The sequence below is a fragment of the Myotis nattereri genome (assembly GCF_964212035.1).
Source record: "Myotis nattereri genome assembly, chromosome: 11".
Classification (NCBI taxonomy): domain Eukaryota; kingdom Metazoa; phylum Chordata; class Mammalia; order Chiroptera; family Vespertilionidae; genus Myotis; species Myotis nattereri.
In genome coordinates, this window is record NC_138086.1 from 26010650 (window position 1) to 26299007 (window position 288358).

Consider the following 288358-nt stretch of genomic DNA (forward strand, 5'->3'; position numbering starts at 1 on the left):
CAATAATATCGCTAAACTATGCATGCACATGAGTAGCTATCATCCCTGACTTCCTATGGAGGCTCTCTGTAGGCTCGAGGCTCCCTTTAGTCCCTATGCCCTTGGCCACACACTCTCCCAAGTTGCCTTGTCCATGGTCATAACAGATGAGATCAAAGGAGCCACCGTGGACAATGGATACCAGCTATAGGAAACCCTGTTTCCAGTCAGCATAAGCATTTTCTAACTAAACAGTCTACTCTGCAGAAGCAGGCAACCTCCCTCATCCCTTCAACCACAGAGTTTTCTCCCCAACCCTTATCATTGGATCTGCGCTGCCTTAACCATTCTAAATAACCTTTATCTAGTATGGCAAAGGGGTTTTATTACACCTGAGGCTGGATTGTTATGTCAGTTTTTAGTGTTTCAGACCTGGAATGAGAGAGGGAGAGAGAAGATTGAGACTTTAACTGGAGGAAAAGGACTGAACTTGGGAGGAAGAGGGAGTAGAAATGGAATAGTTATCCTGAACCCTGGCAGGTGGTGGAGAAGATTAGCCAGCTCATCCAGCTGCCTCGAGGGCACACAGCTGTGTGACAGGCACTGTTGAGTGGAAGATGACTACCTGGTCCCTCAGGGCAGTAAAGTAAATTACTTGCCCAAGTCACACGCTGGCAAATGGCAGAGCTGGATTCCACCCGGCTCCCTGACTTCAACCCTCTCCATGTCCCTACAGCTGTCTGTTCGGTGTCTTTCCCGAGGAAGGCGATGGAAACCAGAGCGGGAGCTTTCCATAACCAATCATTATAACTTGTCAGAGAGCCACGCTGCAGCTCAAATGGACAAGCACGCTGTCATTCGCTGCCATATAAGGAAGCGGGCTAAACTCCATTTCTCCCACTACTGACTCCAGGGCTTACTCAGGGCAGTTAGACAGGACGAGAGGCTAGGCCTAGAGCAGTTTTTAAAAAAGAAGAAGAGAAAGAAAGCAGTAGAGATACTTTTGTGGGGTTTTCCCTGGTAGCAGAGGTCCTTTAACAAGCAGGTTTTACAACTTTTCCCCAACTCAAGGAGAGATGTTCTGGAATTAGGTACTGAAGGGTTAGACTCTTTGTCCAGATATATTAGGCTGTTTTAGTGTTTGATTGTGTCAAACTTAGCTATTCAGAAGGCCAGGTCAGAGCTGATTCTGTGAGGAGGAGGTGGGAATTCGAGGACTAGACCTCTCTGTGTAATGAGAGTCTCCTCGCTTGGCCAGCCAGTCTCAAACAGCATTTCTCAATCTGGCTTCATATTTAAGTTTGACCTTTGCCTTGATAATCAGGCACAGTGGGGACTTCAGAACATGGCTGCATACCTGACTTCACGGAGGAGGGAGAAACTGAGGCATGAGCAGTTGAAATTACTTACTCAGGATCAGCCAATACAATCTTGCCATAGAGGTGCTTGATCTTTTGGGTAGCTCAACGAAGAATTGCTTAGTCTTCCCAGGGAAAGAGACAAATCTGTAAAAATTCTGGTCCACTTCTCTTATCTCCCATCCTTACACAGACTGCATTTGGGGTGTTAGTTTTACGGGGGCTGCCGGAACAAAAGACCACAAAGTGGATGGCTTAAACAACGCAAACATACTGTCTTACAGCTCTGGAAGCTCAAAGTCCAATATCAAGGTGTCAGCAGGGTGGGTTTCTTCTAAGTGCTCAGAGGGAAGGCTGCCCCGACTCTCTTCTTGGCGTGTAGATGGCTGTCTTCCTGTTCAGGTAGCATTCTCCCTGTATGTGTGTCTGTGCCCAAATTTCCTCCTCTTATAAATTAGTCACATTAGATTAGTGCCCACCCTAATGACCTCATTTTTAACCCGCTTACCTCTGTAAAGGCCCCATCTCCAAATACGGTCACATTCTGAGGTACAGGGGTTAGGACTTCAGCATAAGAATTTTGAGGGAGACACAATTCAACGCGTACGATGCCCCAATTCAGAATGATAGCAGAAACCCATATGGCATGCTTTCTGAAGCCCTAAGTACCAAAAGACCCTATTGCTGGTGGCATTCCCTCTTCCCTCTAGGTCTGGGGAATGCTTAGCTAAAAATCACTTCGCCTTTTGCACTTGCCCTTGACATTTACTCTCTGCTTTTCGCAACACAAAATCCTGGTCCAGCAAAAGAGTCAAAAGAGGTCTCTGAAATGACGCACTGCAGGGCAGCTGCATGTGCTGTGGCCTATCTGCGGAAGCCTGAGAAACCACGGGGGCAGACAGTCTGGTATGCGGCCATCAGAGGTGGGGGAGGGGCCTTGGAGGTGGGGGGGGGGGGGCGATGCTCAGCCCAGGCTGCCTGCCAGTCTGAGAGGCCGGCCCAGCACTAGGAGGAGGTGAGCCACTTCGGAGCAGCCGGCTGGCCCAGGAGGCAACAACAGACGAGGATGTTGTTGTGGAAGGCGAGGATGGTGGTTTCCAGTCATTTTTATACATGGTGATCATAACCACTGATCTCCAAATGCAGGGGGACATACTAGAAGCCTACACATAGTTGTGCTGCGAGTCATTTGCCTCTTGTCTCTGTTCCCTTCTAGCTCTTCTCCATCCAGCCTTGCATTTTCACGCACTTTTCCTGTCAGTGGCCCTTCTGTCGTTACGCGTGTTTGGCGTGGCTGGTCACAAACAGCCCAGGCATTGTACCTTGCCTCCTTTTCCCCTTTTTCCTTCCACCACTGCCTCCCTTCCCCCTTCCTGAAAGCTCTTTGGTGTCTGTTTCCCAGCCTTAGCCGTGATATGGCCACTTCTTGCTGTCCTGGGCCAGAGGTGGTCTATGGAGAGGGTGACTGTATCATTATTATCCATATTAGGGCACTTGAGAGGGAAAGGGGGAGCTAGTGAGAATTTCCCTAAGATAACAGTTCTAACGGGGGCCAGTCCCCAGTAACCTGGGACGGATGCGGTTTCTGCCTCCATCCATTCACCTAGCAACCCTCCCTCTGTTCCTGTACCTTAAACAACAACAACAAACTTTTAGGTCCTGATTTTATTTTTTCCACCCCAATAACCTTTATATATTTTTGTCAATGTGCGTTACTATTTTCCCTTATCCCCTCCTCACTTCTCTCCTACTTTATTCTGGGTCTTGTCTCACCACTTGAATTCCTCTTCCCCTTCCCTTCCTGCATCTCCAGGAGGCCACAGCTGTCTGCCATACTACATGCAGGACAGATTCCCTGCGCTTCTGAGACAGCTGCACACACATGCACACACACACGCACACACACACGCGCGCATGCGCGCAATACCGCCATCAAATGTTACAACCTGCTGTGGGTCTCAGATGAGCCCTTATTGGGTGACCCACCACTCCAGCACCCCTTCCAGAGACGAGAACAATCCCTGCCCTGTGTAAGCAGCCTTGCCTAAAACTACCACACAGACATGTTCCGGGCATGTGTCTGGGATCTTACAGGCCATGTGTCTGACATGTGTGCATGTGTACACTTAGAGTTGAAAACCTAATGCTTGAAAAAGAAAATGATAGTTAAAGCTAACTGAGCATTGCCTTCAATATGACTTCAGCAATCTGGGTTATTTTATTCTTTTCAGTAATACGTACCAAAGGCCTAGCCATGGCTGCTATAGGTTTAGCATAAGTAGAAATAAACTTTGAGGCCAAAAGAAAGAATAAACATCGACTTAAGTCCCTTTCAAGTGTAGTTCTGTTAGGAGTCGATCATCTGCAACTTCGGGTTCATTCTGAAGAATCACTTCCATCATCCGTCGGGGTCACGTGAGGGGGCTCCAGGGCGAGCAAGGCGAGCGTGTTCCTCCCACAGTTCACTGGACACGGTCCCCAGATGTCTGACACACTGACAGGGTGGCCCTGTGTCAGCTGGAAAAGGCTGTTCTCATCCTTTTATTGAGTTGTTTACTTACTGTAATAATTTGTTTTCTCTCCTTTTTTGCAAGTACCCTAACAATTAATGAATGGAAGCAAAACAGTGGAAGAAGATACTTTATGAAAGGAAGTAGGGTTCTGTGGAAGTTCTGTCCCTCCCTCCCTCTGTCCTTCCCTCCCTTTCTCCCCCCTTCCTTCCTTCTACCCCTTCTCTCCCGCCTCCCTCTCTCCCTCCCACTTTTCCTCCTCTTTCTATTTTTGGTTTCTTCTCTCTTGAGATTTATGCAGTTGGAAATGTTCTGTTGCTGTGGGGCTTTTATGCTTTGACCATGATGGCTTCATGTCTCTCTTGCTTAGATATATCTTTTTTTTAAGATTGCTAATTTTTTTTTTAAAAAAAGGAAAAATCAAACTACTTCAACCACACTCTGCAGGGAAGGAATATAGTTGGCAGTTGTGGAATGGGAATATCTACCAAGGAACGCTCTCTTGCCCCCAAACTGGGTAGAGAGATTAAGTCGGCCAGCCCGGAATTGCTGACACACCTGTCTTTGAGTAAATAGGAAATGAGGAGTGTAGGAGAATCTTTTAAAATGTTTGTGCCTTTCCCTATTTCTGCTCTTAGATATGTTGAGAAAATAAAACAATTACTCTTTCCATTGGGAATACTTTCTAGTTTGCTAATTCTTTTTCCTGAGAGTGTTTGCAATGAAGTTTAAAGTACTTGATATCTTGGCTTTTCTATTTTGCAAGGTCCTCAGATTTCCTAACCGAAAAGTGCCCAGTTCCTCCCTCATGTCCACAACTGGTAACCTGTCCCTTCCCTAGAACACCCACATGAGGAGTGATGAAATCTTGAATATAAGGACATTTTTGATGGTGTTATGTCTTTAAGACACTATTTTCCTTTCTTTTTCATTTGAAATATGAAGACTTTTGCTGGTTGGATTTTGGGGGGACATGTAAGTCATGTATTCATAAAAGAAACTCTAGGTTCAAAGTTTAGAATTTGAGATTTTCAGAAATGATCCCTTGCACGAGGGCTTTAGCAGACTCCTTCTGGGGCTGCCCAACCCCCGTTTCAGACTTTCCTTTTTCTTTCTTTCTTTTTCTTTTTTTTTGCTTCTGGGGCAATTATATTTCTTCCCCATCCTCGCCTTTAAAAGCAATATTGACAATCATCTTGTTTGGAGACAATCTGAAACTTCAAAGTGCTGCAAAAGGATGCCTAGGACAGATCAACATCCACTGTTAGCCTTTTCTGGGATGTAGTCAGGGAAGGTTTTTAAAGTTTTATCTAAAATGGAAGCGCACAGCAAACACCTGCGGATCTTACTTAGAATTATGTTACCTTCAGATTCACTCAACTTGTCTTTCACTGGCATTTAAATTTCTAATATGTGAGATCACATAGGTAAATTGTATACTTTGTAATGTCGTTGATTTTGATATCTGTAGCTGCATATATTAAAATTTTAAAATGCTCTAAGAACTTAAGAGGGAGAGTAGAAGACAAGCGTGTTTGCCCCTAGCAAGTTGAACAAGCAATCAGACGGAGTGTTTATTTGTATTATTTTAAAAATACTTTTATTTTAGAATAAGTTTTAGATTTATAGGAGAGGTGCAGGAATACTACAGAGTGCTCTATATCCACACGCGATTTTCTTCATTGTTAACATTACTGTGCACATCTGTAGCAACTAATGGAACACGATTGATACACTATTATTAACAAAGCTCCTTACTTTATTTGGATCACCTTAGGTTGTGCCTAAAGTCCTTTATGTTTAAGTCCTTAAAACAGAATCATGTTTTATATGGTAAACATTTGTGCCTCATGGATAAATCAATGGATAAAGTGATTGTCAGTACAATGACAACAATGTTAAGAAAGTGACCTTGAGTGAAAATTGCACAAGCAGACTCTTTTCTTGAACTCTTTTCTCTGGTCTCTGGTTGGTTCCCCGTGAGGGCATTAGCAGATTCCTCAGCCTGCTCCCCTGCTGCCAGGTGCTGGAGCCCTCCAGCTGCTGTCTGAGGCTGGTCACTCCAGGCAGATGGTAAGGTCAGCAGCACCTTGCACTCACTCCCATTCTACAGGTTAAGGCAAATGCGTTAGTAAGTGTTCACCTGGCCAGTGAGCTGCTGAAACTCTGCCCTTAGGTTGCACGGCACCACAGTGACTTGCAACAGCTTTGACATTAATGAAGGTAAAAAGAAGGCCTGGTCCATGTTTTCGCAAATCTTGAAACCTATAGGATTTGTTTTCAAACACCACTATTAATGAAAAATATCTGTGACTGACAGGTCAGTGATGGAGGGCTTACTTTATAGAAATCATCTGAACAGAATCCTCCCGGATACTGAGCTTCCAAGTGTTCTTTGAAATATGGGTGAGCAGCAGACGATAGAAAAAAAATCTGTTTAATTCAGCTGCTGCTTTTGAGCGAACTTGATGGTGTCAGGCAGGTGACTCAATCTTCTGGAGCCTCAATTCTTGTGATGAAGGGGTTGGATCGGATGTGATCTCTCCTTACGCTAACCTCGTTTGGATTTGTGGCTTTAAAACTGTCCTGCATAAGCTTATTGCTGTCTTTGTATCTAGGTTGCTTTCTTAACGTTGTTGTGATTTTACTGACAATCACTTTAAAGAGGAGAACAATTAATTTTAGTTTAAATAGTAAGTACCAATGAGTTGCCTTCAGGGTAACTAGTTATTTGATTTATAACAGTTGGTTTGTTTTTAAAGTTTACTTTTTGTGTAGAGGCACAATATAACACATGCAATGGAATCAATAAAGATGAAAATATATAATGACGAGGAAATGTAGCTATCATCCTTGGTATCTTCGTATCAAAAACATTAATTGGAGGAATCTACTAATCAATGAGTGAAACTAATATTTTTGACTCAGAGGTAGTCCTTAAAACCTCCTAATAGCAACAAAATCAGCACTTTGCACTGGTTATCTAAGTATATGCAAAGCAGGTAAGAGATACCTTTCATAAAAGGAGTGATTGAATTGACTCTCACATAGGAAAGACATCAAAGTCAAGGAAGAGAGTAAGAAGCTCAGGACTTGGGGTACAAATGGTTACTAGGGTTAGCCATCTGCTTCAGTCTTCCCCGTTCCACATGTAGCTATATAGTTTACATAAAGTATCTCTCCAGAGGATCAGAAAGAACAGATTTATGGAACCAGATGTGAGTTAGCATTTCTACAGGTGTGGCTCTGCAGCTGAAAGAACATGTTGTACTAGGGATGGAGTTTCTCATTATGTAATCAATATAAATTACCACTAGACTTTCACAGAGGTTGATAAAGCAAACACGTGTCATTTGGATTGGCCCCTGGTATATAAAAGAAACTTGCTTCACTTGGGGCACAACGTGAAAAAATGCAGTATTTAGTATTTTTATAAAAGAGTTGGTAGCCAATACCATCAGAGTGATCAGGCAAAGCAGTTCCAGTTTGCACGCAGAGGAAATAGCTGGTGAATAGATGGAAGTAGTGTTTATGTGTTTTCCTTCATCAAGAAAGACAAGGAACAATTCATAAATATTTATAAAGTCTCTCAGCATCAGATAGGAGAGGGCCAAAAGGATGAAAATGATTAGAAGGCTGGTGGGAAAAAAACACACACACACAAGAGGAAAGATGAAAAAGAGTAGAATTGGTTGAACTAAAGAGGCAAATATCTCTTAAAATGGTACAGACAGCCAGGTCGAAAGTCAGGCCTATAAAAAAGATTAACTTGGTCCCAGGGTGAGTAGCTCAGTTGCTTAGAGTGTCGACCAATACTTCAAGGTTGTGGGTTTGATCCCTGGTCAGGGCACATACAAGAATCAACCAATAAATGCATGAATAAGTGGAGCAACAAATCGATGTTTCTCTCTCTCTCTCTCTCTCTCTCTCTCTCTCTCTCTCTCTCTCTCTACCAATAAACTAAAAAAAGATTAACTTGGTAAATTGCAGAGCATTTACAAAAAGAGTTAAAATGTTGATTAACTTTGTGTCAATAAGTAACACAAATGGTTTCATCTTATTTATTTATTTATTTATTTATTCAATATATATTTTATTGATTTTTTACAGAGAGGAAGGGAGAGAGATAGAAAGTTAGAAACATCGACGAGAGAGAAACATCGATCAGCTGCCTCCTGCACATCTCCCACTGGGGATGTGGCCACAACCCAGGTACATGCCCTTGACCGGAATCGAACCTGGGACCTTTTTTGTCTGCAGGCCGACGCTCCATCCACTGAGCCACACCGGTCTTGGCGGTTTCATCTTATTTAAAAAAATGTTCATGATTTTATTTTTCAATTACAGCTGACATTCAATATTATTATATTTTTGTTTCAGGTGAACAGCATTGTGGTTAGACAATTATATAATTTATGAAGTGGTCCCTTTGACAATTCTAGTTACAACCCGGCACCATACATAGTTATTGGCAATATTAGTGACTGTATTCCCTATGCTGTACTCTATATCCACATGACTATTTTGGAATTACCAATTTGTACTGCTTTTTTTAAAAAAATTATCTTTATTATTGAAAATATTACAGATGTCCTCCTTTTGACCCCCTCAGCCTCACTCCCTCCTCCCCCCATGCCTTCAACAAGCTAGTGTCCGTGGGTTGTCATATATGCATGTACTAGTACATTTTTTAGCTAAGCTCCTCCAGTGCCCCCAACACACCATTCCCCCTTCGCACTGAAATTCGTCAGTCTGTTTCCATCCTTCCATGTTTCTGTTTCTATTTTGTTCATCAGTTTATTTTGTTCATTAGATTCTACGTGTAAGTGAGATCATGTGATACTTGTCTTTCTCTGAGTGGCTTATTTTGCTTAGCATAGTACTCTCCAGGTCCTCCATGCTGTCTAAAGAGTAAGAGATCCCTCTTTTTTTTTTTTTTTTTTGCTGCTGCATAGTATTCCATTATGTAAATGTACCACAGCTTTTTAAAAAATATATTTTTATTTATTTATTTCAGAGGGGAAGGGTCGGAGAGATAGAAACATCAATGATGAGAGAGAGTCATTGATTGGCTGCCTCCTGCATACCCGCTACTGAGGATAGAACCCACATTCTGGGCATGTGCCCTGACCTGAATTGAACCCAGGACCATCAGTCCGTAGGCCAACACTCTATCCACTGAGTCAAACCAACTAGGACTACCACAGCTTTTTTATCCACTCACCTACTGATGGGCACTTGAGCTGTTTCCAGATTTTAGCTATTGTAAATAGCGCTGCTTACATTCTTTCTGATTGGCATTTCAGGATTCTTAGGATATATTCCTAGAAGTAGAATCACTAGATCAAATGGCAATTCCATTTTTAATTTTTTGAAGAAACTCTATAGTGTTTTCTATAGTGGCTGCACCAGTCTGCATTCCCACTAGCAGTGTACTAGGGTTCCCTTTTCTCCACATCCTTGCCAGCACTTGTTTGTAGATTTGTTGATGGTAGCCATTCTGGCAGGTGTAAGGTCATTTTAATTTGCCTCTCTCTGATGATTAATGACTGAGCATTTTTTCATATAGCTCTTGGCCATCTGCATGTCCTCTCTGGAGAAGTGTCTACTTAGTAGGTCCTTTGCCCATTTTATAAATTGAATTGTCTTCCTTTTGTTAAGTTGTATGAATTCTTTATATATTTTGGAAATTAACTGATGTACCATTGGCAAATATGTTCTCCCATACCGTGGATTCCCTTTTGATTTTGATGGTGCTTTCATTTGCAGTGCAGAAGCTTTTTATTTTGGTGTAGTCCCATTTGTTTATTTTCTCCTTAGTTTCCTTTGCCCTAGGAGATGTATCCACAAACATATTGCTACAAGAGATGTCTGAGACTTTGCTGCCTCTGGTTTCTTCTAAGACTTTTATGGTTTCAGGACTTACATTTAAATCTTTTATCCATTTTGAGATTATCCTTATGTATGGTATAAGATGATAGCCTAGTTTCATTTGTTTTACATGTACCTGTCCAATTTTCCCAACGCCATTTATTGAAGAGACTGTCTTTACTCCATTGTATGCTCTTGCCTCCTTTGTCAAATATTAATTAAGTGTATGGCTTGGTTCGACTTCTGGGTTTTCTGTTCTGTTCCATTGGTCTATATGTCTGTTTTGTGCCAATAGGAGGCAGGTTTGATCACAGTGGCTTTGTAATATACTTGGGTATCTGGTATGGTGATTCCTCCTACTTTGTTTTTCTTTCTCAAAATTGCTGTGACTATTTAGGGGTCTTTTTGTGGTTCCATATAAATTTTTAGAGTATTTATTCTAGATCTGTGAACTATGCCATTGGTATTTTAATAAGGATTGTGTTGAATGTATAGATTGCTTTGGGTAGTATGGATGTTTTATTGATGTTATTTCTTTTGATCCATGAACACAGTATTTTTTTTCTTCCACTTGTTTATATCTTCCTCTATTTCTTTTTTCAATGTCCTGTAGTTTTCTGAGTGCAGGTCTTTTATCTCCTTTGTTATGTTTATCTTAGGTATCTTAATATTTTTGTTGCTATGGTAAATGGGATTGATTTTTTTAGTTTCTCTTTCTGCGAGTTCATTATTGGTGTATAAAAAATGCCATCAGCTGAAACCGGTTTGGCTCAGTGGATAGAGCGTCGGCCTGCGGACTGAAAGGTCCCAGGTTTGATACCGGTCAAGGGCATGTACCTGGGTTGCGGGCACATCCCCAGTGGGAGATGTGCAGGAGGCAGCTGATTGATGTTTCTATCTCATCGATGTTTCTAACTTTCTATCTCTCTCCCTTCCTCTCTGTGAAAAATCAATAAAATATATTTTTAAAAAAAGAATTAAATTGCAATTTATTAAAAAAAAAATGCCATCAATTTCTTGGTGTTCATTTTGTATCCTTCTACATTGCCAAATTCACTTATTAAATCTAGTAGGTTTTTTTGCTGGAGTCTTTAGGGTTTTCTATGTACAATAACATGTCATCTGCAAATAATAACAGTTTTACTTCCTCCTTTCCAATTTGGATGCCTTTTATATTTTCTCCTTATCTGATTGCTATGGCTAGGACTTCCCGTATTATGTTGAACAGGAGTGGTAAAAGCGGACATCCCTGTCTTGTTTCTGTTCTGAGGGGAAATGGTTTTAGGATGTCCTTTTATATTAGGAATCCTGTGCAACCCATTGGCTCAGTTTCCATAATCACTTGAGCTGGGAGTGTCTAAGAGTATCTGTTGTGTATGTTGTGTGTGTGCCCTCCTGTTGCAGTTGAGCCTTGATTGCTGTTGGCATGTCAGTGGGTGGGATGACTAGCTGTGAGGATTGGCCATGGCCACAGCTTAATAGTGGCTATGTGAGGACTGACTCCACAGGTCAGAGTTTGCCTCAGCAGGGTCTGGTCCCTGCCAAAACCTCCCTTTGGGTGAGCCACATTTAGAGCTAATCAGATGGTGCTCTGTTGTGATCTGAAGCTGGCCATCAGGTATGTTGTTTCTGGAGGGACTCTGATGCAGGTCAGTGTCAGTTGCTGCCTGTGACTAGCTCAGGGATACCTGTTAAGAGTTACAAAATGATCTGTGGCTTGTAGCTGCCTATGCTGGGTCTGGATGCACATTGGAGGGGCCATTGGATGGCTGTTGTCCTTCCAGCCATCATCTTGAAGCCACACAACTCAGCTTCTCCTTGTATGGCTCTGGCATGCCTCGAAATGCTGTTCCTTCGCCGGATCCAAGGTGAGTGTCTGCAAGCGAGTTTTTATCTGGGCCTTTAGGAGCATGACTGGGTTTCTAGGAGCCTCCTGTCTCACCTGGATGAATGGAATCCCCACTGATTTTCACAGGCAAATGTTATGTCAGCTCCTCTTCCCAGACCTGGTGTCTAGGCTGGGTTGATTCCCCTTGCTTTTTAGAGAAGACCTCTACAGCTGAGGTATCCCTACATGTGGGTCTGGGGCCAGCTCATTTTACATCTTCACCCCTCTTACCAGTCTTGACATGGATTCTTCTTTATAGCCTTAGTCACAGGACTTCTTTTCAGCTTATCTTCAAATGGTTATCCAGGTTGGTTGTTCTGGAGTTTGTTGTAATTTTGGTGTGGTCATGGGAGGAGGTGGATACAATGTCCTCCTGCTCTGCCATTTTGATCAGAACCTGATCAAACCTTTGGTTTGAACACTGCTACTTGACTTCTCATTTGCTTAAAGCCTTTTTGATTTATTTTAACTTTATTGTTCAAATCTGTATAGTAAAATTTCTTAATCTATTAATTTCCAAGAGAGCTGCGTCAATTACCTACTACAAAAATTGTGAATTTGTCATTTCTACTTTAAAATTAGCCATCATTGTTGTTAAAATTAGTCATATGTTTCAAGGCTATGTTGTTTGATACACGTATGTTTATGATTTTTAAATCTTCCTGATGGGGAATTTCTTTTATCATTCATTCATCTTAAATTCTATTTTGTCTGCTAGCAGTGTTCCTACAACATCTTTCTATTGTTATTTACTTATTATATAACTTTAAACCTTTTACTTTTTAATACTTCTGTGAATTATTTAAAATGGATCTCTCATAAATAATATGTAGATAAATTTCTACATATAGTAAGAGAGATTTATATTATTTGATGTACAACCTACAATATAAAAGTGCTACATTTTTATCTCCAATAGTAGAAAGTTAATGTCTAACATTAGTAAAGCCACATAGTCAAGACCATTTGATATTGGTGTAAGAATAGACAAACAGACCTGTGAGACAGAAAAGAAACTGCAGAAATACACACTATCTTCTCATCTTTCCAACATCATTATAACTGTATAAATATTGCTGTTAACTGACTACATAGTATACTATGATTACATATTATGTTTTATACTACTACCTTCCTCCTCTTTAATGACAGTTTCCTGTCATTAAAGTGACATCAACCCTTTTCAATATGGTCAAACAAATTAGGTGATTTTTTAAAAAATATATTCTTCTTGGAAACTTCTTAGGATTTTCTAGGTTTGTTGCACATCTAGCTGTTCAAAATCTTTACTTTACAGTCATCTTAGGCATTTCCTTCCTAAGATTGAGAGGAATTTCTTTTGCATGTGGACTGACATCTGAATCTTCTGTTTCCTTGACCCATTATTCCTATTTCTTTATACCCCTATTTTGATGGAAAAAAAATTATCTAGTAACTTCCTGAACATGGGTACAGAGGAGACAAAAGCTTTTAATGTTTTTTATTTAGCTCATACTTTGATTAATTATTTGACTGGGCATAGAATTCTAGGCAGGGAATTATTTTCTCTAAAACTTCTCAAAATGTACTTGCATTGCCCCTGTGAGGCTGCAACAGTCCCTGCGAGGCGGTGTGAGGCTGCAACAGCTCCTGCGAGGCTGTGACGGTCCCTGCGAGGCTGCGTGAGGCTGCGACGGCCCCTGCGAGGCTGCATGAGGCTGCGACGGCCCCTGCGAGGCTGCGTGAGGCTGTGACAGCCCCTGCGAGGCTGAGACGGCCCCTGTGAGGCTGCGATGGCCCCTGCGAGGCTGCGATGGCCCCTGGGAAGCTGGCGGAACCGTGCAAGCCACCCAGACGGCTTCGTTGACGGCCCACGAACCAGCTCGCAGCCCCACGCAAAACTATCGCCCGAAGGGCTAGAGGGGTGAGAGCAGCTGTAGTGTTGCTTTCTCCTTGGTTTTGGTAGCGAAATCCTCATTTTAAACATAAGAGGACACATTATTTTAAAAAGCCATTACATGTTTCAGTACCCTTTCTGAGTAGAGCATGAACAAGTCGTGAGAGACCTTTCCGAGCACAGGGACATGTTGTGGATGGAAATAGCTACAGTTTCCATGTGTATGACCTTTGACCCGGCGACAAAAATCGTACACCTATGGATAAGGACAGTGGGGGGGTAAGGGCAGAGGGTGGGGAGGGAACTGGGTGGAGGGGAACTGTGGGGGGAAAAAAGGGGAACAACTGTAATGATCTGAACAATAAAGATTTATTTTTAAAAAAAATGTAGCTGCATTATCTTCTAGATTTCAATGTTGATCTTAAAAAGTCTGATGCCATTTGGATTCCTGAATATTTGTATATTCCCTAGTTTTTTCCTTTCTGGAAGTATATAAAATCTTCTATTTTTAATATTCTGAAATTTTTATGACCATGCTTCCTGATATCATTTAGATTTTTATGCATTCTTTTGAATACTTAGTGGGCCTGGTCAATCTAGAAAAATACATCTTTTAGTTATAGGAAATTTTCTTGTATCATTTTGGAGATAATTTTTTTCCTACTATATTCTGTGTTTTCCCTCTCTCTTCTGGATCTCCTAAACTGATCTTTTGGTTTTGTATTTTCTTAAATAATTACTTTTACTTTTCTGTATCTTATGATAATATCTGGGAGGTTTCCTTAATTTTGGCTTTACATTCATTGTTTTTGACCTTAGTATTTTTAATTTTCATTAGTTCTTTTATTGTTTTTGTTTAAGATGTTCCTTTTATAATATACTGATTTTTTTTTTCAAAAGACAATATTTTTTTCCAGAGATACAATAATTCTCCTATCTCCTTGGAAATAACGTTTATATTTTTAAGTGCTTTTCTGTTCCTGCCTCACCTGTATTTTCTCTGGTGTTCCTATTTTTTCTGTTCTTTGTGCTGGTCTCTATGTTTCATTCTTTCCTCAGAATCCTGGTGATCCCTGGCTGGCTGTCCATATATAGGTGTAAAGCAATAAAGCTGATTAGAAGCTTTGGACACAAGGGCACTAATGGGCTAACTGGCAGAAAATGGGCCAGTTTTTTGTTTGTTTTTTAAAGAACAATCATCAAATATCTGTATCTCTAGATCATTTTTTTTTTAAACAAGTTTATCCAAAGATGACTTTCACAATCTCTTCCTAGTGGTAGAAGGCTAAGTCCCAGCATTCTGAGAAGTCTTAGGGCATTGCCTAGGTTGTGAAGGCAGCCCCCTGGGCTAGTTTCCTATTCGCCTTCCCTGGTCCCTGTCAATTTCACCATTTTTAGATTGTGTTTCACATTAGTTTCTTGGCTAGAATTTCTAAGCAGGTAGCTTGGATTTGAATCTCATTCCCTCACACAGAAAGAGGTTTTCTCCCCCTCAGCCCTTAGTTTATTTCTTGATAATAGTTTGCTTCCCATTGGTAGGTTATCATGGTTAGAATATTCCTATTGCGGCTCATAGAAGGAACACGACCTTCCTAGCCCTTGGCTCTATGAAGGAGCCCAGTTGTAGTGTTCTGCCATGTTATCAATGAATGCTACCACACCTTTAACTCAGGCTAACCTTTTGGTCTTTGAATTCTCTCTATATTCAGTAACCTAAAGATGTTTTTCTCTTGCTTTCAAGCTGATTTAAATGTTTTTTATATGTTTTTCTTACTTTGCTTCTGCAACATGTATGTGTTTGAAGCAGAGTAGGAACACTTCTGGGATGTGCTTAGTCCACCACGTTGAACAAAAATGCAACATGGCAGACTAAGTAATTGAATCTAAATTCTTGTCTCTTAGAGCAAATGACAATCTCTGAGGTTGTTTGTATGTGTTATCAATCCTTAGCCATTGAATTTTATGTATTAAAAGGCTTTCCTATTAGAAGTCTTATAGTATTTATCTTTCTATGTATTGTATATCAATTAGTTTAAATCTCTAGATAAACTGGTAATTTGGGGATGTTGGCCAAATGGGATATATTTTTTCAGATAGTTTTTCTTATCATAACCTGGATCCTAAACAACAAATCTGATAGATAAAACAGATACAACTGAATGCTTTGGAATATCCCAGTAGCCACTGCCTCCTTTTTTTTTTTTTTTTTGTTTACCTTTTAAATTTTCACCTCTCTCTTCATTCAGTTTGCATTAGCAATTGAAGAAAATGGTAATAGCCTAGTGCAGATTTAGCCTTGAATATAGTTTGAAAGATAATCTGTTGCCTCCTGAGATGGTGAGTATGGTGGGAGGAAGATACTGAGAAAGACAATGATCTGTATTTGTGTTCAAGTAGAGAACCATCATGATGGTCAGAAGAGCTAGCCCTGGCCCTTCTATTTTTTCATGCTCAACCTCTTAAATAGGAGTGACTTATCTAATGGGAGAAATGGAAATCTTATTCCTTGAGGATTATGAGGAATATGCGATCTGGAGATTGTATATATATTAAAGTATTAGCTTAACCATACCAAATTCTTTTTATAATAACACTAGAGGCCTGGTGCATGAAATTTGTGCACAGGTAGGGTCCCTAGGCCTGGCTGGCGATCAGGGTTGATTGGGGCCTTCCTTCCTGCTGCGAGCCAGGGCCTCCCTTCCCCAGCTGCTGGCTGCCGGCCAGGGCCTCCCTTCATTCTGCGCCAACCCCTGGTGGTCAGTGCACATCATAGCAAGTGATCAAACTCCTGGTCTCCCAGTTGAACTCCCGAGGGGACACTTTGCATATTAGCCATATATATATATATATATATATATATATATATATATATATATACACATATATATATATAGTTGGTTATTAAGAAGCCTCAATTCCTTGGGAATATAAAGATAAATGATTTTATATATTTTCCTATTAGTACCCTTAACTGTTCTATGTCAAACTTCCTTTTATCAGTAGGTACAGGAGTCTCTTGACTTTAAAATTGAAATCTCATCTCATATCTGATTCAAAGCTCTTCTTCCACCTCCACCCGACTGTCCCTGGGAACAGAGTCTAGTGGCTCACAGTTGTAGGGCTGTGGCTCTTGTACAACTTTCCCTTCTTCATTCCAGTGAATAACCTGGAGGGAGAAGAGGAGGAAGCCAAGGTCTCTCCTGGACTTCCCACAGTAATTGATTGTTGGGAAATGACCTAAGCCAGTTGCCTGCCTCTTTATGATGAATGTCGATAGTTTCCAATTATTAGATATAGGTCTTGCTTCCTTCCAAATGAGCTCAATGCTACATGATTGGTGAGTTAAATGGGAACAAGTCTCAGAAATTAAGCTTTGCACACAGGCAGTCATTCATTACCCAGTGGCACAAAGACAATTTAAGAACTTGTTCTGTACACTTGGGAAAGTTCTCTCTGTCCTTTTTATTGCTGTGACAAGCACCTTATGCAAAAGTTTCACCCCTGGAAATGTTACGATAATCTGATGGCAGCAGGATCCACTTCCCTTCCAGCCAGGTGCAAATAGGTCATTCAAATGGGCATAGTCTGGAATATAACCCTCGATTTAGGGCACTCTTCCAGATCAGGGCTTGCCAGATTCTTAATCCTTATACACACAAGGATGGAGATGCCTGTACAAGCATTCCTAGCCAACCAATCACAGATATTGAACATTCATCCCTTTGCCAAGTGAAAAACTATTTCTATATCCATTATTGCTCTTTAGCAGACCTTCAGGTATGAATTTAGATAGTGGTATTTAAAACATCAATCTTATGCTTTCTGGAGTGTGTATCCCTGACTAGAGTCCTTCATATAGTGACTAACAATAGTATCTAGGTTCCAGATTAGAGTTAATTTACACACACATGCATACACTGTCCACACTGGAGTACTTAAAAATGCATTTCCAATGATATAACACTGAGCTAAGTCTTTGAATATAGGTGATGAGGAACTCATTCCCAAGGGATAAAAAAAGTAGTTACAGATTTTAGATGAAAATAAAATAAGAAGAAAATAGTACAACCAGGGGGAAAAACTAACTCATAGAAAATCCATTATTTTTACTAAAGAAGTAATATGAAAGCTAGAATCAGTGAGGATTTTATATCCCTCCTAGCCTCCTACTTTCAAGCTAAAATCACCAATGCAAGTTCATGTATAATATTGGGGACACAAATAATATATCTGCTACTAATCTTGCTCCTGGCCTTTGACTGACATTGCTAATTAAATAGCTTCAGAATTCTTTTCAACTCAGTATTCCAAGCCGCTAAAGCTGGTAGATTAGAATTGATAGACAAGGGAGAACTGGGTGCAGGGCAAAAGGCATGGAGTCTCTACTGTCTGTCAGGCTTACGTAAAATACTGAACCCTTTTGAGCTTCCATTTCCTCCCCTATAAAGAGGTGGGGATGGGTGGTATAAGAACTAAGTGAAATAATATAAATAACTCAGCACAGAGCTCATAGAGATTCAATAAATGTTAGTTCTCTCCTCTCATAGCTGTAATTCCCCCCCCCCCACCCCCCGCCCCAACACACACACCGCCGAGTTGATATATGTTACTTTTAGCTCATGTCTTTTCCAGGTGAACACCTTCATCTAGAACAAAATGTACATTCAGCAGGGTACAGTTGTCTCTGTTTTGACTGTCAGTTTTAGTCATGTCTGTCGTTTTTTATTTTCCAACATGAAAAGAGAGGTTTAGAGCAGTCACATTGGAAAACAAAGAAAATAAGATTAAAATTCCCTCAACTCAGCTTTGGAGCCACTCAAATATTAATGCCTTGACAGCTTAGTCACAATTGCAAAGGGCTGGGAGCCAACGTTTTGCTTTGTATTGCGGAGGTGATGAGAACATCTCTTCATTGCTAAAAAAAAAAATAAGTTATACAGACAGAAATGGGACATGGGAGCCAAATTCCACAAGAACACCCTCGAGTTTAAGGCCTTTTCCCCCATCTTTTGACAATATTTATAAAACCAAAGACTATAAAGTTTTAAAAGGAATCTTGGATGGCTTACAGATATAGTAAGGTCACCCAAATACTTAGTAGATATAGCATTTTTATAAAAGGTTTTAAATTGATGAATATTATTCTCAGAAGTAGCATAAACTTAAGAATCATAAATGCTTACTAAAAGTAAACATATTACGACTAGTTGTCAATTGCTGTCTAATCGGCCCAATTGGCCTAATCCTGCATTTTCAGCACATACACTTACATCCTGTCCATATGAAATAAATCAAATGGTTGGAGATGGCCAATGGTCCAATGGTTTACTCTCAGCTGTCTTAATCGGTGTTTTCTAAATACTCTGTTTCTGACACACCACACCTTTAAACTGCCAGATTATGCCTGGTGAGGGATCTATTCTTTCTTTCCCCAGTTGGTTATAATTATAGCATGATTTACAAGAATACGTGCTATGAACTCACTATCAGTAGGATTGATGCATATTGTTTTTTCCAGTAGTTAATAAACTCTTGCCCAGCACCTTAGGACAACAGTGTGCCTTCTGAGATGTTTAACGGGGGTGAGAAGCTAGTCTGCAACCACTGAACAGGCTAATGAGAGGAATGAGAGGATCAAACCATTGACTTCTTCCTGAGTGCTCCCCCTTGTGGTGGAAGAAGGCTTTCTCTTTTCCTGCACCCAAGTGTGTGCCAATTTTTGAAACAATGACAGTAATGAAACCCACAGTTTACCTGTGGAGTCTGCCATGGCCTTCATTCTGTTCTCAGTCTTTGCATTCTCAGCCTGTGAGGGCCTCCCCATTCTCTTTTAGCTGACAATGCAGCCGGTCCGTGTGTGTGGGCACGCTTCCTGGGCAGCTCCTGGCCCACGCAGGAATGACTTACCACCAAGGTTGCATACGTATTTCCCCAAGGGCATGTCTGTCAACACGAGCTGTCCAGCTAAGAAGCCTGTTTCTTTGGTCTTAGGTGCTTTTCCATTCACTCTCCACTGATTGAAAGTCAATCCATCATTCCAGATTCAACTCACCACCACCTCCTCATTGCTCCCGTCAGAATGAATGCTTCTCCTCCTGAGTTCCCACAGCTTGATGTCTGTGTATTATCTCTGACCAACAGTACTATTACTGTTCCCTCTACTTCACCATCGGGCAGGGGCAAGCTTCATTAACCTCTGTATATCCTGTCTTCAGGATATACAGCACAACCTCAAGCACAAGGTCAACAGATGCTGAACTGGATTCAACTAATTGAAGATAGGAATGTTCATTGACACCGTATTAATTTTTCTAATATTATCCTACCTGCCTGGAAGTTTTACCTGGGGAGAGGGGTTGCCAAGTACAATCAGAGTTTTGTAAACACACCGGCTGATAGTGTGGACTGTTCGAAAAGGTTACTCAGGATGCTCTGAAACTGTCCCTGCTCACTCCTCACCAAACCTCGTCCTGGTTGAGGACTTTCAAAGAAGCCTCTCCATCCAAGAGACATCATTAAGAACCTTCTATTCATTTTATGAAACTGCATCAAACTAGCCATAGATGCATTTTCATCACACGTGAAGTTTAATCGACTGAGAGCTCAGACATGATGGAAATACTTATGTTATCTTAAATTGCATTTAAACAAAATCATTCACGAGCGGTCTATTAAAAATGGGCTCCTTAGATGGGCTATTTTTAATGTTTCCTAAACACTAAAACTGTAGTGGGCCAATGTTCCCTTTTCGCCTGTCACTTCAGAAGCCCATTTGGACATGTTTTCTCCCTGATCTGGTCTCTCGCCCCACTGGCTACAGAGTAGTGCGTTTTTGTTTGAAAGGGTCAAAACGTTCAAAATCTGACATCCAAAATATGTGCTTATTTTTTTCCCTGGAGTCAAAACCCCTGAAGTATAAATTCTTTTTAAATGAAGAAAGCAGTGCCAAAAGGAATGAAATATTTTTGGTCCCTCTCCAAAACAGAGAGATAGCACTGAAACAGGAAGTGGATGATTTAAATATCCACTCGGCATCTTGGCAACATATTTATGTTTAAGGGACTTAAGGTTAAAAGGTTTTAGTCTGGCCTGGGAACACTCTATCTTCCCCTAGGGTTTGTAGCTTTGGGGAAAACTTTTAAGCACTTATTAATATTTGCCATTAGCCATTTTTCTGAGACCAGACTGTAACTGGGGATGTCAAAGGACAGTGTTCCTGGCATATGCAGTATTACTCTGCTGCTTCTTTTGATTATCATTTTAGCTCGGTATGGTGGAATGTTGTTTTATTTTCTATAAAGAAAAAAAGAAGACTGCAGCCCCTGATTCGTTTAACTACTTCTCCCAAAGTTGGAACTACACAGAATGACAGAACAAGCAGAATGCAAACTTGGAGTTTATTTAATTGTGTATATGCCGTTCCTAAGGACCACTTAAGGGCCCATCCTCCAGAAATTTCCCCTCACTCCTGTCCGAGTTACATGCCTCTTGTGTTCTCACAAGAGCACATGTCCATGCCACCACCATTTCTTGTCTTTTCCTTACTTTCTTTTTTTCCTTCTCCCTTTCCTTCCATTTTCCTTCTTTCCTCTCCCTCCTTTTTTCATTCTTTCAGGTAGTAGCTTGTAGGCCACTTGCTGAACTTTGGATTTTATTCTATCCTAGAGGTCCGGTGCACAAAATTCGTGCATCGGTAGGATCCCTGGGGCTGGCCGGTGATCAAGGCTGATCGGGGCCTTCTGGCTGCTGGTGGGGCCTTCCTTCCCCAACTGCCAGCTGCCAGCCTGGACCTTCCTTTGTTCTGTGCCGCCCCCTGGTGGTCAGTGCATATGGTAGAGAGCAATCGAAATCCCAGTCTCCTGGTCGAACTCCCAAGTGGATACTTTGCATATTAGCCTTTTATATATAGACTAGAGGCCTGGTGCACAAACATTTGTGCACTTGGGGGGGGAGAGGAGGTCCCTCAGCCCAGCCTGTGCCCTCTTGCAGTCTGGGACCCCTCGGGAGATAACGACCTGCTGGCTTAGGCCTGCTCCCGGGTGGCAGAGGGCAGGCCCAATCCCTAGGTGCAGCCCCTGGTCGGGCTTAGAGCAGGGCCGATTGGGGAGTTGGGGTGCCGCTCCGTCATGCCCAGAGCAGGGTGGATCGGGAGGTTGCAATGCCACCCCTAGTCACGCTCAGGGTAGGGCCGATTAGGGGGTTGGGGCACCGCCCCCTGTCACACTCAAGGCAGGGTCAATGGGGAGGTTGCAGCGCCACCCCCTGTCATGCACAGAGCAGGGCCGATAGGGGAGTTGGGGCACCGCCCCCTGTCACACACAGAGCAGGGTGGATCAGGGGGTGCCGCCACTGTCACACTCAGGGCAGGGCCGTTGGGGGCGGGGGGGTTGGGGCGCCGCACCCTGTCACACACAGAGCCGCAGGGCGATCAGGGGGTTGGGGCGCTCCCCCCTGTCACGCACAGAGCAGGGCCAATCAGGGGGTTGAGGAGCTCCCACCTGTCAGGAACAGAGCAGGGTGGATAGGGAGGTTGTGGCCCCGCCCCCTGTCACACACAGAGCCGCAGGGCGATCAGGGGGTTTGGTCGCTGCCCCCTGTCATGCTGATCCTGGTGCCGGGAGGCCTCTCGGCTCCGCTGATCCCGGTGCTGGGAGGCATATTACCCTTTTACTATATAGGATAGAAGCCTGGTGCACGGGTGGGGGCCGGCTGGTTTGCCCTGAAGGGTGTCCTGGATCAGGGTGGGGGTCCTGCTTGGGTGCTTGGCCAACCTGGGTGAGGGGATGATAGCTGTTTGCATCTGGTCACACCCCCTTCAGGGTGGGGGTCCCGCTTGGGTGCCTGGCCAGCCTGGGTGAGGGGATGATGGCTATTTGCAGCTGGTCACACACCCTTTAGGTTGGGGGTCCCCAACGGGGTGCCTGGCCAGCCTGGGTGAGGGGCTGAGGGCTACTTTCAGGCTGGCGGGTGACTGAAGCTTCCAACCTGTCCTTTTTTCCTTTTTTTTTTAATTCTGGGCCAGCTTTAGCTCTGAGGCTCAGCTCCAGCTATGAGACCTCTGCTGCTGAAAGCAGGTTTCTGGCCTTTGTTTACCCTTCTGTATTTGAAACAATGTTGCGGTCCTGCTGGCTGAAGTCCAGGGTTTTGTTTAGCTTCTATATTTGTTACAATGTTGCTTAGAGTGCAGCTGAGAGGCCAGCAAGGCAGGCGTGGAAGCTTGGCTCCCTCTGTCACTGAAGCAAGCAAGCCTCCCTGTTCGCGTCAGCTGCCTGGCAGTTAATTTGCATATCTCCCTGATTAGCCAATGGGAAGGGTAGTGGTTGTATGCTAATTACCATGTTTCTCTTTTATTAGATAGGATAGATGAATCAGGAAGCAATTGGAAAGTTGTGACTTCGAGTTTACCTCTGGCTTCTATGTTGAGAACAAAATGGCAGGGTGAAGGGGCAGTGGGGGAGCTGATGTAACTGAAAGATAATGATGGCTCAGGCTAGGGTGACACTGGTGGAAGTAGTGAAAAACAATCATAGTCTAGATATGCATTTTGAACATGGGTCATCAGGATTTGCTAACGAATTGGAGTGAAAGAGAAAGAGGCAGTGGTTTTCTGGAGCCAGCTCATTGGAACTTGTGGGAACTGATAGTTAAATCTTTAGGAATTTGGTGAGCCAGTTGTTAAACATAAGCCATATCACAAATTAAATTATGTAAGCTTCTAGTTAAATATTATATTAAAACAAAAGGTAATACATACTAAAAATTTACCACTCCCTAATTATTTACTACATTTACAATTATTTGTGCCCTTGAAATTATTTATATCCTTTGTTTCTGTATCGTGGAAACATTATATAACAGTGTGCTACTGTGCATTTCTTTCCAACTCAGTGTTCAACGGTGTGACATGTGTAGCTAGAGATGGATAATGGTGGGAATATTTACACAAGGAAGTTGGGTCTTCCCCTATGACCCACCCTTCAGAGCTGAGAGCCTGCTGTTGCACATTTACCAGCACACCACTTGGAAGAGGAGTTAAAAATGAGCTCAAAGTTTTTTGGTTTAAGAAACTGGAAAATGGAGTTTTCATTTACCAAGTTCAGGAAAAATAGAGGAGATGGGGGGTGGAAATCAGTAGTTCAGTTTGATATATTTCAGATCAGATATGACAATTATACACCTGATTGGAACTGTTAAATAGGCAGTTGGATGTATAATTCTGGAGTTCGGGGAGAGGTCCTGGGTGAAGATATACGTATATTTGAGAGTCATCAGCATTTGCATGATATTTAATGCCAAGAGACGAGATGAGATCAGGGCAATTTGTTAGATAGAGAAACACAGTCCAGGACAATTTCTGGAGTCCTCCAACCTTTAAAGATCAGAGTGAGGACCAGGAACCAGCAGAGGAGACCAAGAAAAACAGCCAATAATAGAAGGAGAAGTGGGAGGGTACGATGTGCTAGAAGCCTAATGAAGGAAGGACTTCCAAAAAGAAGAAGTGATAGACTATGTCAGATGCGAATAGGTGATATAAGATAATAACTGAGAATTGATCATTGGATTTAGCAATGTAGAAATATTAATGATCTTGATAAAAAAGGTGGTGGGCGGGGTGGGGGCGGGGGGCGTGCGGGAGGAATCCTGATCAGTAGAGACAACTCTTCCCAGAATTTTTGCTGAAAGAGGAGGAGAGGGCTGGAATAGTTGCTGGTGAGTCATGCACCTTCAGTTCTTTTTTCTTTTCTTAATATAAGATGAGATATATGTAGGTGTGCTTGTATGATGATGGGAATAATCCAGTGGAGAGAGAGACACTGATGATGCAGATGGGACAATTGCTAGAACCTTTGGGTAAGGTGTCAGGATGGAAGTGAGATTTAAGTGGAAAGGCTGGCCTTGGGTAGGAGCCTGGACAAAGAAGGCTTCATTGCAGCAGGAAAGAAGTTTAAATTATCTGGATTCAGCTCTAGATCAATTGGAGAAGATGATGGTGGCAGCCTGTGAAGTTTTCATCTAATTGCCTCCATATTTTCTTTAATAAAGTTTATCAGCTGAGCGTAGGAGAAGAGGAGATTCTAGAAGAGGGGATATTTGAACTTGGGAAACATAGAATTGCCAGGTAGCACTAAGGACCCACGTGACATTAAAGGTAATGAATTTTAAGTAAAACCAGTCAGTTTGCTGTGAGTTTTCCTGCAGTTGGGTCAGCTGCCAGCTGCTATACCCAGTAGTGTTTAGTGATGAATCATCTGATGTTACTGGGAAAGGAGGCGGATAGCTGAGGTATATTGAAGGACAAGATCATTAGAGGAAAGGAGCTCAAGAAAGTAAGAAGCCAAGGGATTAGGAGGATCACGTACATGACTATTTGAAATTACTGAGAATCATGGCAGACATTGTATTGAAAAAAGCTACAACCAGGAGCTAAAACCTTGTAGAAATAAAGGGGAGTAATGCATGGATCAGTAACTGACTGAAACAAGGAGGGGTAGTGGGTATTATTTTAGAGAAAAAATAAGGGATGAAAAATGGCAAAGAGGAGTAAGGGGGACATCTCCTCCACCTCCAGGCTCTATGGTACAAGGGTACGATGTCAGAAGGACTGTACATTGAAAGGAGATATAAGAAACATGGAGTTGGACAAAACATTCAAAGAAGAGTTTAAGGTATAGGGTCTTGGCTGATGACTGATCCTGAGTTCTAGAAACGTCAGGAAGGTGTATGATGTGAGATCAAAGCAGGAAATGCATAGAGCCAGTTGAGCATGGGAATATGGGTGATGCAGGAGGATCTGGAAGTCTTGGGAGTCTGCAGAATGTAGGGCATGATACAATCAGTCCTGACGTCTCACATGCAGACTGTGATCATGAGAGTGAGACTGTTATGAAGAGGGAGGGATTTCCTGTCAGGAACATGGAGAATTCTGGGTGTGTGTTTTTTCACTCCTGCTGAGAGCTCAGTGGGGGTTTGGGGAGTGGTTGTTTACTGGAGCACACAGGGCTGTGGAGACCACCTTCACTCCTACATAACAATCATTCCCTCTTTTCAGCACTTATCTCACCATGGTGTAATAACTTGTTTACTTGACATTCTTCCTCACAACTTGAACTTTATCTGCCTCATGTCTGTATCCCTAACCCTGGAATTCTACTGTAATAAGCTCAGGAATGTAAATGGATGAATGAATGAATGAACAAGATCTGAATGAATGGTAAATCTCTAATGAATTAGCAATGTGGGGAGGGGGGAAAGCAAAATATCAAACAAAGTGAGAAGCAGCTTCTGCTCCCATCCTAGATCGCTCCTCAAAAGACTTCTCCCTCCTGAATTTTGAACTCACTAGACCAGGGGTGGGCAAACTTTTTGACTCGAGGGCCACAATGGGTTCTTAAACTGGACCTGACGGCCGGAACAAAAGCATGGATGGACTGTTTGTGTGAACTAATATAAATTCAAAGTACACATCATTACATAAAAGGGTACGGTCTTTTTTTTTTTAGTTTTATTCGTTTCAAACAGGCCGGATCTGGCCCGCGGGCCGTAGTTTGCCCACGGCTGCACTAGACTCTTGACTCCCACTTGCAGTCTCAGCCCAACCCCTTGCCCTCTGTCTTTCTGACTGGGCTTCATTATCATCATATTACTAGGTGTAACCCCAATAGATGAGTCCAATTACCAAGCCCCAACTCCCTTCATCCTGGCTCACCTCACTGCTTACCAAACTCTGAGAGATCATCTTGACTGAGCACAAGATTGGCCCATTCACCGATGTATTTAGGACGAGCTCCTGGTGAACTACCTGGGCTGACTTCAGTGGCCCACAGAAGCAAGCTCCTGCTTTCTACCTGAAACAAGCATTGTCCATGACTGCTGTTCTTCAGTGTATACTCAGTTCAATGGTGCTATCTTGTTTTGTATGGGAATAGTAATTCTAATTAGCTTCAGGAGGCTTCAACTTGAGAACTCTTGGAGGGAATATGATGGGTGGCTTAGGGAATTTGATGTGTCTTATACTAATTAAGATCTACTTAAAAGGTTTTATTCTACATTTAGAATCATCTGTCTTTCTAAGAATGATATTTATTTTCAATTAACCATATATGTTGTCACACTGTAATGAGCTCTGAGAAAATGAAAAAGAGGAGCAAAGGCAGGGGTTTTGAGATTGTTAGAATGTGGGTAAAGCTGATGATCACGCATAAAACCATAAATAGTGGGGTCAAATGGTATGTAATTAATGATAGAAGGTAGACTTTAGACCAGCCGTGGGCAAACTAGGGCCGCTTGAAATGAATAAAACTAAAAAAAAAAAAAAAAAAAAAAAAAAAAATACCCTTTTATGTAATGATGTTTACTTTGAATTTATATTAGTTCACACAAACACTCCATCCATGCTTTTGTTCCGGCCCTCCGGTCCAGTTTAAGAACCCATTGTGGCCCTCGAGTCAAAAAGTTTGCCCACCCCTGCTTTAGACCCTAGACAGAAAATGGGAGGTTAAATGAGAACCATTATGATCCAGTAAGACATCCTGGAGGAGATGGGTTTCAACTGGACCTTAAAGCTTAAGTAGGATTAAGACTTACTTGTTAAAGTACTTAACAAGTACTTGTTAAATACTTGTTACTTGTTAAGTAGGATTAAGACATCAGTGTTAAATTCTTATCATTGGTTTAGAAAGTAAAATAAAATATGTTGGATGAAAGTATTTATATTACAATACAACAGCACAAACATTATTGTGAGACTATATGGAGAATGTACTGACCTGATGACAGTGGAAGGTGAATGAATATTTGGGAGTAATGCAAGGTAAGGTGAGTCAACAGTAGCGGTTATGAAAATGGCCTCTTGGGTCTACTGTTGGGAGTGTAGCTGACAGATGCCTCAGCAGCTGCAATTAAAATCCATGTTCCTGCTGAAGCCCCACTTTCATGAAACCACACCTCCAATGGAGCTCGGTGGGGATAAGAAGCAGCCTCATTCCTGGGAGATGTGGGATTCCTCTGATGGCAACTTTGTTTTGAGGACTCCCCTGGGCCTTGCCTGACTAGTCTCAGACACTCCCACCCCACCTGCCTTCTTTCCTCCTTCACAAAGGTCAGGCTGTGTCCCATGCTGGGGGGAGGGGGGGGTCCTCCCAGCTTCTCCTGGGTCTTCATGACCAGCAGTGTCCCTCCAATGAGCCGCTGTGATAGCCTCACCTGCTCCTGCTGAGACATCAATGTTAAATTCTTATCATTGGGTTTTAAGTAGACTGAGTCAATCTAGTGAAGTAGTTAAACTAAGAAATCTGGTGTTTGAATCAAATGCATAGAAAGAAAGGAAGTAGAGATAGAATACTTACCATGATTTATAAATGTAGGATAGTCTCAAAGGAACTTGTTATCAAATAAGATATTTTTAAATTAATTCTCAAAGAAGACAAAGTATTTTTAAAGTGTATCCTCTAGTTGTCATATGTATTCCTTTTGAAAATTATTAATTCCTTAAGAATCTTTTCTTTAATTACTATCCAGGCTCATTCATTTGTGAATTTGTCTAATGTCTTCTTGATCAGATCTAGACTATTAGTTTGCTCGGTGCTGGTTCTATTTTCTCTCAGTGTCGCTAAGGGTTTGCTAATTTAGTTCAGTTAGATAACTTCCTTCCAGTGGCAGTCATCCTTCAGCCCTAATATTATATTTTTCTGAAAAGATATAATGCCTGTGTGCACAAATATGAACTATAGTGTTTTAAAATAAAACCAAATTTACATCCAAATAGAGTTGATCTCAGTATATGGTCATATGTGTAGTATTTCAAATGAGCAGATGTGTTCCTAGCTCTGTGCTAAGTAAGGCTGAGGAACACAGGAACCCTTGCCATGGCCTTCAGCCCAGGACTCTCACAGTTTATCAATTAACAACCATTTATTGCCGGAAATGGCTGGAATTCCTACATATTCCATTTATTAATTTTCACATACTGGAGAAGGTGGGAACTTGACTAATTCTATTAAAAGCTACTCCAAAATATTTGAAAGAACTTATGATACCATTCTTAGATCGTGTGTACATTCTCAGAAACAAAACCATTCCTGAACGGTCTCTTCCTGTTCAGCTCATTTAAGCTAGCAGTTGGCTATTTTGTATGTACAACATCAATTAGTTTGGAAGATTCATGTTTATGTTGCTGCTTTGACTGAACTGGCATTTTGGAGGATTTATAGAGTCTTCAAATGAATGGGTAAAATTTAGAGAGTAAGGACACTTTGAAGTGAACTATGCTGGCATATGATCAACATCTTCAGCCAAAAACTGGAGAAGACAACGCCAGTGCTTCCGACGCTGGTTACATTTGATTGACAGTTCCGTGGCTAAGTCAGAAGGTAGAACAATGAACTTAAGTTTCTTTGAACTTTTCTAATGGAATCTGTTTTCTTTCTGGCTTTATAAATAGTCATTTACCTTTTGTTTTGGAAAAGTGGCTGTTATAGGAAGAGGCAGGATTCATGGAGCTGTATTACCTGTTGTAGAGAACGTTAGTGTTGACACCAGAGCAATGAAGTGCTGTTTACATTGCTAGGAACTTGTGATTGCTTCCGTTTTCTTTTTATCTTATTGTTTTTTATCTCTAGCATTTTTATGTGGGGTCAAACTTGCCAAGAACGCACCTCTGGAGTAGTACAAGGCGGGCAAGTTTGCTGGGGGGGTGGGAATGGGGGTGGGGAGGGTGTTTCCATAAGACTGTGTTAAAGAAGGGTTCTATACAAATAGTTACAGTCTCAACAGACAGACATGTGCTGGCTTGAGCAGGTTAAAAACGACTTTTTTCTGTATTTGCTCATTTTGACCGCTGACATTAATTTTAATATTTTTCATTTTTTAGCTTTCTATTTTGAAATAATTATAGAGTAGCAGGAAGTTACAAAAATAGTACAGAGCAGTCCCAAGGACCCTTCACCCAGTTCTCCCCAGTGCTCATATCTTACATAACTACAGTACATTATTAAAACCCGAGAAACTGACATTGGTACAACCCGCCTCTTCAAACAAGAGGTAATTCAGAACAACCACAGCCTTCCCTTTACAGGGAAGTACCTGGGTTTTGTTTATTGGGCATTTTCCACACTTTGAAGAGACAAACTCACCTTCAACTGAGCTCTTTTTTTTAAAAAAAAATGTTTTTATTATTGATTTTTTAAGAGAGAGAAAGGCAGAGGGAGAGAGATAAAAGCATCAATGAGAGAGAAACATTGATCAACTGCCTCCTGCACAACTACTAGGAACTGAGCCTGCAACCCAGGCATGTGCCCTACCTACCGGGAATCTAACCGGCTAGCTCTCAGTGCACGGGATGATGCTCAGCCAACTGAGCAACATTGGCCAGGGCTCAACTCAGCTCTTTTTAAAAAATACGTTTTTTCTAAAAGATTGTCTTCATGAAGTCCAACCTGTTAAGGGCAAAGCACAGTCATTGTTTCATTTCACAATGTATACAAAAGCTAAATGGCCAAACCACATGGGAAGGCAGAAATCAGTTGGCACAAAGTATTTAGGAATTTAAGGGGAGCAGGAATTCTCTTACTCACTAATTTACTATTCAAGAAATCTCTCAAGATAGAAGATACCATTTTTTATTTTCCTCATCTAGGATTTGCCTGAAAAGTCACAGGTATGTGGCAGCCAGATTGGAAATTTCAAACAATAGTGTTCCTCACAGTAACTTTCAACCATTTAGCTATAATTTCATCTGTAATGAAGCCACCAGAGCTTACCCTTTTCCTTTTAACTGTTTTTGAGTTGTATATGCAAAGATCACAGTCCTTGTAAAAGGAGGCAACACACACATACACACACACACACACACACACATTCACAGAGTTGAGTTGTTTTATTTTGTTTACCGCTATATACTTACACTATTCTGAGTGCAAACAGCAAAAATATTCTGAGGGGAACACAATATTTCCATTTTCAAGATCATGAATTTAGTTTTGAATTAGTAATGAATTTAGTTTTGCTGAGCAAGGCTACAACACAAATGTTGTAGATTCTAGACCAGATTGAAGACTGATTTGAAGTTTCAACTAGAATTTCATCTGACACTTTTTGCATCTTAGTTCTTAACATTGGTTGATAAAAGGAAAAGTAAGCTGCTTTCTGATAACTAATTATTACAGAGGGCCTTCTACTTAAAACATGGATGCATTTTACTCATGTGCTTCTCTTTTTGAGGGGGTCAGTGTTTATTTGAGGAGGGTTTATGTCAATTATCTAATCAGAAGCAGACCCCAGCCTCTGCCAGAGATATTTTGGAGTGTATGGCCTACTTCAAAGGAAGGTTCCATGTCCCCTTCCCCAGATGAACCCAATGTTTCATAGTGGAGAACAAAGTAATTAGATTTTCTTTTTTCGGGGGGAAAATTATTTTTAGACTGAATGTAATGGGTCATATTCCTGTGCTCAGTAAGTCTGGCAAGTGTCACTCCACTCTGGAAAATGTAACTCAGCGAGCCACCGCTGTGCCAGAGCTTCTGTGGGTCACCACAGAAGCAGGTCAGATGGCAGCCGTGCTCCGAGAGGCAGCTGGACACAATGTGAAGTTGGCATCTATGACGCCCTCCAAGATCGAAACCAAGCAGTCAACCCGTGGCAGGAGCCCACATGCCAACATTTTTGTTTATTTGTAATGGAAAACGTTCGGAGGTAAAAACAGGAGACTGGGTGCCAGGGGTATGTGGTAGAGATTTCAATCGTGTTTGGTCAGTGAGGCAAATCCAAACTGGCCACTCCACAGAGGGCCTTTCTTTGAAAGAAAAGACAGTAATCCAGATTTCAAATCTAGATGAATGTCTTCTCCTCCTGTCTCCTCTGTGAGCTCTTCTGATTTTGCACAAAGCAGGAGGGACAGAGAACAAGGAACCTGACCAGAAGGCGTAGTGACCCCAGATGAGGCCCAGGAGAAAAAAATCAAGGCCTAGAGTAGAGAACACACTTGAGACATGAATGACACTCTCTGAGAAATTAAGGATTCTCCACTCCATTCCATACCCTCTCACTCAGCTACCTGAAGTCTCAGCCCAGATATCACTTGCTTGGGAAAGCTTAACAGACTCAAGTTCAGCTAATTCCCTTTCTCTGTGCTCTGACAATGCCCCATACTTTCTCTAGAGCAGGATTATCACACTGTGTTGTGATATTTAATATTCATATCCCTACTAGACTGCAAACTTAATAGGACTCAGACAATGTCTCTCATAGTTACAATTTTATCTGGATACTACTTTGGGATATACAAATTATTGGCAGAAAGGTTATAGTACAAGGGGAAAAATAATTTTTGCTGCTCCTGGAAGATGGCTTTTTGACCATATTATCCACTAAAAATGTTTAGATGATCTGAAGATCTACCTTGCACCTTAATTAATATAACTGATATTCTCTGTAAACACTAGATGTCCATAGCTCCCTCATAAATTCTGCAATATTGACCAAATATTTTCTTCTGGGAGGTGGGGTGGGAAGAAGCAGGTGTGGTGAAGAACTGTGGAAGTTTTGACTTTAAAATATATATTAGCATTTTTATTATTTAAACATGTGGACAATGGGATTCATTCCTAGAAAATTTTAAATGGTTACATAAAACCACAATGACCATTAGACAGGAGGGGAAAAGAAAAGTGCTGCAAACTATTTATTTGCCTTTAGTCACTAGTCAATTGTTTTCGATTATTCTACTTAATTTATTTAAATATAAAACAAAAGCTATGCAACTGCTGGTATTATTATAAAATGTAAATGTTATATACTTTAACAGTGTAAAAAATAATGATATCACTTAAAATGGGGGAGGGAGCAACTGTAAGAAAAAATGTAAGTATACAAATTTTCTTATGTTTTATAGTAAAGTCAAATAATGTCTAAAGATGGCATCTATAGCTCAAATAACAACAATTATAACTCCAGCCTACCTATTTATCTGTCTGTCTATTTATTACTTATCTATCTGTCTATCTATCTATCTATCTATCTATCTATCTAATCTATCTATGAATCAACTATCTATCTATGTATCATTTCCTTGTTTCCATCAAAGACTTAGCAATTAATTCTTATAAAAATGAGTACACTGCAACACACTGAATTCTGTTGGCCAGACACTTATAGGGGAAAGTCTGAAACTATTAATAAAACTGTTGAGACTATATTCATGAAACAACTGACAACTTTGTGGCTTTTCACCAAATTCTTGCTCAAGGCAGTGCCAGTCCTTGGGCAACTCTATATTATTCTGGGCACAGAACTGCTTGCTAAGTTGAAGTTATACGTTGAAGGGAAATCAGAAATGTTCGCTTTTAGAATTGCCTGTTTGGTAAAGTGCCAATAACTGTCTTTTACTATGCCAATGTCTGGGCTCAAAACAAAGTTTGCCAGATATATAGGAAAATATTATATTCCCTTGCTTTCTACTGACAATTTATTTGGTGAATGATAATGGGTAAATGGGATGAAGGGAGACTTGTTAGAATTTCTAGAAGCATGTGTCTGAACAAGGCATAAATTTGACCAGTTCCACTGTCAAACTTTTTACCCAACAGGGAATAAACAAGACATTTAGTAGACTGACCAAGGTTTTATTCTTCAGTCGAATGTCATAATATACTGATTTTCATAAGAAACTTGACAAAATTTGATGGTACAAAATTTTTTTTTAAAAAAAAATACTAACTTACCTAGCATACTCTTCAATGTTGTAGGTATTTGATAATTGTTGTTGAATGAATGTTGACACTATAAATAATTTATGACTTTGATACTTCCAAAGTATTTCAAATTTCTAAAATATCTCCTCTTACCATCTCTTTTTCAGACTTTCTCCCCAAATCCTAAAACTTGTCCTACTTCATTTTATTGCCTTTTTAATACCCAGTTTCTCTTTTATTAGTTGTGTCTATCTCCCTGACTAGATAGATTGTAAGTTTTTTGAAGGCCAAAACTATGCCTTAATTTACCTTTGTTTCCCTCCCTCTGCATTGTGACTAGTGTAGTACTTTACATATGAAAGGTCTGTACTTAAGTCAATAATTGTTGAGTTGACTTGAAATGAAATTGACGGATGGGTCTACAGAAAACTTTAACCTATATAGTAGGCCTTTGCTAAGGATCAAATGTGATCATAAAGGTGAAAGAAGTATTGATACTGTAAAGTTCTAAACTGGTGTTAGTGATTATTATCACACCCATCCCTAGGTTGGAAAGTTTAACTTCAGAGCCCTTAAGCAAAAATTCTAGAAAGTCTCTACTCATCCCATTTACCCATTATCATTCACCAAATAAACTGATCTTCTCTGGAATAGTACAACCTCCATGGATCATCCTGCCCACCCAACGGTCCCCTCATCTACCTTCCTTGAAATGCCGGAGTTTCTGAAGGTTTGGGGAAGATTTATTTTTAGCATTCTCCTTCTATATGTACATAGACATCACCTCAAAAGTAAAATTTGTGTAATTTTTCTCCAAAAGGTGGTTATGGGAACATAATCAGGCAAGTAGCTGAGGCCTTAAGCACGCAATAGAATAAACACAGTATCTAGATATTTTCATGTTTCACTGATTCATTTTGACCATAACCATAGGGCAGCAAATATCTGCATGAAGACTAAAAAATTCAGCCTCTTTCATGACTGATTCCAAATAGCCAAACATTAGATATCATGTCATCCACATCTGGTTGATAGAATGTGAATTCCCCCTTTTTTCACCAGATGGCTTCAGCCATAGATAAAGCATGGAGACTTTTTCACATTTTACATGGTACTTGATGTTGTAGAAGTCAGCATTTGTGCTGCTCTTTCCCCTTCTTGCTATTGCCTGGATCTCATTAGAAACCATTAGTGATGTAATACTAAACCTATGGAATCTTAAACTTGCTTTTAAAATCCTGTGGAATAAAGATGTCTCCTACCAACCCAAAAATGCAGTGGGAATAGACAAAGTTACATTTCTTTAAGAAAAAAAAAAATGACTCATGTCATAGTTTCCAAACTGTTTTGACTAAAGCTTCTCAAAATAAACTTTCGGCAATATGCAGACTTTGATGTCTGACTTTGAAAAAAAAATCCATTTCTCAAAGATACAATTCAATCCTTTTTGGGTGTTCATGTATTTTTGCAGATAACCTGATTTTATTTCAACCAGTGAATGACACAATATTAAATAGCCATCAGACTAAGAAAGAAAAGTATGTTTGAAGTGGTCTGAACTCCTACATAAACCAAATATAAAGAACATGCCATATAATTTTTTAAATTACCACAAAAATAGAATTTCCAGAACCTTACCAGAAGGGGATTTGGTCCATTAAGAATAACAAAACAGTTTAGATGTCATGAAAGTGGAAGATTAGGAGTGCAGTTAAGCTTAGTAATGATATTTTTGATTCATATGCCATTTCCTAGGCTAAGCAGCCTTTTTAATTTTTCACAGTCTTGAACCTTAATCCTTGAAGGGTAATTCAAGTTTCAGAGCCTACATACTGCAATTTGTTTGGGGTGGCAATTTGCCATTGACTTGCCTCCGGGTTCTTTTGTACTCTTCCAGCTGAGGGACTCAAAGGTGGTCATTTAGTAAGTCCAGGTCTACATATGGCCACTGAAACAACTGGTTTTCAATCAAATCTGTTTTAAAAATCCAAACAACCAGCTTTTGTTCAGTTGATCAGGTTGATTAAAAATATCAATTACTTCTGTTCAAACAATAGTGAATGAAATAACTGAATCTCTGGATTTTCTCTCTCCTCTCCTCTCCTCTCCTCTCCTCTCCTCTCCACTCCTCTCCTCCCCTCCCCTCCCCTCCCCTCCCCTCCCCTCCCCTCCCCTCCCCTCCCCTCCCCTCCCCTCCTCTCCTCTCCTCTCCTCCTCTCTCAACAGTTGCCCTTTGGAATGGTAGAAAGAGGATAGATTAAGATCTGGATACTGATTCCAATTCTCTCACCTCTAAATGATGCTTACAAATTTCGTAACTACTCAAGCCTCCATTTTTTCATCTGTAATGGAGAAAAAGAACACTCACCTCATGGGTTTGTTGGAAATATTAAATAATGTGGCATTTGATACACACTTGGTACACAATAAATATAAATTTCTTCCCAGTTCTCTCTCAGTTGCACATATGGAGTCTATGCTTTTCCATTTTCCATTGTGATGGGAACTTCTCAACAAAACAAAACAAAAAATAAGAGAATATTTGACACTTGATCTATTCAACTATTATAAATATAATATTATAATGTAAGATATATCCCACTTGGTCAAATCTAAGTTCTAGAGCCCAGTGTCTCTGATGATGGCAAGAAGTGATTGTTGTTGGAATTTCCGTTATTCCCTGAGATTTTCAAAAGCTCCAGAACTTAATGTTATCTTACAATCATCTTTTCCGTTCCTTCAGAGGCCCTTTTATATCTATCATCCCATAATGTCTCTTAAACTTTTGAACCTATATACATTTTTAGCCTGATCCAATACTTAATGTATTCCAGTGTTTCCTACCTATAATATAAAGAGGTTATTCTAGTATTTGACCTGAAAATATAATTTCAAAACATTAAAATTAAGATAAAGCAGGAAATGCAGGATGGGAAAAGGACAAATTAACTAACATCTGCAAATGAAAGCCAAGTTTAATAGAAAATGAAAGGGCTGATACATTCAGGAAGACTTGAACTTCAGTTCCAGTTCTGTCTCATTCTAGTGCTTAGCATTATTAAAAGGATGTTATATACCCAGTTGAAGCAAATTTGCTTTGTTAACTTTTTTAGGCTACCAAAAAGTTAATTTTGGATTTCCTCTTTCAAAGCATTTATTTTAATGAGTAAGTAGGGTAGTTCAAGGACTTTAAATTGCTCTAAAACATCTAAGAATTAAAGAGGGAGAGAAATGAGTATATTTTTCCCTGTTTAAGGATAATTTCATAGCCTAACTTTGAGATTTGTAAAGACTTATAATATGTATATTCTTTCAAAATAACAGAGATTTCTCCTTCAGTGAAGTCATTTGGAATTGATTGTACAATTTACAAAATTATATTCAATTATGCAATTAATTTAAAGACCTCTAATTACAAAATATCCCAAGGTCATTCTATAGTTACAATAAAAAATGATCTTGGTCTTTCCTCTACAGGATTAATCTACATTAATCCTCCAAATGATTTATTGATCATTAATAGCACAATTCTTAGAACTAGGTCAGAGTTCAGTGTGGCATCTGGGAGGTGATCCCTCCACAGACTAATCAGAGGAGACTGGGATAAATTGGGGAGAAAGAAATGCACATTTCTAGATTCTTCATTGACTATGTTTCCTCTGAGGTTTTATTGTCACCATCTTAATTCAGGTTTCAAATCTCCAAACTTATTTACATACCTCTAGTTTAGTCCTCTTCTTGCTCTATCTCATTATATACATTTTGAATCTTCCCAAACTACCATTTATATGAAAAAATCCTAGTCCCTACTGTCTACTCCAAAGATTAAGTGCAAAATTGACATCCAAGTATATAATTAATATAATCCACTTCCTGAAGTCCTCCCAGACAGGCTATTAAATGTCACCCACGAGTACACACTGTGCCTTTCTGCTCAAATGACTTTGCTCCTTTCCTGAGCAAGAATGAAATATCCTCACTCTTCCTTTCCAATGATCAGAATATTAATGTTTCTCTAAGAGCCAGTCTTCTTTTTGAAACCTCTCCCAAGTATTGCAACCCATCGAATCAATAAATCACAGTTTTTCTAGTCCATTCTTCATCTTTTTTCAGTTGAAGAGACTGAGGCCTGCAGAGTCTATGACTTGCCCACAGTCATATAGCTAGTTCAGGAGGGTCACCAGAACTTAAAATCAAAGACTTTTAACACCAGTCTGTACTTTTTAGTACATAACTGTTGTCCGAATTCCTTAAACTAATCCTGACAACTGGCATTTTACTTGTAATGTTGTTTTTGTATTGTTGGATAATTGTTCATAAGTATGTAACCTGGAAATAACCAAGTTCTTCCTGGGTTACTCTTTCCTTTTGTATCCAAACTAAAGGCCCGGTGCACGAAATTTGTGCACTCGTGGGGGAGGGGTCCTTCAGCCTGGCCTGTGCCCTTCTTGCAGTCCAGAAGCCCCGCAATTGATCGCCCCACAGAGGGAGGCCCCATCCACTGCCGCCGGCCGGGTAGCCTGGGCCTCCCTCTTTGGGGCGATAATGGAGCCCCCCGGCTGGTGGCCTGGGCCTCCCTCTATGGGGCAATCATGGGGCGATGGCAGGGCCCCCCAACCATCACATCACACCCACCTTAGCGGCGGCAGTCAGTGCTGGGTCGCCGTGGTGCCCACAACCCAGGAGGGACCGAGAGGTCAGCAGTTCAGCCAGCTTGCCAGTCCCCGCCCACCCGAGCCTGCTGTGTGCACAGCCTGGCATTTGGTCGTCCGGTCATTTTGGACGCTATGGACCCTGTCTCTTTATATATTAGGATAAAATTATTGGGGCCACCATCTCAATATTTCTGGGAATCCCTGAGCAAGAGACAAAATGGTGGGAATGCTCATGTTTTTTTGTCACATCCTGCTCCAAATCCCTGTCACTTCTTACAGTTGCCCATCTCTTCCAATCTCTCTGGGTTTCATCCTGAGCATGGAAAAGTTCCTTTTCCCCTTGTTCCCACAAAGCAGCTGTGTTTAACAGACTTTGATGAATGGTTTCACTGGATCACAGTAAAAAATTAAATATTAGGCAAGGTGGTCAGTGGGGCCTACAGAGGAAAAGCTGAGGGGAAAAGCTGCATTTTAGCTCTTTGGCTTAATTTTCTCCCAAGCATTTTAGGGGTAAGGTTCACCTTTTACAACCACAAAGGAAGGTTGAAATGTTTACAAAACAAAATTGTCCTCTACCCTGCGCTTATGCCCTTAGTAACTCTAAGAAGCAACACATTTTTGACATTCATTTTTCTTTAACTTGGGCCAGATGGAATCTTAGGCAGCACTCCTGTCCTCACTGACCATCTCATCTCAGGAGTCAATGGGTATGTTTTTCCCTTTCAATTTCTACGTACATGGTTGAAAGAAAAAATCGAGCAGTGTTGTGTGGAATGTATCAGGGTGAGGAAGAGGATAGACATGGAGTTTGGTGCTGTTAACTGAGCACTGTCTTCATGTCTGGTACCATTCTACTGCATGTTTCCTCATTTAATTCTCTCAATAATGGTGCAAGGTACAGTTTACACTTTAACAGAGAAACTAAACAATTTGCAAAACTCATCGAATAAGTGGCAGATCCAGAATTAAAAGTCAGATCTGCCTGACTTTAAAATCTTTGCCATGCCTCCAAACAACTAAAGAAATTGCAGTGCCACTTACCAGCTGACAACTGTAATGGTCTAGGTGCAAGAAAGTGTACGAGCCGAAACCGGTTTGGCTCAGTGGATAGAGCATCGGCCTGCGGACTGAAAGGTCCCAGGTTCGATTCCAGTCAAGGGCATGTACCTTGGTTGCGGGCACATCCACAGTAGGATATGTGCAGGAGGCGGCTGATCGATGTTTCTCTCTCGTCGATGTTTCTAACTCTCTATCTCTCTCCCTTCCTCTCTGTAGAGAATCAATAAAATATATATATTTTTAAAAAAAAAAAAAGAAAGAAAGAAAGTGTACGAATGATGGGAATAATAGTGGGAATGGAAGCAAGAAAGCCCCCATAACCCAAACAGCCCAAGTAGAACCCTCAGATTCGATTACTGTCGATTGTATTTGTGATGAGAGAAAGGGTGATATTTAAGATCATAGTGGCATTTCAAATACATCAGAGTCCTGGGAGTCAGAAGAAATAGGAATGTCAGTCAGAGGTGCTATTTGAGGAAGATGATGGGAAATCCATCATGGGCCTGAGATGGGAGATGGAGGAGGTGAATTTCCTTTCAGCCCTGCTTCTGCTGAAAGCTCTTTGATTTTACACAAACTCTGAGGACCTGGGCATCTGAACTGGGTCTCCCCAGTCACTCAGCTTTCATAACCCAAGAAGGGCAACATGTTCAATAGACTATCCCCAGGAGCCTTCTTGGGCAACTTTTATTTATTCATCTTGCCTGTGAGTGGGCAAAGGGGGCAGGTGTCTGGTTTTCGTTACTGCGCAGAAGTGCAGTTACGGTTTCGTTGATGTGAACGGATCAGCACTGTATCTGAACTGAAGTTATGTCTAAACAATGGACTCAGTGGCACTTTTCTTACAAAAAAAAGTTGTTAAGTTTGGCAATCCTCACTCAGTTCCAGTCAAACATTTTCTTAGCCATATTAGGTTATAGGGATATAAGCCAATCTCAAGGCTGGTGGATGAGTAGGTACTCTGTCCTGAGGCAATTTTCTTGTGGGCCTTTTCTCCCTGTTTTAAAAGGAATAGAGACAAGTGTGGCTCAGAGTATATTTTGAGATATGGCTGGAAGGAAAAATAAAATCTCACTGATCCCCCAAGTATTAGGAATAGCAGCGGAAACCAAAATCAGATTTTTGAGCTGGGAGACTTGGAAAGACTTGGGTATTTGTTTCTTATTGGAAGGCTGTATCCATGTATTAAAATCTTTCTCGCAGGGGAGGAAGTCAGAACGAAAGCACATCAGCTCTGCCATGGTTTTCCTCTCTTGCTCTTCTTGCTTGGTCTCTGGGGTTAGGAGGCCAGCATTTGAGTTCTGAGTCCACTACACGCTGGGTAATTGTAGACACTGAACTTAATTTCTTTGTCACATGGAGATGATGGACTATCTACCTCCCCGGGTTCTGTGGAGAGTCAAACGAGATAGTGCACGATTCAGTTATTACAACGCAAAGCATATTTGTGTGCTTCCCATACTTTCTCTTTCAAAGCACAACTTGTGGAGAACAGTTGCAGCGGCAGAGAAAATAGCATTTAGGCCATGTAACTGGTTGCTTTGGTGTACTTGTCTGTCCTTCATTCAGAACTTACCATATTTTGCCCTGACAGCTACAAACATCCATATACCCATTCATTTATTTAGTTTATCTATCACTCAGCAAATGCCAAACTCTTAATAAGTATCCTCTCTGCAAATAGATGATAAACCTATAGAGCTTCCCTGACTGTCTTATCCTTAGAGTTTTTGAAATATTTTGGCTGTTTGTTGGCCACTTAATTTATTCCGTACGTAATTGTTGAGTGACTGCTCTATTTTCGGTAACTGCAAAGCTGTAAGGCAGGGGTGGGGAATGTCTGGCCCTTGGGCCATAGAAGGCCTGTGAAATCATTTGGTCTGGCCCTGCCAAGGCATTAGGGGTGAGTTAATTAAATGTTTGACCTAATACTGCAGGCTAATTTTTTTAAACTTTATTGTTGAAAGTATCACAAATGTCCACCCCCTTCCCCCACTGACCTCCTCCACCTTGCTCCTGTCTGCCCCCCAGGCCTTCTCACACTATTGTTTGTTTGTGGGCTATGCATATATGTATATAAGTTCTTTGTTTAATCTCTTCCCGTCCTCTCCCCCCTTCTGAAATACATCAGTCTGCTGCATGTTTCAATGTCTCTGGATCTGTTTTGTTCATCAGTTTATTTTGTTCATTAGATTCCCCATATGAGTGAGATCATGTGATACTTGTCTTTCTCTGACTGGCTTATTTCGCTTAGCATAATACTCTCCAAGTCCCTCCATGCTGTCTCAGAGGGTAAGCGATCCTTCTTTTTCACAGCTGCTTAGTATTCCATTGTGTGAATGCACCACAGTTTTTTAATCCATTCATATACTGATGAGCACTTGGGCTGTTTTCAGACCTTAGCTATTGTAAATAATGCAACAGGCTAATTTTTTTTTTAATTAAATCTTTATTGTTCAGATTATTACATTTGTTCCTCTTTTTTCCCCCCCATAACTCCCCTCCTCCCAGTTCCCACCCCACCCTCCGCCCTCACTCCCCACCCACTGTCCTCATCCATAGGTGCACGATTTTTGTCCAGTCTCTTCCCGCATCTCCCACACCCCTTTCCCCACCAAGAATAGTCAGTCCATTCCCTTTCTATGTCCCTCATTCTATTATAATCAACAGTTCATTCTGTTCATCGGATTATTTATTCACTTGATTCTTAGATTCACTTGTTGATAGATGCATATTTGTTGTTCATAATTTGTATCTTTACCTTTTTCTTCCTCTTCCTCTTCTTAAAGGATACCTTTCAGCATTTCATATAATACTGGTTTGGTGGTGATGAACTCCTTTAGCTTTTCCTTATCTGTGAAGCTCTTTATCTGACCTTCAATTCTGAATGATAGCTTTGCTGGATAAAGTAATCTTGGTTGTAGGTTCTTGGTATTCATCACTTTGAATATTTCTTGCCACTCCCTTCTGGCCTGCAAAGTTTCTGTTGAGAAATCAGCTGACAGTCGTATGGGTATTCCCTTGTAGGTAACTGAGTTTCTTTCTCTTGCTGTTTTTAAGATTCTCTCTTTATCTTTTGCTCTTGGCATTTTAATTATGATGTGTCTTGGTGTGGTCCTCTTTGGATTCCTTTTGTTTGGGGTTCTCCGCGCTTCTTGGACCTGTAAGTCCATTTCTTTCACCAGGTGGGGGAAGTTTTCTGTCATTATTTCTTCAAATAGGTTTTCAATATCTTGCTCTCTCTCATCTTCTGGCACCCCTATAATTCGGATGTTGGTACGCTTGAAGCTGTCCCAGAGGCTCCTTACACTATCCTCGCATTTTTGGATTCTTTTTTCATTTTGCTTTTCTGGTTGGGTGTTTTTTGCTTCCTCGCATTTCAAATCATTGACTTGATTCTTGCGCTCCTCTGGTCTGCTGTCAGGAGTCTGTATAATATTCGTTATTTCAGTCCGTGTATGCTTAATTTCTAGGTGGTTCCCCAATATAAGATCGAGGGTCTCATTAGTTTTCTTGTAGATCTCATTAAATTTATCAGCGGCTTCTAAACAGTTCTTGAGAGACCTTAAAAGTGTGGTTCTGAACTCTATATCTTCCATTGACAATTTTGTCCTGTTTCTTTGTCTCCGCATTTTGTTATGCTTCCTTGGTGCACCCCCTAGTGGTCTTTGTGTGCAGTCTTGTAGTTAATACCAGGGAGGGTTTGACCTCCAGGCCAAGTGGCTATGAGAATCAGCTGTGTCTGCAGTGAGAGAACTTCTGTCCTCTAGGGAGGTGCTAATCTAGCCTTTGCCTGAGGCTATCCGGCAAATGCCTGTGTGCAGGGCTTGGGTGGGGCAGGTCGCACAGGATCAATAGGGTGGGCCGGAGAGAGCAGTTATGGCGGCTCTCAGTCCTGTTCCCAGGAGCTCTGCCTCTCTGAGTCCCAGCACCCGCTGCAAAGCTCGGAGAGAAAGCTGCACTCGCTCTGACCGAAGCCAGACAGTCTCGCTTCTCCCGCTTGAGTCTGGGTCCCTAAAGACTCGCCTGTATCTGGAGCTCAGAGTCTGCGACTCCCTCCCGATTGAAAACAACAACCGCGCCCTCCGCAGCCAGCCCGCTCTGCGCACTCCGCACCTCAGAATTTGACTTCAGCACTGCGCCTCCTCTGAGTGTCCGTATGCGTTTCTCTTTCCTCCTAGTTGTAGGACTTCCACTCAGCCAGCGTTCCTGTGGTTCTGGGTGATGTCCCTTCCGTTTTTTGGTTTCACTTTTGAAGTAGTTGTTCAAAGCAGCAAACTCTGGCGTTAACCTATGCTGCCATCTTGGTTCTCCCGCAACAGGCCAATTTTTAAGTTGATAATTTTGCATGACCCATGAATGATGTTATGAATATGCAAATGGCCCTTGGAAGAAAAAGGTTCCTTACCCCTGCTTTAAGGAATCAATGGCAAAAACAACCCAAGACCATACATGCCATTATGAAGCTTTCAGTCTGTAGGAAAGACACAAACATTAAATAAAGAGGCACCAGAACATAAATGTCATTACACATTGTAGTGGTACATGAAGATAAATAACAGAGCTAAAGAAACAAATAACATGAAGGTTAATATATTAAAGATCTGTATATCTAACACAACAATTTTTAATGTACTATACCTTGGCAATAAATGGATAGGATGCTTGAAGCCTTTAGCATATGTGTTATGCTGTAACATAAAAATCAGTGCAAATACTATTTCAACTTTGACTAAAAAATATTTTAACAAATATTTCTGTATTTTTATAGAGAAATGCATAATGGTATACTGCTTATAATATACAATTATAAAGAGGTATGTCGTATAGCATTCAGAGATAGGCCTGACTTCACAGATGTGATGATTTGGGACCTTTTGCAAGAAAGTAAAAGAAACAAAAGTAGTCATGAAAACCATCAGTATTTCACTCGGCCAATCAATAATTGTTGTGAGTTGCTCTGGGGATATAAAGCTGTATAAAATGTGGCTGCTCACTCAGGGATCTCATGGTTGAGTGCCCACACTCCTGGATTGGCCTCCTTGGGGTTCAAACAGCCCAAAATCACGAGAGAGAGAGAGAGAGAAAACTTCTCAAACAATCTTAGTATCTGTGTAGCCTGGATACCATTTAATTCTGGCTAAATGTCATGTTTTCCTCTCTCACTCTTCCAGTATATTTCACATCATGTATTTGTCGTTCTGGTCAAGGTTCTGGGATGGCATTTGTATGTAAGCTTAGATGGTTCAAGTTATTCACAGTCATTTGTTTTTCATTCTTTCCCAGTAATATGTCACAATCACATTTCAATGTTTCAAACATACAAAATTGTTGTCATCTCTGAAAAGGTTATTTTGGAATTTTTCCTTATGAAGCTGCAAAATCTGTTTTACGGTTATGTGTATAAGTTCTGCTCAGCCTATAATTGTGCCTTCATCATGCCAGAATTGTCATTTCAAAAAGGACAGAGAGCTTCCCAATAATTATGTGGAGACAATTGCCCAAAAGGTTTTATTAAACTAATTTATCCTTTTCATTTAATTCAATCAACTCAACTATAAATGTTGGCCATGGTGAGGCTTCTGTTGATATTTTTGTTGGCATATGAATAGAGGCATTGCTATGTTTTTAAAATGCTATCCTTATTTATTATGGGGTGTCCAATTTGAAATATTGAATTAATGTGGCCATGGGTTTCATCGACCCATCTGTATCTTCACTCCATCCTCCATTTTGTTAATAACACACTTAATTTTTTTAAAGATAGCAGCCTGGGTGTAAGTTTGTCGCTACAACAGATTGAAGACAAGATATTGTCCGCATTACCATCAACCTTCTATTATAATTGCTAGTTAAAATGTCAGTAGAAGCTTTAGTGCGATTCTGATTATCCACCTGGTGTCCGTTTCCAGCCTGGTCCTGGAGAGAAAGACACTGGACAAGGAATCAAGATTTAGAAATAAAAAGTTTGAACACCTGGGGACCTCATTTATTTCTTCACTTAGCACACATTTATTGAGAAACAAATGTGCTCAGAACTACGTGAGGCACTGGGGATAAAGAAGTGAATAAAACATCACAGGTTAAGTGTTCTTACCGCAATAAAAATAAAAATAAAAAATAAGTACTAGTAAATAAGACATAAATAGTTTCATATTTATTTCCCCCGAGGGAGTTAGCTATGTGAGGGCAGACAGCTTGTCTCTCTTCATCTCTGTTGTATCCTTAGCAACTTCCATTCAATAACTGGAAATAGAATCCCAAATGGAACTGACATTTTGTCTCAAGAGATTGGAATAGTAGAAAAGCGAATCTAAAATTTTTTTTCTTAATGTGATATATGTGAGGAAGGATATTCACAGGAAAGACCCGCTCACAGGAACACACGTAGGTAGGCCTTACTCAAGAAATAGTCCTAGATTGCAGTTGAATGAGAGTCAAGTTTATAGGCATAATCTCGAATCCTTCCTAATATTGAAAAAAATAATAGAAAACCATGTGGAAACTCTAATTTCTGATGACACATATCACTAGTAAGAGTGCTGGTACTGAGACTGTGGAAAGCCACATCGGTGGGCCACCGTTTCCCGACAGATGTATTTTGATGTTCAAGTGCTTGAAGGATTTATTACTTGTTAGACTCTCCCCTCTGTGATTACTGCAAAGACCGTCCAAATTCCAAGGGCCACAAAGAATCAAATCTCAAGATGGTTATTTTGAAAATGTTTAGCTCTTGATAGCAGTTGGGGATCAAGCAGTGGATTGACCTGATTTTCAAAAACAAATGTAGTGATTGATTTGTCTTAAAATAAAAAAAAACCAACTCCCGCTAAACGAACTTGGTTGTTAAGTAACCAGGTAGAGACAGAATGGTGTTCTGCAGAGAGAATAGATGTGGGGACCCAGATCTACCCACCCCTCGCTGAGAGGCCTTGGGTAAACCATTTAACCTCTCTAGGCTTCTCTAGGTCCCACTTGTAAAATGTTGCCAATAATATTTGTCTTACTGACCTCCAGGGTTGCCATGAAAACTGCTTGAGAAAAGGGATGTGAAAGCTCCGTTTACTGTAAAAATCCCGTGTATTTGTATTCTTAACCCATTCGTGATACCACGAGTCACTTGGAAATCAGTCCACAAAATGGCCGATCTCATTGACGACAGAAGCATAATTGCCCTGTGACCAACCCACTTTGTCCCTACCAAGCATTCCAGACATTTTATTGCGGGACCAGCATCTCTGGGAAAAAGTCAAAAGGAGACTGATCAGAGGAATTCCACTGGCCCTTCCCAGGGCCCTGTGCACAAAATGGTCCCCTGTGCATTGTTATTTTGCTGTGTTTGCTGATGTCCACAGTTTCCAAGACAATAACAGACCGATAACTGGGTGATGATAAACAGACAGTGAGTGTGAGGATATACCAGTTTTCTGGAGCCAAGGCCTCTGTCTCTCATCCCTGGGATTGCAGCCGTCCCTGGCTCCTCTTTCCGTTGGAAGTGTAAATAGAGAAACTCAGAGGCGGACTTTCTTTCCAGAGCTGAGGAGTGATACCAACCAGTGAATTTTTTCAGAGCAGCACACACACTGTTGGTTTTGCTTTTTGTTACATGGGCAGGACAAGGTGATTCTAGATTCTGAGCCCTGAGCCCTGAGCCCTACCACTGCCCAAATTCCCTGCGTCAGAGTTTTGTGCTTCACAGGGACCAAGCTTGAGGCTCTGGATTAGGTCTTGGCTCACAGCTCTGGGGTGGAGGAGAGGTGGGCAGAAGAGGAACAGGATCATTCCACTTCAGGTGTTATTTTGCTTTGTGTTTTTGCTCATATTAAGCAACTGGCCATAAAAGAAATATAATATACAGCTCTGTCCTTGGGTAGTTAAATTTTAATCGGTAGTCGAAACTAACACTGGAAAAAGTTTTGAGAATACTTTAAACAAACAAGTACCTATCAGGTAACAAGAATATGAAAACAAGTTCACTAAATCAATAACATGTACTTAAATTTTCCACTGGGTTGATTGAATTGAAAAAAAAAAAATAAAAATTTAGTTTGCTTTGTTGACCTGTAGTCTCAACCAGAAAGTACTGAATTAGGACATTGCTTTTTGTGACTATGCAGAATTCCTGAGTCCCAGTTCCATCAATGAGATTGTAAATAAATTGAGAGAATACTGAAATAAAGGAATTCAATTGAGTTAAACTAATAATTATTAAACTTATTTTATACTATAGGCCCGGTACACGAGATTCGTGCCCTGGGGGGTGTGGGGGGTGTCCCCTCAGCTCAGCCTGTGCCCTTTTGCAGTGTGGGACCCCTCAGGGGATGTCCACTTGCCGGCTTAGGCCCAATCTTTTCTCCCTCCCCTCCCCCCAGGATTGAGCCTAGCTGGCAGGTGGACATCCCTCTCACAGTCCAGGGCTCTCGCAGTCCCAGACCCCTCGCTCCTTACTGCCTGCCTGCAGCGGAGGCAAGAGAGGCTCCCACCACCACCGCTGCACTCGCCAGCCATCAGCCCAGCTTCTGGCTGAGGTGCGCTCCCCCGTGGGAGCGCACTGACCACCAGGGGGCAGCTCCTGCATTGAGCGTCTGCCCCCTGATGGCCAGTGTGCATCATAGCGACAGGTCATTCCACCATTCGGTCAATTTGCATGTTATGTTTTTATTATATAGGACTAGAGGCCCGGTGCACAAAAATTTGTGCACTTGGGGGTAGGGGATCCCTCAGCCCAGCCTGTGCCCTTTCGCAGTCTGGGACCCCTCGGGGGTGACCACTTGCTGGCTTAGGCCTACTCCCCGGAGGATTGGGCCTAAGATGGCAATCAGACATCCCTCTGGCAGCCCGGCAGCCCTCAGGGGATGTCCACTTGCCAGCAGGGAGCAGACCTAAGCTGCAGTCAGACATCCTTAGCGCTGCTGAGGAGGCAGGAGAGGCTCCCACCACCACCGCTGTACTGGCAGCCATCAGCCTGGTCTGTGGCTGAACAGAAATCCCCCCTGTGAGAGTGCACTGATCACCAGAGGGCAGCTCCTGCATTGAGCATCTGCCCCCTGGTGGTCAGTGTGTGTCATAGTGACCAGTCATTCCCAGTCTTTCTGCTGTTAGGGTCAGTTTGCATATTACCCTTTTACTATATAGGATAGAGGCCTGGTGCACGGGAGGGGGCCGGCTGGTTTGCCCTGAAGGGTGTCCCGGATCAGGGTGGGGGTCCCGCTTGGGTGCCTGGCCAGCCTGGATGACGGGCTGATGGCTATTTGCAGCTGGTCACACCCCCTTCAGGGTGGGGGTCCCCACTGGGGTGCCTGGCCAGCCTGGATGATGGGCTGATGGCTGTTTACAGCTGGTCACACCCCCTTCAGGGTGGGGTCCCCACTGGGGTGCCTGGCCAGCCTGAGTGAGGGGCTGAGGGCCGTTTTCAGGCTGGCGGGCAACTGAAACTCCCAGCCTCTTTTTTTTTCTTTTTTTTAATTCTGGGATTTATTTACCTTCTATAGCTGTCACTGGAACTGAGAGCCGGCTCCAGCTCTGAGGCCATTGCCGCCTGAAAGCAGGTATCTGGGTTTGTTTAACTTCTATAATTGAAACATTGTTGCATCCAGAGCTCAGAGCTGGGCTGCAGCAGGCGGGGAACCTTGGCTTCCTCCATGGCCAGGGCAACCAAGCCTCATGTTCACTTCAGCTGCGTGGCTGCCGGCCACCATTTTTGTTGGCAGTTAATTTGCATATCCTGCTTATTAGCCAATGGGAAACCTAGCGGAGGTATGGTTAATTACCATGTTTATCTATTATTAGATAGGATGCCTAAAGTTATGCGGTGTAGTAGATCTCTCCAATTTATTCATCTGTGTATATATCCATAGGCATAATTCTATAATAACATGAAAAATACATGCCATGAATATCAATAAATTCTCCCACAGCATAAAAATATACCCTAAAATATAAGCATACTATGGACAATATTACTCAGGATACACAGGCAAAGACTTAAATGGAAATATACAATTTAAAAATGTACAGAGGAAACCTGTACATGGGCTTGATGCCCAGATGAACCACTGAAGACATATTTTGGAAGGTGTGTGGTGGAAAGTGAGGAGGAGAAAGTGTGGTTAGCAAGCAAGGGGATGAATGCATTGCAAAGTTTCCCAGCATCTTAAAATGATAAGTAGTCCTGTATTTGAATTGTTTTAGTATGGGCCACTTGCAAAAACATTCAATATTTCCCTTTTAAGATATAGTAAGCCAAAATATATATATGGAAAGTTCACTAAGTCATTGGTAAATAATCCAGTGCTGACTTTTAATCTAGAAATAACTGGCCAAATTGATCCCAGCCTTCCCGACTATAATTTTCCCCTGCAGAGTACATTGATTGTATCACCTTATTGCTTTCTCTCATTGTTTGTCTTTCTTTTTTGTTGTTATTTTATTTTCCTGCTGGTATAATATATGACCAGGGATATTGAACTTTTATGATTTTATGTATTTTGAGCTCATAAATTCCCTTTACAGACTGGGACTTTATCTTTTTCTATTCATACTAGAGGCCCAGTGCATGAAATTTGTGCACTGGTAGGGTCCCTAGAAGCTGCTACCACTGGTCGGGGCCTCCCTCCCTTCCCCCAGCTGGCCCGCCCCCTGGTAGAACTCCCAGAAGAACTCCAGTTGAGGGAACAGTTTGCATACTATGCTTTTATTATATAGGATGTTATAAAAAACAATGCTTTTATTGATGTAGAACATACAGAAGAGTATACAAATCATAATTCTACAGCATGATGAATGTTCAAAAATGAATACCATGGGGTAGTCAGCACCCAGATTAGAAATAGAACATTATTAGTACCCTGAAACTCCACCCCTCTCAGTCATATCTCTTCCCTCCCCACCACTGCCCCAGGATAGTCATTATTCTTATTTCTAATACCAAGCATTGGTTTTGTCTTGTTTTTGAGTTTCATATTAATGGAATCTTATAATGTGTGTGTGTGTGTGTGTGTGTGTGTGTGAGTGAGACCTCTGTTATTTAACACTAGTAGCCTTGCACACAAATCCACGCACCAGTAGCTCTCTGCAGGGCCTGGCCATTCCACGCCCAATGCCCAAAGGCTCTCCACGGCCCAGAGGCCCATCCACACCCTGGCCTGGCCAGAGGCCCATCCGTGGCTGGGTGCGGAACGCTTGCCTCGTCGCTGGAGCAATGACGCAAGCGTTCTGTGCCCCGACTGGCCAGAGACTTGTCCATGGCTACGTGTAGAACACTTGTCTAGTCGCCACAGTGACAAAGCAAGCATTTGCCAGGCTGCTCACACTGCCTGCTCTCAGCAGCCGCCCCGCCGGGACTGGGGGACTCTGGCGGGGCTGAGAGGACTGGGCGCCGCCATCTTGTGGCTATGGGCACCACCATCTTTGTGATGGAGTGATGGTTAATTTGCATATTACCCTTTTATTGGATAGGATTGTGTTTCTGACATTCGCTGTCTGAGCAGTATTTCGATCTTTCTAATTGCTACATAGTATTTCATTGTTTGCCTTCCATGATTTATGCATTTTACTATTGATAAACATTGAAGTGATTTCCAGTTTGTGGCTATTATGAATAGTGATGGCTTTGAGCATTGTAGCTCATGTTATTTGATAAATGCATATATGATTTCTGTTGTGTATTTACCTAGAAGTAAGGTTTCTGGGCCACAGGATATACAAATATTCAGCTTTAGCAAATACTGCCAAACATATCTCCTAAGACAGTGATTGTACTAATTTACATTTTCACAGCAGTGCATGAGAGTTCTAGTCGCACGCCAACACTTTGAATTGTCAGTTTTTTACATTTTAGCTGTTCTAGTAGTGTGTAGTTTAAATTTGAATTTTTCTAATGAGTAACGAGAGTGAACACTTTTCATATCCTTATCAGCCATTTTAATATCCTCTTCTGTGATGTGCTTATTGAAGTCTACCCATTCTCTTTTAGAGTCAACTCTCTTTTCATTATTGATTTGTGGAAATTCTTTATATATTCTGGATACAAGTCCTTTGTCAGATATACTGTATGTATTACTAATATATTTTTCTCAATCTGTGGCTTGCCGTTTCACTTTATTGTTCTTAACTTTAATGCAGTACAATTTCTCAATTGTTGTCCTTTATAGTTAGTGGTTTTTATGTCCTGTTTGCAAAATCTTTGCCTATCCCAAGATCTTTTACTTTATTCTAAAATTTCTAGTATATAAGTTTTCACATTTACATCTATAATCAAGTTGGGATGTGGGGGGTCGGGGAGGGATAGTGTTAAATAGAAGTCAGGGTTTTCTTTTCTTTTTTTCTATATGGATATTTAATTGATGTGCTGGATTACATTACTTCCTCCAATAAGATTACCTATTCTTCTTGTAGTTTATTAATGGAGTTGGGGAAGCCACTTTAGTTATATTCGGGCTGAGATGATTTGAAACTCTGCCAGTTCTTCCCCTTAATTTCTTTATTTACACACATTTGTATCCAGGATCAGTATATTATATTATTTTGTGTGTTTTACATTTCAGGACAATATTGTAATGTACATCTTATTCTGTTTCTTCTCCTTTTTCTTTTCTTTTTTCTTCTTACTAAGCATTGTGTTTTAAGATTCTATTCTGCTTTAATGTGTGAGATTGAATTTAAAACACAGTATTTGGTGAATGAGTTCAGTTTTATCTACATGTACCCTATGTTCATTTCACCATCTCTTTATCATAAGATTTGCCCCCAATTCTTTGCTGCAGTGAGTGTCCTTGAATATGTCATTTTATGTATCCTTTGCAGGATTATTTTTGTAATGTATTCCTAAAAGTGGAACTGGATTATGGACTATAAGACACATATTCAATGTTATCAAGCACTTCTAAATTGCCCTACAAAACATCGATTTTTTTTATATGAAGCTATGAACCTTTCGTTTGCTCCCTTTCTGTGGATGAGCTCTCCAAAGGTCCTCTACCTGAGATTATATCCCAAAATACATTCTTTTTTTTTTCTCTTTCTTGTTTCCATTTTTTAAAAATCAAAGTATAATTTACATAGAATAAAACTTACTCTTTTTAGTGTACATTTCTTCAAGTTTTGACAAGTGCATATAATTGTATAACTACAACCACAATTAGATATAAAACAGCTCTTCCAACTTCAAAATAGTTCTTCCTTCTTGAACTTTAAGTTTTTCCTACTCAGCTGCAAGAGATTTTGAAAACTCTGCTGTGCGTTTCATGAACTTTATTCTTTCTCATCCACTTGTCCTTTGTATCTTAAGGACTCAGCCAACGCCTTGAGGGAGAAATCACTGAATGTGAGGTCACTTTTCCAGGAATTTTTTTCTCTCCAGATGTCATCCCCTGAAACTCTAGTTACTGCAGCAGCTCTCTGGTGCCTTCAGAGTTGGGTTTTTGGAATTTTATCCAGACTTTCTAGATGTTCTCAAAATGAGAGCATTGGACTGCCACAAGCTATTGCATTATAGACAAATACCTGAGTCAGCCTATCTACATTAAACAGGCTCAGTAGGACTCTCTTCCAAATTTTTTTCACTGGTATAGGTCTCAGAGGGTAAAAGAAATGTCATTGTTGGCAGCTATTATTACTCCAAGTGCTCAATCATAGAAAGAGCTTTGTAGTCAAACAACGAACTCCAATTCCAACTCTGCTACTTATTACTTATATGACAGGGACTCTGAATCTGTTTCCTTTCTTTCAAATGGAGATGATAAAAACAACTGGCTTTACAGTTTTCTCTTGAAGATTAATGAGATAATAGATCAAGTACCCTGCACATAGTAGGTATTCAATAACTTATAGATATTATTATGTAATATGTTATTTCTCTTGGGGCTTACACTCATCTCTTAGAAATGATGGGGAAGGGGTGGGAAAGCAATACCCTTCTCTGAGCACCCTGTTAGATGTTGTGAACAGTGAACTTGACTGAACTTTCTTTATTCACAACTGTAACAAGACATACACAATACTTTTTTTTCCTTAAAAGATCATAGAATTATACACAAACCATCTGAGTTGGCGCGATCTTGAAAAATCTATTCCAAATGCTTCATGTTACAGATGAAAGAATTGGGGGGCCAAGAGTCATTAAATGACTTTGTCAAGGTCAATTCATTCGTTAGTATTTATTTAAGTGACCCAAATTCCCCTAAGATCACATATTTCTTCCCTTCTAAAATACTCTTTGCTCCCATAGTCAACTGTAAATGTAAAACAGAGACAATTCTCAAGAGACAATTATTAATGTTTTATTGTTACTGCCTCATTCTAAAACCCATAGATTTATTTTTTTAATATTTTATTTTCATTTCTATCCACACAAATTATGTGACTTTCTGCCAACTAAGGCTGAAATAGCTACTTACTATTCCTTTCCCATTCCAGGGATGTGTCCTGTAGCTTTTCCTTCTCTCCCTATCATTAAGAAGTAGTCTGCTTTACCCTCCAATACATAAGGCAGAGAAGAGCTCACAAAAACCCACAGAAAGCAGCTCTTTTCAAGCTTACCAACTGAAAGGGGGCTCAGGACCTCTACCGTCTGGGCACTGGTTGCACAGGTGGCCACGTGCATCCCTGGCCTCTCCTCTATGGGAAGGGCAGGTGACCAGCATCGCCATCACCCTCATGCTTTCCAGCAAAAGCAACACTTTGAGAATCATTTTTTGGTCAGCCCCTTCGTTTAGCACACACTTTAACAGCGTGTATTCTACTCAAGGACAAATAAGCCTGAATTCCATGTGGACCAAATAACTTGGAAGAGTTTCATGATCACAGAGCACACAGTCGTTTTATAAAAGCCTCTACCTCACACCAGGATTCCCAAGGGCTCCTCATGGGACACTCTTTCCCCAGATCTTCCCATGGGTTACTCTTTCCTAGAAATGTATTTTCAGCCTAGATGTCTCCTCTTCGTACAGACCATCCCTCACCATCCAACCTCCAGTGGCCCCCTATCACAGAACGCCGAGGTATTTACTCACTATAGGAAACATGTGTGTCGTCTGTACCCCACCAGAATGTACACTCTGTGAAGGCAGAGTCCTTGCTCATCACAGTGTCCCAGTCTGGTTTAGGATAAGCGCATGTGGGCATGTGTCCTTCCAATACAACCATCAGGCTGGGTTTCAGTAGTGGCTTCGCTACTTACTCGCTGGGTGAATTAAACAAATGACTTAAATACAAGGAACTCCTCAGTGCTTATCCTAAGATAAAAGTGTGTGTCTCACCAGGTTGTTACAGTGGTCAAATGAGATAGATGTGTGCAGTGGGCTTAGAACAGGACCTTAACGCACAGTAGCTGTCACTATGTCCATAGACCATATTATTTAAAAAAGAGTCATGAACGTATATAAATATTAAAGTTGAAATCAAAGGGTCCTAATTCAATCACATAAGGTAAATTTTTAAATGAATGAAAATCGGGTTCTTCCTGTTGGCTATACAAAGTTATTCATTTTTATAAAGGATCCCTAATTCAACCTGTGTGATAACTCCCTGTTATAATAAATGATCCTTCAAGATGGCCTCCTTCACCCAACCCCTTGGTATCCATTTGGAAAATGCTATCTTTCTGTGAACACTTGTGATCAGAATTTCAAAGTAGAATTTTAAACACGTTTTACAACTACGTAGGTAGTGGCAACGTTTTCCATTTGAGTCATCCAGGAAAGTGCTACTTTCTGTTTCTTGGGCTACTGAGTGGCTTTGGCTGGAGGCACCCTGAGGGTTTTCAGAAAATCACAGCTCTTGGAGGACTAGGAATCTCACTGGGAGGAGAGAGAGGCCTCCTTTCCTTTATCACACCTCGATTCTCCCGCAGTGAATAAATGTTCGTACAAAACCCAAACTCCCCCACATACTGCTGGCTCAAGCAAAGGATCAGCAACTAGCCCCTGGCTGTTTGTCACTGGCTGGGAAGGAAGACCCACTCATTTGCCTAATTCAGCCCAGCTCGCTCTCTCTCTCTCTCTCTCTCTCTCTCTCTCTCTCTCTCTCTCCTCCCTCTCTTCTTTCATCGAGGTCTTTCCTTCCTTACCATGTCCAGTCTCAACCAGGCCTTGCCTGCAGAGAATTTTAGCGACTACCTCTGAGCCAGGTCAGCCACAATCTGTGTGTTGGCCAGTGAATTAAACCCTTAGGACTAACAGATCAGTGAGTAATGGTTCACCAAGGCATCTATTTGAAGTTGTAAGCTAACTGGCAGGAGAGAAAGATCTTACAGCAAGGGGTGAGAGTTTTATTAACTTCCTGGCCCTTTGATCCTAAATCTGAAAATAGAAAGGAAAGTATATCTGAAGACCAACTCCACTCTTAGCCACTTTGCCATTCACTTTATAGTTTCTCTTAAAAGCCTTTCAAGATTTGTCTCACTAACAAGATAGTTCCTAAGCATATATACAGACACTATAGATCACAAAAATGTTTTTCTACTGATACCATTTTCTTCCTCTATTTTTTCTGTATTCATCCCCAAGTTTTAAAATAAAAATTTTGAGGAACTAGAAAGCAGGGAAAGGGAAATTAGGCCAATAAATACTGACCCTTTCAGTGTTTGGGGAAGGTGGAAAAGTTGGCATTTGTGCTACCTGTCACTACCAGAACCAATAAGTAGAGAAAAGGATTGAATCTTTTCGTTTTGTTTTGTTTTTTCCTTTATTGATTAAGGTATTACGTATGTGTCCTTATCCGCCCCCCCCCATTGCCCCCACACCCCACCCCTCCACTCATGCCCTAACCCCCCTGGTGTCTTTGTCCATTGGTTAGGCTTATATGCATGCATACAAGTCCTTTGGTTGATCTCTCCCCCTTACCCCCACCCTCCCCTACCCTCCCTCTGAGGTTTGACAGTCTGATCGATGCTCCTCTGTCTCTGGATCTGTTTTTGTTCATCAGTTTATGTTGTTCATTATATTCCACAAATGAGTGAGATCATGTGGTATTTATCTTTCTCTGACTGGCTTATTTTGCTTAGCATAATGCTCTCCAGTTCCATCCATGCTGTTGCAAATGGTAAGAATTCCTTCTTTTTTACCGCAGCGTAGTATTCCATTGTGTAGATGTACCACAGGTTTTTAATCCACTCATGTGCTGATGGGCACTTAGGCTGTTTCCAAATCTTAGCTATGGTGAATTGTGCTGCTATGAACATAGGGGTGCATATATCCTTTCTGATGGGTGTTTCTAGTTTCTTGGGATACATTCCTAGACGTGATCTTCATGGGCGCTTTATTCAGATGGCTGGAGATCTGAGAAGATGGAGGAATATGTGTCCTAAAGACCGTCTTATATCTCATTTTAAGCCAACCTTTTCTATAGGGAGAAGGAAAGTGTCGGTAAAGGGTTTGGAATTCAGAAGAAAAGTAGGTAAGGGGGTTGGAATTCGGGGAAAAGGGTGAATCAGATAAAAGCTGCAGTCTGGCGCTTCTGCTAGCATCCCTTCATCTGCTGACTGGTGATTCTTTATCTGTGTCCTGGGCTGCTGACTGGACATTCTCTCCCTGGAGCACACTGACTTAGATACCATCTTGGTTGCTTGCAGTCCTCCTGGGGCACAAAGGTTGCTGGAACAATGGCTTTCTAGTGCATTAATCACCAAGCCTATTAACTGTATAACCAAAGCTAAAAATTTTTAACCTCTTGAGTTCCCCCTCAAAGATACTGTGAATTTTTTCTTTACAAATTTCAGTGTCTTTCTGTGTGTTCCTTTACAATCTAGACGGGTCACTCCTTGCTTTCTTCTGATCTCCTAGCCTTTACTGCAGTCTGAGGGTCAAGGGTGGGAGGCGCCGTGGGGTGGGTGCTATCATCTGCACCAGCATTCCAATGTAGAGAATTTTTTAAGGTGCAAATTCCTGGGCACCTCTGAGGTGTGTCCCATATATTTTGGTGTGTGTATGTTTTTTTAAAGAAACATCCCTGGAAGATGCTGATATGCAGCCAGTCTGAGAATCCCCATTTAGGGTGACAGCACAGCATAAGTGCCACCAGGCCAAGTACAACGGCTAATTGCTCCTTGTTGTATACCCTGTTCTTGGCACATAGGGGGCACTAAATCTATATTTGTTTATACATTTACTCATAGGAACACACTTTGTAATTTGTCTCATCTAAATTCCATCCTCTACTACTCTTCAAATCACTGAGCAAGTGGTTCTTAGTTGGGGGAGGGGGCAGGGAAGGAGCCAAGATGGCTTTGGGAAATCAGCAGAAGCTAGTGAAAGCTTAAACACACAAAATTTGGCCTACAGTTTTGGGGAATTCACAATCTTCCCTGAAACTCGTTCATGGTTTCTGTTTATTCATTCGCTCAATATTCATTTTGTAATGCCCTACTGGGCGCTGGCAGGGGGACTCAGAGCTGAAAGGAACCAGATTATGAACCAGGTTTAGGCAAGCTTTCCAGTTGGGGATGGCTCACGGGTTTTCCTGTCCCCTTCTCAGATTTACAGAAAAGGCCTCCAAAATTTGGCCCACGGTAGAAGGAAAGGAATTTAAATGGGATTTGGAGTTCTTACTACTTTCTGGCTTTGTAACTTAGAAGTATAATGATATGTTTTATCACTCTAACTAGATTTCTGGCTCTGTTAAGGCAGGGCCCACATCCCTGTATGCTAAGCAAGGTACATTGGCTGCGTCGGCAATACAATAATCGGTGCAGGCGTTTGGGATGAGTAGGAGGAGATGGTAGGTATTCAGGGAAGGGAGCTAAAGGAAGCCCGAGTGACTCCCCAGAGTAAGGAAAGGGTGGCACCTGGATTTGCTGACAAATTTAGGAGCCCCGATTCCTAGTTTGCAAACCAGCCTTCCGCAGATACATACAAACCATAGGTAACACACCAGGCAGGTTTTTGTTTGATTTGTTGTTTGTTTGTTTACCTGTGAAACCTGAAATGAGAATCTAGGACTCCAGGACCAATCTCTAGCAGTACTATTTCGAGCCAATCCCTTGATCTCTGTGAACTTCGATTTTCTTCCCGTGCAAAATGACAGAGGTAGGGGTAGGGGTGGGGGAAAACAAGGTATGATCTTAAGATCCAGTTGAGACTCACATTATTCTACTGAATGAAAGGCAAGCATTAAAAAGCCAAAGCTGCCGTTCCCACACCCATACTCATTTGCATCCCTTGTAGTATCATGTTGGGGCAGGTTTAGCAGTGTGACTGTGACTTACTGTCACAGTTATTATTTCTTTGGTCTAATGTTAAATATTTATTGATGTGTTTCAAATTGCAAGAGAGTTAACTCTAGATTTCCTACTAGCATATTTCTATAGTTATGTTTAACCCTCCAGTACCTCCTCTTCTGCCAACTGGTCGAGTCCCTAACCATCAACAGCACTTCTGGCAAAGCATAGAATCTTTGAAGTCTGAAGCTTAGAAGGCTTGAAGGTTGAGCTTAGAGAGGGGGTGTCCTTGACCTTGTTCTAAGGCATTTACCTTGGACTATTGGCATGTGTAGTACTCTCTGTTTTGTATTAACCATACCACCTTCTCTGCCCTATTATTTAGAATAATTTAGCTATTGATTCTGTAACAATTGTGTTATTTTCTTTAAAATGCACAATATATATTTATAGCTATGCCTCATTTCCCCTTTAAGTTCTAACACTAGCACATGAGTAAAAGTGATATTTTATATTGTCTATATTAACAGAAGTTCATTCTCTTAATTATGTTTCCATTTTCCTTTTATTCCAGGTATCATTAAAACATTCCAAGTTCACCCAATCCAGTTCCACAGGGATTGGTGATCAACAAGAAGGCTCAGACGTGGATATCTGATTGCTTAACCGTGAGTAGAGTTTATGTGACTGGGGGCAGGGCTGGTACTCTGCTCTTGGCAATTATATAGCCTCTCTGCCTGATTCTTGCACCTAAGGATGCATTGCGAGAAGCCAAGATTTCTGCAATGCCCCTCATCATTTATTTACCAGGCAATCTATCAAGTTCGGAAGGAATTGTTTTGTAATATGTTTTTTTGCTTTATTTTTTATTTTTTCTTGCATATATAATATCTTAAGCAAAACAGTCCCCCTTCAACAATGAAGTCCTTACTTCCTGCAAAGAATGCTGATGACTTGAGGTAATGAAGAGAAGATGGGTCAGTTTTTCAGGGGGTTAGCGCCCTTTGCACAAACACTGATGATGTCAGGAGTATTAAGTACCCCTCACTTTCGACAAATTCTTCTCAGCTGGGGGAGAACTTCTACCGGCAGAAAGTCTACCTGGGGAGCAGGAAGAGGGGATTTTAAAAGACAAGGGATGGAGAAACTAAAGGAAAATTCACTTGTTCACAATTTTACCAAAGTGGGCATCAGTAGGATGAAAGTTTTTTAAGGAATTTAGCATGGTTCTCAGGCAAATATTGTTTCAGGATTATATCAGTTACACCCTGTATTAGTTTGCTATGGCTACCATAGCAAAATACCACAGACTGGGTGGCTGAAACAACAGAGATTTATTTTCTCAGAGTTCTGGAGGCTAGAAGTCCAAGATAAAGATGCCAGCAGCCCTGGCTGGGTGGTTCAGTTGGTTGGAGAGTCGCCCCGTACACCAAAATAATGTGGGTTTCATTCCCAGTCAGGTCACATACCTAGTCTGTGGATTCGATACTCAGCATGTGTATGGGAGGCAACTGATTGATGTTTCTCACATCAGTGTTTCTCTCTCCCTTCCTATCTCTCTCAAAATCAACATAAATATATCCTCCAGTGAGGATTTTATAAAAAAAAGTCAAGCAGGTTTGTTTTCTTGTGAGAGCTCTGTCCTTGACTTACAGGGGGCCATCTTCTCCCTGTGCCTTCACATGACCATCCCACTGCATGTATATGTCAGACGTCTCTCTCTCCAAATTTCCTCTTCTTAAAAGACACCAGTCATATCAGGTTAGGGCCCACCCCAATTGCCTAATTTTAACATAATCACTTCTTTGAAGACCTGATCTCCAAATACAGTCCTGTTTTCAGCTGCTGGGGATTAAGACTTCAACATGTGGATCTGGGAGGAACACAGTTCAGTCTATAACACCCCATCATCATTCTTTCACAAGTATGCTGATGTTTAGTATATTGCACATGGACCTCTCTCTAATTCTCCTCATCTGAACTCCCTTAGCATTTATATCACTCTCAGAGCATTTGTCTTTTCTGCAGTTTGTTATAGCCCTTTGTATGTAAAGCTGTCATTTCCCATCAACATTTCATAATTTTTGAAATTGAAGAGTGTGCCTTTTACATTTCTCAGAGCACCAGAAGAAGGTGGTATACAATAGACATTTAATAATATTTATTAAATGACTGACTAACTGAATGAATAAATGAATGGATTAGATGAAGCCTTTGAACTACAATTTATTTGCTTTAAGACTATCTCTAAGTGATTATTAGTGGTGCTTTCCCTTCACTTGCCACCCTTCTGTCCCCACAACAGGTAGAAATAGTCAAGGTCAAGGCTGGAGAGGGCGGAAAGAAACTTGATTAACTGATGGCAGGAGAGTTACTGCTCTCCTCAGAGAGGTAGGCAAGAGACAGAAAATAGCAGGAATTTGCCCAGATAAGGTCATTTTCCTTGAGGAGACTGTTTGGGAACCAAGAGGGAAGAGCAGCGAGTTTTCACTGAGACTCATTGAATTTGAAGGGACATCCAAGGACATATGTATAGAACATAAGAGATATGCAAGTCTGAAGTTCAGGTGAGAACTAGAGACAGAGATGTTCACAGTCAGAACCTATACTTAGGAATTAAAATCATGACAGTGGGTGAGGCTACCCAGAGAGAATATGTGAAGGGAGAAGAGCTGTGGTTTAAAAAATGCCACCAAAAATTGTACGTAGGAAGTTTCACTGATAAATTACAGAAGAAAGAAATCTTATTTTTTTTTTTTTTACTTTTTTATTGATTTCAGAGAGGAAGGGAGAGGGAGAGAGAGATAGAAACATCAATGACAAGAAAGTCATTCATCAGCTGCCTCCTGCATGTCCCCCACTGGGGATCGAGCCTGAAACCCAGGCATGTGCCCTTGACTGGAATCAAACTCAGGATTCTTCAGTCTGCAGGCTGACACACTATCCACTGAGCCAAACCAGCTAGGGCAGGAGAAAGAAATCTTCAGGCTACTTCTAATGTATATGTCTATCTATTTCTCTCTCCTCTAATGTCTTGGTCCTGTTTTATTCCTTCTCCTTTCCTCACTTCTGTGGGATATGCCTCAAACCATTCTGGGGGCTTACCCTACCCTTCTAGCTAACTCCACTCATGAGCATGTGTTTGGCTCCCCAGCTCCCTCTCCAGGAGTTTCACACATCAATACCTTCCTTTGGGACCATTTTCTTCATCAGCCAATGAGAACTGATCAGACTGGACTGTGGGAGAGGCCCAGGACTAGCCCTTTAATGTCCAAAAGACAGAAGGCAGGTCCTTTTCAGAGTCAGGTGCCATGGAATATTGTCTTGTCCAGACAGTAAAGAGGCAAGTTGAGGGGAATGTACCTCTTTTGCTCCCTGAACTTCCTCCTTAGCTCATTGGCCCCTGCTAGTCTCTCTGCAACACATGTGCTTTAGAAGAAGCACTGGAAATATTTTAGGGTTCACAGCATGGCCAGAATGGGGGCTAGTGAGTATAGATGGGCCATGGGTCATGACAGCCATAACAAACTTCTCTCTGGGCTCCACCATCTATTGGGGTCATGTTTACCCCAGCACTGAATTTCCCTAATTTTTTCTGCTTCCAGTGATGCAAGTAAAAAGGGAAAAGATATTTGTTTCTCTTTTATTTTCTAAAGTGTTATCTCTTTTCCTTTAAGTTCTCTCCTTTTTTTCTTTTTTTTTTCTTTTCTTTTTCTCTCTCCTTTAGTTCTCTTTCGTTAACAGAAACCCTTGATCTTCCTTTGGATTATCTGATTGTTAGCAAAAGAGGCTATCAGAGGTCTGGAAGCTTCCTCCTCCTTGTTGGCATAACCCCACCCATTTTTTAAATAATGATCTTGGAGATATCAGCTCTTTCAGGTACCTTCTTCTCTACTTTCCTCTTGGTGTTCTTTGAGTAGCCAGGGAAAAGATGCCGGTTTTCTCATAGCTACCCAAAATGTCCATGACACCTGCGTCCGTGATTTTCATGCAAGTTGTTATTTACCTACTAGTATAAGGAGAAAGGAGAAATTTTGAAGTCAAGAGAAAACAGTTCTGCAATCTATGAATGGCCGAGGTGGGGTGTTCCAAATGAATGGTGGCCAGTGGCCAGCATAGGTGCCTCCGACTGTGTTTCATTAATTTCAGCCAGCTAAAGGACTTGGAGAGAAAGGTCATTTTCCTATGAACATTTAAAAGAAGTGTTTTGAGTTGTGTGAGGCTTTGCCCTTGTTTTAGAACAGCATAAATGGGAGATTTTTATAATCACTATGGGCCAATATTTTTGGAGACCCTCGAAACTCCAGATGGAGTGGAAAGAGAAGGTTTTTTTTCTTCCCTTTTCCCTGAGTTTTGCTGAACAAGCCTTCCTGGGCACCCTTGACAAAGTGTTGGGTCTTCTGTTTAGTGCAAGTGGGTCAACCCTTGTTAGAATAAGATAGAAAGGGGTCTTTCTCACACTAGGCGTCTTTTCTATGAGTTTCTGATTGTGGTTGTAGAACAAAGCTCATAGGTGAGAAAGCCTTGAATCCACTACTTCAACGGTTCTCAACCTGTGGGTCTCGACCCCTTTGGGGGTCGAATGGCCCTTTCACAGGGGTTGCCCAAGACCATCGGAAAACATATATATAATAACATATTGTTTACAGTAGCAAAATTACAGTTATGAAGTAGCAACGAAAATAATTTTATGGTTGGGGGTCACCACAACATGAGCAACTGTATTAAAGGGTCGCGGCATTAGGAAGGTTGAGAACCGCTGCACTACTTCCTTAAGAGTCTTACCCCAAGGGGACTGCTTTCAGATCTTTGTCATGAGGCAAAAGGAGGAAAATATACAATGGGCTCATGTGAGGGATTGAGAGAACATGAGGAACACGACGGATTCCCAAGGTTTCCTGCCATTCCGGAGACCTTCATAACAAAGAGGGTAAGAGGACAGACATTCCAGCGTCACCACATACCGATTTTTAAACTTTGGCCAAATGATGGCATTTTCCTGGCCAGAGAATTACACCTGGCCTTAAGAGGCACCTCCATGAAAGCACACACCCCTGCCTAGCATGGCTATTGATGGAGAGAGTTTGTGCCAGGGTGGACATGCCGAGGTGGGAGTCAAAGATAGCAGGGAGGAAAACAGGCGGAGTGCTTCTAGAACTTCCAGCCTTTAGTTCCAATAAGCACGAGTGAGTGTGCCGTAAAGAGAGACAGAATGGTTGTGCTGTATAGTTTTCAACCCAAACTATCAAGTCTTATCCAAGGTTCCCACCGTGAAGAGTTTGTACAGTTAAGAGACACAGACTCAACTGCTTCCAAGCTCTGCTTTGGGATGTTCAACAAAACAGAGCTGTGAACATCTTGCACTATTCCATGCAGCAGACCTCCGGTGGGATGAAGTAGAACAAGCACTCAATCCGTGTAGGGGAAAAATCTGAGACATTTTCCTCCCCACTAGTCTCTCTATCCCAGGTCCAACTTAATGTCACATTAAATCTAGATTTTTTAAATTAACATTTACTAGAGGAGATGGCAGAGCTGCATTCCCTGAAATAGATATTTTAGGCCAAACTTATTTCGTAGGGGTTTTTTTTTCCTCCTCCTTTTTGCTAATTCAAAACAAAACGTCTATCATTCACTCTAACACCAGCCTTTAAGAGCTGGAGACAAATGGAGTCTGAATATTCACGCCCCTGTGGTACAAATGAACTGTGATTTCAGGATGCTGGCTGTTTCTCTGACAGGGGAAAAGAGCGGTTGACTAGTTTAATATTTTTGGCTGAACACACTTTGTTCAAGAGGGATGGAAAAGGCCAACATTAATATTGAGTCCTGTTATTTAATGACCCAAAATGATATACCATGAAGTGGAGCATCCTGAGTTTAGGAAAAATTGTGTTGATCATATCCAGAGATACAGGGGTGGGGTGGGGTGAGGGGTGGGGGGCGGAAGGAAGGAGTGCTTCTAAAAGCATTTTCTCCCAGTTCTTCAAAGAATTCCACTCGTTTGAATGTTAGGCTCATGACTGTGAATCTGATTCCATCACAGACTTTGTTACAATGAGAGACTCTGGGGACACATCTAACTGTCTCCCCCAGATTGCTTGCTAATGGTTTAGAAATAAAAGATGCAGTTGTAAGTTAGGGTTGTCGGGGAGACTTGGAACCACTATTAGCACCATCTGTCTTTTTTCTTGTTCTTCAAACATATATTCAGCCACTCATTAATTTATTCACCCTGTATTGAATTGGACCTTCTCCAACCCAGGTGCTATATTAGGTCTGGGCTGCATTAGCAATTCTAGTGTTCCTTCGTCCTCTCCTATCAAATGGACTCTTGTTTTGTTCAATGCAATGGAAAATTTGGTGAATCCAATAATGCATTCATTGACGTAAATTGTGATTTTTGATACTTTTATTTGTTTTTCATTGGCCTCATCTTGGCAAAGAGTCATAATATTTTAAATGTCTCTGCCCCCTCATCTACCTATCATGCTTAATTATGTGGTTTGTCGGCAAAACACTGCAATGCACTGGCTATATCTGTAATTCTACTTTTCTGAAAATAGCTTTGAAGAAGGATGCATAATTGCCCCTGATGCTAGGTTTTCTAAATTCTGGTTTTCATGAAACATTTTTTCAAAGGGGAGTTATAACTGTAGTTTTGAAGTAATTGAAAATTAAAGTCAAAGTAAGGGTGCTGTGATAGTTTTATGGAATGCTCGTAAGAATCAAAGGTGAGAGACTCAGAGTGGATTTGCCACGAATCCAACGGAGCTTAAGCTGTAGGGCCCTTCCCTTGGTCAGATTCCTGCTGCCTAACCTTTTACATTTCATAGTGTGTTCTCTTTCTTAAAGAAGGCCTCCCAAGCCATCTTCAGGTCCCACAAAAGCTGGGTCTGCCCTGAGACGGACACAAACAGATAAACGTAGATGATTCAGCATAATGTCTATAGGTAATTAAATAAGTAAAACAAAGACTTGGTTAACACTGTGACACGTAAATTGATTTTTTTAAGGTTTTAGAATGAATTCAACTGGTTTTCTAAAGCAAAACCCACTTAAATGAAATAATAACTCAGTTTGCCAAAGCACAAGTGGACATAAACAGAACACTAATTTTTACTTCATTTCTAAACATCAAATATGAACACACCCTAACGTGGAGCAGGCCAAACCTTCTTAGGAAGGGGCGTTAGTAGAGGAGCAGAAATCCTTCCAGGCGACCATGATCATTTCATCCTTGCGCTTCTAGCCAGTCTGCCCTGTATTATGCATTTGCAGGTCTTGTGAGATGGAGCATAGGACTGTGATTAGAAGCACAGACTCTGGGGGCCAGGCTGCCTGGATGTAAATTCTAGCTCTCCCATTTACTAGATCTGCAATCCTGAGCAAAGACTCGCCTTCTCAGGCCCTCAGTCTTTTTATCTATAAAATGGAAACAATAAGATTGTTATAGCCCTAGCCATTTTGGCTCAGTAGATAGAGCATTGGCCTGTGGACTGAAAGGTCCTGGGTTCGATTCCGGCCAAGGGTACATGCCTGGGTTGCGGGCTTGATGCCCAGTAGGGGCCGAGCAGAAGGCAGCCAATCAATGATTCTCTTTCATCATTTCTCCCTCTCCCTTCCTCTCTTAAATCAATAAAAAAAGATATTTTTTAAAAAGATTGTTACAAAGATTTAAAACAATATTCATAAAGTTGTTAGGAGTGGGCTTAGTAAATAGTAAATGCTACATTACCATTGCATGAATAAGTAAACTTCTCCATCTGGACTGTAACCCGGTAAGTGTTCACCGTGAGTTCACCCTAGCAACCCTGCACAGTGCCTGGCCCGCCCCATGATCAGCCATTAATGAAGGACTCCCTAGACCAGGGGTCACAGACCTGCAGCCTAAGGCCCACATTGACCTGCAAATCTGCTTCCTTTGCCCAGCATAGATTTTTTAAATTTGTCGTTGAATGCTCTTAGGGATGCACACATTCTTCATTTCCCCATAGGCCACCTCTCCCCAAATATTGACCACTTTGGTCCTTGAAAGCATTTGAATTTGTCATCACTGGTGTAAAGGGATGAACACGTGTGAAGATGCCTACAGTTATGGCCCCTATATCGGGAGCAGGGAGATGGTGCCAACGAGGAGGTGCCATGTGAGCCACTTTCACCCCTGCGGCCCTTCCTGCCGTGTTCCAATTGACCTACCCACCCCTGTATCTATACTGAAAGTCACAAAAGAGAAATAAAAAGTGGATAACTTGAATTAGAACCTGTTTGAAACAGAGATGTGTGCTACCTAATGTCAGAAGATCATTTTCATCATGGACCGAGCTGACTGAGGCTATATCGGTCATGACAAGCAAGACCATGCTGGGGTCAGGAGCAACTCAAAAGCTCAGTGACTTAAACAAAAAAGGTTTGCCACTCATGCTTTCTCTCTAACATGGATAGGCGAGGGTCTCAAGTCCATATTGTTGTCATCTTTACTTGGGCACCTCAGCTGAAAGCTGCTGTCTGGGGATATTGTTGCTCACTGCGGTAGGGAGAAGAAATCTCTGAAGGGTCTCACACCAACAATTAATGGTCTGTCCCAGAAGTGATATGACACTTCTGTTCACAGTTCATTGGCCAGGACTAGTCACTTGGCCCCAGCTGACCACAAGGAGGCCAGCAAGTGCCATGCAATAATGTGCCCAGAACAAAACAGAAACACAGGACAGCCAGCACTGATGTCACAGCTGTGGCATTATTTGGAACTTGGATTCTCACGCCAGAAGCTTTTCAGTAAGTTCAACTCAGTCAATATGTCCATGTGTCTATAGAGGCGCAGCAAATAACCCAGCACTGTGAGGGGGTAACAAAGGAGATGTAGGCCCTGACACGGAGTAGCTTCAGATTTGCTCTGTAGGAGATGTTCTGAACATTTGAATAGCAAAGCCATATAGTATGTATCACCAAAAAGAACAGCAATAGCAGTGTTGCAGTTGAAAGAGAGGATGGGTCTAGAATAAAGGTAGGACTGAATTAGACTTTAGAAAAATAGATGGGATTTGCAGGAGTGGAGGGCACTTTGGGTTACAGAAGAGAGGAAGCAGGAACAAAGGCCCAGAGGCAGAAATGAGGGCTAGATTATTGCAGGACGGAGGAATTGTCCTGGCTTGTGTTCGCATGTGAGGGTGGGGTAAGGAGAGGAACCAGGTGATGGATACAGTGGTGGAGCTGGTCCATGGAGGACCTCTGAGGTCTACTGAGAAACAGGATGGTGGCATGTGGAAGAAAGATCATCCTTCTTCTCTAAAACCAGACCAAGAGTCCCAGATGCCCAATAGCTTCCCAGACCCACAAGGCAGTCACTGAATGGACACAGTAGTAAACCTTGGGTTGCTCCTGATTCCAGTTTAAAGCTTCTTTGATTGCTTCTGCTACTAAGAAAGAATATTCAAGTTCAAGTGAAATAGTCTCTCATTGCTGGGGTCAGTTCAGCCCTTCTACTGTTTAACATCTGTTTTTGAAATTGAGCTGAGACCCTGACTTAAATCTGTTTAACTTAAAAAGCAGCAAGGGAACATCTTGTTTTCATGAATGTCCAGAGGCTGTGTGTCAACAAATAAAAGGTCTGTTTGCGGCATTCAAAGTGGAAGAGCTGGTTGTGAGATGTTCTGCCACTGGGGGAGATTTATTGTGGACTATTTGTTTCTTGGAATCATGAACCAAAGTTTGAAAAAATAAGTGGACCAGCTTCGCTTAAATCAGCAAATTTCTGCTTGATGGTGGGTGAGAAGCATGCTTGTACTGTCAGAAGGTCCCTGCACTGGATGGCTTCTAGAAAGATGCCCCACTCTGCCTCCTACTTGAGCTACGTGAAGATAATGCCTAACGTGAATTCGCTGTCAGTATAAATTCCAGCTGACAACAACTGATAAATCATTACTTTTATATTACTCACATGGGACCTGAGGTGGGAAAGAAGGGGTGAGAATAGTTCGCCATCCCGCAAACCTGTCTGAGTACTTCACTCCTCACCCACTTCTTTAGGAGAGAAAAGTGGAGAGGAGTTTGATTTATCAGCACCTAGAAGAGTGAGTGTCTGGCACATAACAGAGTCGATATGTATTTGCTTAATGAGTACAAACTCTGGTCTTCATGCTCCCTGTGTGAATGCACATCTGTATGTGTGTTCATATCATTCCTGAAAGCTATTACTACGTATGTCTTATTCTAGCCCCCCAAAAGCTATTAGGTCATTCCTGTCATTCTCTCTCATCGCAGTTTATGTTTTGCCTTATGTAACCCCTTATCCCAATGTGTATGCTGTTTGTCACCTGTCTCCACCATCAGACTACCAGCATGATAAGGGCAGGGTAGTCGTAGTCACAACTTATGTGCCCCACCAAACAATGTGGCTGCTACGTGAGTGGTACTTCAAAACACTTGTTGAATGTTTTTAATGAAGTTTTCATTATGAAACAACCAAGTTTTCATGGTTGAGCCTTAACCACTCTTAACTATATATGAGTTTAAACACAATGAGAACAACAGGGCTTATAATGTACTTGAAGATACAGGGGACTTTTGTGTGATGACATACATTCATTTGACCATACACTCTACCAAAGGTCATGGTGGGGTGGGTTGGTCTAACCATCTCTATGTTCTCAAAGTTGTCAGGCCATATCTGCCATTACAGCCGGCCCAGATTAATGCCATAAGATGTGGCAATTTAGGATTTATTTTCTCTCAAATAGTTAACTAATTGCTAGTGGGATTAAACCTATAGCTTCAGCCATATTAGCTAAATTTTGGCCCACCAAACCAGCCAGTAAAGGCAGTGCAAGGATCTCCGGTCAGAAAGATGTTTGGGGTGCCAGCGGGGAGGGCAAATGGCTTAATATGTACATTCATTTGTCTAGAGATCCCTGTACACCTTTTTGGAGGTCACACAAAATACAAACATTTCATCTTGAGTGGGAACAAACTGGATTCACTTGCTCCATTTTTGCTCTGGCTGCCTGTGTAGACAGGGTTGAAATGGGAATGATTTGTGAGTTCCAAAGGCTCTCTAGAGAAATGCTCATTAGTTTACAAGAGGTGCTATTCCACAATAGTTTCTTGCTTTGTATACTTGAAAACATTCCCAAAGAAACAAAGTTGGATGCAGAAAAAATAATGAGAGAAAAGAAAAATAATACTCTGAATTCTGAACAATTCTACTTTAATAGATTGATCTGCCTGCCAGCTGGCCACCGCATTGACTACTTGTAATATATACTTTTGGTAGGCCACATTTAGTTCTTGGAACTGTTTATATTAGACTGCAGAAACTTAATTATTCTAAAATTGGCAGAACTCACTCTGGTTACTTAATGCAAAATTGCTTAGTCATCTTTATACATAGTGTGGACAGCATTGTTTAAGTGTGAAAAATTGGGAAATGCAAATGTGCTCCAAAGAGATTTTAGGTCAGGTAGAAAAACAAGAAGGTGACATTTTTCTCAAGATGTTTAACAGGTGGTTGCCACATGTTTTAATTTGACAGGCTAGGTGACTGCTGAAGTCCTTGATTACAGTATTTTTCTGTTTTCGTTGTGGATTTTGTCAGAAGTAAAATGCTGCCGCGGTTGCTGCTGCTGCTTCTTAGATTGTACTCTAATCCTAGAGTTTTCAAGGTCATGGTTTTCCAGCAAGAGTGCGAGGAGCTCTAGCCTCAGCCGTCAGAACAGCTTTCTTGTTCTCAGAAACAAACAAGGATGCCATGTCAAGCCGGTTGTCACAAAGGTCCCCCTTTTTGTCTCTTTTGACTTGATTACGTATCTTACCATACTTGAACTATCTGCCTTTCAAATAAAATACAGATTCATAGAGCTTTGGCAAGCAGCGGGCAGGCAGAATGAGTTTCTTTCTCGTATTTTCAAGTCTGAAGTGGCGCCGAAGGTCTCCAGTTTTTCCAGGAATGCCCATGGCCCCATACTCTTCCTGTGACCTGGGCTTGGGCTCCTGAGAGAGATGGTGAGAAAAGATAAAAGTCCTATAGCCAATGGGTAGTGACACGGCCTGGGAAGGATAGGTTCCCAAGCAAACATCCAGAACAGGGCCTTCTGTTTCTAATTACTGAGCATGGTTAGGGAGCCAAATCAGGCAACACTTCTTTCGAGACTGATGGAAGCATTTAAATCAGCTCTGAATGTCAGTATTTTCTAATTATGATGGAGGAGTGGCAAGGAATCTCCAAAGGCCTGGGAAATTTGGGGTGTTTCAGATCAACCCTGATTCTTTCAGTTTCTTATTCATCATATGTCTGCTTTGTCCTTCTTTCTCTTTGAATGTCCCAGAACAAAGATATTCCCCTCGTCAGTAATGCCTAATACCCCTCTTCCTGAAACCAGAATGTCTCTCTAGGAGAAGGCTCTTTCCCACTAGAGCCATGGTCGGCAAACTACGGCTCACGAGCCACATGCGGCTTTTTGGCCCCTTGAGTGTGGCTCTTCCTAAGCCTTAGGAGTACCCTAATTAAGTTAATAACAATGTACCTACCTATATAGTTTAAGTTTAAAAAATTTGGCTCTCAAAAGAAATTTCAATCATTGTACTGTTGATATTTGGCTCTGTTGACTAATGAGTTTGCCGACTACTGCACTAGAGGAAAATAGCAATCCCAAATCACTACATAAAATGGAGCTCCATAGCGAACTGCCACCGTCCCCAAGCTTACTAACAGCTCAAATGGGGACGTGGCATTTTGATCATGTGATAGCAGAGTTTGTCTGTTTACCGGTTAAGTGCATTGAATAAGGACTGCCCTGGAATCCATTTCCATTCGATAAATGTGAACCAGTGCTGACTATAAGATATAACAGATCTTTGAAGGATTACAATCTTCTAGGAAAGACAGCTCTGTCCTTAGTAATTAAAATACAAGCCACAGATTAAGTATTGCAGTAGAAGTATAATGTGTGTATCAGCGCAAACTCATGTCAGATAGTCTTAAGCCTATACTGTGAGCCATTCCTTACATGAAGAATAGTCCAGGAATCCCCAAACTAACGAACTGCTGAAACGACCACCTAAATGATTCATGTGAAAACAAAAAGGAAGCAGTCAGGTGCTTTTCAATTTATTATTTGACTGCGGGGTAAATATATATGTTTAAATTATGTATTTATTATGTCCAAGGAACATAATGGATAATGTCTCTTGGTTTTGTTTCAAAGCTTTTCACCTTAGATTATAAAGTCCTAGAAGGTTGTCTCTAACTTGCTTCATGATACCAGAGCACAATAAATGCATTTGATGACCATGATGAATAGATGTTGAAAAAATTTCACTAGGGAGTAATTAGTCCCAGGTCAATAATAACATATCCTTCATGTCCAAAATGTTGCCTTTGACAAAGTACCTTCAGGACATCCCTTGGAATTGTTTCCAACAGTGTAAATGGATTTGCATTCGGCCTTCTAAGCTCCCTCACCTTGCCATAATCTTGTATTAACACGACAGCTGACTAAGGCTCTGGATCTTATTTTTAATCACTAATTGGAAGGGTTAGTTAAAAAACCAATCACAAAAAGCAGACTCATAGGTACTTACAGCTGAGTAGACCAGAAAGGCCCAAGGGTCATGCACAAGCATAATTGCTATTATGTAAAATATGACAATCCCTGTACCATGTTTATGATTGATAAAGACCTCTGACCACTGATTTTTTTGTTCCAAATAAACCACTCTTAGGCCTTACTATGCAACTTGAAGTGTGATCTCTCTTCAGACGGGCTCTGAACTTCTTTTGCATTTGCCAGGCATTTCACTGTCTTAGTAGCCAGTGCCCAGTCACAGCAAGATTGACCCTCAACAGGAAAAGAGATAGGTGACTAATGATGGTATTAGATGATCACGCCCATGCTGTGAGTGCTGACCTGTGCCACACCACACATTTTATTCCAGCTTTTCGAGGAGATTATAAGGTCTTTGAAAACAGACACCACGACTTACAGACCTTCATGCCTCTGAGCTACATAACATTACTTCACACAGTACAATCAAGCCTTATAGCAGGACTATCCAACCGAACTCTTTGTAATGACATAAGTGTTCTCTGTACTGTCTTCTATGGAAGCCACTACACACACATGACCATAGAGCACTTGAAATGGACTAATGAAGCTGAGGAACTGAATTTCTAATTTTATTTTATTTAATTAATTTTAATTTTAATTGCTTCATGTGACTAGAGGCTACTGATTGGACAGCACAGAATCAATAGAATCTTAAAAATATCTTTCACTACAGTCCTAAACAGACGGTCATTTCACCTCTACCTATTTCCAGTAATAGGGGTTCACACTTTCTCAGCAGCCCTACCCATTGTCAGAGAATTCTGGTGGGGCCAGAACAACCAGCCTCACCACATCAGAACTAGCCTCTGTTATCAGGCATACCTTTAGAAGCACATTTATACCTTTTATTTATTTATTTTTAGCAAAGCTACGTGTGTGGTTTTTTCTCACACAGACACAGGTTGGGAAATCTCCATTTTTGCCTGAAGGTTTACCTCTATGCCTTTTGCTCTTCTCTAGGGTCCAAGAGAGCAGCAGTGGCCACATGTCTATTCTGATTTGGTATTAACCCATGTCTTTCACTCTAATTCTCCTTGACTTTGCCAGGGAAAAGTATTTTTAACTCTTTAAAAGGGCACAGAAGGAACTGTGTTCCAAATTGTCATTTCTCCTCCCTCGTCTAGAAAAACCCTTCAGTTGATTTAGAGACCAGTCCAAATAGCAATCCTGGTTTTCCACCGATTGGCTGTAGTTAAGGAGCTGATGCCAAAGTTCTGTATGTCTTAGTTGCCTTTCTTTAAATGGAGATATATCTATTTTTCTTACTTGGGAGGCCCCAACAATGATAGCCATGGTGTTTTGAATGATAAAAAGTGTTCTGAATAAGGTTGTAGCATTTGTGATAAAATTTTAAGATACAACTGCAATTTCTAAATGTGTTGTCTTCCCAAGTGTTGAAGTCAATATATATAAACACCATCATTTTACAAATCTAAAATGCCTGAAGTATTGCCTGCCCAGTGTTGCTCAGTGGTTGAGCATTAACCCATGAACCAGGAAGTCATGGTTTGATTCCTGGTATGGGCACATGCCTGGATTGCAGGCTTGATGCCCAGTAGGGGGTGTACGGGAGGCAGCAGATCAATGATTCTCATCATTGATGTTTCTATCTCTCTCCCTCTTCCTTCCTCTTTTTGAAATCAATAAAAAAAACATATTAAAAAATTAAAATGCCTGGAATGTTCACTAAATAGGACAAAGAAGGCACACAGACATTGGTTTTAGTAACATAAGTCTGTCAGTTCTGATGTTTTACAAATGGAAAATATAAATAGAGAAAAGGTAATGATAAAAGGCTGAGTAGGGAAAGAAAGAAGAAACAGGACATCACCTTTAGTTTTTAGTAGGGCTTTGTGTTCTAGATTCCATCGATTAGAGAAAAGAAACAATTGGAGAAGGCAGAGTTCCTCAGGTTGATCTCATTCACTCTTATTTCCGTGTTGCTGGACTTCACAGATGTGCCTTGGTGATTTCATGTATTTTTTTTAAAGTAGCACAGATTTTTGGAACAAGATGGTGAAGGTTGAGCTCAAGTTAAGTCCAAACTATATGTTAGAATCCATGTGTTTATTTGGTTTTTGAGTCCCAAATGAACCATTTGGTTCAGAAAAGAGCAAAGCAGGTTGATAAATTGAATTTTTTTTAAAGGACAAAAGTTCATTTTCTACAGTCAGAAAGAAAACACTGCCAGATTTACTGTGTAACTACTGCAAATGTGGGTTTATTCAACTTTGAAAGTCATATTTAATCTATTACCAAGGTCTTTAATTCTTTTTGTAAACACTGATCAATCAATAAAATACCAAGATGAATCAGCTTGAGTTACATTTTTTATACTCAGAATGATAAAATCTATAATAAAAGTCTAATGGTTCAAATCAGCTATAATTCCTGAGTGCCTATCATGTTTCAATAGTGAAAAGATTTTTTAAAGACTGTATCTATTCATAAATGGACTTAAGAACAAAGCATGTAGAAAGTAAAATATCAATAAAATACTTAAGTACCAGCTAGAGTAATTGAGGAGCTATGGCAAGGTGGTATCTTATTAATTAACAAAATGAATGATAGATGTTCAAGGAGGGAGCTAGCACTTCCAAGCTAGAGTCCTCAGAAAAGGCATCATGAAGGAAGTGAATCTGAGCCAAAAATTCATGGCTGAATATGAACAGTGAAGACAATAGGGAGCCCATTCCCATGGCTGGAATAGTATCTATAATAATAAAAGGGTAAAATGCTAATTAGGCCAGACGTCCTTCCTGACAAAGCCAGGGCCAGAGGGAAGCCAGTCCAAGTCCTGAGTGCCTGCTGGCAGCCAGAGGAGGGAAGCCTGGGTCCCGGGTGTTGGAGGGAAGCTGGTGCTGGCAGCTGGGGGAAGGAAGACCTACTCTTGCATGAATTTTCATGCATCGGGCCTCTAGTTAATAATTAAAGCGCAGAGGTGAAAAATTATATGACACATTTGAGAGGCAATAAAATATTTTTACCTGGAATGCCATGGGATGATCTGCTTGAAAGAAGGTTAATGCTCTCTAAATCAGCAAATTAGAAAAGAATGCACTTAGATATCAAAGCATTTAGGCCTGAAAAGGAAGAAACATGGGCATGCCCTGTTTGATGCAACCATCTTTGCTGGATTAGAGAGTAGGTATCGACCAGCTGTGGGCAAACTACGGCCCGCGGGCCGGATCTGGCCCATTTGAAATGAATAAAACTAAAAAAAAAAAAAAAAAAAAGACCGTACCCTTTTATGTAATGATGTTTACTTTGAATTTATATTAGTTCACACAAACACTCCATCCATGCTTTTGTTCTGGCCCTCCAGTCCAGTTTAAGAACCTATTGTGGCCCTCGAGTCAAAAAGTTTGCCCACCCCTGGTATAGACCCATACTATTACATGGGGTCGAATGAAACCTTGGGCATCATCTGGTCCAATCATCTCATTTTCCAGAGAAGAAAAGCTTAAAGAGGGTCAGTAGGTCTCCTAACTCTGAGTCCAGGTCATTGATTGCCAGGGATTTGTAGAGGAGGACATGGAAGTATTTGGGGTGAGTGAAGGTAATTTGAAGAGCAGAGGTTGGGGAATCTGATGGAGTATGTTACACCCAGAAATTACTTAGTATGTGTAGTATGAAGAGAATCATCACTGGGTTACAGTGATGACCCAACTAAAACTAGCTCAGACCTTTAGGAGAGACAAAACATGGTCCCTGACTTTCCTTCCCAAGCCCCCAAATCTCATGAACAAAACACAAAAAGCCAGTGATGGGTGTGGCCCAAGGTGGGAGATGTGTCTGATAGGCTTGGTAGAAGCTTAAAGAAGCAAGAAAGTCTGAACTATAAGTTCCAGAAAGGCAGGGACCTTTTCAGTCTTGTTCACTGTTGAATCCCCAGTGTCTAGAGCAGAAACCAGTACATAATAAATGTTCAGTAAGTAGTGATTGAATATTGAAGGTATAAATATTGTCATGAGGTTTCATTGAGGTAGTTGGACCATGCAATTTATAGTAGACACAGTACAATGAATAGCCAGAAAGGATCTATCTAATAATGGTTAGGAGTGTTGAAAGACTAGAGTTCTTGCAATAACAGAGAAATCGTTACGTTGTGAATGAGGGTATAGTGGGTCAGAGGAGAAAGGCATGTATTGAGGAGGTGCAATCCAAGAGGAAAAACTCTTAACATCTCAAAAAAAAGTATGCAAGGATGCTCTCCAGGATATGGCCATCCTAATCTATGAATCTTACAAAAAAGTAATAATGGGGGCGAGCAATGGGGGGGTGGGGGTGGGGGTGGGGGTAAAGGACACATATATAATGCCTTAATCAATAAAGAAAAAAAGAAGTAACAAAATTATAAGGGCTTAATACATATCTGCAAGGTTTAATTTAATTAATGCCTCTGAGACATGATAATTTTATGATTTCCATATGGGTTTGAAATCAAAGAGGCATGGGTAATTTTAAAGATCACTTCATACCCAAGTTTATATGATTGAATGAATTAATCCAGAGATCACTGGCAATAATATTCTCAGGAATTCCCTGTAGTGCTCTTACTTATTCCTTGAAAGGAAAAACAATTCCCAAAAGGAAATAGTGGCTTAGTCCAAGAATATCACCATGGTTAAGAGCACATACTGTAAAATAGGGATTATAATAGCTACCTCACAGGTTTATTATATAGATAAAATAAGATTACATATTTTAAAATGTCTCAGCAAGCTATCAAGCCACAAAAAAAAAAAAAAAAAATGGAGGAAATGTAAATGCATATTGCTGAGTGAAAAAAAAAACAGTCTGAAACGGCTACATGCTGTATGATTCCAACTATCAGTATATGCCATTCTGGAAAAGGCAAAGATATAGAAACACTGACAAGATCAATGGTTGCCACAGGTTGGGGTGGGGGAGGAAGGGAAGGATGAATAAATGGAGGGGCTATCCCAGTCATATGGGATTAGAGCCCATACCTCATCTTAACTTGACTACATGTGCAAAGACTCTATTTCCAAATAAGGTCACATTTGGAGATACTGGGAGTCAGGATTTCAACCCTAACTGGGAGTACACAATTCAATGCAAATATGGAAGAAATTGTGGGCAGAGGTGAAGGAAAGGGAATATACGGGAACTTGGTACTTTCTGTTTATATTTTTTAAAGCCTAAATCTACTCTAAGAAATAAAATTAATTGATTTAAATAGAAGTTTTTAAAAAGTCCCAGCACATAGTACATGTTCAATAAATGTTAGTTATTTTAGAGCTCAATTAACTTATTCAAAGTCCCTGTGACTACAGGTTTTATTCTTGATGTATTTCAAGACCAATAGTGATACTGTCCTCAAAGACTTTTCCCCCACCCACTCACCATTCAGTTTATGATAATTTGAGGGTAGATAAGACTTAGTTTTCACCACATGATTCTCCCCCTAATAACTGAGTACTTACAGTGTCATTACCAAAAGGAAGAACAGCGTGTTTAAGTGATTTGAAAACTGTAACACTGACTTATTAACTAGAGGCCCGGTGCATGAAATTCATGCACGGGGGTGAGGGTGGGGGTCCCTCAGTCCAGCCTGCACCCCCTCCAATCGGACATTCCTCTTACAATCTGGAACCACTGGCTCCGAACTGCTCACCTGCCTGCTTGCCTGATCATTCCTAACCACTCTGCCTGCCTGATCGCCCCTAACCTCTCTGTCTGCCTGCCTGGTTGCCCCTAACTGCCCCCCCACCAGCCTGGTCGCCCCTAACTGCTCTCCCCTGCTGGCCTGATCGCCCCTAACTGCCTCTGCCTGCCTGATCACCCCTAACTGCCCTCCCTTGCCGGCCTGATCTCACCCCCAACTGCCCTCCCCTGCTGGCCTGATTGCCCCTAACCCCCTGCCAGCCTGATCTCAATCCCAACTGCCCTCCCCTGCTGGCCTATCTCACCCCCAACTACCCTCCCCTTCTGGCCTGATCTCACCCCCAACTGCCCTCCCCTGCTGGACTGATTGCCTCTAACCCCCTGCCAGTCTGATCTCACTCCCAACTGCCCTTCCCTGCCGGCCTGATCCCCCCTATCTGCCTCTGCCTTGGCCCTCACCACCATGGCTTTGTCCGGAAGGAAGTCGGACATCTGGAAGATGGCCAGTTGACCCAGTCTAATTAGCATATTACCCTTTTATTAGTATAGATACACTATATAGGATAGGATTGCTTAAATGAGGGGGGGGGGAGCTTTTTCAGCAGGAGGAGATGCTCTTTGCAGACAAAAATACATAATCCCTATATCTGGACTGATAGCCAGCCATATGCACTATACTGCCAAACCAGTTATTAAAAAGTTGAACCACTTTCTTACACCTTACACCAAATAGCTGTTGTCCTTAAAACCCCTCCTCAGCCCCCACCTTAGGTCCTGCCTTTGCAGTTCACCCAGATTAGGTTCTGATTGGTCAGTTTCTATGCCAGTCAGCATCAAAAGCTCCGCCTCCTAGGCAGCCATTGGCTCCTCTCAGTTCGCCCAGATTTGGTTCTGATTGGTCGGTTTCTATGCCAGTCAGCATCAAAAGCTCCGCCTCCTAGGCAGCCATTGACTCTTCTGGGAATTCCACCTGTCTCTCTCTCTCTCTGGACCTATCTCCAGGCCTGATCTACAGCCTCCTCAATGGCTGCGGATCAGGCCCTGCCTTTCTCTCCAGGCCTATCTCCGGGCCTGATCCATAGCCTCCGCAGGACCTGATCAGGACCTGCCTCTCTCTCCAGGCCTATATTCAGGCCTGATCCCCAGCTTGCCCCGCTCACCCCCCACCGCCAGCCTTGCTGTGATAGAAGCCTGTGGACCGCGGGGGAGGGACTGAGAGGTGCTCCATGCACTTCCTGGTGACCAGTCATCCATCTGGTCATTTAGGTCTTGACAGCCCTAGGCTATTATTAGTATAGATTATGGCAGCCTGGGTGTGCCCTGGTTGTTTTTGTTGTTGATGTTAATCTTCACCTGAGGATATTTTTCCATTGCTTTTTAGAGAGAGTGGAAGGGAGTGGGAGAGACAGGGAGAGAAAAACATTGCTGTCAATTGGTTGCCTCCCACACATGCCCTTGACTAGAATTGAACCCAGGACCCTTCAGTCCACAGGCCAACGTTCTATCCACTGAGCCAAAGTGGCCAGGGCTGGTGTGCCCTGAGAATCCCATATTTGAGAACCCATATTGAAAAGACAGATGTATCAATAGGTAATGGTTCATTTGCCTTTGTAAAGTGCTTTTTCCCCTTTACAGAGAAGTCACATCAGAGTTCTTGCAGTAGTAGCATGACTACAGTCCCCCAGCTCAAAAATCTAGCTTTTCATAAAACTTTTCAAGAACCCATCTGTCCCATTCATTGGCATGTCTCTTTCAGGCTGCTCTGTCCATTCGTGACACTCAGGAGCTCCACAGTTTAAAGAATCTCTCTGTCTTGACATTTCATCACTTCATTGGTTGAGAATCTGTTTCCTAATCAATGTTGCTGGAAGGAATTCGGCTTTGACTGGGGTTGGGGGAGGAAATGAGAGATTACTAGCTGGGGACATGGAAGCTACTGCTCTCAGAAGAGGGAGGGGTGGGGAAGTCACTCACAGTTCTATCCAGACGTGGCTCACCTCATATAAGAACATGCCAGCGAAGTTCAGAAGTTCTGCGATATAGGGTGTGAGGATTAAGAAAGATCTTCAACTCCACGCTGGTGTGAGACCAACCAAGAACCATTTTCACCTGCGCATGCACACACACACACTTACACACACACATACACACACACATACACACACACTCCAATGGAGAGTCACATCACATGGTACACAGATGTGCTGCCTCCTCTCCCTCAGATAGACTCACCACATGTCTACAAAGGGTAACACAGAAAGGCACTTGTCTATGTAGTCTCTCTCTCTCTCTCTCTCTCTCTCTCTCTCTCTCTCTCTCTCTCTCTCTCTTTCTCTCCCTACCCCTGAAGTGCCCCACATATATAATCAGCAGCATTTAAATGAGTAAATAATTAGATAGGAATAGAATTTTTCTCTGATTGGAAAAGAAAAATGATAAGTAAGTAATGAAAGGTGAGGAGTAGGAAGAAAAGAATGGGGAGGAGAAAGAGAATTTGTGCGAGTAGAAAGCCAGGGAGCTGCCCAGCCAAAGTGCCCACAGGAGGTTGGTCAGTCTCCCTCCCCTTGGAGTGCTCCAAGAGGCCACCGCCACCATGCCTCTTCCGGGCTGGGACTCCATCTTCCCCTGCCCATTAGCACCTCCCTGGAGGTACCGGCAGAGAAGCGGAACCCCTGTGGCTCCCAAAGGGCTGGCCGACTGCTTAGCTCGGATAAGGGAGGAGCGGAGGCTCAGAGGATGCTCTTCAAGCTACTTGGATAAATTAAGAAAAGTTAAATTGTTTGCCTCCGGACTGGCCTCTTTCCCCATTTCTGTTTGCTGTTGCTATAGTTATTGAGAAGTGGCTTGTAGACAACAAAAGGCTTTATTGAAGAGAGGAAAGAGTAGAGTTGACTCTCTCACTGCACTGTGCTCAGAACAGGAGCCCATCCCAGGGACCCGCAACTCACTTTTTTTTTTTTCATTCTGATTCCTATGATGAGACCAGGCTGGAAAATGTAGCGAAATTTCTTTATGGTTAATGAAATATTTTTTTTTATATAAAAAGGAAAATTGATCCTTCATAACTAGCAACATTTTAGAAATGTACCTTCGGTAGGAGTAAGATAGAAAAACACCTTCCAATGTAAAAGCCCCAAATAAACACCAGAATTCAAATTTCTAAAAGATTTATCAGCAGTATAAGCAATACCCTGGGGGCGGAGAAAAGGGAAACATCCAAACATTGGATCGTTTTGTTTTTGTTGGCTGAGGCTTTGTTTTTGTTTGCGTGGGGTTTTTGAAGGGGGTGGGGGTGGGGCGAGGAATGCTTGAAAAGAAAAAAGAAAACCTGACAATTTATTTAAGAAGGGCACCGACTTGGCTTCAAAATCTAAGTTTTGCTGCCTCCAACCAAGTTGCACTCGGGGATGGCTCTCGGCTGTGCGAGGCTCCTGATTTTCCTGCGCAGAGCAAATGGCTCGTCTCATGTGCACAGAAAGGCTGGAAAATATTTTTTGTGATCTGAGTGCACCAGAGTCTAGGATTCCAGAGGAAGTGGAGGCCTCCCGCTCCACACAGGAAACAATCTTCAAGCAGGCCTTAAATGCCAGATTCCAGGCCGAGTTTAACTAACCACTGACAGCTCTGTAAACAAAGCAAGGACAAAAAGAGCCCGCTTCCCCTTTTCTGGTAGTCATTTTGGGTTCGGGGGCTGCAGGGGAATTCTGGAATACTTGACTCCATGGCACAGAAGCGCAGGGGCAGCGGGCTCCGCAGCTGAAGAGCTGGAAAGGGAGGATCTTTCTGGGATTAAAACCATCACAGAGGAGGTAGGAGAGGATAAAACCGAGCGTTACCAGGAGCCGGGACTTTTAAGCTCTGGAAACAGCTTGATCCTAACGTAACCGCTTTTAAAAAATGCTGCTGCATTATGTTTATTCGTGGTACTATTGCTGCGGTCTTTATCACCATTCTGATGCTAATATTCTTTTAGGATATGCAAATTATGCCTGGGTAGACGTATGATTTTGTTTGTCTTTTATTTTTCTCTTAGTTCCTACATGTTCCCTTTCTTGCCACTTTTCTGTTTTCCCTCTAGCTTTCTTTTCCTCTTTGTTCACTATTTCATAACTTTTGTCTGTGTGTGGCTCAGCAAGTCACAAAGAACAAAACCTTTCAGTACCTCTTAAGTGGTCCCATCAATATTTCTAGTCTTCAAAACCTCTCTGACTCCTGAGGTCTTTTTATTTTTTATTTTTTTCTTAACTGTAAACCTGGAATCTTACTTATTTGCCTCAAATAGTTTCATGAATGAGACTGAATTTAACACAGAAAGGACTCAGCGCGGGAGTCAGAAATTGATCCGTGGCTACAGGATCCGTCTTCTAAGGTGTTTTTCTTAAGAGTAAAGAAAAAATGAGGGAATGAAAAAACGGTAGGGGTGGCTAAAGCAATTCATGGGAGATAATAACTCCGACTCATCGATGATATTGATTCTACCTCCTCCTCTGTAGATCCAGACATCATCTGGTCTCCCTAAACCTGAAACCACACCATGGATGATTTTGAACGTCGCAGGGAACTGAGGAGGCAAAAGCGGGAAGAGATGCGCCTGGAAGCAGAAAGGTAAGGATCTCTAGATTAAAAAATATTTTTGTATTGTGTTATTGACAATGTTGGTTTCAGGCCTCACAGATCATCACGCTGAAGGGCCAAGTATGCGGCACACTAAAATGCTTGCAGCAGTAGTTATGGAAAGTTTTCCCGTTGGTCCTCCACATTCTGCCTTTAAAAACAAACAAACATCAAGAAAAAGAGAGACTGGAGAAGGACCAAATAGTTGCATTTACAGTGCCTTTCAGAGTGGAATTTTTAAATGACAAAGGCAATGTGTGGAGAAAAGTTTCAGAAGCAGGTATACTGTTAAAATGACATAAAAATGACAAATATTGAATATTGAAAGCATTTAGGAAATGGGAGTCTTTGGTTTAAAAAAGTAAAGGCAGTAAATACCAGCTGGATCTTGTGGCACATTTTTATTCTTATTAGAAAAGCATGTAGATGCAGGAAACTGTGTATTATGGGCTCGTAGCCGGTGGGTATGTTACTGTGCGGATTTTGAGTCTAGTTGGAAGCTGCTACCTTGTGTGAGGCCTCTGTTGTGATGACTTTGAGGGCAGGTTGGGGAAATGAAACAATGCCATGCGAAGTACGGAATAGAAATGCATATTTTACATTTTTGACCTCAGAGCTAAGGACAGGGGCATTAAAAGTGGCTTAAGCCAGAGGGTCTTTAGAGAAAGCAGAGTTGGCATTCGCAGGAAGAAAATGTTAGACAATGATCTTAAAATCAAATCAGTGTTGCCTCACAGTAATTCCAGTGCACAAATGAAAAGGTGGTAATAAGATGATCCCTTAGGGATTCTGCAGGAGAAAACTGGAACTTACACCTATAACAAAAAGTTTTGGGGTCCATAGGCTCTACTTATTTGTCTGGAGAATGCAAAAGAAGAAGGTGAAATTACTGCCTTTGATTAACTTGGTCAGAGTAGGCTGCCATTCATGAAATGTTTATGCACATACATGCATGGTACCTGGGCTCTGTGGGTTCAAATCCCAGCTCTGCCACTTCTGAGCTGTGTGAGCCTGAATGAGCAAGTGACTTGTCTCTCAGTCACAGTTACCTTATTTGTAAAAGAGGCATAATATCTACATAGTTTGTGTGCTTGTGAAGATTATGGAACTTCATAAATGACCTAGCTCAGTCCCTGGCACATAGGAGGCTTCTATAAATGGTAGTTATTATTCTTTTTTAACCAGTAGCATTAGCTAAATACGTAAGAAACAAAATATCAGTATAGCCAGAACTAAACATGAACTCCAGGGGAAGGAAAAGCAGTCCTCATCCTATGATGAAACTAGCCAGGCAACGCTCCTGGAAAATGGTAAGCCATGGAGAAAGCCACGATGTAGACAGAGTGAGAAGGGAACCATGTAGGTGAGGGAATCACACCAGCAAAAGCCCAGAGGTGGAACTAAGACTCCTGGTGCAAGAAATTGTTGAGTACTTGAGGCAGAGTAAGTGGGACTTGCACCTATTGGATGTTTCTATTTCACACAAAGAGCAATAGACAGACTCAGCAGGGGAGTGGTGTGTGATGAAAATGTTAGAAAACGTTATCTACAATGGACTAGAGTATGGCGATACCAGCACTGAAGAGCTAGTATTAAACATACAGTAATGAGAGTCTGACTCAGGGCAGCGAATATGAAAACAAAGATCGAATATGATAGTCTTTATAGCAGGAGAATTAGCTAACCAATCAGGAGAGGGAGAAACTCAAAGACAATTCCAAGGAATATAAGTCTGAGGAGCTGGAAAGGTCTCTGCATTGTCCCAGTTGGGAAACTGGGATGGGTTCCATTCTTGGATAAGTATGGGAGGGAGTGTTTAATTTCCTCTAGAAACTACATACAAGTGGGGATTTCCTACAGGCCTTTGGCAATAGAAAGTTTCAATGTTTGTTCAGAAAAGGAGAGAGATTACTATCTATCTATATAAAAGCCTAAGCGACCGTCGCAACCGAAACAACTGAACGGATAACCAAACAGGGTGCGTGGGGTGACCAGGCCAGCAGCGGGGTTAGGGAGGGACGACCAAACAACTGAGCAGCAGCCTGTGTGGGGCCACCAGGCCGGCAGGGGGGTTAGTGAGGGGCGACCAAATGACCAAGCAGCAGGCTGCATGGGGCGACCAGGCCGGCAGGGGAGGGGCAGTTAGGGGGCGATCAGGTTGGCAGGCAGAGGTGGTTAGGGGTGATCAGGGTGGCAGGGGGCCAGTTAGGGGCGATTAGGCAGGCAGGCAGGTGAGCAGTTAGGAGCCAGTGGTCCTGGATTGTGAGAGGGATGTCCGACTGCCGGTTTAGGCCCGATCCTCGGGAGCCGGGCATCCCCTAAGGGTTCCTGGATTGGAGAGGGTGCAGGCTGGGCTGAGGGGACCCCCTCCCCATGCACGAATTTCATGCACCAGGCCTCTAGTTAGAGAAATAAGTTTGGGCACACTTAGTATGCCAGTAGTAGTACAAAAGCTGAAGATGGATGGCAGTGATACTGATGAGAAAACAAGTATAGAGAGAGCAAGAGGCTATAAAGACATAACGGAAGCCATCCAAGAAGACCCAACACAATCAATGAAGTAGGGAGAACCAGGGAGAGTTTGGGGGGGCACCAGTTTTGAGTGGACATTGAGGCCATGTAGGCAGCATCCAGACCCAGTGGAGCACACCTCTTATTCTCTCCAACGAGGTGGTATTTGGCCTCTGGTTCTCCTGCAAGTCCACAAAATATCTTTACCCAACAAAGATTTATTAAGCACCAACCAAGTTTCAGTGTCTGTGTTAGGGATAGGGAAAATAATGGTGAGGTATAAGTAGATACGGTTTCTGCCCTTAAGTCCCCCATGGTAAGCTAGGAAACCAAAGCACAGCAGGGTCAGAAACCAGGCCAGGCCAGAATGGGGGTGAGAGGGGCTCAGGAATGGGGCAGGAAATTGGGCATCAGGCTAGATCAGTGTCATCAGTTTCTTTGCTTCGTATGTGAATAAGGAGACAGGGAATCCATGTGAGAGGAATGTTAGAACTAACTTGCTGTGGTTAGAGCCATACTGTGATTAGAGTGAATAACCAGGGCTCTTTAGAACTAGCAGTTTGCCTAAGAATTTTCCACACAGCTGCATAGTTCATTCCTTCCAGTTTTTTTGTTTTATGTGGAAGGATATGTCTTCCTGTCTTTCTTTAATGTCAATCTTAAAAGGAATGTACTCGGGGAATCTTAGGTAGGTAGGTACCCTTAATAACCTAAAATAAATTTATACAAATGTATCCTAACCTTGTTTAACTGTCTATATTAATTCTTTGGGGTATTATATTCCATCTGATTTCTTTTCTTTCTTTTTTTAGAGAAGTACTTAAGTAAGTTCTTATATTGGTATTAAGTTTATTATTTCATGTTTCAAGGTGAACCTTCTCATTCTAATATACTGGGTTCTGGTATGTAAGCCCATGTTTACCTTTTGGGATTTTGTAAAATCTGATCATTTATGGGAATAGTGAAGGTCAGGCTTTGTGGTCCAGCCAACTTTGAGGGGAAAGTTGAGGGTGTGTACAGGAAACAGATGGCCAGAACCAGAAGTCAAGGGCTGCCTAAAATCGTGGTTTTGATCTGAAGATAAAGGGCATGTAAGACCTTGGGCAAGTCCCTTTTCCTTTCACTTTAGACTTTGGCTTTCTCATCTGTAGTAGGAGTCGGCGTTTTCTTTGGGGGATTGGTGGTAACTTTTACTTTCCTTTTACTTTTGGTATTATCTAAGTTTCTCTTACAATGATCATAAATTACTCAAGTTAAAAACAAAACAATAAGGCAATTTTATATTTTGGAAAATGTGATTCTATAGTCCTACACATTATGCTTAAGAAAACTTAACTTTCCTTTGGATTTAGGGAAATAAAGAAAGAACTCAACCCCAATCTGGAGTGGTGGTGGAGTAAATTAGCAGAAGTAGAGTGGCCCCAAGGCTCGGAACTGCAGGTTCATTTATTCACACACTCATTCGACAAATTTTTATTGGGCATCTACTCAGCTCCAAGTTCTATTTTGAGCACTGAGGACAGAGCAACAGAATGACAGAATTGAGAAGAGTGTGCATAATGCTTTTCAACCTTTATAAAACCAAGTGGTGATCAAGAAACTACATTTTTATATCTTCAAATATAATATGGTCCTGGCCAGTGTGGCTCAGTTGGTTGAGTGTCATCCTATATATTGAGAGGTTGCATGTTCCATTCCCACTTAGGGCATGCACCTGAGTTGTGGGCTTGGTCTCCTGTAGAGGGTGTGCAGGAGGTGGTGATGCATGTTCCTCTCTCCCCCTCACCCTTCCTCTAAAATCAACAAAAACATATATATGTGCTTTACCCCTGTAGGCTGTGTGGGGGAAGAGAGGCTGTGATTTTCCATCTGTTACCCACAAAGGCTTTCCAAATAAAAATGCCCTGTTGTTTTAATTAGTTGTTATTGAGTTTGACTAGCAGGTGCAGTTCTACTTTGCAATGATAAATAATTTAAAACTTATACTCTCACCAGATGTTATAACCACAAATTAAAATAAGCCAGACTCTCATATATGTTATTCCTCAGAAACAGATCTTCATGCCATGCTGGTTTTCATGTGCTTGGCAATTACTCACCACATCATGGCTGCCCTAAAACTGGTGCACACACACCTCATTCTGAGGGTTACAGTCCAGTCCATTTCAAATCATCCAGCTTTCCATAATCTAGACTGCAAACCTAGTTAATAAAACTATCTTCCCTTCTTTGTCCTGAGCCTTAGCCTGTGCATCTTTTTGCTATTCGTCTTTTCCTGTCCTTCATTTGGCTCTCCCACTGAGTCCTTCAGATGAGGTCTTTAGATTGGTAGAACGTACTTCATTCGGTCATCAAAAGTATATATGTGAATACCTACAAAGTACAAGATACTGTACTGACCCATAGCGATGAGTGGACAGTCCAGGCAATGTCCCAGCAGTCACCAAGCTCATATTCTAGGTGGATCAGAACTTTGGAGCAATGATTTTCAACCTTTTTCATCTCATGGCACACATTAACTAATTGCTAAAATTCTGTGGCACACCAAAAAAATATATATTTTTTGCCGATCTGACCCAAAAAAAAGGTATTGTTGTGTTAGCTGTTGTCATTTTTTTATTAATAGACTATCTAAGGGAAAAGAATTTAGTCCCCCTGCCTAAGTAGCCAGGTATTACATTTTTTAAAAATTCTTGTGGCACACCAGTTGGAAATCACTTCTTTAGAGCAATCTTTACCAAAAGAGATAGAAAAAAATTGGCAAAAAGACGCTATTTGTACACATCTCAAATTGAACTATATCTTTTAATGGGTTACGTATTTGAAGATACAGAGAACTAACTAGTTTTGCTGTTTATTATTCTGCACCTGTCTCATGGGAAGAAAAAATTAATAGGTATATTCTGCTTCTCTTTCTGTCACTGTGTTTTATCCAAATCCCTCTCCGCCTTTGTCTCTGTATTCCTCAGTGCGTCTTAATGCATGTTGCTCTGGTCCATACGCGTCTTCAACACTTATTGACACGTTTTCGTATGTCCTCCCATCCATGCACCTAATCTGTCTGCTCTGGATTATGTAGGCACCTGCTTTTGTATCCTCAAGGGATACTTTTGGTAGGGGAAGGAGGAACAATTTCAAAGGGCTCAAATTCACCTCTCTTCCTAGGCAACAAGTACAAAAGCATGCTAAGCCTTTGATGTGTATGTGCAAAGATGAACTGATCATAGCACCAACAATAGGTATGTCTGAATAGAACATATATGTTCTGTATCATTGAAGGAACACAGAGAATCATAATGGTGGGAAGTAGTAAAAAGCTTACCATTAAGAGCATGGACTGTTGCATTAGGCAGCTGTGCTCTCATATACCAGGTCTGCCGTTTTCCTCATCTGTAAAATGGGGAAAAATAATAGTGCCCATCTCATAGGAGTTGTGTGAGAATAAAAAGAGATAATACGTGAAAGTAGTAACAATGCTAATCATCTAGTGTTTATTAGATAATTATTATATGTAATACATTACGTATTATATTATATATTACATATATAATATAGTATATACTTATTATTGAATTATTACTGTTATTATTTATTTACTAGAGGCCCGGTGCACGAAATTCGTGCATGGGTAGGGTTCCTAGGCCAGGCCGGCGATCAAGGCCAATCTGCGGGGTGACCCGTGGTGTGATTGGGGGTGACCACTGGCACCTGCCTTGGCTGGCCTGGTGCAGCCCGCTCGCCAGCCCCAGCCCCTGCTGCTGCTGCTGCCGGTAGGAGTCTGCGGGCTGGGGGCAGCTCCTGCATTGAGCATCTGCCCCCTGGTGGTCAGTGCACGTCATAGTGACTGGTCGTTCAGCCAATTTGCATATTAGGGTTTTATTATATGGGATTCAATAAACATCACTATTAGTTATTACTATGACCTATTTTAATTCCCTGCAACACACAAAGAATTAAAGATATATTTTTCTATTTACCATAAAACAAAACAAAACATGAAAGTTTTCACCCTGACTGGTTGCTCAGTGGTTAGAGCGTCGGCCCTCTGACCAAGGGGTCGTGGGTTAGATTCCTGGTCAAGGGCACATACCTCTGCTGCAGGTTTGATCCCTGGCCCTGGTCAGAACACACACAGGAGGCAACCAATAGGTGTGTCTCTCTCACATTGATGTTTCTCTCTCTCTCCCCCTTTCCTAGCTCCCTTTTACTCTCTAATGATCAATGGAAAAAATATCCTCCTGTGAGGATTAAAAAACAAAGAACAAAAACAAAACATGAAGCTTTTCTTTCTATACTTATCAGAGATACAAGAGTTTAAGAAGATGGAGAGCAGGAATTTGCTATTGAGTGACGTTTTGAGTGGGTGTGACTGGTAACCAGTCTGAGGAAGGATTGCATTGTCTCAGCTAGAAGAGTTCACACCATTTCAAGTTGAGCCCTTCTTTTACATTTGGCCAAAGAGATGTTTGAGCTCTGGCACGTCTGCCGGGACCCTACAGTGCCGTTTTATCCATGAAGAGATCTGGAGTCACATATGCTACTGCTCCCAGTGCTGGGTTTGCTTTCACAACAAGCAGCTCTCTCACTTTTCAAGACGTGAACTCATTACATTCCCAGCTCATGCTCTCCACACCCAATGTGAGTTCCTCTTTCTGATCAGAAGAAAGGGCTCTATTGTAGAATTGGGTTATCAGAATCAGAGGCTCACAGACATAAATCAGGGGAATGAAAACACACTCGCTGTTGTCATCGTTCATACATTTTTATGGGCCTCTGAAATACTGATGGTTAGACATGCAAAAGTAAACATTTATACTACACCAGAAAAACAACAACGACTTTCAAAAATCCATTGAGTCTAAGTTGTCCTTTCCCAGAATGCTATCACCAAAATCTTTTACATGATTTAACAGCATGGCCAATCAATGATTATGCAGCATGCGTGCACACACACCAACATTTTAGTCACAGTGCTTAGCACTGTGACCTGAAACTGTAAATCAAAATCTTTTCAATGCAATGTTTTGTTCTTCTGTAATCAGAAAATTATTTTCCATTAGGAAGTTAATAACATATTCCTTTAAAACTGTCTGAATTATTAGAGTAGCTAAATTTGTCCAAAACTTCCCTTCAGACCAGCTTTCACTGACCTAACAACTCCTCTGGGCCTAAAAGCACCCACTGTATGGTGATCAGCGGAGCACCAGGAGTCTAAGACCCACCCAAGGTGACATTCATTTAATAAAAATTGAAAATCTAGATTAAGTACCTCACATGCTGGCCCATAGCTTCATTCCTAGCTGGAAAAAAATGTGGCATACCTATGGATTGATACACTTAGAGTTTAAAGCAGCAGTGAAATTTTTTTTACAGTCTGTATATGTTACATTTATAATTATCAATCTTCCGTCACCTAAGGAAAGGCAGGATGATGTGTCGTGTGTGGATGACGCAGTCTAACAGACCTGGGTTCGAATCCTGAATTTGGCAACCTACTAGTTGGGTGACCTTGTGTCAAATTACTTAAACATCTCTTGCTTCTATTTCTTTAAGTATAACAATGCAAATAATTATTCTGCCTCACAAAGTCATTGTAAAGGTTAAGATAGTTAACCCACACAGAGAAATTAACCCAATGGCTGGCATGTAGTACATGCTCAACTAATGTTTAATGTTGTTATTAAAACCATATTTGGTGCAAAATAATATTTTACAGATTTTGTATTAATTTGTCAATGCAGTCATTATAATTTGCTGCATCCTCACTACAAAGCTTCTTTCCTACATCGACCTTGATACATACTAAGATGTTTCTATTAAGGTTGGGAAAGAGTTAAATCTTTTGGTCACATCGAAGTGGACCACACAAATATAATTGGCATATGAGGATTTTGAAATCACATATTGTAACCATGTGGTTAATTTCTAAGTCATCAATGATATATCATTTACTTTAAATATAGTGTATAAACATAAATCAGAATTTCACCTGAAGAGTGCAGTTCAGCAAAAATAGTTAGTTCTTAAGTAGAAAAAAGTATCGGACAGTATAAAGGAACCATTATTTGTTTGGCATCAACCAAGTGCTGGGAGAGGTGATGCACTTTATATCATTTAATTGTCAAAACAACCCTATGACTTTATCTTAGTCTCCTCAGGCTCCTCTAACAGAATAGCATAGACCGAGTGACTTATAAATAACAGAAATGTATTCCTCATGGTTCTGGAGGCTGGGAAGTCCAAGTCCAAGGTGCTGACAGACTCAGTGTCTGGTGAGGGTCCACTCACTGGTGCATGGACAGCTATCTTTTCACGGTGTCCTTTCTTGGCCGAAACTCAAGGGAGCTCTCTGGAGTCGCTTTTGTAAGGGCACTTATTTCGCCTAATCACCTCCCAAAAGGTCATCCCATTGGGGGTCTGGTTTTAACATATGAACTTGGGGGGACACAAACATTCAGTCCACAGCAGACATGGCTATTTTTAGCCCTATTTTACAGTTGAGGAATCTACAGGTCTGAAAGATTAATTAACATATCTACCTTCGTATCACTAGGGAGTGCAATCTGGTTTGCCTATCCCAAATCTCAAAACCTTTCCACTATAATAAATTGATCAACAGAATTTTTCCATGGTTGTCTTGGTTGAAGGTTCCAAGTAACTCCCTAAGATGGGGGGAAAAAAATCACTTAAAGCAATTTTGTGGCCACAGACTAAATGAAGCTATTGGGCCTAATTGCACTGTTCTTTGTGCTCATTCAGGTAAATTGCTTGCATGTGTAGACACAGTCATTGTTTTGTCTACCCTCAAAAAATCTCCCATGATAGTCCCATTTCACAGAAAAACAAAAACAGAGAAGACCCAGTTTTCCCCCTCAAGCCGAAGAGGGCTGTTGGCATAACTGTTCTTGGCTTTCCTCTGGATTTCTCTCAGCAAGACTGGATTCGCCATTAGGACAGGGACTTAGTCACATCATCACTCATAAAGGCTTAAGGCTGTCAATGACCTGATAGATGAACTTCTGCAGTGGAAGGCTGCTTTTTCATTTTGGGACCACACACTACTTTGAGTCTCTGATGAAAGCCATAGACTCTCCTCCAAGGAACACGCACACACGCACCCACAACACTTGGCACTTATTTTCGGTGGTGTCATGGACCTCCATCCACAGACCTTCTGGGGGCCCATGAACTCTGGGCCAGAAATCCTTGATCTAATGAATTTTAAAAGTTTCATTTTACATATGAAGAAACTTAAGTCTAGGGATGATGACCTGTTCAAGATAAGCAGAGGCAGCTAAGCTGAGGCAGAGCCTGCCTGCACAGAGCAGACCCTGAATGAATGGATCTGTCTGTAAAAAAAAAAAAAATAATAAAAAATAAAGAAATGCCATGGCTATTGATTAGGAAAATAGAGCATGTTTTTAGGATAAATAGTGCGTACTACAGTGTTTTGCATGTAGAATTTTTTTATTTAAAACGTTTATGGATATTTCTAAATAAAAGGAGGTTAGTTTGGATTACTTCATGGTGAATAAAATGAAAAGCAAAGAAAAGTAAGTGGCTAAGCAGAGTGAAAACAGTTAACTGGTAGGAAACTGGGAATTAGACTTTACCATCTGAGTCAAGAAGGGGAAAAAACTGTGATCATTTTGCTAATAGAACCTGATTTGCCATCAATTTTGGAAGTCTTTTATTTGATCTATGTGGTCTTGGCAAGATTTCTTTAAACAAAGCTTAATTGTGATACTTAGTTATTATGTAGGATTTCTTCATCCTTACCAGTTTCATTTTAGCAATTCAAAGGATATTTCTCTCTACATATGAAAGAAATAAAAACTGACTTGAATCCTGAGAGGATTGGTGTTTTACCTTTACTGCTACTATCTTTGGGAGGATAGGGCAGATGGGAACGGACACAGATATGTTGCCTCCCAGAAAGCAGGATCATTCAGACCTGGGTTTGAATCCCAGCTGGGTCATCAAAGATAACTCTACTTAGTCTTTCTAAGCCCATTTCCTCATCAGGAAAATGGCCATTATAACAGTTCTCCCTCATAAAGTTTCATGTAGACTATAAAGCACTCGATAGATAGATGATAGATTGAAATAAATGGATGGATGGATGGATGATTAGGTAATATATGATACTAGAGGCCTGATGCACAAAATTCATGCAAGAGTAGGCCTTCGAAGCTCCAACTGCCTCAGCAGCCCTCATAGCCGGGGTTTCATCCGGAAAGTCGTCTGGACGGTCGTTCCGCTGTTCGGCCGTTTGGTCGGTGTGCATATTATGCTTTTATTATTATAGCTATATATGAATATATGATTAGTGCTCATTAGTGTTACCTGTTGTCGCTATTTTCAGCTGAGTAGAGGACACGGTAAGGGAGGTGCTATCAGAAAAGTACTCTCCAGTGTCATCTCCTAAGAAATTCAGCTCCTCAGCAGCTTCCTTCTGGGGTTTCTGAGTCACTGAACATGGGCCCAGTTCCCATATCTTCAGACAATCTGGTATCTGATCTCTGCTTTGTTTCAAACCTGTTTTGGCAGCCACCTTGAACATGATGGGAGAATTATGGATATAAAGTCTCTATACTGAAAAGAAAATCTGCTCCTTACTTTTAAAACTCTTCCCTCATTTCCCCTCCTGCTTTAAAATCAAGATAAAAATGCAGGATAGTTTGGTATCTAACACATCAGGCCTTTTTCTCAATCATCTATACACCCATTATTCAATTAATCATATATTAAAATAGTTTATTTGCCTTGTGGGATTATTTCTTTTTCCATATTACATAATTATGGTTTCAGTACCACAAAAGCAGTAACCAAAAGCCTCTCAACAATTTATATTTAAGTACTGTCCTAATAAAGAAAGATGTGCCTAGTTTTTGCAAAATGACTTTTAGCCATTTTAGTCTACATTACTGATTTTATTCATTCTCTTAATGAAAAGGCCAATACATATAATATGTAATGTACAGGGAAGTTATAAATCATTAAAATGCATACATTGTAAACTTATCACTTAGCTTAAGGACTAGAGCATTTCCAACACCAGTGGAACTCCCTGCAGCGGGAACCAGGCACACAACTTTCTCTATATTATTTGTACGAGTTTATATATATTGCTGAGAGTCTTTCGTTACTGCTTTAGAGCGAACAAGAAGCCTGCCTTTCTAAACACACCGGACCAAACGGGTCCTTCTGCCGTCTCAAGCTGGGAAATTTGGAGAAGTATTAGAAGAAGTCTGACGAGCAAAGAATTCTTATCAAAATCAAATAAAAATGGAACGCAGACTATCAAATATGTGTGCTGACTGTATCTACCCTGCCTGTTGGTTTTCTCACTGATAAACCAGGAAGAGGAGGTCTGCATTTGTAGCCATCATGTGGCCAGGTGGGAATGGCAGACGGGAATGATTAGACTATTTCAAATTCTTAGTCAAGGGAAATCTGCCTCAATTGACTTGAAGTCTTCTGGGGAAGTTCTTGATCTTTATTATTCCAAAGGTCCTTAACAGTGTTGCAAGAAAGTATCACTGATGCCCTAGCTGGTTTGGTTCAGTGGATAAAGCATCGGCCTGCAGACTGAAGGATCCTGGGTTCGTTTCCCATCAAGGGCACATGCCTGGGTTGCAGGCTTGATCCCCAGCAGGGAGCATGCAGGAGGCAGCCAATCAATGATTGATCTCTCATCATTGAGGTTTCTGTCTCTCTCCCTCTCCCTCTCCCTTCCTCTCTGAAATTAATAAAAATTTATTTTAAAAAAAAAGTACCACTGGGCATAACACATGAGCATGTTGGAATGGTTTGGCTATGTAAATAGATTCTCCTTCATCTGTGAATGAGGTTAAAGAGGAATCGTGTGCATAATTTGTGACTAAAATCAGTGCTTTTCACTAGTTTGCTATCTATAGCAGCGGTCATCAGCAGCTGGAAAACCAGTTTCAGTCTATTGTAAGTCTTCAGGAATTCAGATTCCTCCATTTTTTTATTTTTATCATTTATTCTGGGATCGTAGAAAAGTATAACTTCACACTATTTATAAGTAAAGCATTTGATTAGCATGTTAAATATGTAAGCTACATTCCATGGCGTAGTTTTTAAACACTTGAATTTTAAAAACACTTCGTTTTTAAAACTTTTTTTAAAACTTTGGAAACATTCACATTTACATTTAAAAGCCTAATTTGCTCATTATAAATCAGTTTTGCCTATGCAGTTTTTAAACAAGTTTGTAATGTTTTGCTAGCCTGGCAGAAGTCACCAGGTAGACTGAACATATTTTCAAAACTGAATCTCTTTTAACATATTTCATAATTAGCCCTGGCCTTCCTTCCAGCTAGTTTAGATCAGTGAACAGTGACGTTGTATTTGAGATTAGTACCAATTGACTGAGTTAAAAATATGAGGGTTTATTTTCCATGTTAATAACTCCCTGCATCGCATACAGTTCCTTTGTTGGAATAAAAATCTCGGTAAAGTACACATCAGCCACTATAAATAGCAGCCGTCCGCCTGTACATTCAGGAGTGTCTCCGGAGAGTGTATTATAAACTGCGCATTGTTTAGAATGGGAAATTCTTTCGATGTTCATATTTTCCACTGTGGGTGACATGCACTATCCCGTGTCACATCTTCACCGCTCCGGCTTCCATCTTCCTGGGCTGCTCAGGAATCCAGCCGAGAGATGCCGAAGATGGCTCAGTATTGTGCTCTTATTTTCCGAAGGCTCTCCGGCCCTTGCTATGCAGTGGGAATTTTGCACATTTCAGGGCTCTCCAAACGAAAGCTTGATGACTCCCAGAGCCGGCACCAGCCACTAGGTAATGAAAGAGTCCTTTATTTCCGGAGCCGGTTGCTCCCCTGTGCTTACTTAGAATAACAGCAGCCCGCCCATGTTCGATTCCCACAGAAAACCTTGCTTTGTTGGCAGGTCTTTCTGGGCAACTCCAGGGACTAATATGGGAAATAACTAAACAGGAAGCGAACAAACAGACGAGCAGGATGGGCTATCGTGCTGGTTCGGAGACAAGCAACCTCAGCAACTATACTTCCACTGCCTCCTTCCCAAGGCACCCTTGCAACTGCAGTGGATGTGCACCTCTGCCCACTCCTTCCTTGAACAGCCCTGCTGTTTCTCTAATCAGTACGGTTGTGTAGTTCCTGTTTTGTTTTGTTTTATAAGTGGGGACCCACTAGGGAGGATCTAATACTCCCTCGCCATTTCTCTTTCCTTTATGAAGAAGATGGGAAACTACCGTTTAGGGGCCTCGTTTGGACAAAAATTGTGATACAGAACGTGTTGCTGTCTGATGCTCTTCCTGCTACTGCCCTTTTAAGAGTCCTTAATTCTTCCCACATAACCATGAAAGCCAAACATTCCAAATGTATGTCTTCTGAGTCAGCATCCTCAGAAGCATCATTAATACAGAAGTTCCATAGTTTGTCAACAGACCAGGATGAAGTGTTTGTAAAACTCAGGGCTGAGGTAGGATGGAAATTCCTGATTCTTTCACGAACATAAATTCTGTCTCATTAAGGCATTTGTCAGCGCTATGGTAGAGCTGAACTGGGGAGGCATACCCTTCAGAAAGGAGTTAGTTTACCGTGGGAACTCTGCCTGAACTGCGGAATTACTGCTAGGAGACAAACTCTGGTATCCTGTTGGGTTATGTGGTCAGAAATGAAGGCTCTCTCTCCCACTTCTCTGAAAAGGGTTTGGACATCCGTCATTGGGCCCAGCCTTGTAAAGTAACACATCCAGGAATGCACAGTAGCAGGGTTAAATCTGGAAACCTTGTCTTTTACTCTGACTTTGGATAAAGGTTGAGCAGATCTGGGCTTCCTCATCTGTAAAACAGAACTAACACTTCTCAGGGTAGTTGAGAAAATTAAATGAGATATGGACAAATGCCATCCAAAGGGTAAAGGATGGTGCACGGGAATCATGTAGGGGTTCCTGTGTGATTCATTTAAATCAGATTCACTTCTATTTAACTCTATATGGAGTCGCAAATTCCATTCCAGCCATATCCTGTGCTTTCACACCTCTCACTCTATCTTATGCTCAGGCACTCCAGGCTTTCAAAAGTCAGACAGAAAACATGCTATAAAATGTTACCTGTCACTCTCCCTAGAGCCTATCGCCTCTAGAGAGGACTTAAGATGCCAACTGCAGATTAGAAGAAGCAAAGCCATTTTATCTTTTCTTTCCCTGTAGTCATAAATTGAGGAGAAAATTCAAAAGATTTTAAATGACGGCTTTTTTACTCACCCCAAAAGTCCAGCTCAATAGTCATCCTCTGGAAAATACCTTCCCAGAGGTCCCCCGTCAAAGCAACTGATTTCTCACCTTGGATTTCCCATAGCACCTTTTATCTATGTTAATTATTATCACTTACTTGGTATATTTATTTGTTCACAGGTCTGTTTTCCCTGACAAATTGAAGGCAACTCTAGATTTAAAACAAACAACAACACTACATTTTATTCACTTTTATTTCCCAGTATGCAGTGTTGAATGAAGGAATGAACAGATACTTCAAACCCTATCTGTGTACCCAGGCAGAGCTTTGCTCTATTTGCTAAGCTGGTCACGGGGAGGCGGAAATGTTATCGACCTTTGTGGAATTCCCCATGCACTAACACTACCCACCCCTTCCTTGGGATTCCATCCTTCCCCTGCTGAGCCACTGGAATTTTGACTTCATATCTCTTTCTCTAGCTATGAAGAAACTCATCTCATGTATTTATCTTTTTATTAAGGACTAGAGGCCCAATGCACAAAATTCGTGCAAGGGTAGGCCTTCGCAGCCCCGGCCACCTCACAGCCCCTGCCACCTCGCAGCCGCGGCTGCCTCACAGCCCCTGCCACCTCGCGGCCCCGGCTGCCTCACAGCCCCTGCCACCTCGCAGCCCCGGCTGCCTCGGCCCTCACAGTCCCGGCTTCGTCCAGAAGATCATCCAGAAGAATGTCTGGATGGTCATTCTGCTATTCGGCCGTTCGGTCAATTTGCATATTACACTTTTATTATTATAAATCATTGGACCTCTACATCAGATAATTTGGACCATTATGCTTATTTAGTTGCATCATGAAGGCAAATGATGTTTATATGGTGAGTCATTTCCCTTTAGTTGGCCCATTTGCTCTAATACTAAAGTCCCTAGTGTTATCTGCAATTAACATGGGCATTGTAAGACCAGGTAATCACCAAATTACAGGGTTTATACCAAACTCTCAGAAGTCCAACAGTGAACAAACTGTATAATAGAAAACTTCTCTAATGAAAGACCAAGTTTGTGGTCTGGAGGAGTAAACTTCTTCAGTTAATCCCAGGATAGTCAACCTCAGACCAGTATTTTTTTTTTTTCTGAAATAGAGAATGCTTAACATACAAGTTGGGTCTCAAGTTTAAACTCTACCTAGTGGATTGTTTTCTAGTATTGGGATGTAGTAATACATCAATTTTTTTAAATGGAATAACGAAAAGTATTAGGACCCAAGATTTTTTTTAAATCCTCACCTGAGGATATGTTTTTATTGATTTTAGGGAGGGAAGAAAGGAGAGAGAGAGAGAGAGAGAGAGAGAGAGAGAGAGAGAGAGAGAGATCAATTGGTTGCCTCCCATCCACTTCCTGACCAGCAATGGAACCCCCCACCTACGTATGTGCTCTGACCTTTTGGTGTGTGGGACTATGCTCCAACCGAGCCACCTGGCCAGGGCAGAACCCAAGAATTTTTAACCAAGATATGGGGGGTTGATTTTTTTATATATATATATAAAATGGAGCAATTTTTTTTTTTGCTTTCATAGAGTTTATAAACCTCAAAAAGTACTGTTTAGAAGAAAAAGGAGTATTTCTAAGTAACTATTTAGTCAAATCTCTAAATTATAATTCAGATTAATTCAGCTAACATTGACTATGTATGATATATATGTTCTATACGAGGCATTGAGTTTCTTAATTATACAGGTATACCCTTTGGTTAATTTGTTACCCTAAAATTTTGTGATTAAAATAAATTTAGTGAACTGAAACACCTTGAAACACTATAAAATAGCCTTAGAATTCAAGCTTTTCATTTTTAATTCTTTTGCCCACTGGGAAAGAGTCAGAAGGAAAGATAATTTGAAGTTATCCTAGGAAGACTCGGAATTCTAAAATACCTAAGAGAATCTCGAATTACATCAGCCCTCCCTACTTTGCAACATGTTTTAGAAAGCTGAATGCATATTTCAGGTCACTGGCTTTCAAATTAGAAGTGACTGTCTGCTACTTTTTGTATAAGTGTCATCTATTTTGCTTTCTTTGCTGTCTTCATGAGGTCTTAAAATTAAAAAGCTTTCCAGATGGCTTTTGGCCTTTAAATAAGAAAAACGAAACTGATTTTTCTTATTAAATGTTTTCGCTAGAAAACCTGCCTGGTTCTATTCTATCAATTAATGAGCAGAGAAGAGCTCCATTTGCTTTTCCTTCCTTGATCCTAATAATAGGTTGGTTTCATTGCTCAGTAACTTCAAACTGAAACAGTATCCTAAAGCGGAAAAGCTTTCTCCTAGTCTATTTCTCTTCTCTTCTTAAGCTGCCACCATAAAAGCACCCAAGAATTCTACCAAAAAACATTTCAAATAAATTCAACACATAAGTGTCCTAGCGTGGTAGGTCTCCCAGATGTTAGCAAGTGGAGTATAACTGAAATCTGTTGTCTTAGTCAGTTTGGGCTGCTAAACAGAATACCATAGACGGGGTGGCTTAAAAAAGAAACTTTTATTTCCTACAGCCATTGAGGCTGGGAAATTGAGGATCGAGGTCCTGGCAGAACCCTGTGTCTGATGAGGGCCGACTTCCTCATTTGCAGTTGGCTGTTTTCTTGTAACCTCACATGGTGGAGAGAGAAAAAGCAAGATTCCACATGTCTCTTATTAGAGGGACATTAATCCCATTCTGGAGGATTTCACCCTCATGACCTAATTGCATCCCAAAGGCCCCACTTCCTATTATTAACGCATTGGGGGTTAGGATTTCAATATATGAATTTAGGGGAACTCAAACATTCAGTCCAAATCATCTATGTCTTTAGTAAGTCTGAAGGATGAATGGGCCAGTCGAAGAGGTCTGTATCAATGCCAAGTCTAAGACCAGGGTTGGCACTGGGCATCCAGGAATATCCAGATTAGATAGCTAGACCTTGCACCTCAGGGCTTGTTCAGTCTTGTGACATGATAAGTATGCTCTCCACAAAGGGAGGTGTTTCCTCACCTCCTTAGCTTAGGTGAGATTTCACCTCCCTTTTCTCTGACTCCACACTCCTGTTGCAGTCTCTGATGACTGTGAGTCTTCCTCACTCTGACTTGGGGAACGGTGGTGCCTGGTTGGCAAATGAAAGCTCTCTGAGCACTGAAGAGTGATCTCTCTTAATTAACTGGCATTTATGGACATTATTTGTCATTCTGGTGTATACATCAGTCTCTTATGAGTCTGTGAGCCAATCAGTGTCAACTTTAAGAACTCCCAAATTCCAGTTGCTGGTACAGCAGAGCTTCTAGATCCTTACCATGATAAATATTCCAAAAAAAGGCCACTCCATGGGAGCCTCTGGGAGCACCAGCCAACGGGCCTTCTTGGGCACCTCTATCCATTATTGTCCCTTTTGAACCTAGACAACAAATGACAAGTATTTATTGAGCATATGCTACATGCTGAATGAACACCATTCCAGGCTGTATCAGATGCAAAAGAGGTGTTAGAAAATATCCCTGCATGCAAAAAGATTGTAATTTACTTAAGTGAGAAAAGATATATACACACGGACAATGGATACATAAGACGGTGAATCCATTTCTCTTTTTGTACCTATATATAGAAATCATAATCATATACTGATCTGTGTGATCTCTTCATTACAAATAGGACAGCACCTAACAAAGTGTCATATATCCTATCTAATAAAAGAGAAACATGGTAATTAGCGTACGACCGCTACCCTTCCCATTGGCTAATCAGGGAGATATGCAAATTAACTGCCAGCCAAGATGGCGGCCAGCAGCCAGGCAGCTTAAAGCAAACATGAGGCTTGCTTGCTTCAGTGACGGAGGACTCCAACGTTCCCCGTCTGCCTTGCCGGCCTCTGAGCTTGCAGTTTGAAACATTGTAACAAATATAGAAGCTAAACAAAACCCCAGAAACCTGCTTTCAGCCGGCCAGGATCTCAGAGCTGGAGTTATACATTGTTTCAATTATAGAACCCAAACAAACCAGATACCTGCTTTCAGCAGCAGAGGCCTCAGAGCTGGAGCCAGAGCTAAAGCTGGTGCAGAATAAAAAGAAAAAAGAAAAAAGAAAAAAAGGAGCGGTTTGGAGGTTCAGTCACCTGCCAGCCTGAAAACAGCCCTCAGCCCCTCACCCAGACTGGCCAGGCACCCCAGTGGGGACCCCCACCCTGAAGGGTGTGTGACCAGCTGCAAACAGCCATCATCCCCTCATCCAGGCTGGCTAGGCACCCCAGTGGGGACCCCCACACTGATCCAGGACACCCTTCAGGGCAAACCAGCCGGCCCCCACCCGTGCACCAGGCTTCTATCCTATATAGTAAAAGGGTAATATGCCTCCCAGCACTGGGATCAGCAGAGCCGAGAGGCCTCCTGGCACCAGGATCAGCGTGACAGGGAACCCCCTGATCGCCCTGCGGCTCTGTGTGTGACAGGGGGCAGGGCCACAACCTCCCTATCCATCCTGCTCTGTTCGTGACAGGGGAAGGCGCCCCAACCTCCTGATCAGCCCTGCTCTGTGCCTGATAGGGGGGAGCTCCCCAACCCTCTGATTGCCCTGCGGCTCTGTGTGTGACAGGGTGCGGAGCCCCAACCAACCCCCCTGCCCCCCACGGGCCCTGCTCTGTGTGTGACGGGGTCGAGCCATAACCTCCCCATCGGCCCTGCCCTGAGTGTGACAGTGGCGGTGCCCCAACCCCCTGATCAGCCCCGCTCTGTGGGTGATAGAGGGCGATGCCCCAACTCCCCTATCGGCCCTACTCTGTGAGTGACAGGGGGGAGCTCCCCAACCCCCTGATGGGCCCTGCTCTTTGCATGACAGGGGGGAGCTCCCCAGCCCCCTGATCGACCCTGCTCTGTGTGTGACAGGGTACTGAGCCCCAACCCCCCTGATGGGCCCTGCTCTGTGAGTGACAGGGGGTGGCACCGCAACCTGCCCATCGACCCTGCCTTGAGTGTGACAGGGGGCGGTGCCCCAGCCCCCAATCAGCCCTACCCTGAGCGTGACTGAGGGTGGCATCGCAACCTCCCTATCCGCCCTGCTCTGTGCATGACAGGGGGCGGCGCCCCAACTCCCCAATCAGCCCTGCTCTGAGCCTGACCAGGGGCTGCACCTAGGGATTGGGCCTGCCCTCTGCCACCCGGGAGCAGGCCTAAGCCAGCAGGTCGTTATCTCCCGAGGGGTCCCAGACTGCGAGAGGGCACAGGCCGGGCTGAGGGACCCCCCTCTCCCCCCCGAGTGCACAAATTTTTGTGCACCAGGCCTCTAAGATAAATAATAACACTATACTCAAAATAGCCAAAGAACATAATGGACTATTTCTCTAGCAATAAGAATAAATATATGCTTTCATCCAGGTCTGACCTTCCCAGAAAAGAAACCAATATTTATTTAGACATTTTATGGTATAACAGGAAAAAAAATCAGGATTTGATTCCAGCTATGAAAGTCATGTGTAAATTTATTATCCAGATGCATAAAGTGAACAGCAGAAAATAAGTTTATGGAATAGAAATATTTAGATACTTTTAACAAGGGCAGTACACGTTGAGGTTTCTGTGGCTTGTGAATGATTACACTCCCTTGAAGATCTGGCCTTTCCCCTGCACTAAAAACATATTCTTAGAGTCCCCATGATAACTTTATTATTTTCCTTCACAGTTTAATTGTATCTATAATTAAATCTACATTCTAAAGTATGTCACAAAGGCCTAGATTCAGTTTCCTATGGATAGAAATTATATCCTTCATATATAAACTTCTTCCCTAGAATTATTGTTTTCACTGAGACAGACTCAGGGTTATATGGACATACACCAGCAACCATTCATTCAAGAAACTGATGTCAGAGCAGTATTATTTTGAAGCACTGTTTTACTGTTTTATTTGGGGGGGCGGGGGGCGATAGAGAGTATTGACTTCTTTAAAAAAAAATATTTTTCGCCCAGCCAGCATGCCTCAGTGGTTGAGCCTCAACCTATGACCCAGAAGGTCACAGTTCGATTCCCAATCAGGGCACATGCCTGGGTTGCTGGCTCGGCCCCCCAGTGGGGGGTGTGCAGGAGGCAGCCAATCAATGATTCTCTTTCATCATTGATGTTTCTATCTCTCTCTCCCTCTCCTTTCCCCTCTGAAATCAATAAAAAATATAGAAAAATATTTTTCAATTATAGTTGACATTTGATATTATTTTATATTAGTTTCAGGTGTTAAGCATAGTGATTAAAAAATTGTAAAATTTATGAAGTCATCCCCCAATCATTCTAATACCCACCTGACACCATACATAGTTATTACAATATTACTGACTATATTCTCTATGCTGAGCTTTACATCACCAGGACTGCTTTGTAACTAACTTACAGTTCTCAATCCCTTCACCTTTTTCACCCAGCCCTATCTGGCAACCCTCAGTTTGTTCTCTGCATCTATGAGGCTGTTTCAGTTTTGTTTGTTCATTTATTTTGTTCTTTAGATTCCCCATATAAGTGAAATCATAAGGAACGTATTTGTCTTTGTCTGACTTATTTCACTTAGTATAATACCCTATAGTTCCATCTATGTTGTTACAGATGGTAAGATTTCATTCTTTTTTATGCCCAAGTAATATACATCTTTCTTATCCACTCATCTATTGATGGGCACGTGGGTTACTTCCGTATCCTGGCTATTATAAATGATGCTGCAATAAACACAGGGGAGCATATATCTCTTCAAATTAGTGGTTTGGATTTCTTTGGATATATACCCAAAAGTGGAACTGCTGAGTCATAAGGTAGTTAGTTTTCTTTAATTTTTTGAGGAACCTCCACACTGTTTTCCATAGTGACTCCACCAATTTACAATCCCACAAACAGTGTACGAGAGCTCTCTTTTCTTCACATCGTGGCCAATACTTGCTGTTTGTTGATTTATTGCTGATAGCCATTCTGACAAGTGTGAGGTGATTTCTCATTGTTTTAATTTATATTTCTCTAATAATTACTGAAATTCAGGATCTTTTTATATGTCTGTTGGCCATGTGTATGTCCTGTTTGAAGAAGTGTTTTTCAGGTCCTCTGCTTATTTTTTAATTGGATTGTTTGCTTTTGGGGTGTTGAATCGTATGAATTCTTTTTTTTAAATATATTTTATTGATATTTTACAGAGAGGCAGGGAGAGAGATAGAGAGAAACATCGATGAGAGAGAAACATCGATCAGCTGCCTCCTGCACATCTCCTACTAGGGATGTGCCCACAACCAAGGTACATGCCCTTGACGGGAATCGAACCTGGGACCTTTCAGCCCGCAGGCCGACGCTCTATCCACTGAGCCAAACTGGTTTCAGCTGTGAATTCTTTATAAATGTTGGATATTAACCCCTTATCAGATGCATCCTTGAGTAGGTTGGCTTTTTGTTTTGTTAATGGTTTCCTGTGCTGTGCAAAATTTTTTAGTTTGATACAGTTCCATTTGTTTCTTTTTTCTTTTGTTTGCCTCACCCTAGAACAGGAGTGGGGAACCTTTTTACTGCCAAGGGCCATTTGGATATTAATGACATCATTCACGGGCCATACAAAATTATCAACTTAAAAATTAGTCCTAGCTGGTTTGGCTCGGTGGATGGAGTGTTGGCCTGTGGACTGTAGGGTCCCGGGTTCAGTTCTGGTCAGGGCCCCTTCCCCGGGTTGCAGGCTCGATCCCCAGGAGGGGTCGTGCAGGAGGCAGCCGATTGATAAGATTCCCTTTCATCATTGATGTTTCTATCTCTCTCTCCCTCTCCATTCCTCTCTGAAATCAATAAAAATATATTTTTTTAAAAATTAGCCTGCTATATTTGGTCAAACATTTAATTAACTCACCCTAATGCCTTGACAGGGCCAAACCAAATGATTTTGCAGGCTTTATATATCCCCGGGCTTAATGTCCCCCACCCCTGCTCTAGAAGATATATCAGAGAAATGTCCGAAAGTTTACTGCCTATGTTTTTTTCTAGGAGTTTTATGGTTTTGGGTCTTACATCTAAGTCTTTAATCCATTTTTAGTTTATTCTTATATATGGTATAGATGGTATAAGAAGGTGACCTAGTTTCATTTTTTTGCATATATCCAATTTTCTTAACACCATTTATTGAATAGACTTTTTTTCTTAGCATCTCTCTTTTTTCTTAGCATCTCTTTTTAAATTTTATTTTATTATTTAAGGTATTACAAATAGTAGTACATATGCCTCCCTTCCCCCCCCCCATTGACCCCCACTACCCCCCCCCCCCGGCACTTGCCTTCACCCCCCTCCCCCAGTGTCTTGGTTCTGTTGGTTGTGCTTTTATATGCATGCATATAAGTTCTTCGGTTGATCTCTTACCCCCCCCAACAACCCCCCCCCCCACCTTCCCACTTCCCGCTGTAGTTTGACAGTCTTTTCGATGCTTCTGTCTTTACCCCATTGTATATTCTTGCTTCCTTTGTCATAGATAAATTGACCATATTGGTGTTGGTTTATTTCTGGGCTCTCTATTCTGTTCCATTGATCTATGAATGTTTTTATGCCAATATGATGCTGTTTTGATTATTATAACCCTGTAGTATAGTTTAATATCAGATAGCATGATACCTCCAACTTTGTTCTCCTACCTCAAGATTACTGTGGCCATTTGGGGTCTTTTGTGGTTCTACATAAATTTTAGGAATATTTGTTCTACTTGTGTGAAAAGTGTCATTGGTATTTTGGTAAGGATTGCATTGAATCTAAAGATTGCTCTGGGCAGTATAGACATTTTAACAATGTTATTTCTTTCTTCCTATTCATGAGCATGGTATATGCTTCCATTTAATTGTATCTTCTTCAGTTTCTTTTTTCAATGTTTTATAATTTTCTGAGTATAGGTCTTTTATCTCCTAGGTATTCTTTGATGTAATTATAAATGGGATTGTTTTTAAAGTTCTCTTTCTGGTAGTTAATTGTTGGTGTATAAAAATGCAACCAATTTCTGAATATTAATTTAGTATTCTGCTACTTTACTGAATTCATTTGTCAATTCTAATAGTTTTTTGGATAAATCTTTAGTGTTTTCTCTATATCGTATTATGCCCTTTGCAAATAATGACAGTTTTACTTCTTTTCTAATTTGGATGCCTTTTATTTCTTTTTCTTGTCTGATTGCAGTGGCTAGGACTTCCAACAGTATGTTGAATAAAAGTGGTGAAAGTAGACAACCGTTTTTGTTCCTGATCTTAAGAAAAGTGCTTTTAGTTTTTCCCTATTGAGTATAATGTTAGCTGTGTATTTGTCATGTATGGCCTTTATTATGTTGGGGTATGTTTGCTCTATTCCCGCTTTACTTAGAGTTTTTATCATAAACTAGAACCCTGGTGCACGAATTCGTGCACCAGTGGGGTGCCTCAGCCTGGCCTGTGGAATCGGGCTGAAACCAACCCTCCGACATCCCCCAAGGGGTCCCAGATTGTGAGAGGGCACAGGCCAGGCTGAGGTACCCCACTCGTGCACAATCAGGGCCTGGGAGGGACACAGGAGGTTGGCCAGCCAGGGAGGGACCGCAGGAGGACTCCAGCCCATCTCACTCAGTCCCAATCGGCTGGACCCCAGCAGCAAGCTAACATACCAGTCAGAGCATCTGCCCCCTGGTGGTCAGTGCATGTCATAGCCACTGGTTGACTGGTCTACTATCTGCCCCCTGGTGGTCAGTGCATGTCATAGCGAGTGGTTGAATGACCTTAGCATATCATTAGCATATTATGCTTTCATTGGTTGAACGGCCAACTGGTCCACCAGACACTTAGCATATCGGCTTTTCTTGTATAGGATGGGTGCTGGATTTTGTCAAATGCTTCTGCCTCTCTTGATATGATCATATGATTTTTATCCTTCATTTTGCTTATGTAGTATATCATGTTAACTGATTGCAGATATTGAACCAGCCTTGCATCCCAGAAACAAAACCCACTTGATCATGGTGTATGATCTTTTTAATGTATTTGGTATGATAATGTTTTGTTGAGGATTTTTGCAACAATGATCATTGGGATATTGGCGTATAACTTTTGTTTTTTTATAGTGTGTTTGTATATTTTTTGGAATCAGGATGATGGTGGCCTCATAAAATGAGCTTGGGAGCCTTCCCTTCTCTTGAATTTTTTTTTTTTTTTTTGGAATAGTTTGAGAAGGATAAATGTTAATTCTTCTTTGGATGTTTGGTAAAATTCACCTGCGAAACCATTCTAGTCCAAAACTTTTGATTATTGGGAGTTTTTTTTATACAGATTCTATTTTGTTGGTAATAATCAGTCTGTTCAGATTTTCTGTTTCTTCCTGATCCGGTCTTAGAATATTGTGTTTCTAGGAATTTATTCATTTCTTCCAGATTGTCCAGTTTGTTGACATAGAATTGTTGCTAGTATTTCTTTTTATAATCTTTCATATTTCTGTGGTGTCATTTTTACTTCTCCTCTTTCATTCCTGATTTTATTATTTGGGTCCTCTCTCTTTTCTCTTGATAAGTCTGGTTAAAGAGTGTCCCTATGTGTGCCTTCCTGTTGTAGGTGAACCTTGATTGCTGTTGGCACTTCAGTGGGTAGGATTGACACTCAGGTTGGCTGGCTGTGAGGATTGGCCACAACCATAGCATAGGATCTGCTGTGTGGGGGCTGCCACCACAGAGTGTAATTTGCCCCAACTGGATCTGGTGCCTGCCAGGACCTCCCTTGGGGTCTGTCCCTTATCGAGCCAGTTGAGTGATGCTCTGTTGGAGTCGGAAGTCAGCCACCAGGCATTTTAGGTCTCTTGGGAGGGACTCCAGTGCAGATTATGTCAGATGCTGCCTATGACTGGCCTGAGGTTATCTGTTAGGAGCTACAAAGCAATCTGCAGTTGGTAGCTGCTTTTGCTGGGCCTGGATGCACGTTGGAGAGGCCAATTACTGGAGTACTGCACCTGGGATAGGTCAGCAAAAGCCAAAGGCACCTTGAGATCTGCCACTGCCTGCCAGCACTCCATAGCTCAGCTGCTGAACAGAGCCTTGGGCAGAACGTGAGTTGGGTGAGTCAGGGTCTCGTGGAGTCACCAGGGTTGGGTGAGTGGTGTTCACCAAGTTAATACAGATTCAGATTTGATACCGGTTCTGGGCCTGAGGCCACTCATCAGAAGTTTCAGGATAGCCCTGGCCAGTGTGACTCCGTTGGTTGGAGTATTGTCCCGTACACCCAAGGTGGCAGGTCTGATTCCCAGTCGGGGCACATACCCAGTTGGTGGGTTCAATCCCTAGTCGAGGTGCATGCAGGAGGCACGTGACGATGTTTCTCTCTCACATCAATGTTTCTCCCTCTCCCTTCCTCTCTCTCAGTGGGGGGAAAAGAGACACCTGAAATACTTTCAACAATAAAGATAAATTTAAAAAATAATGAAATAATAGAAATAAATTTCTAAAAAAACTAAAAAAAAAAAAAAAATGTTGCAGGCCACATTGATGCCAGCTGCCACTTGCCTGGGGCCTGCCGCCCTTGTGGTGGAGCGGTGTCTCAGAGTCTTCAGGGTGGAGCTAGTGGAGTTGATCAGGCTGGTGCAGATTTATATTTGGTCACATGGGAGGAGAGCTCAACACAGGGACACTGGCAGCTGTCCCGCCAGCCCTCACCCTGAAGCCACACAACTGAGTTTCTCCCTGTATGTGCCTGACACCCCCTATACTTGTCAGAATTCCTTGAGTGTTTTTGAAAAAAGACTGCAGTGCGGGCCCAGGCCTGTTATTGCCTAAAGAACCTGGGGCCATGTGCAAGTTGGGTAGGGCTGGGTCTCAGGTAGTCCTCAGGGTGGAGCTAGTGGAATTCATAAGCTTAATGCAGACTCAGATTTGGCCACCCAGGAGAGAGGCTCAGTCCGGCGACAATGGCAGCTGTCCCTCCAGCCCTCACCCCGAAGTCACACAACGCAGGTTCTCCCTGTGTGTCTCTGGCGCCCCTGGAGCCACTGCCCCTCCGCCTCCGCAGGAGCCTAAGGTGAGTGCCTGGGAGCCACAGTTTGTGTGCTGGTGTTTTCAGAGGACACCTGGGGTTCCAGCAGCTTCTGTTTCTATTGATTCTAGACAGAGGGGAAGGGAAAGGGATAGAGTGATAGAAACATCGATGAGAGAGAAACATTGACCATCTGCCTCCTGCACACCCCTACTGGGGATTGAGCCCACAACCCGGGCATGTGCTCTGACCTGGAATCGGAATAGTGACCTCTTGGTCGTCGCTCAACCCCTGAGCCACACGGGCCAGACCTCCCTACCAGTCTTGATGTGACTTTCTCTTTATATCCTTGGTTATGGATCTTCTGTTCAGATGCTTATCCAGGTTGATTTTTTATAACTTAGCTGTCATTTTCAATGTGTCATGGGAGGAGGTGAGTGCAGTGTCCAGTTACTCCATGGTCTTGACTGGAACTCAGAATCTACTTCTGTTTCATTGTATTGAAGATGTGCTTCCAGCTGGAGGGCAGAGGGGAGGTGGAGGCACACTGCTTCAACAGAGAAACTTCTCTCTCCAGAAAAAGGAAATAATTCGGCTGGTAAAAAACAACAACAAAAACCCAGATTTTAAAAAGAGCTTAGACAGTGGACCTACGTCATTGTCACAAGAGTTTAAACAGAAATGAGTGTCCTCCCTGCAAGTTAGTTGGAGGGGCCGATTCATACATGACAACATAACTGCTTACCAAATGCATGCAAACACAAGTGGCTCAAACCTTCTCCTCTACCCTCCTAAGAGGATAAATTACAAAGAAATACCATCAAACCTAGAAAGACTTCATAGAGGTGCGGCCAGATACTGGTTCTTTTAGAATTACTATAGTTCAGAGAAGCAAAGGATCTTGGCAGAAACAGAAGGACTACCTTTGTCGCATAGGGCATAAAGCTTCAGGAAATATCAGGTAAATGGTGGCAAATGCCAATAAACTTTTCCCTGAACCAATGTTCCCTTTAGGTAGATGTTCGGGTGTATTGCACTGATTGAAGATGTGTGTTCGATGGCCAGTGGGGATCTAACCGGAGGTCAGGGTATGGCTCAGGGGAAGAATTAGCAAAGGAATGCTGGGACTCAAAGTTTAGCCTGGGAAAAGGAAAAAAATGCCTTTTTTTTTTTTTTTTAGCTGAACGGTAGTATCACAATCAGGGAACCTGCATTTCACCATGAAAAATACAAAAGCATCCAGACAGGGCGAAAGGACATCTCACTCCCACACTCCCATCCTGTCTCATCCTAGAGCCAAATCCACCCTCTGGTGGCCTTGATGGTGGTCCCCCTGGGGTGAGAGCAGAGATGGGAGGGACCGCGGAGGGGAAGAAAGTGGAAGGGCAGAAAGCAGATTCAGGAGAACAGCTACCCCCAGGTGGGCAGCAGGAAATGCTGGCCCAGAAGAGAACACAGGGCTCAGTTACTGTGAACGGTTTTTTCTTAGGCTGCATGGTGAGCACCCAGATGTTCATTATAGTTTCCTTATTCCTTTCAGCTTGTTTAAAAGATTTCAAAATAAAATCTCATTTTAAAAAGGTACAGAAATCTTATCGCTGTCGCCCATGTGCCTTCCATTAGAATCTGCCCCTGGCTATCAGTAGAACCACACATAATTCCATAAATAACATAATTCTGAGTGCTACCTGCTCCTGCAGGACTACCACCACAGCCCCGAGAAAAATGCTTTTGAAGAAGTCCCCTCTGATTGCTTCTGGGAGTCTGTCTCGCACAAGCTCACGAATGCTACGCTCCACCACCATGTGTCATCTCCATGGCTTCCTGCTGCTGGGCCCCTGCGTCAGCGAGGCCCTGCCCCCCTCTGTCATGAAGTCATTTGCGCAGGACCCTCCGGTGCCACTGCCCTGGGGCCCACCTGACCCTGGGCCTCTGAGTCACTCTGTCTCATGCCCTTGTGATAGATACAATCTTTCAAGATTCCACAGCGGCCATGCATTCCTTCGAGTCCTGCAGAATTCCGAAACCAGGCTATGCTTGCTGTGTACTGAAGCAGGACTAGTGACTCTCTCCTCTGCTCTGTGACTCTTGGTCAACTGCACATCAAGGCTTGGCCTCGGCTCAGAAAACACTGTGAAACAGCCTCCGCTTCTCTGCAGCCTACGTTTCACAGACATAGGGCAATGGGGCTGGGTGAGGGACCAATGCCAGGGCAGATAGCTCCCCAGGCCCCCCTGCAAGTTGCCTCCCTAGGCCTACCCACCACTCAGACATACAGCGCCAATGGGGGGCACAGCTAAACTTAAGGCGAGTCCACCATTCACATCACTTAACCTCAATCACAGAAGAAAATAAGTTAACTTGGTCAAGGCCATTAGTTGCATGAAGCCATGTGCATTAATTCCTTTATGCAGCACATCTATTACAGAAGGCCTATTCTGTACCAGGTATTGTGCTAACAGGGGTGAGAGAGGTTCACACAGATGAGTAAGAGCTTCAGCCTGTAGGGCAGTGGTTCTCAACCTTCCTAATGCCTCGACCCTTAAATACAGTTCCTCATGTTGTAGTGACCCCCAACCATAAAATTATTTTCGTTGCTACTTCATAACTATAATGTTGCTACTGTTGTGAATCGTAATGCAAATACCTGATATGCAGGATGTGTTTTCATTGTTACAAATGGAACATAATTAAAGCATAGTGATTAATCACAAAAACAATATGTAATTATATATGTGTTTTCCGATGGTCTTAGGCGACCCCTGTGAAAGGGTCATTCGACCCCCAAAGGGGTCGCGACCCACAGGTTGAGAACCCTGCTATAGGGAGACAAAAATATATAAGCACAGTATTAGTGCAATCTAGAAACTTGAACTCTATGTTGCCTCAAATAGATCATTGGACTTCCCACGAATTGAAATTCAGGGAGGGGCTCTTTGAAAGGTTTGTCCTCCCTTTTTGAAATCAGGTTATGTGCTCCTCAGGTTTCTATTTATGTTACCAAGAGCTTAGTCAGACCTGACAAATGCAATACAGAGTATCGTGGAAGAGTGGGGAAATGGGCCTCTAAACAGTAGGACGTTCTCTATTATTAAAGGCAAATAATAACAAAAATTGCTTTAAGATAAATACTGGAAATAGACTAAGTAGGAGAAACCTGGATTTGGCACAAAAATGAATGAATGATCTCTGTTGTCAGTACGAAACGCTGTTAGATGTGTTAACAGGAACGTGGCAGGCAGCACTGGGACTTCGTCCAGGCACATGCAACCTTGGTCAGCCTTTGTTGTGTCCAATTTTGGTTTCTCTTTGGAAGGGTTGTTATATTTCAGGCTGATATTAAAAGAATGGAAAATCGGCATTGGCATCTAGCCTAGAAAAGATGAGACTAAAGGATGACTTCATTCCTGTGGCTATCATAGAGATAAGTGGACTTCTATTTCAGCAATGGGAAGCCTAGTTCAACAGCAGAATAAATTAGTGTACCGGTCGTTAAACACTGGCACCTGGGAAACAGGATGTCACCTTTGACGTGTAGTACTTTAGCTCTCCTGCTTTCAGAGTATGGCCACTTGCTATCTTGTATTAAAATGTTTGTATGCATATCTCCGTTTAGGTCTGACCTTCTTATCTTTGGATCCTCCACAGCACTTAACTAGACGACATGCTGGGGGAGCATGCTGGGACAAAACCATGGACACCATTGTAGGGGAGATAGGACAGTGTAGCAACTGGAGACATGTTACGGGCCTAGACAAAGGCCAGGCAAAGAATGATTCAGAGAATTTGTCCGCAGACGCCTTAAGGACTCTAGCCAAGGACAGGGGGTGACACAGGAAGACCAAGATGAGGGATAAGCAATGACTTTCCATGCATTCATTCCTCCGCCCCTCCCAGCCCACCACATATTCCTAAAGGAGCATACAGTGAAACCACGAAGACAATAGCAGAGAAGATGGGGAAGGAGAGGAAGGAAAGAAGAAAGAGACGAGTCTGTCTTTCTGGACAGGAAGATGGATAAAGGGAAGAGTATTTCATGAGAAGACTTGTTAGGAGGACCCATTAGAAAAGCAACATCACAGGACACCACGAAGCAGTATAGTTTCAATGACTATGTCCAGTGCCTGAGGTAGGGATTGGGGGGAGGGGGAGACGTCATCAGCTGGGGAAGAAAGACTATTAAGGGCCAAGGAAAGGACGAAAGAGGTTCTGCCTGCCATTATGTAGTTAGCCCCTCACCTCCATCTCTATTTAGCCCATGGCGAGCAGCTGTCTGGGGCAAGGTCTTTAGCCTCATGCTAAGAGTATAAAGTCTATGAATTTCTTTATAAGAAAAATTTTCTTTAAGAACCTTTTTACAAAATGCCTTTATATTACTTGAACTGTTGAGTAGATTTTCTTTGGGTGTAAGTTGAGTTTCTGTAGGAGGTAAGCGGCTGTGTGAGTGTGTGTGTTTTAAGTGCATGAGGGCACTTCCCACATACCTCTCCTCTCCCTGGGGAGTTGCTCCAAGGTGGAAGCTGTTCTCCACCACTGCAGACGGTAAAGTCTGGAACAGATCATGTGGCCCAGTCTCCTACCTCCATGAAGGAAAGTTATTTTTTCATCATATTTTATTAATGAAGGACCACCCCGTGGTGGGAGCTATTCCTTTCTATTTCACTGACCTCCCTCAAACATTCTTAGTTCAGAATCTCTTTCATGAAAAATTGGACAAAAATATCCAGAAATAAAGGGTGCTGTGAGAGTGGCCCAGACGCCCGTTTCCCCTTTAGTCAGCCCTGAAATGGCATATGTGTGACACCTACTCTCTTGCTGAAGGATGATGGGCCCAGTTGTGCATGGTGCCAATACATGATCATTAATTCCGTTCTCAGAGACAGTTCTGGAAGCGGGACTCGAGCACCCACCTGTTTGTGCTACACAATGAAAGCACATACGCCTGTCGGTCTCTGCAGGATCTGAACCCTGTTCACAAATTACCTTCTGGTATGTCCTTCCTAATTTCTCTCACCTTGCCTCTCTGCCCCAGCCAGCCGATCTCAGGGGCTCCTTAGAAGCTGTGGCCCACTCCAGCCTGCTCTCATCCTCTGCCTCTACAGTGTAGCTGCCCCTGCTCGCCCCACACTGGGGATGGAGCCCACACCCCGGGCATGTATCCTTGACCAAAATCAAACCCAGGAACCCTCAGTCCATAGGCTGACTCTCTATCCACTGAGCCAAACCAGCTAGAGCTTCTCTCTTCACTCTTGTTATATCAGTTCCCTGCCAGCTAGCATGAGTTTGGACACCCATGAGTTTTGCTATCTCAAACTAAAGGCAGACAGCTACTTCCCAGATGAATTCATTTCCTTAATGACAAAGGGCCAACTAAGGGTGCCTGGGACTTCCCTCTCCCTGTCCTTACGACTTGGACAATAGCTTGGTGGGTGGCTTTATACAGCTGGCCATCAGCATACTTTTAGTACCTGAATGCCTGCATAGTAGCAGAAGTTACTAAATTCTTGCCCTCCTCTGTGGAGAGTTAAGAAGTGTGTATGTATGTGATGGTGGTGGATGTTGGGAGGTGGGAATCTGACTGACCTGAAAGAACCACAGGATTTGTCACACGATCTTATGGGCTTCTTTTGAAGGCGCCAAAACTACATTTGTCATCTCAGAATTGGAAAGGAGTGGGGGACCGGGAGATGAAGTGTATCCCCAAGCTCAAATGAGCTCCCATAAGCAAATATGTTCATTTTCTATCGCTGCTGGAACAAGTAACCGCAACCTTGGTGACTTCAAACAGCACAAACTTGTTATCCACTGTTGTAAAGGTTACAAGTCCAGCACAGGTCTGCTGGGCTGTTATCAAGGTGTGGGCAGGACTGCATTCCTCTCCGGAGGCTCTGGCTCTAGGGGAGAATCCATTCCCTTGCCTTCCCAGCTTCTAGATCCTGCCACACTCCTGGACTCTTGGCCCCCTTCCTCTGCCTTCAGCACCAGCGAGGGGTGTATCTCTCTGGCCATTCTTCTATCCAGGTAGTCCTATCTCCCTCAGACCACGGCCCGAGCGTTCTCTGACTTTGAAGACTCGTGTGATTAGATTGAGCACATCTGGATTAATCCAGGATAATCTCTCTATCTAAGCCTTTGACTTAATCACATCTAAAGTCTCTGGCCATGTAAAGTAACATATTCACAAACCCTGGGGATTAGGACATGAATGTCTTTGGGAGAACATTATTCTGCCTGCCACAGCAAGCCCCTGAAGTTTTTGAAGGGGGAAAAATGAAATGGGCAAAATTCGGTAGAAAGGAGAGTAGCAAAATGCCTTGACACATGTTTCTATCTCAGCTCTGGAGCGATAAACTCATGCCAAGTCAGTGAGTGTGAGTGTCTTCCTTTACGTTACATAGTCAGTATACGTTGAATGACAATATACATGGTCAAAAAGATATGTAAATGTGTATGTGCATCATGATATATTGAAATAGTTAACTCTGAAGTTCATTAAACTGTATTTACTCTATAAATTATGACTGTGATGACAGCCTAGTATTTAAGTAGGAAAACAACCAAAATTTTCTAGGCCGTTGAAGTGAAGAAGCATTTCACTTAATTAAATTAAACATCTTTACGTTGAGCACAAGAGGAGCTACTGAAGTTCTCCGTAACATGAAGCAAATTGTTTAATGTTCTGTGCTTCTGTGCCCTTGCTTGTGACAAAGCTGTAGCCCTCGAAGATGTTTTTCATTCTGTAAAGGGGCCCTCGGTGTGTGAAGCTGATTGCTTCTCCTGCTACTTCCCAAAAGGGCCATCTTAACCTTCCGTGGTGAAGATCTGGGTTGTTCTCATTTGACAGAAAGCCAGTCCCATAAGCAGCTCAGTGCCCCAGCACCAATCTGTTCATTGCTTATTAGAGATAAAGAAATGAATCCATAACTCAGGCCGAGATGAGTGTCATCTCCAGGTAGTGCCAACACCACCCCATCCTCCCCATCCTCAGGGGCTCAAATTTGGTTGCTTTCCAAGCTGTTGCTGACCCGGCTCCCTTGCCCAGCGTGGCTGATGAGATCACCAGCAGAGCGCCATGGGTGCAGACTGGGCCGTTGTTGCAACATATGCTAGGCAGGCTGCTGCCCTCATTTCACGGAGGGGCATGAGCACCCAACGTCCTGTATAACCCAGTGTATCGCTGACTGGCAGTCTCTCTTCTTCCCTTTGCCTTTGCCTCGCATTTTTATATCCTGCATCTTTCCCTGGAATAAAAGGGATAAGAGGAGTTTCTCAGATTTGATTTCTCAGTGGGAACTGTTTGCTTTGGACGCCACCTACACCGAAGCTAATTGAGAACAGAGCTCAGAATGAGGGCCTGAGAACTGCACCCCGTGAACTTTTCGGTGGGCTGACTTCCGTTGATCTCTTCAGAATTGGATCGTGTACGCAAGTGATACCATGATCCCTGTTTTCCACATGGATCAGCGTCTTTTCCTTTAAGCAGTTCTCTACCTTGCAATAATTCATTGTCATTAATCATATAAAGTCTTCATCATGAAAGCTTCTGGGGATCCTGGCCCCTACTACCCAGGAATAACATTCTGGAAATCTCCAAGCAATCGGTGCCCTTTACCAACTAAACGTGATGGGCTTCTATTAGAGACATTACAGTAAAAAATAACAATCAGCTCTCTGATGATCCTATGCTGAGGGAAGGGTGGGGAGGAGTAGATTTGGCAGAGGACAAGCCCAGACTTTCGTCACAGGGACAGACCAAAAAGTGTTAACACAAAGGGAAAACACGGGAGCATCCTGCACACGGCACTTCAGCCACAGATAACATGGCACCTCATGGGGCCCGGCCCCCACCCTGACCGCCCAGAGGGTCTCACCGCCTCCAGCACCTCCGCCCCTCCCAGCTGCAGACATGCTCAGGGGATCCAGTTCGAAGGGAAGACGCAGCCTGGCCGCTCTCTCCCAGTGAGTGTTCACTTGCCTCTTTGGGTTAACTTTCTCCCTCTTTCTCTCTCTCTCTCTCTCTTTTTTTTTTTTTTACAAAGGAATTGTTGTTGTAAAAGAAAAAATTGTGTTTAATTGTGGGAGTGGGAGGGAAAAAAGAGAAATCAGCAGGCAAAGGGAGGCAGCGAGTATGTAAGTTTCAGACCTGTGTGAGATTTTCTGGACTAAACTTTGCAGCTGTTCTGATTGGTTTCCATTTTTATGGGGGTTTTCCCCTAGGCACAGGGCTTCTCTACTCCAAATACTGGCCCACAAAGCATTGTGTGTCTGAAGATCTGCTGTTAATTTAGACCTGAGCCCTCTGCTCAGAATGATCCATTTGCAGGACTCAGATTTGGCTAACGCACACATTGCCCAATCCTTAAAGTCAACAGCCCAAAGCCCTTAATATACTGACCATCTGACTGTGACAGAGAGAGATTGAGAGCACATGCTCTTGATCTGGGAACTGCTGAGATAAGAGGCTCCAAGGTTTAGGATCATGAAATCCTGGAATGTTGAAGCTGGAAGGGGCCGCTAGGATTGTTTGCTGCAAGGCTCTCATTCTACAGACAAGGAAACGGAACCCAGAGCAGTAACTCAACTTACCCAGAGCCTGACAGCCAGGAGTCAGCAGGGAAGCCCTGTTTTTGTACTCGTAGGCCAGGTACCTCTTCACACTGGCGCTCGTGAGGTTTGGGAACCTTACTGAGTCCTGGAAAAAGGTACCGCGCACGAGAGTAAGAACACCAAGTGGCCTTTCAGTAAATCTTTCCCATTTTTGAGAGTTTTGGCACTGATTCAGCATGACAATTGCTGTTCCAGTTGTTTCCAGCATTTGTGCAGCAGTTAATCAAATAAACAGAGGAACACACGGGGTCTTAACAACGAGACCCACGTCTGCTATATTAGCAGATCTCTTGGATAACCAGTTCTGTGGTCAGCTCAAAGGGATTTGAGAGGTTATCAGTGTCATTCAGTGGTTATCAAACTAGTTGGGCTTTTTTGTTTGTTTGGGGGTTTCTGTTAGAAATTTAATGTTACGAGGACTTCTGTTCTAAAAAGGAGATGTTCTGCTAAATAAGTGGATCTAGAGTTCCTCATTCCCACTACACTCTCCAATCACGCCCCATTGCTCACCCCCCACACTCCCTGGGGACCCCTTCTCTATCCACCCACCCTACCCACTGCATCAAAGCTTTCTGGGAATCCTAGGTCTTCATGGAACAGTTCAGAAATCACTGATCTTGTTTAATGCCTCCATTTCCAATGAGGAAACGGGGGCACATGGTGCATGAAAGGCTTTCCCAGTGCTACACAGCTGGTCAGCAACAGAGCCTGGAATTCTAGGAAAAGATCGCTTCTTTCTTTTCTTTTCTTTTCTTTTCTTTTCTTTTCTTTTCTTTTCTTTTCTTTTCTTTCCTTCCTTTCTCTCTCTCTCTCTCTCTCTCTCTCTCTCTCTCTCTCTCTCTCTCCCCCCCCCCCCAACTTTTTCTCTAACCCCATCATGCCTGTGGATCCGTGGTTCTATCACTGTACTTTCTCTGTATCTCTCTCACTCATCTCAGCTCACTCTGTCATTTCCTGAATTTCAACAGTCATTGCCTCCCATCTGGACAATTGCAGTTGCCTCTCATCTGGTCCCAGCCTCAGTCTCTCTCCCTTTTCAGATCCTGTCCCTGCTGCCCCCGCCTCCTCCTACCTTTGAGGATAGAGCCCACTCTTCTTAATATGGTATTCAATGTTCTCCACAATCTGCCTTTAATGTTTCTTCCCATTCTGACCGCCCCATCCTCTGGCCAAATGGGACCACTCATTGCTCCCCAAACTCATCATGTACAAACCAATTCCATTCCTTGGCCCCCTCAATTCCCTACATGAGGAACACCCCATGTGCCTCGGTTTCCTCATTGGAAATAGAGACATTAAACAAGATTAGGTTTCTGAACTGTTCAATGCAGAACTTGGATTCTAAGGAACTTTTGGTGGAGTGGGTAGGGTCTATGGGAGTGAAGAGATGGGGACTGTGTGTGTGTGTGTGTGTGAATGGGGTGATGAAAAAACTCTATCTACCTCTTCTGCTTCTGACTTCCTTCCTGTCCTTCAAGGCCCTGATCAAATGCTACTTTCCTCCACAAGCCTTCTTCAGTTCCTCTTTTCTCTCCATGCTAACAACCCTTGTCCATCCTCCTATTATTAGCCTTGCACTAAAGTTAGTGGTGAGCATGCCTGTTCTCTCCCTAATAGATGGTAATTCATTTGCGGGCAGGAACTATTTTGAATCTTTAAACCTTCAGTTTCCAGCATGATGCTGATGCTCAAAATACCTTCGTTAAGTTTCCTGTTATTAGATAAACAAAGCAGCTCATCTAAGTTCACACTTTTCATTTGAGTCATTTGAACACACAAAGCCTCTGCACCTTTTGCTTTGAAAACATTAGTAGGTTAAATGCCAAAGCAGGTGCTCAACAAAATGAATTCTAATTCCCTTTGCATTTGCATCAGATAATTATCAGTGTCACACCTACAACTGCAAGATTGGCAGTGTTTTTTGTGGGGGGTTTTTAATGAAACACATTAAAATTCCTGTATGTCAAAACCTACACAGAGCCATGTTATCTTTGAGAGCAGGTGTGAATGGCTCTTCAGTTCTTTAGAATTCAAGATGATGCTTAATTTGTTTCTTGTAAGATTATTGAGAGGTTCTGTCATTTGTAGTCTTAATATTTTCACCACTACCTTTCTCATTTTCTCAAAGCCCTAAGTAAGTCTTCTTGAGTCAAGATTTTGGGTTTCTTGTTAATAGTCATGCTTTATAGTCCATTAACAGTTAAACACATAAACAAGTATGCTCTGATGTATCCTGAGAATGAGAAAGTTTTGTTTTTGTGAAACACTTTAAAACAAATGTGGAAGGGTGTGTAAGTTTTAAAACCATGGAATCAAAGAAACATAGGGAATTCGTCCCACTATTTTCTAAGGAAACTAAGATAAAAACATGGCAGGGAACTAAGTGATTGGCATAATTATATGAGATTTAGCAGAAATGATAGAAGAAATGTACATAAAAATGTTCAGATTTGTAAAAAGTATAGGAATACCTAGATTATCCCATCTTATTGGGGAATGTAGATGGCAGTTATCCAGCCTGCTAAATTTTATAACAAAAAAGCAACGTTTGCTTTCTTTTGGCTGGAACCGCCATCTTGCAGTAATTCACCAAAATGACTGACACAAAGGGAAAGAGGAGCGGCACCCGCTATATGTTCTCTAGGCCTTTTAGAAAACATGGAGTTGTTCCTTTGGCCACATGCATGCGAATCTACAAGAAAGGTGACATTGTGGACATCGAGGGAATGGGCGCTGCTCAAAAGGAATGCCCTACAGTGTTACCACGGCAAAACTGGAAGAGTCTACAGTGTCACCCAGCATGGGGTGGGCATTATTGTGAGCAAGCAAGTTAAGGGCAAGGGTCTTGCCAAGAGAATGAATGTGCGTATTGAGCATATTAAGCACACAGAGAGCTGAGGCAGCTTCCTGAAATGTGTGAAGGAAAATGATCACAAAAAGAAGGAAGCCAAAGAGAAAGGTACCTGGGTTCAACTGAAGCATCAGCCTGCTCCTGCTCCAACCCGAGAAGCACACTTTGTGAGAACCAATGGGAAGGAGCCTGAGCTGCTGGAACCAATTCCCTAAGAATTCATGGGGAAAATAAAAAAGACTTCTGTGCTGTTAAAAAAAAAAAAAAGCAACGTTTAATAGAAACTCCCTCTTTCCCTTCTTTAAATTAGATATTACAGCACATTTGAAACGCTCTCCAATTGGTGAGGATTGTCATTATGAATATGTCTTTTTTAATCATGCTCTGAAACAGTGATACCTCCTTGGATAACAAGACTCCCATCCCAAAGTGGATGCAGTTATTAAGGAATATCCTCCCTCTTCTCATTATGCCTTTTATTTCTTCTAATTGCTGGTAAAGCGCCCACCTCTAGGATCCCACTCTCTGTTCTGCTGTAGCCAAGGAATCAGTAAACCCCGTTTGTTAGAATTATGTTCAAAGTATAAGTCAATAGTCTAGATCAGCGGTTCTCAACCTGTGGGTCGCGACCCGTTTAGCAGTTGAACAACCCTTTCACAGGGGTCGCCTAAGACCATCCTGCGTATCAGATATTTACATTACGATTCATAATAGTAGCAACATTACAGTTATGAAGTAGCAACGAAAATAATTGTATGGTTGGGTCACAACATGAGGAACTGTATTTAAAGGGCCAGAAGGTTGAGAACCACTGGTCTAGATGGAGGAGCAGTGAGGGGCCTTCTCTCCTACAAAATAAAGGGCAAGTGAGTTTTGTGACTCTTGGCGCACTTACCAAACAGGCCATGTTTGCTCATTTTGAGGTTCAGTGATTGGTTTTAAGTGATCAACTTTTCTGGGTCTCTGACCTGGTGAAGAGTGAAATTAATACTTGCTGTTTATGGATGAAAAACTAAGAAAGACGGTCGGAGAAACAGGTGATTTTGTTATCCACATACTGGGCACTCTGTACATAATACCACTGAATTGCTTGTGCAATGGCAACACCAACTCCGTATGGAGGTGGCCGCGCCTTTCTCCATGTGTCTTCCTGGCCACCAGGCCACAGTCACACTTGGCTAGGTCAGTGATGGCGAACCTTTTGAGCTCGGCGTGTCAGCATTTTGAAAAACCCTAACTTCACTCTGGTGCCGTGTCACATATAGAAATTTTTTGATATTTGCAACCATAGTAAAACAAAGATTTATATTTTTGATATTTATTTTATATATTTAAATGCCATTTAACAAAGAAAAATCAACCAAAAAAATGAGTTGGCGTGTCACCTCTGACACGCGTGTCATAGGTTCGCCATCCCTGGGCTAGGTGGTCGGTGGCCCCAGTCTTTTCCGTCCTTGTTGATGCCATTGGCACTGCTCCTTTCTCTTTCCCTCTCCTTACCTCTGACCTCTGCCTGTCCTTGAAAGGAGCCCTCACTTCCTGCTGCCTCTCACATCTCTCCCAGCCCATCAGAAATGGCTTTGCAGCTGCAGGTCTAACCACAGCAAGAGGACTGGGGGCTGGAGAGGTGCTCCTCTGCCATCTGGAGGCTGATTTGCTCCTGGCCTCCCTGACTGGGCCCGCGAGGATGTGTTTTTCCCATTAAAAAGCGTAGCTTCGGTTCTCATACCAGCCTGAGCTGTAACTTGGGTCTAAAAAGGTGGTTGTGGGCTGGCCTGAGATCCCAGCTGCCATGTGTAATGATGTTTGAAGTTCCAAAAACTAATTTGCAAATTAAGGTTCTTGAAACAAACTTTTCATAAATGCAGGACTGCCTGGATTCATTTCCAAGCCTAACTGAATTCTTAAGAGAAGCCTGAAAAAAATCTGTAAACCTCACTCATTTCTATGCATTTACTCAACAAATATTCATGAAGGCTTTTCCTGTGCCCGTTGGTGCTGCTGGACTAGGCACTAAGGACACAAAAAAGATAAAACACAGGCTCAAGATTTAAGATTATCTAATATTTTCACCTCCCACCCACTGCAGGCATCTTTCTTCTGTCCTCTCCCCACACTCACCACCCAGAGCTCCTTACTCCCTTTGGGACCGTGGCTGCTCTCAGGCCCAGCACAGCCTCTGATCAGACATTAGCTACATCACTCTTTTCCGGTTTTCTTTTTCACTCTGATCCTCTGAAGGAAATGCAAGTTTCTTCTAACTTATACTTAAATTAAAATAACCTTAAATGTAATAAACTTAAGTTTTTTGTGTGTGTGTTTTTTTTAAATATATTTTATTGATTTTTTACAGAGAGGAAGGGAGAGGAATAGAGAGTTAGAAACACCGATCAGCTGCCTCCTGTACACCCCCTACTGGGGATGTGCCCGCAACCAAGGTACATGCCCTTGACCGGAATAGAACCTGGGACCCTTCAGTCCGCAGGCTGACGCTCTAGCCACTGAGCCAAACCAGTTAGGGCTAACCTTAATTTTTTTGTGTGTGACTCAGTACTATATACACTGAGTGGCCAGATTATTATGACCACCCCATCAGTACAATGAAGTGAATTAGTTATGCAAATAATAATAATAATAATAAAACCTTGAGAGTATTTGCTTAGGAAGTTTTCAATATTCAGTATTTTTGAAAGTGTCAATGAAATACTGATGGGGTGGTCATAATAATCTGGCCACTCAGTGTATATACACACACACACATATGTATTTGAAATAAATATTTCACAAACAGTGCTCACTCTTGCTATGTGCAATGCCCCTGATATTTTTTATGTTGTACTACAGATTTTGTTTTAGCTTTATCGGTAAAGTGTACAATGTGATGGTTTGATATATCTATACCTTGTGAAAGGATTCCCACCATCAAGTTAATTCACACATTCATCACTTTCCATATTTACCTTGTTTTCTCTTTCTTTTTTTGGTGAGAACACGTAAGTTTAGTCTCTTAGCACATCCCAGTTATATAATAAAGTATTATCAGCTATCATCACCATGCTGTACATTATCAGTAGATCCTCAGACTTTATTCATCTTATAACTGAAAGTTTGTAACCTTTTACCAGCCTCTCTCTATTTCCCCAAAACTCCAACCCCTGGTAAACACCATTCTAGTTTGACATTTTTATTTTTAGTTCTACATAAAAGTGATATCATACAGTTGTTGTTTCACTCTGTCCAGCTTTTATCACTTAGCATAATGTCCTCTAGATTTATCCACATTGCAAATGTCAGGATTTCATCCTCTTATAAGGCTGAATAATATTCCATCATATGTATTATAAATATGTATATACAGGGTAGGGCAAAAGTAGGTTTACAGTTGGTCGTCTGGAAAATAATACAATAATAAATAATAATACAAAAATAAACTGTGTTTCATGTACTGTAAACCCACTTATGCCCCACCATGTATATGTGTGTGTTTATACTATGTATGTGTGTGTGTGTGTGTATACACATTTTTTTAATTCATTCATATGTTGACAGACATGTAAGTTGTTTCCATACCTTGGCTATTGTGAATCATGCTACAAAAATGTGGGAATACAGATATCTTTTTTATTTAGTTTCCTGCCGTCTGATATTTTCTCTATATGTGTGTGTGTGTGTTTTTATTTCATTTAAAAATGGTGGTCACAACCTACTAAAGAGATTTCAGGAACTGCAGACTGAAGTTTGAAAGCCACTGAGCTTATTGTGTAATCTTGGTTATCCTGGTCCCTGCCTTCAGAGCAGCTTAGGAAGCTCCGCTGGCCAGTGAGCCCCTGGCTGCCTGCTCCCGGTCAGCCCGCTCAGGGGTCAGCCCGGAGCTGCAAGGAGAGGCTTTGTGTGGGAATCAGAGGGTCTGGATTCTGTTCTGGCTCCTTTACTAATCAGCTCTGCGAAGTCACTTCATCTCCCTGCGGCACAGCTGCAAAATGGACAGGCTCATCCTGCTTGTGTAACGTGCGGCGTGTCAAGGCCGCCATTAAAATGACATGCATTCAAGGATACAGGAAGACATTAAGTATAAGACAAATGCACGTCATTATTAAAGAGCCTTATTTTTCCCAAATAAAATTTAAGATCAGAGGAACAACTTAGAGAGACCATTTGTTTTTGTCGAGTTGGGAAAAGATTCTTGCACAGGCTATAACATTATGTAACTTCATAAATAGAAATCTCCGAGTGGCATTTGTTCATGATGTCGTAACTAGAAGCTCAGCCAGGTCACCCTCACTCCTCTGCGCTTAAATACTTTTCCTGGTTATACACTCAAGGAAGCAGCTAGGATTGGTCGGTGGGCTTTTCACGCATGAGCCAGGTTGGAAGGAGTATGCTTTGCCTGGTATCTGCTCTTGCCCACTGGCAACACTAATTCCCACTGTTTTAAGATGACTTTTTATTAAAAACAACTGACAAAAGTAACCAGTAAAGGAGATACTTTTATTAAGACGTATAAATTGCTAGAGAAATTATGGTACTTTTCTCATTCATGTTTCACTTTTTTTTAAGAAATGTATTATAAACTTCATGTCACACTGACATTGATTAGAATATTTCATTCAAGTCCTGAATTTCCTATATAGGGCCTGGTATTTTTCTTTCTTTATTTATTTAATTTAGAGAGAGAGGAAAGGAGAAGCGGGGAGAGAGAGAAAGAAACATAGATCAACTGCCTCCCGCACGCACTCTGACCAGGGATCGAGCCCGCAACCTGGACATGTGCCCTGACCAGGATCGAACCGGTGACCTTATGGGGCACAGGATGATGCTCAACCAACTGAGCCACACCAGCCAGGGTGAAAGTGGTATTTTTGTCTGCTATTTTTTATGCTAATGAACTCCTTTTAGGGCCTAACCCACACTGGACATTTGTCTCTTTGAGGCTAGCTCTGCCTGCTCTCCGTGTCTTTTCTTTACCTTTCCCTGACTTTCTGATCTTTGCAAGGAATGTCTACACTCACCTTTCCTAGAACTCGATTCTCCAAATCACTCCCTTTGAGTGTAACAGAGGTCATATAAAATAATAATAGAATAAAAGAAAGACTATATTCACCCCAAAGAGAAGGAAATAAATTTGCCACTTTTACTCTTTAAAGAGCGAAAACATTCTTTACACAGATCAGCAATACCCACCAAAGGCCGCAGCTCATAACTACCCTGCATAGTTTCCAGAGAAAAATACATAAAATGTGTAAAATTTAAGTAGTTTTTTAACACCTAGTTTTAATGTGATTTCATGACATTTGTAACTTTTGGGTAGATAATTTTCACAGCTATTTAATACATTGTTATGATATGCCTAAGAATTTAATTGAAAAAGACTGTGTTCGTGCAACTTTTGAATGAGCGGGTGAGGCCCGGGGCTTGGGTACATGGAACCTTAGGAGCGAAAGGAATGGCTTTGGCGAGGAGCCCGGCGCTCCCCTCTGCCATCGCGCAGGCAGCCTTTCTGGAGTGCGGTGGCCCTGCTGGTTGGAAAAGGGGCTCAGTACTCCTAGGGCCAGACCCACCCTTCAGAGCACAGAACAGGCACATTCCTCCCAGATGAGAAACCAGAGCCAGATCCCTGACTACCACATTACCAAGTGTGGAACCTTGAGCAGGTCGTTTGATTTCTCTGTGCCTGAGTTTCTTCATCTGTAAAACACAAGTGTAATACCTGCCTTGCAGGTTTAGTGAAAATGGAAGGAACGAGCTACGTGGATGTGTGTAAGCCACAGTGGGTGCTTAGTCAGTGGCACATTTGCTATCCTTTCCTTCCTTCTTCACTCCCCTTCCTAAGGCCCCCAGAGGAGACATGGCTGATGCCAACACAACGACTGATGCTGGGGAGAAAGGCAGCTCAGTTCAGTTTGGGATTGACATGTGTTCATGAAAACATCCACCTACTTTAGTAAAATCAGAGGAGCTCACCATCTCGATGTCAGTTGTTGCATTTACTTACTGCTTAGAAAGGATAACCCGCTGCTACACTTGGGCTAACTCTGATGTTGACTGAAACTTTCTGAAAATGGACTTTGGGGGCAAAACATAAAAATACTATTTTTCGTAGTTGGCCTAAACCACATCCACTGTGAAGGAGGGTGTAGTAAGAAGTAAGGATTTGTTTGCCAGAGATTTAGATGCCACCAATCTTGAAGGAATCTTCATAGGTGAGGAGAGTATAAATTCAGAATTTGAACTCCAGGTAAACTCAGATTCAGATTTGCATCATCTTATTAATCATACAACCTTGAGCAAATTACTAATTCTCACTGGGTTTCTTAGTTTATTTCTCTACAAAAAGAGGAAAACATATGTACAGTGGTTAGCACAGTGCCTGGCACTGAGTCAGCACTCAAAGGGGTGTGTTGGGGGGGGGGGGTGTTGATTAACAATGGTAACTACTGGCATGAACTGGGTGCCTGGGGCATGAATCCGAGGTAGCTTTCTGGTAATCACAAAAGCATGAAGGACTGTGGAGAGTCGTGTTAATTTCCTAGGGCTGCCATAACAAACTGCCGCAAACTGGGAGGCTTAGAACAACAGAAACTTATTGTCTCTCGATTCTAGATGCCACAAGTCTGAAGTCAAGGTGTCACCAGGGCCATGGTCCCTCTGAGTCCTGTAAGGAGAGGAGCCCTCCTGGCCACTTCCAGATCCTGGGCGTCCTAAGTGCCCCTGGGTTTGTGGCAGATGGCTCCTATGCTTCCATTACCACGTGACATTCTCCCTGCTTCTTTTCCCAGCATCTGCCCTTGTGTGTCCTGCTCTGTGTCCAAATTTCTCCTTTTTATAAGAACACCGCTCATATTGGATTAGGCTCCACCCTAATGACCTCATTTTAACTCCATTACATCTGTAAAGATCTTGTTTCCAAATAAGGTCACATCCTGAGGTACTAGAGGTTATTAGAACCTCAACATATTTTTGGAGAGGGTACAGTTCGACCCATAATATGAGCATACAGACTTCCTAGAATTCAGTGCAACAAACCTGGCCCTCACCTCTACATTTTCGTTTGCTGAGGTCTCCACAAGTTGGGCAAACCCTATACATCCCAGGGAGGCCTGATGCAAAATGAATGTTATTCTGATGTCAGTCAGGTAAATAGTGAACACTTCTTAGCTACAAAAGGACAAAAGCTCCTTAGACTCAAGCATAGACAGGGACTATTCTGTAACCTCACTGAGTGAAGGGTACCCAGGAAGTACGTACAATCTCTACACATCCCAAGAGGAACAGCCTTGAACTCAGAGACTGAACCGCCCCAGGTCTGTAAGGAATTAGTATCCTGCGAAAGATTTGTTTCCCACTTACTGTACTCTCCCTCCCCTACATACGTTTTAAATTTTCTGATGTTACTTGACGTAGGGAAGTATTATGAGTCTGCCTCTCCCAACGATTTATGGGCTGGGAGGGAGATCCTATGAAATATTCCGCCACCCAGAGAACGGAGGCTCTGTCACCGGCTGCCCCTGGGAGCCTGAGAAGGCTAGAGTTTTATGGGCCCACCTCAGAGCTACGGGTAAATCTCCAACCAAGATCCCCAGATACCAGAGAAGCAAAGGAACACAGCAAAGGTGATCACTGAGCATAGGGGAGAATAAGGTACAAGTTACAACAGAAGGCATCTTCATGAATCAGATGGGCTGCTGGTTCACTGTGGTGAACCACCACCTAAATAGGCAGTAGAAGGTGCTAGAAATTGTCGGGGGAAAATGTATTAATAAAGTAGAACCATTCAATCCTTAAACTGAGAACTGTATTAGTTTCCTAGGGTTGCGGTAATGAAGACCTACGTACTAGGTATCTTAAAGTAACAGGCAGGGTTGTTCCTTTCTGAAGGCTGTTCCATGCCTCTCTCCTAGCTGCCAGCGGTTTGCTAGCGGTCTTTAGTGGTTTTGCATGTAGATTCATCACTCCAATCCTCAGCCTTCACAAAGCATTTTCTCTGTGTTTCTTCACATAGTCAACCTTCCATGTATGTCTGTCTATGTCCAAAGTTCCCCCGTTCTATAAGGACACGAGTCACATTGGAAGAGGGTCTACCCTTACAACCTCATCATAACTTCATTACCTCCTTAAAGGCCTTATTTCCAAATAAGATCACATTCAGAGGTCCTGGGAGTTAGGGTGTCAACATAGCATTTTTAAAGGGCACAACTCAACCCATAACAAGTATGGAAAGAGTTCAAGTACCTTAACATCACATTTTGTAGTTGAATTCACAAGCAGTAAGTAGAATAATTTTCGAGTATGATTAGAATGCCTGCTGGCTGAAAGGTAGTGGGACGGTGGGGACATGTGGATGCTCTGCTGCCAGGCAATCTGCCTAAAGCCGCTCCAGTGAGAGTCAGACCAACCCCCCTGCCTAGAGCTCTGATCCACCAACTCTCCGCTAAGTTTGGGTGTTAAGCCAGCCCCAAAGAAGAATAGAGTAGGGGAGTATCCTCTTCCACCAGGAGACGTGCATTTCCGGCATGGGGAGGTAAGGCTGTCCCATGATAAATTTCCCTTTACATTTTAATGAGAGGTGACATGGAGTGAGAGAGAGACAGAGAAAGTGAGAGATAAAAGGCATTTTTGGACGTTTTAGCTACAACAACCCTCCTACACACACACACACACACACACACACACACACACACACACAGCTCAAAAAAGAAAGACAGATACCCCTGGCTGGATGGCTTAGCTGGTTGGAGCGTCATCCCATGCACCAAAAGGGTGCGGGTTCCATCCCAGACAGGGCACATACCGAGGTTGCTAGTTCGATCCCGGGTTAGAGGCACGTACAGGAGGCAACCGATTAATGTTTCTCTCACATCGATGTTCTCTCTCTCTCTCTCTCTCTCTCTCTCTCTCTCTCTCTCTCTCTCTCCCTCCCTCCCTCCCTCCCTCTCTCTCTCTCTTTCTCTCTCTCCTCTCTCTTTCTTCCTCCCTCTCTTTAAAAACCAATTGGGTGAGGAGAAGGAAGGAAGGAAGGAAGGAAGGAAGGAAGGAAGGAAGGAAGGAAGGAAGGAAGGAAGGGGAGAAAGGAAGAATAAGGGAGCACCAAAAAAGATAAGAATTTCTCCTACATTTATTCTGCATTTCTCAGTATTCTCTGGTGTTAATATTTTCAATGAAGAGGAATTTATAATCCGAGTCAGAAGTATTTTTAGTGCCCGGTTCTCCCCTTCATGTTTGGAAAGACAGCATACCTTGGAAGACCTATTTCCATATAATGAGGAGGAGGGAGAGAAGGGGGATCATAACAATAAACAAAACAATAAAAACGGTTAACACTCATATTACTTACTATGGCCAAATGCAGTTCTAAATTCGTTGCAAATATTAGTTCACTTAACCCTCCAACAACACTACTAGTATCACCGGCTCCATTTTACAGATGAGGAAAATGAGGCCAGAGAGGTTGGTTGACTGGCCCACCTCCTCCCTGCCCGGGCGTGTGTGTGGACTGGCTCCTGGCTCCAGGCCTGCCGCTGCTTCTGGTAGCTCCCTCACTGTCTCCAGCTTAACACTTAGCGGATGTTATGCCCTGCCTGTGCTTTCACAGCTCTCACCTCTGGTCTGTGAGTGGGAGAATCTGGCAGCAATTATAATATGACATCAGATCCTGCTTGATGAGCAAGCTTCTCCTCCTGGCAGAACAGGCTGAGAGAGGGTGAGGGGAGGGTCTGGAGAGGGTCTTTGACTTTCAAGACACATTCCCTTAAATAACCAGTCCAGAGGACGACATACTGCCTCACGGGTCCTATGAAGAGGCAATGAGTGTACCTCTTCCCCCAGTGGGAGAGCTGGACTTCCAAACCACTAGCAACTCCTCTCGTGTCATTGTTATTAATATTGCATGATTTTCTTATGTCAATTAAAATAAAATAAATTCTTCAAATAACTTTAAACTTCTCCAGATCTTAACTTTTAAGCCTTGTCCTGTCAAAGTCAAAAAAACTGAGACCTGAGGGAAAAATAGATATGCTATATTGCAGCGGTACACACAGCCTACACCTGTGAGTCAGCCACGTGGCAGCTAAAATCCTCTGTGTAATCCTGGGCAAGTGATTTGTGCCAGGTTTGCCCATCTAGACTTAAAATAAGAATAATCATGTCTAAAAAGGGAACCAAGAAGAAAGTGGTTGGTCCATTTTCTAACAAGATTGGCATGATGTGAAAGCACTGGCTACGTTCAGTCTAAGAAACACTGGAAAAGCACCAGTCAGGGGGATTCTAGGAACCAAAATTACATCTGATGGTATCAAGGGTCATGTTTTTGAAGTGAGCCTAGCTGATCTGCAGGATGATTAAGTTGCACTTGGAAAATTCAAGCTAAAGACTGAGGATGTTCAGGGCAAAAACTGCCTGAGTAATTTCCATGGCATGGATCTTTCCAGTGGAGACAAACTGTGCTCCATGGTCAAAAAATGGCAGACCATGATTGAAGCTCGCGTTAATGTCAAGACTACTGATGGTTATTTGCTTCATCTATTCTATGTTGGTTTTACTAAAAAAAAAAAACCCCACAACCATCAGATTCAGATGACCTCTGATGCTCAGCGTCAACATGTCTGCCAATCCGGAAGAGGATGATGGACATCGTGACCTGAGAGTTGTAGACAAATGACTTGAAATCCAGATAGCAATGGAAAAGACACAGAAAAGGCTTGCCAATCTACTGTCAGCTCTATGATGTCTTTGTTAGAAAAGTCAGAAGGCTGAAGAAGCCCAAGTTTGAACTAGGAAAACTCATGGCACTTCATGGTGAAGGTAGCAGTTCTGGAAAAGTTCCTGGGGATGAGACAGGTGCTCAAGTTGAACGAGTTGATGGATATGCGTCCTCAGTCCAAGCATCTGTTTAAAATTCAGACTTTTAATGGTGACAAATAAAAAATCCTGTTTGTGGGGTAGGAGAAAAAGAATAATCATGTCTATTCAATGCTATTGTAAGGATTAGATGAAATCCGGTCGATTGCCTGGCAGGTAAGAAGTACTGCACACATGGGAATTAATCACCATTAAATAAGCATCCTCATCCTTTTAAACAATTTGTTCATTTGCTTCACTCATTCAAAGTCAAGGTTGGCTGGTCTAATACGTTCCTCTTTTATTTACTTAGTTTTTAATCACCAATGTTACTGTTTGTTTTTAAATAGACAGTGGCTGTTGTGTTCAACTTTTTAGCTTTAGAAATGTAACTACAACTTGAACAAGGAGTCAATTTTAGCAGCAAGCAGCCCAACCCCAGAGGAGTGACGTGAGTCCTGGGGCCTCCCACAATCTCCCAGGGACCTGAACACCTTTCGTGTACTAGTAGAGGAACCTGGGGAACTTGAAGACGTAAATTCTCTCTGGTCGTTTCAGAGCTCCTTGTCTGAGCAGAACCACATGGTTATGACATCCTTGAGGTGGGTGAGACCACCAGTCAGAAAAGCCCCAAATTCTACTGATGTCCTGGCTGACTGCAAATCGCCCAGCTCTGCCAAGCCTACTTCTTCAGCTGCGAAGTAGGAATAATAGTGTCTCTCTCACTGGTGTTCTAGCAATCCTATCAAAACATGCCCACGATGGACGTGTTTTGTAAATTCTAGAAAGTTAGAATTGTCATCTGTTATTGCTTGAATGGATGTGAGTTCATGAGTTGGCTCTGAAAACAGCTTAGCCACTAAACAGGATGGGATTAACAGGACAGCCGTGCTGACACAGATCATAACAGGGAGACTTCTTATTTTGATTTGGAAGCTACTCCAATATCATAGAAAAAAGCCTGGTGTGAATGGGGCTACATTGTGAGAAAAAAAGAAGCAGTAAGCTAAGACAAGGGTCAGAACATGGAGAGAGGACCCCTTAGACATATGAGAAGCAGAAATACAGAAGGGGGACAGGGCTTTTATTATTACAGGGTTTAAAAAAATAAAATAAAAAAGCAAATGACACCGCTAGGTTCAGGTGTGTGCTCTAGAACTAGAGAGGCCATCCAAGCCCAGTCCTTCTAGAAGGGTAAAACCAGGAACTCACTGACTACGTAGTCAACTCCCCGGAAGCATTCAACTTGAAATTCCTTGACTGCATTTCTAAGGCGAAACCCCTTCTGAAAAAAAAAAAAAAAATGCATTTAAAAAAATATTAGGATTGATTTTTTTTTGATTTTTTTTTTTTGGTTTGGCCTTCAAAAACTTTTTTTTAATCCAAAACCATAATTATGGCCTACCAAGATGGATTGTCCTCCATGCAGCGAGGATGTAATTTTTCCAGTCTCCTCCCTCGGTGGCTGTTACCCTCTTCTCGTCTTTGATGAGCTGCACATGTTGTGGAGGCCACTCCTGGGCCTCAGACAGGAGCAGTCCCTCTCCCCACTGCCAGTGTCCTAATAAGGGAATGAATGAGCTCCTATTGGTGAGGTAAGAGGAGTCAGGCGGTGGATGATATTTTTGCTGATTGAGGAGGATAAGGTGTGGTTTGGCAGGTACCTTGTTGGTTTGGCTGGGTCCTGACCTCATTTTTTCTCTTTTTTACAGTTCAAATTCCATGAAACAGACTCTTAACAGTTGTTTTCTCATGGATCCTTAGCTGAGCTTTGAGAATAGCATCCTGACGCAAATTACCCCTGATGGGGGAAAGATAGGAACTGGGGGTTATAGGATGTTTTCATCACAAAAGGAGGTTAAGGTTTAGGTTAAACGCTCCCAGGCACCAGACCTGCCACTCCAGGGGCTGCCACCAGCGAATGAAGGTGGTGTCAGACTCAGTCAGATTTGGTCATGGAGAGAACAAGGGAAATACCACACAGTGTATTTAACCAATGTTTAATAAGTTTAAAATTTTGATCTGTATAACAATATTACTTTCTGCTGGTAAATATTGATATTCCAGAATTTAAAAAATAAATAAAGCAAGCAAAAAGAGCCCAGCATTTAGGATCATAAGGGTGAGTGTCTTCATCTACCTTTACTTGCCCATGACTGCTCTCTGCACCCTATGTTCTGAATGACTCTGCACTGCCTTTGCCATAACTGCCTCTGGCTGGGCCGGTTCACTCATTATGAATCAGTGTGTGTCATCCTGGCTGCAGACCGGAATCACGTGGGGAGCCTTACTGCCTGGCTCATACCCGCAGTGGGTCTGATTTAATTGGTCTGGGACACAGCCCGGGCAGAGGGACTTTTAAAGGCTCCCCCAGGTGATTCTGATGCGTAGCCAAGGCTGACAGCCACTGCTCTAAATGCATCTTCTATTATATCCCCCAGCTTCCAGGCTCCTTTTTTCCCTGAGTTTTTGAAACCTTTAAAGAACATACAATATATATATAAAACGAGTTAGACGGGTTTCTTCTCAGGTCATAGGTTCAATCCAGTTTTTTAAAACCTAACAGTAGAGAATTGTGCTTTCAAAATCAACTTCTAGCCACATTGGAATTATTTAAACTTTATTTCCCATGCATGTAAGGGGTAAAATTCTCAGCCAAATAATTGAAAAACAGTGTGTCTGTTTCAAATTCAGAAATAATGAAGATATATTTTTAATATTTTCTCTGTGTTTATGCAAGTTATTCATCCCTCAGTATTTAGTTAATAAATACTTCTTTATTTTTGCTTTTTTATTTTTTTAATTACAGTTTACTTTCAATATTATTTTGTATTGTTTTCAGATATACAGCATAGACAGTCACATGCTTTACAAAGTGTTCCCCCAATATTTTTGCTTTTCTTTTAATATTAAGCCACGTTCGCATCCTAAAATGTGAAATTGCTATCTGTTGCAAGGATAGGATGATATGACTGAGAATTTTCTTTCAAACTAGAAAGGTAATTTATTAATTAACAGCAAATATAACTTGCAAAATTACCATCTTCATAATTTATATAGGGTCCTCCCTATTGAGAGAATGGGGGTGGAGGAAGAGAGACAGGTTCGGTCAAAGAAAAAGACCCAGTTATAGGTTATCATCAATCTTTGATAAACAGAGAACTGGAGTGAAGGGAGTAGGGACACTCTTAAAAGGTATTCCTTTAAGAATGCCATGGTAGCATTCCAGGCTTCAGCATGGGCATGCTTTAATGTACAGTAGCTAACCAGTACTGGTCATGAGAATTATAGCATGAGAACCATCCTACGGGAAAGGCATAGTAACAAATGCTCACTTTGTGTATTCTTCTTTGTCTAGAATGTATGTAGAACAATAAAGAACCCTTGTTACCTCAGACAAGTTATTATTTGATGGTTTGTCTTGGTTACATTACAGTGTTCTTAACCAGACTTTGTTCTATAGGTAAAACATTTACAGATCATGTCATGGTTGGTCATGTCTGTGGCCAACTGTTTTATTTTGTGCTAGTCTTTCTTTTTTAAATTTTATTTTTCAACTAGAGGCCTAGTGCACAAAATTCGTGCACGGGGGGGGGGGGGGCGTCCCTCAGCCTGACCTACACCCTCTTCAATCTGGGAGCTCTCAGGAGGTGTCCTACTGATGGCTTAGGCCCGCTCCCCATAGTTCTCTGCTCTCTGTGGACCTGCCTGCTCAACACCTCCACAGGCCCTGCTGTCTGCTCTCTGTGGGGACCTGCTTGTCCTTTGGCACCACAGCAAGGGGCAAACGTGCTGTTTGCTCGCCGCGAGGGACTGGGGCGCTGCTTTCCCCTTGCTCCCGCAGTGAGGGCTTAACGGACTGGGGCACTCCAGTGGTGCTGAGGGGATTGGGCGCCGACATCTTGTGGCTATGGGCACCGCCATCTTTGTTGCAAAGTGACGGTCAATTTGCATATTCTGTCTTTATTAGATAGGATTACAGTTAACATTCAATATTATTTTATATTAATTTCAGGTGTATAGCATAGTGGTTAGATAACTCTATAATTTACAAAATGATCCCCAGATAATTCTAGTCCCCACCTAGCATCATACATAGTTATTACAGTATCATTTCACTTTCTTCCCTATTCTGTGGTCTACATCCCCGGGACTGTTTTGTAACTACCAATTAGTACTTCTTAGTTCCTTCACCTTTTTCACTCAGCATCCCCAACTCCCTCCCATCTGGCAGCCCTCAATTTGTTCTCTGTATCTATGAGCCTGTTTCTATTTTGTTTGTTTGTTTTGTTCTTTAGATTCCACATATAAATTAAATCATATGGTATTTCTCTTTCTCTGTCTGACTTATTTCACTTAATATAATACCCTCCAGGTCTCCCCATGTAGTTGCAAATAGTAAGATTTAATTCTTTTTTATGGCCGAGTAATATTCCATTGTATATATGTACCACTTCTTTATCCACTCATCTATTGATGGGCACTTGGGTTACTTCCATATCTTGACTATTGTAAATAATGCTGCAATGAAAATAAGGGTGTATATATATATTTTCGAATTAGTGTTTTGGATTTCTTTGGATATATACCCAGAAGTGGAATTGTTGGATTGTATGGTAGTTCAATTTTTTACATTTTTTTTTTAAACTTCACCCAAGGGCTGTGTGGTGTGCAGGCCAACACTACCCTACTGAGCCACACCAGCCAGGGCCAATTTTTAATTTTTTGAGGAAACTTCATACTGTTTTCCATAGGGGCTGCAGCAATTTTCAATCCCACCAACAGTGCACCAGGGTTCCCTTTTCTCCACACCCACGCCAACATTTGTCATTTATTGAATTTATTGAAGATAGATATTCTGACAAGTGTGAGGCGGTATCTCATTGTGATTTTAATTTACATTTCTCTGATGATTAGTGACATTAGCATCTTTTCATATATCTATTGTCAATCTGAATGTCCTCTTTGGAGAAGTGTCTATTCAGGTCCTGGGCCCATTTTTTAATTGGATTGTTTGTTTGTTGAGTGTTGAATTGTATGAGTTCTTTATAAATTTTGGATATTAACCCCTTATCAGATGTATCATTGGCAAATATGTTGTCCCATTCAATCGATTGTCTTTTCATTTTGTTGATGGCTTCCTTTGCTGTGCAAAATTTTTAGCTCGATATAGTCCCATTTGTTTATTTTTTCTTTTGTTTCCCTTGCCTGAGGAGGTATATCAGGAAACATATTACTGAGAGAAGTTTTCGAGAGTTTACTGCCTATATTTTCTTCTATGAGTTTTATGGCTTCATGTCCTTTGTCATATATTAATTTACCATGTAGGCTTGGAATTATTTCTGAGCTCCCTATTCTGTGCCATTGGTCGAGGTGTCTGTTTTTATGCCAGTCCATACTGTAGCCTTGTTGTATACTTTGATATCAAACAGTGTGATACCTCCAAATTTGTTCTTCTTTCTCAAGATAGCTGTGGCCATTTGGGGTCTTTTATGGTTCCATAAAAATTTTAGGATTATTTGTCCTAGTTCTGTGAAGAATGCCATTTGTTTTTTGGTAGGGATTGCATTGAATCCATAGATTGCTTTGGGTAGTATGGACATTTTCATGATATTCATTCTTCCTATTCATGAATTTAGTATATGCTTTCATTTATTTGTATCTTCTTCAGTTTCTTTCTAATTTTTCAAGTACAGGTCTTTTACCTCTTTAGTTAAATTTATTCCTATATATTTTATTTTTTGATGCAATTGTAAATGGGATTGTTTTCTTAATTTATCTTTCTGATAGCTCATTATTGATGTGCAACCAGTTAACTGCCACGATATTTTGAGTTTAATGAAAAAGGTCCGCTGCTTGCGTCTATAGATGCTATGACATACCGATGGATAAAAATGCAACTAATTTCTGAATATTAATTTTGTATCCTGCTACTTTACTGAATTCATTTATCTGTTCTAGTAGTTTTTTGATAGAATCTTCAGGTTTTCTCAAGAGTTGTTTTTATTTCTGATTCAATTTTGTAGATAGAAATCGGTCTGTTCAGATTTCTGTTTCTTCTTGATTCAGTCTTGAAAGGTGTGTTTCTAGCAATTTATCCATTTCTTCCAGATTGTCCAATTTATTGGCATATAATTATTAGTAGTATTTTATTACAATCCTTTGTATTTCTGTGGTATCAGTTGTTACTTCTCTTTAATTCTGATTTTATTTATTTGGGTCTTCTCTCTTTTTTTCTTGATGAGTCTGGTTAATAGTTTATTAACTGTGTTTATCTTTCCAAAGAACTGGCTTTTGGTTTCATTGATCTTGTGTAGTTCTTTAGAGTATTTTGTTTATTTATGTCCTTTCTTCTACTCTCTTTGGGCTTTGTTAATTGATATTTTACTAGTTTTTTTTAGATGTAAGGTTAGATTGTTTATTTGAGAATTTTCTTGTTTCTTGTTCCTTGAGGTAGGCCTGTATTGTTATGAATTTCCATCTTATAACTGATTTTGCTGTTTCCCATAGATTTTGGGTTATTGTATTTTCATTTTCATTTGTCTCAAGGTATCTTTATTTCCGATTTGATCTCATTGTTAACCCATTCATTATTTAGTAATATGTTATTTGGCTTCCATATATTTTTGTGTTTTTCAGTTTTTTTGCTTTGGGGTGAAATGCTCTAAAAATATCAAATAAATCCATCCAGTCTAAGGTGTTATATAAGGCTGCTGTTTCCTTCTTGATTGTCTGTCTGGCAAATCTATCCATTGATGTCAATGGTGTGTATAAGTCCTCTGCTATGCCTAATACTATAGCTCTCTCCCCTTATGTATATTAATATTTGCTTTGTATATTTAGGTCCTCCTATGTTGAATGCATAAACGTTTACAAGGGTTATATCCTCTTGTTGGATTGACCCCTTTATCATTAAGTAATGTCCTTTATCTCTTATTATAACCTTTGTTTTAAAGGCTATTTTGTCTGATGTAAGTATTGCTCCCCCAGTGTTTTTCTCTTTCCATTTGTATGAAATATCCTTTTCCATTTGTTTACTTTTAGTCTGTGTGTCTTTCTATCTGAAGTGGGTCTTTTCTAGACAAGATATATAGGAGTCTTGTTTTCTTTATATTGTATTAATTTTTTTTTAGAGAGAAAAGGAGAGGAAAAGGAGGGTAGAGAACAATCGGCCTCCTCTCATACACTCCCTGATTGGGGATCAAACCCACAACTTGGGTATGTATCCTGACCAGGAATCTAACCCATGACCCTTCAGTCCATAGGACAATGCTCCATCCAAATGAGTCACCCTGGCCAGGGCTTGGGTCTGTTTTCTAATCCATTCAGCTACCCTATGTCTTTTGACTGGCATATTTAATCTATTTGCATTTAAATTAATTGTTGATAGATATGTATTTATTTCCATTCTATTATTCATATATTTGATCTTTTTTTCTCTCTCTTCTTAAAGAGTCTTTAACATTTCTTGTAATACTGGTTTGGTAGTGATGAAATTCTTTAGGTTTTTCTTATCTAGGAAGCTCTTTATCTGTCCTTCAATTCTAAATGATAGCTTTGCTGGGTAGAGTAATCTTGGTTATAGGTCCTTGCTTTTCATCATTTTGAATATTTTGTTCCACATGTTTCTGTTTAAAAATCAGCTGACAGTCTTATGTGAGCTCCCTTGTGGGTAACTAACAGTTTTTCTCTTGCTGCTTTTAAGATTCTCTCTTTGTCTTTTAACTTTGCCATTTTAATTATGATGTGCCTTGGTGTAGGCTGCTTTGGGTTCCTTTTGTTTGGGACTCTCTGTGCTACCTGGATGAGTATGTCTTTTCCTTTACCAGGTTAAGGAAATTTTCAGTCATTATTTCTTTGAATAGATTCTCAATCCCTAGCTTCTCTCTTCTGGTACCCTTATGATGCAAATATTGTTATGCTCAGTATTGTCTCAATGGTCCCTTAAACTATCCTCTTTTTTTAAAATTCTTTTTTTCTTTTTGCTGTTCTGATTGGGTGTTTTCTGCTACCTTGTCTTCCAAATTGTTGTTTCAGTCCTCTGCTTTACCTAATCTGCTATTGATTTATTCTAGTGTATTCTTCATTTTGTTATTGTTTTCTTCATTTCTATGTCCTTTTTTATGTTTACCATCTCTTTGTTGAAGTCCTCAGTGAGTTTTTCTATTCTTCCCCTAGAGTTTCTACAGCATCCTTAAAACCTGTGGTTTTAATTCAGTTTCTGGTAGATTTCTTGCTTCCATTTCATTTATTTTGTTTTCTGGATATGTCTTCTGTTTTTTCATTTGGACATGTTTCTTTGACTCTTCATTTTGGTTACTTCTCTGTGTCTGTTTCTATGTTTTAGAAACAAACTAGGTGTATATCTGCTATGGCTCCCAGTCTTAGCAGTGTGGTCTTATATAATAGGTGTCCTGTGAGACCCAGTGGCAGAGTCTCCCTGATCACCTTAGTTGGATGCTTCAGAGGTGTCTCTTGTGTGGATTGTATGTGCCTTCTTGTTGTAGCTGAACCTTGATTACTATTGCTACATCAGTTAATGTGATTGACCCTCAGGCTGGCTGGCTATGAGAATTAGCCACAACCATAGCATATGAGCTGCTATGCAGGGCCTGACATGCAGTGGGATTTGTCCCATTAGGTTCTGATGTCTGCCAAGACCTCTCTTTGGGAGCACCACTATGGAATTAATTAGGTGGTATGCTGTTGTGGTCTGAAGCCTGCCAGCAGGTGTATTGATTCTGGTGCCATTTGAGAAGGACTCCCTTGCAGGTCAATGTCAGACATTGTCTGTGAGCAGCCCAGGGCTACCTGTTAGTAGAAGGAAAGTAATCTACAGTTGGTAGCTGCCTATGCAGGATCTGGATGCACTTGGGAAGGGCCATGCTGAGAACCAAGGCTGACTGCCTACAGTACGGGCCTAGGGTCAGTCAGCAAAAGGACCAAGGCACCACAAGACCTACCAACCCCTGCCAGCTGCCTAAAAAGCTCAGTCGATGAAAGAGCCTCAGGTGGTATATGAATTGGGTGAGACATGGTCTCAGGGAGTCACCAGCATGGGATGAATATTGTTCACCAGATTAATACAGATTCAGATTTGGTGCCAGTGTAAGCAGAGACACTCAGCAAAAAAGTCTCAGAGTGTACCAAGGCCAGCTGCCACCGCCTGAAAAGGGTCTCGGGGAATGGTCAGGGTGGAGCTAGTGGAGTTCACCAGGCTAATGCGGATTCAGACTTGGTCATATGGGGGGAGGGTTCAACATAGGGACAATGGTATGTGTCCCTCCAACCCTCGCCCTGAAGCCACACAACTCAGTTTTTCCCTATCTCTGTCATCCCTGAACATGACAAAATTCCTCGAGAGTTTTTTAAGAAAGATTGCAATGCAAGCCCAGGCTGGTTGCTGCCCAAAGAGCGTTAGGTCTTGTGCAATTTGGGTGGGGCAGGGTCTCAGGCAGTCTTCAGGGTGTTCAGTAGCCTAATGCAGAATTAAATTTGGCCAGTGTGGGAGGGGAGCTCAACACAGGGGCAATGGTATACATCCCTCCCTCAGTTTTTCCCTCTTGGTCTCTGGCATCCCTTGGTCTTGATGGAATTCCTCAAGAGTTTTCTAAGAAAGCCTGCAGCGCAGGCCTAGGCTGGTTGCTGCTGAAGGAGCCTAGGGCCATGTTCGTGTTTGATAGGGCAGGGTCTCGGGTAGTCATCAGGGTGGAGCTAGAGGAGTTTGGATTTGCTCTGTGTTGGGAGAGCTCAACACTGGAAAGATGGCATCCATCCGCAGCAGGGAAGGAAGATTCAACACAGGGACCATGGCGGCTGTTTCTCCCGCTCTTACCTCTAAGCCACACAAGTCGGTTTTTCCCTGTATGTCCCTGGCACCCCTCGAGCCTCTATCCCTTTGCCAGAGCCCAAGGTAAGTGCCTGTGACTGCGAGTTTGTGTGCCAATATTTTGACTTTTCTTTTAATATTAAGCCACGTTCGCATCCTAAAATGTGAAATTGCTATCTGTTGCAAGGATAGGATGATATGACTGAGAATTTTCTTTCAAACTAGAAAGGTAATTTATTAATTAACAGTAAATATAACTGGCAAAATTACCATCTTCATAATTTATATAGGGTCCTCCCTATTGAGAGAATAGGGGTGGAGGAAGAGAGACAGGTTCGGTCAAAGAAAAAGACTCAGTTATAGGTTATCATCAATCTTTGATAAACAGAGAACTGGAGTTTAGGGAGTCAGGATACTCTTAAAAGGTATTCCTTTAAGCGTGCCATGGTAGTATTCCAGGCTTCAGCATGGGCGTGCTTTAATGTACAGTAGCTAACCAGTAGTGGTCACGTTGCTTTCAACAAACATGACATAATATGGGAGCCAAAATGATAACACACATAACAAGATTAAGGCGATGTATGTCAAATATGTGGGACACAGGAAAAGAGTTCCTTCCAGTTGACCTTCATCGGATCTTGTAAGACATCACAGAAGAGTGTAGCATTTGAGCTGGCCGTGTGGAGACAGAAGATCGCTCTAGGTAAAAATGGGGAGGAGAGAAGAGCATGCCTAATTTTTTTGACTGATAGTGGTACGATATAAAAAATGTGAGACATTGGCTTAGATCAGGGATCTGCACACTTTTTTTTACCTACGGTCATAGCTACTGGAATGTGGCATTGAAGAGTGAAAGCAGCCATAGACGATCTGGGCATGGCTGTGTCCCAATAAAAGTTTATTTACACAAACAGGATGTGGGCTGGATTTGGCCCTTGAGCCAGATCCCTGGCCCAGATGACTGAAGCTCTTTGTTAATCTACAGAGCACCCTAAGAAAGCTCATGCAGTGACATAGTTTAGAAAGCAGACAGGTATGGGAACTAAAGACCTGGGTCTGGTCCTGACTGTGTGACTCACTTCGCCTCTCAGACCCCGGGTTACCATGTATGAATGTGGCGCCTGGATTGAAACTCACCTCCACAATCCCTTCTAGTTTAATTATTCTGTAGTTCTAATATCACCCCAGTGCAGATTTCACCTGGGGTCTGATAGATAGGCAGAATAAGTGAAAATCTGGTTTAATTCTTTGTGGGCACAGTGAGTACAAGAAAGCGGAGAAGATGGTAGGAACAGGAAAGGCTATACACGCCATTCTGAAAAGGGGGAAGTCACAGTTACTGCCTGTGAAGGATCCTCTACAGGGCTTCTGTTCTAAATGATGGTAGGATGTGCTGAACTGAAGTCTCCTCTTGCAGCTAGGATTGATGGAGCCCTTGATATTGGGTAGCTGGCCCTTTATTTCATGGGGAAAGCTGCAGAGTGACATGAAACACCTGGAGTGGAGGCTGGAACTAGAAAATCCTGCCTGTGGACTTGCTAGGGCCCCGCCTCGGAAGGAGCCTCTCTTCCGCCGAGTGCAACGGTTGGTTTACTCTCCATCTGTTAGAGGCTGGCCGCCTGTGTGCCAAGCACAACTGCAGCTTTCCTGATGCCCTCCATGCACTCCACACCCCGGCCAGACTGAACTGTTTGCTTTTCCATGTCCATACTTCCTGACTCCGCAGCCTTGCTATTTGAGCTCTCTGTGTGGGGAAAAGTCCTCTTCTCTCCTCCCCACGACCCCCCACCCCCACTCCTAGCCCAGAATCCTCAAAGACCCAGCTCAAACACTACTTTCTCCATGAAGTCTTCTCTGATCCCTTAGCTGGAATTGTCTTCTTCCTCCTCTAAACTTTAAATCACTTTACCAATAAGTCTCCTATGGCATTTACCGCGTGTCTTAGCTTCCCTACCAGATTATAAATGCCTTTCAGGAGTCGAATGCATCTTGATTTTCACCCTCAGTGGTTGGATATTGTAAATGCTTGACAAATAGCTGTTGAATGGATGTGCTAATCCCGGCCACCTGGGTGTCAGTTTGCATGTTGGAGCGGCATTGCCCACCACGATCACAAGTTAAGACTCCCCCTTCACTGCCCACCACCTCATCCTCAGAACCTACGCCACTGATGCAGCCCCCAGTGCTGCCCAGAGTTCTCCGCTCTGATGTCCCACTTGAACCGACCTGACCTCCCCTCAAAGACTAGAACCTTTGGTGGGTTGCTTGGGGAGAGGAAGGTACGTAAGATTAGAAGCCCTTAAGCCAGTGATTCTCAACCTTCCTAATGCCACGACCCTTTAATACAGTTCCTCATGTTGTGGTGACCCCCAGCCATAAAATTATTTTCATTGCTACTTCATAACTGTAATTTGGCTACTGTTATGAATCGTAATGTAAATATCTGATATGCAGGATGTGTTTGCATTGTTACAAATTGAACATAATTAAAGCATAGTGATTAATCACAATAACAATATGTAATTATATATATGTTTTCTGATGGTCTTAGGTGACCCCTGTGAAAGGGTCGTTCGACCCCCAAAGGTGTTGCGACCCACAGGTTGAGAACCGCTGCCTTAAGCCAATGCCAGTGCTGTAACTTTGTAATTTGTAATTAGAAGATAGGACATATTTTAGAATAAAGTAGGTTACCTCCCCTACTGAAACAGTGTCTCCTGTCTAGGTAACAACTTTAAGGAACTAGTGATTGCACTGATATCTAGTCAGGAGACACATGAGCCTCGCTGGTTAATAATCTAATGTTGGGATAGAAATCTGCAGGTGTAGACAGGCCAGGTCCTCCCTCTCAGAGCCTTGGTGTCTGGCTCTTAAGCTGTTGATGATTCTAATTCAATTAACACACCCAAATCTAAGTGCTCAGCTATTTCATATTACTCTACCTGCTAAAATATCCCCATTTCTATGGGGGGTCTCCTGTTAATTCAAAGGGAGTCTTAGTGTAGAAGGTTATTATTTGGTTTGGTTTGGGAAGACTGGCTTTCTACCAAATCACCGCCAGTGGGTGTCTGCTTGTTCCCCTCGCATGGAGCAGGCCCCGTCTTAAGTAAGGTTTCCGTGGACTTGGGAAGACTCTGTGACTTCCTTTCCCAACAGTAGGGAGGTTGGACCCATTCGCAGTGGTTGGCTCCCAGGTCCCCTGCAAGAATAAATGTTGTTTCCAAAGAGCCAAATGTCCAGGATTTGGCCCTTCAACATTCATTTCCTGTCTCCACTCAAGGTTTGTCTTTCTATTTGCTACTGCTTGTAAACAAACTCTGCATGCAGTTCTAGCGCGCGGGGGAGCTGGGAGCCAGCTGGATGTGAGGGAAGTTTGCCGCAATACCTCTCAAGCCGGGGAGGTAGCAATCACCCCAAAATGTGCTTTCCTGTTAGAATGACAGTCACTTCTATTACCAGAGGTGCTGGAAACAAAACTCCAGTGTCATCCTATCAGTAATTTGGGCTTTGTGTTTCTAAAGAGGAGGTGAAGGCCTGCACTGGGGCGAGGTTGGGTAGAGGAGGGAAGTGTGTGTTGGAGGGGAGTGGGGTGGGGGGAATAGGGGCCATCTGTAATAACTATCAACAACAAAAAATAAACTTAAAAAAAAGCACAGGCTGCTAGACTTAGCCCATGAAAATAAAATAAAATAAAATAAAATAATAAAATAAAATAAAATAAAATAAAATAATAAAATAAAATAATAAATAAAATAGAAAAGAGGCAAAAAAAAAAAAAAGGAGGGAAAGATAGAAAGCTATGCCACCCGAATAGCAAGAAATGGAGCCAAAAGAGAGTACCGAGGAGAGGAAATGAATAGTAAATCTTTGTCCAATTAAGAAAAATGAGAGTGGAAGCAGGAAAGCTCCGAGGGCACTTTGGCGGGGGGCGGGAGGATCATAAAAAGCCTGTTATGAAAATCCATTACACATAAATTTCCTTGCATTAGGCACTGCTTGTCTACAGAGGCTGCGGAGAATCCTCTCGGCTGACACGGGACATGCGACTTTAGTTAATGTCTCCACATGCCGTGTACTTTCCCATCGGCTTGTCTGCAATACCACTCTCCCCTCACAGGGATCCTTTAATTAGTCACAGGTTCGTAATCGCCCCACTCACGGACATCTTGTTTTCATTTTTCCAATCACTTCATTTCTTTCTCTAAATGTTTACCAGTGCCATAGGGTCCCCTAATTTGAAGCTCCACCACATGATATTGTGGACCATTGTACTGCATTGCAAAAATATTTCAGATATGGTGGCAAGACTTGAATTTCTAGATCACACTAGGTGTAAGGCTCATCTAAAATGAGTTTACGTTTTTTAGATTTGAAGAGAGAAGGGGAAATTTCTGCTTCTAGGAGACTGTCTTGGACTATGAAAAGAATCTGTTTATATAGCTGTGGTCAGAGGCAGTTGCATCTAAATGAGCCAGTAGGAATGTGGGGGTTACCCTACACCCTATTCTGGGACAGTTGCTAAGCTGGTTGTATATCCAGGTCCAGACCTATATGAGAGAGAAAGAGAGAGAGAGAGAGAGGAGAGAGAGAGAGAGAGAGAGAGAGAGAGAGAGAGAGAGAGAGAGAGAGAGAGAACAGTGGGGCCTTGATTTACGAGGGTCCCGACTAACGAGTTTTTTGAGACACCAGCTGTCTCTCCGCTGATTTTTTGCTTTGAGTTGATAGAGTAATTTGAATTAACGAGCTCCTTAACGAGCTCGGTCTCAGAACGAATTAAACTCGTAAGTCAAGGCCCCACTATATTCCCAAGTCATTGACACCTGGGTCCGAATTGTTTTATCATGTTTTACTTTTTTAATAAAAAAGCCCAAGGTTTATTGTCCACATCTACAACGTGCATTAAAGCAAGATTGTCCTTTAGTAGCTTCAACAGTCAGAAAATAACCCCAATTCAGAGTTTCCGTTTGATTCACAGCATTTTTTAAAGTCTAAGTTTACTGATGATAATATTTATTTGATTCTTATTAGACAAAAGAAAAACAATCCTAGATTGGAGATGAAGAAAAGTAATGTTTATGAAAACTCCGGTAGTAATTGAGTTTATCTCTATTAGCCACATCTTTTTACCAGTTGAATCTTAAATAAGGGTTGAAAGAGAAGAGAGTTCGATTGCTTTATTTTAATTATCTTACTGGCCACTTAAACATTTCTCACTTCTTTTCATTCATTTCAACCAAAGTTTAACGTGAATAACCAAGTGAAAGGGAAGATATGTCTTCTCCAACATCAACCTTCTCTTTCCATACCTCCCCTTTCTAAACATTTATAAATTAAAAAGTGAACTGTTTCTATCAGGCCACACTTATTGCTTTTATGGGGTAGAATAGCGGGAGTGATACAAATCCAGTCCTATCTGTGGCAAAATGAATAGATTTTAGTATATCTCAGGGATCGGTCATGAACTTACCCTCCAAAATCTGTATTTAATAGGTTTGGCAGATGCACTGTTCTTTTTCAAAATAAATTGGGGAAATGTAGCAATTCAATAAGAAAGTAAATCCAGAGTCTATTCATTTTATTTCTATCAAATATCACAAACTGTCTATGGACTTTTAAAAAGAAAATGAGACCAGTTAAGTAAAAAGTTAGACATTTATCTTATCCAAACTATGATCTCAAGAAATGTGGGAGAGAGTAAAGGACACAGGAAGGATAAATGGAAATGGAAGGAGACTTGACTTGGGGTGGTGAATACACAATACAGTATGCAAATGATGTATTATAGAATTAAACACCTGAAACCTATATATTTATTAACCAATGTCACCCCAATAAATTCAATTAAAAAATAGAAATGAAACTAGAGAATTATTTTTTTAAAAAAAGAAATGCTTGGAAATCCTGTGCCTCATCTATTATTATAAACTACAGCTATTTATTTAAACATGGAGAATCTCAGAAATATAATGCATACAGTATGATTATGTAAACTTCTGAGAAGGCAAATCTAAAAATTGAATCATTTAAGGATGCATACCTTGGGGGTAAAACTACAAAGAAAATCAAGAGAATAATTAAAATAATACCAAATTCAGGCTAGAGGTTATTTAGTGGCATAAAAAGAAATAGGGATGGGATTGAAATGGGCACATAAGAATCTCCATGGTGCTCACACTATTTAAGTTGGGTAGTAGGCACATGGGTATTTCCTGTGGCCCTAGCTGGTTTGGCTCAGGGGGTAGAGCATTGGCCTGTGGACTAAAGGGTCCCAGGTTTGATTCCTGCCAGGGTCATATGCCCAGGTTGTGGGCTCAATCCCCCCCTAGTAGGGGGCATGCAGGAGGCAGCCAGTCAGTGATTCTCTCTCATCATTGATGTTTCTATCTCTCTATCTCTCTCCCTTCCTCTCTGAAATCAATAAAAAATATATTTAAAATAAATAAATAAATCCTATATAATAAAAGCCTAATATTCTAAGTGTCTAGTCATCCATTCAACCAATCAAAGCATAATATGCTAATGATATGCTAAGGCCACTCAACCGCTGGCTATGATGTGCACTGACCACCAAGGTGCAGACACTCCAACCAGTAGGTTAGCTTACTGCTGGGGTCTGGCTGATCAGGACTGAGCGAGACGGGCCGGACACATCCTGGAGCCCTCCCGTGCTCCCTCCCCAGCTGGCCAACCTTCCACATCCCTCCCCGGCCCTGATCATGCACAGGTGGGGTCCCATAGCCTGGCCTGCACCCTCTCACAATCTGGGACCCCTTGGAGGATGTTGGAGAGCCAGTTTCAGCCCAATCCTGCAGGCCAGGCTGAGGGACCCCACTGGTGCACGAATTCGTGCACCGGGCCTCTAGTAAGTAAGTAAATATATATATATTTGCTGTACTACTGATTTGGAAATGAGTCACTAAGTTTAGGGCTCTGCCTGCCCTAGAGCAGGACCATTCTGAGAACTATGTTCCAGTAAACCTTAGTAAGCCACACTTATTAAGCCTTGAGTCAGAATCAGAACTCACAGAACTCTTCTCACCGCCCATGATCAATCAGACCTGATCTATTCATTTGACAGGTCATTGCAATCATAAAGACACTAAGAACTGGCCTGCTGCGATAGTGTACAGAGGCGAGCAAAGAGGTTTTTCTTCCACTGTCTGATGTTTCTTTCTCCTCTGCTGTGAGCACATGTTTACCCACCATGGTCTGTGGTTACAGAAACTCATGTGATTATGGGATGACACCATTGTATAAAGCATATGGTAGGCCGGTGGTGAAAACTTGTGGTGACAGCATATAAGAGAACACCAACATGTGCAAGCACACAACCTCTTACTATAGAGAACCATAAATGTATGGTTGGTTTGCAACTTTAGTAATTCTCAGATGTGTGTATGTATGCAGAGATGGGGTGGCAGAAGGGGAAATAGATGAAGTGAGGCATGCCTCTCTTCCTAGGTAAATTTCTTCATAATAACGTATCACCTCACATGTCTTCACCAGGAAAAAGGCACACCTTTGGTACAGGAACACATACAGCAACACATTCTACAGTGAAATTCAGCATATTTTGACCTTCCTTCCCCCATTAAATATATATGTGTGTGTGTGTGTGTGTGTGTGTGTGTGTGTGTGTGTGTGTGTGTAAAATCAGGAGGGTTTTCTTTCTATTTTATATTAATAACAGACCAATTGTTGATTGGCTGCCAATCCATTTCTAAACATATTCTGACCTGAAAATTATTTTTATTTTCTGGATTTTTTTTTTCTCATTATAATTTTTAATGCCTTTTTTTCAAGGAATCCAAGGGGAAAAAATTCAGAGTTAGGCCTCATGTGCATTAAATGAAACCACAACATTTTGCAGGCACCACACATAAGCAAAATCATAGTTAATAACCTTGAATGTTTCTATAAACCTCTTTTAACTTTCAAACATACAGTAAATCTATGGGGCGAATATGACTCATTTCAGTAGCTCAGGATTTTCCCTCCTGATCACGGCATGGCCTGAGATTTTGCTGAGAGCGTGTGAGCAATTCACAGATTTGACTGGATACATTTGGAGAATCTGCTTGCATTTCATGTTTTGAGAGAAGATTACTGGGGGGTTTTGGTACATGACAAGGAATAATGAAAGGACATGAGTCACTTTGCCTCCTAACGGTGGACCAGCACATTTTCAACCCACATGATATGTTAACTCTTTAAGTTAGATCCCATCTTAAGACACAGGTTAAGACAATGATAGTGGCAGAACCAAGAATGATGGAAATCAAAGAAAAGTAATTGACTAAGAAGTTGTCCTGAGTGTCCGTGAACCCCAGGCTGTCTCCTCCTGGGTGAGGCCTGCGTGGGGAGTGTCCCGCTGCAGAAAGCTGGGACAGGATCATGTTTGGGGTTGAGTGGCTCACTTACATCCTGTGATCACTCCTTCAACAACTGCCACCTTCTTCAAACGACTCCTTACATGAAAGTGGAGGTACAGTAGGAGGCAGAGAGATGGGAGCTGGTCTTAGGGTGCAGCTAACTATTTACTGTTGGAATTTGGGGTGCAACACTCTCTTTTTAAAATATAGGGCATTGCAAAAACAATGAAAGGAAAGGAGACTTGGGAACCTTTATCCGAATGGGACTTCCATGAGTCTTTCATAAATTGGCCTCATTTTAGGGATTGAGCCTTTTCTTTCTCCCAGATTTTCTCACATAACCTGTGAATCTGCATGTGTGTCTGTACATGTATGTGTGCTTACCAAACATGAGGGATGTCAAAGAACACAAAAGGATTTGAAGGTGGCAATTCAAAGTCTGTTCAGTGGCTCTGGAAATCTTTCTATCCACAGTAGATCTCTAGTGGTGAAGTCATTGAAAGAGATTCCCAAATTTATATCCATACCAGGTATTTTCTGTAGTCTGGCAAACAACTGTTTCCGGAGTGAAGGGCTGTTCTTCAGATATGTCTAAATATAAATGCAATGGTTTATACGCTACAGATTCCTTTTTATGCATTATGGATGTTACAGGCACTTTACAAAACATTTTATTAATAAATAACAAAAGTATAAGCAATTGTCATGTTACCTTAATTTTTTTCTTGATATTTTAAAAGGATCCTCATCCTTCAAATGTTAGAAATTACTGCTATATGAGATGTAAACGATTAAATTTTTCTCTGACTCTTGTCAGTTAGCAGAGGACTGTATCACTATATGTTAATCCAACCAGGTTATTTGAAGTGACAGCATAGGGGTGTAAGTTGAAACAACTATTGTGTTGGGCAATCTGACAGGATCTTTTACATTTAAATGAACATATACTATTCCACTTCACACCATCTACCCTAGAGAAACACGTGTGCACAAGGTGTTATAGCACTGTATATGGTAGAGAAAAGTTGGGGAACCAAATGCCTATCAATAGGAGGATGGTAACATTAACTGTAGGATCCTCTACAGAAAGTGACAGAAAGAAGTGATGTCTTGGTGGAGTGAATTTGAAAAATCATTAAACATGTTATTAAATTTTTTAATTGTAAAATAATTATGTCAATCAAGAGGTCACTGGTTCGATTCCTGGTCAGGGCGCATGCCCGGGTTGTGGGCTTGATGTTTCTATCACTCTATTCCTCCCCCTTCCTCTCGCTCTAAAAATCTATAAAGACATTTAAAAATTGCTATTACTTTTTCTTACTCTATTTTTAAACATGGTTTCCTGATAAGAGATCTTGTTTTATTAATAAAATACTATTGCCAGCATTTTTACTTGGAAAGTTCAAGGATCATGTACTATCGTCTCAAATCAGGAAATAGCAAAATGGAAAGAAGACAAAATGAAAGGAAATAAGAACAACATTCTTCAAACCCTGGGGAACATGAGGTGAAACCAAAATAAAACCACCTTTATTGTAGATGACAAGCTGCCAATGTTGCACAAGTCTTAAACCTGTGATGGGGAAGGAAGAGGGGGTGAGGAGGACACCAGGCAAGATGACAAGGAGTGGCCGCGCCAATGTCTTAACTGTGGGAGCTCCTGTTACTTCCTCTTCCTCTCATCGATGTACATTTAGATCCTGGCCCATCCAAACATAAAGACACCAATTCCTCAGAGAGTCCCTTCTTTGCCATATCTGCAATACCTTCCCCCCCGCCCCCATATCTGCAATACTTTTATTTATTTGAACTTTCTATCTAAAAGGTACAGCATGTAACATGATTGTCTTATTACTTGAATATACTGAGGCTCTTTGGTGTGAAAGCCACAGCATTCCGAGAGAGTTTTCCCATCGCATAGGTCTGTTTTTTCTTATAATTTAACACCAGAGCCTTCTAGCAGTGGTTCTGGGAATGGAAGAAAAGCCAGTTCTCTCTCCTTTGTTCATACCACTGACAGTCAAATAACATCATGTAATTATTAGGGACTTTTGAGGTTGTTTAACACTTACTCATGCATACACACACACACACACACACACACACGCACACACACACACACCATTTCTCTTTCTTTCCCCTGAATATTTGCTGAGCCATTTTGCTCTGCAGTAAAAGCAATGTATGTATAATTGCAATGGTTTATAAGATGCAGCATCGGCCCCTGCAGTAAGCTCGATCATACCTTTCTCCAAGTGTGCATGCCTCCACAGACAAGCAAAGGCAGCTACCAAAAAACAGGGCACGGGACTCCATACTAAACCTGCTGACACCCAGCATGGGCGGGGGAAGCCATGGATTCTTCTCTTCAAACTTTTTTTTAATAGAGAGGTACTTTACACATCAGTTGGGGCTACCTTTTTTCAAATAAAATGCCTTCAATTAAAACTCTAATCAACACGGTTTCATCTTTCCCAGATGAGTCAGAGGAAGTTCGGGCCCCACACGGCCTCTGAACATCTGGGAGCATCAGCTCTCTGTAGCGGAGAGCTCCAGTACCCTGGTTGATGCCGCGTCTGCTGATGTTTCTCAGGAGGAACGAATGGATTGTTGTGCTTTTATTACAATCCAGTGGGTGGTTAGGTATGATGTTCACCAGTCAGCAGCCTTTCAAATACATTTCATCTGGTGTGTGGGAGGTTAGAAATGTTAACATTTTGTCTTGAGCAGGAGCATAAACTAGATGTTGAGCTAGCCTTTGGATGTCTTTTTTAATAAATTCTGTTTAGGATGAAATTAGCACTCACATACATTGCTGGTGTTGCATGCCTTTCTGGAGGGCAAGTTGTCAGTGTGTATCAAAAGCCTTTAAAGTGAGCATACTTTTAAACACAGACATGCTAACTTCGGAGAATATTTCCTGGGTGAGTAATTGAACAAGTGCTGAAAGTATAGCTATAATGATGTCCTTTCCAGCATTGTTTATAAGAACATAAATTTGGAAAAATTTTAACTATCAGGGAAAAATGGGTTAAATAGATTATAATACATTTATATAATTACTGTATACATCTGTACATAGAATACTGTGTTGCTGTGAAAATTATATTTTACTAGTATGTTAAAAATAACCATAAATGAGGTAAATTTAAAACTGTTTATAAAATATATATATATATACATATATGTGTATATATATATATATATATATATATATATGAAACATAATTCTACTTTGTTAAAAAAAATCTGTGATACATGGGAAAATGTCTAGTAGGATGCATCAAGTATTAATCATTTTTATGTCTGAGTTGTGTGATTAAGGAACACATTTTCACTTTCTCTTTTATATATTTTGTATTGTCTGATTTAAGAAAATAAGTGTATGTTACTTTTAGAATCAGAAGAAATGAACAATTAAGTTCTTTTCCATTTTGAAGGAAAAAATATAAACCTGTGTAGTTATGTGAAAGGCAGGTTGCTGTGGGACAGACCTAAAAGCAAGAAACCACCTGTCTTTGCACGCCAAGGCCTAATGCAGGGAGCCTCACGTTTAAAGAATTTCCACGCATGTCAAGTCGTTTGGTGTGGACACAACTTTACTTACAAAGTCAACTGCTATGTGATCGAGCCAGCAACTGGGCATGTTATGATTCAAAATACCATGCAGTCCTTTGGCCTCTTTTTTGTTCTTTGAAAACAATTTTAATTTGCATATTCATCAGCAGTAATAGAAGATCCTTAAAAATCTAGTTCTGGTAACTGTATATCCTAGGCAAGGGGCTACCCATGGAGAGTGACTGGCTGTAAATTTCAGGCTCTACCAAGCGAAAAGGGTTAAATGAGACTGGGTATGATCTGGTTGTTGAGGCCACTCCTCCAACGAGAACTCTAAGATGAAGAAGGGTCGAGTGTGATTTAGCCTCAGTGGCAAATCAGGTTTGTGTCAGAACGAAAAGCCAACAACAGCCAGCTGCGAAGCACACGGGTCGGTGGGAGGAAGACACTAGCATCTCTCATTGTTCAAGCATAGTGGGAAATTAAGGGCTAAAAGTGAAATTCCATTCAGGAAAGGGGCTCATTCTGCTTGTAGCATAGGGTGTCCCCTGTGGAGCTTGTATGTCTCTTGCTTATCTTGGAAAAGGAAGGTCCCGGTAATAGCCAGGACCTCCTGGCTGATCCAGAGATGGAGAGGAACAAGTTAAGACTTTGTGTTTGATTGGCTTGGGAAGCAGTCATTAAGGACCCTGCTGTGGCAAAAGCTGTCTACTGAGAAATAAGCCAAAGGAATATTAGGCCAAGAATCTGAAGATTGAAGCCAAACCACTGGGAAGCTCTTTTGACTGCAAACGACAATGTGATCGAATTAGAAGGGAACATTCAAATTGTGTCATGTTGTCACCTCAAGTTCAACGAGTCTAAAATTGAACTCATCTTTCCTCATAAAGCAGCTCCTCAACTGCACTTTGCTGAGAGCAATAACATACTCAGCTGGAGAATGCCTTACCACAACACCCATGACTTCATTAGACTCGCACACACTTTCAGACGAGGCAATTTAACTCCGGTTAATCAAGGGCGACCAGCGAGTGAGAAGCCAGTTCTAGAAACCAGGTTTTCTGAGTACTAACCTAGTTATCTTTCAACTATATCGCACTGCTCTTGTCACCACATTTACAGAAATAAACCAGCTGGTGACATTTTATTTATATTGGAATTTGAGTATTACACACTAGCAGATTTTAGTAAGTATAAAGTCAGATTTTTCTGAAGTAGCAAAGAACCAACCAACCAACCTTAGGTTTTGTTCATTTTGTGTTTCATAAGCTATCTAGGTGAAAAAAAAATTCATAGTGTTTGCATTACTGAAGTCAAATCGCTTCGGATCTACGCCTAAACATGCCTGGTTTGTAAAACTGACCACGGCAAACCACTCCCAGTTATTAGGTTCATGTTGTTGGTATAAATTGTATGGTTCCACATACAAATTTACATTTTTGTTTTCTTTCATTTGTACATTATTTTAGCTTTGTTGTTATATAAGAAGTACAAGCATGAAACTTTTGCATATCAGGATATCTATTTGTAGATATGTAAGTAATCTATAATAATAAAAGCGTAATATGCTAATTAGACCAGACGTCCTTCCAGATGTCCTTCCGGACAAAGCTGAGGCGGGTGGGGGCCAAGGTCCTTGCACAAATTTCATGCATCAGGTTCTAGTATTGTAATAAAAGCACTTTAACTAATGTAAAAAGCAGCCTTCTGCACAGCGCATCCCCATCCCAGCCCATGGGCCCATCAGGCCAGTGTGTCCCTGGGCCAGCACATCCATCCTTCTCTGCGCTGTCTATCTCCATACACATTAATCTCTCAAATGTACCCAAGTCAACCATTCAGGTCATTTCCTCCTGAGTCTGGGCATCTGTCGTTCCCAGCTCCGGTTCTTTATTGGGGAATAAGGAAAACACATCTAACAAGAATGTTATTGATTGTATCATTTCCCTAAATAGGCATTTGCTTCAGCTGAAACTATGAAAGCTAAATAAAATAGATGCATGTGTAGCCCTCTGTGCCTCTTCTACCTGCCCTAGCCCTTAAGTGTCTACGTAAATGCACACGTGTGGGCTACCATGATGTGCCCAGCATGTGTTTTTAGAACAAAAGAGGAGCCTTAGAGGAAACTGCACTGACTTGGAAGCCTCCTTTCAGTTGTCACCTCTCTCCTATGAAAAGGAACTAAAAGGAAAATATAAAGTCCAAGCAAAGAGGCTTTTCTGCTCTCAATTTTAATTAGGGGTTTGGGCTTTTTAATGTCAAAGTCCTGGTTTGGTTACTCAACTTGATTCTTTTCTGACCTTGTGACAATGTCTATACAGATAATGAGTACAACATGCTTTGAATCTTTTTAATAAGTGTTTTGATTATTTTCAAATTATTTTCAAATGTGTTTTGATGCTTTGGGTTTCTGTCTCCAGTTTACAAGCTGGTCCTGGGCTTAGTAAAGACTACATATGCTAATGTAGTCTCTGAAGGCAACTTGCTTTTGTGTAGGTTTTTAAATTTAAGCTGTTTATTTGATCATTGCAAATTATCTTCTGTAGATATTGGGTTAGTGCTTTTCAGATCCGTAAAAGTTTGAAAACTAGAGATTGGGTCTCTCAACGTAAGGAACGGAACCTTCCTTTTAGAACTCTGTGGTTCAATAGGAGTCCAGTTTAGAAAACGACTCGGGGCGGATCCTGCCAAGAAGATGGTAAGGATGGTTGGCAGTTGGCATGCTCAAGAGGTTGTTTCTGTGATGTTGCAGAATCGCCTACCAGAGGAATGACGATGATGAGGAAGAGGCTGCCCGGGAACGGCGCCGGCGAGCCCGACAGGAAAGGCTGCGGCAGAAGCAAGAGGAAGAATCCTTGGGGCAGGTGACCGACCAGGTGGAGGTTCACGCCCAGAACAGGTACTGTCCTCTTCAGAATGGAAAATGTCTAAGTTGCTTCTTAGCCTGTCTGATGAATGGAATGTGTTGGGCAAAGCATTCCCTTCTCGGCCCAACTCAACTCTTTTCAGTCTAATTTGTTTAATTATTTCATGGCCATTTTAGGCAATGAATCAGATTGAACAGTAAACTGATTTCAGCTATAGGACACCACTATTCCTTTCTCTCCCCCCAGCCCAAACATACCCCAATGGAATGATTTTATTTTATAACCTAATCATTTTTATTTACTCAATATGGTGGGTTATAGCTTTAAATAAGGGGAACTATTTACATTCATTCTTTAAGCTATTGCTATCTGTTTTGAGCTAAAGATTTATTAGCTCAGTAGTTTTCTGTGCCTATCAACAGCAAATAATACTTTAATTTTAAAAATAGGCATGAATTGCAAATGTCTTGGTTTTCCTGATATACAGCCTGAATCAATATTCTGTGATCACTACAATATTCAGCAAGGTGCAAAAATCCTGTTTAATTTAATGTAATTATTCCAACAAGCTTATGAGTTTACTTCTACATTTTTTCTATATATGCCCTGGTAGAAATGAAGAAAGTTGAGAGCACCTAAGAGATTCAACTTCTTCTAAAAGGGCTTTTACAAGTTCACACATACAAAGTCACACAGTCCATTATGCCAATGATTAGTGTATGCCATTTATATGCCATAAGGTGTAGAAAAGATGAGGAGGGGAAAAGGGAGGGAAAACATTAATATTAATGTATAATTATGGACTGATTAAATATAATGAAACTACCATATAAGATCTTGTATGTGGTTTTGGTTTTAGTTTGTTTTATTTTGTGTGTTTAAGGGCGCTGTTGACAGTTTCTTTAATTCAATCTATCTAGAAAATTCTGAATGGGAAGAGTTCTGGCCTCTTTAGCCCAAATTTGAGTGGGCTCACAGGAGGTTTCTGAAGGCAGTCTTGAATATGCTGGTAGGCAGAATGAATTCAGTAAGAAAACTTAATGATTAGGTAGAGAAATAGAGACCATGTCTCTTGAGAAGTAGATCCTAAATAGGAGAGAATATAGCAAAGGGGTTGTAGGTATATTCTCTGAGGTTCACTACTTGGCTTTGAATCTGAACTTGACCTTTCACTAAATGTATTTCTTCAGTTAAATGAATGGAAATGAACATTATACCTTTCTCTTAAGAACATTGCTGAATTTAAATGAGATAATAGAACATGTAAAATGAGCAGTGCTTTGCACAGAGTAAGCACCTGGTTTTAATTATTATTAGGAAGATGGTGTCAGAGTCTTAACAGAGGAGGGCTGCATAGTCATTCACTGCCTTTCTGACTTTTGAGCTGAGGATGGAAAGGGGAAAAGAGCTTTAAAATAGCTCGTGCCTGAATCTGGTTATCAGTGAATGATCAACAATGGCTGAAAAAGTTACTCGTGGTCTATAGTTTTTCTTGCTTTTCAAATCTTGCTTCTACTTGAGTTTCTCTCCTTTTTCACATTTTATTAATAACAGTTATTTCATGCTATTGGATGAACACAAAAAAATTCTTTTCTTTTTTCAGTAAATCATGTGTGATTTACCTCTAAAATATAAACAACCCTAACTGGTACTTAACTACTGGTGATTGCTGTCATGATTTGTAAACAGACGAAGAAAGGATCAGCAGAATCTGTTGGTTTCTTAACTCCAGAGTACTTTCATCTGGCTAGCACTTTACAATTTGGGGTACCTTTTAAAAATTATTTAAATTCAGTTGATCCAAATGCCTATGTATATAGACTTTTCCCCTTAAATTCTAAACCATTTGTATTTCCAGGGACATGTAATCCTTACATATCCAATTCATGGAGACAGTGTCCTGTAGCAACAAGCTAAGGCCAAGAAAGTTTAAAATCTAGCCTTTGCTCTGCCATTTCTTGTTGTTAAATGTGAAACATGTTTTTCCAAAATTAAGTGAACTTGAACTTCAAAGGGGCCAAGTTCAGTATGAACCATGACATTTGATGGAGTTCCTAAACATTGCAAGACATATTCATCCAACTCTGGCCACAGTTCCTGGTATCACATGGCTGGCTGTTTCCTGCCAGCAGAGACCAACACCCCTGGCTCAGGCAGTGTCCAGCGTCCTGCAATAGGGAGTGAGGTGATGGACATGGTACAATGTGATTTTTAGAGATTTTCTTTTCTTTTTAAATAAACATCACATTTCACTGTTCTTTGTCTACTGTGGAAAGAAGAGCAAAAGACCCCAGATTCATGAAAATCTTAACAAAGAACATAGATGGTGTGTATATAAGTGAAGGGAATGTCAGCTGCTAAAACAATGAGCCCCCCCCCCCATTTTAGTTGTTTAATTCAATAATATATACCAATCCGGTGTGGTTGCTTCTGACGAGTAGGTAGAACTGGTCACCTACTTTCTTTTCCCTTGTGACTCTATCAATTCCTGGGGCTTTGGAGTCCTCTGATCTAGCCGGCAGAGAGAGAGAGAGGGTAGAGAATGTACCCTTGCTTCCTAATTATCTTGGTCTGGACACATCACTTTTGCTCACATTCAGCTGGAAATTATTGGTCACATGGCTCTACCTAGGTTCGAGGAAGAAGGGAGGGTAGAGAATATAATATTTGACTGACAACCTCTTCCTGTGACTATGGAAGGAAGAGCATGAATTGTGGTGGACAGTTACATGCCTCTACCACGGGGGTCTTCGGTGTGAGTATAACATGTCCACACCATCATGTACAGTACACTCCCTCCCTCTCCAAGTACTTTGTGTCCCACAAATCCAGTTCAAGAACTCTAGATGACTCGGTGACATGTGAAAATCCTGTATGATACTAGAGCAGCCGTGGGCAAACTACGGCCCACGGGCCAGATCCGGCCCGTTTGAAATGAATAAAACTAAAAAAAAAAAAGAAGAACGTACCCTTTTATGTAATGATGTTTACTTTGAATTTATATTAGTTCACACAAACACTCCATCCATGCTTTTGTTCCGGCCCTCCGGTCCAGTTTAAGAACCCATTGTGGCCCTCGAGTCAAAAAGTTTGCCCACCCCTGACCTAGAGGAATCCACTTATTATTTCAGTTTGGTCCTGGTCTCAGTTTGAGTTCCCCAAGCCACAGATCCTGAAACAAGGATTTGACCACAAGTCGTTTATTTGTAACATGACCCCAGAAAACACTGGGAGCGGTGTGGGGAAGTGACACAGGGAAGGAACGGCAACCAAAGAAAGCTTTCATTGCCAAGCAAGGGGCCGCTGCGGGCACCTGGCGCTTCTCTCCCCGGGGAGCTCTAAGATCCAGGCAGCACAGGCACCCAGAACGATCCAACCCAAAAGGTGTGGGGAGCGGAGGTCTGTATACACCAGTGCTCAGTAATGTTTGTTTGACGTCTGCTCCCAGGAAACGTTAATATCCAAAGCACGTCTGGCGCGTAGAATAGACTGCAGTAGCCAGAGAAAGACGGCGGGCACAGACTTGCACATGCTATCGGTTCGGGAAGGGGGGAGGGGAGGAGAGGGGAGGGGAGGGGGGCATCTGGGCATGGCACTGCCAGCCTCTGCCATAGGGCCCGTGTGGGTCGGGGATCCGCTGACGGATTAACCAGCAGCACGCTGTCTCTGGTGTTGTTTCTGCCGCGCAGTGTGCCGGACGAGGTCAAGGCCGCTGCCACCGCCACCACGCAGCCGGAGGGCGACGACGAGGCCGCGCTACTGGAGCGCCTGGCCCGGCGGGAGGAGCGGCGCCAGAAACGCCTGCAGGAGGCGCTGGAGCGGCAGAAGGAGCTGGACCCCACGGTCACCGACGCCAGCTTGTCTCTGTCCGGCGGGAGAATGCGGAACGACACGGCCGAAGAGGACTCGGCCGAGAAGGAAGAAAAAAGCGACAGTCGCCGAGAAAGATACGAGATGGAGGAGACAGACATAGTCACCACGTCCTACCAGAAGAACGACTGGAGGGAGGCAGACGGGAAAAAGAAAGAAGGCCAAGAAAAGGAGGAGGAGGAGGAGAGGCCAACGCGAGGGAGCGTCAAAGAAAAGCAGGTAGAGGTGCCGGTGGAAGAGAAACCCGTAGAAACCCGAGAAGAAGCAGTGGGGATGCCCTTGAAAAATGGGCAGGTCGGTGCCGATGAGCCTAGAACAGAGGATGAGAGGGAACAAGGCTCGGATGGGATCGCCCTTCAGGAAAAGGTGGAGGAGGAGGAACGGGAAAGGGCCCAGGCAGAGAGGGTCAGGTTGGAAGCAGAAGAAAGAGAAAGAATGAAAGCGGAGCAAGCCCACAAGAGAGCCGAGGAGGAAGCAAGAAGGGAAGCGGAAGAACGGGCCGCTGCACAAGAGAGAGAGAGGAGGGAGGCAGAGGAGAGGGAGCGGGCTGAGGAGGAGGAGGAGAGAAGGGCAGCGGCCGAGAGGCAGAGGGCGGAGGCAGAGGAAGCCGAGAAGGCTAAGGTAGAAGAGCAAAACCGCGCAGAGCAGCCGGAAGAGAAAAAGATCAAAGGGGAAAAGGTAGAAGAGAAAATAGACGGGAAGTGGGTCAATGAAAAGAAAGGACGAGAAGATAAACATCAGACAGCTGTCCAGAAGAAACAGGTACAGTACACATTTTGCACCGTGTGTGTGTGATGCCTGCGACGTGTGAGAAATGTAATGCACATCCAGTTTGGGGCTGAGGCCGCATTCCTGTAAGCCACGTGCTGGGTCATTTGGCGAGCTGTTCGTTTTTTTAGGCCATCGCACTCTGCCAGCATGAGGCAATCGATCGCTGGCCGAATAGTCGGTCAACCAAATTTACTGTTGCTCGGGGCTTGCTTGTTATGAACACCAGAAAAATGAATGAACCCAAAGGTGGTAGTCACTGTGGCGGTGCTGTGTTGACTGGTGGCTCTGCGCCAGCATCTAAACGCATTCCTTTTCACACCTTTACTTCTACCCATAGGTCTACACGAGGCAAAGGCATCTTAACTCCTCAGCCTTACCCATGGGTTTGGCATTTAATAAAAAATTACACATGTTGGGGTGGGAAACTGACAAAAAGAGAATCATGACCAGAAATAGCATCTTAAGACGGCAAATATAAAACCCTCGCAATCAACTGGTAATAAAGGAGGGAAAGAAGTCAGTTTGAGGATCTTTTTTAAAAAATGTCAAAATCATGATTGGCATCATGTAGACCTGAGCTTAATGTAAACTTGCAGAAAGCCAGTCACCTGGGGTGGCATCAGTCTATAATTGACGGGTAATGAAAAGCATAGGTGTTGCTTCTTTTACCACCTGAGTGACATATAAATGGGCATAGCTTGAGGAAGGGTGGAAATTGAGGGGAGGGGTGTGAGCTACAAGAGATTTGTTTTTCTGTCTGCAAGTCTGCATTCAAAGCACTGTGCTTAACCGCCACCTGCTCGCATGCTCACCTCCCAGAAGAACGCTCTGTCACTAAGTATGCTTTGCACTGAAGTGGTCTTTCACTCCTGCTTGTTATGAGGGACTCGTGAACACAGCCACTACGGAGAGGATTAGGAACCAAATGCACCCAACCACACACGAGGTTCGTAAACACGCCCAGGGAGCACCACGTCCCGCTAGATATCAGTGAGCACAAGGGCAGGCACACGGGAAAACCATCGGGGGCGGGAGGAAGATACCCCCGGCTGCTGTGTGTAACCACTGGGGGCAACGTGAGCACTGACACAGCAAAAGAGCAGTCAGCCTGCGCCACATGCCGAGTGACCTGAGCACCTTCTCACTCGAGTAAGAGCTAGAAAGGGCTGCTTTTACATGAGTGATCTTACCATTCCTGAAAATGAAAAGGAAGAAGAAAAGGGGGCTAAAGTGCAGCTTAAAAGAGAAAAGTCCCAAGAAGACAAGCCTGCCTTCAAAAAGGAAGAGGTAAATATTATTGGGAAATAACCTCATTAATGATAAAGCGGCAGAGAGAGTGTGCCATGCATGGCCTTTCAGGTCGGGTCACCTCTGATGTTTTTCAAGCCATGACTTAGCGATTCATTGATGGCGAAATCCGCTTAGAGCATTTCAAAAGTAGTTCAATGTGTCCATCGGCATTTTAAAAAAAGAAATAGAAGCTGTCAGAGAGCATTGTAGGCGGTAGGCACTGCGTAGTGACATAAATTTTCATTCTTACTGTGGGTCATAGTCAAAAGCTTGAAAACGCTTCTCTGCTCAATCTTCCCTGCTTTTCTTCTAAGTGCTATCCCCCCGCCCTTGAGCCATCCTGCTTTCATTCCCATCAGGACATATTTCCAACTGGCTTTGATTAATGATTTAACTTCTCAAAGGAAAAACACCCCCACATCTCAGTAGAAAATTTGATGCACGCAAGATGATATTTGGTTTCCGAAAGAAAACTTGGGCAAAATGTTCTGCATTGCATTTCTGAGGCACACACAGGCACTGGTGCCAGGGTGTTGGACTGTGGGTAAGTAACCGATAAGCGGGCCAGAGGCTGCTGCAAAGAGAAGGTCATGACCTGATGTCCTTGAAGTGCCACATCGGAAAGCCCGATTTTGCTTTATCCATTGTGCTTATGTTAGCCCCAAGGAATCCTAAAAGTTGTGACAGTATCTAATCAGGTCAATGTATGTGAACATGGTAAAACTAAATTATCAAAAATGGAAGAGTTTAAGCACTTTGCCCGTGGACTGACCTGTAGCTATTGTTTTTAAATATGTTTTTATTGATTTTTTTTTTTTTTAGAGAGAGAGAGGAAGGGAGAGGGATAGAGAGATGGAAACATCAATGAGAGAGGAACATCATTGATCGGCTGTCTTCTGCATGGCCCCCTCCAGGGATCAAGCCCAAAACCTGGGCATGTGCCCTGACCGGGAATTGAACTGGCAACCTCTTAGTTCCTGGGTCAACGCTCAACCACTGAGCCACACCGGCTGAGCTGACCTGAAGCTATTGGGCGCCAACTCAAATGGGGTCTTGCTACATTTCTCTACCCATTGTGGCATATGTTAAGAAACAGGAAGCCCTAGCTGGTTTGGCTCACTGGATAGAGTGTTGGCCTGGGGACTGAAGAGTCCCAGGTTCGATTCCGGTCAAGGGCATGGACCTGGGTTGCAGGCACATCCCCAGTGGGGGGTGTGCAGGAGGCAGCTGATCAATGTTTCTCATCGATGTTTCTAACTCTCTATCCCTCTCCCTTTCTCTCTGTAAAAAAATCAATAAATTAAAAAAAATTTTTTTAAAAAAGAAACAGGGAAAAAAATCCATAATTGGAAAATAGATAACCAGATTAAATAGGGGGTGATTGTTTTTGTAAGCATTTTTTCTAAAATGCATGTAAAAAATAAAAACCCTTCGTTTCTGTTATATTTATTTTGTTTAAAATGCCTGTTCCTCCGTGCTTCTAAAAGAATGCATGGTCGTTTGGGAGTGAACACTGAATGTGAACTCTGTCCATTTAAAGGAAGGAGAAAGCATAAATGCTAATAACTGGAAAACCAAATTTGGCTCAAATGAGGCAGCTAAGGAAATGGTTGAACATGTGGGAAAACAGTGTTCTCATTTTGTAACAGAAGAACACAACAAAAAAATGCAAGTTACCTCGGCACTAAACTCAAGCAGCAGCGTCCCACAGGGTTCTTCTCTAGAGCTAGCGTCTGGTGAGGAAATCTTACAGGAAGGAGAGGGCATGAAACCATAGCTCAGTGATTAAGTTTATGTTGGGGATGGGAGCTGGAAAAGCACGTTTGGACTCTGTACTCTAAGTGTAACTTGTTTCATGAAGCTCTGATTGGCTTTCAGTGACCAGAGCCTTCTGGGCTGTGTGCTGTGTGGGAGCTGGGAAGAACTCATGCCGCCATCCAGATGCTCCCTTTGCGCCCCCCCCCCCCCTCCCCTTCAACACTGTCCCCGGTACAATGCCTTCAGAGCTGCCTCTTTCCCAGTTTGCTCTACAGCACATTCCACTGTCCCAAAACCCATGGCCCCTTTTTTATACGAGGCCAGATAAGCTCCTCTGCACAGGATTAAAATTTTTTTTGTTAAGCTGCCATTCCTATTTTAACGTGGCGGACATAACTACTAGTTGAATGACTAGGTTTTCCCCTCTCCAGCTAGCTGTGTGGCTGCTGTATATAGACGACTTTAAATCCTATTTTACGTGACTTAGCCATTTCAAACACCCTCCTCCTTTTTTTAATTTCCTTTTTGTTAAAAAAAAAAAATTAAGCCTTTTCTTTCAAGGAGCAATGCAGGATCGGTCAACCACGATAAACACAAACATCATGTAAGCCTTCTTAGAGAAAACACTTCCAGAAGTCACTCCAACACCTTACAGAGCATCTTCTTTCTCCCACTGTGGTTTAACTCTTTTTTTTAAGTGTAGAAACATTTTATATATATATATATATTTTATTGATTTTTTACAAAGAGGAAGGGAGAGAGATAGAGAGTCAGAAACACCGAAGAGAGAGACATCGATCAGCTGCCTCCTGCACATCTCCCGCTGGGGATGTGCCTGCAACCCAGGTACATGCCCTTGACCGGAATCGAACCTGGGACCCTTCAATCCATAGGCCGACGCTCTATCCACTGAGCCAAACCGGTTTCGGCAAAGTGTAGAAACATTTTATTGCTTGTGGCAATGGGTGGCACATGATCGCCAACCTTGAAATTTAATGTAGCTTTTTTGTTCTCCTCTCCAATCATAAAATGTCTCATTTTAGTTCTTTTATTATTATTATTATTCTTTCTTTTCTTTTCTTTATTGATTAAAGTTCTTTTTAGTTCTTCACCCTCCCCCATCCCCCAACCTCCCCACACACACAGCCTTCGCCCACCTCTAACAGAAAAGCAGCTTCCGGGGGAGTTGTTCCTACAGTGTTGAAACTGACATTCATGCATCCAGTCCAAATCTCCCCAACGTTGGTGTGCATGCGAGTCACCAGGAGATCTTAGGGAACGCAGAACCTGACTCACTGGCTCTGGGTAGAGTCTGAGCTTCTGGTGAGGTCTGTGTTGTCCGTGGACCAGACTTTCAGTAGCAAGGACATTTATGAGTTATATATTGGACCCAAAGAAGGAACTGAGGCTTCTGAGTCTAACAAACGTGCATTAAAACCTAATCTGAAAAGAACAGTAACTTGCACCCGTTCTTGTCACTATTCTGGAATCAAATAATGCAAAACAATAAACTACAAAGACTGACATAGCAGTCCTTTATGACCTGCTCACTTGACACTTTGAATGTCACAGGGTCATGTCGCTGGAATTCCCGCCCCACACACACCCATGTGTTATCCCGTTGGATATCCTAAATACCCAGTTTTAGCCAAATGATCATATTTGGCCAGCCTTTCATTTGCTAATGTTATCTGTCCATGAAGCACATTAACTTTTTCAGAATACTTGGCTACCCATTAATCCATCAGCACAGATTTCCTGAATGATAACATTCTGACCTAGATCTAATGCTTTTCCCAAATGACTCAGAATCCCATGAGCTTGGGTTAAATCTGCTATCCAATCCAATCCACTGTGCTCCTTACAGTAATATGTAAATGCATTGTGGAATTGTTTTACTTATTCATTTCCCAAAAAGATAAAATAATTTGCAAACTCAAATTATCATGCTTTCACTGGGAATTTTCCTAAGGAAGTCTTCCAAAGAGAACATAAACATAGCATCCACCGTAGCCTTTGCCAATAAAGGCAGAGCTTGAAGGAAACATGTATTGTTTTACAAATCTATTTTACATACATTTTTGGTCATTAAATTAGATAATGCATTTGGGAAGAATGGAAATGTCTCTGACTCCAAAATAGGAAAAGTTAGTTAAAGGGTATTTCATCTATTTCACAAACCATGAGATTTGACTCCGAATTTGTTTCATGAGTTTTCTAAAATGGGACCCCTCTCATCCCCAAATTTATATCCCCAGATACTTCTTAACCAAGATATATAATCCAGTCCATGGTTTCTGGGGCTGTAGCCAACAATGGTACAGCCATTGTTGTGCCATTGTTGCCAGCTCCTGCCTGTCCATGGGTACTGATTTATGGTTGGGCCAGGACAGCCACCAAGCTGTAGAACAAGCCAGGAGCTTCCTTCTCTTCTCTGTAGCCCCTCATGACAAATGAGAGGATAGGAGGGAAATGAAAGGATGAAGGATTAGGAGGGATCATCTAGCCTAACCTCCACTTTTTATGTACGTGGAGTCAACATCTCAGAGAAGTTAGGTGATGTAATCAAAGTAACACAGCTAGTTTGTCAATAGCACTGGAACCAAAATTCAGGTTTCCTGACTTCCAGACAAAACACTCAGAGAGCATGGCAAAACAATAGCGCCCTTCTTGAGCATGTCCAAGGGATATCATATCATACCCCTTGGAGAAAGGTTAAAGTTTTAACTAATTAGGGCAACATGATAATTGCCCATTGAATTACTGCAGAATAGTCCATCCATAGTAATTTAATCAAATAATAACCAAAGAAGGAAGTCAGGGAAAGGACTATTGAAGGCTCATCAGTAAAGATTTTTTTAAAGTGCTTTACTTAGCCCTAACCAGTTTGGCTCAGTGGATAGAGTGTCGGCCTGCGGACTGAAGGGTCCCAGGTTCGATTCCGGTCAAGGGCATGTACCTTGGTTGCAGGCACAACCCCAGTAGGGGGTGTGCAAGAGGCAGCTAATCAATGTTTCCCTCTCATTAATGTTTCTAACTCTCTCCCTTCCTCTCTGTAAAAAATCAATAAAAACTATATTTTTAAAAAAATAAATTAAGTGCTCTACTTAGTAAAACGTGCACATTAATAATAACTGTTCAGAGGGTATCTGAAGAATAACTGGACAGAAGTGAGTTCTCAGGGAAGGGGAGACCATCTAGGCAGCACCTAAAATCCTAAGCTCTTATGCCCCACCCTTGCTCCATAGGCTCCTTTAGAACATTAGTGCTTTCTCTGTTTTCTTGGAAAGAGCAATGTGGAGCCTCCCCCGTTTCACACTCATCTTTTAGGAATGGGTGAGATGATATAGGTAAAGTAACCTGTACTCCTTTACCCCCCCCCAAAAAAAAAAAGCTATGTAAATTCAGTTTACTTTGAAATAATCTCTTATTTACCATGAGGCACTTGTAACGTGAAACCCAGAAAATATTAGTTAATACCTGTTCTTCATGTATGACCTTTTGTGACCCACAAGAATCACAAAACCACTCCTGGAGACTAAATTACTGCCCGCACTGGAAGTCAAGGTAAACCCTGGAGTGTCTCCCATCCCACTCTAACTTAGTGCTTGAGAGATTACAAACATGGTCCCACAGACCTCTGAGTCATCCCCTGTGTCCTCTGTCCTGAAGATCCTAGTTACTTTTTTAAAAATATATTTTTATTGATTTCAGAGAGAGAGAGAGAGATACAAACATCAATGATAAAAGAGAATCATTGATCGGCCGCCTCCTGCATGCCCCCTATTGGGGTACGAGCCCGCAACCCAGGCATGTGCCCTTGACTGGAATCGAACCAGGATCCTTCAGTCCACAGGCCGATGCTCTATCCACTGAACCAAACCAGCCAGGGGCCCTAGTTACTTTTTTTATTAGGATACTAGGGTCATCCTCCTCTGAAATCAGCTAAAACTGGCTTGGCAGATCTGCTTAACCTGTCAGGTTTCCTCTTCTTTCCTCCTCAACTCATTTGTGTTCTTCACCCCAGAAGAAACCTGTCCAAGCAACCTGGGCATTTTCCCATCAAAGCCACCCCAATCATCGTTCTTTCACTGGGAACTGCAAACCACTCATGTCGGAGTTCCAAGAATGTAATAGTTTTCAGTGGTAGCGCCTCCAATGCTTTCTAAAATAAAGCCCGCAGTGAAATCAGTGAAATGATCTTGACTTCCTAAAACTGTGGTCAAGGTCTTTGCTCAGAGGCTGGAGACCCGTCGCTCATGCTCCAAGAATTTCCTCTGACCCCATCTCTACCACATCGTTCGATGGTGGTTTTTTTTACTTCTGAGGTTTCTGGCTTCCTAGCAATCTGGGGTCTTATTTGGTGATACCAACCAAAGCTAATACGGTTTTTATTGTTATGTTTCTTCCTGATGTGTACCGTTGGTTAGATCAAAGATGAGAAGATCAAAAAGGACAAAGAGCCCAGAGAAGAAGTGAAGAGCTTCCTGGATGGAAAGAAGGGGTTTACAGAAGTGAAGTCGCAGAATGGAGAATTCATGACCCACAAGCTTAAACACACCGAGAATACCTTCAGGTAAGACGTAGTGGCTCACAGTGACTGTGTTCACATGTGAAAAACAAATCAGCCTCCTGTCCTGTGCCTCTGGACAGAAAGTGCTGAACAGGCAACATGCTTTTGTTGTGAGGTCATTGGCCATTGTCTCGGGGATCCTCAGTCAGCAGGCCGGGCTACCAATCACTAACAGAAGACCACGGTCATTGCTCAGGCAAAGTGTAATCCACCTTTCCCATAATTTAGCAACGTAGGTTAGGCCTGGCATCCAAGCTTTTGTCCCTGACCTGATATGCTCATGGAAGATGAGTGTAGTAGAAAACAGTATGCCTGGAATTCATATATTTGATTCATTCTCTATATCAGGGGTCCTCAAACTACAGCCTGCGGGCCACATGCAAATACAAATATTGTATTTGTTCCCGATTTGTTTTTTTACTTCAAAATAAGATATGTGCAGTGTGCATAGGAATTTGTTCATAGTTTTTTTTTTAAACTATAGTCCGGCCCTCCAACAGTCTGAGGGACAGTGAACTGGCCCCCTGTTTAAAAAGTTTGAGGACCCCTGCTCTATATGGTCCAGGCAACTTCATAAGAGACCTTCTCAATACCATTTTCAAAATTGTATTTTCTAAAGGTTGTGGATAAGTACTGCGTTCAACTAGGATTGTTCTGTGGCCAAATATTTGGGAAACATTCGGTTAAACTGAGTCAGTCATTTCTCTTTGCCACAGGACTTGGAAAGCACTTGGTGTTAGTTTGTATTGGGAACCTCTGAGAGGGAAGGAGAAGGCATCCGACTAATACTCCAGTTAGAACCCCTCTTGCATAGCCTCCGCTTCTCCTCCTCATCCCATTATGTTGAAAATCTGGGCAACTGATTTTAGGACAAGTAAATGAACACTTAGAGTTCCCAACCAATTTTGTAGGACTCAAGTTGCAGATGCCCACTACAGATCATTCTCTGGGCCCCATTCCTACCTCTGGGCCCTATTCCTGCTGTGCCCCATGTTCTGGAAGAGTCTGGGTCCCTATAACGTGGATTTCCATGCAGCCTTGCCTGTAGACCCTGTGTCTCTGAACACTTCAAATAACAAAGTCCCAAGCAGGTATTGTGTAGAAGTCAGACATGGGCCTCACAATGAAGCCTTTGTCACATACAGAAGTAAGCACAGCTTCTGGGGAGGGATGTGTCCAGCCCCTCTAAGAAGCTGAGATGGGTCAACATAATTGCCCCCAAACAATTTTTCTATTCAAAACTTTGAGCAGAAACCGCATCACATTTAACCAATAGAAAGCCTAAATTGACAAGAAAGTAGATATGAGCCCAAACTGGTTTGGCTCAGTGGATAGAGCGTTGGCCTGCAGACTCAAGGGTCCCAGGTTCGATTCCAGTCAGGGGCATGTACCTTGGTTGTGGGCACATCTCCAGTCAGGGGTGTGCAGGAGGCAGCTGATAGGTGTTTCTCTCTCATCGATGTTTCTAACTCTCTATCCCTCTCCTTTCCTCTCTGTAAAAAATCAATAAAATATTTTTTTAAAAAAAAGAAAGTAGATATGAAAACTTAAGAGTTTATCAGGAATTTATGGAAAATCTAGAAAGGAAGTTGATTCGGGCAGGTAAGCCGAGCCCAGAGCTTGCTAAGTGTCAGCAGGTTAATGTTTTTAAGCCCTAGAACAGCGTCAAGTTCATGAGACGTGTTCAATGAACATTACCTAACAGTGTTAGCGTTTTGTTGTTTGATAGTTTAAAACCTGTTTTGTGAGTATGAATACATTTTTTGTTAAGAGAAATAATGCTTTAAAAAAATCTGTCAGTAGAAAGTTTGGTTAACAATTAGCAAGCTTGCCAACCAGCTTTAACCAAATTCAAATTAATAATTAACATGTCCGTTGTGTGGAAATCCAGGGAGTTGGGTAATTCCACCAAGAGAAAAGTCAGCAGGGATGCCAACAGGTTGCACACTGAGGACTCTGAAATGTGACTCTTTGATTTTCATCTTTGGGCAGACAAAAATGACAGAAACATAAAGTTTTTGTTTAGCTGCCAACGTGTGTTAGTTTTAGTTTCAATAGAAATCGGTGATGATAGAAGCGGAAATGCCTGGTTTTGCTCCATAAAGTGAGGAGCTGGGGAGGAAGAGCCTCTATTTAAATTGGCAGAGTGTCTACCAGCCTAACTGAAAACAAGCTGTATGTTTTTAGAAAATGTATTTTTTTTAAATATATTTTATTGATTTTTTACAGAGAGGAAGGGAGAGGCATAGAGAGTTTGAAACATAGATGAGAGAGACACATCCATCAGCTGCCTCCTGCACACCCCCCACTGGGGATGCACCCACAACCAAGGTACATGCCCTTGACTGGAATCGAACCCGGGACCCTTCAGTCCGTAGGCCAATGCTCTATCCACTGAGCCAAACCGGTTTCGGCACAGCTGTGTTTTTATTGGTGAAAGGTCTGATGTTCTTCTTGACTTAAAACCCAATGAAGCCAAGGATAGCAGAGAGAGCCTTCTAGAAGAAATTTTCATATTACTCATGACACCCTAATGCTGAGGGCATGCCAGCACATGTGAGCAGAGGTAATATGGACAGAACTCCATATTGAGCATAATTCCTGTGTTTGATTTAATTACTATCCCCTTTGATATTTCTGTTTTCTTATAACTAGATCATTTTCTCTAAGAGATAACATAAAAATCTCAATTCAAGGAACAAGTTTATAGATCTAGATTATACCAAGGTTTTTTTTTTGTTTTTTGTTTTTTTTTTAAATATATTTTATTGATTTTTTACAGAGAGGAAGGGAGAGAGATAGAGAGTTAGAAACATCGATGAAAGAGAAACATCGATCAGCTGCCTCCTGCACATCTCCCTACTGGGGATGTGCCCACAACCCAGGTACATGCCCTTGACCGGAATCGAACCTGGGAACCTTCAGTCCGCAGGCCGACGCTCTATCCACTGAGCCAAACCGGTTTCGGCAATATACCAAGGTTTTATAGATAGTACAGAACAGGCTTTTGTTTTGCTTTCTTTTTATTTTTTATGTGGGAATTAAAGTTTTTTCTGATTATCAGAAAAATTGTACTCATTATAAAACATTCAGAAAATAGTACAAAAATAAGTACCCACCACCCAAAGATAACATTAGTAACATTTTTGCAGATACATTCAAAATAGACACTCATCTATAGGCAGCATGTATATGTGAGTGTAATTATAAATCTACATTTTAAATTGATTCTTGCATTAGCATAGCAATGCACCTTAGCTAGCCTTCTATACCAACAAACATAAGTCTACAGCGAATGATGGTAGCCTGTTGCACTGGATGGAAGTATGGTGCTTTATTTAACCAGTCCCTAATGGTGGCATTCTGCATGTCCAAAATGAAGACTGAGCGACATCTAGTGGAATCTAGAGAAGTTTATACAAGGCATGTGTTACGCTCATCCAACTGAGCGCTAACATAATGAACACAACAGAGCAAACGTCTCTGAAGATGGAAAGACCTTAGATTAACTGAGAGAGCAGATTTCCTCTCTGAAGTCACAAGCCTATAAACCTAGAAGACCTGAAAGAACAACATCAAGTTTTAAGGGGCCATCTAACTTTGATTGAGTCCAAAATAAAAGAATTCACTTTTTTTTAACCATCAAGTGCCCTAGAATAAGATTTTTTTTATTATTGAATTTTAGAGAGAGAGGAAGGGAGAGGGAAGAGAGGGAGAAACATCGATGTAAGAGTGAAACATCGATTGGCTGCCTCCTGCACATTCCCCACTAGGGAGTGAGTCAGCAACTGGCATGTGCCCAGACCAGGTATCAAACCAGAGACCTTTCCATACATGGGACGATGCCCAACCAACTGAGCCACACCAGCCAGGGCTAGAATACAATTTTGAAACGTTTTAACCTCAGCTCTTAGTAAGAAATAAATTTTACATCATGAACCAGTGATGTCTACATGCATAACTGGAACCAGCATGTCAAGAAACGGTCATTTCCTTTGCTCTCTGCAATGCTCTCTGATGTTTCCTAGTTCATGTTTTGTAAATGCTGATTACATTCCACTGAATTGATTTCCTGACCTGCAGCTTGAAAAGCGTCATTCTAAAGGGCACAGTATATTCAGATCCTCAGTGTTTTAAAAGCATGTGATGTACACATAAGATCAATATTAGTAATTGTGTCATCTTGAGCTATTTTCTGTTTTATTCTTCCTCTTGCTCCATAGCTAGAAACACTGTGCCATTCTCCACATATAATAAATGGTGCTAGACAGTGGTAATTCATCTGTTACTCAGACAAAAGTGTTGGACATGGGGTACCTATGTTCAGATCTAGTTAAGAATGCCCTCACTACTTGTTCATTAGTATTTAAATAAGATTTTTTATGGCTACATAATATTCCACTGTAAATACGTACCACTTTTTTTTACCCATTCATCCCTCAGTGAACACTTAGGTTGTTTCCATATCTCGGCTGTTGTAAATAATGCTGCGGTGAACATGGGGGTGCAGATATCGTTTGGAATCAGTGTTTTCCTTAATTGTGGGATCATGTGGGAGTTCTGTTTTTAATGTTGTGAGGAGCCTCCCCACTGCTGCTCATAGTGGTTGCACCACTTTCCAATCCCCTTGCCCCCATTGTATAGCTGAGAAAAACCAGGGTAAGTGGCAGACCAGGGACTCAGATTCAGACCTGGAGATGCCCGCTGGGCCCCAGCCTGCCCCTTGGGTCGGTGTGAGGATCTCCTGCCCAGTGACGGACCGTGGAGATTTCTGTGTGGGAGGCCAAGCCTGCAGGCCCACATCCCCTCCCTCCAGGGAAGGCTGCAGGCGGACATGTGTCAAACCCCTTTGCATCCCTTTCTCTCCCGCCACCAGCCGCTCTGGAGGGAGGGCCAGCGAGGCCAAGGAGGCAGAAGGGGCTCCCCAAGTGGAAGCTGGCAAGCGCCTGGAAGAGCTGCGCCGCCGTCGTGGGGAAACTGAGAGCGAAGAGTTTGAGAAGCTCAAACAGAAGCAGCAAGAGGCAGCCCTGGAGCTGGAGGAGCTGAAGAAAAAGAGGGAGGAGCGAAGGAAGGTCCTGGAGGAGGAAGAGCAGCGGAGGAAGCAGGAGGAAGCAGAGCGGAAAGTCAGAGAGGAGGTAAGGAGAGCGCAGCCCGCCCAGCCATCGGCACCCTGACTCACTCAAGCCCCTGAATGCCTATCTCTGGTGACCCTTCTGGCCCAGAGGACAATTTCTTCCCTGGTGAAATGAAATGCTGCTACTCTTTTGAGCATGGACTCTACGAATACATTTTAAGGATAGTAAACTTAACTGTGTGCTAAGCATGGTCCCCAAACCTTTATACATATTAATTTATCCAGTTCTCATCAGAACAGGTAGTCTTGTCCCCATTTTACAGATGGGTAAAGTGAGGCACAGAGCCATGTTTTTCTGTTTGTTCGTTTTGTAATTTTCCCAAGGCCCCACTTGTCTTACTCCATTACCCTATACTGTCCCTCCATAAAGAACTATAGAGAGTGGAGAAGGATGAAAAAGGGTCTGCAGATTAGTTACAAGAATCAAGAGTCACATGATGGTTGTATTTTTTGGACATTTAAAGAATTTTTATAGAGAAGTTTTTAAAAAATAGGTTTTGGGCTTTTTTAGTGAAAGCGTCTAGATGTTCACAGTCAGGGGACAGTATGTGCTCTGTTCATCGCTGTATACCCAGGACACAAACACAGTGCCAGGCATGTAGCAGGAACCCAGTAATTATGAGCCCATGAATTTGTTCCATATTTTAAGACAGAATTGAAAGCAACAAATAAAGTTACCAAAAGGCTATTTTGAAAACTGAAAAAGAGCTTAACCACCTACAACTTACATTGCTATTTTTTACAAGGTGCCCATTTTTCTTTCAACCTGAGGTACATTATTATTCTCATTTTGTGAGCAAAGAAATGGAAATCCAATAGTTTTGTTATCAGTGGGGTGCTCTCTGTGTCCCCACTGGTTGCCAAAGGAAGTGGGCTTCTTGGGGTGCAGCTGGAATAAGAATTTCCGGAGGCCCCATGGGAGGATGAGGTATCGTGGAAAGTTTTATTTCTGTGGAATTAAACCCCTGAGTTTCCAAGGTCCCATCTTCCTCCGTCCGCCAAGGAAAGAGTCCCGTTTCATCCTCAGCAGAGCGAGGATTAAGGCCAGTGTCCAGAGCTTCCGTTCCGTTTGCACAGTCCAGGCCAGCATCAGGCTAGCTCAGCTTGTGTTCCCAGCTGCAGTCCATTGCATGTGCGGTTCGCATGTTTGTGGGCCACGCATGTGGCTTCTAGGGCCACGTGAATATGGAGGGAACATGGGTGAGTGCAAGAAGCAGGAGCAAAGCAAGAGAAACAAGAAAGAGAGAATCCCTTTGTCTCGGGGTTTTAACCTAAGATTTCGCACTTAAAGTGGCTGCAGCCCTCCAGCCAATTATCTTTGTTTCCAGGTTAGACTGCCAGGCAAGCACCTTCCCTACTCACCCCGACTTCACTGCACATGCACCCTCCTTCTCCTTTGTCCCCCAGTGATTTGCAGGGAACAGACCGGTGGTTCACTGTGGAGCATGAAGTTGCAGCTTCCTGGTGAAGCTGCCCAGATGACCATGCTTATAATGCCTGGCCTCCCCTTTGCTCCTTTCCTAGTATTAATATTAATAATTAGCTAATTACAGTGAAAATGGTTTGAGTGGCTTGTGTGACGTTACTTGACTAAGACATGGTCGGACTCAGCTTCTGCACATTAGCCTGGAACTCTTCTCACTGATCTTAGGGAACATTGATCTCCCATCACCCAAAAGATGCAGAAAGACTTCATTCCTTTCTGACTTGGGTCCTATGTAAACATTCCCTAAACTGTGTGGAAAGTTTGGATAAATGGTTCCAAAATCTCTCCCAAGTCCAGCTGTCCATGCGCCAGTGATCTCTGGTTGGGAAGTAATGGGGATGGAAGAGCGTTAGAACCAGAGCGTTAGAACCAAACATACCTGGGCTCGTATCCTGACAGCCGCTTGCAAGCTGGGACCTTGGGAGAGTTACTGGACGACTCTGAGCCTTCTCTTCCTTATCTGTGAAACACCTACTTTCAGGATCGTTGTGATGACTAAATAGGTCAGGGGTCCTCAAACTTTTTAAACAGGGGGCCAATTCACTGTCCCTCAGACCGTTGGAGGGCTGGACTATATAGTTTTTAAAAAAAACTATGAACAAATTCCTATGCACACTGCACATATCTTATTTTGAAGTAAAAAAACAAAACGGGAACAAATACAATATTTGTATTTGCATGTGGCCCGCCGGCCGTAGTTTGAGGACCCCTGAAATAGGTCATTGTATTCACAGTGCCTGGCACATCATAGGCCCTGAGGAAGTGGCAGTTATAATCATTGTTATCATTGTTATTATTAGTTAGAGGAGATTACCAGTGAAGGCAGAATGAATTCTTAGGATTGGATTGAGTTGGAGATTATTTTTTCTCACCTCTTGCCAATAAAATGAAGACTGCATGGCTTAAAGGCAACAGAAATTATTTCTCACAGTTCTGGAGGCAGAGAAGTCCAAGAACAAGGCCTGCAGATTCTGTGCCTGGTCAGGGGAAGCTTCTGGTCATAGACGGCCATTATCTCGCTGTGTCCTTGCATGGTGGAAGGAGCCAGGGAGCTCTCTGGGGTCTTTTTTTTAAGACACTAATCCTACTCATGAAAGCTTCACCAGCAAGACCTAATTACCTGTTAATGTTGTCACACTGGGGGTTAGGATTTCAACCTATGAATTTTGGGGAGACACGAACATATAGTCTATAACACTCAGGATCCTTCTGCAACATCCCCTGACAGGTGGACATAAATTCTCTTCTTGAGAACGTCCAGTGAAACAGATCTCACAATTTGAAACTTACAAAAGACAGCCTAAATCTCTCCAAGTTGTTCACAGAGGATGTGCGACTTAATCAGAGCTCTGGAGTGTTGGCCTGAGAGAGAAGCAGGGGACACTATTTTAGGCCAGGAATGAAGGCACAGAGGGGTATTGAGACAGGTTGTGAATATCTGTGATTTCACCACTGTGGTGCAATACCTACCTCATTTCAGGTTTGTCAAACCATCTAAAATAATCTACTCTGTTGAGGTGGGCACAACCATAAAATCATCTCTCGTACAATTTGACAAATGTGGTACCACAGATTTATATAACTTTGCACATAAGTTGTCTCACGTGTCTTCACACTCTCCTAGGAACTAGGAAGGTGAGATATTTATATGAATTTCACAGAATTCAGAAGTGAAAGGTCAATGTTAAATGACTTGACAGGACGATGATAATGGTGATCACCATACTGAGCACTAGCCTAAGCATTTTACATGGGCTCATTAAAGCCCTGTTCAGTGGGTTCTATCATTATCCCATTTTACAGATGAAGAGACTGAGGCACAGAGCAGATAAATAAATGTGGTCAAGGTCGCAGCTGGGGAGTGGCAGCACCAGGTTTAACCTCTAGTGACCACCCTTGAGGACCCAGTGCATTCACTCTAGAACCTGGGTCTTTTTTCTCCGGGACTTGTGCCCTTTCTTCTACAGCACCCATTCCCCTGGGCTTGAACTTGATGTTGATGTCCTTGTTCCTTGCTCTTTCCCTCTTAAGGAAGAGAAGAGGAGGCTAAAGGAGGAGATTGAAAGGCGAAGGGCAGAAGCTGCTGAGAAACGGCAGAAGATGCCCGAAGATGGCTTAGCAGAGGACAAGAAACCTTTCAAATGTTTCACTCCCAAAGGTTCATCTCTCAAGGTATTTTTCCCCCAGAAAATCCCCCTTATAATACCGCTACTCTAGTATCTTAGAAACTTGATTTGAGCCTCTAAGTTATTGATTATCCCACGCCTTTGCTCCATTCATCTTTTTGCTCCTTCGTTCAGCTATTTCACAGCTTCCTTTGTTTCCAACATATGCAAAAGAGAGAAATAAAGTGGGGAAATGTGTATCTGTTGTTATTAGATGCTTTGGTACACGTTCAAAAGGCCATCAGCGATTATCTCTGGATCTCACTGACCCATGCTCCCCAGCTGCCTCGTTGCTTTGAGCAGTTGGAAAGGGAAACACTTATAAAATGGCAAATACATTGTAAAGGTTATGCTGTTTTTCACACTCGCCAACCATTTTTTCTTTGTCATTATTAAAGCAGGGCAGCTAGAAATGGTACCGTTCAAATGTGAAAGCTATTATGGGGGAGGAGACGAAATGCGACTTGGAAGGGTGCTTTGCCAGGATGAGTTTGGTCCTATTACTGCCCTCAGGGAGCATAGCTCCTAATCGACCTCAGACAGAAGTGCTGACAGACGAGAACGAGCGGGAAAAACTGACTTAAGGGAATAATGGGTTGAGATGGAAAAAGAGCACAGACTCAGGAAAGTACTGTGGTCTACATTCAATCTGCCATTGCTTTTAAATACATTTTCTGTTCATGAGAGTTAACATGCATTGAGTTCCCAGCACAGATAATATACTCAATAAGTATGTGGATATATGAATGAATGGATATATGAATGAATGACTCTTCAGAGATAGGAACTCTTAACCTTTTTATTTCACCTTCATTTTCCATCAACCTTGTTAGGTCACAAAGCATTGACAATGCGCAAAGCCAGTACAGAGTCACAGCCAGGCTCCAGCCAGTCAAAGTGTGTGTGTGTGTGTGTGTGTGTGTGTGTGTGTGTGTGTGTGACTGTCTATAAATGTGTGTGAGGTTTTATCACTTGGCACACGAAAATGACCAAAAAACAGTTACATTTTACAGTTATTACCTGTTTCACATGAAAATCAGCATATTTCATCCCTAAATAACCTCACTTACGCTTCATGTACTTTTGGGCCCCTTCATAGTTCTGATACATCTCAAAGAAACTACTTATGGGCAAGGTCTTTTTGAGGGGGAATCCAAACTAAGCCCCGGGGAATGTTATTATTTAATTCAGACTACCACAGACGTGAGATCTCAGAGCTGACAGAATGAGGAGCGGCCGGCTTTGTAGAGTAAGTGAGCTTCATTTATGGACGCCAAAATTTGAATTTCACAGAATTTTTGTGTGTCACAAAATATTACCCTTCTTTTGATTTTTTTTCAACCATTTGACAATATAAAACATTCTTAGCTTGAGGGCTATGTGAAAAGCAAGGCCTGCAAGTCAAAACCGCGCTCGGTTCAGGCTACCTCCGTGCAGCCACTGGTGTCCTTTCTGTTCCTGATCCAGGCCCTTTTGTGCCTGACTTATCAATATTGAAAGAAAACCACATTTTTAAAAAAAAATAGATTTTTATTGATTTCAGAGGGAAGGAAGAGGGAGAGAGATATAGAACATCAATGATGAGAGAGAATCATTGATCGGCTCCCTCCTGCACACCCCCTACTGGGGATCGAGCCCGCAACCCGGGCATGTGCCCTTGACCGGAATCGAACCTGGGACCCTTCAGTTCGCAGGCCAACGCTCTATCCCCTGAGGCATAACAGCTGGGGCCACATTTTCTCTTTCTATCTTCCTCTAAATCCCACCCAAGCTGAACATTCCTGGGACAGTCTTGGTAACACGAGGAAAATGGTAGTGGCCTAGACTTCTCATTTCTACTCTCTTTGTTCAGGAGAAACTACAATCCATCCTCCTCCTTCAAATATCTCCTCTCAACCAGGTTTTTCAACTTACTTCTCTAGTCTTTCCATCAACCAGACTCCTGGGCCCCCAGGGGGCCATTTAGCTTCCTCTAGGAGAGAGGCATGTGTGAGCAGTCAAAGTAGATGCATTTGCAAAAGCAAAACATTTTAAACTTCTATACAACAGAGACATGCTTTCAGAAACGGACAGTTTCTTGCCTTGCACCATAGTGTGTGCTTTGAAGAGCTTGTGTGGCTCTGGTTTTGTTATGGGTGGGTGTCCTCTAATTTCCTAGCCTGTTGCTGGTAGAAGTGGGCTTCTTGGGATGCCACAGGAATAAGAATTTCCTGAGGCCCCCATGGGAGGATGAGGTATTATGGAACGCTTTAATGATGAGGTAACATTAAGGGAATTCACCTTCAGGATCCCATCTCCCTAAGTCCCACCGTGGAAAAAGTCCCATTTTGTCTTCAGCAGAGATAGGATTAACGCCACTGCCCACAGCCTCTGCTCCATGTTGAAGCCCTGTCCAGTCCAGCATCTGGCTAGCTTAGCTTGTGTTCCAGCTGCAGTCCATTGCAGGTGGGGTCCACATGGCCATGAGCCATGCGACTACTTCAGGCCACATGGCAGGCTAGCGAAGATCATGGAAAAAGCAAGTGTCAGGAAGCAAGAGCGAAGCAAGTGGAACAAGAGAGTATTTCTGTTTGGGGATTTTAACCACGGCCTTATCCAATTAATTCTTCATGATTTCGTACGCTTACAGTGGCTCCACCCTCTCTAGCCAATTATCTTTGTTTCCAGGTTAGACTGACAAGCAAACATCTTCCCTATGTCATCCCGACTTCCCTGCGCATGCATCCATCTTCCCCTTTGTTCGATCCCTTTCCACAGTGAACTGCAGGGAATGGACCAATGGTTCCCTGGGGAGTGTAAAGTTGCAGCTTCCTGGTGAAGCTGCCCAGATGACCATGCTTATAATGTCTGGCCTTCCCTTTGCTCCTTTCCCGTTTTAATATTGATAACTAGCTAATTACAACAGTAACAGTTTCATATTCTACAATTGAATTTTTGCAATTGTTGACACTCTTGGCCCTGCAACTTTTATAACTGGTCACAAGTTAACATTCTAGAATGCCAGTGGGAGGAAAAACATTTCATATTATATTTGATCTCAAAATAGTATCAACTAATGTATTTGTTAAGTCTCATGACTTCTATTCATTGTCTGGAAAACCCTGAACCTGGTCGCTCGTAGTTCAATGATGTTAGCAGTGATGGTTTGATATATTTTTTTTTACATAATACATGCAAAGAATAAATTTTAAGTAAAATAAATTTAAAATTTTGTTTTTATTGTTATTGTTTTCATATGGTGGTGGTGGAGGGAGTATGGAGTAAGGAGAAAATAATAGTATGCTTTTTCTCCGAGTTTTATCCAGACAACACTGCTACCATTGGCCTTAGAAGAAGCAATGTTCCTCGTTAAAATTATACAGAATGTTTAATTTACATATTGTTACATTACCTAGAGTCACCAAGCTCAGGAATTTCCCAACAAGAGTGCATCAGTAAATAGATGGTGAGGCCGGACAAAATGTGATAATGAAGTCAAGCTGTATTAAATATTGTAGATAGGAAAGGAGAAGGTGGAATCTGAGAACCTCTGTAGTTTGAGTATTTGTGATGGCCAAGGTTAACAAAATGATCCCTGACTCAGAATGATGCTGGAAGTGCTACCAAGAATAAGTCTCACCTCTGGCACCACCCTCCACTGTGCTTCTGTCTGCTAGAAATGTCCTCTGCCCTTTAACTCATGCACTCCCACCCTCACTTTCATAAACTCATTTATAAAGCTATGTAAACAATAAACTACAAATCTCAGCTCAGGTATCAAAATATCTCAAAAACCCCTTCCCCTCTCCCCCAGGTAGTCACTTCTCCCATAGCTACAGCATTGTCATATCCTTAATATGGTACCAGCATTGAATTTTAAATATTTTATTTCTAGGTTCTACTAGTCTCTCCTACTAAAATGTGTTCTCTTTAAAGAATCTAATACATCATTGGGTGTTGAACTTCATGTAGTAGGTTTTCAACATAATTTATTGGTTGGTTGTTTGACTGATTAGCTGACAAGGTTAAAGGTAGGATGGATGGATGGATGGATGGATGGATGGATGGATGGATGGATGGGTAGATGGATGGGTGGATGGATGGATAATATTAAAAGTTCCAGTGCATTGTGTGTATTTCAGCTTATTCAACTGGGAACTTTTTCTCTAGAAGTTTATATTAGTTTAAAGTTCTAAGTTTATATTAAAATTTAAAAAATTAAAATTTAAGATTCTCTACATCCCATAATCTCAGGGACACCTATAGCACTTTCTTGGTCACAGCTGTTTGCTAATACTGGCAGGTGATGTGTGGCAGAGATTATTTCCAGCCTGGAGTTGGGTATCATAAGGAGTCAACAATATTTGCTGACTATAAAGAACATCTGGATTTAGGTGGTGCCATTTCAGTAAAATATAATGTTTGATTTAGTAGCTTTAGTTTTAGCAAAATGAAGTTCCTAGCTTTAAAAAAAAAAAAGAAGAAGAATATATTAAAGACTAATGAACTGCCCATCTAGTGTATATCCATCACAGTTTCTCTGGGTTTATTTTCTTGTTTCCCATTTGGGCTAATGGGGGCTTTGTGGGTGGCCTCAGCCATCACTGATGAGCTATGCCCCAGTCTCACTCCACCCCCACCCCATCTTCTACTTTCAGGGCAAATTAAGTTCAGCAATAGGCTTGACAGCTATCAAATCAGGAAACCAGGCTAGGCCCTGAGTGAATAGTTCCCAGTCGCTGGTTATCTTTCTTATTTGACCCTATTACATACCAAATATATGGTCAGAACATTGTGGAAGTTTTTCTTAATCAAAGAGCATGGTATATCTATACTCATAAAAGCATGTCCTAAAGGGTAACAGCATGTATTGTTTTTTAAATTGTTGCTAAGAAAGTAGATCTTAAAAGTTCTCATCACAAAAAGAAAAAAAACAATGTTGTCAGGTGATGAATATTAACTAGACTTATTGTGGTGATCATTTTGCAATATATTCAATTATTAAATCATTATGTTGTACACCTGAAACCACTAGTAATATAATGTTACATGTCAATTATACCTTAATAAAGAAATAAGTAGAAAAAATTTTAAAGTATGCCAGAAGGCAAAAAAGAAATTATTGCTATGGTCTTGAAATGCAATTATTTTACCATTGATTTAAATGATCTCAAAGGCATTTTTACTCCATTTCTGTCTGGTCTTCAGTTTGCCTCCAGAACTTCATATTTCTCTCCACACTTTCTCTATCCTCTGCCAATCTTCCCTTCATCTCTCAGCTCTCATGATCAAACACCTTATATGCATTTTCCTCTCTGGCACAGCACCCTAATTAAAACTCTTTGACACTCCTTGGTGCTTCCTTCACCAGGGTCAGGGACACTGTTTATGAGCTGAAAATATTAACTGTTGTTGTTTTTTTAATTCCTAGATAGAAGAGCGAGCAGAATTTTTGAATAAGTCTGTGCAGAAAAGGTAAATATGGTTGATTGTTCACTGGAGAATCACCAGCCATCATATGTATGGAAAGATTTTCTCTCATATCTTTATGTGCATGTTTATTTACTTACCAGTGGTGTCAAATCAACTCATCAAGCGGCTGTTGTTTCCAAGATTGACAGCAGACTGGAGCAATACACCAGTGCCATTGAGGTGAGTGACGTCCGCAGGGTTATGCTCAAACAGAAATCAGCTCTGATTGTGTAAATGATCATAGAAATGTTTAGGACAATACGCAAGTCTAATAACCACATTAGTGTTAGAACATTAATAATGCTTTATTATACTTGAAACTAGTTAGAGAGAAGAACAGTAATAAAGGTAAATTATAGAAGGGTTTTAAATAAATTATTGTTTACTACCTTCAGCCTGAGTATTCTTTAATGGAGGTGTTATTCTTTTAAGGAATAGGCTTATTGATATTCAACTATGTTATTTATATGTTGGTATGTGTATCTTCTAATATTAATTCCTTATAAAATATGTTCCTATATGTAGTTAAACAGGTCCCATGTAACCTTGGTTAATCCTTATTTCTCTATAAAAACTTTTATGTTCAAACAGTAATAGTGATAGTATGAGTTAATATAAAGATGATTGCCAGCTAGAGTTTAATCACCATGAATTTCAAATTGATTATTTTATGCTTATAAGATCATAGTTATATGCTTCTGTCTATTCCAACTTTTTCCCACAAAGTTGACCCAGGGGTTCTACCACATTTAGAAATAATGTATATTTCCAAGTACCAAAGCCCTAAGAAGGTAGGATACCATTAATCAATGTGTGATCCTAGTTTTCCCTCCTTTGTGTAGACTTTAGGCACTGATTTTAGCCAGCTTCTATGTCAGAACATCTGCTATGAAGGAACTGGATAAGCTTGATTTGATTTCCTCCTCTCCTTTATATTGCAGAGTGGACATAAGTATAAAATAATTCACAATCAAATAAATTATGAGGGAATGAAAATGAGATCTGAATGATTTATCAAATGAATAACCAAGTCCTAATACTCAAGAGGTGATTTTCACAGGATTAAATGTCCACTAAAATATAAGACAAATTGCAGACAGTTATTTTCTGTGGTTACATGTATTATAGCTCTAAGAGGGTTGATGAAGCCAAGACTGTGGCTTCGGCCTTTACATGGTCCAGTGATGGTGCCACTCACCATGGCTGACCACCTCGACCACACAGGCCACCGGTTACAAAGCAGGACCAGGCAGGAAATTGCATGATTCTGGGCATGCTCATCGCTACTGCAGAAAAGTACCTCAAATGCACACTTTTCTTCCTTACATCCATTCTTTCCTCCTCCCAAGATATTCTCCATAAGGTGGCCTCTCACTCTTTCAATCCTTTATCGAGTCCCTGTCTCCAGTCCTTTGCAGATGCTGTTCTCTCTGCATGGAATGGTGTGGGTGCCTCCTTTTACCTAGCCACTTCCACATCTTCCATCAATCTGGGTTTAAATGTCACTTCCTCAGAGCAGCCTTCTTTGCTCCCTATTATATTATTATTATTCCCCTATTGTGTGCTCTCTTGGCATGCTTTGTGACATTACATTTATCTTTCATAACACACCGAAATGTGAAATAAATACTTTGTCATCAATTACTATCTTCCTGTCCTATTAAAATGTAAGTCCACTACAGCTTACGGAGCAGACTGTCTTGTTTTGGGTACCCCTATAACACCAGCGCCTAGGCACTGAGGTACCTGTTGTAGAAATGAAGTAGAATATCACTTACACAATAAATAGCATCCCAATAAAAAAGCATATTTCATTTTTGAAAGACCCTAGATCTCAGGGTGGATTTTTTGGTACAAATGTCCTTAGAATGCAGTTTTACAACAGAAATGACTGTCCTGTTTTGGTGAAGGCATTTAGACAATGACTCTTTTAAATGATACTGTCGAGGAAGAGAGTACTTGACAAGAACAAACTTAGCACCAATCCTAAAGATAATTCACACACTTCAGGGGACAAAAGCTGCAAAACCCACGAAGCCAGCAGCCTCGGATCTTCCTGTGCCTGCTGAGGGTGTCCGCAATATCAAGAGCATGTGGGAGAAAGGGAATGTGTTTTCATCCCCCAGCGCGGCGGGCACGCCAAACAAGGTGAGCTCCGGAGTTCCGTCTTTTAATTTTGGAGGGTGGGTTTCTTTTCCTTTTCTTTTTTCTTTTTAGCAAACCACATTAGCTCATTATAAAAGCAGCGGAGAAGGTGTAATTCTTACTTTCTTTTGCAACAACCATAAAAGCAAGCGCACAGATGCTAGACAGTGTGTACTCCTAGCTCTGGCCACTCTCCTAAATTGAGTTCTTGAAAGTAATCATCAACCTTGGGGTTGGGGTGGGGTGGGGTGGGTTGGGGTGAGGTGCGGGGGCAAGCAAATCAGATAACATTCTTTAAATATCAACTTTAAGATTCATTTTACTCAAAATATTGATTATAACGAGCCATCATTCATTGGTGTTACGGGATGGTGACATGAAATAGCAAGCAATAGTATTATCTGAGGTTTCTTTGAAGATTTCTTTCCAGGTAAAGTTTGTCTTTAATATTGGATGGTTGACTCCTTGCAGGAAACTGCTGGCTTGAAGGTGGGGGTTTCCAGCCGCATCAATGAATGGCTAACTAAAACCCCAGACGGGAACAGATCACCTGCTCCCAAACCTTCGGTAAGTAGCTGCGGGTTTTCTGGATTTCCTTGATCTCTCAGCTCCCAGCAGCAGGAGAAATCGGGCTGTTGGGCTGTTTGCCTGAGAAAGGCAGTGCTCCTGTTCCCTGTTGTCCGTGCTGAGTAACAAACAAGGAGGGGGTTCAGATTTAGAGGGAACAGCCCCAAGCAGCTGCCCCACAATCGCCCACAGGCCGTAATTAACCAGAATGCTGAGGCCGCTCAAATTTACACTCTTTACTGGTCCGTGTGTTTAGCACCTATTCTATAAATTACAGCTGGGAATTTGAAAATGAAAATGTCAGATTATCTTGGCCACTTCTCTGTGGAAAGCACCCCTAAACTTATTCCCCAAAGGAAGTGTATGTTGGCTATTTTGAACCCATGGGTTTCTAATTTGCCTAATTTATGTAACTTAATACAAGAAAATACCATTTTTAGGTAGTTGTTGAAGTAATTGCCATAATTTTTTTTTTTGTCAACACCTCCAAAGAAAAGCTATTTTGAAAAACACAGTAAAGCTGGAAACTATAAGAGCTTGTTATTTGTGGAAATCTAAATTTTACTTATTTATTAAGTGTGACTATTTTACTATAAAAATATTCTTTTAACCTTTTCATTGAATGTATACGATAATTGCCTTGCATTTATCATTATGATAAAGAGCCTTATTAAGCTCCTACTGTACATTGGTGAGCTTTCTCTGTTAAGTTGGCTTTTATATATGCCTCGGTTCCCAAAGGAGCAGAGACTCAGCTGTCCTAACTATCCCATCGCAGAGGTAGAGTAACGCTTTCCAAATCCTAGACCTCTGTGCCACTGAGCACACTCACATACGACACAGCCATTTCATTGTATCCAGTGGCTCCATATTTAAGCTCCAAAGTCACTAGAGGTTATCAATTCCAATTTAAGAAGAAAAAAATGGAAATATTGTCTACACTTCTTGAGTGCAACTCCTTATAGTCACCTAATTAATAGTCAGGGTTTTTTGCATAAAGGCTCACATGAGGTATAAAACTAATGTAAACCCAGTTTACAATGAGAAAGTCTTTATATATTGAAAAATATATATTTTCCCCTCTCCCGGTAAATAGAGGGGAGGGAAGCTATAGAAGGAGAGAGTTGAGGGGGTAGGGTTCACACCCACAAGGTGTTTGCTCTTTATTGCCCCGAACCCAAGGTGACATATAGAGTTATTTTTTATGGAAATTTATGTAAATTTTGTGGCCCCAGACCAGTGATTATTAACCTTTTTGAATTATGGAGCCTTTTGAAAACCTATGAGTCAGAGGGCCTTCTCCCCTAATACATGTATATCACTTGAGTTCCGGAAGTTCATGGACCCACTGAAGAACTCTCAAAATAGCAACGAGAAAGAGAGGAAGGTGTGTCTTCCTCGTTGATGAATTTGGCACATTGCTAGAGAACCTGGTCATTTTTTTGTGTTTATTTTATTTGTGACATATTTCATTTCTGTACCGGATTTTACCAAGCCTATCACCATCTATGTCATCCTAATGGGAGAGTTAAAAAAAAATTCAATTCAGTTATAATGTCAAGGCTTCCACAAAAAGCCCCATTCCCTGGTAACTGATAGTGTTACAGAAGACTGGAGAACAAAAACAAGCAACACTTAGAGAAAGGGAAGTTACTTTTTTTTTTTAACATATTTTATTAATTTTTTACAGAGAGGAAGGGAGAGAGATAGAGTCAGAAACATCGATGAGAGAGAAACATCGACCAGCTGCCTCCTGCACATCTCCCACTGGAGATGTGCCCGCAACCCAGGCACATGCCCTTGACCGGAATCGAACCCGGGACCCTTCAGTCCGCAGGCCGATGCTCTATCCACTGAGCCAAACCGGTTTCGGCAGGGAGTTACATTTTAATTATGCGCAGGCCCAGAGAAAAATGTGTCTTTCAAATTCTGGGCCCCCCAACATGGAGGAAACTCTCTCTATTTATATTTTTTCCAGTCCTTTGTCTCCCAAATTTGGAATGAGACTTCCGGGCCTTCTGAGCAAGAAGGCCTGTGTGCTAGGAAGGGGCCATGAGACCGCATCTCAAGGCCTGGCCTGGCGCCAGCACTGACAGCTCTGTCTGGGGCACAGTTTACGGCCTCTCTGGAATGGGAGTCGTCCTATTTTCCCTATTATTTAAGCAGGCAAGTGTTTACAGAAGCCAAAATAGCAGGGTTAAAATTTCAAACAGCAGTTTTTATATAAGAGGGTTGCTTCAATAGCATCATTAAAACGACAGGACAAAAAGTTGTGACAGGGAAATTACAAAAGCATTGCCTGCCTTACCTACTAGTTAGTGAGTCGCTATACCCTCTCCGAGAGGACAGAAGGCAAAGGAAAGAAGAGTGACGACTCACACAGCTTGTAGTGATCTCTTTCCCTATGACCCCCTGGATTTTGCAGACGAGGGCAACCTCCTGAGTGAAAGCCAGATTGGAAGAGAGCAGTAGGTAGTTGCTGTTGTACATGAAAAGCCAGTGTGAGTAGACTTAACCAGCAACGTTCAGCTTGGTGCCCAGTTCATGGGTGACAGAGCCAGGTCTTGTCAAGATCTGAATAGCAGCATGGCAGTCTCTCTGGGAAAGATGTGACCTGGACCCAGGAAGGCAGGAGGGTAACTCGCAGACACTATGGATCCAGCAGAAAAAGATGACATTTCCGAGCTGCAGAAAGGCCTAGAAGGGTCCTACAGATGCATAAAACTTGGCTGGCCAAAGGTTAAGTCCAGCAATGCAACTTAAAAAGCCAGGTCAAATAAATTAATTAATTAATTTATTTATTTAATTTAATTAAAAGGCAGGTCCAAAAATAAATAAATAAATAAGTAAATAAATAAATAAATAGGCAGGCCAAGCGAAGATCTTGCCTGGGTCTTATCAGGGGCCTCACAGGAGTGGCCCGAAGCTAAGATATGTGTAGTTTGACCCACACCATTGTGCTTTATTTTCCTTTTGAAAATTGTAATTTGAACACATTTTTGAAGTGTGGAAGCATGTACGCCAGAATTTGTTGATTCCCTCTTTTCCTTATTTGTTTACAACAAGCCTTTTCAGGCCTTTGAGTTTCCAGCCTGGCCCTTCATGGCAGGCCTCTGAGTTTGACACCTTTGGGCCCCCAGCCATACTGACTCTGAGCTCTGAGCCCAGGATGTTAGAGTTACCTCAAGACAACAGCAACAGTAGGCCCCCGAAGGTGCCATCCGAGTCTGGACCCGAGGGGATTTATCCCCTGTCCCTTGCTTAGATTCCTTGGTGTATGTGGCTGGAGAGGAAAGCCTGGGCTTGTGTTTGCAGATGTGTGGCATGTGGCCATTGAAGAAAAACAGAGAGAGATTCTTTCACCGAAATGGTCCTCACCCAGTGAAACCTCAAGAGGAAGGAAATTAGTGTTTCCTTTGAGATGAGTGTTTAGTTCCAAAACTCATTGGACAGAACAACCATCCTTTACCAAGTTGTATAATTTCCAAACACGCTAGGAAGTAAACGTGCTCAAAATAGTTTGTCAAACCAATATTATTTGGAGGGGGTCCCTAAAAATTAACTTATTTAAAAACAAACATTGATCCGCATCTGATCCCTTCCGGAGACATCGCTTTGCTATTTGTGAGCAGAATTTACGGGATTTCGGTGTAATTTTGTAACCAGAATTCAATTCTGAGTATGCCTGTTCTAGCTGGTTTGTCTGTTGTTGTCTAAACTACATGTTACATGCAGCTAAATTAAAATACTAATTTGTCTTTCTTTTTGTTTAAAAAACAACAACCATGTCTTTCTCAGCTGAATTCTCTTCTTCATTCTTTGATCTCTGGGTGGCTGGAAACCTGCCTCTCCTGCCTTCATTTCTCCCTCTTCTCCCGGACTGGGTCTTTGTCTAAAATGTAGTCTGGTCAGGTAATTGCGTTTCTATTTTCCCCTTTGATTTAAAACGCCAACTCACCACTTGGATGTTCATATTTTCTTAAAATAGGCTCTTTAATTGATCTAAAAAGATTCATAGGGAAGATTGAAGGGAACTACAGTCCGTTTTCTTCTGTAGAACATTCATGTGAAAGAAAAATATTTGTCTTCTATGAATCAAATAAATAAAGTAATAATAGCCACTTTCCAGAGCTTCCATCAGCATGTGCCTAATTATAGTTTCCAAAACTTTAAAACAGCCTTCCAGACAATTTGGCAGCTTCTCCCTACTTTGGCAAAAGTCGTGGAACCCTTCAAAAACAACCTGATTTGTTGCTTACTGGTTCCAAGTTAAATAGGTGTAGCTCTCTAATAGGATATCAGGAATTCGTGCCACAGTGGAACTCCAGAAACTCAGTAGGATTAAGGCAAATCTGAAATGCCAAAAAAATAAAAAATTAAAATAAAAAATCTGAAATGCTTCACATGGTACCATTTAACCAGGGCACTTTCAGTGTTGAGCCCTCCCTACTATCCGTCAAAGCATGCCCCTTTAGACTGGTGTCCATGGATAGATGCAATTGCTGTTCGCTTTGCCTTCCTAGCAAGAAAAGGATGTGCCAAAATAAACGTGACTATTTCAGTTAAAACACATTTATATTCTACAAACTCCCTTTTGCCAAGCACATGCTGGAAGAGAAGTAAATGGAAACAGAAATGTGACTCCTTGTCCAAACCAAATTAATTTCGAGGTAGCAAATAAAGAATCAAAGCTATGTAACTGTTCTCTCCCCGAGAGTTCCACATGTTCTCACATATGTTAGTCAGTGTCAGTTTCTCTTACGGGTGCAATTTGTGGTCAGTGTTTACGCTGATGGGGCTAGGTTCTACCGATGCACTTCTGAGTTATCCACTCACTCTGCAGGAAACACAAAATGACTTCAGCCTGAGGGAAGTGCCATTAGAAGTCTGATGCAGATTTCCTACTGCACAGAGCTGTGGGGAGGAGGGGTGGGCGCCCCTAACCCCCACGTTGTTCAAGAGTCAATTGTATTTAAAACCAACCTATACTGTATTCACTTCTAAGAGCACAGAAAGTTAAAAATAGGCTATATTATTTTAAATATGCTTGCGTTCCAATTTGACTGTTCCATAAGCAATAAGTCCTTGATGAAGAACAGGCCCTAAAGGCTGGATAGTTCCAGCCCATTCTCATGTCATAACCTGCCATCCATTTCTGATCGCTAGGGTAAAGTGTATTAATAAGAAATCGATTCAAACCAACAAACACAGATGTGGTGACTTATTTAGACCTGGCAGAAAATCTATGGGGCCACGTATTAATTTTATTCTGCTTTCTCTTCATTAGGATTTGAGGCCAGGAGACGTATCTGGCAAGCGGAACCTCTGGGAAAAGCAATCCGTGGATAAGGTCACAACCCCTGCCAAGGTAATGTCAGTCTAAATGTTCCTATAGTCCCCTTTTGGAGAAGAGAATGCTGCCCATTGTCCATCGTCATAGGTATAATGTCCATCATCATAGGTAACATTCCCCTGAGCCAGGGTTCCAGGACGTGGAGTAAAGATATGATCTGGAATGGTAGGACCCAGAGACCGCCACTCACATATGACACAGCAGGAATGGTGGCTCTCCCTGGAATTGTGCAGCATGGTGGCACAAGGTGGGAGGGGGTCAGGGGGAATCTTCACAGGCTCTGCCCCCTCCTTGATCTAGCCCACAAACTCTTCCTACAGTAATCCTATATATTAAAAGGGTAATATGCAAATTTTCCCTAACAGCAGAAAGACTGGGAATGACTGGTCACTGACACACACTGACCACCAGGGGGCAGATGCTCAATGCAGGAGCTGCCCCCTGGTGGTCAGTGAGCTCCTGCAGGGGTAGCTCTGCTCAGCCACAAGCCAGGCTGACGGCTGCCAGCACAGCGGTGGTGGCGGGAGCCTCTCCCACCTCCTCAGCAGCGCTAAGGATGTCCGACTGCAGCTTAGGCCTGCTCCCCACTGGCAAGTGGACATCTCCCGGTGGCTCCTGGGCTGCCAGAGGGATGTCTTACTGCCAGCTTAGGCCCAATCCCCCAGGGAGCAGGCCTAAGCCAGCAGGTGGACATCCCCTTAGGGGTCCCAGACTGCGAGAGGGTACAGGCCGGGCTGAGGGCCCCCCCCCCCCAAGTGCACAAATTTTTGTGCACCGGGCCTCTAGTAATTCTATAACCATCAGGCCCACAGCTGAGGTTATGATGTAGCAGAGTAGGTAGCTCCTTTGTTCCAAAATGTCAGACTCACTACACGTCATGTAGTGATTCATGTGAAATGAAAACACACACAACACATGTGAACATGCAGATTCACAATACCACACTCGGCCGTCGGTGTCCTCAGGTTCCGCATCCGCGGACTCAACCAACCACAGATTCAACCAACCCCGGATCAAAAATATTTGAAAAAAACTACATTGTTGCTAATGTGCACTATGCAGTTAGGCCTATGATGGTCGCTTCTGTTTTGAACATTTACAGACTTTTTTCTTATCATTATACCCTGAATAATACAGTATAACAACTATTTATAGAGCATTTACATTGTACTGGTTACCATAAGTAATTGAGAGATGATTGAAAGTATACGGCTTATACGCAAATAATATGTCATTTTCTATAAAACACTTGAGTGTCCACAGATTTTGGTGTCCACGGAGGCCTGGGACCAATCCCTCGAGGATACTGAGGGACAACTGTATATTTAATATTTGTGAACACCTTAGCAAGGATTTTTAGCAGCTAGCTGGGGAAAAGAAATGATACACAAATGTCAGATAAGTTTCAAGAGTAGGGATAGAAGTACAGGGGGGAGGAAATAAAGAACAGAAAAAAACTAAAGGTAAGCATAGTCCACTTCAACTTTCCTGCCTTGTCATGGCCAAGACTGTCATTCCATCATGTGTGCCTGTTCTGGATGCACACTATAGATTCCTGGCCCGTAGGGTGGTGTTAAAAATAAAACTGCCGCCCTAACTGGTTTGGCTCAGTGAATAGAGCGTCGGACTGCGGACTCAAAGTTCCCAGGTTTGATTCCAGTCAAGGGCATGTACCTTGGTTGCAGGCATATCCCCAGTAGGGGGTGTGCAGGAGGCAGCTGACCAATGTTTCTCTCTCATCGATGTTTCTAACTCTCTATCCCTCTCCCTTCCTCTCTGTAAAAAATCAATAAAATATATTTTAAAAAAATAAACTGCCTCCGAATGCCCTGAGCAAGGCTAAAGATCAAGATAGAGAAAAGGCAATACAAAGAAGAAAGTGAGGAAGGAAGGGAAAAAGGAGAAAGGGAAGGGAAGGGAAAGGGAGGCAAGAGGGGAAGGGAGGGGAGGGGAGGGAGAGAAAAATCAACAGGAGAAAGACCAAGAGGAGCATATTTGAATAGAATGCCAACAATAATCCTCCCTTTCATAAATATTTATTCCTGCCATATTATAATTCTTTTTTTCTTTTTCTTCTGACATAAACATCTGGCTGAAACACTGTGGCCTGCCGATTTAAAGCTCTCTTCTCTTAACAGGTGTGAGACAGTTCAAGAAAGAAGCCAGAGTAGCCACTCAAGATGCTGGACCAGCTCAGCCGAAGAGGGCTATGTGCTCTGTTCTATATTTATGTTGATTTACTAAATTGGGTTAATTTCCTTTTGTTTTATTTTTCATTATCCCAGTAAACCCATGTATATTATCACTATATTTAATAATCACAGTCTAGAGAAGTTCATGGTAAAAGTACTGCCTTTGCACAGGAGCCTGTTTCTAAAGAAACCCATGCTGTGAAATAGAGACTTTCTACTGATCATCCTTACTCTGAACGGTGACACCAACCACGTCGGAAGTCGAGCAGGAGGAGGTTCAAGCTGAAAATTTGCCTGAGGAATGTGTGCAGTGTCCAGAAAAACAAACCATAGTGGGGTTTGGGGTTTTTTTTGTTTTTTGTTTTACATACAGAAGTCATGTTGTTTCTGCACTTTAGAATAAAGCATGGAAGAAATGATCTCAGTAGGCAATTGTAACACTTTCTGAAAGTAACGCATTTCAGATTTGAGATTCTGCAATGATGATTGTCTTTTTTAAAAAACGTACTGTTAAGGTATTACTTTTTTCATGCTGATGATTATCTAAATTGGATGATGATGTTAGAAGACAGTGGTACTGATTTCTTTAGGTTGGTTGCTTTGTGGATTTCTTTGGTAGTGATAGTGAACCACATTTTAGATGACCTGATCATGTATGTATGTGCATACACATATACAAACACACTAATGGTAGAAAGCTTCTTTTATGTGCTAGACTATTATATTTAGCAGTATGTCCTTGTAACTAGCCAATATCACAGCTTTTCAAAAATTAAAAATCACATTATATTAATATTCATATTTGCCAATAGAGACATGGCAGAATAGGTATCAATACATCTTCAATGCCCAATAGATAAACTGTAAGAAAAAAAAGAGAGATTCGAAATGTCAAAATGAATTGACATTTTCTATAAAGCATAGTATTTAGCTTATACTGAAAAGCAATCTTGAAGTCCAGTGTGAATTTTACTACCATCTGGATCAAACTCAAAGCTTGCTGAGAACTTTATTTTGTTAGCAATCAACTTCACAATTGGTTGGCTTCGAGGATATCTGAGGTCTCTTCTTTGTCTAAAATGTATAGACGAGGATTTTAGTGACAAGATTGTCCAGATTGAAATTCCACGTGTGGGTATGCAAAGATCAGCTTTGGCTAATGTCTGGAAGCAGAGAAGAGAAGTAAGCAAATTCCAGTATTTAAGAGTCATGATAGTCCTTCATCTTTATTATACGAAACCATTTTTTAAATTAAAAGTTTCTACTTTTATTAGTCATTGGTACTTGTCATAAGTTGATAATGTATTGAACTTTCAAAAAATATATGTAACTTTTAGTAGTTTTACTATTTTCCCCAAGAGTCTTTATCAAATCATCCTTTTTATACACGTAATCTAGACATCAGATCTTACTTTAGCTTATAAGTGTTCATCTATTCTTCACAATAGATGATAAAAGAGTACTCCTCTGTCTTGGCAATATGTTTTAGCATAGAGATATATAGGATAGTTCTATAAACTTATACCTCATTTGACTTAACCAAAAGTGTCCTACTCTCAATTTCTACCACAATGAGGGAGCCTCACAAATGACTATTTTCTAACCTACAGTATTTCCCTGGAGGAGCCAGCCAGGGCAGGGCTGACATGAGCAGTGACGACTGCCTTACAGAGTCTGTTTTTCTCAAAAATCAGTAAAGAGTAGCTGAATTCTCTAGCTTTCAGCACACCTGGGCCAAAGGAAGGAAAACCACCAAGATCACACACGTCATCCACCCGTGACAGAATAGATATGAGTCTATGATAAGATAACCTAGAACCCACATGTAGTGCCTCATTTAGCATTGACTCCCATCACTGGAGTGAAATGGATCGAAGTTTGAATTATGGCCCATGGCGATATAACATTGCTTTGTTGTACTTTTGAACAAGAGCTTCTCCTGATCACTAGTATATATATTTGTTTCTAGAAAGTCTAAAGTTGAGAAGAGAATATATCGATCCTGACTTTTATTCCGATATTTGGATGGAATAAGTTTTAGGGTAGAATTTTGTTCAGTTTGGATTTAATCTTTTGAAAAAAATAAATTCCATTGTTTACTTGTCTGATTACAATTCTCTGTGTTATCTTTAAGAGGTAAAACTGCAAGGTGACTAGCATGTTCTGTGAATCTGCCATTCCTAAAAATTTTATAAACACTTGATGTTTTTCACTGATAACTGATCGCTGCAATAAGTATATATTGTGAAAATGCATCCACAATAAATGGAATTCCTCCAAATGCCATTGCCTCACTTGTTTTTTTTATGTGCTATATTGGTTATAGGAGTTATATTGGTTGTAATAAAGATGACCGCAGAGCAAAATGTATTCTTCAGGTTGAACCTTGGTTTCGCCCTTTAAAGAAGAAAAGCCATTTCATATTTTGTAAAAACATTATGAGCATTTTTCTAACAACTCACCAAATATGTATGGAAAAGGTTGAAGAGAGATTTTACAAATTCTTCTTTAATAGAAATTATCAAATGTTCCTCCATCCTCCTTGTCAATTCCAGTATTGTCACACACCACCTTTCTTGCTCCTAAGATGGCAGTACTGTTTCCTCAAAGGTAGTTTCTTTTATACTAGAAATACCCATTAAATATATACCCTTTGTTTGCAGAGTATTACTATTAGCAAGGCAATGGCAATTATATTTAAATCCAAAGGTCTTTCTACCTAATTTTGCATATTTATATAGCACTACTTGGTCTGAAATCTGAGGCTGTTCTCATAAAGGTTTTAAATGGTGAGTCCAGAGCTCCTGAGCAGTCCCTAAATCCTGGCCATTAGAGTGACAGAATTAACTAAGTTACTGAATTAAAAAATATTTAGCACTTTTTTACTTCTATGTCCTAACAACACGGGTGATGGAAATAAATTTAGACAATAAGATAGTTGTCATCAAAGTTAATTCACAAAATTAAGCAATGCAAAGAATACAATCTGTAATACTAATACCAAGATGATGGAAATAGAGATGGATAAAAATTAATTTTACAATGTACATATTCAGAGTATAATATAGTCTCTTGTGTGATGTAGAAACAGGTGTATTGGAGGCTTTTTCATATCTTTGCTTGCATGGAAGAATGGATAGGAAAAAAAGATCTCATGACCCTAAATATGTATTCTTCCACAAAAGAAAGATGACTGAATCAGGTCTTAATTTGAATGATGTGTCTATTTGTGTCAAGCTTCTTGTTCATGTCCAAACATTCTATATTCTTACTGATTTTTTTGTTCCTTTGTTCTATTACTGAGAAAAAATATAAAAATATCCCATTATGATTATGGATTTACATATTTCTCCTTATAATTTTGTTAATATTGTTTTCCATATTTTAAGGTCATGTTTTAGGTACATATACAAGTCCAGGATTATTATACATATATTCCTAGTGAATAAAATATTTTATCCTTGTGAAATGAATTTATGGTTAGCAAAGATTTCTGCCTCTTTATTTTTTCTATTCTTAATATTGTTACAGTGGCTTTCTTTTGGTTAGCACTTGCACAATATAACTTTTCCACCCCTTTACTTTCAACCATTGAATATCCTTTAGTTTCAGATGTATGTCTTTGAAAATTATATGGTTTGAGTTTGGGTTTTAATCCAGTCTGATCATCTTTGAGCTTTAACTGGAGTATTTAGCCCTTTTATATTTAATGTAATTACTGATATTTTTGCATTTAAATAGCATCCTAGTTATGTGCCATCTGTTGCTTTCTCTCTCTTGCCTTTGTGCCTGGATTTCTTCTGCTTCCAAGCGTGTGCTGATCTACAAGAGTCAGCTGAAACTGGGCTAGACTTTTGGCAACCCGATGGGACTAGAGGGCAAAAGAATCATCATCTGTCAAGGATAAAGGTTTGTTAAACTAATTCCAGATTATGAGTTTCCAAAGAGCTGCTCCTGAATGTAAGGATGAGCTTGAAGGAATCTGGTCTTCATAAAGATTGCTGCCTGCCTTCACTCTGGGGAACAATTACAGTACTCTAGTGGGGAGGTAAATTATACATAACAGACATAAAAAGTTACAAAATATTGAGTAACAATTCAAGAATTTAAGAGATAAAATATCACAAGGTTAGTACATAATTTTCAAAGAATTATGTAATACATAATTCAGTGTTTAGAGGAAGGAGAGAATACTTCAACCTGGGATAATCAGATAAAAAAAAGTAGTTGCCTTAATTCTTTTGTGCCCTCAGATGTACATCCAGTGCTCTACACACAGAGGTGTTTGTTAAGTGCTAAGGTGATGTTTTCCAAAGCACCTCAATTTATATACTGCTAGATGTACTGCTATCAATTTTTATACTGTTCTTAGAGATCTGAGGGTTAATTTGTTTTACGACATTTTTATTCCCAGATTTATAATTCTTGTATCCACTCAGCCCTGCATCTCAGCTCCATAAAGAATGTTGGCCTCTCACTTTAATACAGATTTCATAGCAGAGTTTTGCCAAAGCATGCTCTTAGTGATGTCAGCTTTTGTTATCTTGAAGTTTTTCCCCAAAAAAGTTTCATTAAATTGGGTTTTAGAAGTCCCAACTGATCATTTCTACCAAGATTTAAAAAAAAAAAACCTTTATACAATAATCTCTTACTGAAGGTACTAATATAAAAATTATGTAAAAGAGCTACAATCATATAGAGCACAAGATTAGTTCCTTAGCTGGTTTTCAACCTGATCAATGGTGGCACCATAGTTATGCAGGGATCAGTGCAGCAAAGGTAAGTAGATGCCCACGTACTAGAGGGTGTCATTGTCATCAATTTGGAGGTCAGCTAGTCAAATGGTAATGACAGCTAACATTAATTGGGTCCTTACAAAGTCCCAGGCATATGTTATTCACTCATGCAATCCTTACATGATAGATACTACTGTGTTATTCCCACTTTACATGTAAATAAATGGAAGCACCAAGAAGTTAAAAAGGTTGCTCAAGGTTATATAGCTACTAGAGGCCTGGTGCATGAAATATGTGCACTTGGGGGGGTCCCTCTGCCTGGCTTGCACCCTCTCACAGTCCTGGAGCCCTCAGGGGATGTCCGATTGACGGCTTAAGCTTGCTGCCCGGGAGCGGGCCTAAGCCGGCAGTGGGACATCCTTAGCGCTGCCACAAAGGCGGGAGAGGCTCCTGCCACTGCCGCTAGGGAAGTCATTCTGCCATTCGGTCAATTTGCATATTAGCCTTTTATTATATAGAATTAAGTGGCAGATTATTTGACCCCAGGTAATTGGTTCCTGAGCCCACACTCCTAACCTCTGGTCCCCACAATCTCTCACAAGAGATTGTTATTGTGTAGGAGCATGCCTAGAAGAGAGCCCTTTGTTGGGCAGGTTGGAGCCAACACTCTCCTCATGAAGCCCACAGACACGGAGCAAGAACAGCACTTGAGACCAATACTGTAGACTTCAACTCGGCCCTTTTCCTCTCCAGCCCCTGCTCATCCTAAGACAACAGGAACTGGTACCTACACAAAAGAGGAGATGGGTGTAAATAGCAAAACACCAATTCCCTCCCACTTCCCAAACCACCAGAGCTGGGGACAGATCTAGGTTGCCTGAGGGGTGAGGAGAAAGAGGGAGGTTGATTGACTTTGAAATTGAAGTTTAAAATGTACTTAATACCAAATCACTGAATGAAATCTTAAGTGCCAAAATGAAACTTTTAGTAGCTGAAAAGTTATGGAATCTTACCATGTCCTCTGTAAGAAAAAAAATGGGGGGGTGGGGGGGGGGACTTCACCATTGCAGTTCTGGGGCAGTTATTGGGGGAGGAGGGAGAGACCATGTTTTTTGTCATGAGACTTTGCACTGACCCTGGGAACTATACTTTCTCCTTTGAGGTGATTTCTTCCATCCATTTTTTTGTAGAGTAGGCAGGGGGCATTGTTACAATCCCATTTCCAAGTGTTTAGGAGAATGATGCCTCCCTGTGGTCCCCAAATGTAGACATATTCTACAAACTAATTCTACCAATGATAGAGGGATTAGGAAAGACCTCACTGTGGGGATGAGCCTTGAACTGAGTCTTGGTTAGTTGACTAGCTGGGACAGATTTCTCAATTTGAGCTTGGAAACATTTTGAGAGGTTTGGCCTTACACTAGGTCATCCTAGACCCAGATAGTCTGAGGAAGGCCAAAATGGGTAATAGATGGGGGACCCCAGGGTTCCCAGGACCTAGTACGGTGGTGGCGAACCTATGACACACGTGTCAGAGGTGACACGCGAACTCATTTTTTGGTTGATTTTTCTTTGTTAAATGGCATTTAAATATATAAAATAAATATCAAAAATATAAGTCTTTGTTTTACTATGGTTGCAAATATAAAAAAATTTCTATATGTGACACGGCACCAGAGTTAAGTTAGGGTTTTTCAAAATGCTGACACGCTGAGCTCAAAAGGTTCACCATCACTGACCTAGTATGTCTTCCTCAACCAAAATGGGACCAGACCTGTACAGCCACATAGCCACTAACTTCTGTGATGTCATAAATAACTCTGTCCTAGTCACTTCACATTCTCCTTTAAGTCTCTGCTCAATTAATTCAAAATAATATAATTACATAAAATATAGTCCTAACTCAACTTACATTTGGCCATGTTGCCAAAGTGAAGTTTCCTCCTGATTCCCACACTAATAATTGTGCCTTTTGGAGTCTTGTTTTGGATTTTCTTTTCCTTCTTTCTTACTCTACTTTTATTATATTTCTTTTATTCTGCAGGCTTGAGTCGATAAATTCACCAAAACTTAGAGGAAATGTTGCTCTAGGGGTGAGTCTGTCCAGTAATCTTCTCTGATAAGATTATGGGGAAGGGAAACAAAAATTTAGACTAACAGAAAGTCCTTGGAAATTCACTCCGGGCCTCACCTCCACTTTAACCTAAATGCAAATAATTCCATCTCTACTATATACTACTATCTGTACTAGGAGAGTAATTTTTTAAAATAAATTTTTATTGATTTCAGAGAGGGAGAGAGAAAACATCCATGATGAGAAAGAATCATTGATCAGCTTCCTCCTGCACGCCCCACACTGGGGATTGAGCCCACAACCCAGGCATGTGCGCTGACCTAGAACTGAACCGTGACCTGGTTCATAGGTGGACGCTCAACCATTTGAGCCATGCCGGCCGGCTGGGCAGGAGAGTAAATTTCTTTTTAAATTAAAAAAAAAGAAGAAGAAACAGGTGCTTAAGAAAACCATGTTTAATTTATTTGGGGCAGAAAAAATGTCCTAAAGAAATCTCCCTCCTTAAAATGATACTGCCCTAGCTGGTTTGGCTCAGTGGATAGAGTGTCAGCCTGCGGACTAAAGGGTCTTGAGTTTGATTCCAGTCAGGGACACATGCCCGGTTTTCGGGCTTGATCCCCAGTAGGGGGCGTGCAGGAGGCAGCCGATCAATGATTCTCTCTCATCATTGATGTTTCTATCTCTCTCTTCCTCTCTGAAATCAATAAAAATACATTAAAAAAATAAAATGATTGTGACTTTAGCCAAGCTTTGACTAAACAGTACTGCCTGGTATAATTCATAACACTGGTCTTAGAGCCTTTGTATTTTCTGCTTCCCCTGCCTCCCTAGGTCTTCCCCTAGACATCCACATGGCTCATGCCTTTACTTGCTTCAGGTGTCTGCTCAAATGTCCCCTGGTCAGAGAAGCTTCTCTGCACACCCCATCAAAAGAACTGCTCCTGCACCAAGGCCCACCCACTCAGCTCACTCCCCATGCTCAATTTTTCCCTGCTTTATTTCTCTCCATAGCAGTTATCATCACCTGGGTGTTTGTTTTCAATCGGTTTGTCTGTCTTCTCCTAATAGAATATAACCTCGTGCAATCACCTTACATTGGGAACAGTCCCTGACAAGTAGTAGGCATTCAATAAATACTTGTTGAATTAATGTAAGAATTATGATTTTTCAAAGTTTGTTAAATTCCCAAGTATTTTTAGGCACTAAAATATTTTTTCTCTGTAGGATTACTTGAAATATGACCATGTAAGTATTTGGACTAAAAATCATGAGACTTAAGTCCCAGCTCAGCTATTAATTTCTTGTGTAACTTGGTTAGATAATTTCTTGGAGCTTCACCCTTGTACATCTGACATCTTATGGCTCACAACCATGACTCTAAAATCAACAGAAAAATAGATTCCATATAAAAATTATCTGTGCATGTCATTTTTAGTAACATGTATGGCATAAAACAAGGTACAATTATAACTGGTAACTATTTTTCAAGAGAGCTTTATCTAATCTATTTCTTTTTCTGGAAGGTCCAAACTTCTAAATTGCTGACCTCAAAAAAATCCAATTATTTTTCAGAAACTTACAAAATCTAAAGATATGGACCATTTCCATGCTTAAGCCAAAGTGCTTCGACCTTTATTCTACTTTCAAACTTGCTATAATCCATTATCTCCATTTCTACAATATTACAAATCTCATGACATAATAATACCCCAGGTAGGAACCAAACATCTAAAGACTTTTTTTTCCTAGCTATACTACTTTGAAAACTGTTCCAAATACATTCAATTACCCACCAGAGCTAAAGACCAGGAGAAAATCAAGTTGGGATATACAGGAATCATGTCTAAGCCTGTAATGGGAAGCTCGTATTTAATTAGATGAGGCAATACATGTGAAGTGATTTGCATAGTGCCCTGCCAGATAATGTGTTCAATATGTTACCTAACGATTTTTATATTTAAAGAATCTCTGAGCTGATAAGAACCTTGAGAGCTCACCCTAGTGTATCTATGACTCCTCTATCAAGTATTTAATGAGGACATTTTTTCATTTCCGAGTCAAATAAAGATCATTAGTCACACAATTGTGCAGAACACAACTCGGTGTGGGGTACAAATAAAGACCAACAAAGCACTAGTCTAGACCAGTAAGCGCTACAGCAGCGGTTCTCAACCTGTGGGTCGCGACCCCTTTGGGGGTCAAACGACCCTTTCACAGGGGTCGCCTAAGACCATCGGAAAACACATATATCATTACATATTGTTTTTGTGATTAATCACTGTGCTTTCATTATGTTCAATTTGTAACAATGAAAATACATCCTGCATATCAGATTTTTACATGACGATTCATAACAGTAGCCAAATTACAGTTATGAAGTAGCAACGAAAATAATTTTATGGTTGGGGGTCACCACAACATGAGGAACTGTATTAAAGGGTCTCGGAATTAGGAAGGTTGAGAATCACTGCTCTACAGCCTCCGGGTGGTATAGAACCTAGGAACAAATCACAGTTCCGCCTTCTCCTCTCCTAAATTTCCTGCCAGCCCCATCCGACCATCCGCCCTACTTTCCACCCAGAACGGGATTCCCTCTGCCCCTAGTTCCCGTCATCCTTTGGGGTCTCCCTTCCTCTTGGCCCAAACCCCGCCCAGGCTCCTTCTCTGGTCAATACTCCCCAGGTAATTCCCCAGGGCTTTCTGAAGTCTCGCGAGGGTGGTCCCGTTGCCCGGGTAACGAGTGGCCTTGCCTCCGGGTGAAGGGCGTGGCTAGAGCCGCTAAACTGGACCGGGATTACATTGGGCTGTTACCCGCGGGGGCGGGAAGGAGGAGCCGACTGAGGCGGGACAGTGACGCGCGGTTCCGAAGGAAAGGAGATCAGCGGCGCGGCGCCCCCTGCGGGAAGCGAGCACACGTGGACCCACGCGCCGCGGGAAATGAGCTCCTACCCACACCGCGGCTTCCAGGCGTGAGCGTGAGAGGGCCTCGTTGACCTCCGGAATTGTGCTTCACCGTCCTTGCCCGAGGAAGTCCGTCGTCGTGCCCGCCCGCAGGCCTGGCTGGCTGGCTGGGCGTGGGGGCGCGGGTGTTACCTCGTCCGCTTCGGCCGTGGAAGAAACGCGCGCGGAGTGCCCATTAGGCAATCTGCGCGGCTCTCCTGACGCCCAGGTCTTCCCCTGTCGCAGGTGAGCACAATGGTAACTGTGACCCTGCTCAGGGAGTTGGCTGCGTGGGTGTTCTGTTCAAGAAAGAGAGGAGGTGTCGCTGGTTTTATTTGTAGCGCTTCCAGCGCCCTGTCCCCCTGGAGGCAGGCTCAGCTCTGGTTTAGATACATTGTTTAGTTAATTACGTGCTCATTTCTTCTTCGCTGTTGGGTCAGCTTACCTGGCTGGGCTCCAGTCAGGCTCATGAGGTTACACGCACATGTGCAGAGTCGTGTACCTGGATTTTAACATTTAGCAAGAATCGCATTTAGTAGGAACCACCCAGACAGTAAGACCTGCCTTACATTGGTTTGCCTCATATGCTCACGGGAGGAAATAGAATCAGGTTTATGCCAATCCAGTTTCCCAAATTGGGAATCGTGGTGACCCCGGGGCTGAAACTTCAGTCTCTTCGTGTTGCAGGTCCTAATAAGCAGACTTCTCTGTTGCATCTGTAGTAATTTGCTGTGGAGCTTGGACTTTCTTCTATATGTAGTCTTGTTCCAAAACACACTTTTTGTGTAGAGCGGAGCTTAAACAGATAGACTGGGAATTGGTAAATTCCTTTGATCTAAAAAACAACAACAAAGAATCTTTGACACGGAACTTGCATTATTTCATTGTCTCAGTAATGGGAGGATACTTGCATCGCAGGGATAATGGCCGTCGCCAGTACAACCTTCTGATAGCTATTGAGATGTCAGTTAAGACACATACAATTGAATATTAGAACGGAGACAGTATCTACGGAATAGTAGCCAAAATATAAAGAGTCTGTTGTCGGCATCTGAACTGCTGGTCAATTGAAAATTAAGTAGAAAACAAAATTTATTGCTACATTTCATTGCCTGAATAAGTAACTGTAATTTAAAAGATTTGTGATCTTTTTAATGTCTCAGGATTATTCTGAACTTGCTATTGCTCTCTGGTATTTAATTGTAAATACAGGGTGTAAATGATTTGTCTGTGTACCCTATAAATTCTTTTTAAATTATTTATTGATTTGTCTTTTATTGTGATGTGGTCTCTTTCTCATAGAAATGAAAAACTTCTTCAAATCTTTGAAACTGAAGGTTTATTTAACCGTGTCCTAATAAATTAGTTTTTAAAAGAAACCTGTTGTCACTTAATTAAATACAATAGAATGTATTTTGGATACTCATACAATGTAATAAACACTTTTAATTTAAAAACTGTCAGTAAAGAACTTAGAAATTGTTTTCCATTTACAGCCCACCTACTCAAAAGGAGAAATATCGAGCCAAATACTGAAGAGATGTCAGAAGATTCAGAAGAAGACTATTCAGATAGAACAATCAGTGATGAAGATGAATCAGTATGTTTTCCTCAACTTTATCTTAATTTACTTTGAGATAAAACTTGTGTTATATAGATTCCCAGTAAAAGTATTATAAAACCAATTGAATGTAAGAATCAGTTGGATGTTTAAATCACCTGTCATTGAAGTTGGGAAGTAATTTGATTGAAAGCCGAGATATTACTGTGTACAGTATGCCCAATCTACAAAGAACCTATATTGGTTGTCTTTTTCTGAGAAAAAAATTTGGATAAGATTCTTCTGACTTTTACTAAAATATGTGTATTAAATCATTATTAGGGGTTTTTATACTCCCTGTCCACTTTGTTATATGTACTGAGTCTACTGTATTCATCATAATATGTATCATATACTGGAACCTTCTATGTTTTAAATCTACTGTGTAGCTCCATAATAGTTTTAGTGTGGCTCTGATGTAACAAAGGCCAGGACATGGAAGAAGAAAAAGGAGGAAAAAACAAAATGCAGTATTTAAAAATATTTTGTCTGGTTCTAGTAATATTTGTGAGATGTTTTCATCACATTTTATTTTTAGTAAAGTATAAATTATCATGTATTTAAGTTAAGGTCCCCAAATAAGCTCCCCAAAATGATGTATAACCCTTTAAGTCTATGGCCTTCTGCATTTATGTTCTTTTTAAAAAATATACTCATTAATTTTTAGAGCTAGAGAAAGGGAGAGGGAGAGAGAAAGAGAAGCATCCATGTGAGAGTGGAACATGGATCTGCTCCCTCCTGCACGCCCCCTACAGGAGAATTGATCCTACACCCCAGTCATGTGCCCTGACCTGGAATTGAACCCACATCCTTTTGATGCATGGGATGATGCCCAACGAACTAAGCCACACAGGCCAGGGCTATGTTTCTTTTCTTCTTTTGTTTCTTTTTCTTAATTTAGATCAGCGGTTCCCAACCTGTGGGTCACAACCCCTTTGGGGGTCGAACGACCCTTTCACCGGGGTCGCCTAAGACCATCGGAAAACACATATATAATTACATATTGTTTTTGTGATTAACCATGTTCAATTATGTTCAATTTGTAAAAATGAAATTGGGGGTCATCACAACATGAGGAACTGTATTAAAAGTTCGCGGCATTAGGAAGGTTGAGAACCACTGATTTAGATTGTTTTGCTAAGCTTACCAAGAATCTTTAAACTTTATTTCTTCCCTACAATTATTAGTAGACCTTACCCTGTGGAAGAAGAGGAATGAAAGGTGAAAACTTTAAGGTTTCAGGATAGTTGAAGTGTGTGCTTTGAGACCAGTAGCTATAATAATCCTTTAATTTTTTCCATTGAAGATTAAACACATACACTTGTTAGTTGTAAAAAATTTCTAGCTTTGTAAGCTGTTGGTTTTTAAAAGAGAAATGTTTTTAAACTCTCTTGTTTTAGGATGAGGATACCTACGTGAAATTTGAAGATCTCCACCAATGTGCACTTATAACAGGTTTGAATTTATCCATATATTCTCCCTTCTCTTTATGATAGGATATGAGTGGAGGAAAAGTAATAAGATAAGGAAACTAGAAAAAAGTCAGCTTGGATAATATAGGGAATTATTATTCTGTTAATTGGATAAGGAAAGAAAATGTATTCACTTTTATAAGAATCTTTTGGAGTTAAAACTTTTAAGATTTGTTTTAGATAAACCTGATTTTAATGAAAATGGTCAGTAGTTTATAAAGAACTTTAATACAAGAATTTGCCTTGGCATTTCTTTAAATAACCAATTCTTTAAATGCATTTACAGTATAACTGGACTTATAATGGACACAATGTTTTGGCACTGCATCTTTAAGTATGCCTATGTAGAGTTTCCTTAAAGTCATTCATTAGCAAATTTACATGTGCATGTGGGCATCTTGATGTATGCTTGATTTTTTAGAATTTATACATTTAGAATTGTGCTTTCAAATACATTAAAATATTTTTTCCAAATATTCATATATCTATCACAGATATTTTGAAATTGAAGATAAGACCTTTATTATTTTTTATTATTGTCTTTTTCACTGCCATCCTAAAACAAATCTTCACTTTTGAGATAACCACTATTCTCAGTTTGGTGTTTACCCTTCTAGAATTTTTTCTTGCATTTGTACACATATCTATACCCATAGTCATAGAAAATGTGTGACTAAGTTTAAGAACATTCAACAGTAAATAGTTTGCTAAAAAAATTGTAGTACTATTTTGTGGACTTCCTGCCGCCCTTTTTTTTCTTTTTAAAATTTTAAAACGTCTGTTGGTAAAAAGGAGGAAATTTCACTGTTTTAACTAACATTTCCTTGGTTGCTAAAGAAATTGAGAATTGTTTCATATGCTTGTCTGTTTATATTCCCTTGTGTTATGAATTGCTCTTTCATAGAAATCCTTGTTAACTTTGTTTACATTGCTTTCATTGTTTGGAATTATTTTAATGTTATTTATCATTATTCGTTTGTGGCTCTTTTTTTTATGTATCTGTTTAAGCTACAAAGGCCCCTACTCTAAGATCATCAATATAATTATCAAAGTTTTCTTCAAGTACTTTTTTGTACTTGTTTGAATTTTGGTATTTCATTTCTCTAAAATTTACATTTACAAATCATATGAGGTATGAATCTAATTTTATTTACTAATTCATAAATAGTTGCCTTGCCATTTTTGAATCATACTGTAAATTAGACAAAAGTATGATCTACTCACATAATGGAATACTAGATGCTTAATAACTGTCTTGAATAAATGGATCTATATAACAATCTTGAGAAGTAGCAATGGAAGGTAGTATTTCTTATTTACAAGTAGTAAGATTTATGTTCAAAGAGGCTTCATTGGCCAACCAAAATCATGTAGAAACAAAGTGGTAGAACAGAACTCAGTTTGTCTGACTCCTAGTCCAATTATCTGCTATTATACAAAAATAACCCAGAACTAAATTTAGGTTAAAAGCCATGTTTCAGAGGTGGAAAAGCAAGAGGAGTCAGTGGGACAAATGGAACCAAGTATGTAAAAGGTAGAGAGAAAACCAGGAAGTGTACCATCATAAAAGACAACGGACATGATCTTAAGAAAAGGTGATTATCAACATCAAGTTGAGGCCCCAGTTACCCAATAGAAACGGAGAGAGAGCCTCCGCGCTGTCTACTTGGGACGACTCCATCTTATTCTGTGTGAATTATGCTCCTGGGGTTGTGTCACACAGTAGCCCTAGAATGAGAACTGAAAAAGTTTTGACTGAAAGTTCACTATAACAGCCTTAGAGAACATAGTTCCAGTAGGTGGTGAGAAAATGTGGTTGGTGGGTGTACTTAACCTATTAGACAAATAGTTGCCTCAGTGTGATTAAGGTTAAGAAGATTGAACAGTAAACAGTTGGCTAAAAAAGCTGCAAGAAACAAATGCAATCCCTTTCAAAATCTAAAATGTTTTTGGAGTAGCAGTGGCAATTTGGTATAATTTATAGTATTTAATAACAACTTTTTTTTTTAATATATTTTATTGATGTTTTACAGAGAGGAAGGGAGAGAGATAGAGAGTTAGAAACATCGATCAGCTGCCTCCTGCACATCTCCCACTGGGGATGTGCCCGCAACCCAGGTACATGCCCTTGACCGGAATCGAACCCGGGACCCTTCAGTCCGCAGGCCGACGCTCTATCCACTGAGCCAAACCGGTTTCGGCATATAACTTTTCTTTAGCTATCGTGAAGATCAGTTATTAAAAAATTTCATTAGTACTTTTATTTTTTAAATGCCATAAATTATAAGATATTTATAATTATATCTACAGATATTCACAAATTAATGGTGTTGAAGGGGAAAAAAAAGAACATATAAAAAAGTTATAGGGATTTGCCCTGGCTGAGTAGCTCAGTTTGTTAGAGCACCATCCTGATACACGAAGGCTCTGGGTTCAATCCCCAGTCAGGGCACAATCAAAAATCAATCGATGAACGCAACAATAAGTGGAACAACAAATCGATGTTACTTTCTCTCCCTCTCCCTCTCCCTCTCCAACTCTTCCTCTCTACCTCTCTCCCTCTCTCCCTTCTCTCTCTTTCTAGAATCAATTTTGAAAATTATAGCAATTGGAGTTTTGCTTCTTAACACTCATGATTGTGTTTGAATCTTTTTCCAGCTGACTCCATCACTGACCCATTTTTCCCCCGGACTACACAGATACTGTTGGAATACCAGCTAGGGAGATGGGTGCCACGTCTTCGTGAGCCACGAGATTTATATGGTGTCTCTTCTTCTGGTGAACTGAGCCCAACACGGTGGCCGTACCACTGTGAGGTCATTGATGAAAAAGTCCAGCATATTGGTAGGTTCTTAGCAGTTTTGGGGATTTAAACATACTAGTAAATTTACTTTGCCAACCTTAATTTTAATGAGGAAACTCCCAGTATTAGAATAGTCATTCCAACAGAAGTATAACATGAGCCATACAGGGGTAGGAAAAGTAGGTTGTATGGAATATAATACAATCCTATATAATAAAAGGCTAATATGCAAATTGTCCCCCCAGGTGGGAGTTCAACCAACTGGGAGCTCAACCGGTTGCTATGACCGCACTGCAGCTGCCAACCGGCCCGATCTGGGCCCCAATTGGCTCCCCCCAACCCCCAGCCAGCCCCACCCCCGATTGGGCCACCCCACCCCAATTGGGGGGAGGGCCAGCTGGCCAACCACCCGCAGCCCCTCCCACTGGCCAGCCAGCCCCCCAATAGGCCTCGATTGCTGGCCAGGCCTAGGGACTCCACCCATGCACAAATTCATGCACCAGGCCCCTAGTAATTAATAAATAATAATTTTTTTTTAAATATATTTTACTGATTTTTTACAGAGAGGAAGGGAGAGAGATAGAGAATTAGAAACATCGATGAGAGAGAAACATCGATCAGCTGCCTCCTGCACATCTCCCACTGGGGATGTGCCCGCAACCAAAGTACATGCCCTTGACCGGAATCGAACCTGGGACCTTTCAGTCCGCAGGCCGATGCTCTATCCACTGAGCCAAACCTGTTTCGGCAATAAATAATAAATTGTAAACCTACTTTTGCCCACCACTTATATGTAATTTTTAATTTTCTAGTAGCCACATTTAAAAAGATTAAAAAGAAACAAGTGGAATTGATTGCAAAACTATTTTTTATTTAACCCAAATATATCCTAAATATTTTATGTTCTTTTTTTATATGGAGTCTTTGAAAACTGGTGTGCATTTATACTTACATTTCAATTCAATCCAGTTTTTGTTCACATCCTTGCCACACTTACTTTGTTGTCGTATTTTAAAATAGCCATTCTAGCCCTAGCTGGTTTGGCTCAATGGATACAGTGTCAACCTGTGGACCAAAGGGTCCTGGGTTTGATTCCGATCAAGGACACGTACCTGGTTGCAGGCTCCTCCCTGACCCAGGCCCTGGTCAAGCGTGTGCAGGAGGCAACCAATGGATGTGTTTCTCTCACATCTGATATTTCTGTCTTTCCCTCTCTCTTCCACTCTAAAAAAAATCAATGGAAAGATATCCTCAGGTGAGGATTAAAAAAATAAAATAAAATAAAATGTTTAATAAATAAATAAATAGCCTAAACATGTGTGAGATATCTCACTGTGGTGCTGATTTACATTTCCCTGAGTATCAGTGACTTTGACAGTGCAATCCCTATCAAAATATCAATGGCATTTTTTCATAGGAATAGAAAAACAACTGTAAAATTTATATGGAACCATAAAAGCCTACAAATAGCCAAATCAATCTTGAGAAAGAAGAGCAAAGCTGGAGTCATCACACTTTCTGATTTCAAAATATATTACAGAACCACAGTAATCAAAACAGTATGGTACTGATATAAAGACAGACATACAGACCAATCAACAGAATAGAGAGCCCAGAAATAAATCCACATATATACGTTCAACTGATCTTTGACAAGACTGTCAAGGATACACAATGGAGAAAGGATAGTCTCTTCAACAAATGAGAAAATTTAATATCCACATTCAAAAGATGAAATTGGACCTTTGTCTTACACCATACAAAAAGTCAACTCAAGTGTATTAAAGACTTAAACATAAGACCTGAAACTGTAAAACTCCTACAAGAAAACATAGGGGGAAAGCTTCATGACATTGTTCTTGGCAATGATATCATGGATATGACATCAAAAGCTCGGGTAACAAAAGCAAAACTAAACAAGTGGGACAACAAAAAGCTTCTGCACAGTAAAGGAAAGAATACAGTGAAAAGGCAACCTGTGGATTAGGAAAATTATTTGCAAGCTATATTTCTGATGAGTTAATCTCTCAAATATATAAGGAATTTCTACAACTCAATAACAAACTCAACCAGATTTAAAAGATGGACTAAGGACTTGAATGGATGTCTTTCCAAAGAAGACACAAATAGCCAACAGATATATTTATTGACTTTTTATATAATCTGATAAAATTCTTTGCCATTTTGTTGTTGAACTTTTTGTTTTCTTGATCTCTAAATGCTCTCTATATATTCATGAGATTAGCTTAATGTTATGTATGTTGCATACTTTTTCTCAGTTTGTCATTTGCCTTTTATCTTTCTCATGCAGAAAATATTAATTTTTATGTAATCATTTTTCTGTCTTCTGGATTTTGAAAATCTTATGTTTCTCTTAGCACATTTCAAGTTGTATTTTTTGTGATTAAAATATTTTAGCATCAGGAACCATTTGGATGAAAGAAGTGAGGTCCCAATCCAATTCTATTAACTATCCTGTTATTCCAACAAAATTATTAAATAATTTTTTCTCTTCTGGTTGGAAATGCCACAATTATTATATATTCAATTCCTAGGCCTAATTTTGAATTATATTCTATTCCACTAACCTGTCTAATCATGGTGACTCAAAACCTTTAATGCTATATTTTTTAAACTATAAATTTTGTTAGGTGGCAAACTTAGTTCCCCATCGTTCCTTTTATTCTTTTTTTTAAAAAGTTTTCCAACTTCTTGGCTTATTATAGTTGGCATTATTGTACGTATTTCTATATGAAATTTAAAATAAGCTTTCCTAGTTGTCCCAAAATTAATCCTGGTAACTTTATTGTGATCACATTACATTTATAGATTAAGCAAGAGCGACATCTTTACAATATTGCATCTTCCTAACCAAGAACAAGGTATGTTTCATGATTTACCCTAGTTTTTCTTTATCTTCCTTAGTACAATTTTAAATTTTTTTCTTGCACTTTTTCTAAGTTTTATTGTTAGGTATTTTATCTTGTTGCTTTACATAAAATCTTTATTGAATATTATTTTCTAACTTGTTTTGTAGAGGAAAGTTTTGTGTATTAATTTTGAAACCACCCAACTCTTATTTCTAGTTTTTAAGTTATTGCATATGTGCTTTTATACAATTATATCATCAAGGAAAAATGTAATTAAATCTCCTTGTTTCCAGTTTGTGTATATCATACTTCTTTTTCTTGACTGAATGCATTGACTGGTATTTTCAAAAAACATTTAAAGTTTTAAATTCATCTTGTTCCTCATTTTAATGGGAATGCTTTTAGTGTTTTCTCTCTAAGCAAAATATTGGTTCATGGTTTGAATTAAATTTGATTTTATTAAGGAAGTATCCATTTATTCTTTATTACTAAGAAAATTTACCCAGAAATAATTACTAAATTTTATTAAATGCCTTTCAATATTTACAGAGAGAAAGTATCTTAAGTTTCTCATTATGACACATTAAAATATATGTATTTTATCCCTCACTGGAGGATGTTTTTATTAATTTTAGAGAGAGAGGAAGGGAGAGGAAAAGGGAGAGGGAGGGAGCAGAGAGAGAGAGAGAGAGAGAGAGAGAGAGAGAGAGAGAGAGGAAGAGAAACATCATTTGGCTGCCTCCCTTATGTGTCCCAACCAGACATCAAGCCTGTAACCTAGGTATGTTGCCATGTGCCCTGACCATTTCTTTGAGGCATTGGACAATGCTCCAACCAACTGAGCCATCTGGCCATGGAATGAACTGCTATTAGTCATTGTGTATTATTTTGTGTGTTGCTAAAGCCTATTTGCTAATATTTTATATAGGATCTTTGCTTTAATATTCATAAGTAAGAATTTATATTTTTCTAGCTTTTGTACTTTTTTAGGTTTTAGTATAAATATTATTCAAAATTCTTCCTTGTAGAAGAATTTCTCCTCTTCTAGAACAGTTTGAATAATACTGTAATTAACTGTTGGATTGAATTCACCTTAAACAGTCTGGACATATTTGTTATTGTTATTTTAGATATACAGAGAATATTTTTATTGTAAAACTTCTTTGTTAGTTCTGTTTAGATGTTCTATCTATTTCAGGGACAGTTTTGATTATTTGTATTTTCCTAGAAACATAATGCTTCTATGGAGAACTTTTCATTTGTTTACAAAGATTTGGTCAAAGTATTCTTTTGTAATTATTATAATATCCTTTGACTTTGGGGGATTTTTCCCCTCTCTTGTCATATTTTTGTTAAGTATTTATACATTCTTATTTCCCTCTCCCCTGAATATGTTGGTGAGATATAATTATCTTGTTAGTTTTTCCAAAGAATCAATGTTTAAATATATTAGTTCTGTTGTGCTGTTTTCTTTTTTTTTTTAATTTTCTTTTTTTTTAAATTAAATCTTTATTGTTCAGATTATTACAGTTGTTCCTCTTTTTTCCCCCCATAGCTCCCCTCCACCCGGTTCCCACCCCACCCTCTGCCCTTACCCCCGCCACCCAATGTTCTCATCCATAGGTGTACAATTTTTGTCCAGTCTCTTCCCACACCCCCCACACTCTTTTTCCCCCCTGAGAATAGTCAGTCCACTCCCTTTCTATGCCCCTGATTCTATTATATTCACCAGTTTATTCTGTTCATCAGATTATTTATTCACTTGATTTTTAGATTCGCTTGTTGATGTGTATTTGTTGTTCATAATTTGTATCTTTACCTTTTTCTTCTTCTTCCTCTTCTTAAAGGATACCTTTCAGCATTTCATATAATACTGGTTTGGTGGTGATGAACTCCTTTAGCTTTTTCTTATCTGTGAAGCTCTTTATCTGACCTTCAATTCTGAATGATAGCTTTGCTGGGTAAAGTAATCTTGGTTGTAGGTTCTTGGTATTCATCACTTTGAATATTTCTTGCCACTCCCTTCTGGCCTGCATAGTTTCTGTTGAGAAATCAGCTGACAGTCGTATGGGTACTCCCTTGTAGGTAACTAACTGTTTTTCTCTTGCTGCTTTTAAGATTCTCTCTTTGTCTTTTGCTCTTGGCATTTTAATTATGATGTGTCTTGGTGTGGTCCTCTTTGGATTCCTTTTGTTTGGGGTTCTCTGCACTTCCTGGAGTAGTAAGTCTATGTCTTTCACCAGGAAGGAGAAGTTTTCTGTCATTATTTCTTCAAATAGATTTTCAATATCTTGCTCTCTCTCATCTTCTGGCACCCCTATAATTCGGATGTTGGTATGCTTGAAGCTGTCCCAGAGGCTCCTTACACTATCTTCATATTTTTGGATTCTTTTTTCTTTTTGTTTTTCCAGTTGGGTGAGTTTTGCTTCTTCGTATTTCAAATCTTTGACTTGATTCTTGTGATCCTCTAGTCTGCTGTTGGAACTCTGCATAATATCTTTTATTTCAGTCAGTGTGTGCTTCATTTCTAGTTGGTCCTTTTTCATAGCCTCGCGGGTCTCACTAGATTTCTTGAGGGGCTCACTAAATTTATCAGCAGTTTCTAGAAAATTCTTGAAAAACCTTAAAAGTGTGGTTTTGAACTCTATATCCAGTAGTTTGCTTTCCTCTATTTCTGTAATTTGTGACCTGTTTCTTTGTCTCCGCATTTTTTATGCTTCCCTGTGTTGATAGAGTGGCTTTCTGTGTTAGGTGTCCTATAGGGCCCAGTGGCTCAGCCTCCCCAATTACCTGAGGTGGACACTCTTGGTGCACCCCTTTGTGGGCTTTGTGCACAGTCTTGTTGTAGTTAAGCCTTGATTGTTGTAGGTATCACTGGGAGGAATTGACCTCCAGGCCAATTGGCTGTGAAAATCAGCTGTGTCTGCAGTGGGAGAACTTCTGAGCTGGAGACACCCTTCTGGGGCAAGACTTGCTTCAGTGGGGCTTTGGTGCTCACTGAGTCTGCCCCCTGAGTGTGTCCCTTATGGATCTGAGGAGTTGTAATCTGGATGGTCCCACTCTGACCACTGGGTACACTGGCTCTTGGATCTCTAAGGAAGTGCTAATCTAGCCTCTGCCTGAGGCTACCCAGCAGGAGCTATGGAGAGATTACTCTTCTTTGTTTGGGGTTTGGAGGTGCCCAGATGAGGCCCAGCTGTGAAGCAATGTGGGGCCTTGGACCTTCTTTTGGAAGTTCTGGGTCTCTCTGATTCAGCTGCAGTTTGTTAGGTAATTTTCAGGTTGCAAAGGGCAAGGCCTGTCATATGCAAAAGCCTCTGTGCAAAGCTTGGGTGGGGCGGGGTCTCAGGGGATCAACAGGGCGGAGCAAGCAGCTGTGGCTGCTCCCCAGTCCTACCCTAAGAGGCCCCGCGTCTCAGTGTCCCGGTAATCGCTGCAAGCACCTCTGAGAGAAAGCCACCCTCAAGTTCTGCCCGATGCCAGACAGTCCATTTCTCCCCGTATGAGTCTGGGTCCCCAGAGACTCACCCGGAACTGGAGTTCAGAGCAGTCGGGAGGTTGAGACTCCTTCCCGATTGAAAAAGACAACTGTGTCCTCAGTTTCCAGCCCTCTCCACGTGCACTGTGTCCTCAGCTGCCAGCCCTTTCGGAGTGCACCTCCGTACCTCTGCACTTTACTTCTGCACCTCCTCTGAGTCTCAGTGTGCTTTTCTCTTTCCTTCTAGTTGTAGAATTTCCACTCAGCCAGTCTTCCTGTGGTTCTGGATGATGTCTGTTTTGTCTTTTAGAAGTGGTTGTGCGAGGCAGCAATTTCCGGTGTTTACCTATGCAGCCATCTTGGTTTCTTCTCTGCTGTTTTCTTATTCATTATTTTTTTATATATATCTGATTCATTTGGTTTTTTTTTAACCTTATTCTATATTTAACTTCTCGTTTCCCAATATTTTATTATGGAATAATTTAAATACAGAAAGAATTTGAAAGGATTGTACAGGAACACCCACACTCACCAACTAGATTCTTATTATTAACTAGAGGCCCATGCACAAAATTCGTGCAAGAGTAGGCCTGCCTTCCCGCAGCTGCTGGTACTGGCTTCCCTCTGGCTCCAGGACCTGGGCTTCCCTCTGGCCACTGGCAGGCACCCGGGACCTGGGCTTCCCTTGCAGTCCTGGTTTCGTCTGGAAAGTTGTCTGGAAGAACGTCCAGAAGGATGTCCAGTCTAGTTAGCATATTATGCTTTTATTATTATAAATTATTTGCCATATTTCTTGATCACAGATGTAGCCAACTATCTATCCCTCTCCATCAGACCATCTTAATTTTTATTTATTTCAAAGTAAGTTGAAGACATCCTTATAGTCCAACTTTAAATGTTTTAGCATGCATATTATTAGCTAGAATTTAATCTTGTTTTATTATATTTTTGACGTAAATTTTACATGCAATGAAATGCAAGAATCTAAGTGTATCAGTCCATGAATTTTAGCAAATGCATATATCTGTGTAGTCCAAACCCCTACTACAATATAGAACATTACCATTACAATCACTTAAACATTTTAAATAATATTTGTATGCTTAAAACTATATAATGCTAATAAAAGAAATCAAAGAATATTTGAATAAATCAAGAAATGTACCATGTTCATGGATTGAAAAACTCAATCTAGTAAAGGTGTCAGTTCTCCCCAAATGGATAGGTTCTAGGCAATTTCTATCAAGATTTGTTTTGTAGAGGTAGAAAAGATTGTTCTAAAATTTATATGGAAAAGTGAAGGAACTGAGAGTAACTAAAACAATTTTGAAAAGAAGCATAAAATGGGAGGAATCAGCCTATGTGATATCAAGGTCTTTTTATATAGCTACTAGAGGCCATTTTCACGAAATTCGTGCTTGGGTAGGGCCCCTAGGCCTGGCCAGTGATCAGGGCCGATTGGGGCTTTCTGGCTGCCAGCCATGGCCTTCCTTCATTCCTCACTGCCCCCTGGTGGTCAGCGCACATCATAGTGAGCAATCGAACTCCTGGTCAAACTCCCGAGGGGACAATTTGCATATTAGGCTTTTATATATATAGATAGTATTGTCAAAGCCCTGTCGTATTGGTGGAGAGATATGCATATATCAGTGGAAGAAGAGAACTCAGGAACAAATATGCCCAACTGACTTTTTACAAAGATGCAAAAGCAATTCAATGGAGCCCTAACCGGTTTGGCTCAGTGGATAAGAGTGTCGGCCTGCAGACTGAAAGGTCCCAGGTTCGATTCGGTCAAGGGCATGTACCTTGGTTGCGGGCACATCCTCAGTGGGAGGTGTGTAGGAGGCAGCTGATCAATGTTTCTCTCCCATCAATGTTTCTAACTCTCTATTCCTCTCTCTTCCTCTCTGTAAAAAATCAATAAAATATATTTTTTTAAAAAAACAATTCAATGGAGAAAAGTTAGCATTTTCATCAAATGTTAGACATCCATAGATTAAAAAAAGAAAAAAAAAGAAAAGGAAACAATGAACTTCAATTTAAGTCTAGTGCTTTATAAGAAAAATTAATTCAAACTGAATCATGGACTGAAATGTAGCATAAAATTATAAAACTTTAAAATAGAAAATATTTTCAATCGAAAGCTAATCAAGTTCTTAGAATTGACACCAAAAACATAATTAATAAAATGAAAAATTGATAAGTTGGACTTTATCAAAATTAAAAGCTTTTGTTTTATAAGAGACCTTGTTAAGAGGAAGAACATACAAGAGGAAGAAGAAAAACAAAGGGTAACATGTGCATGCCAACTGATTCTGTTCCTTTTTTTGAGGAAAACAGCTTTCCCCCAAAAATTCACCAGTAATCTTTTTACATCCCTTTATATTATGTGGCTACTCCTGGCCACAGGGAAGCCTGGAAAATTGGGGTCTTTAGTGGATCTCATGCCACCCTCACACAGGTTTTTTGTCATAAAAGCAAACAAGAAGAAAGACTGGATATTGGGAGGGCAACTAGCAGTGTATGTAACAACTGCAGTTTTGCAGTCCCTTCTATTCCTAAACATTTTTTGTTCGTGTAACAGTGAATTAACTTGAACTAGTACTTGATGCTGCATGTGGAAATGGCTCATCCTGGTAATTAAAGTCAAACAGTCTGCCCCGTGGCAAATATTTATCTTTGATATCAACCACTTACGAGAAAATTAAGTGGCTCCTTGGCACTACTGCACTTTTCAATGTGCTGAGAAGCCTTTTGGAGGAATATCTACATTTTGTATATCCTTGGTAAGCATGCAAAGCTTTCTGGCAGATAACTCAAATGCAGAACAAATATCACCATGATTGAGAACACTTGAAGGTTTGAATATTCTAAAATTTGAGGATATATGTAACTGTCCTGAGAAGCCTGTGCCAGAAATCTAAGAGTATGTACTTATCAAATTAAATGAGAACTAGATATAGACTAATAAAGGATGTCAATGAGTTAGATAATTTAGCTGTAACAGATAAATGCCTGGAAAGACAAGACTGCTAAAACGGACTCAAGAGGAAATAGAAAACATAAATAGGTATATAGTAAGTAGAGAGATTGAATTAGTAATAGAATAACTACCCACAAAGAAAAGCCCAAACTCAGATAGCTTCATTGCTGAATTCTACCAAACATTTAATGTTTGGAACAGTCTATCAAAAGTTTCTACCAGTTCTTCACAAACTTTTCCAAAAATAGGAGAGGAGGGAAAACTTTAGGAGACTAGTATTACCCTGTATACAAAGCCAAAACAAGATATCACAAGAAAACTACAGACCAATATGTATTATGGATATAGATGCAAATTTTCTCAAAAAAATACTATTCAATTGAATCTAGCAACACATAAAAATAATTATTCAACGTGACCAAGTAGAATTTATTCAGAAATTCAAGGTTAGTTTAGCATTCAAAAATCAAATAACGTAATTGATGTAATGAAATAAACTAATGTAATATAGCATATCAATAGAATAAAAAACAAAAAGTATATCTTCTCAATAGCTACAGAAAAAGCATTATGTAAAATCCAGCACCCTCCTCTGGTGAAAACTGCTGACTTTAAAGCTTTGATAATTTCTGGAGACTAAATAATCTGGCCTTGGTTTTGGTTACCAAAGGAAACAATCTTCTGAATCCTAAGGACCAAAGATATGCTAACCACATATTGACCCAATGCTGATGTAACAGGATCCCTACTCTCCGCTAGTTTTGATGAGCCAGCCTTGTGAAATTAATAGCTGGAACACTGCTAACTTCTGGAAACTGCTGCAGCTGAGAGATCATGGACATCTGCCAACAAAGCTGCATTGTCATATTGATATACACTTCATAAGCGACATGTATGTCAGAATCAACATACTTGTCAAAATCAGCATGTGTGTCAGAATCAACCTGTCAAAATCTGTATATGCCAGAATAGGAACATGCCAACATGTGTCAGAATAAACGTGTCAATTGGTTATTGTGTATCAGTTGACATGTGTGTCAGAGTGGCATATGTGTCCGAATTGACCTGTGTCAGAATGAACAGATGTGTCATGATTAACATGTATCAGAATTGGTATGTGTCAGTGAACATGTGTGTCATACTTGGCGCACATGTCAGAATTGACGTGCATGTCAGAGTGGTCAATGTGTCAGAATAAACATGCCTCAAATTTGACACATGTCTGTCAGGATCAACACACCTGTCAAAAGCAATATGTTGAAACTGATGTGTCAGGTTTGGCATATGTGTCAGAATTGACACATTTTGTCACAATGGACATGTGAAACTGATGTGTCACAATCAACATTTGAAAATTGATATGTGTTATAAGTGACATGTCAGTAGTAGCATGGATGTCATAAGTGACTTATGTGTTGTAGTGGCTTACGTATTATTGGTGACATACATCGCAGTTGACATGTATGTGGCTAACATCTATAGAGCATTTCACTGTTCATAAATTTTTTTCAGAAGTCATAATTGTAAGTGTGGATGTGGTTCTTGATAAAGTTATTGTTCAATAAGGTGCTTACAACTTTTTTAATTGAGGTAAAATTTACATCCCATAAAATTAACCATTTTAAAGTGAACAATTCAGCAGCATTTAGTACTATTTTTGTGTTGTGTAACTATCACCTCTAAATCCAGAACATTTTCATGCCCCCCCCAAAAGAGACCCTATACCTATTAAGCAATCATTCCTCATTCTTTCCTCCCACAGTAAAATTACTAATCTGCTTTTTGTCTCTGTAGATTTTTCTATTCTGGACATTTTCAATTATACAATCAGACAATAAAAATACATATAAAATAAAATCCAGTACCCTTTCATGTCAAAAAAATTAGGAAGAGAATGCAAAATCCTTGCTATGATAAAGAGCACCTATGAAACCTCACAGCTAATATTATACTTAAGGCTGAAAGAATGGATGCTTTCCCCATAAGGTAAAAAACAAGACAAAGATATCCACTTTTGCCACTTCTGTACAACATGGTAATGGAGCTTCTAGTCACAGTGATTAAGCAAGAAAAAGAAATAAAAAGCATCCTAGTTAGAGAGGAAGAAGTGAAACTATTTCTGTTTACCAATGACATAATCTTGTATATAGAAACCCTCAGCAACCCACTGAAAAACAATTATAAGAACTAGTAAATGAGTTTGGCAAGGTTGAAAGATAAGAAATATTTTTAAAATCAATTATATTCCTATACATTTATAATGAATAATACTATAATGAACTTAAACAGTTTCATTCACAATAACATCAAAAGAATAATATAGGAATAAATTTAAGAAAAGTGTAAAACTTTGAAAACTACAAAACATCGTTGAAAGAAAATTTTTAAAATCTAAATAAATGAAAAGACACCCATGTTTGTGGATCAGAAAATTTATGATTGTTATGATGGCAATTCTCCCCAAATTAATCTGTCAGTCCAATACAATTTCCATCAGAATACTACCTGCTTTGTAGACACTGACAAACTGATTCTAAAATTGATATGGAAACTCAGGGAATTTAGAATAGAAAAAAAAATAGTGAAAAAGAACGATTTGAGATTCACAATTTTCAATTTCAAAACTATAAATTAACAATAATCAAGACGGTGTTGTACTATCATGAAGATAGGAATATAGATGAATGAATCTAATCAAAAGTCTAGAAATAAACCATGTTTGTGGGCAACGTATTTTCAACAAGGGTATTTTTTCTGTTCAATAGAAAAAATAATCTTTTAAGCAAATGGTGCTGGGACAACTAGATAAATAACACACCATATGAAAAATTAACTTAAAAATGGGTCAAACTCTTAGAAGAAAACAGAAGTAAATCTTTCATTGAATCTGACAATGGATTCATAGCTATAACATCAAAAGCACAAGTAACAACAAAAATGGGTCAATTGGATTTCATGAAAACTTTTGTGCTTCAAATAAATCTATCAAGAAAATGAAAATAGAACCGGCAGAATGGGAGAAAATAATTGCAAGTATCTGATGAAGGGCTTATATAGACCTCTTACAACTCACACTAAAAAAGACAACTCAATTTAAAAAGTGCAAATGATCTGACTAGACATTTCTCCAAAGAAGATAAACATGGCCAATGAACACATGAAAAGATATTCAGCACCTTTAGTTATCAGGGAAATACAAATTAATAACACAGTAACACACACTATGATGACTGGAATGAAAATCAGATAACAGGTGTTGATAAGAATGTAGAGAAATCAAAATCCTCCTTTGATGATGGGAATATAAAATCATTCAGCCTTTTTGGAAAAGTTTGGCACTTCTTCAGAAAGCTAAACATAGAATTATCATAAAAGTACTTTGATAAGCTGCAAACTTGACCCTATTGTAGATTCTCCAGTTTTAGTGTTAGAGTTTCATATTTCTTACTATAAAGACTACTCATTCTTAAATAATTAAGAACATAAACATTAATTAAAAAGTCTCCTTTTTTAACTGGGATGTCAGGCTGTCATGTATCTTTTGATGGTAAGCATACACCAAGGCAAGTAGCAGAAATTCCCAAAGTTTTCAGAAGCAATGCTATGTTATCAGTTCATGATTAATTTTGGTTTGAGTCCATTAAGGTTTTCAACTGATAAGAGGATCAGTTTTAGTTATAATTTTCTTTATTGTTTATTATCAATTTATTTGGTTGTGTATTCAGTTACTGACAAAGTGTACTGACGCACATTGACATCAATATTTCAATCTATGCTTTCTCTGTAGCTAGACTTGACTCTGATTAATTATGTCAGATATACTTACGTTGCTAAAGCAGTTGTATACATAATCCCCAAAATGTTTGTCCAGGAATACTTCTGTATTACCACCAAATTGTTTTTTTCTTCTTACTGTTTCAATGACTATATTCGGGATCATAGAGGCTGACTCCCTCCATAGGAATATATTTATTACCAGAACCAAGCATAGTCTGACACACACAAGCCAATAATAAAAGAGTAGAATAGTGAGTCATCATCAAATTCTTGTTCTACTAAAAAGTGAGAACAATTTGGGTAGTTGGACTGTGAAGTCATTTTCTCCAATCAAATAGATCCTAGACAAAAATAAATCATGCATTTGAGCATGGCTCAGACAACTTTTAAGAAACTTGGTCCTAAAAATAATGAAGAAAAGGAAAGCTGGTATAGCTAAAGAAGAAGTTGGGGGTCCAAGGATAGCCTTTCTTTGGGGAGACAGAAGACACTTTGTGCCAGGCCAGCACAACCGGGGGGGGGGGGGGGGGGGTGGTGGGGGTGGTGGTGGTGGCGAAAGGATGTAGAAACGACCGAAAGAGAATAAGCTGGGTCAGTGATGGTGAACCTATGACACTCATGGCAGAGGTGACACGCAAACTCATTTTTTTGGTTGATTTTTCTTTGTTAAATGGCATTTAAATATATAAAATAAATATCAAAAATATACATCTTTGTTTTACTATGGTTGCAAATATCAAAAAATTTTTATATGTGACATGGCACCAGAGTTAAGTTAGGGTTTTTCAAAATGCTGACACACCGAGCTCAAAAGGTTCGCCATTACTGGTCTGGGTGGATCTCCTGTGCCTGGCTGTGGCCACAGAGAGGGATCCAGAGGGCAAGCTGAGCCTTTATTTTATAGCCAGAGGTAAACAAGGGAGTGGTCACCATAGTTGCAATGTTCTTGTGAGTTTCACTTGTTTTGGCAGCACTTGCTGCACCTCCCACAGCCCATTAGCTACCCAGATAGGATCTAGGGAGACTCATAAGGTCAAGCTTAATTATGCTAAGAGGGCTGTGCCCTCTAAACTGGGACTTGTTTGTGGATTTGCTAACAGGTCAGTCAGAGGCTTAACCCTATAGCCGCTCCCTACAACATTGGAACATGTTTATAAGCTTAGGAGATAACCATTATCAGGCAAGATGCTGAAGATGAAGGGGAAGGGAGAATAAAAGATGGAGCAAGATTCCCAGAGGTGGATCAGAAAGATATCAAGTGCCCAGGAGAAAATAGAACTTTAGTATAAAATCTATGACACTAAATACTCATGAACTATTCACTATAATGATTTAGATCAAGGTGCCAGTGAAATGTTACAGTGTGACAATGTTCATTACTGCCAATGAATCCTTAGTAAAATCTATTCTAGCCCCTTACAAAACTAAATTTTAGCCTAGACCTATCAATAAACAACTTTAAAATGTATAATAAAAATTTCCCGTTTTATTTTTGTCACATTTAAATAATGTTCTCTCTTTTATATATATGTATAGATACGACTCCTCCTTATTCTGAGCCAGTGTACATCCCAACAGGCCTAGAGATCGAACCCATTTATTCAAACTCCAAGGAAGATTCGGTAGTCTATCTAGCTGAAGATGGTGGGTACATAATGAAATATGTTGCTGTACAAATGTAATTTGGTACCTGGGCTAACCTCTTAGTTATATTTGTTTTGCTGATTATAGTGAAAATTGCAGATTACCAGGAAATCCCTGTCCCCATAAAAATGTTGGTAAAGCCCTAGCCGGTTTTGCTCAGTGGATAGAGCACCAGCCCGCACACTGAAGGATTCCAGTCAAGGGCACGTACCTTGATTGCAGGCTCTATTCTGACCAGGAGGCAACCAATCAGTATGTCTTTCATCAATGTTTTTCTCTCTCTGTCTCTCCCCCTCCACTGTCTCTAAAAATCAATGGGAAAATAGCCTCGGGTGAGGATTAACAAACAAAAATATATATTTAGTTAATATTGATCCAAATGTTGATTTAGTGCTAATTATATTCTTGAAGGTGTATTTCAGTTCATGTAAAGTTACTTTAAAATAAAAGATCATATTGGCCATTAGAATGGGGTCATATTTAGAAGGAATTAGGCTTCACATCAATTTTCAAAGGTAAATCCAGTGGGGTGCTCTGCAACTATTGTTGCCTCTCTGTTGACAGGTTATTTTCATGCAATCTCTCAGATGTGTGGGGTTTGCTTTTTTTCCATTTCATGCCAGTTTGGTGGGAATCCTATCTTTAAAAGAGGAACACACCCACATTGCAAATAACATCTAAGATATATCTCAGAAGGGTGATCTATATTTGTATTTTGAGAGCTCTAGTAATCAAAATCTTATATCTGCTTTATGATAGGATATGCTGATAATCATACATAGACATCTCAGCCTATATCCTAAACTGATACAGCCTATATCCTACTCCTGATACACCAACATGAGGAAGTATGGGACTCCTGCACAATGTCACCATCAGAGTTCTATGTCTTACAGTAGATGTTAGATACCTTCCAGGGAACATACGTATTTTATTTAAAGGGCTGGCAAAACAGATAAATTCACAGGGATTGTTTCCTGTAGAGTAAGCAATTCTAGAAATCATTTACTCACATATTTTTTAACAGCTGGAGTGAGAGAAGCACCTCTGATTTTTCTAATTTGATTTTAAATATTCTTATGGCTAAATTTTCAAATATTTGCATGGCTAGTAGTAGAACTTCTACACATAACTTAAATGAGATCTGATAAAAAATTGAAATAGTCAGGGTCTTGTTGGGAATTGGATGGCATACTTGGAGTAATTTTTATTAGTTCAGTATAAGTATAACTTAGAATGGACAGAGGTAAGGGAAATGAGCAAGGGATGGTGAAGCAACGTAAGACTATCAACAGAGCAGAACCATTATATTTCCTTGGCCTGAAAGGATAGACTGATAGATGGCTTTTAGACATGTAGCTGTTGGATGGGGAAGTCCCCAAACAACTGGCTATATAGAATTCTGGTGGACAACTTTTCTTTCAAAGATTTATTTCTTTAAATATATGTTCCAATGTCTTGTGACATCTGTTGTCTTTAATAAAAGTCAGCCATAATTTATATCATTGTTCCCTATTTATGGTGTGTCTTTTTGTCTCTGGCTGTTTTCAGCAAATCTAAGCTTAGCCTATATTTGGTTATCTTTATATTTATTCTGCTTGGAGTTTCCTGATCTTATTGGATCCATTGATTAATAGAGTGCTTTCCCCTACCCCATTTGAGAAATGTTCAACCATTATTTATTCATATATTTTTCTATACTATTCTTTCTTTTCTGCCCTTTGGAATTCCAGTTACATATATGTTGGATTTCTAGCTGTGTCCTACATGTCCCTGGATCTTTGTTGATATTTTTGTCCTCCTCTGTCCTTGAGTTTTTGTTTTTAAGTTCACAGTCTTTCGTCCGCAATCTTCAGTGTCTTTTAAGCTTACTCTATAGAGCACCAGCCCTCACACTGAAGGATTCCAGCCAAGGATTCCAGTAAATCTTTCATTTTCAGTTATTGCACTTTTTACTTCTAGAATTTCCATTTGATTTTTTTAATAGTTTCCATTTATATTAATCTGCTTCTTTATTATCTCTTATCTTTTCCTTTAAGCCTTTAAACATGTTTTCTGAGTTCTTTGTAAATCCCATCTAAGTTATCTTGAGGGGTGTGTGTGTGTGTTTCATGATGGATCATATTTTCCTGCTTCTCTGCATGCTTCATAATTTTTTTATCATATGCAAGACATTGTGAAAGATAGGTTGTAGGAGTCTATATTGTTTTTAAAACATGTTGAATTTTGTTCTGGTAGGCAGCTAAATTGCTGGTAGGTGATTATATATCTTTCAGGCTGGTTTTATTTATTTATTTATTTATTTATTTATTTATTTGGGCTGATATATTTTCATTTTGTCCTTAGTACTAGGTCATGGCCTTTACTCTTAGATGCGGTTCTTATGCCTGATGTGCAGCCTTTCTAGAGTCATGATGAAATGTCTGAGGAGCTTAGTGCAATCTTTCCACTCTGGATATGTTGTAATTCCAGTATATTCTATAATTGTATATCCTCTATTATCTCACCCCCTAATAGCACTCTTTCCTACCTTACTTACTCTCATCCTCTGCTTACACAGCCAAGCCCTCAGCAAAGGACTGGGGGAAAACCATGTAGACTGTTGAGACCCTCTCCCTATGTAGCTGTCTTCTCTCTCGTGCCCTGCCTCACAAATTCCAGCAGCCCCGAGCAACATCTTGCCTCCTCAGCCCAGCAAGACTGTTACACTATTCATAAGTGCCTCCTTCCTGAGGTATGGTTAGAAAGTACTCACAGGAAGAAAACCAGGGTTAAGCATGGGCTTATTTGGTGTATTTATCTTCCTTTCAAGAATCCTATGTAGTTCTGGTCTATGTATTGTCCAAAAATATGAAAAGAAGTTAGCTTATATTTCTTATCCAGTTTTATAGTCACTTATAGTGAAAGGTCAAGTTCAGAATCAATTATCCTATATAATAAAAGCCTAGGTGGCGTCGCACGACGCCCTTGTGTGACATCATCACAAGATGGCCGCTGTGATGTCATCACAAGATGGCCACCACAAGATAGTCCCCACAAGGTGGCTGGCAGGGGAGGGCAGTTGGGGGCGACCAGGCCTGCAGGGCAGGGCAATTGGGGGTGATCAGACCAGGATCGGAGGGCAGTTGGGAGCCATCGGGCTGACAGGGGAGGGCAGTTGGGGGTGATCAGGCCAGCAGGGGAGCAGTTAGGCATCAATCAGGCTGGCAGGAGAGCAGTTAGGGGGCGATCAGGCTGGCAGGCAGAAGCAGTTAGGGGCAATCAGGCAGGCAGGCAGGCGAGCAGTTAAGAGCCAGCAGTCCTGGATTGTGAGAGGGATGTCCAACTGCCGGTTTAGGCCCAATCCCTTGGGTCCCAGATTGGAGAGGGTGCAGGCCGGGCTGAGGGACAACTCCCTGCCCCTCCCACCCCGTGCACAAATTTCATACACTGGGCCTCTAGTTTCATATAACCAGAAGCGGAATGAGTATTCTTAATGTGAGTAGCACATGAATCTATTTTAGGCATTGCTTTTCTTGTCAAGGACTCTTAGATTTTCCTGCTTCAACATAAATCTATTACTGGTATCAAATTACTTTACAAATTAAAATTCTTAGTGCCACTTCACTTATACTGTGGCTGCAAGCTCTATGCAGAATAGCCTATACTTTAGACATGGTTTGATATCTTTATGGCCTATTTCTCTCATCAGCTTACAAAGAGCCGTGCTTTGTATATTCTCGAGTTGGGGGCAACCGAACAGCCCTGAAGCAGCCTGTGGATAATTGTGACAACACTTTGATGTTTGAAGCAAGGTTTGAGAGTGGTAATCTACAGAAGGTAGTCAAAGTGTAGGTTTTAATTATATTTATTTGAGGAACTAGACCATCAACTATTAGTTTTTGTATTTGGTACGTTAAAATCTTAGTATCCATCACTGAACTTAACTCCTTGAAGTATAGATGGTAATTAGAGATATGAAAGGTTCAAATAATTTTGATATTTATGCTTAAAGTAAGCATATTTCTGCGTTTTCAGTATGCCAGTATGAATTGTCTTTCTCACATACACACACACACACACACACACAGTGCATGGTGCTGAGGAACAGAAATTACTTGGTAAAGAAAAAAGTCACAACTAACCAAGTAAGTTTGATGTATGTACATATTATAAATAATACACAGTAAAGTTATTTTAGCCTTTATATAAATATTCTCAATGACTCAGTATGGGAGATACAAATAGTGATCATATATCATCCTCGAAGTATTTACAATTTTATAATCTGTGTGGTCGTATTAATGTCTATTTATTTTTAAATGTTCTCAGTAATAGTTATATCAGATCCCTAGAATTAGAATCTAATAGAAAACAGAAATACATATCTGAAGTAAAAAAGAAATATTGGACTTTAACTCAGTTTAAGAACTCTTTAATCATTTTTATAAGAAACATAATTGGAGTGAAAATATAATTTTTATCAAATCTCATTTTTATGTGCTCTCTTCAGTAATAATAAAAAGGCTTTAAAATAAAGCATAGAAACAGTTTCACATCCAATAAAAGGAAATTTCAAAACTTTTATCTTTTGCCATTACTTGCTATTTAGGATACTGCCTAAATAAACATTGTCCAACCCCCCCCACCCCCCCGACCCCCCAAAAAACCTTTCTGTGAGTAGGTAAAAATAATTTTCCTTATTTATTTAAAACCAAATGTCATTTTTACATTTTTATATGCTTTTCCCCTTCCTTTCTTATGTATTAGGGCAGAATATGAATACCAGTTGACTGTGCGCCCTGACCTCTTCACAAATAAACACACCCAGTGGTACTATTTCCAAGTCACTAATACCCAAGCAGGAATAGTCTACAGATTCACTATTATCAATTTTACCAAGCCTGCTAGTCTTTACAACCGGGGTATGCGCCCACTGTTTTATTCTGAAAAAGAGGCCAAGACTCATAATATTGGCTGGCAGAGAATAGGAGAGCAAATCAAGTATTACAGGAACAACCCCGGGCAAGATGGGCGCCATTATTTCTCTCTTACGTGGACATTTCAATTTCCACACAGCAATGATACCTGCTACTTTGCTCACTGCTATCCGTACACTTACACCAACCTGCAAGAATACCTTTCTAGCATCAATAATGACCCAGTACGGTCGAAGTTTTGTAAAGTACGTGTCTTGTGCCACACAATTGCTAGGAATATGGTGTACATTTTAACGATCACTACCCCCTTGAAGAATGCTGACTCAAGAAAACGAAAGGCGGTGATTTTGACTGCAAGGGTACATCCAGGAGAAACCAACAGCTCATGGATCATGAAAGGCTTCCTAGATTTTATTTTAGGAGACTCACGTGATGCACAGTTGCTTCGGGACACTTTCATCTTCAAGGTGATACCCATGCTGAATCCCGATGGTGTGATTGTAGGAAATTACCGGTGTTCCTTAGCTGGACGGGATTTAAACCGTAACTACACCTCTCTCCTGAAGGAATTGTTCCCTTCTGTTTGGTATACCCGGAACATGATCCACAGGTAAAATAAGCCTCAAATCACCGCTCTGCTTATTTAGTAAACATGGGAGTAAGAATTTTGGTCCTACAATCCCACTCATGTTACTCTCCATTTTCTTAAGATAGTTTGACTATAGTCACTTAATTTTTCCCCCATTCTTCCTAACTCTGCTCCTGTAGCTTTCTGGCATTGTGCCACTGGATTCACTAACCTTTCATTAAATAATGATACCGACTCTAAGACATTATAATGGCTTCGTGAAACTAATAGTTTGCATATCCCGAATTTGATTTCTTGGTAAAGCTGATGGTAGCACTGATGTTTACCTTGGGATCCTTGAATCCCTTATATGTGAAAGTTTTTTACATCTCATAGAGCCTTCTGGCACTAATGTTGATCATATATTGCTCTATGATGAGTCTTTTGATTAACAGGTTACATAGTTATTTAAAATTTTCATAAATATCCTTATTTGTCCCTAGAAAAATTGAACAACTTTAAATTTTCCAAAGAATTCAGAACAGTAAAATGCACATAATATTTAAAATTTTTGTTGAATGATTAGATTAAGTGTATGGAACTGGAGATAAACATATCAGATTGGAATCCCCATTATATCATTTTCTAACTGTGTGACCTTGAGCAATTTAAAAACAAATCTAGCCCTAGCAAGTTTGGCTCAGTGGATAGAGCATCGGCCTGCGGACCTAAGGGTCCCCGATTCGATTCCTATCAAGGGCATGTAGCTCAGTTGCAGGCTCCTCCCCAGCTTGAAGCGTGGTCAGGGCGTATGTAGGAGGCAACTAATAGATGTGTTTTTCTATCATCACTATTTCTCTCTGTCTTTCCCTTCTCTTTCACTCTCTCTAAAAAATCAATGGAAAAATATCCTCAGGTGAGGATTTAAAAACAAATCTAAACCTCAATTTTATCATCTATACAATGTGAACAATAATACTTACCTCATAGATGGGAGGATTAAATGAAGTTATTGTTACTAAAGTACCCAGATAAAATCTGGAACATCGAAAGCTTTAAAAGTATTCAGTGTTTCCTAAATATAAAAAAAAAGAAAAAAAGCTGTTAAAAAAATATGAGAATTAGAGAGAGTAGGTTTTAGTATAGAGTATTAAAATACCTGTGAGTAAGAAATAGTCAAACTGTTTCTAAAATGATTTAAACAAATAGATAAGAGACCCTAAAATCTTGTTTTACTTCAGAAGTAATAACATTTCTTTGGGAATTAATTATTTAGAAGTAAAGGTTTCTTTTGACTCACAAGAAACAGACCACTAAAATTGAGAAAATGTTGGTTTAAAAATGTGCAGTATATTTCATATTTAAGGATCTCACATGATAGTCTTGTTTTATAATCTAGTTCTCTAAAAACTTGAAATGTTGTTCAGTAACTTTATGTTGATCTGTTATTAATTTGAATATGTTGGGCACCAAATGAGAAAGGGGCAATAATTTAATACCTGTAACTGACTTCAATACGAAATTTCACTATAGTTCAAAGGATATTATTTCTAATTCAAGCTATGCTTTGAAAGTTTTGGCTTTAGGTTTTAATATTTTTGTTATAAAATACAGTAGTCTACCATCTGCAATTTCACTTACATAGTTTGTTTCCTGTAGTCAGCTGCAGTCTGAAAGTATTAAATGGGAAAGTTTCAGAAATAAATAATTCGTAAGTCTTAAATTGCACACCATTCTGCGTAGCATGATGAAATCTCGCCTTGTACTATCTGGGACATGAATGACCCCTTTGTCCAGCGTATCCATGCTGTATATGTTACCCTCCTGTTATTCACTTAGTAGCCATCTCACTATCACATTGACTGTGGTGGTATCTAGTGCTTGTGTTCACGTCACTTTTATTTTAATAGTGGCCCCAAAGCACAAGAGTAGTGATGCTGGCGATTTGAATATGCCAAAGAGATGCCCTAAAGTATATGCATATAGAGGGAAAAACATAGTACATATAGAGGTGGTACTATCCGAGGTTTCAGGCATCCACTGGGGTCTTGGAATATATCCCCTGAAGTTAAGGGGGAGACGACTGTAAAACATTTCATACTACTATAAAGACCATTACTAACATTTTGGTATTTATCCTTCAAGTTATAACAAATAATATATGAAATTTTTATTACTTAAATAATGTAATAATGTTGTATAAAGTTTAGAGTTATGGAAAGAAGGCAGCCCAGCGAATGGCTCAGTGGTTGAGCGTTGACCTATGAACCAGGTCACAGCTCGGATTCTCGATCAGGGCACATACCCGGTTGCAGGCTCAATCCCCAGTGTGAGGTGTGCAGGAGACGCTGATCAGTGATTCTCATCATTGATGTTTCTCTTTCTCTCTCCCTCTCCCTTCCTCTCTGAAATCAATAAAAATATTTTTTAAAAAAGAAAGAAAAGGCCAAAATGCCCATAATTCTACCACCACACAACCACCACTTTTTTCCCTTTTGAAAGCCATCAATTGGGGGGGGGGGGGTAAGCGGGCTTATTTTTTATTACTTTAATATTTATTGAATGCCTAAATTATACAAGCTAAGGATCATGCTCTTAATAATATTTAATAATTTTCTTAAATTATTTATTTAAATTTACCAGAAAAATAAGTCAATTCAAACTTTAGGACCATTTTTCTCAGAATATTTAGCACATTAATCAAGGATTAATTCATTGGCTTCAGCACCAAGTCATAAGGCACTCAACTTTTAACAAATATTTTGGGTATTTGTGTGCATAGCACTGTTCTGGATGACTTAAAGCATTCCCTGCCCTTAACAAGATTAAATATCAAAAATATGAAAACTTTCCTTTGCAGGTGCCAAGTAAATAGTACCAATATTAAGTGCTACAGGAGTTCAGAAAAAGGACAGCTCTATAGTCTTGACTAGGTAGAGAGGAAATGAGACATGAGATCAGTCTTGGGGATGAGGGGTAGTGTTTGCATTTACAAAGATGAAGAAAGAAGGTATTCCTGTCAGAAATATCTATGTGAGAGTTAATGGAGAAAGATGGCAGAGAACTATTTTCTGTGTACAACAAAAAGTCAGAATTACATACCAAATCCTGTTGGAAAAAGGATTGGGAATAAGGTAAATTTTGTCCTTTTGTAATGGAAGGCATTTGTATTTTATATATGGTTAATGGAAAATTATTTCAGACATTTAAAATTGTATATTAATAGTAATATGCAGTATAAAGATAAATTGAAAGCTAGTATATAGGTAATTCTATTTATTTGGATGTTAGACTTATAAATCCATAGTTACACCCATGAAAGAGAAATGCAGAGGTAATATTTAGTAACTTACCTTTTTCTTCTCGGTAGATTGATGGAGAAACGAGAGGTTATTTTATACTGTGACCTTCATGGCCATAGCAGGAAAGAGAACATCTTCATGTATGGCTGTGGCGGAAGTGATAAGTGTAATAAAGCATTGTATTTACAGCAGCGAATCTTCCCACTTATGATGAGCAAAAACTGTCCAGATAAAGTAAGCACTTTTTAAGATTTAACTACTTTCACTAAACAAATGTCCACGTGAGACAGCAAAATGGAAGATCTTATTCAGTAAATTTATTTTTTATTAATTTGGCCTGGTTTTATAGTTGACCATAAGAAAGCAACTATGTAGAATGTTTAGTAGCCGGTAATTTGAAATATGAAGAAGAAAATACCCATTATCCTGCCACTGTACTTAATGGTAAAAAAACAACAACGAAAAATACACCTGATTGTTTTCCTCCTAAAGTCAAGAATAGTCAAAGATATCCACTCTTACCCCTTCAGTTTGTCTTTTCTTGGAGGTTCTAACAAGTATAATAAAGCAAAAAAAAGAAATAAAAGGCAGATAGGTTGGGAAGAAAGAAGTAATAAAGAAGTTGTCTTCATAGAAAATCCAAAGCAATCCATAAAAAACAAGTGACTTCAGTAATGTCATAGGATACACAGTCAACCCACAAAAAACAATTTAATTTCTATATACTCATAATTAGAAACTAAAATTAAAAACAATACCATTTACTGTAACTCCAAAAGAAATGAAATACTTGTAACTGCAAAGGGATAGCATAAAGGAGTTTTTTTAGAAGTGATGGCATTTTTTCTATGCTTATCATCTACACATATGTTAAAAATTAATAGAATGGAACACAAGAAAGTCATTTATTATATGTTAATTTAAAAATAAAATGACAAAAACTTTGTAGATATAACAGTTTTTCAGGCAGCTTTCAAATGATCTTCCACATGAAAATAAAGCATCTTTATTCTATTCTGAAAATCTATAACATTAATCTTCATTCCTAAATATGTTTAAGCCCCTTCTATAATTTTTAGTCGTATAAGATCTTACCCATCAGTATCAAGAATTATTGAACTGGTTTTGAATGTATATGCTATGTATAGCTAAAAAGTAAAATTTATTGCTAGAATTTAAATCTGTAGTCCTTAGAAATGTAAATATGTCATTTCTATATTTGAATTACGTATGATTTATTTCCATTGGTCAGGAAATAAAAGCAGCTCCTGAAGTATTAGAGAGAATTACTGCTTTTGCACAACTGCTTTTCCATTTTCAACTCTACTTCCTAAAAAGACATTGTTGTCATAAAAAAAGATGGGTCTTGTTCATTTGCTTCTTTCCAGTTTTCATTCTCAGCTTGCAAGTTTAATGTTCAGAGGAGCAAAGAAGGAACCGGCAGGGTGGTGATGTGGAAAATGGGAATCAGGAACAGCTTTACCATGGAGGCCACTTTTTGTGGATCTACTCTGGGTAAGACCAAGTGTTCTCATTCATGGCTCTTGGAGTTTTAAACCAGAGACATTTTTAATGTAAGATTAATAATGTAGATAGTTTAATAGTGAGCACTTTATTCCCACTTAATGCCTACTGATATCTAATCAATGCTATTAATGGGATGAATAAACAAATTACCACTATATATGTACCTCTATTTCTCATTTCCCTTTGTAAGAATAGGAAGTTTTAGCTTGCAGATAGAATACCTAATTGGTTGTTTCATGAATTAATTCTTAATTGCTTGGATTGCTTGGTGGTGGTGGTTGTTTTTACAGGTTACTAATGATTTCAGAAAAAGCAATGCTCGTACTTAAAATATCAGGATAGAACTGTTTCTAGTGGACTTACTATTTGTAAGGCAAATAGACTGATGTTTTTTTAATTGGTTTGTTTGTTGTCTTTTTGGTCAATTTATATTTTAATGGAAGCACTTGGTTCCTTGAACTAAAAATAAATGTAGTTCCATTTAAGAAATCTTTTAGTCACATCTATCATGTCCTTACAATACTTCATATTAAGATAATTGTCACATTTTTAGAAAATGTATCAATTCAAAAGAAAGCTGGACATCTACACATAATTTTTTACTAGTTTTTAAAGCATCTTGAATCTGATAAAATATTGATGATGAAAACATTAAAATCATTACCCAACTTTTTCTTTACGTGATTATTAGGTTGTTTATCACTGGTAACCAAGTATTCCATAACTTTCATATCAGATGTTCTGTTTATGCTTTGTTTTATAACTTAGGCCTACCTGCTAAGGAAAAATTAAGTCATCCTCAAGGGTAGATTAACTTATTGATGTTTTAGGTGATAAACGAGGCACTCATTTCAACACAAAAGATTTGGAGTCAATGGGGTATCATTTTTGTGATTCTCTCTTGGACTATTGTGATCCAGACCGAACTAAGGTAAGTAAAGTCCATTTGGTAACACTCCAGTCTACCAGCTAACATAACCTGCCTATGAGACTATGACAGTTTATTCCTTTTAATTTCCTAACAACAGTGTTCAGGGTGTTTTGATAGTTGATGTCCCAGTAGCTTTTGTTCCAGGAGTCTATAAATATTCAATTAATTTAATTAGGAAATAAAGTTATTTTATTATTAACTCATTTATTATTTTCCCCTAGTATTATCAGTGCCTAAAAGAATTAGAAGAAATGCAAAAACATATAAACTTGGAAAAAGTCCTTGATGATTCAGATACTTCTTTGAAAGAAATTACAGTGGAGTCTAGGTAAGTCAAGATGGTGGAAGTAATGTAATTTGGTGTGCTGTTTTACTGTGTTACTTATAATATTTCTAGGATATAATTGTCGGTCTCAACTGAAAATACTGACTAAAGGTGGAAAAAAAATTTTCCCGTGCACATTACTTTGGCCAGATCTCATCAAGACTTTACTTATTCATTTAGTCAAATAATATTAAATGAGCGCCTACTATGTACTATACATAAAAGACATACTCAAATTTTTTAATGCTATAATTACCCACAGAGAACTGACACATTTAAAAAGATGTCACATAAATACTCACATTAGTGAACAATAAGTACAAAATTTAGTGCTAAGGGAAAGTTTTTGGAAGAAAAGAGGTACTAATTTTAGTATAGGTCCTATAGAAAAGGCAGAATAAATATTTGATTCTTCCCCTTTATTTATAAATTTTCAGACTTTGAGTTAGTGCCCCTGTAACCTCCAGTGGTAACTAATAAGTTTATTTGCAGGTGTAGAGTATCATTTTGAATTCAGGGATTTGTTTATATTTGTTTTGTTCCAATCAATTTCAGTCATTATTCTTCTAATACCCTAAGATGCCTAGAACTACCAAACATATATACCACCTTTGTAAACATTCTTCTCAGAATTAGAACTATTTCAACCATTCCAGTAAAGTAATAAAGCAAAAGTAACTGTTGCAATTTTAAAATGGCACCAAAACATTCTGTAAATTAAAATAATAATTTATTATTTTTTTGTAGTAGCCGAGGCTCTGACAGTTCAGAATCGAATGAGTCTCAGAGTTACATTCTCAAGTTAACTTCTCAGGTATGATTGAAAATTTCTGCATATGGTATGTATATGCTAAATAGGTACTCTTATTTGACTAACAATCGGGGGGGGGGGGAGGTTACAGTTGTATGATTATTGTGTAGCTGTAATTGTGATTCTCTGATTATGTACCATATCTTTAATCATAGAATTCTCTAACCTTATGATTTCTTAGCGCTCTTACTTTATAGATGAAAACAGTTAATATCCAGAGAGATTAAATTCATTCTCAAAAACCCACCAGTTGTTAATGGGAGTTGGTAGCATAGCACATACATCACCTGACTGCTAGTCCAATATTCGCTTATTCATTTACTTAACAACCATATGTTGACTTCAGCTGTATGCTCTAGGGATAATACAGTGAATAAAATAAGACAAAAATCCTTCCCTTTCAAGTAAGTAAGATATATGACATAAGAGACAAGTGTTTATGGAGATTAGAGTGGAAGAGACTTTAGGTGGTGTTACCTACTGAATGTATGTGTCCCCTACCAAGTATGCATGTTTAGACCCTGATCCCAGTGTAATGCTATTAGGAGTTGACTAAGATAGCACTCTCTTGGCACTGCTATAACAAATGCCTACAAATGTGGTGGTAGCTTTGAAACTGGCTGATGGGTAGAGGCTGGAAGAGTTTTGAAGGGCATGTTAGAAAATGCTGATATTGCCATGAAGGGATTTTAAACAAGATTGTGGTGAGAGTTCAGAAAGAAAAGAGGGGAATTGTAGAGAATACATAAAGGATCGTATGCAGAATGTTGGTAGAAATGTGACTGTTAAGGGTGATTCTGATGGGGGCGTCTCAAGCAGAAATGAGAAACATGTTACTGGACAGTGGAGAAAATGCAGTCCTTGCTATCAGCTGGCAGGGAACTTGGCCAAACTGTATTTATGTTCTAGTGTTTTGTGGAAAGTAGAACCTGTGACTGATAAGAGTGAGAAGTGTTAACTGAGAAGTGTTGGAGGAGCAGCTTGGTTCCTCCTGACTGCTTATAGTAAAATGTAAGAAGAGAGAAATGAATTGAGCAAGGAATTGCTAAGCAAAAAGGAACCAGAACATAAAGATTTAGAAAATTCTCAGCCTGTCCATATTACAGAAAGAGAAAGAAGGAAGGAAGGAAGGAAGGAAGGAAGGAAGGAAGGAAGGAAGGAAGGAAGGAAGGAAGGAAGAAGAGTGTGTGGGAGGGAAGGAGGGAGAGAGGGAGGGAGCGAGAGAGGGAGGAGGTAAGTCTTCAGAAGAGATAGTAGGGTGTAGAGCAAGCATGTCAAACTCAAAGGATAGGGCAGGCCAAATAAACAAGGTTTAAGTTTATATGGGCTGCAAAAAAACAAAAGCTTCAATTTTCATAGAAACATATGTTTATTTCAATAGAGGCATGCTGAATACAAAGGGCTGAAATAAATGAGTAATTGTTAACATAAAATAATAGACTATTTTAATAAAAATTAATATTTTTCTTGAACATTAACTTACCAGACACTGCATAATTGCACAAATTAATAAGTGTAACACAAACATATTTTTCTTGTTCTCCAAAAGGAAAATACTTCCTGTTGCGTACACCAAAAAAGTCAGTCCAAGACTAATGACATGGCAATCCGCTGCTAAAATATTCGCTGCTAGTATTAGTGGAGAAAAATGGTGCATCTGTGCATAAGGCACATAAGGGAATTGAATGCAATACAAATATAGTAATCAGTCATTAGTGAACGTTGTTAATAATAGTTCATTATTAATAATTATGTATAACAGGATATCATAAAAATTAAGTTAGGACATTTTTATTAAAATGTTTCTTACATACCATTATATTGACTGGGCCGCAAAAATATTTGTTGTGGGCTGCATATGGCCCGTGGGCCACAAGTTTGACATGTTTGGAGTAGAGGACCAACCTTTTTATAAGGAGACTAGTGTCCCAGTGCACAAATTCTTGCACATTGAAAGGAAATTAATTAGAAGAAATATTTTTTTAAAAATATATTTTATTGATTTTTACAGAGAGGAAGGGAGAGGGATAGAGAGTTAGAAACATCGATGAGAGAGAAACATCGATCAACTGCCTCCTGCACACCCCTTACTGGGGTTGTGCACGCAACCAAGGTACACGTCCTTGACCGGAATCGAACCTGGGACCTTTCAGTCTGCAGGCCGATGCTCTATCCACTGAGCCAAACCAGTTAGGGCTAGAAGAAATATTTTAATATCACTAATCACCCTTTCTCTATAATAGAAGTGTCAACCAAACTCACGATTAACAATGACAGATCAAAACACACATGTGCGATTGGCCACAGTGAGAGCTTTATTTGTATCATGCATGTGCGAGTTAACTTAGCCTTTTATATATTTAGAATAAACTTGCTTAATTAGACCTGCTTTCTGATTTAGCTAAACTTTTTCCAGCCCAATGAAGCACCCCAACTTCTCTTTCAGGCAGTTGTCAACAACACAACAGTAATTATCAACACGAAGCAGATCATTATTGTAGATCCCACAGGGAGAACAAAGGGTAAAATATTTAATTGCAGCAGTGTTTGACTATATTCTGTGCAGTGAGAAAACATGAAGTCGTTTTCAAGGTCCACCATTTCTTACTGCTTTTCATTCGGGTCAAGTTTCTAAACTTTCTAAATCTCCGTTTTCTGGCTAATGAAAAGAAAATAGGATTCCACCGAATCTCCTATATACCTACTCCAGGACTTCTGTGAGGATCAAATGAGATGAGGCACGGGAAAATGCTTCACAGACATTTGGTTAAAGTGTAAAATGTTTCCACCTGGCTATAAAGCAAGTTGTGTTCCTGGGCTGAAGAAACTCCAAGGAGGCTAGTTGCTAGGGAGAGAAAACCAGGCGTTGCTGCCTGACATCATTACCTGGTGCCCACAGTGACTGTTTCTGGGCTGGGCTGGGCAGTGAGCACATTTAGTGCCATGAGGTCTTGGCAACGTTGGCTGTGACTTGGTGGGCTGTTGCTCTGTGGTGGTGGTGGGGCCTGTGTCCCACTTGGGGGAAGCTGAGTGTTGCTTTGTGGGCGCCAGGTCCACAGTGCTGTTTCTTTGTAAATGGCCAGAACTTGTCACGGCAGCTCCTGCATTGAGCGTCTGCCCCCTGGTGGTCAGTGCACATCATAGCGACCAGTCAGATGGACACTTAGCATATTAGCCTTTTATATAAATAAACTAGAGGCCCGGTGCACAAAAATTTGTGCACTCGGGGAGAAGGGGGGGTCCCTCAGCCTGGCCTGTGCCCTCTCGCAGTCTGGGACCCATCGGGAGATAACACCCTGCTGGCTTAGGCCTGCTCCCGGGTGGCAGAGGGCAGGCCCAATCCCTAGGTGCAGCCCCTGGTCGGGCTCAGAGCAGGGCCAATTGGGGAGTTGGGGCGCCGCCCCATGTCATGCACAGAGCAGGGCGGATTGGGAGGTTAAAATGCCACCCTCAGTCATGCTCAGGGTAGGGCCGATTGGGGAGTTGGGGCACCGCCCCCTGTCATACTCAAGGCAGGGTTGATGGGGAGGTTGCGGCGCCACCCCCTGTCACGCACAGAGCAGGGCCAATCAGGGGGTTGGGGTGCTGCCCCCTGTCACGCACAGTGCAGGGCCCATCAGCGGGTTGAGGAGTTCCCCCCTGTCACTCACAGAGTAGGGCCGATAGGGGAGTTGGGGCACCGCCCCCTGTCACACACAGAGCAGGGTGGATCAGGGGGTTGGGGCACCGCCCTCTATCACCCACAGAGCAGGGCCGATCAGGGGGTTGGGGCGCCGCCACTCTCACACTCAGGGCAGGGCCGATGGGGAGGTTATGGCTCTACCCCACCACACACAGAGCAGGGCCCGTGGCGGGAGGGCGGGTTGGGGCGCCGCCCTCTATCACCCACAGAGCAGGGCCGATCAGGGGGTTGGGGTGCCGCCACTCTCACACTCAGGGCAGGGCCGATGGGGAGGTTATGGCTCTACCCTGTCACACACAGAGCAGGGCCCATGTGTGTGTGGGGGGGGGCAGGGGGGGTTGGGGCGCTGCACCCTGTCACACACAGAGCAGGGCCGATCAGGGGTTTGGGGCACCGCAAGCTGTCACACACAGAGCCGCAGGGCGATCAGGGTGTTGGGGAGCTCCCCCGTATCAGGCATAGAGCAGGGCTGATCAGGAGGTTGGGGCGCCTTCCCCTGTCACGAACAGAGCAGGGCGGATAGGGAGGTTGTGGCCCCGCGCTCTGTCACACACAGAGCCGCAGGGCAATCAGGGGGTTTGGGCGCTGCCCCCTGTCACGCTGATCCCGGTGCCGGGAGGCCTCTCGGCTCCGCTGATCCCGGTGCTGGGAGGCCTCGCAGCTCCGCTGATCCCAGTGCTGGGAGGCATATTACCCTTTTACTATATAGGATTGAGGCCTGGTGCATGGGTGGGGCTGGCTGGTTTGCCCTGAAGGGTGTCCTGGACCAGGGTGGGGGTCCCCACAGGGGTGCCTGGCCAGCCTGGGTGAGGGGATGATGGCTGTTTGCAGCTGGTCACACACCCTTCAGGGTGGGGGTCCCCACTGGGGTGCCTGGCCAGTCTGGGTGAGAGGCTGAGGGCTGTTTTCAGGCTGGGACTGAAGCTCCCAACCGCTCCTTTTTTTCTTTTTTCTTTTTTTATTCTGGGCCAGCTTTAGCTCTGGCTCCAGCTCTGAGGCCTCTGCTGCTGAAAACAGGTATCTGGTTTGTTTGGGTTCTATAATTGAAACAATGTATAACTCCAGCTCTGAGATCCCGGCTAGCTAAAAGCAGGTTTCTGGGGTTTTGTTTAGCTTCTATATTTGTTACAATGTTTCAAACTGCAGGCTCAGAGGCCGGCAAGGCAGGCGAGTAACGTTGGTTTCCTCCGTCACTGAAGCAAGCAAGCCTCATGTTAGTTTCAAGCTGCCTGGCTGCCGGCCACCATCTTGGCTGGCAGTTAATTTGCATATCGCCCTGATTAGCCACTGGGAAGGGTAGCGGTCATACGCTAATTACTATGTTTCTCTTTTATTAGATAGGATGGATAGATAGATAGATAGATTGATTGATTGATTAGTGTGGGTGTGAACCATAGAACTAATCAGCCATCTCGGCAGGATATGGCCGGTTTGAACTGAAGGGGATAGGGACAGGACAGCGTAAAGGAAGGCTGTCAGTAGGATCCCATAGAGCAGTGGTTCTCAACCTGTGGGTTGCGACCCCTGAAAATACATCCTGCATATTTAGATATTTACATTACGATTCATAACAGTAGCAAAATTAGTTATGAAGTAGCAGCAAAAATAATTTTATGGTTGGGGGTCACCACAACATGAAGAACTGTATTAAAGGGTCGTGGCATTAGGAAGGTTGAGAACCACTGCCATAGAGCTTTTTCATGTGAATGTGTGCTGTTCTTCATAACAAGATTTAAAAAAAAAAAAGGCCTGGAGGTAACTAAGAGCTTATCAGGGCCACCACCACCGAGGTTTTAGGGCAGACAGCCTCCAACAGAGGCCGTGGAGGTAAACCACCTAGAGCTATGAGCTGTGGTGTGGGCAGGGCCCCAACAGAGAGCTGGGCGTGAGCAGCACTCTGCCAAGCTGTAGGAGTGATGTTGCCACGCCAGTGGGTCCAGAACATGAAGCCAGAGAGGAGTGTTCTTGAGCCTAAGATCTCATTGAATTTTATAGGTTTTGAGCTTGCTTGGGACCTGTCACCTCATCCTTCTTTCCTGTTTCTTCCTTTTGGAATGGGAATGTATGTCCTAGGCCAGCCGTGGGCAAACTACGGCCCACGGGCCGGATCTGGCCCGTTTGAAATGAATAAAACTAAAAAAAAAAAAAAAGACCGAACCCTTTTATGTAATGATGTTTACTTTGAATTTATATTAGTTCTCACAAACACTCCATCCATGCTTTTGTTCCGGCCCTCCGGTCCAGTTTAAGAACCCATTGTGGCCCTCGAGTCAAAAAGTTTGCCCACCCCTGTCCTAGGCCCTTCTCACCATTGTGTTTTGGAAGTGCATAACTCATTTGGTTTCAGAGGTTCACAGCTGGAGAAGAACTTTACCTCAGAAGGAATGATACCTTGAGTCTCAGCCATATCGGATTTAGATGATATTGAGAGGAGACTTTGGACTTTAGAGTCGATGGTGGCATGAGTCAAGACTTTTGGGGTTGTTGAGATGAAAAGAATGTATGTTGAATGAGAGAAGGACATGAATTTGGGGGAACAGAGGTTGACTGCTGTGGTCTGAATATTTTTGTCCCGCCCCCAAATGCATATATTGGAATTACAATGCCCAATATGATGGTGCTAGAAAGTGGGGATAGGAGGGGCCTTTGGAAGGTGACTAGGTCATAAAGGCAGATCCTTCACGAGTGGAATAGTGCCCTATAAGACAAACCCAGAGAGTTCCCTAGCCCCTTCTTGACGATGCAACAAGAAGTCTACAACTCAAAAGAAAGCTCTCACCTGACCATACTGGCACCCTGATCTCAACCTTCCAGCCTCTAGAACTATGAGAAATACATTTCTGTTATTTATAAGTCACTCAGTCTGTGGTAGTTTATTATAGCAGCCAAACGGACTTAGACAGATCTTGTATTGGTGTTCTATCGCTGAGTAAAAAATTACCCCAACATTAGCACTTAAAACAGCAAACATGTATCATATACTTTATGTAGGTCAGAAATGCATGAGTGGCTTAGCTGGGTGCTTCTGAGGTCTCTCAAAGGCTACAGTGAAGGTGCTGATCAGGCGGTGGTCTCACATGAAGGCTTGACTGAGGATCAGTTTTCAAGTTCACTCACATGGTTATTGACAAGATTCAGTCCCTTATAGAATGTAAGGGCCTCAGTTTCTTGCTGGCTGTTGGCTGAAAGTCTCCCTTGGTTCTTTCCATGTGTGCTTCTCCATAAGGCGGCTCACAACGCCTAACCGGCTTCCATCAGACTGAGCAAGCAAGAGCAAGAGAGGGCACACACGAGAGAAGCAGCAGTATCTTTGCAGCCTAATCTCAGAAGCAGAATCCCATTACTATTGCCATATTCCATTCATTAGAAGTGAGTCACTAGGTTGAGCCCACCCTCAAAGGGAGAGGATTATAGAAGGGCATGGATGCTAGGAGATGGAGATCATTAGAGGCCATCCTAGCGATTATCTACCACAAACATCAAAGCCATCACTTTGATTTTTTGCCTTAAGGCTATGTTGAAACCAGCCTTCAAATTCTCAAATTGGGGGCTCCGTTTTCCCTCTCAGTTCAGTTCTTTTGTCCAAATATTTTTGGACAAAAAGTAGCAACTTATCAAATGAAGCGAGCAACAACCAACTCATATTGTAAACATTCTGCCTCAAAATCTCTGTGTCCAATGACCCAGGTCTGTTAGGTACATTTTCTGTCTTTCACATTTTAGGAGACAGTTTTATTAAATGCATCACCTCTACATAACTGCGCCACTATTTGTCTAGCTTCCTGTAACAGTTTCTACACCACCTGTTGTTAGCCAGCCAATGTTTGTCACAGGGTTTAGGTTTTTATTAGGACAGTATCATACTTCTAGGTATCAATTTCTATATTATTCATATGCTACTGCATTAAATCCTCTACTTCCTTATATATCTTCTGTCTGTTTTATCATCATGAGTGAGTATGGAAGGCTCCAACCATTGTAGAACTGTCTACTTCTCTCTTCACTTCTGTCCATTTTGCTTCATAAATTTTAATGGTCTGGCAGTAGATATGTAAATGTTTATAATTGTTATATCTTCTTGCCATATTGAACCTTTTATTAATATTTAGTGTCCTTTTTCTCATAATATTTTTAAATTTAAAGTCCATTTTGTCTGATATTAGTATCACCATCCCTGCTCTCTTTTGATTCCTATTTGCATGAGATATCTTTTCCATTCTCTCACTTTCAACTTGTTTGTATTTTGGTTCTTTTGAGTCTTTTATAGACAGCATATAATTGGATCATGTGTTTTTATCCATTCTGCGAATATCTGTCTTTTGACTGGAAAGTTTAATCCATTTATAATGAAAATACTTACTGATACAAAGGAATTACTTCTCTCACTCTGCTGTTTGTTTTCCATGTGTCTTACAGCATTTTTGTCACTCAGATCACATCACTGTCTTCATTTGTGTTTAGCTGATTTTTTTGTAGTGAAGTGTTTAAATTCCTTTCTCATTTCCTTTTGTGTCTATTCTATAGGTATTTTCTTTGTGTTCATTGTGGGGATTATGTTTAATATCCTAAACTTATAACACTCTAATTGTAACTTAGTCTGGCTTACCATCAATAGTGTACAAAAAGTCTGCTCTACAGCTGCAATCCCACCACTTCGGTTGTCAATGTCAAAAATCACATATTTATATACTGTGTGCCCCAAAACATACACTAATACTTTCTTTAAATGTATTAGTCTCTTAAATTATGTAGAAAACAAAATTCAAGGGGTGGCTCAGTGGTTGAATGGTTGAGTGTCGATCTATGAACCTTTAGGAGATTATGGTTTGATTCCCAGTCAGGGCACATGCCCAGGTTGTAGGCTCCATGCCCAATAGGGGGCGTGCAGGAAGCAGCCTATGAATGGTTCTCTCTCATCATTGATGTTTCTATCTCTCTCTCCCTCTCCCTTCCTCTCTGAAATCAATAAAAATATACTTAAAAAATAATATTTGGACTTACAAACCAAAGTTACAGTAGTACTAGCTTTTACACTAATAATAGTGGGGCTTTTTCTTTAAATGTTAGTCACTTACCATGTAGAAAACAAAGTGCTGTTTCAAACTATTGTTGCAATAACACTAGCTTTTATAAATTGTCTTTACTGTATTAAGATCCTTAATTCTCCATATACCTTCAAGTTACTGCTGTTACCAGACTAAAAGGGTCCGTTTTCCCGAAAGCCCAATAAGACACAAACCTGAGTTTGCAGCAAAGAAAATAAGAGTTTATTTCAGGAAGTGGCCCTTGCCTGGAGACAGGTGAGCTAATGCTCAAAGACCTGGCTCCCTGATGGCTTCCAAGGGATGGGTTATAGAGGAGAGGGAAATCATTAATCATGACGATTAAGGGAGTTAGGGCTGTGGTCAGGATTGTGGTCTCTACTGATTAGTCAGTGGTAGGGGAAGAGATAGTTGATCAGTGCATCTGGCCCTGTTGTCATCCATGGCTGTTGCTTTGTCTGGTTTCACCAATTTTATGGGCCTGGAGCTGAAACACAGTTGTGGTCTAGATGTTATCTTTAGTTTGACAGAAACTCTGTCTCGGGGGGTTAACAGACCTGAGGCTTTGTTCCTAAGATTATTTGATGCTGGTCGGAACCTCAGTGTCCTCAGGGCTTAATGATTATGGGAGTGCACCTGCAAGGGAGAGGGGGGCAGGTAAGTCAGGGTGCTGGGTGAGACAAGTTTGACTCAAAAGAAAGCAGAAAAAGTCATAGTAAAGAAATGAATTTTCTGCAAGGTTACACTGACTAGTGTCCTTTCATTTCACCTTGCACAACTCCCTTGAAAATTTCTTGCAAGGCAGGTCTAGAGGTCACGAACACCCTCAGCTTTTGTATTTCTGAGAATGTGTTCATTTCTTCCTATTTTTTGAAGGACTATTCTGCCCATTTTTTTCGCCCTTTAAGCGCTGTAAATATATTGGCACACTGTCTTCTGGCCTCCAAAGTTTCTGATGAGAAATTTGCTAATGATCTTATTGAGAATCCCTTGCATGTAATCCCTCTTGCTACTTTCAAGATTCTCTTTTATTGTTCTCTTTGACTTTGAAAGTTTGGTTATAATGTGTCTTGATGTGGGCTTTTTTATTGCAGATATGTTTTTAAAGTCTTTTAAATTTATGTATAGTTGGTATACAATATTATATTAGTTTCAGGTGAACAACACAATGATTTGACATTTATATTCCTTACAATGTCACCGTGCAAACCCATCACAGTATTATCTATAATAATAAAAGCATAATATGCTAATTAGACCAGACATCCTTCTGGACAACCTTCCAGATGAAGTCGCAGCGCCAGGGGCCAAACCCCTTGCACGAATTTCGTGCAGTGGGCCTCTAGTTGATTATATTCCCCTTGACCTTTTTTTTTTTTTTTTATAAATTTTATTGATTTTTTACAGAGAGGAAGGGAGAGAGATAGAGAGTTAGAAACATCAATGAGAGAGAAACATCCATCAGCTGCCTCCTGCACACCCCAGACCGGGGATATGCCTGCAACCAAGGTACATGCCCTTGACCGGAATCGAAACTGGGACCCTTCTGTCCCTAGGCCGACGCTCTATCCACTGAGCCAAACCGGTCAGGGCTCCCCTTGACCTTTTTACCTATCCTTCCAGCCCCCTTCCATCTGACAATTTTCAATTTGAGCTCTGTTTCTATGAATCTGTTTTGTTTTATTTGTAAAAGGTTTGGAGTGGGCCAGGTCACGCACCTATGACATGAGGCTGTAATGTATCAAAAGGCTTTTATTTCAGGCGTCTGGGTGCAGATGGGCTGAGTCAGACAAAAAAGGAGTCAGTGGAGAATGAAGGGTGAGGCAGATTTTTATTACTCCTTGCTGGCTGCAAGCCATTCTGCTGATGTAAGGGTCCAGTCCGTCCTTAGTTCCTCCTATGCCAGGTGTCTTCTGGTTATCTGGGCTATGCCATGCTCAAGGCTGCAAGCTTTCTGCAAGATATCTGCTAAGCACAATAAGTTTTCTCTGCCTCGTTTTATTCTCTTTAACCCTTTCAGTTTGTTATTTGTTTTATTTTATTTTTTAATTTCTTATTGGTTAAGGTATTACAAATGTGTCCTCAGCCCCCATGTTATTTGTTTTTATTTGTTTTTTTAGATCCCATATGTGTTAAACCTTATGATTAACTGTCTGATTAACATCATTAAAATGATCATACTACCCAAACTAATCTACAGATTCAGTGTGATCCTTATTAAAATACCAATGGCATTCTTCTCAGAACTAGCACCAATAATCCTAAAATTTATAGGGAATTGGTGTGGCGTTTTTTATTTCATCTTACTTGGAGTTCATTAAGTTTCTTGGATGTTTACATTAATGTCTTCCATCAAATTTGGGAAGTTTTCAGCCATTATTTCTTAAATCATTGACATTTCTGGGTTGCTGGCTCCTCCAGTTCTCAGGCTGAGTGTATGAGGCAAAAAACAAAACCCAGGAAACTATTCAAGGTCATGTTGCTCCTCTGCTCCTCAGATCACTCGCCAGTTTGTCTTCTTTTTTACACCTTTTAGAGCCTCTTATATTTATTTTGTATATAATACCCAGTGTTTTTAGTTGTGCTTAGATAGAGGAATAGGAAAAGTACTTAATCTTCTTACAAATGGTAGCCTTAGGATGTTTTATGTCTGCATATATACTGTCCTTAGTGTGTTGATTAAATGTTGAGTTTTTTAATTCATGTTTATTCTTTTTTAATGTTTTTATTGATTTTAGAAAGAGAGAAACGTGGAGGTGAGAAATATAGATCAGCTAGCTGCTTCCTGCACGCTCCCCACTGGGGATTGAGCCCAAAACTTGGGAATGTTGATTTTAAATATTATTCTTTTACCTAGATAAAAGCCAAGAAAAAACATCTGAGAACAAAGAAGGAAAGAAATTCTACCCTAGCAAGACATAAAAATGCCAGAGAAGAGCGAGAGGTAAATAAGTATCCATTGATCTGGTTGTTAGCAGCTTCTGAAAAAAATGTTTGCAAGAGAATAGCAAGTTATTTCCTCTTACACTTCCCATTCCCTAATTATTCCTCAGGAAAAGTTAATGATTAAATATTTTCTCATCTTATTTACTGTTTATAAAAGCACAAAAGAACCTTGACAGATGAGAGGTGGGTCTTATTAGGTGTGATATTTAAATTTCACTTATATTTACCTTACTCAGAAAAGTATTTGAGTCATCTGAGAAAGATGCATCCAGGATAGCAAAAAATAAATTAAAATTAAGAAAAATTAAATTGGAATACAAAAGTATAGATGGTGCGGGGAGGTTAGCTTCCACCGTGGCAGAAGGGGAGCTCTGCAGACCCATTCACTAGCAAAAGTAGGTGAGAACTATTAAAAACAAGACAAAAAGCAACCATTTAAACAATGAGGTTCAAAGATTTCTTCCACAAAGAAGTCAAAAAGCAGGAGGCCAGTGTTGCCCCCGAGAGAAAGTAAGTGAAAGCTAAAGAGTGTGGCATTCCCTAGTTCTCGGGGTACAGCCCCTGAGTTCTGTTGTACTTTTTAGTTACACTGATAAGGTCATCTTTATTCCCAACTCCGAAATCTTTTATACTTTTATAGTTTTTATACTTTCCCATGTTTGGAAGACTACACGCCATACTTACCATTGATCATCTCTAGAAAATGGAAACACATTCACTTTTCACTGCTTGCACCTCTGTTGTTTGAATTACACAATATGTTATTGTAATTTTCTTATAATTTGTAAGAAGATACCCAAAAAAAGAATATTCTTTCTAATGGATTCAGCTACTTATCAATGAAAAAGTTGAGCCTTTGGTCAAGATTAAGGGAGGACTGGGGAGTGAGTATTTCATGGGGACAGTGTTTCAGTTTGGGAAGATGAAAGAGTTCTGGAGATGGGTGCTGGTATTGTTTGCACAGCAGTATAAACGTACCTAAGGACATTGAACTCTACACTTAAAAATGATTAAGATGGTAAATTATATGTGTGGTGTATTTTATCACACACACACAAAAGATTAAGGGATGATTTAAACAGTGAATTTACACTGGGTTTTATGAGGCTGAGCTAAAGACTAAAATCAAGCACACACAGATAGGGAAAACACGCTCAATAATGGGGCATTTTAAACACACTGAGCATTTTATAATAAGTCTTTATTTGTTATAAACACCCTGCCTCTCTGTCATCCCAACATTCCTTTCCCCATCACAACGAACATTCACATACTCATATGCTATGTTACTGTTGACAGAAATGATTCAATATGGATTTCTAAAATTAAAATAACAACAACAAAAATAACATCTCTAGAAATGGCCCTAAGAACATACAGCAAATGAAAAAAACATATAGTTATGAAAGTCTACAACTTGATTAAAAAACAGTGAAAGTCCGTGGTGTTTGAATCAACACTCCCTGCTCCCCTCACCCTCCTCCCCCCTCCCTGCCCCTCCCCCCTCCCCCCGCAGTGAGACTGAGACTGTAGACAAATTCAGCCCAGACACAGGGCCTCCTCTCCCCACAGATAAAAGTCAGAGAGCTGTCTCCGCAGGAAAGTTATTCTGTCTCCAATGCTGAAGCTACGTTCCAGGTGAGTGCAGCCCATTTAGAAATGGGGGTTCCTCCTTCTACCCAGGCCCCATTCATGAAAAAGAGGCTCTATCTTGGGTGCCACATCACTGAGAATATTTTTGGCCCTAATCGCCCTTGCTTTGGCTCGTCAAGTGGTGGTTCCACACTGGAAAGGCGAATTTAGAGAAGACCAGAAACTACTGCCCTCTTCCCACCTATAGCTCAGCTCCTAAAGTGGGGTGAAGGTCATGGTCTCCACCCCCAGCTCCAGAGACACTCGGGTCAGAACCTTTGACTTGGGGGAGAACCAGATGAAACAGGTCCTAATCTCTCCCCCAAACAAGTGACTTAATTTGCAACAGGTCCTGGAGAAATTCAAGTTTCATGGCATTCTCAAAATCAATACAGGTATGGTAAAAGGCATTGGGAGGGGATTGGTAGGTACATTGGAAGTACAGGCTAAGCAAAACAGTAAGGCAGCTGATTTTCCAGAGAGAAATGGGCAAAGAGGCAGCTGGGAGGAGCCCACCTGAGATCAGAACAAATCTCAAACGCTGACCTCAGGAACTATGCCTTCAAAGGAACACAAATTTGATTGGATTGGCCTGTACAATAATATATGCCCTAGTGTATACTCTAGGGCAGTGGTGGGCAAACTGCGGCTCACGAGCCACATGAGGCTCTTTGGCCCCTTGAGTGTGGCTCTTCCACAAAATACCACGTGCGGGCGCGCACATTCAATGCAATTGAAACTTCGTGGCCCATGTGCAGAAGTCGGTATTTTGTGGAAGAGCCACACTCAAGGGGCCAAAGAGCCACATGTGGCTCGAAAGCCGCAGTTTGCCGACCACTGCCCTAGGGCATTGTTGAAACTGTAAAGCTAATGGCCAGAAATGAGTGGAACTTAATTGCTGGCTGTGGTCAGGGAAAGAGACCGAGACACCCTGTCAAAACCACTGTCATCCCAGGGTGAATGTGGGCATACCCAAGTCTGCACCCCTAAGGAGCAAAATTAGGAGCTTAACACTGCAGGTGGCTAAGGGGCTTCACTAAAATAATGCAGCCTGTCACCAAAGAAACAAGCTCTCTAATTGATCTTAATATATTAAATCATTTATAGAACCCAAACCAAGGTAGATGTGTTTGGGAGCTTGTTTTTTATTTTTATTTATTTATTTTTGTATGTAGATATTGTGAGACACATTTATTTAATTCTCATAAACATATCCACATGGTGGTTTTTCTCAGAAATATCTATGTGGCTTTTTCACCTTTCTTGATTGGAGCTTTTTAACTTGTTATGAAATCATAATCTGCATTTAATGTTGGATTTTCCATATGGAAAGCAATCTCGTCATTTGGTCATTTCAGAATGTTGCATATATTCTAAATGTGTCCAAAAACGAATGGGAGTTCGTTGATCCTGAAATTTATTTTCTAGTAATCTTTGACAAAAGGCTGAAAAAGGTCATCTTAACTGAAGTGAACATCTGAGGATGGCTCAAATTTATGCTCTTGATTATTTTAATGTTTTGCTTATAAGGCATCAATACATCCCAAAATAATAGTAGTAAATTATTTTTAAAATACTTTAACTTCATCTTGTACTAGGACACATTTAATAATGAATTTTGAAGACTTTCAGCACAAATAATTACAGATTCCTATGATTAAAATTTGTAGATCACATTCATAAGGATATTGGCCTGGTGGTTTTCTATGGGATAAATGTAATAGTTTGTTATGGTTCACAGCATCATTTTAATCCAGGGAAGAGGGCTAAAAATGCAGACATTTAAGAGATCATCAAATCAAGTCCTATCAGTGATTTTCTTCAACCTAATTTTAACCCTATTTCTCCAAATTCTAGTGATTATATAATACTAGAGGCCCAGTGCATGAAATTCGTGCACTCGGGGAGGAGGGGTCCCTCAGCCTGGCCTGCACCCTCTCGCAGTCCTGGAGCCCCGTGGTCAGTTGTCCCAAAGAGGTAGGCCCTGCCCACCCGTCCCGGGCTCTGTGATGGATTGCCCCCCGCAAAGGGAGGCCCCGTCCACCCACCGCAGCCCGCCAGTCGGTGGCCTGGGCTTCCTTCTTTGGGGCAGTCACGGAGCCCCCCGATTGATCGCCCCGCTGGCCAGTGGCCTGGGCCTCCCTCTGCGGGGCAATTGTGCAGCAATGGCTGGGCCCCCAGACCAATCGCATCACACCTGCCTTGGCTGGCCTGGCACTATTGGGTGTCATAGCTTGGTCGTCTGGATGGTTGTTCTGCTGTTCAGCCATTCAGTCAATTTGCATATTACACTTTTATTACATATACTAGAGGCCCGGTGCACAAAAATTTGTGCACTGGCCGGGGGGGGGGGGGGCAGTATCCCTCAGCCCCACTTGTGCCCTCTCACAGTCTGGGACCTCTCAGGAGATAACAACCTGCTGGCTTAGGCCCACTCCTGGGTGGCAGAGGGCAGGCCCAATCCCTAGGTGCCTGCCCCGCAGCCCCTGGTCGGGCTCAGAGCAGGGCCGATTGGGGAGTTGGGGCACCACCCCCTGTCATGCACAGAGCAGGGCGGATCAGGAGGTTGCGATGCCACCCTCAGTCACGCTCAGGGTAGGGCCGATTGGGGGGTTGGGGCGCCACCCCCGTCACACTCAAGGCAGGGCCGATGGGGAGGTTGCGGCTCCACCCTGTCACACACAGAGCAGGGCCGATCAGGGGGTTGGGGAGCTCCCCCCTATCAGGCACACAGCAGGGCAGATCAGGGGGTTGGGGCGCCTTCCACTATCACGAACAGAGCAGGGCGGATAGGGAGGTTGTGACCCCGCCCTCTGTCACACACAGAGCCGCAGGGCGATCAGGGGGTTTGGGTGCTGCCCCCTGTCATGCTGCTCCAGGGGCCAGGAGGCCTCGTGGCTCCGCTGGGAGGCCTCACTGCTCAGCTGATTCCAGTGCCAGGAGGCCTCGCAGCTCCACTGATCCCGGGTTCGGGAGGCCTCATGGCTCCGCTGATCCCAGGCCGGGAGGCCTCGCAGCTCCTCTGATCCCGGGTTCGGGAGGCCTTGTTGCTCTGCTGATCACAGACTGGGAGGCCTCACGGCTCCGCTGATCCCGGTGCCAGGCCTCATGGCTCTGCTGATCCTGGGTTCAGGAGGCCTTGTGGCTCCACTGATCCCGGTGCTGGGGGGCCTCGCTGCTCCGCTGATCCCGGTGCTGGGGGGCCTCGCTCCTCTGCTGATCCCAGTGCTGGGAGGCCCCACGGCTCTGCTCATCCCGGTGCTGGGAGGCATATTACCCTTTTACTATATAGGATAGAGGCCTGGTGCACAGGTAGGGGCTGGCTGCTTTGCCCTGAGGGGTGTCCTGGATCAGGGTAGGGGTCCCGCTTGGGTGCCTGGCCAGTCTGGGTGAGGGGCTGAGGGCCGTTTTCAGGCTGGAGGGTGACTGAAGCTCCCAACCTCTCTTTTATTTCTTTTTTATTCTGGGATTTTATTTACCTTCTATGGCTGTCACTGGAGCTGAGAGCTGTCTTTAGCTCTGAGGCTCGGCTCCAGCTCTGAGACCTCGGCTGCTGAAAGCAGGTTTCTGGACTTTGTTTACCTTCTGTATTTGAAACTTTGTTGCGACTCCAGCTCTGAGATCCCGACTGACTGAAAGCAGGTTTCTGGGGTTTTGTTTAGCTTCTATATTTGTAACAATGTTTCTTAGAGAGCAGCTCTGAGCCCAGCAGGCAGGCGGGGAACCTGGCTTCCTCCGTCACTGGAGCAAGCAAGCCTCCATGTTCGCGTCAGCTGCCTGGCTGCTGACCACCATCTTGGTTGGCAGTTAATTTGCATATCTTGCTGATTCGCCAATGGGAAGGGTAGCGAAGTTATGGCTAATTACCATGTTTCTCTTTTATTAGATAGGATAATATTGCTACTTTTAACTTTAATTTTTTATAGAATAGTTCCCTTTTTTCTCCCTTCAATAATCTTTCAGTTGTTACATTTTCTCCCATTTTCATACTCATTATGTCAGGTTTTTTGGTTTTTTTTGCTGCCAATCTATTTTATGTACAAAGGGATTTTATTTTAGTTTTTAATTCTATTTTATCCACTTAAAAAAATTATTGATTTCAGAGAGAGGAAAAGAGAGGGAGAAAGAGATAGAAACATAAATTATGAGAATCATTGATCAGCTGCCTCCCACACGGCCCCTACTGGGGATGGAGCCCGCAACCCAGGCATATGTCCTGACTGGGAATCGAACCATGACCTCTTGGTTCATGGCTCAACCACTGAGCCACACAGACAGGCCGTACTCCACTTTTTATCATAAGTTGATAAGCATTTCATCTTGGCAAAAATGTTTTCAATTCTCTTTTCCTTTCTCAGGCCCTTTTGGAAAATTCTTTATAATATCCACATAACACAAACACAAAAGCAAAAGTTTTATCACATTAAAAATGTTATCATGGTTACATAATGATCTGTATGTAGACTACTCAATATTTACAGTCACAATTCTATAGTGTTTTGTTTCTTTTTTTTTTTTTAAATATATTTTATTGATTTTTTACAGAGAGGAAGGGAGAGGGATAGAGAGTTAGAAACATCAATGAGAGAGAAACGTTGATCAGCTGCCTCCTGCACACCCCCTACTGGGGATGTGCCCGCAACCAACGTACATGCCCTTGACCGGAATCGAACCTGGGACCTTTCAGTTTGCAGGCTGGCGCTCTATCCACTGAGCCAAACCGGTGAGGGTGTGTTTTGTCTTTTTTAGTCCATCCAGGTCATATTGGCAGGTCCTTTCAAGATAGAACACAATGTTATATATGCTCTTCCTTACCGGATTTCTTTGCAAGCAATGAGAAAATAATTTTCATCTTTTCTATATAAGCATAGTTTTGTAATTGCTTATACATTTTCATATAATTTTATATATTTCACCCGTTACATAGTCTTATCTTCCTGTACCTTTACTCTTCTCATTTCACTGAGATTATAAACTACATTGTTTGGCCTCTTATCATAAATAGGTTCCATATGCAGTGAAAAAATTTTAAACTCCCTTTAGTGCCAAAATATATCAGTATTTTCTTCTACTCATAGTTCTAGGATAAAAGTAGTGTTGGGATAGGTATTAGGTTCTGATAAGAGATTATTTTATCCATTCTGAATCTATGAGGTTAAAACAAGAAATGTTGAAAAGAACTCTTCCATAAATCACATAGGAAATACATCTCATTTTCATGTGCATAATCATATTGCTTTCCTTCTGGTTCTGTGTTCCACTAGGTTTGTGGTAGAGGATATTTAATACCAAGACACAAAGAATCAAACTCTGATGTGAAAGGTAATGTTCTGCTTCTACCCTCTCATAAATGATAAATTCACTTAACAAACACTCTATTTGTGCCACAGCTTCGAGGTTTCCACTGTGCTTGGTGCTTACAGATATCGAAAAGTATACTCTACCATTTCTTCCTCCCAGGAGCTCATTTTTATAGGGGGAGACAAACAAGTTCAGTTCTGCTTGTTTTGTAACCTGTTTTTATTTAAAATTGCAGTATATCATTAACTTTGACCTTATAACTTCCTGTCTGTGTATAGTATCAATTATTTATTTATAATAGATTCTTAGAAAGGAATTGCTGCCCCAAAGGGTATGAATATTTTTTAAATTTCTGCTATAAATAGCAAAAATGCAACCAAAAAATCGTAAGATTTGACAACTGTGTTCATTTAACTGAATTAAACTACTATTGACATATTATCTGCTAACATTTTCATGTAGAAGAAGATAAAAATATGAAATGTAAAAGAGTCAATGAATTGTTTTCATGCTACTAATGATCTTTTTACCATCTAGATGCAAGGCCAAATGTATCAGATGATCGTATATTTGATTATTTCAGAAGACCGTTTCCTAATCAAGATTTGGGTGAGTAAAGTGAGAGTAGTATAACAAGTAAAGAGTTAATAATTTATGTTTGATAAAGATCTATTTATAAGCAATTAGAAAAGTATCTTCACATTGGATAGACAAGGAATAATTCACCTTCCCAGAAATTTTGAATCTCAAATCTTTTCTTTATAGCTCTAGAAATATATAGAAGTCAGTAGATATTTACTATATGTCAGTTTGCTTTCTTGTAATCTTACCCAGTCAAAAAAAAAAAGTATTACATCTAATCATCTAATTTTTTTCATTCTCATCTCACTGAATCTTAAAGCAGAAAGAAGTCTTGAGAGTAGTCTTACCTTCTACTAATTACAGGATCCAGGCTCGTGCAACCTTTGATAGACTAATTTTAGTGATAGGTAGTTTACCAAATTAAAATAGAGTTCATTCCATTGCTAGAGAGCAGTAGCATTAAGAAAACATTCTTCACATGTTGAGTTAAAAAGCATGTCCCACCCTAACCAGTTTGGCTCAGTGGATAGAGCGTCAGCCCAGGTACTGAAGGGTCCTGGGTTCGATTCCAGTCAAGGGCAAGTATAGGCACAATCTCTGGCCCTGGATGGGGCACATGCAGGAAGCAACCAATCGATGTGTGTCTGTCTCTCCCCCTCCCTTCCACTCTCTCTAAAAATCAATGGAAAAATATCCCCGGGTGAGAATTAACAACAACAACAAAAAACATGTGTCCCTGTATATTTCATCCACTCTTTAATAACACAAAATATTGACTAAAGGAATCTTAAAGGTAAACATTTCTGATTTGACTCATTTTCCCTGATTCTCCTTGAAATAATGAGATGTAATGCCTCTTCCACATGATAGATCATAAATATTTTTAAAAGCTATTATTTATTTCCATGTAACTTTTGTTTCATTGTTTTACAACCATCCATATTATGATAGGCCTAATTCAAATCCCTCTACCATCTCATTTTATTCTTTTCTATCACTATTCAAGCATAAATGAAGCTAAACACAGTATTGTGAATGTCATCTAATGAGTATACTAGGTGGGGCAAAAGCACATTTACAGTTGTGAGTATCCAAAACACATTTATTCTTGTATTACTATCTATTAATTATTGTATTATTTTCCATATGAACAACTGTAAACCTACTTTTTCCCCACCCTGTACAATAAATCATCATTTTCATTTGCTTCTTTGTATGATATGAGATTTATATGAGTGCGAAGATTGCATTTGTTCTTTGAATACCTACATACTGGATTTACATATACTCACACCTATCAAATATTATTTTCAAAGTGTGACAGCTAATTTATGTCTCCTTCATTCTCTTTTTCTTCAGTTTTGGTTTGATATTTTGGTCCAGTGTACTGGTTCTTAAATTTATTCCTGCTAAACTAAGTCTTCTTAGATTCAGCCTTTCATGATCTTGATTTTTATTATGTCATATTATTGTACTATATACATATGTGTATACATATATATATTTATGTGTATACATACACATGTGTATGCATGCATCTCTATACATACATTTGATCTCTTGTCAAAGCTTCAAACTCTTATATTTATCTGCTATACATATTCACATAGATGCCCCACGTATCCAAATTCAAATTCACCTGATTCTGCTCTAAATGCTGTTCCTCCGTATTTTGTATTCTCTATAACTTTGGTAGCAGTACTATCTCCATAACCACCCAAACTAAACCCTCATAGCTATCCTTTTTCCTCATTTTGCTTCCATCCCTCGTATCCAGTTAGCCACTGAATCTACCTGAATTTATCCCATAATCCCTTTGTCTCAATCTCCACTCCCTCATTCTTTTTTTTTTAATATATATTTTTATTGATTTCAGAGAGGATGGAAGAGGAAGAGAGATAGAAACATCAATGATGTGAGAGAATCATTGATCAGCTGCCTCCTGCACGCCCCGCACTAGGGATTGAGCCTGCAAGCTGGGCATGTGCCCTCACCAGCTCATAGGTCGATGTGCCACTGAGACACGCCAGCCGGGCTCCACTACCCTCATTCTTTTCAGACTCATATGACCTATTTCCCAGGAGTGCTACAGATTTCTAATATTGTCATCTGAATTGCACCTTTCACGGGACCATAATGGCCACCTCTTAATAACACAAATCTGCTTATGTAAACCACCTACCTAAAGCCTTTCAGTAATTCCCAATTTTCTAACACTGATTGAAGTTGGCACAGCCCTAAGACTTAAATATTTTTTAAGCTTTCTCTTTTAAATATTTTAAACTTTTACTTTTTAAATAGTTTAAATTTAGTACAAAGACCTATATTCCCTACCTATTCAACTTTGATACAATTTTCTATCATCCTATAGTCAAATTTTGCCAAATGCACCAACAATGTCTTTTAGAGCAAAACTTCTCTGATTCAAGATCATAATTTGCATTTAATTGTCATATCCCTTTGTTCTCTTCTCATTTGGAACAGCTGCTTGAACTTTATTATTCACAGCACTGGCCTGTTTGAAGATTATGAGCCAGTTGTCTTGTAGAATGTCTAGTTTTAAAATTTTAGAATACACGACAGTTACCTAAGGAGCTTACGAAAACAGCTTCTTATTCAGAGTTGGTCTTTGTTGTCAACCTCAGATCATTCTGGGGTTGGTGAGTCATCTGCAGACACACTTTGCAACTCACCACTTTGGAAGTTACAGTGAGAGTTGGTGGGACACAGCCCATCCAACCCTCATTCATCTTGAATAGCTTTCTTGTACAAGTTTCCTTTCAATAATGTTCTGTTACTTAAACAAAACCGAGAAAAATTTTTGACAGACCATTAGCTGCAACATAGAAACCAAGTTTTCAAATGTGACATATTGAATTCCAATGAATTGGCCCCTTACTACCTCTCTAGTTTTATCTCTTGTGATTCTCTGCTTTCACTTAATACCTTAGCAAAGATGATCTTCCTGTAGTTTCAAAATACATGCGTCTCCTCACCTCCTTGCCTTTGCTCATGCTGTCTTCTCTGCCTGAAACGTACCTCGCTGCCTCTTCAACCAGAGTAGCTACTCATTTAAGGAGTAGGCATCAAAGTTTACTAAGACTCATATGCAGTTCATTACAGGGAGAGTGAGATGGACTGAGTGATAGTGAATTGCACACACACTGCTCTGGTTGTTCAGAGGGGGTCCTGATCCAGCCTGGAAACCTCAGGTAATGTTTTCTTGAAGAAATTGATCCTTAAATTATAATGAGTCTTAACTGACAAGTTAGGCATTTAACAGGGGAGAAAAGAATCACTTCCTTGAATTCTTAAAAGATTGTTGTCAATAGTTTGGTGATCTTATATGCAAACTAGAGGCCCAGTGCACAAAATTCATGCACTGGGGGGGGGGGGGGCTCCCTCAGCCCAGCCTGCGCCCTCTTGCAGTCCGGAGCCCTTGGGGGATGTCTGACTGACAGCTTAAGCCTGCTCCCTAGTAGGCCTAAGCTGGCAGTCGAACATCCTTAGTGCTGCCACAGAGGTGGGAAAGGCTCCCAACTGAGCGGTGCTCCCCCTGTGGGACCACACTGGGGGAGCGCTTTTGCTTTGAGCGTCTTCCCCCTGGTGGCCAGTGTGCAACATAGCAACCAGTTGTTCCATTGTTCAGTCGATTTGCATATTAGCCTTTTATTATATAGGATTCTTTTCTTACTTGGCATGCAGTGTGCCTGGGACTAGAGGTAACTCATTCAGAGCCCTTTGACTTCGGTCATCTCTTGCCAATATTTATTCTACTCAGAAGAAAACTTTTTGATAGAAAAGATGGAAACAGTTTAAGAGCTGAGGGATTCTGCTCTTTGTTATCCATTCACATTTTAAAATAATTCCAGCAGGACAAATCTAAAACATTCTTTGGTATATTTTCATTCTGAAAACAGCTAAGTAAAATTTATTTCTTGTTTTTAATATTTCTTCATATCTTAGTTCATTTGATATTTTAACCTTCCTGACACTATTCTTCTATGTCTAAGCCATTCTCTTATATTTAGTTTTTGTTACATAATCTCCTTTCATCTCTGTTCATGTTCTTCTAAAAACCACACAAATAGAAGATGTGTGTTTATCTGCTTCCCAGAGGTCTCATGTCACACTATGCAAAGATTGTGCTAGATACTGGGGTACAATGAGAAATAAAATATAGTCTGTTCTCAAGAAGCAGAGAGAATGAAAACAAGTAAACATAAAAAAATTAGATAAATGCAACTTACTGTGCTATGGGATTATGTAGGAGTTGTTTGAGGATAGGGGAGAATCAGAGAAGGTTTCTCAAAATTAATTGTTAGGATTTACAGGGGCTTAATAAATGGCATGTATCTTTACTATGTTCTGAATCACAAATAATTAAAAGAATAAGACAAACAAAATACTAGCAAACTAAATCTAACAACATATAAAAAGATTATGCACAATGGACAAGTAGTACTTATTCCAGAAATGAAAGGTTGGTTTAACATTTGAAAATTAAACAATGTAATGTGGTAGTCGGGGTCAACCACAGTCCTAAAATATTAAATGGAAATTCCAGAAATAAACCCTTCATAAGTTTTATTTTTTTTTATTTTTTTTTAAAAAATATTTTATTGATTTTTTACAGAGAGGAAGGGAGAGAGAGAGTTAGAAACATCGATGAGAAAGAAACATCGATCAGCTGCCTCCTGCACATCTTCCACTGGGGATGTGCCCGCAACCCAGGCACACGCCCCCCGACCGGAATCGAACCCAGGACCCTTCAGTCCGCAGGCTGACGCTCTATCCACTGAGCCAAACCGGTTTCCTCCCTTCATTAGTTTTAAATCCCACGCTATTCTGAGTTGTGTGATAAAATCTGGCACCGTCCTGCTCCATCACACCTGGGATGTGAATTACCCTTGGTCCAACGTCCCCTTGCTGTACATGTTCCCCACACATTAGTCACTTAGCAGCCACCTTCGTTATCAGATCAACTCTGTGGTATTGCAGTGCTAGTGTTTAATCACCTTATTTTACTTAATAATCATCCCAAAGTGCAAGAGTAGTGGTGCTGACTATTTGAATGCCAAAGAGAAGACATAAAGTGTTTCCTTTAAGTGAAAAGGTGAGTACAGTACAATTAGATATTTTGAGAGAGAAAGAGATCATATTCACATACTGATTACAATACATTCTTATAATTGTTCTTTTTCATTAATAGTAGTTCATCTCTTACTGTGCCTAATTTATAAATTAAACATTATCATAAGTATGTATGTATAGGAAGAAATATTATAGCCCTAGCTGGTTTGGCTCAATGGACCTAAGGGTCCCAGGTTCTATTCTAGCCAAGGGCATGGACCTTGGTCCGGGCCATGCAAGAGGCAACTAATCTATGTGTTTTTCTCACATTGATGTTTCTCTCTGTCTTTCCCTCTCTCTTGCACTATCTCTAAAAGATTAATGGAAAAATATCCTCGGGTGAGGATTAAAAATATAAACAAACAATATATATATGGGGTTCGGTACGATCTGCAGTTTCAGGCATCTACTGGGTGTCTGGGAACATACCCCCATGGATAAGAGGGTATTGACTACTCTATGCTGTTTCTCTAAAACTGATAATCTCTGAAGAGTTCATAAAGAGTATAGAAAAGGATGGACTAACTGCACCTGGGTTGTTTGACATTATGTGTAGATTATGACTAAAACTCATACAGTAAAAAAAATTACATTTGGAAGTAAATAAGACCGACTCAGCCCAGCCGGGTGTGACTCAGCGGTTGAGCCCAGGAACGAAGAGGTCACCAGTTTGATTCCCAGTCAGGGTATATGCCCAGGTTCCGGGCTCGATTCCCAGTGTGGGGCATACAGGAGGTAGCCAATCAATGATTCTCTTTCATAATTGATGTTTCTATCTCTCCCTCTCACTTCCTCTCTGAAATCAATAAAAATAATATTTTTAAAAATAAAGTAAAAGGTCTTATATTTAGGTCTTAAGATAACAGAATAATATGGCTTATAAGTTTAAATATTTAGTACAGAGTTAACATCTGTATCAAAGGAGACAAAAATATATTGTTATACTATTCTCATGCACACTATTTGTTTAATTTGTTCTATTAATTGCTATAATTACCACTGTTAACTAGCCCTATTGTTTTGTTTAAAAGTGTTTAGAAGCATTAAACCAAATAATAGTTTAAATAAAAGCATATTTTATATTTCATGTTATAATCATAATAGATGTGTATATGATGATTTATTACATAATAGGGGCCCGGTGCACGAAATTCGTGCACTGGGTGTGTGTGGGGGGGGGGGGGTGTCCCTCAGCCCAGCCTGCCCCCTCTCACATACTGGGAGCCCTCAGGCGTTGACCCCCATCACCCTCCGATCACCTGATCGGCCCCTTGCCCAGGCCTGACGCCTCCGCCAGAGGTGTCAGGCTTGGACAGGGGACCCCCATCTCCCCCCGATCACTGGCTCTGGCCCCCGCCCAGGCCTGAGGCCTCTGGCCCAGGAATCATGCCTGGGCAGGGGACCCCCATCTCCCTCTGATCGCTTGCTCCACCCCCCGCCCAAGCCTGACGCCTCTGACCCAGGCTTCAGGCCTGGGCAAGGGGACCATCATATCCCCCCAATCCCCGGCTCCGCCCCCAACCCAGGCCTGATGCCTCAACCAGAGGAGTTGACCCTCATCACCCTCCGATCACCAATCACCGGATTGGCCCCTTGACCAGGCCTGAGGCCTCTGGCAGAGGTGTCAGGCCTGGGCAGGGGACCCCCAGCTCCCTGCGGTTGCAGGCTCCGCCCCTGCCCAGGCCTAACGCCTCTGGCCTAGGCGTCCGGCCCGGGCAGCAGGGACCTGCAGTGGCAGCGGGGGGCGCCGCGATCGTGGGCTTCGCTTTAGGCCCAGGCAAGGGACCCCTAGCTCCTGGGACTGCCAGCTTCGACCGTGCCCAGCTCCCATCGCTGGCTCCACCCCTACTTCCTGCTACCACTGGCCAGGGCGGAAAAGGCACCTGATTCTCCGATCATGGCTGGGGGGCAGGGCAAAGGCGGCCCCAGGGCCGCCTTTGCCCTGCCCCCCAGCTCTTAGCTCCCCCCTGGGTTTCCGATCACTGTCAGTGGCAGGGGGCTTCTTCCTGCTTTCCCTTTCGCCTCCCTGCATTGTGCCTACATATGCAAATTAGCCGCCATCTTGTTGGCAGTTAACTGCCAATTTTAGTTGGCAGTTAATTTGCATATAGCCCTGATTAGCCAATGAAAACGGTATCGCCGTACGCCAATTACCATTTTTCTCTTTTATTAGTGTAGATTTTACTGTTTTTTTGGTCTGGTATGGCTGTGTCCTGGGTTGGCTCTCTAAAAAGTTAGTTACCCTACTACACATGTAGATGTCCTTCATAGATCCTAACATTCACAGATTCAGTTCTCAATTTTTGACAGTTATTGGATAGATATTTCTACTGTTTGCTATTCTGTTGAAACACTTTAATTAAAAGGCTTCCAAGTGAAATATGTACTAACTTGTTTCATATTTCTGAATGAGACAATAGCAGATTAATTGAAGATAAGCTCAATTAAGTTAACTATTAAATATATGAATAAGATAATTGGCAAGAAAGTAAATTCTTAAGTTTTGTTAATCTGAAAAATCTGAGTTCATAAATCTTACAGTAGATTTTCTTTTTTAGTGAAAATGCCTGGACAGGCCCCTTCCTGGCTTCTAAAAGGATATTTGAGGTAGCAGAATTACTACCTTACTCCTTCCTTTTCCTCTGTTTATAAAGATATTGAATTAAAGCAATAGGTAAAAGTCACTTTTTGATAACAATTGCTAATCAGATGTCTCCTTATAACTACACTGGTGGCCCAGTACATGGATTCATGCACATTGAAAGGAAATTAATTAGAATATATTTTAATATCGCTATTCACCCTTTCTCTATAATAGAAGTGTCAACCAAATTCATGATCAACAATGACACATGTGCAATGGCGCCAGCAAGAGCTTTATATGTATCGCACATTCATGAGTCAACTTAGCCTTTTATATAGAGAGAATAAACTTGCTTAATTAGACCCGCTTTCTGAGTTAGCTAAACTTTTTCCAGCCCAGTGAAACATCCTACTTCTCTTTCAGGCAATTGTCAGCAACACAGCAGTAAATATCAACACGAAGCAGATTATTATTGTAGATCACGCAGGGAGAACAAAGGGTAAAATATTTAACTGCAGCAGTATTTGACTATATTCTGCGCAGTGAGAAAGAAGTCGTTTTCAAGGTCCACCATTTCTTACTGCTTTTCAATCGGGTCAAGTTTCTAAGCTTTCTAAATCTCCGTTTTCCGGCTAATGAAAAGAAAATGGGATTCTACCAAGTCTCCTATCTACCTACTCCAGGACTTCTGTGAGAATCAAATGAGATGAGGCACGGAAAAACGCTTCATAGACATTTGGTTAAAGTGTAAAATGTTTCCACCTGGCTATAAAGCAAGTTGTGTTCCTGGGCTGAAGAAACTCCAAGGAGGCTAGTCGCTAGGGAGAGGAAGCCAGGCGTTGCTACATGACATCATTACCCGGTGCCCACAGCGACCGTTTCCAGGCTGGGCTGGGCTGTGGGCTGCATTTAGTACCATGGGGTCTTGGCAGCATTGGCTGTGATTTGGTGGGGTGTCACTCTGGGGTGGTGGCGGGGCCTGTGTCCCGCTTGGAGGAAGCCAAGTGTTGCTTTGTGGGCGCCAGGTCCGCAGTGCTGTTTCTGTGTAAATGGCCAGTGTGTGTCATGGCAGCTCCTGCGTTGAGCATCTGCCCCCTGGAGGTCAGTGCACATCATAGCAACTGGACAATTAGCATATTAGCCTTTTATATATATAGATAGTATCTGTGACTAGGCCAGTTTATGGAATGCCCATATGATGCATTTTTTTAAGGGTTCTGAGATTTCAATATCCCCAAACTATCCTCAGTGGATGCCTTAAAATCTACACTTAGACATTTATTTCTATGCATCTGTCATCACATTATCTGAGTTTCTCTTTTTAAAAAGAAATATTTCTGGCATAAGGTAATTACTTTAGAATGAATAACTCGTTCATTTACTATCTGTACTAGCCATTGGAGCACTGGTCATGTAGGGATACTACTACTACTACTACCTAAAAACTGAAAAAGGAATGACAGAAAGAGAAATCAGGGATAACAGAGATAAACTCTGTAGTTTTGTCTAAACCAGTAATTGTAGCATTAGCTGCCTTGGCAAGTTTCCTGAGTCTTAGGCAGCAGTTCTCAATCTGTGGGTAGCGACCCCTTTGGTGGTCGAACGACCCTTTCACAGGGGGCGCCTAAGACCATCCTGCATATCAGATGTTTACATTACAATTCATAACAGTAGCAACATTACAGTTATGAAGTAGCAATGAAAATAATTTTATGGTTGGGTCACAACATGAGGAACTGTATTTAAAGGGCCAGAAGGTTGAGAACCACTGAATCTTAGGAATCTTAGGAATGTGAACAACCATCTGAACAGGTAAGTATTTGAGAACAGACGGCCAAATACAAGAAAGGCACATGGTATGCCCTTTCTTCCTTTCTTGGCGCCTCTTCTAAGAACTTGGTTTCTTTTGTTAAAAAGAAAAACTGGGTTCTGTTGAAATATGTAGTTTCCTTCTCCAAAAATGTAAAAAATCAGGTAAGAAACCATCTTGGGCATACCTGTACTTTGATCTAGAATTGATGGATTTAAACTAAGACATAAATTTTTCAAATATATTATTTGTCATATCTATGGAAAGAAATTCAATTATATATCAAGAGAAGAGAAAGTAATAGAAAAAGTACTGAAGTGAGATGTGAATTCTAGACCTGCCCCTCCCTCAAACTGGCCATGTAATCTTTAAACAAGTCGCTTAATCTCTGGAATTCCTGACATTCTTTTACAGTCCCTCTCCCATGTAAAGTGAAAGATAAAATAGACCACCCTACCCCCAGGATGAGAGCCCCCATAGGATAACATCTGTAAGAATACTTTACATACTGTATGTACATTGTAATATACAAATACAATAAGGATGACATTCCTCTTGATTAAATGGTTCACTGTTGACATTGAAATCAGAGTACCCAATTTCTTTCAGCTCCCAAAGTATGATGCAGAGGCTTAGCAAATACCAACAAAGACACTTTTCAGAAACCGGTAAGAGACCAATCCAGGAAGCAGTTCAGCCCAGGAGCACTGGTTTGTATAGAAACTGCTTCAGAGTGACATCCTTGAATTGTACTGTGGGCACGCCAACTCCCAGTTGGACAGAGAGGCCAAGGATACCAACAGAAGGTCTTTTTCTTTTTATTTTTAGGATTTTAATAAATACAAGTATAGCTTTCACTGTATCATCATTAATAAATCCTATGAAATTGGGATTTAAGGGAACTGCTTTTGTAAACAGGGATGATTAATAGCCATTTTATTCCTGTCTCTGAAACATATTTGCCTTACTTAATTTCTACAGGAGTTGAGTACAGAAGAAAATCATTTCAGTTTAATATAGCCTTGAAAAAGAGATCTATTTAATTGACTTATTCCCAATATCCTTGAGGATTTTTTTTATTATTACTGCTTCAATTTTATTAGTTATAGCAACACCTCCTTGTTATTGATGCCTTTCAGTAGATAGAATAAAAAAAAGAATGAACTGCTGGTACAGCACAGGTGATTCTCAGAATCATTGTGCTAAGTGACAGAGGCAGACACAGAAAAGTAAATATTACATGATGTGTACTCATTCATCAAAACAGATTAATTAGGAAGCTTTCCTTATCCATCTCTTAAGTATGATTCAAAGTCCCTCTTCTGGAATCCTGTGTTATATACCCTGCCTTATCTCTATAGAAAGATACTCTGACTGACGCTTTACTTTTCTTTCTCTAGTCCTGTTAGCATATTAAAGACACGGACTATATTTTTCATTCCTATTTACCAAATCAAGCATAATGTCAGATTCAGGATATGCATTCAGTGAATGGCCAAGGAATGACTTTTCAAGAAACTGTAGATGAGTTCATTTCAGTTGCCAGCATTGCCAGATGCCATGTCATCCATTCCCTCATTCATTATCCAAGTCCTGCTGCCTCAAGGAGTATTCACGCCACTCGTTTCCTTTCTTTTTACCTTTTTAAAAAAAGCTTTATTGTGGAAATTTCAAACATGAATGTAGACTGGCGTAGTGAACCCACAGATGTCCATCACCCACCATCAGTTATCAGCATCCTGCTATTCTTGTTTCATCTATATTCCCACCACTTTTTTTTTTTTGCTAAAGTATTTAAAGCAAATTCAACAAATCATATCATTTGCCCATAAATAGTTCAGTGTGTATCTCTAAGTAAACATTTTTTCAAAGCTTAATGTATTTCTTGCTTTTATTCTAAGCATGTTCTACTTTTCTTATGCTGTCTACATGACAGTTTAGCCATTATAATTGTAAGTACTGCTGCCATGTTCTTTAAAATGTCTACTAGACTTCCTTCATGCTCTACTTGGGGTTCTTTTTCCCCCTCTCCCTGTATATTGAAATGTTTAATTGCATTAAAATACACCTAACATAAACTGTACCATCTTAACTATTCTTAAGTATAAAGTTCAACAATGTTGCATACATTTCACATTGTCGTGCGCACAATCTCTAGAATTCTTTTCATCTTGGAAAACTGAAATTCCATCCCCATTCTTCCCTCCCCCAGCTATTCTGCTTTTAACTCTATGACTTTGGATATTCTAGGTAGCTCATATTAATGGCACCAGTGATTTGGAAGATGAGTACAGTCTTTGTCTTTTTTAAAAATATGTTTTTATTGTTTTTAGAGAGAGGAAGGGGGAGGGATAGAGAGATAGAAACATCAATGATAGAGAAACATCCATCGGTGGCCTCCTACACGCTCCCCCCCCCCCCCCCCCCACTGAGGATCCAGCCTGGCATGTGCCCCTACCAACCTGGAATTGAACCAGTGATCTGGTTCATGAATCAGTGCTCAGCCACGGAGCCACACCCCAGCCAGGCTTTGTCTTTTTGTTACTACCTTAATGTGGGTGTCGGTTTCCGTTGTTTTTTAAGGCTGAATAATATTCCATTATGTGCAGAAACCACATTTTGTTTATCCATTTATTCAGTGGGCACATGGGTTGCTTCCACCTTTTCGCTGCTGTGAGTAATGCTGCTAAGAACATGCATGTACAAATAGCTTTTTGAGACTCTGCTTTCAATTTTGGGGGGTCATTTACCCAGAATAGGAATTGCTGGATCATAAGGCACTGCCATACTGTTTTCCACAGCAGATGTACTGTTTTACATTCCTGCCAGCAGTGCACAAGGATTCTAATTTCTCCACAGCCTTGCCAATGCTGGGTTATTTCCTGGTTTTTTGGATAGCAGCCATCTTAATGGGTGTGGAGTAGAATAAGTAATTTTTAACTAGACTTTATTTTTTAGAGCAGTTTGATAAACACTTTTTTAAAATGTTATACTTTTATTATTACAATTAAAAAATAATTATTTCCTTCACATCATCTAACAAAGAAGGGATTTCTAACCTGCTTTTCCCATCATTTTCTTCATGTCTCTACTCTTCCATTTTCTCAGATCAGAAGCTGTGGAGCCAACACTGATTCTTCTACTCTCACCCCATATCGAGTTCATTAGAAAAGCCCAACATCTATCTAGGATCCCCTCACACACACTTCTCACCCTTCTGGCCATGGCCACCACCCTGGTCCAAACTATCACCTTCTCTCCTGGCTTAGTTCACTAACCATCCAAGAGATAAGGTTGCTATTTCAGCAACCTCCCTGCTTGTCCAACCTTGTCTCTGTTTAATATATTCTTACCTCAGCCACCAGCATCATCCTTTTAAGACAAATCTAAGATGTGACACTCCTCTGCTCAAAGCCTGAGGTTACTCCCCATTTCACACTCAATAAAAGTTAAAGTCCTTACAATGGCCTTGAGGCCCTATGTAAACAGAGCCCAGTTACACCTATGTACCTACCTGAGCTCTCATCTCTTTCCCTTCCTTCATTCTCCTTTAGCCATTGTGCCATCACTTGGTATTCCTTGAACACACTGTCATGCTCCCAGCTCAGGGCCTTTGCACTTCCTGTTCCCCTTGTCAAGAATGCTCTTTCCTCTAAAAGCTGTTTGACTCGCTTACTCCTTTGGCACATCAGCATCACAGGGAGGCCGTCTCTGAACACCTTTTTAAAAATAGGAATCAACCTTTTCCCCCAAGAATTCTCTGTTCCCTTCCCCAGCTTCACTCTACCCCATAAACTTTATCATTATCTAACATATATTCACTTGTTTATTTATTTTCTGCCCTGTAATTAAAGAGTAAGTTTCAGATAGAATTCTTGGCACATACGGCTCAACAAATACTTATTGAGTCAATTCACTCAATTCAGTTTCTACATCTATGCATATTGTTGTGGTTGTCCCCCAGATCTGCATAGCAACCTGAAAAGCAAAATGAGACAATCTACATCTTTCCAACACAAGAAGACTCATGTAAATTGGACAGATGATGAAAAAAGAATCTACAGGGATAAAAGAATAGCTCAAACCGAAGAAATATTGCAATATTTGATCCCTATCATGAAAAGCACGACAAATGTGAGAACCAATCAGATAAAACAGATATTCAAACCTCGCACCAACTTCCAAATCCAACATCAATTGTAAGTCAATACAATTTTGTCATTATTAACTATTTTTTTAAATATATTTTATTGATTTTTTTTACAGAAGAAGGGAGAGAGATAGAGAGTTAGAAACATCAATGAGAGAGAAACATCGATCAGCTGCCTCCTGCACATCTCCTACTGGGGATGTACCCGCAACCCAGGTACATGCCCTTGACCGGAATCGAACCTGGGACCTTTCAGTCCGCAGGCCGACGCTCCATCCACTGAGCCAAACCGGTTTCGGCATTATTAACTATTTAATACATTCTTTTTTAAGGAAACAAGACTAATTAATTTATTATCCTAAGAAAGAAACACGCGTGGGCAAAAGCGGGGGAAAGGGAGACACCTGCAATTATGTTAACATTAAAAATTTTTAATAAAAAATAAATGAGTAAATAAACATGTAAATAGAATAGTGGCAGCTACACCACATTGGACACAGGGACAAAGACCCAAAGCCATATGAAAATATTGGCTATGTGAAGAAGTAAATTATTTGGCCTTGTTTGATCGTTTATTTACATGAAAACACTCATTAATTCAAATCTGTGACTAAAGTATGCATTAATAAAGTATGACCATAGACTGACTTGAAATTTCTCAGATGGGTTTAAACTTAATAATCCTAGGGGGCAACTCAAGTTACTTCAGCTTATTGATACTCAGAGAAATACTCAGATTTCTTTTAAAGATAAAAAAATAGGACCAACACTAAGGCCAAAAGGAAACCTATATAAATTAAAGACAATGACAAGCTGATAATAAGAAACATAATACTAATATTATCAACAAATTTTGAAAAACTGCTTTCTATGTGCTAGACACAGTTCTGTGTTTATACATTTTACCTTATACACATGAGGAAACTGAGGCACAAAGCAGTTACTTGTTCAAGGTCACACAGCGAGTAGGGAGCAGAATTAGAGTCAACCCAACTAGACATTCTGAGTCCAGAGTCTTTTATCACAATGCTTTGACATTTCTTCTTATAAGTGAAAAACAGAGGACCAATATAATTCATATTCAAAGCTAGCCTACAAATCAATGACAAAATTATGAACATTTCAATAGGAAAATGGGCAATTTCTATGAACCAGAAATTCACCAAGAAAAAAAAAGGACGTGGCCTTTTTAATTAAACAATTGTTAAAAATTAAACAATTTTTAATTGTTTAATTTCACTTAAATCCAAAGAAGGCAAATTAAAACAATAGTGAAATGCTGTTCATTTTTGCCTCTCACTGGAAGAATTCATTCACTAATTATTGGAATGTAAACTCACAGAGTTCCTTGAAGACAGTCCAACAATATAAATGAAAAATCCTTAATATTTATATTCATTTTAATAAGTGTTACTTTAGAAATTGATCCTAAGGACAAAAAAAAAAAAAAAAACCTAGGTAAAGGCAACAGGATTTCTGTAGTGATGTTCATTTCAGTATTGTTTATAAGAACTAAAGAAAAAAAGAAACAATTTTGAAAAAGCATAATAAAGTAGAAAGCACCAATCTATCTGATTTCAACACCCTGTGGTATATAGCTACTGCAATCAAGAGAGTGTAGCATGGAGGAGGAACAGACATACACTGAGTGGCCAGATTATTATGACCAGCCCATCAGTACAGTGAAGTGAATTAGTTATGCAGATAATAATAATAAAACCTTGAGAGTATTTGCTTAGGAAGTTTCCAGTATTCAGTATTTTTGGAAGTGTCAATGAAGTACTGATGGGGTGGTCATAATAATCTGGCCGATCATAATAATCTGGCCACTCAGTGTATATATCAATGGAACGAAACAGAGGGCCTAGAAATAGACCCATACAAATGCTTGATGAATTTTAACAAAAGTACAAAAGCAATTCAATGAATGAGAGAGAGAATTTTCAACCAATGTTGCTAGAACAATTAGATATTCATTGGCAAAAAGAAATTTGACCTAAATTCATTTCTTATACAAAAAGTAATAATAATAATTGAAAATGGATCATGGATTTAACTGCACAACATAAATCTATAAAACTTTTGGAAAAAAATAGGAACTCTTTATAGAAATTGGGCAAAAAGTTATACTTTACACCAAAAGCATAATCCATAAAGAAAAGTAGATGTTAGACTTCATCGAAATAACAGTGTTTGCCCTTCAAAAGACACAGTTAAAAAGATAAAAACCTATAAAATAGGAGGAAATATTTGCAAACCGCTTAAAAAAGAGACTGGTATCTAGCCCGGCCAGCATGGCTCAGTGATTGAGTGGCGACCTATGTACCAGGAGGTCACAGTTCAATTCGAAGTCAGGGCACATGCCCAGGTTGTGGGCTCAATCCCAAGCATGGTGTGTGCAGGAGGCAGTCAGTCAGTGATATTCATCATTGATGTTTTTATCTCTCTCCCTCTCCCTTCCTCTCTGAAATCAATAAAAATATTTTTTTTTCAAAAAGAGACTGGTATCTAAATTAAAGAAGTCTCAAAATGTAACAGTATAAATATTTCATTCAGAAAATGAGCAAAATGTAGGAGGAACACATTTTACCAAACAGAACATACAGATGGCACATAACCACACAAAAACATGTTCCACATCATGAACCATTAAGGAAATGCAAATTAAAATCGCAATGAGAGAGCTGCATGCTATCAGAATGGCTAAAATAAAAAAAATAGGGGCAGCACTGAATGCTGAGGAAGGCGCAAAGAAATTGGGTCACTCAGACATTGCTTGTGGGAATGTAAAGTGTAAAACAAGTTTACAGTTTCTTTAAAAATACATATGTAACTATAACTACCATATGACCCAGAAATTGCTCTCCTGGGCATTCATCCCAGAGAAATGAAAACATATTCACACAAAAACCTGGACACGGATGTTTATAGCAGCTTAATCTGTCAGTAGCCACAAACTGGGAGCAATCTGCATGTCCTCCAATGGAGGAATTATTAAGCACTCTGTGGTATATCCAGTCCATTCAGCAAGAATGGCTGATACACAGAACAACCTGGATCAGTCTTCAGAGGGTGGTGCTGGGTGAAAACAGCCAGTCCCAGAGGTTACACTCGGTAGGATTCTGCTTATATAACATTCTTGAGATAAAGTTAATATAATTCAGACAATGGGTTAATGACTGCCAGGAGTTAAGGAGGAGCTGGCCAAGGAGGAAAGTGGGTATGTCTATCAAAGGGGAACAAGGGGGAATTGTTCTGGACCTCGACAATGTCAATGGCTACTAGTATATCCTGATTATATTGTACTATTGTTTTGCAAGATACTACATCTGGAGGAAATTGGGGGCAGGGTACATGGGACCTCTCTGTATTATTTCTTCCAACTGTAGATGAGTCTGTAATCATCTCAAAACGTTTTCTGGTTTCTTGTTTCGTTTTTTATTGATTTCAGAGAGGAAGGGAGAGGGAGAAAGAGATAGAAACATCAGTGATGAGAGAGAATCATTGATCAGCTACTTTCTGCCCGCCCCACATTGGGGATTGAGCCTACAACCCAGGCATGTGTCCTGACCGGAAATCAAACAGTGACCTCCTGGTTCATAGGTCGACACTCAACCACTGAGCCATGCCAGCCGGGCTCAAAATTAATGTTTTAACTAAAAAAATAGTTGAGAATTTTGTGGTAAAAAATGGGATTCTAAAGAAAGCTGAGGTACTTTAAGCAACTGCAACTTATAATATATAAAACCTCCCTCTCTCAAGGAAAACTCCCTTTTCTTGGATGTACAGTGATCTTTTTACTGCCCATAGAAAAAAATTAGAGTATGTATACTGAGCTCATTCTAATAGGATAAACAGATTTGATTTGTGAAAATTTAGAGGACATTTCCTTCCACTAGATCAGGGGTCCTCAAACTTTTTAAACAGGAGGCCAGTTCACTGTCCCTCAGACCATTGGAGGGCCGGACTATAGTTTAAAAAAAACTATGAACAAATTCCTGTGCACACTGCACATATTTTATTTTGAAGTAAAGAAACAAAACGGGAACAAATACAATATTTGTATTTGCATGTGGCCCGCGGGCCGTAGTTTGAGGACCCCTGCACTAGATGTGTAAGTAAGGAGCTGAGGCCCAGAGTGCCCATTAATGTACCAGGAAGCCTAGGGTCAGGGCAAGTTTCCAAATAAACCTAGCCTCTAGGCACTTAGAAATGCAGAATTGGAGGCCTGCTGAAAAATCATGACCAGGGATATAGTGATAAAGTCTTAAGGGAGGATGAACTCACCAAAGGAGAAAAAATAGACTTACACTATTACAAGTTCCTAGGATACGTGCTGAGCAAAAACTCATGCACTTTATTTCTTTTCTAGAGTAAATCCAGCTACTTATGTAAACTTGGGCGGCACATCTTGGGCACCATCCAGTCATCTCCCTTTTATAGGCCAAAGGAACCTTCTGGCAAGCTCTTCAGGATGGCTCCAATCTGTGTCCCAGAAGTCGTGTGAAAACCTGTCACTTCTCAGAGGGCACAAGAAAAGGAAAGCATGTTCTGCAGTCAGTGCCATAAAGACTAAAGACATGAAACCTGTCAGCAGCAAATGGGAGATTCCTTCCTCGGGTTTTGAGAAGGACGTGAATATTACCAAAGGCCGGAGTCCTCACGCTGAAGAATTCAACCAGCAAACCTCCATGCGGATAGCCCCCAATCCAACTCAAACTAACGATGAGCAGCCAAATAAGAATGAGGGACAACCCATCTTCCAGTTGAAGTTCCAAAGGCAGAAATAATCTAGCTTTATGATACTCTGAAGACTGTGGGTGAAAGATAACATATGCTTACCTATTAAAAAGAAAAGAGAAAGAGAAGCCCTCTCCATCCCTCTTATCACCATTTCTCTCCCTACACATGCATATGCATATACTAAACTACAAACCCTAGATACTCCATCTTCTGTAGTGAGAACATCTTTCAGAAATATAAAAGGGAATCTGGAGCCCTGGTCAGTGTGGTGCAGTGGCTAGAGCAGTGATGGCGAACCTTTTGAGCTCGGCGTGTCAGCATTTTGAAAAACCCTAACTTAACTCTGGTGCCGTGTCACATATAGAAATTTTTTGATATTTGCAACCAGAGTAAAACAAAGATTTATATTTTTTATATTTTATATATTTAAATGCCATTTAACAAAGAAAAATCAACCAAAAAAATGAGTTCACGTGTCACCTCTGACACGCGTGTCATAGGTTCGCCGTCACTAGGCTAGAGCATCGTCCCATGCACTGAAGGGTCATGAGTTTGATTCCTAGTCAAGGGCACGTACCTGAGTTGCAGGTTCGGGGTGTGTGGGGCGGCGACCAATCGATGTGTCTCACATCGATGTTTCTCTCTCCCTCCCACTCTTCCTCCCTCCCACTCTTCCTCCCTCCCTCCCTCTCTCTCCTCCTCTCCTTCCCTTACTCCCTCCTTTCCATTCCCTAAAAATATGGAAAAAAATATTCTCAGGTGAGGATTAACAAACAGAAAACAGCAGATTTTTTAGTTAGGTATTATTCTAGTATTTAATTTTTGTCAAGATGGAAAAAAAAATCTCTGAATTTCTGATTTCTTCCAAAATGATTTATTTATACACCACCAAAAAAACTAAGCACTCAGGAAGGAATGACCTGTACTATCACTGACTTTAATGTCCCTACTAGGCCCTTGAATGAATCAGTCAACAAAAAACATTTCCTGAATTTTTGTTATATCTGTAGTGTGCTAGAAACAATTGGTGATTTTTTAAAAAGATATTTCTCCCTCCCAGTTGGTGTGGCTCAGTGTCGTGGACCTATGAATCAGGAGGTCATAGTTCAATTCCTGGTCAGGGCACATGTCCAGGTTGTGGGCTCGATCCCCAGTAGGGGACATGAAGAAGGCAGCCAATCCATGATTCTCTCTCATCATTGATGTTTCTGTCTCACCCTCTCCACTCCTCTGAAATCAATAAAAATGTATATTTTTTAAAAAGACATTTCTCTCCACTGCAAGATTACTGTATAATTGTACATATAAAACATACATGACTAAAATAATGCAGAATGAGATAGTGCATAGTAAAGTGCTAAGATCTGAACAATTTTAAAAATACTATATTAAAAGATGCTAATTAAAAGGAAATAAAAGGTATACAACCTGGAAAAGGATGAAGTAAAACTGTATTTATTCACAGAGAAGAAGATTGTAAATGTAGAAAATCCCTGCTGGAAATAAGCAATTACGGCAAGGTTGCAAGATACAAAGTTAATATACAAAAGTCAATCAGTATCTTAGGTACCAAGCAATGAATATTGAAATGAAAAACAATACCGTTTACCTTAGCACCAAAAAAAGAAATACTTAGATGTTAATCTAATTTACTCAAGATCTATATGAGGAAACACCATAAAACTCTAATGGAAGAAAAAAACCTCAAGAAATGGAAAGTTATTCCATGTACATGCATAGGAAGGCTCAATATTGTCAAGAGGTCAGAACTTACCAATTAGATCTGTAGATGCAGTGAAATCCCAGTCAAAATTCTAACTAGTTAATATTGATTGATTTGATTCTAAAATTTGTGTAGAAAGGCAGAAGATTCAGAATATCCAGTGCAATGTTAAAGGGAAGAACCAAGTCAGAGGACTGACGTCATCCAACTATACAACTAAAACAAGACGGACTATAAAGCTATAGTAATCAAGACCGTATGGCCCTGGCCAATTTGGCTCAGTGGATAGAGCGTCAGCCTGCGGACTCAAGGGTCCCAGGTTCGATTCTGGTCAAGGGCATGTTCCTTGGTTGCGGGCACATCCCCAGTAGGGAGTGTGCAGGAGGCAGCTGATGTTTCTCTCTCATCGATGTTTCTAACTCTATCCCTCTCCTTCCTCTCTGTAAGAAAATCAATAAAATACATATTTTTAAAAAAACACAATATGGTGTTGGCAACCTTAAATTCTATGTCCAGCAGAGGAAAAAAGCAAAGATTGAGGCTACTGTGAAAGGAGGACTGAGTATCTGCTACGACCCCATCCTCTGGCAGCCGTGACCCAGCTTCTGCATTGTCTTTGGCTCCCCACACATGGCAACTGCGATGCCTGGCGCAGCCTGGGTTCTGGCGTTGGCATTGATGCTACTGACAAGGGCAGAAGGGCGTTTGTAAGGTGAAATGAAAGACATACACTAACTTATCGGCTCTTATCCTGAGGTCATTAAATTGGTCTCTTCTAATTAGGCTTTAAAATAATGATCTGCCACCACCACCAATAAAAGTTGTTTCATCTTTACGGCAGAGGGGTGAGCACCCTTTCTACACATAAAAGGAGTCTGCTTCTTAAGTCGTTTTTTCCCCCAAAAAACGTAGATCTTTACTATGGCTGAATTCATTATTTTCAGAAACATGTTATAAACTCTTAATTGGCAATTTCTCTTTGAAATAAATTATAAACAAAGGAACAATGATCCCTTTGTTAATAGTTTGGCCATCTTCACTCCTCACCGCCAAGCCTGATAAGAGCCTTTGTTCTCCACATTCATAGGCAGACCATTGACCCAAACCGTGGTCCCCAGACCAGCCTCTGCTGACACCATCCCTTCTCCTGGAGGCTGTGTGTGTGTGTGTGGGGTGGGGGGGGTGGGGGGGGGTTGTTCATGGCTGTGTGCCTGGGCCCGAGTCTCCTGGAGAGACACTAGGAGAGTGAGGGGGTTTTTTCAAAGAAACAACAGATGGCAAATCCAACTGGTAGAATGCTACAGTCCCGTCTCGACGGTAACCGCTGTTCTGAAGATAGCTGTGTGCTGAGGATGGCAGGGCCACACCCTGGGACAGGAGCCAGGCCTCGAAGCCACGCCCTCGGAGAATGCCGGACTAATCACGCTCCATTGGAAAGACGTGAAATGGTAAGACAGCGACAGTCCCTCTTGATGTCTCTTATCACCGAGTCCCTATCAGTGAGGTAATAAATGCCTTGGTGAGGCCCATGTCTCTGACTCAGCTTGTCTGCGCTGACCAAGCACAGGCTCTGACAGGACGGGACTCCCTGTAACTCTGTGAGCAGGACCCGCCCTCCGTGCTCCCGAGGAAAACTCCAGACCAGAGGAGGAGCCTCACCCAGGAGCAGGGGCATGGGAGTCCTCGACTGCAGCCTGACTCACCATTATGGGAGGGACTGGCACTCCTGCCGGTCTCCAGGGTTGTATAGGGGCAGCTGGGGCCTAGAGTAGCCAGAGCTCGTGGGCCAGTCTCTGCCTGCAATTGGCCTTTTGTGTTGCCCCCAATGCACAGAGAATACCACTTCCTGGTGTGCGGCAGGGATCAGCACAGCGGGGACTGTTTCCTTCAGCCAGGCCTCCCTGGCCCTGCCCACTGATGGCTGGCCTGGTTGCCAGGCATTGTTTGCGTTGGAAGCCCAGCAGTCCACCGGGTTCCAAGCGGGCAGCCTGGCCCTGGGTACTAACCGCCGGTGGCCAAGCGCAGTCCCTTGTAGGCCTTTACCCGCCACACAGGCACCTGTCCGGCTTGCGCTGGGGCGGTGCTCTGTGGTGGTAGCCGGCCACTGGATGTTAGCCGGCCAGCATGGCTTTAAGGAGGAATAAAGAACCAGCCAAATGCTTTTCTGCCCAGGTTGAAGAATATGGCTACGTTGGTGAAAGATTAACGAGTTTACACAGCCTATAACGCCCTCAAGTCACCTGTCATAAAGGCCATCGTGGCTCATCGTCAAGGTCAGACATCGGTCAAAGGTGGGTCGAAATCCCAATCCCACTGACTAATGCCAAAGGCATCTCTGAAAGAAAAGCGGAACTTTAGAGGGAAATAATGGGTGGTTTGGATGAAAACACTCATCTATGGGGGAGCCCAAGCCTGCTTTCCCCAGCAGATGGGGGATAGGAAGTCTGGGATCTGAATGGGGCGGGGGAGATTCTTGAAAGGTAATACACATGAATGAAACAGGCGGTAATGATGAAGGGGCCCCTGAAATCTCTGACGGAAGCCCTGCTGCAGGCATCGATTTGCCCGCTCGCTAGAGAGGAGCAGGCAGGGGTGGCAGCCTGCCTGGAAGGCAGGAGAGTGATATCTGAGGCCACAGCGGTCAGGGTCACCTGCAGGTTCAGGTCAGATTTCCAAGCACCAGCCCTGAAAATCCACACCCCGCCCCGGTGGGTCATCTGTGTTTTCTCTCTTTAAAAGTAATTTAGATTTCCCTCAACTGCTGTTACTTATTGTATTCTTTGTTTGTTCTTATTGATGTTTGATAGAATTTTAATTCCTAAGAGTGTTTTTAAATATAGATGATTGTAATCTAATTGTGATGCATTATTTCTGTTTCATCAGGCACCCAGAATTAGATGACATAAGTATTGTGCTTTTACTATTATTTTTATCCACCATTGACGTTTCATAAAACCTGAAACTAAAAGGAGATATTTAAAGCAAAAAAAAAACCTTTAATATATATATTATTAGAAATCTATAAAAGTAGCTTAATATTTACCTCAATAAACCTTTACCTCAATTTATCTCAATAAAGACATCCCTGGTTGAATCTGTCAGCATTTTTCTTAGTTAAATTAGAAATTCATAGATTAATGTAAGGGACTGTAAATTTACAACCATTGTTTCTTATTTTTATAACTAGAGGCCCGGTGCACAAAAATTTGTGCACTCAGGGGGGGAAGAGGGGCCCCTCAGCCCGGCCTGTGCCCTCTCGCAGTCTGGGACCCCTCGGGATATAACGACCTGCTGGCTTAGGCCTGCTCCCGGGTGGCAGAGGGCAGGCCCAATCCCTAGGTGCAGCCCCTGGTCGGGCTCAGAGCAGGGCCAATTGGGGAGTTGGGGCGCCGCCCCCTGTCATACACAGAGCAGGGCGATCGGGAGGTTGTGATTCCACCCTCAGTCACACTCAGGGTAGGGCCAATTGGGGGGTTGGGGCACCATCCCCTTTCACACTCAAGGCAGGGTCGATGGGGAGGTTGTGGCGCCACCCCCTGTCATGCACAGAGCAGGGCCAATCAGGGGGTTGGGGCATTTCCCCCTGTCACTCACAGAGCAGGGCCCATCAGGGGGGTTGGGGCTCTGTACCCTGTCACGCACAGAGCAGGGCCAATCAGGGGGTTGGGGCACAGCCCCCTGTCACGCACAGAGCAGGGCCCATCAGGGGGTTGGGCGCCACCCTCTATCACCCACAGAGCAGGGCCGATCAGGGGGTTGGGGTGCCACCACTCTCACACTCAGGGCAGGGCCGATGGGGAGGTTATGGCTCTACCCCGTCACACACAGAGCAGGGCCCATGGGGGGGGGGGCGCGTTGGGGCGCCACACCCTGTCATACACAGAGCCGCAGGGTGATCAGGGGGTTTGGGCGCTGCCCCCTGTCACGCTGATCCCGGTGCCGGGAGGCCTCGGCTCGGCTGATCCTGGTGCTGGGAGGCATATTACCCTTTTACTATATAGGGTAGAGGCCTGGTGCATGGGTGGGTGCCAGCTGGTTTGCCCTGAAGGGTGTCCTGGATCAGGGTGGGGGTCCCCACTGGGGTGCCTGGCCAGTCTTGGTGAGGAGCTGCGGGCTGTTTTCAGGCTGGGGGTGACTGAAGCTCCCAACCGCTCCTTTTTTTCTTTTTTCTTTTTTTATTCTGGGCCAGCTTTAGCTTTGAGGCTTGGCTCCAGCTCTTAGGCCTCCGCTGCTGAAAGTAGGTTTCTGGCCTTTGCTTACAATGTTGCGATCCTGCTGGCTGCAGGTTTCTGGGGTTTTGTTTACCTTCTATATTCGTTACAATGTTTTTTAAACTGCAGGCTCAGAGGCCTGCAGCGGCAGGCGGGGAATGTTGGAGTCCTCCGTCACTGAAGCAAGCAAGCCTCATGTTAGTTTCAAGCTGCCTGGCTGCCGGCCGCCATCTTGGCTGACAGTTAATTTGCATATTGCCCTGATTAGCCAATGGGAAGGGTAGCGGTCGTACGCCAATTACCATGTTTCTCTTTTATTAGATAGGATTATATGAAGTTTGTCGTTTTAGATCTGTTCATGATATCCTTTGCTTTGCAAGTCTTTCGATGTTATGCAGTCAAAACTTTTCCCTGTGAAAAATAATAAAGGGGCAGAGGTCAATTCCAGGAAGGCAGCTTGAAGCACTGTCCACCCACTGCCCAGCAAGAATACCATAGCTGGTTAAAAAAAAATTGTCCTAAGGACATACAACATATGAAGAAACTTTCATTCAAGAAAACCTACTAAGTCAGTGAGAGCAGAGAGAGTTTATAGCATGTGGCCAAGGACACAGGGATCACAAGCCCCCATCCTTCCCCAGTCAAGGGCTGCAGTGTCTCCCCGGGAGGGGCAGCTGCTAGCATTTCTCAGCCCCTACTCTGCGCTGCAGAGGCTAAATGCCAGGCAAGCACAGCCAAAAAGCCAGGGCCTCCCTCCCTCCTTCCACCCAGCCCCAAGGCAAGGGCTCTTCCCAGAGTCATCGCCACGGGCACTGGCCCTGGTCTTTGTCCTAGCGTGGTCACAGGGTGGAGGTTCCATGGAGGGAGAGGCAGCTGGAAGGCCGGAGGCCTCAGCGGCTCAGCACCAGGCTCCAAAAGCAGAAGTGTCGCTGGGAGGAGCAGCTCACTTTCTCCGCCCGCAGCTGCACACCAGGCTCAGGTATTTGCCCAGGAGGAGAGGCAAACACCAAGGAGGCTCCAAAAACAGAGCTCCCTGGGTAAACGGCCTTAGCTGAGGGTGTTGTCAAAAGCAGTGGAGATTTTGGTTACACAACTCAGAGGAGGCTAACAGCTTGATGAGAGCCACCGGCTTAACCAGAGGCCAGCTATGTTGCCAGAGGGAACTTGTTAGACAGAAATAGCCCCCCTACAGTTAAAAAATATAGTTTTTAAATTTCCACTTAAAAATGGCAAAGGACACACACTTAATTTGGCTCCTTCTCTAAAATCCACTGAAATAACAATCGTTTTTATTTATTAAGAAAAAGCTGCAAGGAAGAAAATAGGAGGGGAGGCTATTTTGGGAAGTAGAAAGCAAAGTGGCTTTAAGCTTCTCACCGAGAACGTGAAAGCTAGATGGAGTGGAACAAGGCTTTCAAAATGATAAGGCAAACTATTTAGCCTGAAATTCTATACTCTCATCTAGTTTTGATAAATAGTGTTTAAAGGTAGAAAAAAATAAGTCAAGAAAAGCCTTTGATGCTGGAAATAGGTGGTCCAACAGGAGGAGGCAAAGGGAAGCCCAAACGTGAGTGAGGTGCCAGGTGGCGGCTGTGTCAAGTGGCACGGCCCCGGCCCGGCCTGGAGCAGGTGGGGAGGCACCGGGCAGCCTGTCCCAGGAAGAGATCAAAAACGATGCATCAGATCTTTCTCAAAAAAGATCTGATGAAGATTTGAGGGTTGGGTTAGTGTAAAGTACATTGAAAATCAAACAAACAAAAACAAGTAAGGTAATTATCTCCAAGGCAGACAGAAAGTTATACAGGAAAGAAAAAGAACTCATCGTTTTCCACGTGGCTCAGCTGCTGCATATAGTATTTACATAGTCACAGTGTTGTAGACACTGAGTATTGATTTACACGAAATTATAACCAGTTTGAAAGCAGGCGGGGAAAAGGACTTATACGTGCGGAACATGGAGTCGGGGAGAGGAACGCTAAATCTTTATCTTCTACAGGTGAGAGTCAGTAGATTACACCTGAAAGGGAAGAATCAAGAAGTACCAATAAAAGCATGTTATTTAGAGAATTGAGGTCTCTACCTAAGGAATCAGTTAAAATAGGCGAAAGTACTTATCTCTGAGACCAAAAAAAAAAAAAAAAAAAAATGCAGAGTGTGGGGTGGCTGTTTTTCATAATAAACTTCAGAGAATATTTGACCCTTAAACTAATATGCATTATAACTTTGAATAAATTTTTAAAATATATGTTCCCCTCTCTCTTCTATATTGTGTCCCTTCACTCACCAGTGATCTGTTTGCAGAGTAATAGTTTATATTAGTATCAAAATGTTAATTCTGCCTCTGGCTTGAAGACATTACCACGAAGGCTAAGACAGATATTTAGAAATGTTGCTTTTAATAATAGCAGCTACGGGAGAACAACTCCAATGCGGCAGGCAAACAGCTGCGTAAAGAGTCCCAGAAAGAACGCAAGAACCCGCTGCCGTCCAACGCCGGCGTGGCTGACAAGAAAGAGGAGACGCAGCCGCCCGTGGCGCTTAAGAAAGAAGGAATAAGACGTGTTGGAAGAAGACCTGATCAACAACTTCAGGGTGAAGGGAAAATAATTGATAGGAGACCAGAACGGCGACCACCTCGTGAAAGACGATTTGAAAAGCCACTTGAAGAAAAGGGTGAAGGAGGAGAATTTTCAGTTGATAGACCGATTATTGACCGGCCTATCCGAGGCCGTGGTGGTCTTGGAAGAGGTCGAGGAGGACGTGGACGCGGAATGGGCCGAGGAGATGGATTTGACTCCCGTGGCAAACGTGAATTTGATAGGCATAGTGGAAGTGATAGATCTTCTTTCTCACATTACAGTGGTCTGAAGCACGAGGACAAACGTGGAGGTAGCGGATCTCACAACTGGGGAACTGTCAAAGATGAATTAACTGACTTGGAGCAACCAAATGTGACTGAGGAAACACCAGAAGGTGAAGAACATCCAGTTGCAGACACTGAAAATAAGGAAAACGAAGTTGAAGAAGTAAAGGAAGAGGGTCCAAAAGAAATGACTTTGGATGAGTGGAAGGCTATTCAAAATAAGGACCGGGCAAAAGTAGAATTTAATATACGAAAACCAAATGAAGGTGCTGATGGTCAGTGGAAGAAGGGATTTGTTCTTCATAAGTCAAAGAGTGAAGAGGCTCACGCTGAAGATTCGGTTATGGACCATCATCTCCGGAAGCCAGCAAATGATATCACGTCTCAGCTGGAGATCAATTTTGGAGACCTTGGCCGCCCAGGACGTGGTGGCAGGGGAGGACGAGGTGGCCGTGGGCGTGGAGGACGTCCAAACCGAGGCAGCAGAACTGACAAGTCAAGTGCTTCTGCTCCTGATGTAGATGACCCAGAGGCATTCCCAGCTCTGGCTTAACTGGATGCCATAAGATAACCCTGGTTCCTTTGTGGACCCTACTTCTCTGAGGTTTTGCATGCTTAAGGATCCCAACCGTCTAAGAAATTAAAAAAAAAAAAAAAAAAGAAAAAAAAAAAAAGACTGTCATTCATACCATTCACACCTACAGACTGAATTTTATCTGTTTTGAAAATGAACTTCTCTCGCTACACAGAAGTAACAAATATGGTAGTCAGTTTTGTATTTAGAAATGTATTGGTAGCAGGGATGTTTTCATAATTTTCAGAGATTATGCATTACTTCATGGATATTTTGTATTGCTGCTTGCAAATATGCATTTCCAAACTTGAAATATAGGTGTGAACATGTGTAAAAAAAAAAAAAAAATAAAAAAATAATAGCAGCTACGGTTACTACGTGCCCAGTCCCGTACTGTGCGCATACATTATCTCCCATTTCCACAACAGCTGTGCAAAGTAGTCCTGCTTTCATTTTCTATGTCCTTTAACCCAGAGAGAGTAAAGAATTTGCTAATTTCTCACAGAGCTCCCTGATGCCAAGGCCTCTATTTCTGTTGGGTCACATCACCTCTTTCTAGTTTTTGAGCTTAAAAGAACTTCAAAGAGGGGAAAATGTAGCAGATCAAAGAACTCATTTTGGGCGGGGGCGGGGCAGAGAAACCCTGAAGGATTCAGCACTTTTACTAGATAATAACTAAGCTTAACCCCACTTGGAATTTCCAAATGGTCACGTGAGCAAAGCACGCAGTTTGTAAAACTCTGGCTCGGAGTCCCCATGATTTCAAACATGAAAGTCTCGTTCTCTTATTTTAAAAGAGCTGCCCAGCTGCCCAGCATAGACCTAAACAACCGGTGAGAATGCTGCGTCCAGAGAAGCCAGGCATCACAAGGCTGATTTCTGAAAAGTAGGGGCCCAGATGGCATAACTGCTTCCCAGTGGGTCCGGTGGCTTGGACCTGGCTCAGAAGTCCCTTCTAAAGGATTCCTGGTTGTGTTTACCTTGCAGCTTAAATCACTCAGAGATGGGAGAGTGTGTTGGCCCGCGTCTTTCCTGGAATTGTTGTGTGATACAATCAAGACACTTATCTGGTCTTGAAGCCAGTGGGCTGACCGGCTCCAGTTTGGGTAGAGAGCAGGACAGCATTGTTTACAGCCTTCTTTCCGAGAAGTCAGGGGCCAACAAGAGCCAGTTAAGAAACGAAAGTGAAATCAGCTGCTGGTGACCTCAGGAGTGGGCCGAAGTTCAGAGAGCTGTTTACTCTGCGAGGTACCAGTGCAAATGCGGGCAGCTCTGCCTGGTCTGCCTGTCCCGCACCTCTTCCCGCTCCTGGGGCCTGACACGTCCTGTCCTGGGGCCCGGGGCCTGACACGAGCAAGCCAGCGAGAAAGAACAACCCGCACCTGAGCTCCTGCTCCTCTGGTTTAGGAGCATTTCTGTGGGCTCTGCATCTCCTTTCGGTGAGTACCCGCCCTCCCGGCACCCTCGATTGCCCAGCCTGCCTCTCCGTGCAAGATGAGTTTGTTTTCTTACCCCTGAGACCTTTCACATTCTAGCCGTGGGCATGCGAAAGCATCGGCTGTCAGTGTCTGCCACCTTCCTCCCCCATGTCTGCTTACCCCGTGCTCTGTGCTCCCTGTCTCCGTCCTCCCTGCAGCATCACCCTGGGTATCTCTGGCCTCGGACATGGTGAGGGCAACGCCAGTAGCGCTGGGTAGAAACGCGGGGATGACCGCGGGCAGCAGGGGCCTGCACAAAGTCTGCACTAACGCCCGTGGCCGGGGAGGTGGATTGTTCGTAGAGCCTAAACATACATGCTGTGGATTAAGCTTGTCAACCTGTGTTCCTGACTCAGAAAGGATATCACAGGGTCTAAGAGACTTTCAGTGCCTGTGTGATTGGATGCCATGGCTTCTCATTCCTTGATGAAAATTCATGTGGGGTTTTAGAAGTGTTGGCGCACATCCTCAAAGGTTTTTGTTTTTTAATATGGGCTCTTTCTCTAATAACTTTCATTATCTTCTTCACCTGTAAGATGAAAAAATTCTTTGAAAAAAGGAAGGAAAATGCATGCATATGTGAGACCCCTTCTTTCCTTCCTCCCTCATGACAAGTACATTTTTCATATTTGCTCCCTGTGCCCCCTCCCTCCTGAAGTCCTGGGCCTCTGAGTCAGTTCGCGTGATGGTCTCGGTTCACTCAGCAAGTGTTCCCTCGTCTCACCGTTCTTTCCAGCTTGTTAGTTAGTTGCTTGTTTTATTGCTTCATTTTTTTTTATAAATATAACATAGTTCTGGAAATATCTTTAATGCAAAAAGAACAACTGCCTATAATGCCACTGTCTAGATATATCTGGTTTTTCTAAAGGTTGCATAGAGTTTCATCATCTTGATGTGTCATTTAATTGTGATGTTGGGCTTCCACATTGCTTTCCATTTTTTGTCCAAATAACATTCTGATGAGCATTCCTGGATCGGAATCAGTGATTGCTGCCTTAAGGTAGACTTGTAAGTGGAATTACTTGGCCAAAAGATGTGACTGTTTTTAGGATTTTTAATGCATATTGCCAAATTGCTTCCAGAAAGTTTGTAAGAATTTCACCTCCACAGTCATTGTATGAGAATGCCGTTTTACTGCATCTTGGGATCAAGTGTTTTTATTGGCTGTTTTGATGAAGTACATAGGTTGTTTTCCTGGGCATATCCTTGACTACATGGCCTAAAGTATAGACCTTTTTATGTTAGTTAATGTGATACAGTGATTTCTAATAAATACATATTTGTTCTTTGTCCCCATTCCTGGCTCAGAGCTCCTAAAAACTTTTGGGATTTCTTAAGTGATCATAATATAACAGTGTCTTATTTATCCATAGCAAGCCCTTCAAAACACATCTGCATTTCCTTTAACGGGGTGACTTCTGGAAAGCCCCAGGTTGCAGGAGAAAGCAAGCATGTGATTAGAGGGCTGGAGCTTTCAGCCCCACCCTGACCTCAGGGAGGTGAGTGGCTGGAGACGAGTCTCACTAAGGGCGATGATCTAATCAGTCCTGCCTGTGTTATGAAACCTTCATCATCCCTGCAGCACAGGGTTGGAGAGGTGCTGGGAGAGTGGCCTGCTACCTCCACCCCCCTGCTCACCCCCCGCCCCCATACCTTCCCTAGGTGTCTCTTCCACTGGCTGGTCCTGACTTGTATCCTTTTATAATAAACCAGTAACCTAGTAACCTCCTAATTATAACCAGTCAGTCAGAAGCACAGGTGAGATCTAGACCTGAGGTTAGCATCTGCAGTGGAGGGTGGTCCTTGTGGAAGCAAGCCCTTAACTGTTGGATCTGAGGCCATCTCCAGGTTGATGTCAGAATTAAGTTAAATTGTAGGGCATCCAGAGAACTGCTTGGTGGAGGAACCCCTTCCACCCCCCCACCCCCCACCCCCACACACACACTTGGTGGAGAGGACAGAGAAGTTTTTTATAGTGCTCTACTGTTTAGCATTCCTTCTTTTGTCAAATATCTCGAATACCCCTTTATATTTCTTGTCTACTTTTAGGGCAGGGGTCCTCAACTTTTTTAAACAGGGGGCCAGTTCACTGTCCCTCAGACCATCGGAGGGCCGGACTATAGTTTAAAAAAAAAAACTATGAACAAATTCCTATGCACACAGCAGCAGCAAAAACAACTGGCGGGCCGGATAAATGTTTTCGGCGGGCCGCATGTGGCCCGCGGGCCGTAGTTTGAGGACCCCTGTTTTAGGGGGTTAATGTTTCCTTGTATCTGTTTGCACGAACATTTTATACATTAGGTACAGTAATCATTTCATTTTTTGTTGCAGATAGTTTTCATGCACATTTACCTGTTTGTTTGTTAATCCTCACCCAAGGATATTTTTCCCACTGATTTTTAGAGAGCGTGGAAGGGAGGGAGAAAGGGAGAGAAACATGGATGTGAGAGAGACACATTGATGGGTTGCCTCCTGAAGGTGCCCCAACGGGGGCCGGGATCCAACCCGCAACCCAGGCATGTGCCCTTGACCAGGAATCCAACCTGAGACCCTTCAGTGTGCGAGGAGCCGACGCTCTAACCACGGGCACCAGCCAGGGCGTGCTCATTGACTTTTTAAAATTCATGTTGTTTTGTTGTGTATTTTAAATAGTTAAATCTGTACAATTTTTCTTTGTGGTTTCAATTTGCTTTTAAGCTCAGAGCGCTCTTATAAATCAAATATATACACGCTTCTATGTTTCTGTTCACTGCATTTTACCACCGGATCCACGCGCAATTCGTTTGGGTACTCGGAGTGAATGACATGAGGACGTAGAATAGTTTTGTTTTCAGTTAACAAATGGCTTCCGCAGTAATAAAAAACCCGTTCTTCCACTAAATTACAGCGCCCTTTCCATCCTGTGTCACTTCGTATGCAAAGCTCTTCAGAGTCAGTCCGCGCTCCGGAGCTGCCCGTCGGGACCTGCCATTGCGTTTTATTCGGCCCAACTTCCCCTCCAGTTATTCTAGAAATCTTCCTGGGAACCGGAGACAGGGATTGCTCCTGCGACCAGCCTGCCGCAGGCCTCCCAGTGATTCCTCTTAAGGTTAATTAATAAACATGACGACTATTTTGGAAGCTGAGTCTTCAAATCCGCGGAGAGTACGTTCCCATCCGCACCTGAGGTTCTGCAGAGCGTGTGCCTCAGCTCAGACCCGCCTGTGGATGATGAAAATGACCGCAGTTTAGTCACCAGCGTGCGCATTCCCTTAGTCAAAGCAAAACAACCCATTTAGTACAAAAGGATACGACCCAGGGCCAGCGGCCGGAAGAGGCGCCTAGGGAAAGTATGGGGACGGGGGGTACCACGCCACCCCCCCAGCACCTCCACGTGCACCCCCCCCAGCACCCCGCAGCAGCGGAGCCTCTTCCTGCGGGGTGCTGGCAAGAGCGAGTTGTATGGCGTTGGAGGCCACGGAGACCGGCAGGGCCGGGTGGGGGGGGATCTCCTCACCGAGCTGGAGGACCGAGCCAGTGCTGAGGTGCAGGACTGTGGCCGGGGCCTGCTAGGTCTCTGTGACAGGTGTTTCCCCCAAGTGTTGACCTACATTTGGATTTGTGACAGGCCCCGCCGCTGGGGCAGCCTCCGTGGTGTGGGTCCCGATAGATGAATTCACTTTCTCAGCCCACCCCTAGGCCTCAGGAGACTTTGGGAGGTGATCCCCAGATCCCAGCGCTTTTGTCCACTTGGCAGCGGGAGGGAGGGGCGTTCTAACAGCGAGGTCCTGGCCAGAGAAGAAGGAACGGCCGGCCGGCCCTGCCTCGGGCATCCCTTCCTCCGGAAGCAGAGCCGCAGTGATGGGGGAGTCACTTTCTGAGGTTCCCAAACGCTGGCCTGAGGGGTGCAGGGTGGCCCCAGCACCTGCTCTCTCTGAGCTGTTCTGCACTTGTTCAGAAGCCATTTCACGTGCATCTGAAGCTCACAGGAAAGAGCAGCATCCTCTTGTGTGGGATGGAGGTGAAGTTCATGAGAACCTTAGCCTCCCTTCCTGCCCCCTCTCAAATATCTTTGCAAAAATTAAGGTCAAGGTCTACGTGACTATTATTCTTTGCCTTTGTCTCCACTTTTCTTTGGCTGTTAGGTACAAAGTGCATGGACAGGCCTTGGTCCTCCCAGCAAGGCTGGTGGCAGCAGGGTCCCGAGTAACCCCCTGCATTGCTCCTCGCCTCCCCCTCAGCGTCTGTCTAGCTCAGGGGTGGGCAAACTTTTTGACTCGAGGGCCACAATGGGTTCTTAAACTGGACCGGAGGGCCGGAACAAAAGCATGGATGGAGTGTTTGTGTGAACTAATATAAATTCAACGTAAACATCATTACATAAAAGGGTACGGTCTTTTTTTTTTTTTTAGTTTTATTCATTTCAAATGGGCCGGATCTGGCCGTGGGCCGTAGTTTGCCCACGGCTGGACTAGCTTCCCTTTTCACCTGTGTCTGCGTTTTCAGCCCCACCCCCTGGGGGCCTATGAGTCAGAGGACACAATCCAAACCTCCCACCTTGGCCTACAAGGCCCTTGGGGATCTGGGCCCCACTCACCTGTCCAGTTTCATCTGGTCCCTTCTTAGTTGGGCTGCAGCCCCCCTGGTCTGCAGCCTGTTCCTCTCCCAACAGCATGTTTATCACAATTGCTCTCTCCTCCCAGGAGGCTCTTCCCTTGGCCCAAGGATGGCCTTTCATACCCCCAGGCCTTCCCTGACCCCTGATCTAGACTCGCCACTTCCTCCTGCCAGTGTCTCCACTTCATCCTGTTTATGACTTCCCAAAGTTTTCAGAAGTTATAATTATTATTTTTTTTAAATATGTGTTTGTGCC

At 41.4% G+C, this 288358-nt stretch overlaps 4 protein-coding genes and 2 pseudogenes across 7 annotated transcripts in view; all 6 read left to right on the top strand.

Moving 5' to 3' along the window:
* The first annotated feature begins 11062 nt into the window (after positions 1-11062).
* On the top strand, positions 11063-194570 carry CALD1 (caldesmon 1). The gene is made up of 15 exons (XM_081102139.1): positions 11063-11586; positions 58609-58702; positions 81763-81874; positions 155423-155569; positions 159227-160169; positions 161388-161465; positions 167657-167802; positions 172676-172934; positions 176451-176591; positions 181995-182038; positions 182137-182215; positions 184046-184183; positions 184652-184747; positions 190035-190115; positions 192239-194570. Exons 3-15 carry the CDS (start codon positions 81804-81806, stop codon positions 192242-192244), a joined length of 2229 nt encoding a protein of 742 aa, XP_080958265.1. The 5' UTR covers positions 11063-11586; positions 58609-58702; positions 81763-81803; the 3' UTR covers positions 192245-194570.
* On the top strand, positions 119822-120344 carry LOC308526555 (large ribosomal subunit protein eL21-like; annotated as a pseudogene). The gene has a single exon. The product of its transcript is annotated as a large ribosomal subunit protein eL21-like (transcript).
* LOC308527261 (small ribosomal subunit protein eS1-like) lies at positions 130217-130967 on the top strand (annotated as a pseudogene). Its single transcript has one exon. The product of its transcript is annotated as a small ribosomal subunit protein eS1-like (transcript).
* Positions 194571-201923: 7353 nt separating the features above from the next.
* Positions 201924-272758, top strand: AGBL3 (AGBL carboxypeptidase 3). Of its 2 annotated transcripts, XM_081102232.1 has the most exons (20): positions 201924-202288; positions 203539-203642; positions 205043-205097; positions 207773-207958; positions 222562-222669; positions 226361-226499; positions 227419-228198; positions 231527-231692; positions 232847-232973; positions 233816-233916; positions 234138-234244; positions 234989-235055; positions 246634-246720; positions 248295-248360; positions 253619-253676; positions 254193-254264; positions 261929-261977; positions 264374-264570; positions 267729-267963; positions 272287-272758. In XM_081102232.1, the coding sequence occupies exons 2-20, from the start codon at positions 203583-203585 to the stop codon at positions 272702-272704; spliced, it is 3078 nt and encodes a 1025-aa protein (XP_080958358.1). In that variant the 5' UTR covers positions 201924-202288; positions 203539-203582; the 3' UTR covers positions 272705-272758. The 2 variants fall into 2 exon arrangements, 1 of the variants encoding a protein (XP_080958358.1); XR_013996590.1 differs by lacking the exons at positions 226361-226499; positions 233816-233916; positions 234989-235055; ... (6 more) ...; positions 267729-267963; positions 272287-272758 and having other exon boundaries at positions 234138-234162.
* Positions 272759-280545: 7787 nt separating this feature from the next.
* LOC308527332 (SERPINE1 mRNA-binding protein 1-like) lies at positions 280546-282128 on the top strand (the record flags this gene model as incomplete). The annotated part of the gene is made up of 2 exons (XM_081102645.1): positions 280546-280587; positions 280997-282128. The coding sequence occupies 2 exons, from the start codon at positions 280546-280548 to the stop codon at positions 282005-282007; spliced, it is 1053 nt and encodes a 350-aa protein (XP_080958771.1). The 3' UTR covers positions 282008-282128.
* A 262-nt stretch (positions 282129-282390) lies between these two features.
* The window catches only part of TMEM140 (transmembrane protein 140), a 19748-nt gene continuing 13780 nt past the window's right edge, over positions 282391-288358 (top strand). The window contains exon 1 of the mRNA XM_081102448.1: positions 282391-283467. The gene's annotated coding sequence lies outside the window, so the exon portion shown is untranslated. The remainder of the gene's footprint in view (positions 283468-288358) is intronic.

Coding starts and splice junctions, on each gene's coding strand:
- CALD1 (XM_081102139.1), top strand. CDS start 81,804: ATGGATGATTTTGAACGTCGCAGGGAACTGAGGAGGCAAAAGCGGGAA. Junction 161,466..167,656: donor CTGCCTTCAAAAAGGAAGAG/GTAAATATTATT, acceptor ACCGTTGGTTAG/ATCAAAGATGAGAAGATCAA. Junction 182,039..182,136: donor AATAAGTCTGTGCAGAAAAG/GTAAATATGGTT, acceptor TTTACTTACCAG/TGGTGTCAAATCAACTCATC.
- AGBL3 (XM_081102232.1), top strand. CDS start 203,583: ATGTCAGAAGATTCAGAAGAAGACTATTCAGATAGAACAATCAGTGAT. Junction 203,643..205,042: donor TCAGTGATGAAGATGAATCA/GTATGTTTTCCT, acceptor CTCTTGTTTTAG/GATGAGGATACCTACGTGAA. Junction 226,500..227,418: donor CTACAGAAGGTAGTCAAAGT/GTAGGTTTTAAT, acceptor CTTATGTATTAG/GGCAGAATATGAATACCAGT.